The sequence below is a fragment of the Gallinula chloropus genome, assembly GCF_964237585.1.
Source record: "Gallinula chloropus genome assembly, chromosome: 16".
Lineage (NCBI taxonomy): Eukaryota > Metazoa > Chordata > Aves > Gruiformes > Rallidae > Gallinula > Gallinula chloropus.
Window position 1 is genome coordinate 5,528,689 of NC_140101.1, and position 288,358 is coordinate 5,817,046.

Below are 288,358 nucleotides of genomic sequence, written 5' to 3' on the forward strand. Positions count from 1 at the left end.
TGTGATAAGCTCACATCATTCAAACCTCCTCTGCTTGGTGCTGGTCCCATCATTCCTGCTGGGAACTGTTCTGACTGATAGACTCCTGGATGGATGGATGGATGGATGGATGGATGGATGGATGGATGGATGGATGGATGGATCTGGGGATGTTGGTGCTCTGACATGAGTCTCCACCTCTTCCACAATGTGTATTTCTTCATTTCTTTCTTCAAACCTGTGTTCTTATTGTAAGAGAATTTTACTCTCAACTCTTTCTTGTCTACTTAAAGTCAAGACCAGCCAATCAGCCAAACACCACATAACTCTGCTTTAAGGAGAAATTTCCTCTCCCATGGAGGGAGGTGAAGGGGCCATAGCTCAGCAAGACCTATTGGAGGCTTCACAGCTGGCAGTGATACCTGGAAGACACTGAGATGCTCTCAGGATGGACCTTAACAAAGGTAGAAAGATCAAAACTGCCAGTCCCTGGCTGAAATCCAGGCTCTGTAATACTTATGGCAAAACTCCCCACGACCTCAGTACACCAGGTTTAACTAGCAAATGAAACTACTTTTCCTAAAGCACTCCATAGAAAGCTATTGCTCTTCTGTGTGGTTTATTTGAACTGCTCTGAAGAAGTTAATAAATCCTCCAAATTTGTAGTTAAAAATAAATAAGTAACAATGGAGGCAGGAAGCCTCCATGTTGCTTTCTATCGATTTATGAAGTATTTTAGAAATAAAGCCTTCCTCTGCACCTAAGTGAATTGGACAAAAAGCAATGGGCTTAAACTGCAGGTAGAGAGTTTTGGGCAAGACTTCAGCAAAAGCCTCCCGGGGCAAGGGTTGAGAAGCACAGCTGCAGAGTCACAGGCTGCTAGCTCTGGAAGCAGGCAAGGTAAACTGTGAGGAAGGACTGAGGTGGTCTAATCAAGGCTGGACAGAAGAGTAAGAGAAGAGTTGTTACTTCAGACATTCCTCTCCAGCTCTGTCACTCTGATGGAGGAGAAGGAGATCCATCCAAGTTCAAGGTGGATTGAGCCTGTTTAGTCCTGGAAGACTTTGCAGTAAACTAAGAAAACATCCAATGCTGTCCTTCAAACAGCAAAGAATCTGAGTGTGGGGCAGAAATTACTGAAAGAGCAGAAACCTTGGGCTAGGACTAACCCGTGGCTGAACCCATGTTGACAGTCCTATTAAACTATAAAACCATCACAAGGAAAAAAACACATGGAAACCCACTCCCCAGGTACGTGTTTCCAAGGTGACAGCTCCCCTCCTCTGATCCAACTCGCCCCCACTCTGTGTGACTGTGATCCTGAGGAGTCACACCACATGTTGTGTAACAGGGAACCTGCCTGCCTTCCCCATTCTTGCTATTTTTTGAGGGAGCTGAGCACCTGCGGGTGCTGCACACAGCATCTCTCTCTCAGGGCAGTTCTACAGACAGCCCATAACTGAGCTAAGCACCTGAGCTGTGCATGATGCCTTTTGCAATGGCATATTGAGCCAACGGCCTTGCTTTTATTATCCCAACCAGCACACTCACTGCACCTGTCAGGTTCCTCCCGAGACCGAAATGAGAGCAACCTCAGTGTCTGTTTTCACAGCTCCAAAGCAGAGACGGGGATTTGCCAGGAAACCAGTTAGCAGCACTGCACCATTTGTTGTGGATCTGTTTCCTTTCCTGAAATCAAAGTATTTGTTTTCAAGGCTCAGGGAACAGGATTCCGGTGTGAATTATGCCACTGTAAATGCACTGGACCCCTCGAGGCAATTAGCAGGAAGACTTCTGGTTCACACCAGCGCTTTGCTGCGCACTGATGCACACATGTGAGAATCACATCCATCCCTGGAGCTTTCAGGCCACAGAGGCTGGATGCATGGTTAGACTCAGGGAAGTGAGACCTAGGACATCTTTAAACATCAAATGATTGCCGTTATTAGGTACTTTAAAAGCCATAACCATAAGCAATGGGTAAACAGGCAAACCCCTGTGTTAGCAAGTGCAGGCCCAGGAGACAGCTTCGATTTCAGGTTTAGCTCCTGTGAAACGTATTTACCCAGGAAATCTTTACTCAGATCTTATTTACTTTTTGTTTTCTCAAATGTGGCACTACTCATCAAAACTGTAAAGAAGATCCAACTGCAGTTAACTGTTAACACACACTATCACTATATGTTTCACAGTACCTCACATTTAGTGTGTTCCTTCCTGAATGATCCATTAGCAAACTCTAGATTGGGGTTCAGTCACTGAAAAGTAAATATCTCGAACCAAAGTTGCTTAACAACACTCAGCATCTTCCTTCAAGAAGGGTAGAAGATGACCAAAGGGAAAACAAAAGCAAAAGCCTGATAGACAATTACAATCACACGATCTTATCTCAAATGTTTCCTATAGAAAAGAACGTGGTGTCTTCAGTCATGAGAAGATGAGATTCTCATGAAGGTCAACCCACATCTCACAAAGGCTCCGTCCAGCACAGTAGTCAGAGACAGCTCTTCAGGTTGCAGTGGGTCATGATCCATTTGCACAGTGCCATTCCTGTGTGAAGGCTAGTCCTCCTGGGCTGAACCACCAGAGCATCCCTCAGGAGCAGCATGGTTTGCATGGCTGTGCTGCTCTAGCCTGAACCGGCTTATACAAGCCAGTTAAGTCCTAGCTGGTGGTGGTATGGCCACATCACTGGCTTGGTTGTGTAGAGGTGTGGTTATGCTGTTGGGCAATATCCCTGACTAGTCAGAGTCTTCATATGCTCAAACAGTGGAGAAACAAATGTGGGTATCAGACATAACCATTTTTTTTCTTGTTGTCTTTTTTTTTTCCTAAAGTGCCGGAGGGGTTTCCAGCAATAGATAAAATAATTTATTTTTTTTACAAAATTGAAATGCAACATGAGTTCCAGAGCTTGTTAGGTCCTGAAGTCTGTAGGTGTGGTTGAGAAAATGACATTCTCAGCTCTTCGCCAGCAGTGAAGCTATTAGAGCATTTATAAATGTTATCCAGCTCAGGGCTGCTGCTTGTGCCATATTCCCAACAGCAAATGCAAGCAGCATCAGGATCCAACAGGTTCCCAAGAATAAGCCCAGCAATTCAACTAAAAATAAATACAATTAAGCCATAAAAAGGAAAATGTCTGCAAGATTATCATCCTTGCAGCTAGTTGGAATGCACTTGGGAAATATTTTTGTAGATCATTGCAAATAAAATATGTTTTACATAGAGAGAATGTTGCCAAAATATCATAAAATAGATTTATTAAGTAAAAAATTGAAATGGAAAAAGATAAAAAATGGAAATAAGTTTTTCACATGGCTAGACACGTTGCTTACAAATATTTTCTCTTTCTGTTGGAATCATCTAGTTGGTGTCTGGCCTAAGGTTGTGTTTTGCAACCTGCCAGACTGGGAGCTGTGAGAGAGGATAGCAAACATCAGATGTGAGATCCAAGGAATTTACCTGTTTGGAGTCTGCTAATCCTTCATTCGTATGATGTTTTAATGACTCAGGACCTTTATCATAACCCATCCTCTCCTAAAATTTCCATTGCTGGGATACTCGTGAGCTTGTTCAGATTGTCTACATAGTATTTTGATCTGAATCATATTATATATCGCTTCTGGTATGTGTCTGGCTAAGAGGAACTTTTTGAACAGGATAGTAATGAGCATCACACATAGAGTATTGTATCACCTTCCACAGCTTCTTGAATAACTGATCTTGGAGTATGAGTGGTAAGAGACTAACAGCAGTTAGTTTTCATTAATTTTTCAGCTAACATGATCTAAATACTGATAAATTAATAATTCTATGTAACATCCACAAGTAATTTTAAAAAACAGAGTGGGTAATGTGCTCAAAGTCTGAACGGCAGTGCCTCTGCCACCAGCCTCTAATCCTATTAGAGGTTTCTTTCCCATGCTGCTACAGGAAGATGCCTGAACATACTCTCACTGACTATTTGTGTGAGGGCAGATCAGGACCCGTGCCCACCTTTTGCTCCTGATTCTGAGCACAGTCAGTAGTGCCACTCAGCACCCCTCTAGAGCTATCTAACACCTCACAGGCCTGGGCTCATTAGCAAGAACTGTAATTAGCACTCTCATTGCTGTGACCAATGTGTTTGTTACACTATCATCTTACAGGTTTGTTACACTATCATCTTACAAGCTTCCAGTCAGGTAAACGTCTCAGTGTCTGTTAAGGTGAATCCTTCCCTGGCTGTGAGCAGCTGTGTGGGCACAGACACCTTTTGGGTGAGTTCTGAGTGCACAAAGCCTCAGAAAATAAAAACAAACTCTTGTCAGGTTTGGTGGACAACAACTGAATGAGAATCTGACTGGGAATTCATTAAAAATCCTGTCACACATGCCCAGTACAGAGCCACAACTGGCTTTGGCTTCGTTGGAACGAACAGGCCGAGCCCAAACTTTGCTGGAAAACTCCCTAAGGCCATTTCATTTACAGAACGACCAAGCTTTTGAGAGTGTATAATTATCCTTCATCCCTGCCATCTTATCCTGCATTAAATTTAATCGCTCACAAAACTTGGCAAAGTACTCACACCCATTTAAAGAAATTAAGTGGTTCTGTCATTTTTTAGCACTCTTGATATGAAAGTGTTTCAACTTTCACTCTGTGACAAGAGCCTCTGCCTCCTCCCCTTCCCCCCCAAATATACATTTTTCCTGAGAGAACTGAGCTCAGAGGGAACAGATGGGCTAAAAATAGTTGATTTTGGCCAAGAGTGTTGAAAGTCACCAGTAGTTTCCAGTGCCTCTATTTTTAGAGGTGAGGGCTGACCACTTACTGGAAGTCACATTCCTTCACATTTTCAGTGCTGGGTACCCCGTATCCCCGTTTCCAAAGTAATAGATCAGGAACAACAGTCACCAAAGGGCTGTGGTGGTGGGATCCTCACCCTGGGCCTGGACCCTTCGGCATGCTCTGCTATCCCAGCCAGGAGAAGCTCTCTAGAGTTGCTGCACATAGGGTTGACCCACTGACTCGCTGATGTGCTGTTACACCGAAAGAACACCTGATGCAATCTGCATTTCCACCCTTCAGTCATTTGGTGGTAATTTGAGAGCATGGTAGAGTCAAATCTGTTACCTGGAAATGAAAGTCTCCTCAAATATGAACCCAAGAGTCTTCCCCATACTATGAGCTATCCATGCCCAGGCTTTGTTGCTGGTACCCATACCAGGTAATTTATTAATGCTGTCTTACCTGGATTGATTTGATACATCTCTTCCCAGTAATAGACTTTTTTTTAATAGACCATGAAGAGGACAAGTCATTTAAATATGTTTCAAAGATAAGAGATGAACGTTTGCTGCCCCTTTCAATAAATGCAGTGTGTTAAGTATGACAGTGCAATTAGAACTGGGGTGGAAATTCTGAGGTCTCTAAGTGAATACATTAACTTTGGCTTTTCATTGGCAGGCTGACTTTTTAACTGTGATATGTAGTTGATCCACCGTGAAATCTTGTCATGTGCTTGTGAATTACATGTTTTGTTGTTCTTCAAGTGAAAACAAATGGATTTGGGTGGAGAATGTGCAGAGGAAATTTGTGACAATCAAGTAAAAATAAACTATTGTTACATGTGACAATTAATAACCCTAAAAAGGTTCATAAGAGCTGTATTTTCAAAGGTACTGAGCACCTACATCTCCCATTTTCTTCAGTGCTATGTACTGAACTTGACTGGACCCAACACGGCACTACATTAAATAAATGTTGGGTTTTACAGCCAGTGTGAAAGAGAATCATCTGTGAAGCAAAGGTCAACGAGGTCAGATTTTCTGCTGTATTTATTGGCAATAACCATCTGGAAAGAGAATGAGAGCATCTACAAATACCGGATTATAATGTTAATATAGTCCCTTATCGCCTTATAAACGATCTGTATCCTGACACGGGAAGTGAGCTTCAGTCCCAGATGAATTACGAATGAGTGACTCCCTAATATAAATAAAAGCAGGAGGATGGGCCCTGTCGAGCAGTCTGAGCACAAGAGGTGGAAATAGGAGCCAGGAATTTATCTCAGCTTTGGAAAATGAACTGCTTTGGACTCTGGTCTAAAGCTCTGTTAATTAAGTGGGATTCTTTCCAGAAACATCAGAGGACTTTATCACTCTTTATTAGGGCTACCATATGTCCACCTTTTTTTCCTACATTTGTCTTCTTTTCCTGCCTTCAGATGCCAGGTGCAGCCCACATTCAAGGTTCTCCACACCCTGAAGTGCAAATGTGTTTGGGTGTAGGGGTGGCTTTCGTTTGCCAGGGTGGGCAGATACAGGATGCCAGTGGGTGCTAATGGCTGATGGACATGGGGAGGGAATGGAGGGTCAGGGCAGGACAAGAGATATCGTGGGTTCACAGAAGGAGCTGTGCTGGGAAGGCTGATGAGGGGGAGAAGGGAGTATTTGGGGATAAGGAAACGGGGAAGAAAAAAAAGCAATTGGGGTGGGAAAGGTGGGAAAAGCAGATTGCTCTGGGAAGCAAAAAGGGATACAGGGTGGGCGTCCTTGGTTTCCTGCCCTGGCTTTTAATCCTTAGCTGGGACTCTGAGAGAGGATTCCCACAGACTTTCCCAGGCTGCCACTTCTACTTCTTTGCCCCTTGTGCTGCCACCGCCTCCCTGGGCTGGGGTAGAAGGTCACTCTGCTATGTTGCCTTGGAAAGGTCACCAGCTTCCCTGCTTCAATGTCCTACCAGTCTGGGGATCTGTGAACTTCACTTCATGTCTATAAAGACTAAAGAGAAAATTGTGTTGTGTTATTAAATTGCCCCCTTGGAACAGCAGAAAAAAAAGGCTTGAAGCCTGAAATTTGAGGAAAAATGTGTTGGAATGAAGTAGTTTAATAAAATTCTATTTGGAGGTGGTTTGTCCTGTCATAGAGGTGCAAGTGACTGAGAAAGCATTGCTTCAGGTCTGGCTCCTTTTCCTCCTCAGGATGACTGGCTGTGGTGTAAGAAGTTCATAGTAGGCTACTGTATGGTAGGAGATGTCTAGGTGAGTTCTAGGTGACTCCACCCTAGGTGTGGGTGCACAGCACTCACCAACACCAGACAATGGCTCCTGGGGCTTTGCCCCCACTGCCATGTGGACGATGTCCCTGAGCATTGTACCCAGCCGGCTCTGCAGGACGGGATGGGGTTTAGCATCCACTTTTCCCCACTGTGTGCCACTGTTCGTGTCCCTCTTCTCTCCTACCCTTCAGGTCTTGGGCCAGATGTCCTATGACTTCATCCCTCCTCAAGAATTTCCAGTGTCATGGTTGAAGCTGAACTCTAAATGCACACGTCTGGAACTGGGGCTATTCTTTCCTTTGACAAATTGTTCAGACCTCACACCTCTACAGCTAAACAAATGTAATCCAAGCATCAGATCATAAAATCTTGGAAAAAATTTATTTGAAGTGCTGGCATGGCTTCTAGTAGTACACTGGGGGCAGCTCTCCTTTCACATGTCCCCAGAGGCATGTAAAGCATTTCACTCCTAGTAACTGAGCTATAAATGTAGGTCTCAAGCAGAGCATGCTCCATGTTACAATGTGAAAAACCTGAGGGCTTTCGCTTTTTGTGCAGGAGATTATCAAAGCACCTTTAAAGGGAGCCAGATTTCCTGCCTCACCTTTCCTCTCCCACTGCTCTGACATCCACTCTTCAAGAAACCAAAAGGTGTCAAACTTTCTTCAACACGTACAAACGAGCCACACTGCCCGGGCAAACGTAGAGGAAAGACTCTGGTCTCTTGAGGGCTTTCTGCTGGCTGCTTCCAGGCAGGTAGCAGCTCTCTGGCGACAGGGTTCTGCACTTGTGTTACCAGTAATACGGCGACGAAGACGCGCTGATAACCACGGGCAGACAGGCTTGTTTCCCTAACCAGCTTATACTCCACCACTATGAAACCCAATGCGCTGGGGCAAACGTGTCCCTTCATGTTTTAGGGGAAAGAATGTGATTTTGTAACTCACTAATCTGTGTTTCCCTCCAGTTACCAGCAGTGCACACACGGACATGAAGGAGTAAGAGCTGAGGGGAGTCAGGATAACCATATAGGGCTGATCCTCACTTCTCAATCAGGTCTCCTAATTACCTAGTTATTAATTAACTACAAGGAACGGTTTATTGAATGCAAACTTTTGGCTTGTCCTTGCAAATGTCCTTTGGAGTTTCAGATGTGTGAGGACTGATGGAGAGGGAGTGCTGGTGCCAGGTCATGGGAGAAGCTAGTGAGTCTGAATGCAGGTCACCAAAGGTTCACCCCACCCCTCCAATGCCAGGAACAACTGAAACACCAGCAGGTACCTGTTGTGAAACGTGCAGGTGTCAACACTTGTTTTGTTCTGTGAAGGAATGAAATTGGGAACACTGTGGGTTTTGGGTTTTGGTTGGGTTTTTTTTCCCCCAAACAATAAGGGAATGTTTTTCTTACTCTGAATGAACACCTGAGGTTATAGCATCCATCTCTCTCTCGACATAGAAACCAGGGACTTATTTGCTTCCTCATCCATTCATTAGGGTACCAGTGAAAGGTTTAAAAAAGAAAAAGACTGGAAAATAACTTTCCATAGTGCAGGTGAAGGGCCTGGACACCAGGCACTGTACCTGGATGCTCAGGACAGGAGAGACAGAAAGGGCTAAGCTCCTGCTCTGACTCTTTGCTGAGCAGTTTCACACCTTGTTTTGAGTTAAATTTAGCAAACCCAATACATTTGCACAGAAAGCTTCAGTTTGAATTAACTGCCATTTTCCAAGAGCACAAAACCCCAATTCACCCAAAGTCGCTGGTTACTTGGATATAACTGCCACTGGTTTGCTGGTGCTCATGACATAAGGCAGGATCAGACTCGGCAGTGGAAGGATAAATAATCAATTTTTGCCTGCTGGAGGAGCAAAATTTCAGGTTTTTGATGTGAAAAAGCACCTGAACAACTAGAAGCTGACATTCCTAGCACTGGAAAATTTTACTCTTGAGAGAGGGCACTGAGCTTGAAGGACCAAAGAGGGGTCACACTGCTCTTTTAGTGGGAAGACGGTGGCTGCACCTGCCAGCCAGCTCATCCCTACGAACCCTGCTGAGGCGGGTGGATGGAGCTCAAGGATGTGCCAGTTCTTTTCTGTGAGGTGGCTTTCTGCCCACTGCAATTATGGAAAGAGGAAAACAGCAGTTTTGTGAATAAAGCTGGCAGCCACCCAATACAGCCTGAAGAAATAACCGTACCTTGGAGAAGCCTTTCTTTCTCTTTCTGGGTTGGGCTAAGCACTTTAAAGGACTTTAGCATTTGTGTAGGCATCTTCATTTCAAGATGCTCATTACTGATAAAAATCTATCCTGGTCCCTGTGCAGTCGCCAGCCTCTTCTGGTGTGAAATGCCTGAGATGCTGGTGTGGGAGGTTTGCCTGCTCTAGACACTTCTTAATCTGGAATGGTTGAAGGCTGGTTTCAACTCAGAAATATAAGGTTTAAAAATATTTCTAGGATTCAACAGTAACCATTGTAACTCTGGACAAGTTTATTATCCTATATGGTTGCTGGATGTAGCTTAATTCTTGACCACAAAAGCTTCCTCTGGCACTAAATTCTGACTTTTAATCAGGCTTTGTGGGGAAAAAAACATCATTGGATGGGTTTTGACTGCGCTCCCTTTTACTGCGGCTGGATGCACAACGACTTTGTTTAGTATGAGACATCAAGCACAGAGCTCCTCAGCTCTGTGGATCATGTTGGCTTAAAAGCAACATGAGCCATTATCCCCCCTGTGTGTATCTCAGTCATAACATTACCTCTGCAGCCTCCCCAAGTCTTCCTCCCTGATTGCAGAGGTACGCTGAGGTCTCTTTGTAGCCATCACCGGGGTTACAAACTGAGCCCATACGCTTTGAGCTCCTCTGCATCATGTATTCTAGCAAGTACTTGTGCGGAGTGATGAGGCCATTGGCCACATCCCACACATCTCCTGACACCAGGGAAGTGAAGTAAAACACCATAAAGGAGTAATAATCCCCCACAGGCTGAGCCTGGAGGGGGAGGAACAGCCCTGAAGTTATTACTGAATATTGGCAACATCCTCATAAGAGCAAAACCTCCTCCAGTGGGTTTATGAATAAATCAAATGCATGAACATTGACACCATGTGGTTTTTTAAAGCAGATCTTTGTTCAGTATGGTGAGACACTGTATTACCAAAGTTTTATAAACAGAAAAGACACAAATTCAGTCTTCTGGAGTAAGAGTTTTGACTCATACTGAGAAAAAGCCAATATTCATTTGGTAAGAGGTCCTAGAATTTTGTATCTATTGAAAACCAACAGAAAAAAAGATTCAAGAAGAGCAGAGGAATCATTAAGAAGAGAAGATGAAATGAGAAGGAACAAAAAAGAATGTGGAAAGTTCAAAAGAGTTTGTTGGAAACAAAAGTTGCACAAAGGTTAAAAGAAAACTACAGACAATAAAACCAGCATTCGTGCAAATCCTTTTCTGAAATTATGGCAGAAGGGGTAATGTGAAGAGGAACATTATGCAAAGAAAATAAACACTGTCAGAAAAAAAAAAGGTGTATCCAGGTTAAGGCAGTGTAAATAGCTTTCTGAGCTACACACACCCTTCGTGTCATTCGTTCCTTCTGAAGAAAAGTATTATATTTTAAAGTCAATAGATATGTTTATCCAAGTCACTCCTTGCTCCCTTCACAAGGAAGGCTTTGGGGTTTTTAATTTTTGGTTCCAGACAGTCATTTTTCTTTGTCTCTTTTTCTTTCTCTTTTAGAAAAATGGAATACATTTTTCGTATTAAGAAAACAAGAGATTGAAAAATTACTTTTGGCACTTCCCATCCATGACCCATTTGCTGCTTATGTGAGGAAGAAAATACAGAAGATGGTTCTTGCTGAGCCTGCAGCCCCTGCCAGATGTGAGCATAGAAAAGAACAGAGACTTAAGCCTATCTAAACCTACCCTCACCCCAATGGCCTCATCGTGTCTGAACACAACCTGCAAGAACATTTACCCCTGAAGCATTGCCATGGCCACCTCCTGCAGTCCCTGCTGCTTTCTGCTGAATGTCATCCCCCTGAGTGTGTGGCTGCTGCCTGGAGAGGTACGGGTGTCCCTGCCAGCACACGTCTCTGCACACAGCCAGCCCTGTGCCTGTGGAGGTGAATGCTCCATAGGAGCCGCATCTCCTATTCTGGGAAAGTTTGTGTCTTCTCTGTTTACAACACGTTGGGACTATATTTTCTCAGTATTTCCTGTGGCATAAACAGCAGCCAAAGGCAGCCCTGCCTGGGCACAGCGGGTACCACATCCCCTGCACTCCTGGATAGGCCCTTCAGGTGGTTTTATCCTGCATCAGGAGGAGATTGCCTTTTGCCTTGCTCAAAACAGCTTGGCTGAGCAGGTCCTCCCTTGTAAGAGCAGTACCTCTCCTAACACAACACTTTGTTTCCTTTTTTGAATCTCTTCTCCAGTGTACTTTATAAAATAAATTGTGTAACACCGATTACAGAATTCCTGATGTGGCCAGATGAGGGGAGCAGTTATCTCCTTTGCTTTGTAACCCAGACCCCATCCGTCCATTCTCCAGCTCTGTTTGACTGCCTTGCAGCTACTGTTGCCAGCAGGTCTGTTTCCTCTTTAGCTTCCCCGTGAACATTTCCATCCAAAGTATATTTTGCATTTTTATTGGTCCTCCCCAGACACGTGGCCTTTCACCTATTGGCATTGAATCCATCTGCTGATCTCAGCAGAGCATGCAGACTGCAGCACCTTCCCAGGCCACACCTCCCATGCATCGCTGCGTGTTTCCAGGTCACTGCCCATCACCGTCCCATGTTGCACGAGGAACAGCATCCCCTTCCCTGTGCCTGGACCAGGTTCTGTCCTGCAAACCGTGCAGCCACTCCCAAGTCTGACCTTCAACACTCCTGCTGCAGCACTGCAAGGAGCCTCTCCATACTCTCCTTTCCAAAAACCCTTCTCATATATGTGGTGACTGCTACTGCCTGCTGCCCAGTGTGTGTGTGTGGCCCCACTGGCACCCACAGTGGGGATGGTGCACCCTGGGGACTTTCATTCACTTGGAGATGGCTCCAGCCCCCAACAAAAACAACAGAGACTTTGTTGAAGTGTGAGGCCGGGGCTCCCCATCAGCTACCCCACTCCTGGTCCTCCTCACTCAGCTGGAACTTCTTCCCGCCCTCAGTGATGGGTTTCCCTTTTGTGGGAAGGGGATCACAGGGACCTAAAGGGGGTACACCAGAGCCCAAAGATTTTGCCATGCTATGAATGGCCTCGCCCAAGGTTTCTCACTGGCCCTGGAAAAGTTCAGATCCACTTTGGCCAGGATTTTGGTTTAAAAGTCAAATTAAGTGAGGAGCAATGGAGAGAGGGTGGAGGTGTGGGAAGAGCTCAGGGTGATGCCTCAGGTGTACCAGAGGCACGGCGGTGTCTGGAGACCCATGGGCCTGATCATACATTAACCTCTGCTGCTGGACCTGCTCCTCCACTGTGGCACGTGTAGCTCCAGCTGACACTAACAGGAGTCACATGTGCATCTGGACAGACTTACAGAGGCTGCAGCAATGCCTCAGCACATGGAAGCTCTCACCATTTCAGGGCCTACTCCTTCCTTTTACACAACAAAGCAAAAAATCCCCCCAGATTGTTCTTGTCCTGCTATTTTTCACAGATCCCAGTGCCGTAGGCAGCCTTAGAGCAGTCCCCCAAAAAGGGTTTCTGCTTAGTTTGGATCATGAACAAGATGTCAGAGAAAATTACGCTGTAATCCTGGGAGATACAATAAAGCTGTCCCATAGGTTAGGCCCCCGCCAGTTGGAGGCAATTCTTAATGCAGATTTCACTCTGCAAGCGTCACATTTGCTACTTTTCCATGAATGATTCCTGATTTTCAATCGACCTTAGTCTTTAGGTTCATAAAACTTTGTTTTGCCTTGTAGTCTTTTGGCTGCATGGAGATTTCCCTGAAATAAAATAGGAAAGAGACCTCCTGAAAAGTAAATCCAGTAAGATTTTGCACAGGGTGTGGCGTTGTTATCAAATGGTACGTTTTCTGCTGCTTCTACTGCCCAGGGGGATGTTCCTGTAGATAAGGTGCTATGTTTTAAGAAATAAAGATCCAGCCTGTATTTCTGAAAGGGCTAAGACTGAGCTTGTAAATGCTGCGGGACTCAACTCCTGTAAATACAGTCTTTATTTTTCCTGTTGTGTCTATTCAGACTGTGATTTTCAAAGGGACCCAGGGGAATTGCTGTACGAACAATAAGTCTGGTCTAGTTTCATTAAATGCCTCACTGAAGCCCTTTCCTGGGAGAGGAGATCACTCAGCCTGCTTTCCTACACACCAACCTGGGCCTATTTACACAAGCTGACAGCCTACCTGATGGAGCCATTATTCTCTTTTCACATATAGTCTAAACTATTTCCTCTTGCTGGGCACTGAGTGGTTTTAAATCAAGATGTCTTAGTTCATGGAGGTTAGGAATAGTCTTATAAAACACTTTATTTCTTCCTTGCTCCTATGTAAATCTGTTTTATTGGACAATTGGAAAACATAACACTTGGCTTGTGTGGATAACCCCCCATGTGCTTCCAAATACAATATACAGTGGGGGTTTTTTTTTCAGAATAAGCTTTTCATGAAAGCCTTCATCCAGGCTGAGCTATGACAGAGCAACCTGGTCTCCTCTCTGAAATAGCACCCAAAAAGCAATCTTCAGCCAGGAACTCTGCACAAGGAGACACTCCAGGGCTGAAAGTCAGGGCACAGGTCAGGTTTTAAGCCTGAGAATCCAGGTTAGACCAGTGCCCTAATCAATGGAAAAACCTCCAAGGGGTTTTAATAGTTCTCTGCTGCCTGCTCTGCTTTGTGAAAGGAGGTGCCCAACCAGAGGTTAACCCCTCACACCCCTATGCCAGCTCCTCTGCCATGTAGTCTCTTGCAGCTTGTCCCTGCCTTCCCTCCCAAATCCCTTCTGGAGTGCAGAGTTTGTTCTGGCTGGGAATTTGGTTTACAAAGATTAAAGAGTCACTGTGCAGTGGGCAGCGAGCCTCAACAAGCGCGGAGATAAAGGCAGCATTGGAGGTGGTATGGGCATAGTGTGAACTGTGAGCACTGGGGGAATGGGCCAGCTGGGGACATGGGAGGAGGTTACACATCCTACATACACACACATTAATGATAAACGTACCGACCTCCACACTTTGAACAAGATGTGCTGGCCTGCTCCAAGCCCCCATCCCGTACGTTGCAGCCTTTGCCTCACTCGAGGCTCTGCTGTGATACACTGAGACCATTATGCTCTGCAAAACTACTTGTCAGCTGCCCAACGGCTACACAAACAAGGCAGGAAAACACTGTTTGACTATTTAAAATCATCAACAGGCTCCTTTAAACTACTGGCTAATGCCTCTGCGTGGCATTTAGTACTCTGCATTAAGAAAGAAATAGGTAAGTGAAACACCACCTCATTTTTACAGTCAGGCACTTATTGTCATTGTCCAAAGTTATTTTCATTTTATGCTATTGCATCAGAGGATACAAAAACTGGTAAGGATTTACTGCTGAATGCTAAGTCATACTTTATCTTGCAGTTTAAGGAGCTAATAATGTACTACAGAGAGCAGAGACCCAAGTGAAAGTTCGTATGTTACTGCCAAGTCCAAGCAATTTAGTTTTGCGACTCAGGCAGTGTAATTGTGAAATTGGCTTAGAACTCATTATGTTGTTTTATTTTTATGTGTTGGTATGTTTAAATGCATGCTTGAGGTTGATTGCATTTGCCTTAAGACCCAAAGGTTCATCTCAGTTGCATATTGAAGATTTTCAGTGCAATCATTTGGGCTCTGAGGCTGAGAGCAAAGATCCTCTCACAACTGTCTGTAAGGTTTGGACTGTAAGTAAGATGTTAAATGCATCAAAACACAATAAAAAGGACATGGGAACCCTTAACACTGACACACTGTGGCTCTGACCTGTCTAGCCACCCACCCACCCTTTGAGGAGGATACAGGGTGAAAGGCCTGTGGAAAATATCTTAAATGCAGCTCCAGAGAGGACACAGACTATGGATTTAACTCAGTTTGTCTCCAGACTGAGAGACAAAAAAAATGTGATTCCAAAACAATGAGGAGAGCAACAATTTTGTATTGTTTTAGGGTGCTTTTTGCAAACCTCCGAAGCTACGTGCGGGTGCTGAGTGTTTCCAAGTGTAAATCTGATCGCAGGCTGCAGCCCATGTGGTGGATAAACAAGCTGTATTTTTAAACACAGTGTGAAATGTGGGGGCTGACGTGACCATTATCAGAGCCTCATGCATGAGTTATGAGACATCATAAAATATTTTCATATTGCAACAATGAAAGCTGAAGCTGCTCTGTGGTAGGCTTGCTTGACCTGATGGCTCACCCTTCACTGGGTCTAGCAGGAGGGAGAAATGTTTCTCAAGAGCTGTACTTCTGAATGCTAAGCTGTTCTCTCATAAATATCTTACCACGAAAAAGCTTTCCTATGGAACAACTGATGAAGAATTGACACTTAAGACAATGAAGATGACATTTGCAGGGATTTGGGGACATTCCACCCTGATTGTTGAGCAGCCAAACCCATCACCTTAATTGGGCTGAAACAGTTGCAGCATGAGTGCAAGGAGTTAGGTCACCTCCTTTTATTAAATAGTTAATTAATATATTTTATTCTGGAAATGAGCATTCCTAGGGGTTCTTCAGGCTAATGGCACAAAGCAGGATGGAGGTAACAAATACAGTCACTTTACCTCCTTCCACATAACCTGTCTCCACCAGACATTGTGACTCATCCTCTAAATTCTTAATGCCACAAACTTCCTTTTCCTTTGATAGTTTATTTCATCTTAATTTATCCCTTTGTATTCATTATATAAGTAATTATTCTTATTTGCATAGCCAGATTATATTATGTTGGCTGAGTTGGAGCCTGAATGTAGCTCTTAAGCATTTGGTCTCATTCCTTCCCATGATACTGATTTCCCAAGTGATCTTGAGCTAAATCATCTGATTTTGCTGTGTTTTCCTGCTGCTGTGGAAAATACTCTGCAAATACAGGAGGCTTAGATGCCTCTGAACTTCTGCAGACTCCTGGGAGAATCCTAGTCCGGGTCATTGCTCCGAGCAGATGTAGATGCTGCTTTTCATAAAGTGCAAAGTGGGGGCGAGTGGGGAAGGAAAACCCAGTGGTGCCATCACTGCTGCAAGCAGCAGGGCTGAAACGCCCTGACCGACGAAGGAGAAGCAGGGGACCGTGTCTGTACGAGCATCTCAGGGGCATTTGGCACTCAGGCCAGCGGCGACCAGGCATTGGCTTGCGGACTTGGCTTGGATCCGACCAACCTGGAGCCGCGGCAGCGTGCGGCTGGGTCTGGAAGGGCCATCGGTGCAGACATACCCTTCCAAGCAGCCAGCCCAGCTCTGCGGTTTCTGGCACTGAAGAAACAACTTCAATGGCATGAACCCACGGGAAGACCTGGACCTTGGAGGGTATTGCCGAGAGTCTAATTTGTCTTCCTGTCATGAACATGAGGCTCAATTACTTTTCTCCCCCTTGCTCTATTTATTAAAGATTATGATACAAATGCTTGCAAATGGTTAAATATTCTGAAATCTTTCAGCTCGGTGGAAAATCCTTCCCTTCTTGTCTTCCCAGCACTTTGCTTTGGGGACACATAGGCACAATGAATTCATGTCTGTGGTGCCTTTGCATCGAGCTGATTCCAGTCAGCCTAATCACAAAGCTGGGCAAAGGAAAAACTGAATTTTCAAACTGATGACACATTTATACCAGAATTGTAACTTTATAATATTAATGTATCATTTAACTTACATGTATACTTTGGAATGTTTATAACTACTGTAAATCATAGGCAAGAGCAGCCAAGAGAGTGCCACACAACATTCCTAGCACAACTTGTAAAATAAATACAACAATTGCAGAAGAACAACATTCCCTGTTACAAAAGGGAAAGCGTAGCTGCTCTGCTGCAGATGGGAAATGTTCTCACTGCAATCTCCACCCAGCCCAGGCACACGCACAGGCAGCTGTGTGGCGTTCTCTCTGCGCTGTTCCCAGTGCTCCTGCTCGGGTCGTCCAGAGAGATTTCAAAGGACTGAATGCCATCAAGCCAGTGTCAAGGAAGCGTTGTGTGGCTGGGAAGTGACACCACACAACTGCGGGCGATGCCGTGCAGCCTCATTGTTCACTTCAGTATGACAGCCCAGATGCTGTGATGTAATTTTCCTCCCTCCCTGTACGGTGACTGCTGAAAAGCCATCCCTGCGCAGCATGAAACTCTCTGACCTTGTCTTGAAAAGAATAAACCCCTACTGTTTCCTGACCCATAAAACTCTGTGGCTGATTTCTGACCTATTAACCTTCAGTTTTTCTTTTAAGGTTTATAGTACTTTTATGACTTGACCAGTGGACCGTAAAATACGCATTTAAATGCATTCAACTCAGATAACAATCTCATCATTAAAACAGCCTAGCTTCTTTGTTTGAAGTTAATCACTCCTGAATTCTTCTGGATTCATCAGCACGCTTATGAATACCTGTTCTTTCTCCCTGAAGCTGGCAGCATAACATGACTCAAGGACCTTCCATACATAAAATATAGTAAAAAGGACTGAAAATCTGATTGAAAATTCCCCTCAACTTTAGAGCCAAATCTACAGAAAAATCAAATCCCAGTTTGAATTCGGGACATCTTCAAACATTAGGAGTTAATCAGCTTCTGAGATTGAGGTGAAAGGATGGCTGCTTTTATAGTTTTATTATGCTAAAAATACAGTTGAGCAGCAAGCACAATGCAGTAACATTGCACAGGCAGCAAAACGCCAAAATAACACCAAGGCCTGGAGACCGTTTTAATGTACTTTCTGGTAAGTTATTTAACATGCTTTTGTTGGCAGGGCAGATGGTTTGGGGCTTTGGATCAGGCCTGGATTACTTAGAGCAGGCAGTAGGCAGTGCCTCTCACGTAATGGTTGTTCCCAAACACAGCCTAAAGTCAGTGTAATGGGACACTTGGTTCTGTTTCTCTTCTCTAGCACTGACACCACGAGTATCCCAGTGTGTCCTTATGTTTGGAAGGAAAAAAACCTCACTGTTTCATTGTGTCTGTGGATGCTGAACTGTGGTCGTGCTCTCACCAAGAGGTCCCAGCTGCCCCTATCACCAGCAGGAAGGACGGGACCCGGCACTCCTTCCTGGGCTGCAGAATCCAAATGAGTTGTGTGGAAAGTGAAGCTGATGTCAGAAATGTGTTGGCAGAGCCCAGGGCAGGCAGAGTTTTGGCACTGTCATCTGCCAAGGGCAGGTGGAGAAGAGGAGCCATGTCCAGCAGAATCAGCCCCCTCCATCTGCTTGATGTTGCTGCATGGTAACTTCACCCTGGAAACCTTCTGCCAGGTTAACGACCCAAAAAATGTGTTTCCTTTTCTCCCCATTTGGATCATTTCTTGTTGTAGCCAACAATTTAAAGTTTTATTTTAACACGCTGCCTAATTTATAATGGGTCCTGTCCATCATACACAGAAATGCTCATTTTTTTAGTCAAATATGAGCTGTGCCTGTGCTCTTACACTTTCTCTGTGCAATCCTTGGCCTCTGCTTTTAAGAAACGTGACCCTGGGAGGTGTTTATAGAAGGCTAAATATAGGTTTATCTGTTCTAGTCTTTCCATGAAAGATCTTTTTCCTTCAACACATGGAGATTAAATACACGGGGCAATATTAGTTAACACTTAAGTTATGGCACACTGTGAAAAACGCCAGGAAATTCCGTTTTAAAGTTGACGTTCCAGCCCTAACTCCTGTTGACTTTATATTTCTTTTCTCTCAGAGGCATGAACTGAGGATAGAGTGTCACTTGAAGCTGAGTGACGCTGCTTCAGACAGGCGTTTGGAGAGACACCTCGCATTAATCTCTTTAGGTGCTCTCTGCGGGTTCAGCCTGGTCGTGGTGGAAAGCAAGAGCAAAAATCCCGCTGTTCTCAGCAGCCCAGAACCTATTGAAAGCAATATCTGCGAGTGCAGGGCATTAACTCTAAGTTAAATAAAAGAAAATGAACAAAACTTGAGGGAATTTACGTCAGAGCAGCTGTTTGCGTGCATCTTCTGCTGGTCTTAACTCTCACACTTTGGGCTTTCCTGTTAGCGTTTACAATAACTACATTGCATCATGGACCTAGTGTTTAATATTCCCTCTTTCAAAATATGAAGTTGCAGCTGACTCCCTGTATCCTTCTGGGATAAATGCAGAAAAAGCTTTACTTAACAGCTGCTATATATTATTATTATTACCTATTACATCATATCTTATTACAGCTCTATTACAAGTTTCCCCTAAAATCTAATCACATTCTGAAATTGTTTACAGCGAAACTAGCAATGGGCTCGAGATGTAAAGTTCACATCCCAGCATGGGTCTGAACTTCCTTGCAGTTCAGATTTATTCAGATGCAGTGTTTAACTCTCTTGTTCCTGAAAGACAGGCAACTGCAAGACTTGGGTGTGCGTCACAATGCTGCAGCTATGAACGTACATCGGGAGCACCCCAGATGCGCCTGTTCAGAGGGGACTGGAAGTGGTGGCAGCTGAGATAGAGGTTTATTTCCCTCTGTATGCTCTGAGGCTGGAAGGCAGAGAGATGAGGAGGGAAATTCTGGTCCCATGTATGGGAACAGCAAAGCTTTCATTACTTTCAGCATAGCCAGAATTTCACTTAAGCTGAAGAGATGGATAACAGATAGACAGATGGACAGATACTCACTAAATTGCTTGAGCTCAACTAGGCTTATTTCTTTAAAATGCAAATGAGCACTGGCAGAAGTGTGTCATCATGCCCATTTTGAGCTGCTGGCACACGGCTGGGACCCTGACATGGGCAAGGACAGAGGATTTGGAGTGGTTTGAGGCTCCCAAGATACAGACTAAAGCTGTTCTGTGCTCAGACCTGCCTGCTGAAAAGCGTCCAAAGCCTGGACCTCCAGGGACCCAGTTCAGGCTCTCGGGAGCTTCACACGATGCCCAAACTTCTCTTGCCTTCCCCTCCCACCCTCCAGCCTTGTGCAGACTGTGAAACAGCCCCTTGCAAGACAGCAATGGTGTTGCTGCAGGAAAGCACCCACACGGCTTCTCTTACAGGAGCAACTGCTGCTACTGTGAGTAACTCTTTGCAGGATGGGTCCCTTAGCAGAAGTGCATGCTCATAAAGGTGGAATAAAAACAATCCAGGTCACCAGCCTCATCCGTACACTGACATTTCTATAGGTCTTTGCTTTACAGCTATGATATTAAGTAGTTTGGCTAACTTTTGAGAAATGTTACTATTTTCTCGACAAAATGTCAAGTAAGTTTTCAGGGGGGAATACTTCATAACTGAAGTATGTTTTCCTAAGGGCAATAAACCACTAAGAAATTTACTTTTTTTTCCCACCCAGTCTTTGAGCCAAAACTTTCACATGTTTTTCAAAGAAATAAAATTATAGGTGTTTTTCTGTAGTAGGGTGAAGTACCACCTGGGTGGCAGTGGTAGAAAGCTGGGCAAACTTTATAAATCTAGAAGGGGGAGATTGTTTTGGCATGACTTGGGGTTACAGCCTGGGTTTCCTATGCATAATTTTAAAAGGAATTGCTCAAAGCATGAGGAAACTCTTGCTGGTACACTCTGCCAGTGTACGACTCTTACCTCTTTAGACTCATGGAAGATTGCCATGGCTGAAGAGAGGACTTTTTCAGTGTAAGGAACAGTGGAGTCAAGAGTGAGACTAATTATTTCTGTAGCTGACAAACCCACACCCCATGCACATGATGGCTTAAGAGACCAGAAGAATTTAGAGTTAATTGAAAAAATGAGTTGGTCAACAGGATTTAACTTGGTTCCTGTTCTGAGGTCAAGGTGTGTTCCCATCGTCTGCTGGCCAGGAGGAGGGAAGCACTGGACTGGCCTTTGGGACACATCCACTCTGCTCTCAGCACTGCAAGACCAGTCAGGGTATGTGGGGGTTTTATAACCGCTGGTAAATAGCTGAAGTGCTGGAAATGAGCTTTGATTTTGGTCATTTCAATCGCTGGCATCGCAGTGCTCAGAATGTTTCTTTTTGAAATAATAGAGAAAATGAGTATTGGTTCACTTCACATCAGAGAGGGAAGGTGAAGGACAAAGAAACTTTTGCTAGAATGTCTACTGGTGGTGCAAGACCCCTCGGAGTGAAGCGGTGCCTTCCTGGGCTGCCTGGCACCCTCACCCAGCAAGCCAGGGCCTGAGTAGTTTTTTTTAAATTAAAAAGCAGGGAACATAAAGTCTCTCCCCTGGAAATCAAACAGAAGGAAAACTAAAGCTACAAAGGAAATCTCATTCTCTGGCCTGCTCTACGTGCTGGCTTCCTACATGCCGGGCTGAGGAAACTCTGAATCCCGTGGAAGAAATCCATGGAGAGGAAGCAGCAGCCATCATACAGTATAAAAGATGGGGCTGGTTTTAATCAGGGCTGACTCTTCACAAATACAAATGGGAAAGGGAGGTTTGAGTGGGGCATAAGGCTAAGCCAATAAAGCCTTTTTTGAGACAAAATAAGGAGGGTGTATTTCAATCTGCCACAGTGGAGAGAGAGTTGAACAAACTAATGTGCCTAGGATGTACAAACACTGTCTGGCTCCAGGCACGTGAACTTACGCTGCCTCCCCAGCTCACAGTGAGCAGCAGGCTCCTAATTTAGGAGCTCTGGGTAACCCTCATTGGAAGGTGAGTCTCTGACTACACAACCAGGCCAGATCTTAATTGAATTAGACATGTAAAATTAGACACTATGCAAGTCCACACTCAGGCATCCCCTCCTTACCCCCTCAACGTGACCATACATCATTTGTTTAGGAGCACCCTAGCATTTTCAAACTTTACTAGGGGAGAAAATACCATTTGTGGAACATGAAATTCATGAGAAAGGGGTGAACAAAGCAGTGTGTGGCTCTGCCTGCATGCAGGATGAGGCCAGCTTTCCTCCTGGGGTGGCAGCTGGGGTCTCCTGCCTGAGTGGGGTGAAGGGTGTTTCTCATGCAGCTGGTGAAAGTTTCCAGCAGATTTAAGTGCACAGTTTTTAACAGCTCTGCAAATAGCATCTATCAGTAGCCTGTAAATTGCCACGCTTCTTCTCCTGAAATCCCGATGTATTCAGAGACAGGCTAACTAGGCTGGAAACAAGGGGCTGCTGGAGACAGAAGGCAAAATTTCAGGAGAGCTTGATCTGATGGCCGTGTGGGGGGTTGGCACTAAATCATTCAGGATTGCAGCACAAAGGCTAAAAAATTATTCCAGCAAGCTGTGTAAATGCCTTGGGTACCAGCTGATGTTAGGGCCAAGGGAAAAAAACCCACAGCTTTCTGGATTTCTGTAACAGATATTGGCAACACCTAGAGCAGAATCTTCCAAGACCACAATAAAATCTTCAGTGCTTACAGGACTTTTTTCAGCATAAAGCTGTGGTTTGTGTGGGTTGCTCCTTAGCGTCTTTCAAGTAACTAGCCTGCTGCTACACAAACATTTGGGGTATGCAGTGGCCTGTGTGGATGCTGCCTTGATTTATAGTAAATCCTGGGAAGAACTCCTATAGCACCTGAAAGCAATCTTTCAGCAACTCAAGGAAGTCGAGTTGACTTTTAATTCTCCAGTGTTCAGTAAGAAAGCAGGAAACCATTATAGATATATATATATGTATATATGAGATACAGTAGGGCAAGGGAATTATGAAACCAGAGATACGTAAAGTGCAAGTTATTAAAATGCACCTATTACTGACTACTAAATGGCAGGTGAGATCTTTTCTGAGCATTGTGGTATATTATTGGAAATTTATTCCACATTTTGCAACACTGGCTGCTCCATTAACTGATCTCACTAGGAAAAAATCATCTCATAAAATAAATATGACCCCATGGCGTGTGCTAGCCTTTCAAGGACTGAAATCAGTTCCTAGAGATCAAACGGTTTTCATGAGCCTGGAATTTTAAGGTCTGTAGAGGGTGAATTTCGACATCAATAATCTTAAATCGGGGTCAAAATTAGCACAAAATTTAGAAGGATGATTTAAAAAAAATCCACATTTGCTTGATAAATTATCTGAAAGAGGTTGAATTCACTAGGCATGCAGAGATTTCAATAAAGCGAATTGCAACATTTCCCTGGGAGGATTTATATGCCACACTAAGGCATAGGTGATTAAAACCCAGGAAATTCATAAAGCCAAATAGAAAGTTAGTGATTACACAACTTTATATGATCAGTTTAGTAACTTACGTTTGCATTGGACCAAATATACCAATGAATGTATTTTTCCCCCAGTGCCTAAGAATAAAGGGATCGGTTTCTCATAATGCAATCGCTATTTGCTGAACTGGATTTGGAACAGATCTCCCTAAGTATAAGTCTTTTATTAAAAAAGAAATAATTAAAAAAGGATCAAATAGAAACTAGAACTCTTGCAGCGAAGCGGTGTTGCCTTTCCAAGACACAAGAGATCACCCCAGTCTCCTCCTGGGTGACTCTCTGGTTTGCCAGAGCCAAAATCTTGACTGGGAATGAAACAAATGAGGGATGCAAACAACTGCTGGTGCAGAAAAGTCACTGGTGTAAGATTGTTTCCTTCAAAGTAAACAACTTTCCCAGTGGTTCATGGTTCTTCACTCGAGCAGCAACTAACTGAGCAATAAAAGGAAGGAATACCAAGTTGGTCTGGAATATAATTTTCATTCCTAGGAGTGAAGAATGGACTTAGCCAAAAGGAAAAAGACTAAATCTCTCCTGAAGGTAGGAGGAAAGTGTGCAAGTGACAAAAGCCAGTGCCTCACCAGCACTACGGCACAGCATGCACACGCTGCCGAGAGAGAGAAATCGCAGATGTGATGTGAACCCGGCGTGCGGAAGGTGGGTTCTCAGAGCCCTCAAGGACACATCTGAACCTGAGCTTTGGTGCTGCTGAACCAAGCCATGTCCCCAGTCTGAGAAACTGCACTATATTCATTCCTATCATTAATCTTTCTCTGCATCTAATGTCCTAAGTGGTTTCTGAGGAGGTTTGGGTTGGTTCTTTTTCTCCCAAGACATACAGCTTTGCACAGCACTACGGAAAACATTCATCCAGCAACACCAGTAATTGCCATTGTGACTCACACAACTCCCACCCTTCCAGCCTCTACCTGCCACCACACAGAGGTAAGCGATACTTCCTCAGAGGCAGTGGCTCTCTGGAGTTACAGGTGCTTCTCTTCTCCCTGGCAAGGAAATCCACAGTATAGTCTCTGAGACCCAGGTAATTTTAAACTAGGTTTTTGGGTTTTAGTGTGCTCAGGAGTCCAGCTCACATTTGAGCCTAGAGGTCCTGTGCATGAAGAACCACCTGGGATCTGCAGCAGGAAGAACAAGGGGAACAGACCCACGATTAGAATCACCCCTTTGTTCACCCAAGGACTAAGGGATGCTTCCCACAGACCTGAGGACACCCTGCAGCGCTTCAGTTAAAGTGTTGTTGAAGGAGGGAGACTATTTGCTTTTATCCTTTGGCTAATTGCACTGAAACAATTTATCCAAATAAACATGGAAACCAGCTAATCTCTTCACCCTGAATAAAAAAATGCCTTGCACTGCTTCTTCCCTCTGTGAAACACGACATGTGGCCGGGTCGCTTGGTTTTCCGTCCAAAAACCCTGACCTCAAGTTCTGTTTTCTTAGGCACACTTACATTTAATTAAAAGGAAACTATCAGACGTAAAAGTAACCCTCTTAGATATGCTATATCCAGTCTCAGGTTAGGCCTGTTCATGACTTCTTCATGTACAATTTCCTCCAGGATTCCACCCTAAACCAAGACCCAGTGTGATGCAACACCACTTTCAGCACAGAAGATAGGGTAATGCTGGCTTGACAAGTGAAATTAATTATTGCATTCCATTAATTTTGAGTCATGCGCCCAGCCCATGGAAGCTAGGAGAACCTTGTGAAAAACAAACTCACTACATTGTACTGTAATATTATTTTTGGCCAGAGTTTCGGGCAGCCTGCTGGGGTCCTCCTGAGCGGTCGAGCTTCGCAGCAGTTTCTCCATGAGCATCAGTAGAGCAGCTGCTGTCTTCAGAGAGAGGAAGAGAGGCTCAGTCTTCATCTGGGACTATAACAAGGACAGCAAGGGCCTCCTTGGGATTTTTAAATGTGAGAATGACCTGGGAGGGTGGTGATATTGGCTCCTGACACTTCTGAGTGTTGAGCTCCAATGACATATTTACTTGGAACTGCTAAGTGACTGCTTTGAGCATTTTCTGTGCAAAACTAAACTCCTGGAGCATGCCATAGGAATGGCTGTGGCAGTGAAGGGACTCAAATTCTGATGAAAACAAAGGGACCTCCATAAAGGCCCCGTGACAACCATGTGAGATCTGTACTGCAGCATCTGAAACCCCTCAGTAGCATCTTTCCACTTGTGAAGAGCAACGGTTTAATGTGACTCAGAGCAGAAACACGGCCCATCCCAAATGTTGTATTAAAATTCTGAGCGTGAGTCAGCCCAGTTCCCTCTGGGGAACACAATTACTGTCAGCGAGTGTCTGCTAAACAAGGCCGCGCTCAGGGATCACGTCCATGGATCTCTCCCATGGGAACCCGTGCTGGAGACATCCAGGCACAGCGCTGGCCTGGCACCATGTCTGTAAGTCCGTGACTCATGGCGATGGCTGTCTTGCAGTACTGACTTTATCAAACCACAGGTGCTGATGCAGATCTACCAGACTTCTGGAGAATGGGATTAAAACAGAGCTTCCCAGGCTCGTCCACAGGCTGGCCTTGTGCTAGGACAGAAAGATGGCTGGACCCTTACTCCTTCAGTAGGGACAGTGGCTAAGCACTGAGGAGTCAGAACTAAGAGATAAGGCTTTTGCACCATCACAGCAGGGAGCAGACACCATGTCCATTGCCTGAAGGCCAGGGGAACACTCCCTGTGCTTTTCAGGCTTTTCCCTGGCAGGCTGATCTGCGCTAGGCCTCTGCATTAACTGGCTGCACTTACTTGGGTAAACAAAGTCAGTGTTTTGCCCCAGCTGTACAGCAGCACACACTTAGCAGAGCTCTGGGGCCTTTCCATATGTGCCGCCGGGTTGAGGAGACACGAGTCTCGCTCCTCTCAGAGAGCCAGGACACGCAACCAGTGTCTGCCCCAAGGCCACCCAGGAGCCTCCACACTCATCTCTTCCCTATGAATGTCAACAGAGCGCTTCCCACCCCACCTCTTTCCCTTATCACCAGTTTTCCATCTCTCTCTGACAGATAATGAAGCATGTAAGTGCTGCCTCATCTTGAGTATCTGTCTGGGCCATCAAAATTTTTCCCTGCAGTGAATGGAGGTGCTTTGACACAGTTCAGGTGGTGGATGTTTGCACGCTTCAGGCCAGTGGCACGCTCTGCTTCTGCCTCTCCTCCTGAGCAGCTTTCTGCTGTCAGGCTGCTCAATTTGTGTGGGAAGAGAAACGAGGAGAGTGGCGACAGAGATAAAATTAACTGCACAGGCAATCTAAAAAGCCTTTCACTGAGTGCAAGGACAAAGCGAGGAGGATTTATCAGTGGGAAGGCTGCAGTCGTGAAAGACAGCAGAGTGATAAAGCTGAGGGGATGAGCATGAGCTCCATCTCCCCAGCACAGTCAGGTCTCACTGCCCTGCTGCCAGCTCCAGGCACTTGTCACTGTCACTACTGGGGTTCCTCAAAGCAGCAAAAAGGGGGCCCTGACCTGGGGATGTGGGCAGTTTGAAGGGACCCTGTTGATGTTGGTTTTCAGTTAAGAAATCTTCAATTTTTAGTATTATTTTAAGGAAAAAAAAATCTGTTCTCAACAGAGTCACAGCTTGCAGAAGACTGAAACATCTTTGGTCCTGTTTCTTAATTTTTCAAGTATGAAAACTCTCTGCAATAATCTTCCTTGGAAATCACTGGTGGTTTGCATGACTGTGGCTGCTTTTCTCTGCTTGTCCTTGGAGGAAGAAGAATCAGAAGGACAATTCCAGAAAGAGAGCTTTGCTTCTGAGCAGCACAGCAGCTTCCCTTTGCTTTCAGTGCCCCAAAACAGGCTCTGAACTTTCAACTGTAGAAGATGCTACATTTGCATGCTGGTTCAGACCCTCGGGAGAAGCTGAAGTACCACAGTAAAGGCAAGTCAGCGCATGCAGACATCTATTGCACATCAGCAGGATGCACAGATAAACTCTATCTTTTGTAGACAAACCTCCTATGGCACCAGGGTGAATGATACAAGAGTCTTCCTAATTTCTTGACTTTTCAGATGAGCATCTCAAACAAAGAACTCACATCTGGCTAAGTAAAATTGCACACATTGTCTCCCATGTGGCAGCCAAGAACCCTAAGATGACAAACCCAAGCTGCACGCATGACAAGAGCCTGGTTCTTCCCATTCCTGCAATAAGCATGGATCTGGCAACAGCCAGCCAGACAGCACAGCCCTGATAGGGAATTCAAAGTCATAGTAGCTCACTCACAGTAGGGAGCAACCTAGTCTTTCAGGTGTGAAAAGAGGGGTAGTAAATATTAAGAGGCTCCTAGAATACCCGTGGAAAACAAATCAGAAACATTTTGCAGAATCTCATTAAGTAAAGTGAAATTTCATTTAAAATAGTTGATAGCAGTAGTTCTGCCTTTATCATATCGTTTTAGTTGCATCAAAATGTTTCAGTTTGGTTAGAAAAGGCAACTTTAACAGTCTCGGTTGGATTAGTTCTGATTTATATTACAATTCAATCTTAGAATAGACACTCTTTTATCTTCCTTTCCTTGCCTTGCCTTGTCTTGCCTTGCCTTGTCTTCCCTCCCCTTCCTTTCCTTTTCCCTTCCTTTCCTTTTCCCTTCCTTTCCTTTTCTCTTTCTTTCACTGCAGTTTTCAATATGTTGAGAGAAATGGCATTTTCTGACCCAGAACTTTGGAAGCTCATGCTTTGTCCAGGGAGGAGCCAGGGCTACATTTACGCTGGTAATTACAGACCTGGGACTGTCCTGTCTGGGGATGGAGCAGGGTTTGTGCCGATGGATTTGGAAGGCATTTCCACGCATGTTGTGCAAACCGCTGCGGATAATAAACATGGGGAACCACCATGATGGAGTGAATCCCTGTTCTCTGAGGACTACACATAAATCTCTGCAGCCTCAGCAACCACCAGACAGTGCCCAGCTCTAATTAAGGCCTTTGAAGACTTTTGGGAGCACATGGTGGGATGTTTCTTAATGGTTCTTGCAGCAAAACCTCAGCCTCTGTCTTGGCAACCACCCACAGTTGACCGCCCACTGAAGTCAGTAGGAATTTAGCATGCAGAGGTCTTGTAAGGTCAAGGTTAGTATGGATTTTGATTTATTTTGGTCCCAGGTTTTGGGATGCACATAAAGGCTCTGTCATTGTCTGGGCTGTTGAGAACACATGTGTGAGGCCGCACTTCACCTCTTAAGATTCACAGAGCTGCCCACAGTGATAATGATGCTAACACTGTTGTGGGTTAGAATCATATTACACTGATGGCAATAAACCTGGATGTACTGGGAGGCCAAACAATTCTGCAACAGCCTGTGAGAAACAAATCTTAGCCTGACAGATTTTTACCAGAGGACATGTTCTTGCAGAGAAAAATGAATGGTTACAAAGGCTCTGAAATAGATGGTACGTATTGTTTAGTTTTTAAAAGGGAGACAAACATAAACCACATTTTAAAACTTATCAGTTCAACACCATCCTTGGTGCAAAATGCCGTGTTATATTCGTTAGCAGGTAGTTTTCTGGGATCACTCATCCAGGGACTGGGCATTTGGTGCAAACCTTTGACTACAACAGACTGTCTTTTAGACTTCTTCCTCATGTATATCAAGCTTGAAAACACAGCTAATAAAGGCCAGATGGCTGCAGGCTCCTTCTCACACCCATCAAATTGATGGGAACATTCTGGAAGGAGTGGATTCTGCCTGAGTCTTTGCCTTGTGCATGACATGATGATAACCACATTTCAGCCTTTGCACTGTTTGGTCCTAACTCGATTCAAATGTTTCCTGGATTTCTAGCAAATGAATGAAGTGCAGCTCAAAAGAAAATATATCCAGCCTTTATTAGAAAAGGTTGTACTCATCACGAATCATCTAAATACCTTCTTTCTGACAGCGGGGAAATCCTTTTATTGCTGAGTTTGTTTGGAAAGATTTGGAATCATTCATTATAAAATCGTATTCATCTCTGCCAGAACATATAGAAAACAGCCAAAGTCTGGCCCTACTCAAGTCCATGGGATTTTTTTAAAGCTTATTTCAGTGGGATCAAGGTTTGGTGTGAAATGGCAGAACTACTGGGCAGAATACTTTAATCTGCGATACGGTAGCACATCATATCTGCTAATGCAACCCACTGAAGCGTGCTCTCCAACACTGCAAAGACCTTGCAGTTAGGTTCTGTCTGATAAGAGTAATTAAGAAGACTAATTAATGCCAACATATAATTCTCTGGAATGCTGCAGATATCACAGGTATTGCAGGATTGCACAGGATATTGCACAGGATTAGATACTGTCTCTGTTGGTAAATTCCTCATGGTTAGTAATCTCATCTTTTCTATTTAGTTTTTAATAAGGAGCTGCCTTCATTCTGAAGTCAGCTCTGTTTAAAGCTGCAAGCAAAAAGTAATTAAACCTGACAGGACTCACTTTCATGATATATACGTAGGCTATCTCATGACACGGAGACCTGGTCACATTTTTCTTATAAGGGGCTGATTTATTTTCACCAAGTATCTCTACTAGAATCAGAGTTTTCCTGAGTTCTGTATTGCTTTGGCTAAGTGAGACCCGCTGCCTGTCTCTGGCTCTGTGCTCTGCGGCACTGCTGGCTGCACACCCCGGCTATGTTGACATGTAATGGTTTGAACATTTGACATTTATATGTAGCTGGCATTCGTTTTGTTGCCTTGCAACCATCTGGTTCCAGAAGAAAGTCATAAACTGATCTTGAATCATGCAACCAGCAGACAGCAAACAGATAGAGCTGTAGGACTCTGACAGCACATTTGTCACACTGCTGTGATAGCTGACACACATACTGCACTGCACTGTCTTCTCCTGTCGCTGTCATACAGACCAGCTTTTTAAAACAAGGATTTGATTCTCCGCAGCTGTGGGAGTTTACGGTTTGCACTGACTCTGGCACATCCCTGTTTAGGCTGTTAGTCCCTGAAAGCTCTGTGGGAAACAGCATGTGCAACTGTGTCCCTGCATCTGGCATATGGCAACAAGTCACCTTGCCAAGCCAAGCTACAGGGGGACAGCTCCAAAGCCCAGGATGTGAGCTGCGTTCCCAACTTTGGAAGTACCAGGGGGCACATTTCAAGTCGCAGCCTTTCATGTTGCTCTGTAGAGTAACTGATACGTGAATGGAAAGTTTCTAGGAACAAAGTCTATTGTTGCAAACAGAATAAGGTGAGCAGTTAGTTGCCTTTTGCCTGGCTGTGGTTTAGTTAGGAGGACAGTGACTCTCCTGCCATTCCACTTACTTGTCCTTTCCTTTTGATTTCCAGTCCCTAAATCCCTGACACTGGTCTTGTGACACTGAAGCAAAGAGATCACTTTTCTCAATAAACAGGAGAACTGAAAAATGCAGGAAGGTCAGGCTATTAAATCCTAAAAACTTTTACTCACACACTATGTAATACCAATTTAACAAGAATCTTACTCTGTAATTAAATCCCCAAAACTCATCATATAGCTAGTGCCTCCTCTTTCCAAATTAAACATTGCTTTTTCTATAATTGGATAATATTAGAGTATTACAGCAATCTGGGTTAAGTTTTCATCATTGGAATTCGGTTTTCTTTTCAGCTTCCATAGATATGTACACAAACACATTACACACTAATGCAAAAGAACGACTTTTTCACTACAAAACTCAGCAAATAATAGTATCTGTCACGGGAGGGCACCTGCCTCAAATTCTCACCTGGCTAAATATGCCAGAAAGGATAAGTATGCACTCAAGATGACTGGAAATGCTTCCTTTCAATTCCAACTCCAAGTCCCTGCAAAAATGTTTTATTGGGTCTGTACCAGCCTTCTGAATCTTTGGGGGGGGGGGAGTGGGGGTTGGGAGTGGTGGTGTGATGGAAGAGGAACCAGAGAAATAAAAAAAAGACAGGCTCTGTATGCTAAGGATTTCACAGACATATAACAAGAAGCCATTTCTGCACCAGGGTTCCTTCTATGTGCATGGAAAAGACAGCAAAAGACAGGATGGATGCATGGGTAGTTATGGATGCAAAGCAGGAACAGAACTTTGTTATCAAGACTGGTCTGAACTTGACAGAGGCAGGGAGGCAGGGATTTTCAGTGCCCTTTAATGGTACTGGCTCTTCAGGGATGGCTTAAAATCTTACTCTTGAAAACTGCATCTCTGTAAGGGGTAGATAAAAAGAGAGGCATTGCAAAGAGCCAGAAAGGTGCACCCACGTCCTCTGCACTCTGTACAGCAGCCCACAGGAATGTCTCTGCTGTCCGCACTGCTCCAAGGCATCTGCCTCCTTTTCTCCTTTACATCCTATATCAAAACAGCACAGGTCACAGCATCACTTACTGATGCCCCAGATCACAAAGGAGTGAAACACTGGGCTGTGTAAATATTCAGAGAGTCTCAGGCAAGTGAACTCTCCCAAGCCTACATGGTGAGGAATGACCTGTTCTGCTCTCTGATACACACTGTCTCTCCACAAGCCTGAGTCCATCTCGTCAGTCATAAACAGGCTTAGATAAACATAAAGGGTGTCAGAAGGATTTTACAAGGAAGAAAACTGGCTGCAAGAAAAGAAAGACTGCTTCAGCTGAAGGACATTCCAAAGCTCTTTGGATTTTAGTTTTATTTAAAATGATTGATAAATTACTTAAATTCATTTAGTGCAGCAAAAATGCAACTGGAAGTCCCTCTCTATTCTGCACACATACATTGGAACAGAATATGTATTCAAAAGCCACGGGATGATTTCAATAACCAGAGTCGTTTGGTAGACTAAGCTATCTTCAGGGAAAAACATGTTTACTGTGTTAAGATTAAAAGTTCTACGTTAGTGTCTGGGATATTGTCCAGCCCACCACTGAGATGTGCAGAAGGCATTACTTGTACTTCTGTACAGCACAAAGAGCTATGTGCTCTCTGTATACTTAAGGCAGAGTTCTGCCTGAACTGAGACTTCACACGGCTTTATGAAAGAAAAACACAGAGAAGTAGATATGCCAAGTAAATTAAGACACATTACTCAGTACCTGCTTCCATGTGAGTGTAGCTGCTAGTCTACATTGCATCTACGCCTAAGCAACAGGAGATTTAAGCCTGGCTTTTCCAAACACCAAACCAAAGCTTATTGCTTTAGGTGCTGGAGCACCGAAATTTCCTTCTTGCTTTAGGTGCTGGACCAGCTAAATTTCCCTCCTCTCTATTTTTCTCTTCTTCAAGTGATGTTTAACCACTTGCTTTAGCCTTTCCTTGCAAAAAAGCACACAGCAGAGCTGCTCACACCCGTGCCTTGTGGGCCTCTGTTGTTTTCCCCCTCAGACTGCATTGGGAATATATTCAACACCAGGTAGAGCGTACGTTTTTTTCCCGGCCTCTCAATTTACTGAAAACCTTAGGTGAAGCTCTCTTCACACAGAAATGCAATGAAATTACTCTCCACAGGGAAATTTTTCCTCTTTAAAAAACAAACTGAAAGGAAGAAGCTGTACAAAACGAAGCTCTGGGAGCTATTCATACAGGTGAGTTTCCCATGGCTATAGCTGTCCTAGGGCTGGGGAAGTGAAAATTCATCACAAGTAAGAGCAACTAGGATAGAGGAGAATTACCCTGGCCCATTTTCCTCTGATTGCTGAAACTCAGTTGCTCACTAGGAGGAAGCCACAGAAATGGGCACATTTGATCGTGTTATGCATTAGGAACCTACATAAATGGGCACTTTTTATAAGCTTTGCACTGACAACCACCACTGTTGGTGCCAATACATCTTAAAACCTGGGACAAAGCACTGGAATGATGAGAGACCTGTGATTGAAGGCATGACAGCATGGGGCTCAAGAGGGAGCCTGCTTCTGAGAGGCTAATGGCAGCAGCCACATTCAGACCATACCACAGGCTGCAATAACTATGTGTCCCAACCGCACGCTGTCTGCTGGCGTGGTGGGGGGACAGAAAGGGAGCACGGCTGCAAACTTCCTGCCACGGCATGGGGCTCTCACTCATGCCATAGTGGCTCTGGCAGCGATGGCTATTGCTCAGTAACTCTCTGTTGCTGAGGGATGTCAGTGAACCCCCTGCGAATCGCTGAGGTGGCTTCCAGGGGAGGCTAGTGCCGGGATCCCTCGGCGGGCAGCGCTGCATGGTTGGCACTCAGAAGCACAAATGGTAGGAGAGGATTTCTTGCTGTTTGTCACCATGTCATGGCAGACACACTGAGGTCCTTTTTCAAACAAGATGGAGCATTTCCAAGGAATTTAAATCTGGTGGAAAACCTCTCCATCCTGACTGCCCTCCTGCAGATGCCTCTCAGGCTGTGTGAGCAGCTCACCACAACTGGAGGGGTGTACTGGTTGTGAGGGGAGAAAAGAAATGTTTAGCAGGCTGCAGTGCAGGAAGGTGCTGACAGAGCTGCCTGTGCTCTGGTGCCTACCTGATGCCCAGGACAGGGCAGCTCCTGAAGGACCAGGCTCCAGGGACAAGCCAGGAGCGTGGCAGCCTGTGGGATTTTGGAGGAGCTGGGAGGGCAGAGTTGCAGCTGGCAAGAACTTCTGAGCTCAGACTGTGTGGTCTTGATGTCCTGCCGAGGCAGGTTGCTGTGGAAGTGTTAAATTATTACATGCCCATCAAACCATGACTGCCAGATCCGTGAGTCCAACGCTCTGTGTTGCAGCCCATCCCCAGAGGGACTAATCCTGGGATCTCTGAGCAGCAGAGCTAAGACAGCCCAGTTGCACCCAGTTCAAAAGAAAAGTGGCATACCAGTTATGAACTGGAAGATAACTTTCTTAGACATGTATCCTAGAGCAAGAAAGCTTTAAAAATATTTATTGCTAATTTGTGGTGATCCTTCCAGCAAAATTATGTTACTGCAGAGTCCTTGTTATAGCCATGGAACTTTGTATCAGAAACATTTCATTATCTCGCTGCCCAACTAATTTGTTTTGTAAGTTTCCCCTCCTGTATTTTCATTTATTTTCCTAGTATTTTTCCTGGTTTTATACTGAAGGCAAAAAGGTCAGTGTCTGTTCAATCTCCAGTAACCTAATAAAATATCTATCGATGCAAACAAAGGAGAAGTAGGTTCCAGATTTTTTTTCACCATCTTTGCAAAAGGAAAGGCAGCAGTAATTTTTAGAAGAGTTTTTATGTTTGGGTTTGTTGGTTGGGGTTGTTTTTTTTATTATTATTCATTTAACCCAGCCAACAAAAAAGTCATTCTTAGGTAATACTTAAGGAGATATTTTACTCAAGTTCTGAACACTCTTGGAATGTTTTCAAAGGAGAAAATGAAGGAAAGTCCATCATTAGCAGGCAGTTAGAGAAATTTTCAGATTACTTTCAGTTTCTTACTTATTTTGGCACTCCATTAAAATAATTATATTTGCTGTAGTAACAGAGAGATTGATTGGACTGAAAATTTCATTGTTAGCATGTTTAACATTATATTTACCCCACTTAGCAGCTTTTGATTCACAGTGAGGCACCGACAATAAAAAATGGAAAGTAATTTCTACGAGGAAGCCTCAATTTTAGTAGCTTTAGTCTAATCACTATAAAGGGGAACTCAGGCTTAATCTAATTTTTCTTGGGATTAGAAGATTTTTAATTATTGCCTGGAATCAAGTTTTCTAGCCTTGCGTGAAGCAACACATTAAAGCTGGGATTTTAAAAGAGCCTAAGGAATGCTTCCATCATTAAAATTCAATGACACTACTGGCAGCTTAGCTCTTTGCCTCCTTTGAACATCTCAGAGTTTCCTATTAATAAAACAACATATGTAAAATCCAGAAAAAAATATTAATTTTTACCCCCTCTGGATTTTAAATGGGCATATTGATCCAATGCAAAGCCCTCCTCCACTCCTGCAATCCCTTCCAGCACATTTCACTTTCCTGTGAGCACTTTTCCTTAGCCCTAGGGTTTTATAATTGCAATCCAATGTTTCCTCCAAATAGGATATTATCAGGACCACAGCAAGGGAATTCTCTGGTCACTTCCAGAGACAGAGAGAAATGAGCTTCAGCTTCAGCTGAGGACCACAAGATGGGCAATGTCTGGTTGAGAACATGGCCAGGAGGTAACACAATGTGTGTGCATGTGACAGTGAGAATCTGGAGGACCTCAGCTCATGTTTATGCTCAATTTTTAATTGATAATGATAATTTTACACACTAAGTCACCTGAGTACTCTGACAGATCATCTGAAAGCCAAACCAGCACATTCCTCCCTCAGGCAATGCCGCTGCAGATCTGAGACCAGTCCCTAAGGCTGCGCTCTGCTAGACCCTATAAGATTTGCTTAGACAAAGCTTCTGCACAAAAAGTGGCATTTATCTTTAATTCTTTCTCCCCTAGAAGTTTCCACTGGATTCCCATTACAGACAGAAAGTTGGCAACCATTCAGATTAAACACCAGAGTGAATTTTCTTGGCTCCAAGGAAGACGTTTCTTGTGTCGAAAGCTAAATTATGTTGCTGTTTTTCCACCTGTTAATGTGTAGATTATATAATAGAGACAATTTTCAATTTATTTTTTTTCTTTTTAGGACTGCAGCAATGTGGAAGATGTGATCTTCACAGCTTCTTCTTTGCTTCACAAGCCAATGCCAATGCGTTTGCCAAAAAGACCAAAAACTAACATCAGAAACCACAAGGATTTTGCTTGCTGCTTACAGAGATGGTTTTGGTGGTAAATCTTAGAGAAGTTTTAGTCCAAAGCATTTTTAATTATCATTTAGGTTTAAATCTTTGGCAATGCAAGAGCTCAAGCCTAAAATTTGGATGGCTGTGGGTAGAACTGTTGGAAATCCAGATGTGTGGGTCCCAATTTGCATGTGTTTGAGGATCCTTGATTTCAGGGCAGCCAGTCTGAAACATCTCCTGAAACTCCCCTCTCCCTGGCATGGTGCAGCAGAACACTGGAAGACCAGTCCCAAGGCAATAATGAAAGGGCAAGTAAAAGGAGCCTGAACCCCAAATCAACAGTCTTGACCTCTAAGTTGATCATAAGCCGTGCTATAACCAGTGCCTGATTCCTTTGATGGACTCGAGCTGCACTGTAGCAGTATGGATGTCACATCCTAAGTCCACTAACGCAGCTGGGCTTTGTATTTTCAGACTGCTATTGACTCTGCAAGGGCCATTTCTTGTTACTTTTTAATCTCTCCTTAAACAAAGTCATAGTTCTTACACAGTCACCTCTGAGACAGGGAGAGAAATATTTTCCTAACAATTACTGCAGTCGGCTTAGCTGGGCATTTGAAAGTAACAGACATTTAAAAATATACAATAACAGTAATCTTTAAAAATACTTTATTTTAAAAATATTATTTGGGGGGAAAAAGCCCTTGCTCCCTTTATTCATCAGGAAATGCCACACAATTATCTTTATTTTCTTACTGTTTGTGGGATGAATTGAAAATCGCTGTTTTAGATGAATTTACCTAGCAGCAATTAACATTTAATTTCCTTTAAAAACACAGAAACAAGATTAAAATGCCCATAAGGGGGTCATTCCTCCTTGATTAAAGTTTAGAAGGGACCAAAGAAAGTTGATGTTGAATGCATTAATCAAGAAATAAGAGAAAGAAAATTTATGCTTGATATTCCAGAAGTGAACTCAGAAGTGGCTCAGAAACTGTTTTACCTTATTTTTATTATCAGAGGAATAAGTGTCTCACAGAGGGGGAGCAGAGCCCACCAAAGCAAACAGCAGATGTTGAACTTGGTGGGTTTCGGCTGGGGGCATGGCCAGAAAGGTGAACCAATACCCCTAAAGAAGGGATACAAACAGGGCAAACTGTGTGATTCAAATTGTAGTATTGCTTATGATGACCTGTATTAGCATATTTGTTACCACTACGATTACCTAACACCAACCTCCTCATGACCCTGCAAGTCCTTGTCCTGGAGTTGCCTAGAAAAGGTAAATATTTCTGTGCATGCTAGAAAAATATTATCTCAAAGGCTCAGCAGGAAGATTTATGAAGGCCATTATATTCTGCTGTCCTTTATTTAGAACCCTTACAAAGACAAATAAAAAGAAACAATCCTGTAAAAATTCCAGAAGGAAATATGTCACTACTGAGCATAAAGATGCATTAAATAAGGTGGCACTGCCAGGATGAAGAATGGTATTTTTCAAGGGAGTGTACGGCTACACACCCAGCAACATGTATTTATTTAACAAGAAATATGAATTTTACACCTTCACAGTGACATAGCTAAGAGGATTAAGCAGCGTTTACATTCTCCAAGCTTAGAAAGATCTTCAGGAATGGCTGCGTGCTCACAGTGGCCACCCTGGTTTGTGCACAGACACTTACTGGGACATCCAGGAAGCGAACATGAGAGTGTGGCTGAAAGCCTGATGCTTTTTCTGCTTGAGGGACTTGTGGCAGAGGATTGCTGGTGGTTTCTTTGTGAAGAGTATCTACCTCTCTGCTTAATAGATTGCTGATACCAACGTTCGCTTTCAGGTCATGCCTTTAGATCATGCACCTTAAATCACCATGGTTTTTACAAACTAAAGCAGAGAAAAGCTTTTTCTGTCACCCATGTTGTTGCGTTGGTTTTTGCAACCAAAGATAATGTTGATCACGTTATGTCTTGTACACATGGGCAGAAAGCACGGGGCTTGAACAGGAATCTTTTCCGTACCACACAATAAGCACATCCAGGCTGCTCTGATTCCTTTGCTCAACAGCGAATGGATCTATGTTTTAGACCTGCCCAGAAAGCTAGAGGTACAGAAACCTAAAGATACACAGCTCATCTTTAAACTATTTCTCCTCTGTAGGGATCCTGCACAGCTCTCTGCTTGTAGAACTGGGACCTCTGTGTACACAGCGCCTGTGCAGTGGACACATAAACATGCAGGAGGATAAACACAGAGACAGAAGCATGACGTTTTTATTGCATTTTGAATCCTTGCAGATTGTCTGAATAATCTGGAATCTGGTCCACAAAAAATACTGTTCCAGATTGTCCAAAATGCACATGTAGTTGAATAATAAGTTAATGTGGCCAATTATGACTTGTGAGTAGATTGGGTAAAAGCTGGCGCATTTCTTCCAGCATATGGTGTACTTGTTTCAAACTTTCAACTTCTTTGAAAGAAAAAATGACCCAACATCCACATAAATAACTGTCCCACAGTTTTTCTTGTCTATTTTGTCTATTTTCCCCACTAGCAGCCAGTCCAAGAAACTACTGAAGGCTAAAGGCTGATGTAACTTCTTTTTTAGGCAGTGATTTCAACAACAGCAACTGTGTATAAGGGGGGTTGGCTTTTTTTTTTTTTTAAAAAAAAAAAAAAAAAAAAAAACAACCTAGGGAAGAAGAGCAAACAGCTAGAAAAACAAAAATGTAAAGTGCTTATGCAAAACTCTGTCATGGACATCTGGACCACCCTTGTCCAGCTCAGGAAATGTAACACCAGCCATGCCTCTAAGTGAAAAGAATCAATTGCACTTTCTGTTTTCAGAGGATCAAAGGTCCCTCTCGCAGCTCTGCATTTCAGGCTGGGCAGTAACTGGCAGAGCTGGGGTCTTGGTGTGGGTCTCTGTCTCCCCCCTGTCCTGCAGCACATCTGTGGCTGCAGGCTCACGAGGTGTTCCCAGCGTTCTTGTCACCATGACTTCTGGCATCGATGCACTCAGGAGGCTGTGTACCATGATGCTGCCATGGTGATGCAGAAGCAGGGAAAGGCTGGCACTGAAAGCCACAGGGGTCACCTCTTTCTGTGAAAGCTTGACTCTTGAGCCCAAGCACATCACTGTTTACAGCACACATCCATCTCACTGAGATACTGGGGTTTAAATCTCACTAAATGTGGATTATCTCTGCCTTACCCCTATAGTTTCAGGATACGCGAGTACAGAGCTCAGATTTATAATCATCTTATTTTTAGAATACCTAAACTATCACTGATGTGACAGACTGTGTTGGCTCCAAAGGACTGGTATAACTAAACAGAGACACAGTTTGATTTAAGATTAGATATTTTTGTAAAAACAAAGCTTTACAAAATATAAAATGAGAATAAATTTTGCCATATTTATAGTTCAAATACTAAAGAAATCTTTCTCCTCAGCACTACAGGCTCTAGACATCTGTTTTTCATGCTTGAAATACAAATGCTGTAACAGCAAACTGGTTCACAACTGCAGGAATTGAAGCTGTCTAGAAACAAGAATAAAAAGGACTTGTCCTCCACGGCAAGCAAAAAGCAGAAGGAAAATGGGTCTTGCAATTAGTGGTGGAAAATAAAATTAGCTTTTCAAAATTATTATACCCATATGTAAGATAGACTCCCTAACCACTGAAGGCACAGCAAAACACAGTCTGGAGTACTCCTCACACACTGATCCCCAAATACCTTTTGGGTCATAAGGCTCACAGCTATCCCATACCACCACCTCAGAGTATACCAAGAGAGGGCTTTGTGTGTATGTATGTGTGTCCCATCTCATTGCCCCAGCAGAAGGCTGTACATCCTGTTAAAAAGCAGTTCTAGTCCATCACCTGTCTGAGGTCACCTCCATCTTCTCCTGGGTCTATTATTTTTATAATGAACTCTATGCTGTCTTAATCCTCGTAAGAGTGATTGATTCATGGTTTCAGATGTAACATGGACAACATACGAAGAATAATCTATATAAAATTCATACAGCCAAATTCACTGGCTAAGCTGGGCAATGCTCCTTTAAGTTTAAAGCCTCCATTGTGCTAAATACCCAGATGTTAACAATCTCTTCTAGAAGCTATTGAGTGCAGGAAGGACATGTTTTTAGCAATTAGAAAAATAGTAGTACACTTACACATGGCAATATTTAGCAGAGTTTGTTTGGTTAATAGGTTGGCAGTTTGGGACAGTTGGTGGTTGTTATGGGGCAGCAAGGAAGGTTTGTGCAAGGAGATGTACTGGCAAGTGTAAGGGACAGCCAGGTGCCCTTGTCCTAATTAATCCAAGGCACTCAAAAGATACCCTTTATTTTACTGTCTCCTTCTACCTTTAAAAAAACCCACTTTGCAACAGGTATAACAGTGGCAGGGAAAGTGCACATATATGAACCAGAAAACAATCCATGTGGTGGAACAATGTTTTGGGCACATCAGGATACTACACGTGTAAGGCTCGAACTGCAGTTCATATCCATAAATAACTTTTGGGTAGAGCAAGAATTAAATGAGTGATTAAGTGCTTTCCTGATTAGGGAACCAGCTGTTATTTGCAGAGTCCTGTGAAGATTATTCTCATGCTCTGCAGGAATATACCATGCTAGGGGCTGGCCCCGAGCCGTGAGCAGGTGCATACTGACACCACTTCTAGGGTAGACGTGTCTGCTGGAACAATTTCCAATGTGTTCCTCACAGTAGCATGAATTTTACTGGTGGCCTTTGTAATTTATCTTTGCTGGTACCATTATGTGCCTTGAGAACATTTATCTTCCTAAATGTAAAGAGTAAATGATTGGTTTAATGAGGAGAAAACAAGCCTTATTATAAGAACCCTGGACTAGGGACCACAGGAAGGCTTGGATTTTTAACACACTCCCATCTGTTTTAACAGCTGGTTATGGTTACTATAGTCCCTGAACAAAGAAACAGTTATTTTACCTTTCTGTAGTGATGGCCTCAGTTCCCTCTTCTTTCCTCTCTCTTTGCAGAATGGCAGAGGCCACGCTTGGAGCCACAGAGCTGAGCAGTCAGCCAGATCTGAGCAGATTTTGAGCACAGGGGTGCAATCGGCGCTCCTCACATCGAGACTGTAGACTGAAAACTGGATTACATACAAGGATGCAAAAAGGGGATCATATCCAATCCAAATAATCCATCAATTGATCTCAGTGGTGGTTTCCAGTCTTTTAGGATTCATGGACCCCCGTGAAGCCACTGTCAATAGACCTGCTTTCCTTGGTTGTTTCTTGTGGACCCGTAGAATTAGCTCACAGTCACCACGAGGGCCACGGAAAACATACATAAAATCACACATCTAAGGCATTTATAAGGCGCTATCACCTGAATTCCTGCAGTCCCAATGACTGAATGCTAATAAATATTGCTGAAGTTTTATTACTCTCCAGGCAACCAGAAGAGATATATCATTATGCTTGCTTGTTGTTTCTAAGCCACATGCTGCCTGAAGAAACCAGTCTCTGTACAGACTATGTCTGTGTCTAGTGTAGCTTCTCCTCTAGCAGAAGTCAGAGCTAGTGGTGATTTTGCAATTCATAAGAATAAAAGAAATTTCTTCCCAGATTGTTATTCTTCTGCCTTCCTGGGTATGGGCAGAGAAAGAAGAGAACAGGACCTCCCACTAATCTGAAAAAGCTAAACCCTAGAGAGGAGTAAAATGAGATTTTCATGAGGAATCAGGGCGTCGGAGGTGTCAAGTGTTGGAGTATGACTGTCCCAGCTCTCATGCCACTAGAAGGGAGAATGGAAATTAATGCTGGGCTGCTGGGATTGCAAAGGAAGCAGCATAACCACAGAATCAGCACCAATTTTTTTGAATACAGGCCCAGTTTTTGCTTTGGAACAAGAACTTGGACTCACATGAATTGTGTGAGGGCTTGGCCTTGAAAAAATCAATGGGTGCTCAGTATCTGGCAGGATCAAGTCCATGGTGAACGAGAAACTTGGCCCCAGTGTGAAACAACACTTCTTCTGCTTTCCAACCCCATGGTGTAACCACCAGACCACAGACGTCTTTCCCACTTTTTGCTGTTAAGAAGGAAGCGTCAGTTTTCAGGCTTGGAGAAATGTGGTGGACTGAGGGCAGGAAGGATCTGTCATTCATAAGAAAACGTGGGCTAAAGTTTCAAGATCTATTTAAATTTTAAATTTCCTTAATGCTGATAGAGTCCGGGGGCAGAAGAAGGTTCTGTCGCCTGTGGCTCTCACTGCAGCACGCAGCGAGCTCTCTCCTCCAGCTGCCTTTTAAAGTGCCTGTAAAAACTAATGACACACTTAATTCCTTCACACTTTGGAAAACAGTGGCACCTTGCGCAAGATAGAAAGCTGGCTCATTTTTGATTCTTTCTTCTTCCCCTAGCCCCAAAAGGGACCTCGAATTAATGCGCATTCCTGATGAGCACGATGATATAAATCACAGCAAGCTTCTTTCATGTGGAGATGTGAAGCCAGCGCTGCACAGTGCCCTGCAGCGCACATGATCTCAACAACTTGCAGTGCAGTGAAGGCAAACAAAGTTGCTTCTGGTGTAATGTGCTACACAAACTGTTGCAATTATCTCCAGGGATGTGGGAGCTTTATCTGATTCAAACTTTGCTCTCAGACATTATGAAGTTAATTGTAAAACGTGCCAAGGGGGAGGCAAGGAGAAACCTTGTTAACCTTTTCTTTCTGTGGTTTTCCCCCCTCCTTGCATTTACATTGGCCTTGAAGAACTGGGACATTTTGCAGATGGTTTAGGGCCTATAAATTCTTATTTAAATCATCATGAGCCAAGTATAACAGGTAGCAGTCCAGACTTCTCTAGAAAGGACAAACCCCAGCTAAGCATGTAAATAATACTCCAGTGCTTTTTAGCATATAAATACATACATGAGCCAGGTACCCTGGAAGGTTTATTCACATTTTCCCATTGTTACTCTGCAAAGTGCTCTGGATATGACTCTGCAACATTTTGGGGTTCTTTAAAAGCTACTTCTCAGTGCAGGGCTCCAAGTGACAGGCTAAAGGAAGGTGGTATTTCCTTTGCTGCTCCACTGTCAGAAGGTGCTCGTCTCGCGTGGCTGGTTAAAGTCAATCCAAACACCATCCATCTCTGCCTGTATCCACCGGCAGCCTCAAACTGCAGAGTCCAAATAGGCTGTTGCCAATCACAAAAAAGCAAGAGGAAATTCCCAGCTTGAGATCACGTTGGCACCGGGAACGAGAGGTGATCGAGGAGGGCAATGTTTAGTTTTCTTTCCTAATGGTGAAGAGTGGCAATAATGCAGCATGCTGAACAGCAGGGAAGTATTGTTCTGTGCTGGTTACTGCAGGTTGAAGCTGGGAGATGTCCTGAGACAGGCACTGATGACACCACTTACTTGTGTGAGCAAAACATATCATCATCCCTGGTCATGGTGTTCATGTGGGGAAGATAATGCTATTGTCCTTTGGCCATGTTATGAGAGTTAATGAATAAAGGTTCTATAAGTTGGATTTCTGATGTAGAATCTTCTTTATGTATTAACTGGTTTCATTTAAGAGTGACAGAAATAGAATCTGCACTTTTATATATATTTTTCTGAGAAATTCAAGAATCCTTTAAGGTTTGTTTATTTTTTATAACTTCTTAGTATCTTTTTTCTGTCCCCACATGTCAACTCTGCATCATGGTCCATCTGTTGGTGAGTCAGAGAGTGTTAAATGTATATAGCTCCCTCCAGAGTTTCCCAGGGAGATTCAGTGAGGTTCTTGCCACAAGGGATGCCTAACTCTTCTCTCCCAAGTCCCCCAAACCAGGCATTTATTATTCAATTCCATCTAGTCTTGGCTGAGACTTGACAAAAGAAGACGTAGATTGTAAGTCATTCATAGGCACCGAGAAAGACGCTGGCTCTGCCTTTAAACTCCATCCTGATGCAGAATGACATTTTACAGGTAACCATCCATAGATGTTGAAACTACCTGGGTGGAAAGAGAGTCTGAAGGTTAAAAAAGATCTTTTTTAATATTGAACTTTCACTAAAAATTCTGCAGTAGTCTTGTTCCCAAGCATACAGGCTATCCTAGAAAGCTGTTAAGGCATACTAATTCCCATAGCCCCATAAAATACACCCCTGAAACTGAAACAGAGTGCAAGTGGTTCTGCAGGGTAAACATTTGCTGTAAATGCACACACTCAGCACTTTCAGGTCACCCAGTGTTTTCAGCTCTGCAAACATTATATCCCTCGGTATTACCTCTTCAAGACTGAACTTCAGAAGCTGAGCTGCTAGGGCTTATGGACACGGCTTTGGGGAACCCAAGTACCTCATCAGAGGATCCCTTTCTTCAGACAAACAGTATTTTCAGAGCTGTTGGCTTATTAATCCTTGGTTTCCTGGCCTGCTGCCTTCACGTGTGGTTACCTATCCTTGCTAGTCTGGCAAGGGGAAGAGAAAATATTTGGCCTTCAGGGGCTAGGCAACTCATTGCCCTGTATTGCTGACAAGAGTGCACAATTCTGAGTTCAAATATTCTGTACCTGTTTTGCACAGGAATGAATATTACACAAGGTGCCAGGCAAGTAAAGCATAGCTAATGCAAAAACACCTTGGTCTAGTTCCCAGTTACTCTGCAGCTGTGTTAGTATTTACAGCACCATGAGTAAAGTGCTCCTGAATCAGGATGGGAACAACTTATATTCACTTTGAATGCGTAAATCAGGCCACAGAGTTCTGCTGGAATTACAGGTTATTTGCAATTATTTGTCTCCCTTGACATGCTTTGCCCAGCAGGTAGGCTGTAATTATTTAATAATAAAAATTATAGGCATTTTTATATTGCTGGTCCTCTGCAGGAGCTGAAGATTACCCAGCAATTTTTACACGAGTTGAGAATTTAAGCCTGATGTCCTGGCAGAACTCCAGGTTGGAAGACTCGATCGCCTATCTAAATCCTCCTGGTATTTCTAACAGGCTGTGGCACTCTTCTCATCCTCCATCCTCCCCGGGGCGGCGTGCTGCGAAACAGCTGCATTGCTGTGCTCAGCTCTGCAACACAATGGTGGCAGGAGGAATTCTTCCAAAGAAAAAGTGCTTATGACTTGGTTACTTTGATAAGGTCCCTTGGGAGCCGCAGGGATGAAAGAGACCATATGAAGGAAATCTATTGCTATGCCCTGACAGTCTGATATATGATAAAAGCTCATTATAGTTTACATATGATTATTAAAATTTTCAAACACCTGTGTAAAAATACTCTGAAACTGCTTTGGTTGTACTCCCTCCCTCAAAAAATTCTCTCAAAAAACTCAAAAGAAATGAAGAATATTACCATTAGATGCTAGAAATGTCATACAAGAAGTGAATTGTTGAAACTTGAGTTTGTTACCAACAGATTATCTGTCCCATCATTTTTCTGGGTTTCACTGGATGGGGTCTAGAAAGAATATGTCCTGCTTTGTAAAGATAACTTCTTGAAAAATTATTCCTTTCTTTCTAGCATCATTAGAAAGGACAACATTTTTTTGCCTATGCAAGTGTTAGATAATTTATGTATTTGTAAATATAATAAAACTACAGTGGTTTGGACATTTACCGAGAATGACTGGTTTGGGGAATTTGAGAAACAAAAAGAGATAAAAACATCAGCTAGAAAAAGGAGTGCCTGCATTACAAATGGACTTTGTTATTTTTATCTTGGCAAGTATCATCAAACTTTAATTCTTTATGCACCCATGACAGATAAGTTTGTCCCACATCGCATTAAAGATGTTATATGTTATTTTTTGACAAAGTAATAAACCCACTGCAGTGAGACCTCACCCCAGCGCGCTGAGGCCTCTGCTTAGCAAGTGTGTGACTGCAGAATCAGGCTCTACTTCTTCTCATTGCAATCAACAGTTTTACTGCTGAGAACTTGGAGACTTTTTTTTGCCCTAAAGTTTCCCTTTAGCCTGTGAAACAGCCAGTTTCACTATGAAAAGGGAGTTTGCAAGGTTCTGGGGTTCTGCAGGGGGGATACTTAGATTTTGATTCCTTTGCCCATTTGCAAAAAAATGGAACTTAGTTTTTCAGTCTGGAAAAATGCATTAAACTTGTAGTTTGGCATGAGTGTTAGGCTATCAGAGCAACAGCGGCTCGGCCTCTTCCCCTCACTGCTCCCAAGACCCCACACATTATCACACCCATGTTGTTTCACAGTGTTTGACGGGCAGTGAACAAACTGGTTCATTGCTAATCATCAGTATGGACAAACAGAAGCTTTGTTTTGGCCTAGACACGTCTTAAATTCAGAATTGTGCTTAGCTTCGTGCCAAGAGGTGGTTATAAACCCTTTATCAGTTGTGGCTCTGTCCCCTGGGCCTTGTCTGGGTAATGGAGAGGGAACAGCTTGCCATGAGCACAAGGGCCCTGGGCACATGAACTCACTTTCAAAGGGTCCTATATTTTTCCAGTGTGGGATATTGAGAGTTTTTTAAGGTCTCTTCAGGGGGACACACTGTGTCTTGTGATGACCCCAGCTGCCAAGGGGGAAGATGAAGGAGGGCTGTAGGCTCTGAAGGAGCTGTGACCTATGGCAGGCAGGAGGGTCTGGCAGGGATCTTTCTCTCAGCATCGAACAGAGAGGAGCCGGCCCGAAGCCCTGCAGCAGCTTCTGGGGTGTCAGGGGAACAGGGGGAGCCCAATCGCCGCGGGTGGGGGTGAGGCGGGGTGACACCCGCTTTGGCCCGCCGCGGGGGCTCCTGAGGCACAGAGGGGCCCGCCACAGCCATGGCGCTCATGGCGCGCTCGTGGCCAGGCCGGCGGCCGCGGCCGGCCCCTGAGGAGAAGAGGCAGATCCTGAGAGGAAAAGTGCCGGTCCCCGCGGCGGGGGCGCCGGCCCCGGTCGGCCGGCGGGGCAGCCCTCCTCCTCCTCCCCCGCGAGTGCGATGCGCGGCCGCATGTGGGGCGCAGGCGGCGGAGTCTCCACCTCTTCTGGCAACTTGAACCTGTGGCTGCCAAGCTCCATTAAAGCTATCAGCAGTCGGGGGGACGCGCTCCGCAGCGAAGGCGGGCTGGGTTGTGGTGTTGGTTATTTTTTTTTTTTTATTTTAAGTATATATTTAATTTTTCTTCGGCCTTTGCAAGGCTTGGGGCTGAGCGCAGGGACTGCTTCGGAGCCTGCCCCGCCGCGCTCAGCCTCCCGCCGCCGGGCTAACCCAGGGTCCCGCCGCCGCGGGCACCAGAGCGCCGAGGGCGGCCCATGGCTGTGCCGCCGGGCGCCGCGCCCCGCTGAGCTCCGCGGGCACCGGCGGTGATCGTACCTCTCCGGCCGCCGGTTCGGCGAGGAAACAGAGCTGCCACCATGGTCCGGTGCTGGTGGCTCGCGGGGCTGCTCGTAGGTAAGTGGCACCGGCGGCCGATGCCGTTCCGGGGCGGGTGGAAGGGAGGGAGAAACGGGTGCCGGAGTCGAGGTCGTCCCTTCGGGGTGCTCCCCGCCACCTTCCGCTTCCCCCGGGCGTTGCGAAGGGGCAGGAGGAGGCAGGGGATCGCTGGGAGCGTGCAAGGAATTAGGATGCAAGGGGACTGTACGGAGGGTGCAAAGAAATAGCAAGGAGCGCGTAGGAAGGGTGCAAGGAGCGCCTAAGAAGTGTGCGAGGAGGGTGCACGGAGAGCGCAACGAAATGGCAAGGAGGATGCGGGAAAGCTGCAAGGGGAGCGCAAAGAGATTGCGAAGAGGGTGCAAAGAAAAGGCAAGGAGTGTGCAGTAGGACCGCGAAGAGGGTGCCAAAAGATTGCATGAGGGCGCAAGGAAGTTGCGAGGCGGGTCTCCGCGGGGCCGGCTCTGGGACGGGGGTCCCCAGGGGTGTCCCTGCCGCCCCGGGTCGCGCTGCTGGCGGGGCTGGAGGCACCGGGCACCCGGGGTTCCGCTCGCTTGCCCCTGCCCGGCTCTGCCCTCGGATGCCCGTCCGGCCCGGGGAGCGTTTCTTTGCCGTGCGCACCCGGAGCGTTGGCGGAGGAGCCGGGGCAGCGTCCCCGGGCGTGCTCCGCGCTGCCCTACCGCGGTTTCTCTGGGGAGGGCACGGGCAGGGGGAGCCCCGGAGGGAGCCCTGGGGATGCTGCCGAGCTGTGGGGCCGGAGGGGGGGACACGCGGACACAGCCTCCCTGCCGAGGGACTTCGTGAAGCCATCCCCGTCCCTACTCTGAGCGGCGGGTGCAGATGCCCGAAGGGCTGGGGGTCTGGTGCTTGAGTGCCATTGCAGTTTGCTCTTGCCCGGAGCTCCGGGCATGGTCAGTGCTTTAGCCGAGTTTAGATCCAGGAAAGGCTCCGAGGTGATTCTCTGTGGTATTTCACTGGGGAGTTGTCTCAGGGAGGACCCAGCACCTGCCCCAGCAGCAGACCGCAAGTAGTCTGCTCCAGGGAGTTGCCACCGGGCCCCAGCTGCGCAGACAGACCCTCAGAGCAGCGCAGGCTGCATGTTTGCCGGCTCCCTTTCAGAAAGGCATCTTTCAACCCCACAGATCTTGGAGCAGTTTCAGAAAGAAAAGGTTCTGGCTTAAGAGACCATATGGGAGAACAAAGACAACTGGGCTGTGAAAAAAGGCAAAATTACTTCTGTTTATGACAAGGAGCAGAGCCTGAGGGAGGTTCCTCCATCCTTGGACAGAGTATTTTCCTAGGAAATGCAAAGGAGACCTTTGGTTGAGACTCTGCACCCCTGAACAGAAGGCGTAGGTGGAAGGAGGGGTAGGAGGGTGCCCTTGAGGTCCCCACACAGTCTGGACACTGGAAATCCAGACACCTGGGTTTCCTGCTGCTTGCTTCCTTTCTACTACTTAGTTTACTCATCTGAGGGTTTGGGGCAGCAGATCCCACACTGACTGCCTCTCCAGCACCGGGCTTACTTTAGTGATCATTGCTAAAGGATCATGTGGTAACAGCTATCGGACACTATTTGCATTGAGTGTAAAGGACCAGACTCAGAAAGAAACCTCTCAGCATGGTACTTATATAGGGTAACTTTTCTGTTCTACTTGCGAGGAGTCTTTGCCCTATGTTGTTCCCCAAAGAAGAGGCTTAACAGGCTGAGAAATATGTATTCTCTGTTTTTTAGCTCAGGTTGCTATGCTCGGGGATCTGTTACGCTTCGTTATGTAAGATTACTCACTTAAGTCTAATTAGAATACTTCTTTCTTAAATCCTCATACAATTTATTCCAGTCCAATCTAATTTAAAGCCTTTGCTTCTTCCATCTGATGTCAGTGAGAGAATTTCCATTGATTTCAGTAAGAACAGAAGCTGGGCTTGTATTTAAATAGCAAAGTCAGATCCAGAACTCATTAAAATCAAAGCAAGAGACTTCATGGTGAACAAGACCAGCATTCTGCATAACGCTGAACATTAGCATGAGCATGACACCAGTGGATGGACATCTGTTGAAAAAGCACTTTTGTTGGGTACCTGGATCTGAGTTTGGAGTCTCCTCCAGAGAAGAATCACTCATTCCTGGAAATGTCCACAGAGACTTGCTGAGTTTTACCTAGAGCTTTCGTTAAAGTCTTCACATTCCAATGACACCATAGATCTCATGTGTGGCTTCTCCTACGTCGTTTTAACATAAAATATCTATTCTTGTTTTCAATGTTTAAGTTTGCAAATTACAGTGCTGAGGTAAGAGAAGATCAGCAGTTGCATTTGGTTATGAGATTAGGAAGATAATCCCATAAATGACAGTGGTGCATTCGATATAGGTATGTGTGTTATTTACACATGCATATATGGGTACTTACTGTTAAATTAACATCATTGCCTTTGCTTCAAATAGTTTTTTGGGCAATGTTTACTTAGCTAATTCATTTGTACTAAGTTGGTGGGTTTTATTCTTCATTTCTCAAGCTGGCCAAAAAAAAAATTAATAAATACATAAATTATGCTAGGTCGTGTGATGTGAGTCTGTTCTTTTGATAATTATAGGTTAGTCATGTTTCAGAATATATGGATATAGATAAAAACAGGGCTGAGACGTAAAAAAAGCACAAGTGAAAAAAAAAAAAGTCGTGTGGTTTCTATATTTTCCCCACAAGCACAAATTGTTGAGTAAGGAGATTTTCAAAAGCCAGAAATTGCTGTGAAGAAAACCAAAGCTGGAATCCAATGCTTGGGGAGGCTGCATCTGGCAGAACAAAGTTTGGAAAGAGATTTTGCTTTCAATGGGATCCTGTGTTTCCCCACAACACAGCATATGTCATCTATAAAGACAACGCTTTCATGGATGAGATACAATCATTGCTAAAATCAACCTCAAAATTAGGAAGCACCTATAGAGTGCTGTTACACAATTCCTTTGCTTTTCTTACTTATTTGCCAAGGGAGATAAGGCTATGAAAAAAAAAAGAGAACACCTAACTTCATGATTTTAAGATGGTGCATCTGAGATATAATTATACCAAGAACCTGGCAGTGAGAATGTGAGAATTCTGAAGTGTAACCCTTCTTCTGTAGGCTAAGAGTGCTGCCAGGAACTGAAAATGTGATTCACAGAACAGCTCCTTCTCTCTCTAGTTTAAATTGTGTAAGAGGTTAGTAATCTGCAATCTGCGGGCTATTTTTCTTTAAGGGGTTAAAAGGTCTCATGCTCTAAAATGCAAAACTAGGAAAGTTCTGTTTCTGTGTATTAGGAAAGAAACTCGGGTCTCTATTTGAAATGCCAAACTCCAGAGTGTTGCGTGATAAGAGGGTTGAAATCCATCATTATTTTTGGGTTAGCAGGGCGATGGTGTGATAATCATGTCTTTCATACTGGTGTTTTCTCATTTTCAGTGAATAGTTTATTAAATCATCATGGTTTGAATCAGCTGAAACTGAGAATGCTGCAGTGAAGCTCAGATCCCGTGGCTCTTTTAGGTAGACATTTGGACCAGTGCAACCACAGCTCTTGACTTACAATTGGTGTGATGGCACATAAATCATCAGGAGAGGTCTCACCACTGAGTGTTTGAAGACATTTGCTTCAGTTCAGATTTTCAAATAGTGCTTTAAACTTGACTGTACCAGCTCGGTCCATCACTGAAAAAAGCCTCCCGTGGTTTCTGCTGGGTTAATAAGAAACACTGACAAAAGTGTGACATTTTGGCCTTGTCTCACTCAGAGACAGAGGTCTTTGGAAGCAGGTTTTCACCCCATACTCAGAGATCAATGTATACACCCAGCTCCCCACCGAGACAATTGGATTCACCTCGTTTGCACTCTTACTAAATCCACAAGCACTGGATGCTGGCAGGTTATGGCTTTTAAGTGTCTCTTCTCCCCTGTTGATACAAAAATACAGTGACATTTATTTTTAAAGCTTTTCAGAGAAGCCTTTCCAGAGAAAAAGTCACTTTTCGAAGTTAGACTCCCTGGAAGAGATGGATGAAAATATAAATGACAGCAAAGTTTTGCTGCAGAAAGGCTCTTGAGTTCTGTTAGTTTTGAGTAGCACGAGTCCCGTTATTAGATTATGCAGCGTGTAGGTTGAACGTCAACTTTGATTTTAGCATCTGTCGGCAGTGTTTAAGAGAACTGGAACACATCAAAACTTGGCTAATGTTGACAGGCAAAACAGTAGACTGAAATTTCAGGCTATCTAGAAACCACACCCAGACCCCAAAACACATGTTAGAAGTGACTTTAATTCTGTGCTTCAGCTCAACAAGTAACCTTTTTCTGTGGTCAGTTATGATTCTAAGTTAAATACCATGTGCTTATTTCTGGTGTGGGCTATGTATCAGTTTACCACCTTTTTGCAGAGCTTTTTTCCTGAGGATCCCCTCCACTATGACTACTTTGGAATGCCCTTCTCATCCTTGGCATCACAGGAGCCAAGTTGCATCCAACTATTAGATCCCATTAGATCCTATTTTTATTCCTCTAAACAGCATCCTTGCAGCAACGCCAAGAATCCTGTTGTGTTAGGTGCTAGATAAGTAGAGAACAAAAGGATCGTTCTTGCTTTAGTGGGTTTATAATCTAATTTCCTGGATTTAAGATTTTCAACAGTGAGTACTTGACATTGTAGGGACCTACTAGTATTCCCAGCTGTGGCCAGCAGTTCAGTACTGATTGCAGTCCCTGATGTTGTCACGCACATGTCCTTGTGCATCTGTCCCGTATTTCTAGCCCCATGGAGACCGGGCAGCAATTTTGATGAGCAGGATGGCAAACAATGTGCTTACACAGGAGAGCAGCTGTCTCCCGTGGGAGCAGGGAACTGGGACGGCTCCATGGCAGTGGGAGAGTGAAAGGCCACTCAGAGTATCCTGCCAACTCCCTGCCAAGAGCGGGTTATTCCCTGCTGTACTAATGCTTTGTTCAGCCCCTCAAAATCCTGCCAAGCAAGTGGACTTGCACTGCCTACTAGATTGTGCCTCAAGAAGTTCACCCTGATATACAAGCTACATTTTTTCCTCTCTTCATTCACTCCCAACAGAACCTCTTTATTCACTGCAAGGAATTCCTCCCCTTCCTTGGTGTTTATGCTTTGTGAATATTTATAGGCTGTTATCATGTCCATCTTGGCCCAGCCGTCCCTCGGCCAGGCTACATGTACTCTGCTCTTTTAATCTCGCTTCGTAACTCAATCCCTCCCACCCCCTAATCATTTTTTGTTGTTTCTACTCTCAACTCTTGCCAGTTCCAGTTGCTCATTTTGCTTTGGGTAAACACTATCTTTATGTTAATATCATGTGGTGGGTGGTCCTCTCTGCGCTCGTGGTCCGTGTGAGCGGTTTAGATGTTCGAAATGAGGTTGGCCAAGCCATGGCCTGATTACTGGTTCTGCTCTTCAAAGCACTCTGGGAAAGAAATATGCTTAGCCATCGCTATTAAAAATGGCCACAATAGCCACTAATAAAGTGTCTGTGGGGGGGTTCAGGGGAGTTGCCAAAACTGCATGGGAGCTCTGTGCATTCGAAGTGACAGTGTGCCATTAACTTTCAAACCATGTGCTGTATTTTCTAATGAGTTTCTGTCTCATCTAAGTTGAGGGAAGGTAAAGGTAATATTCCCCATTTGGTAAAAATATGTATTCTGGATATAATATAATTGCATCCCTGGGGTATAAGCACAAGCTTTGCTTTTGTTTTTGGAAATAAAACACTTTCCCCCATGTGTTCTCACCAATCTCTCACTGTCTAGGTACCCAGGAGGTCAGAGATCATCTCACTATGGTCTCACCTATCTCACCAAATTGAAATTTAAACTTCTACCAGTGTTCATGGAAAAAGCATCACCCTTCTTTCTTTATATTCCTTTTGCTTTTTGCCGCTCTGTTTCTCTGTGCCAGGCCTCTGCAGCAATATTGATCAGAGTTCACAACAACGTGTTGGAGTCACCTGAACCCATTTGCTTTTCCCAGTGCTTGGCCGATGCCGAAAAAAGAAGTTCTTACCGATGTAGTGAAGGTAGCGAATCGCTGCTGGGGAGCCCTGTCACTCCTCTGACTCAGGCTCACAACAGGAACCTGCTCCTGGCTCTCCTGCCCTCTCTCCCAGCTGGGCTGCCCGGCGTGGGGCTGGCGGCAGGATGGGGCACTGAGCGAAGGCTGGTTACCACTGAGCTGGCCGCAGCGGCTGGGCCGGCTGGGGCCATTGGGCCATGTGGGATTGCTCGGCTCTTCTCCAGTGAATCTTCTGACCAATTTAGTTGTGGAAAGACCATGCGACTCCCCTTTCTGAGCCTGCAGGTATTTTCTGGGAGGAGGGTGGAAGAAGCACAGAGAGAAGTGACTCCTATAGCTGTCAGTGTGGGGACTACAGCTCTGCTGTGTGATTGGAAAGCGTGGCATTTGGGCTAACATTAACTGTAGGACACCTCTTGGGAAGAAGTGCTTGCATCTGCCTCTAGTGCTTTTTTTTTAGTCCTCACACCACTGAAGTCCTCTATGCTAACTCTTAGTGCATTCACTGTGAGAATATCCCATATCCTCTCTCTCCTTTGTATCCCTTCGTTCTCAAAGTGGAGCGTTTAATGTCAGCTTATGGGGACGGGCATTTTCTGAGTAAGGTGCTGGTGCTGCGTTGGTCCAGTCATGGGATCTTCCCTGTGGATCTGGGGTCAAGCCCCACAATCTCATTTAAAAGATTAGGCTGGGGGTTATTTAATTTAATTTAAAGATAAATTATACTGAAGAAGATCTTTGATGTGAAAGAGAAGAAGAATACCTTCTTCCTTCTGCCCTTTGCTATCACAAATCCCATCCCAGCATCATCTATCACTGGGCATGACGCTTATGGGAGAAATAAATGATTCCATGATTCCAAATATTTACTTCTGTAGTGCCTTAAAAACTTCCATTCAACTCACCACAAGCACTTCACTATATTAATTGTGGACACAAGATGAATCAAGCAATGATCACAGGCTCAGGATAAAGCTAGGCTGGAACCATAGAACACAGTGTCTGAACCTGTTTGCCAATGTGTTGGAATTATGTTTTGAAAATTTCTCTGAAATCCCGAGCTGCTTGGCAGTTGTGAGTCGGCTGAGTTCCCTCTCAGCATCTGCAGAACTTGATGTATGATGAAGCTCAAGGCGATGCTCTACAGTGACGTGTCACACATTTACTGTGCCATCCTTCAAAGAGTAACTGAGAAACATCTAATGAATTCAAATCATTTTAAAAATGGTATGAACCAAGCATCAGCCTGGTGAAACAGCTATATGTAATTACACCCATTCTGCAGACAAATAAGAGAAGGGATGAATAATAGAAATACTTTTCTAGAAGCCAAACAGTACTCCAGTGAAAGCGCTGGCATCCTCCCTCAACCACTTGACCACATTCTGGCTTCAACTCAGGGAGGCATTACTAATCAGGAAAAATGCCCATGCACTGGCTTAATTTCAAGCACATGCTTAAGTTTCACTGAAACCAATTAGACTTAAGCATGTGCTTAAGTCCTGTCCTGAACTGGGTTCAGTTTGCAGATAGACAAAATGCAAAGTTCTGCTGTGATGGTTTTCCACCCCCAGTGGGTTATATTCAAATTTTATAACTGTGTAGTGTTATAATATAAAATGGATCTCTTCCCACAGAATTATTCTCTTGGGAATGTCTTATTCTGAGCAAATTAAAAGCACCACTAACTTAATCTCCACCCAAACACAAGAAAAATGGATTTTTTAGGTACAAACATTTGCTTTGCTTTTAAAAGAATGCTTATTCCTTTAGTGGCTAAACCAAAATCCATCCTGCATGGTCTCAGGAGAGAAAAAAAAGCTAAAGAAAGACTGTTTTGCTCTGTTAATGAAGCCTGTGTGGATAAGTGTAATTTGCTTTTGCAGAATGTATTGATATATTTCTTATCGTCCGCTCCATCCCAGTCTGAGCATTCCTCAGAAAATATCAAAGCTTTTATGTCATCTCTAAATGAAGAAATGTGTAATGCTCCATGACTTCAGGCACTGATCTTATCCCTGTGAATGGGTGACTAACTGAGACATTAGAATTATAAATGGGAATCATAAATTCTGGCCATAGGAGGCAATAACATGTAACAGATTAAGCAATCTAACTCTGGAGAAGAGTTGATCTGCAGTAACTAATTTGGTGCAAACGGTAATGTGTGTATTTTCTCCTCCATTTGTAAAGAAACAGATGTGTGACTCAACTTCGCTTTTTTCCAAAGTCAATCTGCTTGGAGGAACACAAACAAGGTTTGTTTCCAGCCAGGCATATTACAATATTTCTGTCCTGGATAGTAGTTTTTTTTCCTTTAAAAGTGAGAAGTGGGCTGGAATCTGGAGTGTGCAGCAGTCGTGGAGCACAAGGCCACTGGCAGGCTCTCACTTCCAGGCTTGGCCATTGCCTAGGAATCTTTCCTCTTAATTTTACCAGCAATTTACTGTGTGGAGGGTTTCCAGTTCTGCCTTTCTAGCATTTGCTGAAAGCCCCTTACACAAATAAGCGTATGGAACAGTCGGTGAGCATTTGCTGCTGCTGTCATCTCAAGGCTTGATCCAGTTTCTGCTGATTCCAGTGCAGAACCACCGTTCCTGGTTACTGGCATTCCCAGTTGCTTGAGAGCTTGTGCAGCCCCATTGCTCAGAGACTTTGGGCCAGTACTTTGGATGCAGCACGCACCGGAAAGCTGGAAAAAGATACTGTTTTGTCTAGCTGCTGTGCTGAGGAGCTCTCTGGAAACGCTTGTGGTTAATCGATACAGACAGACAGGATAACCAGGGAGTGGAAGAGATCACAGTTGGGGATTATATTTTTTTTTTTAGATTTTCCTATGAATGAGTATTTATGTCTTGAAGATGAATTGTGAATAATTCCTTCCTCTTGCCCAGGAACTCCACAAAGCAGTTCATTTGTGTGTCTCTTACGATGGAGAGAGAAGCTGGTCTGATGTCTTTCATCAGCGGCTGAGTAACAGGATGACATATGAGTGACAGCCACTTTATTCTGCTCTTGGAATAGAGATGTGCCCTAACTACAGATTTTAGGCCTGGAACTCAACTTTTCCAGCTTGAAAGGATGTTTGGATCTGGTGGGGTGGTTGGGCTGGAGTATTTGAGAGAGAAAAGCAGCCACAGAGTTTGGACACAAGCCAACAGCTTTTGGTTTGAGGATGCATCCAGCTTGGGAGTCTTGTGTACAGTTCAGTAAGACAAAATCCCCAGGCATTCCCATCATGTCAAATATTTACATTCTGGGGGCTTTTTTATTATTTTTTTTCTTCCCATGGAGTTTGATCCTGATGATAAAAATTCCCTCTCTATTGAATGTGTCAAACTGTAGTGATCACGTTGCCAAAGTGTCTGTGCTCTCAGTGTCGGCTGGGAGTGTTTCTGCCAGAAGTAGCAATAAGGGCTTAGTCAAATATTGAAGCTTCTGCTGCAATAAACACATGCAGAGTGCAGCCAGTGACCTGACAGCCGGGCCATGCTCTGTGTTGTCATAACAGTACAGGTATAACTATAGCATTTTGGTATAGCTATAGGCTGCCCCCACACCCTCAGAGTCTTTCTGTGGTTACAAGTAGGAGCAAATTGGACCCTTCTAGTCCGTTACCTCTAATAGACTTATTTTTAGTTTACTGTATTCTCTAGGATAATGATCTCATGTTTGTTTTAAGAGTAAGTTTGGACTATCCAAAAGCTTTGCCAGTAATTAGGCCTCTTGATAGGTCACTCAGATGAAACTTGGCTTGTTTTGCAGATGAGTAAAAAAAAAACCCCACAGGAGTAAGGAGCACGCTGGAGTAAATTTGCTGGAGACCACCAGGTCGTGGCAGAACCAGGACAAGGATGCAGAGCCCTGACTCCTAATGGGCTCTACTAACTGGGCACCCATGGTGCTGCTCACATGGGTGCTGCAGTTGCCAAACCAAGTTTACCTGACAGCAAAGGGTTTTGTCATCCAGTTTCCCCTTTACATCTGAGGATTTGCAGGATCTGCTTTTTAGGAAGCGCTGGTACAGGCAATTGCGAAGGAGCCGGCTGTGCCTGCTCGCCACATCCAGCCCTTAAAGATGATAAAAACAACACAGCCCTGAGTCTGCTCCAGAAAGAGCCCTTAACACTAGTAATGCGTCTTTCCAGCCACTTTATGCACTCCAGTGCATGGTGAGGTCACAGAAAATCCAGGGCTGGTTTCACTGGCCTTTAGGTAGGTAGGCTGCTTCGTTACTGCTCTGCTGCTTCGCTGGGGGCTTCACTTGACATGTGCATATTCCCTTCATGGTAGTTTCGGGGTTTGCATGCTTAAATCTGCACAAATACCTTTCAAGGACCCCGTTACTGTGAAGTGCAGCTGCCTCTGCAAATGGCAGTGCCATAGTGAAGTGACTCTGAATTTGTCTGTCAGGCATAAGCCTTAATTTACGTATCACTAGATGAGTAATAAAATAGTATTTGAGTAGAAATCTCTCTCTTTTGCCACATGTTCAGGAGCCTCTGACTTGCACAGCAGATGTTTAATTACTGAGTTCCCATTTGACTTGGTGTAGGGCTTGTATTTGTGGCAAACTTGGATGCTGAAAATTTGTAACAGGGACTTAACCCAGTGTGAGTGTGGGATGTGTTGATGCCAGGGCTGAGAGACTCCTGTCTTGGAGTAAATTGGCTGTGGGAATTGAGGGAGCCTCCCTGGTAGACCCCAGCTGTGAATCTCACCCTGAGTGTTTATGTTTGTGTTATATCCTGAGCTTGTGAGCCAGGGAATTTTGCTGACGCTGCTCAGCAGCTCATAGTCTTGCCCACAGTTGGCGGCAGATCCGTATGCGCTCGCTTCATCTGCAGACACGTCTTGCTAGGAAGATGATTGCGCTCTCCAAGCTGGGCTCAGGCCCTTCATGATCTCAGCTGTCACTTCTCACGGAGGCAGGCAGAGGCCTTGGGATGGGCAAATCTCCCTATAAAGATGACAGGATGGCTCAGGTTCTAGAGAAGTACGGATGTGGGACATGGGGACTGAGAGGAGCCGTTGTGACTCTGTGTCTCGATCTCCTTGACCGAGGCACGGGGTGTGCCTCAGTCCAGCATCCTTGCTCTGGGAAGGTAACACAGATGTTAGATAGATGCTGGTAGGCGGGCTGGAAGGCAACCAGTCCCCTAACCATCAGCATGTAGTGAGTAAAGCTTGGCTTGGAAATCCCCAGCATGCTACAGGCGGATTGCAAAGTACCGCTAGAACGAGTGAACCCCAGCTGGGCTCATAAACCCCGTGCAGCCCTGGGCTGGGCTGAACACCGCCCGGCCGAGGGACCCGGCTCTGCCAGACCCGGCAGAGAAAGTCGGTGTGGTTTCAGGAGGAGTTTCGCCCAGAGTTCATTTTCTGGTGGTATAGAGAGGCAAATCCCAAGCTTCTTACTGAAGCAAACTCATGATGAGTGCAACAGAAGTTTGCTTAAGTCAAGAGTGAGTAACATATAGGAATATATGCACACATATATGTGTGCATGCAAAGGTCTTCAGGATTTAGCTGAGTGTTCACACATTCCCTAAGCCAATAACATCCGTTGTTATGGGAAATGAGGTAAGTGACAGAATTACTGTCCTTATGGCGGGCGACAGGCGAGGCTAATGTTCCCATGCTGTAATGCCCTGTTTCAGTTACTGCCTCAACAATAGCCTGGGAGAGAGAGAGAACGTGAACAAAGAGCGCTCAGTTTTATGTGAAGGTTTCGTCTAAAAAATAGTGGGATTCAGCTGAGACTCGAGTTGGGGAGCAGTGAAACAAAACCCCTGCGCCCTGAAGCCCTAGGAGCTCGATGCCTGGCTAACCCGGAGGGGGGGCTGGGGGGGTTCCCTGGGGCTCTTCTGGGTAAGGCAGCCAAGGGGCTCTTCCGAGGCAGTGAAGCAGCTGAGAGAGGCGGTGGCAGGGCCCGAGCTGTGCCCGCAGGTACCCGCAGCGCTCCGCAGGCACAGCAGCGGGAATCTAGGAGGGCGCGGAGCCCTCAGCGCTGCGTGCCGGCCACAGGAGGGGTCCCCTGCGGGACTCCCCCTGGCCCCTGCCCCACCGCCGAGCCGCGCAGGGCGCTGCCTTTGCAGGAGCGCAGCTCCGGGGGTTGGGTTGGGAGCGGGTGGGGGGAATACCCGCAGCGCGGGGATGGGTGGAAACGGGCGCACGCTCCGCGCTGCCTCCCGGTGCTGACGGCCTCCTCTCCTTTCCCTCTCTCCGCCCCCCCCCCCCGCCCATCCGCAGCCTGCGCGGCCGCGGAGCCGCCGCTGCGCTGGGAGCCGCGGTGCCGGCAGCAGCTCCGCCACCTGCAGGACGGCGCCAGGATCGCGGCGCGGCTGCCGCCCCGCCTGGAGGGGCGATGGGTCTCCACTGGGTAAGGCACCCAAAAACCCGGGAACGGGGACCAGCCCTCCCGCCCCAGCCCAGCCCCAATGCTCCTGTGCCCTCCTCCGCTGCTGCCGGGCTGGGCTTGGCGGCCCGAGGAAAGCAAATAGTTAGGGAAAGGAACCCACCCAAAAAGCCTGTCCTCCTCTCCCCTGCCCTGAGCATCCTGCCCAGCTGGAGGGAGGCCTGAGGTCCCCCTGGCACCCCCCCAGCACCCATGTTGCCTCTCTGCCCCATTGGGGTGCAGCTAATGAGCACACCCCCTACAAATGGGCAGTGCAGCCTTGATCCCACCCACCCTCCTGCCCTCCTCCCTGGGGATGGGGCACAAAGTGCAGGACTCTGGCACCATCACGGCTCGGTAGCAGACGCTGAGATCTTCACATCACCCAAGGGTGGCCACCGGGTGTGGGAGGCTCCTGCCCACGCCACTGCTCTCACCCATGCTCGCCTCTTGCCTCCCACACCCCGGGGAGGGATTTCACCTTACAGACCCTCGGGCCATGGGCTGTGTGTGGGTGGCTCAGGACTGCCTTCCTCCCCAGGTGCGAGGTGCGACCGGGACCTGAGTTCCTCACCCGATCCTACCTCTTCTATGCCAACCGCCTCTTCAAGGCTTACCAGTTCTACTACTGGGACCCCTCCTGCCATGACCCCTCTTACTCGCTGGTCATCAAGGGCAAGCTCCGCCTGCGCCAGGCCTCCTGGATCACCCGCGGGGCAACTGAGGCCGACTACCACCTCCACAAAGTTGGCATCGTTTTCCACAGCCAGAAAGCCATGCGGGAGGTGGCTGCCTGGATCAACCAGACCTCTGGTGTGGGCTGCAGGGGGTTCCTGCCCCCAGGGCGCTCCTGGGCTCCCGGAGCCCTCTACGAACTGCTGAGCGCCAAGAGCGAGCGCGACTGCACGGCCGCCTTGGGCTTCGCCATGCACGAGCTGAGCCTGGTGCGGGTGGAGCAGCATTACCAGCCCTTGCTGCAGCCGCAGCAGAGCGGGAGCCGGCTGGTGGAGGAGCTGTACCTGGGGGACATTCACACGGACTGGGACGAGAGGCTCCACTACCGACCAACCGGTTATCAGCGACCTATGCAGAGCGCTGTGGTAAGGACAATGCTTCGCTCATACAATGCCCAACACGTACTGTTTCCTGGCTGTTAAAATACCCCCTGCCTGCACTTGGTCCCTTCTGTCCTTAGGACGCGCAGATGAAGAGGCACAGGCTGTAGGTGCAGGTTCCCGGGGTGCTCCACGGCACGTGGGGCTCACCCTCTCCTTTACTGTGAGAGAGCGGGGCTGGGGCGGGTGGGAGCTCAACAAAACCAACGTCAGAAACAAGCCTGTGTGAGCACGGGCCTGGAGTTAGCAGCTTTGCTTTGGCTCTGTGTTTTCCTAGGAAATGCAGCTTCCCTGTTTCCTGCACCAAAGGCAGGGAAAGCTCTGGGCTGCACATCATCAGAGGCTGCCTGCTCTGCCCCTTGTCTTCCTCCCCTCTCTTTGGCTTTGTGTCATGTCCTCCAGGTTGAGAGAGGAACGAGGAAGCAGCAGCTGCCATTAAATCATTACTCCGTGGTGTAATGCCATTAGACGAGGAAGTTGCCCTGAATACAATTATGTTATTATGCAGAAATCAAACTTTCACTTTGACATAAAGCTGAGCAGGAGACTTGGGTGCATTTTGGGTTTTATTGTATTTTGCAGGAGGTTAGCTGATTTCCAGGAAAGCACGTTTCTGTCTGAATCAGAGCTAATCAGCTCAGAAATGACTGAGCAGGGAGATGGGGTGAAATAAAAACCCTCTCTTAACTTTACCAGACTGAATTAACCAGGGGAAAAAAGAATATTCTGGGGACATTTCCCCCCACCCCAAACTGCATGAACTGAACCCTGAAAATCACAGAGCAAAGTCCCCCTCCCCCTTGAAAGTAACATCCTCAGATGGGTTAAACTTCTGTAATCTTGGGCCAAAACCATATGTATGAGCAAAACCAGATGGTAAACATAAACACTTAAAAAAGTTAATTTAAAACCAAACCCAAAGATACTGAAATTTCCCCTCTGAACATAGCTCAGTAATTAATCAGCCAACAGCTCTCCAATGGACCAGCACATGATGTCACCACTTGGCGATAATTAGAAGCTGCCATACATTAGGAATAACTTCACACGGCTGCTTTAAGCAAGTAAGAGCTTTGGCTCCACGTCTGTAGTGATAATTTTATTGGGCACAGGATTTTTCTTCGCTTGCACCAGTGAGGGTTCCACAGGTATGCTAGGAATTATTTTTTAACCCTCTTTATGAAAATATCACTCTCTTTCCCTTAAGTTTATATCTGGTTTAAAGAAACCCATTCTCCCCAAATTACCTTTCATTATCAAAGAATTTCCTGTCTAAGGAGAGCATTTATATTTGCCAACTTCTGGGATTATTTAGCCATAATGTACTGTGTACTGTCAGCACTCATTAACGTGACAGTAGCAGTAAAGCAAGCTGAAAAGGGCTAAATTACAGTAGACTCCAATCAACTCGCATGTAAATTACCCACCCTACAGTTAACTACCGAGTTATTTAACCTCGTTGCCTGTGACAGTTCAGGAGAGATTAGCTTGTGTTCTGGAAAACGAGACGATGTTCAAACCCTGGTTATTTGAAGAGAAATCAGTTGTGATATGTGAAGTGTAAGGAAAAGTTCCAGGCTGCACAGACCCCCCGGCATCGGGTCGGTTGTGGGGTGGGTTTGGCTCAGAGCTCACACCAAGCACCAGTGGAGAAGCAAAGGTTGGCCCCATGTTTTGCAGGTCCTTTTCTTCTCTGTCTCCGGTGCAGTGCTGGTTCCAGCTGCTCTGCAGACCTGCTGCCTCCATCCCCAACCGTCACCTGCCACCCACAGAAACACGGCCACAGAGGCAGGAGTGCGGGCAGGGACTCTGCACAGCGGGGTGGGAAGGGAGGAGCAGTGCTTTTGGCTGGTGCAGTGTGGTGCAGCCACAGGAGCCTCCCCTGTGTTGGGTTTCACAGCCCTTTTCATCACCTGAAAGGCTGCATCCCTTTTTTCTGAGCCAGTACAGACACAGGGCAGCTCCCAGCACCCTGCTCCTCACCAGGGTACACGTGGCAGCTCGCAGTGGGAAACACATGGGGGAACAACCTGGACAGCCCGAGGGAGCGATCCCCATCCCCACCAGCTCTGCCAATGTCCTATGCCAGCAGCCCTGGCACACAGAGCACGCTCTCTCCTTCCCTGCGTGCTGGAGCAGCCGAGAGCCAGGGCAGCGCTTTATCTCAATCTGCTGGATGTCTTGGGCCAAGTATGCACCAGTTGAACACCCTGGTGCAGCAGTTTCAGCTTTTAAAATACCCTGAGAGGGTTTTATTGTCTGTCAGTTTACCAAAACGTTGGTTTATTTGTCTCCTGCAGCACCACGTGCACCCTTGCCCGGCCTGTGGGATTATATACCGAGCTGACGAGCACCACCCGCCCATCCTCCCCGCCAGAGCCCAGCTGCCCATGCAGCTCAGCGGCAGCTGGGTCAGCACCCACTGCGAGGTCCGACCCGCCGTGCTTTTCCTGACCAGGTACTTCATATTCCACAGCAACAACCACACCTGGGAAGGGTACTACTACCACTACTCTGACCCGCTCTGCCAGCAGCCGACTTTCACCATCTACGCCTCTGGGCATTACACCCAAGGCATCCCCTCCTCCAAGGTGCGCGGTGGGACAGAGCTGGCTTTCAAAGTCACACAGGCTCGGGTGACGCCAATGGACCAGGTGACGGTGACGATGCTCAATTCCTCAGAGCCCGGAAGCTGTGGGCTGACGGGCTCCTGGAGAGCTGGGGTGGAGCAGGATATAACCCCCTCCAATGGGTGTTTGGCTTTGGGCATCAAGCTGCCCCACACTGAGTATGAACTTTTCAAAACGGAGCAAGACACTGAGGACCGCAGCCTACTGTATGTTGGCGAAAGGCCCACGGATGGATCCAGCCCCGACAGCCCAGAGAAGCGACCCACGTCCTATCAGGCACCTCTGATTCAGTGCGCTGGAGCTTCAGAAGGATTCTCTAACTATGTTAGTCTGAAATACTCGGGAAGAAAGGATGCTAATGGGAATGAAGCACTGAAGCCTTTGCCTGTGGCCTTTTTATTGTTTGTAGCACTTCTGGTTTTAAGATGGGACTAGTTATCTATTGAGGTGCAGCACAGAATTCAGACAGTCCTGGTGCTAATGTCATTTTTCACATCCCTCAAATGAGCACATCTGGAATCAGTTTTACTCAGATTTGGGAACACTTCTTAAAAACACCCAACAGCAGCGAACGGAGCCAAGAAGATACGACTGACGACGTGCCGCTTGTCCTGTGGCTTTATTGCCTCATCGCCCCTCTTCTCTGTGTACAGACTTAATGGAGTGACATGGATGCACTGCACATTGCAGTAGATAATTCAGCAATGTGAGGGTGGGGGGAAAGGCAACATCAATTGCAATCACTGCTTTGAGCTTTTGACATTGCTAAGATTTAATTAGGAGCTTGATTCAGATGTAATTCAAACATCCGAAGTGTCGGCTGCTGAGTTTCTTTGAGGTTAAGTTCCCACTCCTCGTATGCCTTAATGCTGTTCTTGCACATTTAATCTGCAGAGTCAGTCAGCAGCAGATAAACAGTCAGCAAGAGTTCTTGCTAAGGGCACAGCTCATCGCTCCTTTCTCAGATTACAGGCGTTTTCAGTGGTTTCTCTGTGCCTGTACACAGTGCAGCAGCGCACCATCTCCCGCTCACACCCGAAGAGCAGCCCTCAGGCTGTTACCTCCATGGACTGTTACGCCTGACAGAAGGTGCAGTACGTGGCAAAGGCTTCTGTGCACAATTGCTCCAACCTTCAGCATCACCTGGCTGCAGACACCACATCCTTCTGTGTCATGCTGGTGTTTCCATTGCAGCGCTGGCCCGTGCTCTGGGACGTCCACAGCGTCCCCGTGTCACCGCACACCCTGTCCGGCTGGCAGAGGCGCTGCCAGCAATCCCGACTCCCACTCGCCGTGTGCTGAGTGAAGCAAAAGGGCACTTACAAGTCTTCTCAGGCCACACATTTGCCCGACTCCTCTCCAGCAAGCGAACTGGCACACCAGTTGTTCACCCAGCTCATTCCCATCACACTGTCACCTCCAGTCCCGTTCCTCTAAAGACGCTTTATAAACCTGCGTCTGGTGAACACTGGGCTGAGCAGGGACTTGAACCAGACAGCACAGTCTGGTCAGAGCGATTCCTGCTGCCTGAGGATGAACTGGGAAATGATATTCCCTGTCTGCTGCAGCTAAGAAGCATGTAACTCACTCGGAGAAGCCTTCCTCCCAGTAGCTAAATCCTTTCCACATAAGCCTATGTATCTTACTCACAAAGGATATTTTGGTAAACCAGCTATGCAATAGCTACCTACTTAACGCTGTATTTGCGAACTTGCAGCTTGTACTTACATAAATTATGGGGTTTATAACAGAAAAATCCTTTTGGGGGATCTGTACATTAATAATTCCAAGGAGATGCTTATTAAATGCATACAGTTGTGACGTAGCTGTTGTCAGCATGTTCAAGTGTTCCAGGCCCCATCAGGTACTGATCATGTGCACACAGTTGCACTGAGGTGATAGGAAAAGGCCTACGTTGGCTGCCCTGCCTTCAGCTCCCCTGACAAGCAATGAGGGTGACCTCTCCAGGGTCAGCTCTGCAGGCAGAATGCCTCCTTCCCAGGGCTGTTGGGTTTCGTTGCCTGCTGCTGCGGGGAGATCCATGGGCAGATGTGCCCAGAACTGGAACTGCATCCTGGAGAATGTGGTGTCTCCTCTGGAATGCCCCCGTTGAGGGTGCTACAAGTCATGGTAAGGCTGGGGTAGCGCGGCTGCATCTCACATGAACCACAGGCACACAGGGCAGGTTTTCCTTCAGCAGACCCGTGCTAGAGCAGCCACTTGCTGCGGCCTGAAGGGCTCCGGACACCCGACTCTGTGAAGCTACGTTTGTGCAGGCCCAAAGGTGCCCATGGTGGGAACAGGGAGCAGGCTGACAGAGGCTTTGCAGGAGGGGTGGAGGATGGGGAATGTGATTCCTGCCCTACACTTACCCCCCAAGAATGAGACTTGTGGGCAGATCCATTTTCATACCATGAAGTGAAAAGTACTGAACTCAGCAAGTGCTGGGATTCTGTGTAGTGTAAAAACTCCTCCAAGGCCACAGATCCTCCTCAAGTGGCGATGGGATTAACATGACCTAACAAGTTACATCACCATATACTTACACAACATACACAACAAACCCTTGAGCCAGCTCCCACCGCTCCCATGGTAGGTGAGCCACCACTCAGCTCCAGCAGCCCCACAAGCTCAGCCATGCAGACTGCATGTCCCTGCGACAGGCCCATCCAGAGCCCCTTTGTCCTCTGTTCCCCCTCTAATTCCCCTTCTGAACAACGAATGAGAAAGCCAAGCAAAAGCTCTTTGCATAAATATCGCAACTTTTATTGTCTGTTCACAGTTTTTGGAGAAACATTCCTACACTACACAGTTATTCTCTCCTAAGAACTTGTGCCTTTTCCCAGTTTGAATCTGCCTGGCTTCAACTGCTGCCAGCCAGAGATGCTTCTTGTGGGGCTGTTTTGAGGTCAGGGAGCCACAGTATTCAGCATTTTCTCCCCGTGAAGGTACCTGTGCACTGTAATCAAGATGTTCTCCATTCTGGTAGATGAACTCAGCCGAGTTTCTATCTCTCCCTCTCTGAGGCATTTTCACATTCCACCAGTAATTTCTGAATCCCTTTTTTGCATCCATTCCAATTACTCAGCTTCTCTTTTAAAATGTAAATACCCAAACTGCATCCAAAACTCCCAGCTCTCACAGCTGAGACATACAGAAGTATAATCACTTACTGCTACTGGTAATTAAAAACAAGAACACATTCTTACTCATTAGTCTCTCACCCTGGGACTGCACTGGGAACACACATGGAACTCTCACTCGCTCTGGTCCCGAGCATGGATATTTTTGCCATGCTGATGTTGTATCAGAAGGGATTTGGGATCTATTTCCAGTGGTGAAGGAGGACTCCTGAGTGGCATCAGGTCCCAGCAGATCCCTTCCAAGCATCCTGCTTCTGCTCTGGTTCTCCCTGAACTACCTCAACAGGTTATCAGAAACCACCAGGCTTTGCAGGGCCCTGACACACCCGCTTCCCTCGAATGCCAAAGGAAACTGAACACCACAGCCAGAACTGAATGATTTACACCAGGATTTACATCACACTCTTTTGTTAATGCTCCCCTCCTGCCCAGGGGGCTGAGCTAGCTAAACCCCTCACCCCAGTGTCCTGTCCTGTTTGCCATCCCTCTCCTCCACGGGTCTGTCTGCCCCCAGCACCTCCCTTAGAAATACCAACACAAGGTTTCTAGACCTACTGAAGTTAAAAATGTTTAATGTTGAGCATTGCTAATGACATCACCTTTCCAGTTCTCTTATGTCATCACTAGCAGTTTTACCACCCCCATCTGGTAACGGTCCTTATCCCACCGCAGAGATCTCTCCAATCTTTGTCTCTCCACCCCACACATTCCTCTTCTCCTCTGGCGATTGCTTTCCTTACTCATTTGCTACACGTCACGACTCCTGTTGAGCTGATTGCTGTCTGCTTCCCTTTCCCTTGTTTGTTTTATATTACTTTACATCTAATTTTTCCCTTCATTTCATCACCGAAACAGGATGGGCTGTTAGCCAAAGCTGTCCCCCTTCTCGATGGCAAAATTGTTGGGGGTTTGGCCATTTAATAGCTTTCACTTAGAAAGCTGCCAATTCCAATTCACTTTCCCATCTTACTACTTCTTCGCTACCAGAGCTGATAGGAAATGTGCTCAGCAATGCCCTTTGGAAGCACCAAGTACAGGTGTGAGTGGCTGTATCCCCCCTCCAACTTAATCCGGATCCCACCACAACCAGCGACTCATTTATCTTTAAACAAGACAGAAGCAAAGAACTTCATGTCTCATGTCTGTGTTACAAGGACAGGTCTAAGACACAGACAACAACCATCAGCCCTGACTCTTGGGCTCCTTTCACCTGTACAATAAATCTGTGCCTTTTCATTGTACCAGTGAAGGAAAACCAGGTAGAGAGAACCACTGACAGGTTACTGCCAGCTGGAAGTCAATGGTAACAGGTACATGTGTTGGAAAACCCTTCTCCATTCATTCATAGAGAGCCCTTTCCAAAAGTTTAGCAGTTTTTTAACCGCTCCAAACAGCAGAGAAAAAGAAAATGGTTTTAAAAGACTCAGAAGACATTCAGCAGCTTCCTGTGCTGAGCCCGAGCATGAAACTCTTTGTATCCTCCTTAACAGCAGACAAAGCAGGCGCAGAAATGTAAAGCAGGACCTGGATCTGCTGGACAAATGGTCACGGGGCTGATCTCTTCACGGCTCAGTTCCCAGGAATTGACTTTCCCAATTAGCCACCTTCATTCCCCACTGTTTAAAAAAACCCTTCAAATGTGTTTTGCATTCTGCATTTCCCAAACTCCTAAACTGAAACACAACACATGAGTTCTGTAGCACTTCTGGATGTGTCGGGAGCACTGAGCTTCCCCTTCTGAACAGTCCCCTCTGAACAGAAGTTCCTCTAAAGAACTACGCTGTGTGGAACAGCAGGAAGGGGCTGGGGACGGAAAGGAGATGACAGCTCACTGCTCCCAACTCCCCAGAGAAGAGGAAGAAAGAACAGATTTGCTGGAAGCAGCAGCAGAAAGATGAGTATTTCTCAGGATGGGGACAGGTGCTGGGAGCAGCAACACACATCACGGGAGCCTGGGCTGCCCCAAAGTGCTCCCGTGCAGCTGAACTGTGGGATGAGCAAGGCTGGGAAGGTGATAGGAAGATGGAGAGGCTGAGATGGAGAATAAATCGGCAGCAGAGAAGAAAGGGCATTTAAAGTCACCAAGCTGAACATCAGTTTCTTTACCAAAGAGCAGTGGCGGTACAAGGGTGGCTTGGGTTGAACCAAAGGGCTGAGGGAGGGAATGTAGTGAGATGTGACAGCTCAGGCAAGATAATCAGGAGTGGAATAGGGCTGGGGGTCTGCAGCCTTCACAGAAACACTCCTCTGGGCTCAGAGCTGAAGCAGAAACTCCTAGTGCTGAACACACTGGGGTGCAGCCTGCCAGTGAAACCTGGAAGCAAACACCCTGCTGCTGCAGCTCCGTTACCACACCGGACACTTGGGTCAGGAACAGGGGTCTGTACGCAGAGCACGGGGGGATTCAGTCCTGACACACATGTGGCTTACGTGTAGTAACACCCTGATGCTGTTTTTAACTTTGAAAAACCAAATTATATGTCTCTGAAGAGAATGTGAGATTATTTGAGGTCAGGCACACTGAGCTGGGCAGTTTCAGACACTGCAAGAGCAGCCCCAGCTCCCTTTCTTCCCAGGGACCAAAGGCTCAGTCAGGCACTGTGCTGCACTCCCAAAAACCATCTGAATGACCAGTGCCCAAAGCTGGTTTTGCTGTTTCCTAACTTGGGGGTGCTTGACTTTGCACAGCCTTAATAAAGGCCTTCCAGAAGTAGTTGTGTGCGGATAATTGTGTGGGAATTCTGCCAACTCAAACACGAGGGAGTTCAAGAGGCTTTTCTAATCTTGTGAGTTTATCCACTGAAGAAAAAGATTTGATTAAAAAAATGAAGCACAGCTAAACCAGGAACAGTGCTACGGGCAGTGCTTCAGCTCTTCCTAGGCACTTGGAAAGCTTGGAAAAAAGTCACAAAATTAGGAGCTTATTAAATAGGAATGAAGCATATTGGTGTGGAAACCACAGCCCTGCCAGATGTGTAATGTCAACTTGTGATGTGCAGCTTCAATTAATTCTTCCTAATGCATTTGTTTTCTTAACTTCTTTTGTTTTGCCATCTGGGAAAGGCCATTTTCTAATGACAGAGGAACGATCCCAAGTTCAAGCTGGCTTCAGGGAAGAACAGCCTTGGTTCTGTAGCCACAGATCTGCGTCCCCTTGTGTGGCTTTCCCTCACGCAGAAGCTTCGGGACAAACTTAAGCCTGGACTGGGAGGCCAAGAGATTGATGGGGAGTTTAGTGAAGGTTTCATGAGTTTTCCTCTTCCAAGTACAAACGGGAAAGCAGTGCTGTAGAAGGACATGAAGCCACAGGAAACTGCGGAGTGAGTGACAGGTAGATAGTCCTTTTGGAAGGGTGCAAGCCCATGCTAATTAGTGTGTCACATCTAAGAGATTTCTGGCTGCTTGTTCTTGAGTTATTTTACACCCAATCTACATGTATCCAGTAGAATAAAACCCCAAGCCATTAATAAACCAAAGAAGCTTTACAGTGAAGCAGGTTTCAGGAGTGGAACCACTGCAACGACTTTGTCCTCGGAAGCTCATCAAAACACAAGTCAGGAACAGCACAGCGAGCAATGCGGCTCTCGCAGTGACACCCGTCACACGAAGGACCTCAGCACACACCAAGCTGCCAGCCTAACATGAACAAGTCCTGGCTGGACATGGTCAAAGGATCAGTTTGACCAAGAAATCCCACTACATACTAACTGCATCAGGCCACTGTACCCTACTGACACCCTTCAACGAAGCACACCTCGGGAACTGCATGCAGCAGCCTTGCTCGGTAGTTCCTTTTCTTTCTAAAATGCCTAAAGATCGGTTTAGAAACTGCTTCCTAATTAGTGAATTAGATTTGTAGGCACATACTTGATTACAAAGAGCAGCAACTTCCACATGTGGTACTGAGTGAGTCTCACATAACTTTCCTTTTTCCTCTTTTTATGTTACTGTTGCTGACTCAAACAACAACCCTGCACCAAAATTCACTCGCCACCCGTCCCTTCTCAGCTTGCTCACCAGAGGAGGTCAGTACTGGATGCTAACCCATTTCCAAACAATGGAAGAGCAGCTCCCTGACCCTGACCCCACGCTGCTCTCGTGCCGCAGTGAAGTACTATTGCAGCTGTAACACAGCCACAACAAACATGGAGCTCAAAGCGCTTGTTTTACATGTGCTTTAATTTCAAACAGAGGGAGTTTGGGATGTGTTTTTTTTTCTCAGTTACTTTATATAGAAAACAGACCTCAGGATATGGCATTTCAGGACATCACACAGAGCAAGAGAATAGTTTCAGAACCTTCCAATACTACAGTTCAGTCACCATCGTGCCCGAGCCCTAAGGAAGTGCTCCAACTGAGAGCTGAGTGTCACACACATTTTCTAAAGGGACGACAGAATTGAATTTTCTTTCATTAGGCAACTGCAACACGGAGTATCTTAAGACATTAACAACCCAGCCTTGTGTGCACACCACTATGTAACTATACTAAGGCAAGATCACAGGAAGAATTGCAAGTTGACATGTGCAGCAAACAGAAACCCTTCATAGTTTATTGTGAGGAGAAACCGGCGATTCGCAGAGTGAGGTTCCCACTTGATCCCACTGACAGCATCTCTAACAGAACAGAAACGTTACATGGAACACCACCCCGAGCTGTGACAGGCCTGTGCTTTCAGAGAACCACATGATGGTACATCAGTCCCTCTCAACATGACACACAGGGGATCATCTTGCACTTCAGTCCCTATTTGACAGTAACTGGACAGTCATTCATGTGGGGCATTCACAGCTGACAACTGCCAATGCAGAGCCACAGCTCTGCTCATTCATGCACAGAATATTTGCTTTAAGATGTGGATAACTACGTGGAAATAGTAGAAACCATCTTCCATTTGTTTCCCAGTACACGGCTTCGAGACACTTTAGCTATCTATTTATCCCAAATCCAGCAAAGAGTGTAAAGCTCCACAAAATACAGGCTACCTGAGCAGCCTCTACGGGCTCTTACAAAGGTTAACGATAAATGTATATGCAAGTGGGCAGCTTAGAATGACAGTAAGGACAGTAATTAGTTTAAGCAATAACTTCTTTCTACTATCATGTATCAATGAGACTTTTCTAATCTCTGGTACAAGAGGACACCAGACAATAAGCTTATTTAGAAACTCTGTTTCACACTTCACTTCTTCAGATACACGATGCCCTCCAGAACAGCTCCCTTTCTGCAAGCATGTCATGAAAACATTTGCTCTGGTGTCATCGTGTAAGGAACAACTTAGGAAAGATTCAGGCAGCTTAAGAACATCCATCCAATATATCTTGCCAGGTAGCTACAACAGACTGGCCTTTTAGGAACCCAGGAAGAAAAAACATCCTTGGATTTCTAGGAAAGAAGGGTCTAGTCAAACAAGTAATAAGGATTCTGCCAATCAGTTGAAAAGCAAAGCATTACCCCGAGAATTCAGTGCTGCTGCCTGCTCAGGCTGTCACCAGAAATGGTTAGGAAAGACCTCAGAATTTTGTTTAAGCAGATCCTTAACTAACCAGGGTCCTCTCCTTGCTGCTCCCCTTGATCACACGTTTGTAAGGCATCTAGCAAAGCAGAAGAGTGTTTTCTGGGACCTTTTTATAATCCTGGAGTGCAAACAACAGGAGCAACTTTGCTCAGAAATGATATAAAGTTCCAAGTTGTCACAGATCCCCAAGAAGTGACTGCTGAGCTCTGGAAGAACAGCAGTACTGCAGGCTTCCCCCTCAGCTGCGTGTGCCAGCAAAGTCAGCTGTGGCAGCTACAGTGCGTGTGAAACCTGCCTGGAACTTTCAGATACATCCAGTTTAAAGCTTCAATCCTGCTCCTTTCCCCTGCAAAGACAGTGATTTTACTTTATTTTTAAGCCAACTGGGTTTTTTTGAGGCTGTTTCTCTGCAGAACAAAGAGGTCTCAAAAAAACTTATGGGTTTTTTTTTTAATAAGAAATTACGAATTCATCTCTTTTGAGAACAGTTTTGGAGAGATCAAGATATTTACAGCCTCTTAAAAAACACTGCATAGCTCAGTCTCCCTTCAGTAGGGGTTTTTTTGAATACATTCTTCAAACTTAATTTTGCAACGTCACTTACAACCTCATCTTTCTGAAAAGGTTCTTTTAGTAGCTTTAAGTAAAAGTTTCCATTAGCTTCTAGTGCCCAGAAAGTATCTTTTTCTTGATCAGTTCTGCCCAATTTGTCAGACCAAACTCCCTGCTTCGTTCTTTCCAGCTCATCTCCCAGCTTCTCTTGCCCTTTACAGCCACGCTTTAGCAGCTTCCATCCTGAGCAGACAAGGCACCAGCATTTTAAACTGCTGAAGATACACCTCTCATTTCTGTTGAATCTCCTACAAATACTTCCAGAGTTGTGTTTCTAAGCTGAACACACCAGTTAATATTTTTTCCCCTCCTATTTTCTTACTTAACCTCACATAAAATTGAATTTATTTGCACTTGAGAAGCAGGACACCCTTAAGACAAGTGGGACAAGTACAAAGGTCAACAAGGAGACTGGCTGCAGACCCAAGAGCTTTCACAGGAAGTCACTGGCATAATAAAGGAATGAAAGAAGTCACTTTTAAAAGACCTATCTTAATCCCAAAAGGTGTTACAAAAACTTTTGTCACCCATGGCTTTTGGGCCTACACCACCTAAGAGTACATTGGGGTTTAGCTGCTCAAAAGCTGTTTCACCTACTCAAGGTGAACCTGATGCAACACACATTTTGTACTGAACGTGCCCAGAAACAACTAATGCTGAGGTGCTACCAGCCCCTTCACTACTGACCCCAACTAAACTGAAAATGGGAGGTCACCTTGTACCTCAGCAGGCAGCACTGCCACTCCAAGCACTGCTTATGTGTGTCAGGCTCAGGATGGGGCAGTTTGATTTTAGAATTAGGCTGGAAAAAGAAAATTCAACCTGGAACAACGCTGCAAAGTTTCCTCACGCCATACACAAGCTAAACTGGAAAAGCAAATGCTGTTTCCTCCCTCCTCTGAAACTCTGAGAGCATGACAAAAGTAACAAAGGAAACATTAATTTGGGGGCTTTATTTAATTTTTCTTTTCTTTTTTCCTTTTTTTTTTTAAGATGCTACATAGTCAAACAGGATTGGTCTTTTACGGCATAGGACTAATTTACTACTAATATTTTTTTTTCCCCTAGATATACTTATTTACATACAAAAACAGTTTCCTGACCACTGTTTCTCCAATGCTCAGATGATCAAAACTCCCAACAATTGTGTAGTGCCCAAAACACCAGGAGGCAGAAGAATCTTGCATCACTACAGCAGCAGATTTTTTTAGTTCTAGTCACTGGCTTTAAACAGGTGCCTTTTCATACCATAGAGTATTAGTCAATTTTGTGACAAGAAGGAAACATGAGATGAAATACATTAAATAAGTTAAATATGCATTAAACATCTCTGAATAACATTTCAATTCAACTAAATGAACCAACAGCAATGTAGCTTGGTCCCTTGATGAGAACAAGGCATTGACCTTTATTCCAAACGAGCGTCATACCAGTCAATATATGCCTCTTAATGATGCCTAGCACATTCAGCATTGCCACATACAAGTCTTTTCAGCTTCTCACTATTCATTTAAGTGCCAAGAAATTGGTAACTTGCACAGAGTTGAAGACACTGACAGAAACTGTTAAATTTATGAGCAGAATGGTGGATTAACGTTATTTTACAGAAGTTATCAACACCTCCTGCCTAACCCAGCTCCAAACATCCAATAGGGCCAGCTCCAGCAGTGGAGGAATAGGTTTTTTTTTCTATTTTTTCCTTTTTTTTTTCCTTTTTTTTTTTTAAAAAGAGGTAATCCAGCAACATGTACCAGGGTCTAAGAATGTTTAAAATGACATACACAATATTCCGTTGTAGTGTTATGATATGATTTTCTCCCCCCTCCCCTTCATCACTGAAGCATATTCCCTTTCATTTGTTCACTCCTTGTACATTTTGAACTTTCTAGATTATGTTACATAGTATTTGTGCAGGGGTAATTTAAAGGCAAGACCTGTGAGATGTCATACATTAATTTTTCTTTTTTTTTAAACATTGTTATGAATAAATTTAATCCAATGATATGGCAGAACCATCAAACCAATTTACAATTTCCAGCATGCTGCCTCTACAAGGCTATTTTTCCTATAATTACACCAAAGACAAAGAACAAAACCACCAAAGCAAGTAGTCTGGAGCTGAGCCCTTCGTCCTTGACAGCAGCTGCAGAAGCAGATATTGGGTTGTTTGTCTGGGGTGCCTTCCTCATCCGCAGTCCATCTTCTTCCTAAAGGAAAATAGGTTGATTATTTCTACTGGAAAAAAAGAAAAGAAGCTTTAAATACTCACCCTCAGCATATTTATTTTAGGTGGGCATAATAAAATATATGAATGCTAATCTATAGCTAATTTAGAGCTCTATTTCCTAGATAATCCTGGAAAGGGTAGTGAGGTAGGAGAGGAATCCTGTACCTGCTTGATGAGCAGAGCAAAAACCCCATACCCTTGGAAGTTCTCTCCTCCTGACTAAGATAGCAATAAGGAAGCCTGCTAAAAAACTTGACCAAAGTCTGGAGACAGCTCCAGATCTTCAAAAACAACAATGGAGACAATGGCATGAAGATGTTTTTCTTGCTCTGTAAACAGATGTAGTGCTGTTGGGCAAAATGCTTTTCAATATAACTAAGATTGGTTGTGAAAAATACACAACTTCAAGGCAATTATACCATCATTCCCCTAGTTAGATGTCACAAGCAGATTTTACCAGCATTTCAAGGGAAATCTATTTTCCCCATCATATTAACACTGACATTTTGACATGGAGCTAATGGCAATAATTAGGAGATTTTCTTGGTACGAGTTTGACAGCTCTCTTGATTTAAAGATGTATGAGACAACAGATGAAACAACATCCTAACATTATCATTTCATGTGGAGATGATGTTCCCTACATCTTGATCTAAACTGCTGTGTGCCAGCACACTCCATTCCACATACCCAGAGGGGATGGTAAGGTGAGCTTTTTGTGACCTCACCTGGATGCAGCTGAAGCAACAGTGCTAGGCATATGAAACCACTGAAGAGTGTTCTTCACAGCAGTGACACAGGCTTCTTGATTTCACAGCGATATGCTGGATATGACAGGGAGCCTATTTCCTATTGATCTGTCTAAGTGTGGTCATTTCAACTCCCTATTATAAGTGCAAAACTAAAGCACTCGGTATTTGCCCAACGCCGCCCTCCAGCTCCTACCAGTTTGAGAACACTGGGCCAAATCCCACACTGAGTGCTTAAATCAGACTGAGAAAATCAGGTGGGGTAAAACAAGAGTGGATTCAGTACTTTGGGTTGCTATCCAACCAGTTTCTCTGACTGCACAACTTCTGTGCTCCTTTCAAGGGAAACTTGGATTTCAACACTTTTTCCCAGTTTACAGAGAGAAACTGAAATTATCTTTTAATTTGCAGACAACATTAGAATACTGTGCCAAGGTCAGGAAAGCAAACCTTTGAGCTGGAAGCTTGTTTTTCAGGAAAATGATAAATCTGGAACCCCATGTATATTTACCTTAAACTGTTTATTCTCCTCCCGTAACCTCTGAACTTCTACTTGAAGTCTCTTATAGTCTTCCATTACTTTCTTAACTTCAGTGTCATCCAAAGAAGAACTTATTGATTTAGACATTACAGAGGAATCTGTCTTTGTTGCAGTTGTGGATACAATTTTATTTATTTCTATGTCATGCTGTTAAAAAAAGGACAGAGTGATTTTTGGTTAGTTATTCACACCACACACCTGATATTTAGGAGGAGAGGCAGGTAAAATTGTCTCTGCACATCTGAAACATGCCTGCATCAAAAGAAATAACTAACATCTTTCTTTACTTCCCCTTTCTGAAACCTTTACTCCCCCTTTCTGTTTCACAGAAAACACCAGATCAGCAGCACTAAGTGCAAGCAGAATGACCTTGACTTTTCAGTCCCTGCATATATAGAAAAGGAAAAACCCTTAAGTTTTGTTTTTCTCTAATGAATTTTAGGCATTAGAGAAAATATATGACTAAACAGAATAGCTGTTACATCTCAGTTCATTCAGGCTTTTTTTTTTCCCTTCCTCTCATTACACCTCTAAACTGGAAACACAGAAAGTACACTGGTCTAGACCAAAAGCACCTACTTTTAGAGCAAGAAGAGCAGACAAATTAAGACTATGATAGTGACATTGTACTGATACATAACTGTAATTATAAGCTGTCAGGGCAGGGTAGAACAATTGTACCTTCAGTACCTGCATACTAGGAAACATTTTCCTGTTCATTCAACCCATTATCAGTTCTACATTTGATACTACACATTTCCATTAGAAATCATTGTGTTCACTACCCCAACACAAAAGATCCTACATTACAGCTGCTAACATCACCCCTAGCTGCATTCCTGTCTTCCTTACTCGCTTTCCACCGATTCACTTGCTAAGATCAGTGTTGTATCAAGGAAGTAAAGGGGAGTGTCAGACAGGCAAATTTATATCACTGCTACAACTGCATCAGCACAAACTCTGGGCTTTGTGGACATAGATCAGCACCTTACAGTTTTTTGGTTTTTTTTTTTTTTAGTATTATTTATCCTGTGATCTTTCACCAAATGAAAAAAGATCAACTCAAAGACTGTTGTTGCACTGACACCGTTCCAATTAGCTGCTAGTTACATTAAGCATCATTAAGATTTTCAATAGTTTATGTTGTTTTCAAAGGGTGATGTGCCACCCAGGCAGTGAAACAGAGGGTTCTGCCTTTTGCTTATATAGCTGTCTGTATAAACATGCCATTTCACGTGATTTACTGTGGTATTAAGTCAAAACAGACTATATGCATCTGAAAATACTCACAGGCTTATCATTTTCCACTGGTAGCTCAAACACACACCTAAGTTTCGAATCCATGAGTTCTTCAGGTTTTGCTTCTTTCCACTGGAATAATTTAACATTAATTGTGTTAGTATAATAAGGCAGATGGACACCACGGTGTATTACGTCAGCAAGTCACACCATCTCACTCAGGAAAAACTCTACAGGTGTTTATCACATTAAACACATACGTGATGAAAAAAGAAACCAAGTATGTAATGAGTCATATCCTAAAAACCAACCAGATCTATGAAGGAAATGAGTCTAAATAGCCTGAAACTCCCACAGCTAATTTATGCAAGAAGTGGGAATTGTGTACAAGTAATTAGCATAGATAGGGGGAGCTATGGTCCTGATTAACAAAAAAGGGGGGAGAAAAAAAGAAAAACAAAAGGGAGGGGCACATTCAAAGGAAGGGGCAGGTAACAAAACCCCACATTGGTAACAGTGGTACTTCTGAAGTCTCTGTTCAGTGCAGTTCCTATTCAAGCTTTTCAAATTTCACATTAGGTTTTCTTCCTGACTGGTATGATCTACAGGACTGTTCTTCCCCCTCATTTTCCACCTCCTTGTTTTTCAGCATTAATGCCTAAACAGTAACAGATGTACTGCATATAGAAAGTGACAGCTTCCCTTCATCCTTCTCTCCCCTTCAACTGGGGAGTCTTCCATAAAACAAGTCTCCTTCCAAAATGTTTAATATGGTTTAACAGTTACAAATCTTTGCTCACTATCAGCTTAACCCTGCACTGAAAACACCAATTCCTTAGTAGTGACATACAGCAAGAAGCGTCCACATTTACGTCCTGGAGTTCTCACACGCTTCTCTTTACTCTGACCTTACTTCTGGTAGCACGGTACCGCTCAGCACATCTGAAGTAGGCGTCAAATTATGGCTAACCCCTGAAGAAGTATTTGACTCATCCTAAATAGCTCTTCTGTGGCTGAAGTCAGAACTCTATTTCGAGCTCGCTGGCTGCCTGTGAAGTGCTGAAAGCTTTATAGTACTCCAGTAATTTGTCTCACCTGTTTATCGAGAATAGGAAGAGATTTGGAGAGTGGTAACAAAACTGAGAACTGATCAAGTGTTATAGGAAAAGAAGTCATAGGTCTGGAGAGCTCTGGAAAACTGAAAGGGCCATCTAGGTCCTAAAAAATATCCTCTGCTAGTAGAGTAACATTTTTCATAGTATAAAGTAACTCATAAAAATTAAAGAGTTAGAAAGAAAGGCAGACTGGCTTATCTCTCAAGCAGATATTTTATTGCTGTTATTACTATTGCTTTCTCTCACTGGATCTTATTTTGAGGTCATTACAAATATAGTTCCATAAATCTCTTTCAGAAGCAAAATTCTTAACCCCACAGAGGGCTGCAGCTTTAAAGGGCTGTTCAGAAGGAGATGCATATTGTAGAGACTGCTTAAAAAAGCCATGATAAAAAAACATACAAACCCCAGTGTATGTAATATGCTAACACACAAACACTTCAGAGTAAAGCCCATTTATTTTTTCATGGTTTTTATTGTGCCCTCAACCAGAGAAAGGTTCCTTATTCTTTCTTGCAGTAGCAAACCTCACGTTATAGGGAAACCACCAGTTGACATATTGGTTTGTTCCTTTCCAAGTTGTTGTAAGATATCCTAAAAACTTATTTCTAGGTCTTTTGTCCTTCAAGCATCTACAAGCTTCTCTTGCTCTCATTTGTAAACCCACAGGACAAGATCTGTGAGGGCCTTTCACAACAGACATGGGGTAGGGATAAAGAAACATACAGTATTTGTAAATCATCCTCCTGGTTCTTGCCATGAAAAGGAGCTTCTCAAAGGAAGGCTCAACACAGTGTAGAGGCATAAAATACAAGAGATGCATGAACTATACATTCATCAAATATATTCTACATATTCTTAGAATATATAGTTCAATTTGGCCTTTCTAAAAAAATGACACACTGAAAAAATATTGCAAATACTTTGTATTTATTTCATGGCTTGGTATTCTACTACTGCAGGAGTGCCCCAAAGAAGCCACCACAGATACCAACGGCAGCTTTCAGTGCAAGACTCCTGGGAATTGAAATAAAGAGAAACCACCTTGCCATGCACAGAGATGGAAATCAGGCAAAGCTTTCAAGGCTCATTCCAGTGTGGTTTGACAACAGATCTTAAGCAATGCAATAAAAGGTCTTATATAAAATTATACAATCAGAAAGAAATCCATTTTAATTTATTTCAGTACTTACTACTGCTTCCATATCTGAAGTATCAGCTGGAGCAAACATCGACTGAACCATAAACTTGTGTTTACTTTTCTCATTAGGGTCATAGTCAAAAGGCTGTAGCATCACTGCAAGAAAACCCCAAACACATCATGTTAACATTGCTCTGATGCAGAGTCACACACTGATACAGTTACCAGATTTGAGAAATACAAACATTAAAATGCTTTCAAGTTGTATGTCTTTTCTGACCAAAGCAGCAGCTGAGATCAAGAACCTCACTTCAAAATAAAATTCTAAAAGAAGGCATGAGAAAATGACTTTGTCAGCCTGTCTAAATTTTTCTCCAGGAATTTTGGAAATGCTGATCATTGTACAATATTCCACAGCCAGCACTGGCAAGATGGTAATAGCATTTTATAGTAAATAGGGTAATTTGCATCTCTTCTGGGGCAGAGGGAAGAATTCTCAAAGAAAGCATCTTTATTTTTCTTCCTCCACCCTCGGGGCAGAAGTAACAAGCTGCATTGTGATTAGCTGTACACACATGGTACTGCTGATGGCTCTGGAGAAAGGCTGCAGGGGCAAAGTCAGACATTGTAACCCGCAAGGTTTGAGTCTCAGGATGGAAATTTCCCCAACAAAGTTGAAGACTCATGGTGTCTGCCTTATCCCCTACATATATTTCTCCTCCAAAAGTAAGGTGCTGAAAGTTTGTTGCCAATTTATACCTGGAAGTTCATGGTTAAATGCTGTATAAACATCACCTCTGAAAGGTATACAAGAAATGTATTTCCACTCAAAAAAATCACAGACATTCCAAGACTTTCTTCTGGAGAAAACCACCATGTTCAGGGGGCAGAGAGAAATAAACAGAAGATCTGGGGTATGTGGGGATATTTTAAATTTTATTTGATGTTAGGATTTTCCATGTCTTCTCTTTTTGAGTAAAGAACTAACATGTTAAAACAACTTAAAAGGGGAGAGTTTTGTGTTTCACTTACAGAGACTATTCTTTAAATACGGTGGTCACTTGGAACCCCCCCGATTTACAAACAACCCCTGGCTATTCAGCTACCATGACATTAATGAACACAGGATTGGCTCTGCCATGACATACTCTGTATGTGAAAATAAGCAAAGCTGTTTACATGAACATGGTAGCAGATATTGCCAAAAGCTACCACCCCCCAAATTTAAAATGAAGTTTGCATATACTGCAATTACTGCTAATGTAAAGATGGTGTCAGGTTTAAACATTCACATTTTATGACCCACGAGGCTACTTTGGTCCCTCCATCCAATCACTATGAAGAGAAGCAGTTGAAGAGTTAGGATTACTTTCAAGTACTAGTGCTATTAACATTATGTGCCCAAATTCATGTGCACTAATTGCAGGGGTATGTGTATGAAAGCAATATCCAAAAATCCCATGTACTGCAAATGACCACAAGCAGAACCATTCACCTCTTTGAACAGGCAGAATGTTATGGCTGTGCCACCTTTATTATGCACACAATCTGTGGCTATCAACAACCACACAACTTTTAAAGCCAGAAGGAAGATGGCAAGTTTTCTCAGATGAGATACTTCAAAAATTATTCCACACTTTTAACTCACCTCACAGTAATCAAATACCACTCCAAAATAACTGTTTGTAAATTAACAAGCTGCTTTTAAAGCCATGTTTTCCATATGGCAGCGACTGTATTGTGAGAGCACAGATATTTCAGCAGTCCACAATAAATCACTGAAGAGTAGCAGCATGATTTTTTTCTCCCCTGTGTTACACACCTCACTTATTTCATGCCTACATAATGTGTAAGAGCCAACTGGACAGTGAAAACTCTCCACTGTTCATGGGACTTCTCCAAATCTGCAGGTTTTTCAGCTTGCTTTGCTGAGTGCAGCTATAAGCTCATTTGAAAATCATTATTTCCCAAGTGACAGTGCTGAAGCCATTCTTGAACACCGAAGGATTGCTGCTCTGAATTCCATTCACTGAATCATAAGAGCAAGCAGCTAGAGAGGGCTTGACAGTACAAATGTTGTTAGCACTTGTATTTTTAGATCAATACATGAAAGCCACATTGACACAAATTATTCAGCAAATGTCTTGTAAGCCAGATGGGAAGCTCAAAAATACGTACTTTGCTCAAGAGGAAAGCAAACCATTTCAGCATTTATTGCCATACTATTAAGGGTTTCTGTGAAAGATCAGTTCCACACAACTATCCTAATTGCTGGAGAATCTGCTACTGTAAATGTGGCTCCTTTGTTTTGATTGGAAATGCCATACCTTGTGTGAGAGCTATGTGAAAAGCCTATGTTTCTACAAAATGCCTTATCAAGTCAGTCATCTCATCTGGTGAAAAGTTCCTGACCTGCTTTCTTCTGAACCCAGAGTTCTGAGAAACAAATGATTAATGTGAGTTTTGAGTTCAGTAGCACCAGCATCCATTAGGTGTGAGACTGGTATTTCAACCACTTTCTAAACTAATCAGCCCACAGCTAAAGCACCAGAGATACTCTCCTACAGACAAAAACCTGCAAAGTCATTCAGAGATCAATGAAATGAGTAATGCAATTTGTATCTCCTAGTCCACTTGTCACTCTCAAAATTCAAACACCAAGGACTGACCCTACTTAAATCCTGTTCTGAAGTGTTTCCAAAGAAATGGATACCAGTTTTCACACACACTCCTGCAAAACCCCTGTGTTTTACTCAAGGCTGTCTGTAGAAAGTGAAGGAGAGGTAGGGACCACCTAATACGCTCTTTCCTTTTCCTAGAACAGTTTGCTAGCTAAGTTAATAACAATGTCAGTAGCATCATACTCTCCTAGTTTTGCTAGAGAAAACCTGCTTGGAAGGAGGTAAAACGTTACCCCTAATGCCTGGTATGACTTAGCACTCCCTCCCAAAAGGGGAAGTCAGCAACCTTCCTCTAGTTTCCAGCTAAATTTATTAATGACCTGTTTACTTGGTCCTGGACCAACACTCCCCTAATGCTTAAATATCAAAGGAGAGGAAGAGTCATTTACTTCTGGTGCACTCCAAGACATCAGTCACAGTAACTCTTGGCCTTCTGGTAAACTAAGCAAGCCAGACTCGGCAGGTCTTCTGGGCCAGGCTCCCCATTCACTCTCTGCACCTGCTCTGGCTTGAGCTCCTCTCCATGAGCTACTCTAATTATACACCCAGGAAATCTCTCTGGTGCCTTGCACAACAGCATTTATACCCTCTTATCTCCTCCATTAGCCAGCCTGCTTGCACATACTACATTTGCCTTGATTCACAGCCACATGTCAGCATCTTGGTCACCCTATCTTGCCCCTTTCATTTAAAAGCTGGTGATAATAACAGGAGTATTTTATCCTCCATGTATGTGATTTTGCAGCTTTTCTGATGAAACTCAGCTGGCTTCTCTTACTGGAGCCTTCAAGGACACCCAGTTCTGCTGCATATCTTCAGCCTCCCAACTTTGCATCATCATCACGGTTGGTTGTGTACTCTTTTTGTGCCAGAACTGCTATAAAAGCATTAAACAAGATTAGTAACAAGAATCATTCTCAAGAAATGTCACTAGTAACTTCCTGCTATTACACTTCCATCCTCCACATCAGTGTTTACTCTTTAAGTAGCCCCATGAATCTATTCTTCTCTTCTAGCTTTATCGATAATTTTCCCAAATGGCACTGCATGAAATTCTTTGTTGTCTGGATAGATCAAATCTTCCACATTTCTGTCACCTTCACATCAAACATCCCAGCCAGTTACAGGGGCAAGCCTCAAGATCGCTTTGCAATTTGATCAGCTCTGCCAGAGGTGAGGAAAGGACGCTGGCATCTATAGAAACATGCAGGACCCCACTGCACCACTTCACATTCAGATCATGTTTACATAGTTCTTACTGTAAATATTTCAGTAACACTAAAAACAGGGCACGGCTGGAGTCTTAGTGAAAGGGGCAGACCCACTGTGCAGTGGTTGCAGAAGCATGCTCCGGGGGGCAATGCAAACTGCCTTTTCAAAGTCAGGGACGTTTACAAAAGCCTAAAAATCACCCTCCTTGGATATTTGACAGCATCCTAAGGATAGCGTCAGCTTCTCCCCATTTTCAGGAAGTGTGTTCAGACTGCTCTCTTCAGCAGGACACAGATGGTACCACCCATCCTTCCTCTCTCCCCCCATCACACACCTATCTGCAGACTCATCAGCATCTCCTTATATTTTTTCCCTTTTCCTTGGTAATCCATTCATTCCTTCCATTTAGACTCCAAGCTCTCACAAGCCAGAAAAAATCAGCTATCTTTGTTGAAATAAGATACGTTAAAGAAAAACAGAGCGTGTGTAAATAACCCTTCTTTTCAAAGTCCTTCAGCCCAAACGCAACAGCATCAGCTGACAGCACACACATAGGCTTCCCAAGTTACATAAAGCTGGGCTGTTAAAATTACATGTCATTGCATAACAGGTGAAAGCACAGCTACAAACCTGCCAGCGCAGCCAGCAGCGCGGGCCGATGGGGCCTTAAATGCAGATATTTAGGCACAGGCTGCCAGTGTTTGACACCCCACTAGAATAAAGCAAGCTTTACTTTCCTAGCATTTTATATGTTTTAAATGAGTCATCATACTAGTATGGAATGAAGTAGAATCATGTTCTGATTGCTGTCTTTATCTTAGGGCAGAACATCTTCTCGTACAACAAAACCGTACAGAGAGCTTCTCAGGTGTTTAAAGGCATCCAGTTACTATAGCCCCAGGAAGGTAAGGCTGCCCCAAACTCAGCCTCTGCTGATAAGAATCTAATATATTGTTCTAAAGCTTTATGCCACTGCTCCTGTGCCCCATTTTTTGGGGAGGCAATGTGCAGTACCAAGGCAGTGCTACCAAGAGACTGTGTTAAAGTCAGTTGGCAATTCTCAAGAGGACAGACTGCATATAGTAAATACAGCCCAATTAGCTGAAGTGTCCAAAAGTTATTAGGGAATTAGCTATATTCTAATAATTCCTCATCACTACTAGGTTTGGAGGAATTCAAGTCCCATTTTTATGCCCTGTGTAAGATGAATTACATGACTGAAAAAAAACTGAATCATAGGCCAAGAAACAAATTCTATTTATTTTTTACTTTCTTAACTCCAAAAATCAGCCCTCGGTTCTTAAGCAACATTACTGCAAAGCAAAGCTCAAACACATCTCCTCTCTTTCTGTGAATTCAAAACCAGTTCTGTTCTGCAAATTGAAGTCCCTGTCCAGAAGATCCCTTCTGCTCATCGGAACCAAAGACACCGCCATCTTCACAACCCACACATGGTTTAAAGGAGCTTTCAGGACATCAATATATATATCTCTATGAAAGAGAAATTCAGCCACAACACATGACAACACCTTCAATTTTGAATGTCTTAACAAATTAAGAATTAACATTTATAACCCCAGAATTCTGTAACACATCTACATATAGTTACCTTAATATATTAAGTTAAGAACAATGTATGTGTACTACTTGCACTTTAAAATATAATGTTAATGCAAGGACTGGCAACTTAGTAATAATAAATAATAATCCTAAATTATGATCAGCATGAAAACATGTACAACACAAACGTGAGCTTGTGATCCAATAGGCCACAGCCATTTGCAAACCCCAACCATAAATCACTATGAATGAATCTATCAGGAAAGGAAAAAACGTCAAAGCAAGAGCAAAGCACAGCTTAGTGTTAGCACAGCAGTCTCTCATAATGGGTTACTTGAAGTCAAGTCTTGGACTAGATCCATGTTATATCTGGTATGCTGCTGGAAAGAGTTGGGCTGGAGAAGCACGGAGGATGTAGGCACACTGGTAGCGTAACAAAAAGGGTTCGTACAACAGCACCTATACTACGTTCTGCACGAGGCAGAAGGAAGGGTCACTGTAAGCAGAAGTTGAAGGAAACGCTCAATGTTGAGATCAAGATGACATTTTTTAAAAACATGGGTTGTGCCAGCAAAAGAGGGCTTTTGATTTTGAAGGTTCATCTGGAAGATGAAAAGGATCCACATCTTTATAGCATGGAGATAATTTGTAGCTAGAAACCATGCTAATTTTCATTATCGCTTCATTGATTTCTATGCATTTAATATGCTTGCCTGCAGCAAGTAGAGAAGACAGACAGCTTTACTTGGGAATTGTCCGAGTTTTAGAAATCTCAATTTCTCTCCAGAGAGTGTTTTCATTTACATATTAGTCATTACTGGATACGTGCTACCCTTCTGCAGTGCTCTGCCTGCCCCACCTGTGGCTACCACACTGCACCGGTTATCTCCTCACCCTGACGTTCCCCAGACATTAACTGCAACCATATGCATGCTCAACCTGACACAACAGGAATCCCAAAGACAACAGGCCAATGGGTGTGCAAAGGTAGGCGTGCATAAGGCAATTTACAGGATTAGGTTCTCTTAATGTACCAGCGCAAAGTATTTTTAGGATCAATTTTTATTTTGTTGAAGCAAGGTCTCCAAGGGTGAGGGGTTTAAACATCTCACATTTTATTAAGTAAAAGTGGTTTTTACATTTTGACTTTTTTCCCCCCACTAAAAAGCAGTGATTTTAGCTCCCAATATTTTTTACTCCAGGCTAAAAAAGTTTGTTAAGAGACCTAATAACAAAATGTATAACCTACCAGTATTTTTAAAAATTATGCCAATATTAAAATTTCTTTAAAATAGTAAAACAAATTAGCGTGTTTATAGATTTAATTTTCCTAACCGAAGAGTCAGGCTTCATTTAGGCAGTATGCCACTACTACATGCTCTGTCAGAATTTTTAATAAAAACATGGATTGGAGAAGTCATTGAGAAAATACATTGCTTTCAAGCATGTATCATCAGCAAGTTAATAATATGCAGACATTCTGTTTATGGGAAATACTCAGCTCTTTATGCTTTCAAAGTAAGTCACTCCTTTGCCTTTCCATTACCAAACTTAGGCAAGTCAAGAGCTACTGACTCATTAGAGAAAATCATTAACTTTTCCTATGGAACAGCAAAGATTTAGTCACTTGACATTTATAACACCAAAGCATATTGCATCTGCAAGGAACACAAAATAAGCATGGTTTGAAAGTAAATGTTTTCATTATTGGTTATATTAGGCAGTTTGGGAACAGCCTGGATGAGTCTAAACTGGTGTGTGGCTGCAGTCCACCCAGTTTTATTCTTCCCTTGACATGCCTGTCCAAGCACTCGTTTGGGCCAGTGGTGAGCTGGTTCAGGAAATCAAGCTGACAAAAAACTAACTGTACAAAAATAATCCCACAGGGAGGGCAGGGCTGATTCGGACAGGCTGGCTTAGACTGTTATTGAACTATATAAATCATTTATGTATTTCCACTCACCTCCCTCCTGCCCCCCCAACAAGATGTAAACCCAGACCTATTACTGCTAGGCTGGGAAGAAGAGAAGATCTATTATGAAATGGCGGTTTCTCCATGAAATCACCACCTTTTGCTTTTACAAATATTAAAGAAAACACTTGAAGATTGCAAAGCATTCCAAAAAAGCACTGATTAAAATAAGCTGTTTTCAATCACCAAAAAAACCCACTTGTATGGCTTACCAGAAACATTAATTGATGTTCCTGCATCGATAATTCCACTGTTAGGCCTTACACAGTATCTACGTGGTGCTGTGGTCTTAACTTTGAAGCACACGTTTCTGTCTGTGGGATTGCCGAGTTTCAGGTTTGTAGTGACAACATCTGTGAAAGGACCTGAGGAGAACAAAAGCAGACTTGAAATCACACAGAAAGTACTTCTCATGCAGAGGCTAAGCAGGCTCTAAATCTCTGTTCACAAATCTCGTAAAGTAATTAGATGTTCAATTTCCATCTGTGGCACGTAGAGGTAATCGTGCACGCAGCGCTGAGGATGCAGTGGGGCTGGGAGCATTCTGACCTGCAGTGTGCTCCAACACGCACAGGGAGACAGCTGAAGTTGATCATTTAGAGAAAATAAAAAGGGGGAAATCAGTTACACGTGGTGCCAAGACAACAGCATGGCATCCGTGTGGTGCCAAGTTCTCTGCTGCGTCACACTCACTCCATTCTCACTACTGAATCCCAGTAAACCCAGGCTTACAAGGATACCAGTGCTACAGATGATAGCTAGAGGAGTAGGGTAGAAAGGGAATAAATAATAATTTTATTTTTCTTTTAATAATTCCCTTGAATACTAGAAATTATAAACCAGAAGAAATCCTCACAAAATAGCTTACCTCACCCAACACAGGAAATAACCATGTGGAAATAGTAAATTTTTGGATGCTGAGAAAAGTTTTCCACATTAGCAAAGCAGGAATCAAACCATTGTTAAGTTCTACACCATGGAATGCAGGCACCTGAATTTCTCACAGGCTCACCACCCAGCTGAAACTGCCCAAACCCCTCTGGTTAGAGGAAAGCCTAGCTACTGATTTGCTGTAAGACACTGATGAATCAGGTAGCAGTGCTTGCTCAGATGGTAAAGAAGGAAAATTAAAAGAAATACAACTGCACTTCAATCAACTGTCTCCTGCACAAAAGTAATTAATTTGATGCCTGAATAAAATACCTTCACCTATCCTCAGGAGTAAAAGCAAAATGATTTAAAAAAAAAAATAAAATCAACCCTTTCCTTGCAGAAACAACAGCCCTAAAATTTAAAAAGGGTGAATGATGGTGATAATAATAAAAATACTAGCAGGCAACATTCCCCCATCCTCCTCCCACAGCACATCTGGCTTAAAATAAATTCGTAGAAAAGGAAGCAAACCAATTATCACACAAATTTGTCTCTTAAGATGATATTTAATATAGCTGTAAAAGTATTACAGCCCTACAACCTTTATCTGTGACCCAATCTGGTTTAAGTAATTAGAAGGGAAGAAACAAAAATATCCCAGAATAATCACACACACACAGAGGAAGCCCAAGCCGCCATAAATGCAGCCCCATTTCTGCCTGCATGCTGAACAAGCCAGCTTTACATTTACAATGCAGCCTCATAGCAAAAAAATGAAGCAATAAAATTTTCAGATCCCATGACAAAGACTGCACTAAACCTGCACTGGGTGAAACACTGAGATCTGAAAGATGATGAAACACAGCTGTCAAGTTTTCTCTCTGTCCTGCTCAACAGAGAGAGGTTGTAAGTTGAACAGAAAATAACTGGGCAGACGTTGTCAAGTTGGTAAAGAAGTTAAACAAGCCAAGCTATCACAAAAATCCAGCAAGCATTTAGGCACATCAAGACAGTAGCAAATCTTCATGACCACTCCAAGCAGAAGTCTAACATTTCAGAAGAAATTACTTGATGCTTAAGAATTAAGGATGTGCCTCTACTAAAACCAGTTACAGCTTGAGCTATCCCAGCACAGAGGGATCTCCTCTGTACAAAGCCCTACATAGGCAGCTGCATCCTCCATAGCGCTTCCCTCATCCACATACCAGGATAGAATTCCTGTGGGAAATAACTATGTTTTTACTTGGCTTATCCATGAATGCGTGCAGGATTTGTGCTCCCCAGCACGGAGCTGCTGTTTGCAATAGTAATACAACAATCCTCCCTGTAAAATAATTTCCAAATGGAGTTACTTATTGCTAACATAGATCACACCAAAATATTTGGCAGCAAAACCTTTCAGCAGACCAAATTAATTTCTTCTCTCCTGCCTGACATTTCCTCTTCTGTCCACTAAACTTTAAACAGTTCCTTTAAATACATTTTCCCCAAATTGCAGGTCTTACACATCAGCCAACAAAGCTATACTAGAAGGCTGATGTCTGCTCTCAGCAAGCTTGCATGCAGGCATACTCCTTATGGCACTGCTATTAAAATACTGCAGGGAAGCAAAACAGAGCAGACAAATCCAGGATTAAAGTGCCAATGCAGGAGTTCTGAGGTGTGTAAAGAAAGAAATAGATAACTAAGTATTACTTGGGGCTAAGTAGGGCACGGCAGTGAAATATTATCAGCCTGGCTGGCCTGCCTTTTAAGATCAAGACCCACAGACTGCCGACTCAGGCTGAAGTGAAACCTTGCTAGTCCCTGTTAGATTACTATGGCCTAGGGTTGGCATTTTTGAGGGAGGCTGGGGTATGTGGGGGATCGGACCCCAGAATAAACACAAGCTAATTCTGTACTGGAGATGCACCTTTGCTTTCTGATGTCTGGATGTGTGCACTGCAGGTAAGGTCGGCTTTAACATCTACCCTGGAGCTTCACTCTTCAGTGCAAGGCATCAGGACTTCTGGAACCATACCCACAGATACAGCAAGATAAAACACTCTCCTCTTCTTTCCAAGGCCTTTGTCCTCACTGCAAGTGGAGGACTATTTATACAAGTAGATGCAACACTTAGATAATGCCTCTGCCCCCAAGGCAGCCTGTAAGCACAACTACCGTCAGTCAGATTGGGGCATCCGGATGGTACTTGGGTTAAAAGCAACAAGTTGCCTCTGCAGCAAAGGCAGACTCTCACCCTGTGCCTAAACAAAAACCACACTCTTAAAACAACCTTAATTTTAAAAAAATGATGTATTAGTATTTCTAGGCAAGTGAAACTTCTATTAAAGCAGGGTGCTTTCCAAATGATAATTTGCACTTCTAAAAATAAAAAAAAAAACCCAAAACAAAAAACCAAGCAAGCACTACTTTTCTCTGGTGCTTTTAAAGATCATGAGAAATATGCTGCTAGTATCATCCCAAAGACAAAGTTATAGGAAACATGGGGCCTGTCCATGCATCTTCTGACACAGGGTTGTCATGGAAGCAAGTTGTCTAGGAAGAAGAATGTAATAAATTGAATTTGGCAGTGAAAATTTGGAATAATCTACATGGGCTCAATGATTTCTTTTTCCTGCCAGTTAGGATAAAGTCAACTTGTGTTAATGCAAACTGGGCATCTAGCAACATGCAAACTACTACTAAAAGAAAAGGGAACATCACCTTGCGTACTCATGCAACAAGCAGTAAGAGGTTATCCATGGTTTCTCATACGATCACTTTCCCATAGGGTTAGTTTCTAACTACAGTTGTGGCTTTCCACCCAGGAGCTACGCATGCAACCCTTCCCATCGGAAGATCACAGCATTATCTCTTAATTTTCTATGCTCCATTTCCTATTCAAACACCAGTGTTGTATCAATCTTTCCTAACAGTGCCATTCTGCAGTGTACTGCAGTATAATATCCCAGATCATTTTAGTACTAATACAAAAGCCTGGGAATTAGGTCAAAAGACCATGATGTCAACTCTACTTAAATTTTAAATAACACTTACTGTCATAAAAATTGCCCACAGCTGTACCAGCATACACAAGCTGATAGCACAGTACTTGCTCTAAGTATCTTGCCACTCACTACTAACAGTAACCACATTACATACCTCCATCATCAGTGCATCTTAATACAATTATTCCCACCTTAATGAAGATTCCACGTGTTAGGATAGCAGACAAGCAATCCTCACACACACGACCTTTCAGTGCAGGAACACTGCTGCAGCGCTGTTTAGCCTATGAGAGAAGTCAGCTTTACCTCTGCAGATAGTTGCACTGTGACGGCACAGGCTTGGGCAGGAACATTCAAACCTAACAGGCACAATCCTCTGCATATTTCTACATGCAAATATGAATACGTCTTTATAATTAGCTACACCCATTAGTTGGGCTAATTAGGCTTGCTTTATTTCCACATCAGTCTGTGTCACTGCCGAAATGGGAAGTGGTCTGAACCTCTCATCCCCACCAACTGCTTGTGGTAGCTGTGCAGGGTACATCTGCTTGTGCTGAGAGCTGAATCTGGGACCTGCTCGGGCTGAAAATTAATCCACTTACAAGACCGGGAGTGAGGGAAGGGGCAGTGGGGAATGAAAAAGGGAAAATTATTTTTCAGCCATACCAAGCAGCACTCCAACACTGGTATCACAGAAATGGCATCTTTCTGTGCAAAAATGCAAGATGCAAAGACACAAGGAAACCAAATTCTGCCAAATGAAGGCAACATTGTCTCGTATTTAGTAGGTTAAAGCTAGCACATCTAGGCATACGTGCTGCAGTCACACCTGTAGTGTTATAGTTGCTGAAAGTAATTAAAGCACATGCCTAATTTTTTTATGCCTAAATCTAATGCAAATTCTCATCTGTTTAAAGCCAGGCACCCCCTAAAAAAATGTAGTGAGCTGGAGCTTTTCAGAGCAAAAGCACTGCAGGAACACTTGATCCAATCACAGTCACGTCAAACTGCCAATCACTGATCAACACGACAAAGAAGAAATTCTCATCGAGCTACCCGTGTTGTTCCTGGAATATTTTAGATGTACTTTCATCACCTTTCCTTAAACAACTTTTGCCACTCCAGCTCAGCACCACAGACATGTATCCAAAACCAAGGCAACTGGAAGCAGGCAGAAGCAGCTTCTGGCAAGACAACCCCTCTGGTGCTTCCTTTGTGGAAAGCAGCAGAATGAAACAACAGGATGGGAAGGACATATTTCACCATGGCTTAAGCCCATCGATGTGTCAGATGAAAGTCATTAATCACCTGACATATTAATCAGCCATCAAAAGGTTACCAAGGAATCTTTAATAAGGGAGATGGTGCAAAGCAGCAGAGAGGAAGCTGGAATTGTTTTGTGGCTATTCAAGAGCCCAAACCATACACGCTGATGTGCCCGGACTAGCAGATGCATACATGGAGTGACAGTTCATCCAGTGAGGAGCCACACTGACCCTGCAAGTACAAGGGAAGAGCAGGGGGGCTGAATGAGATACTTGAGGCTCCCCTCTCATCACCACAGCATGAAGTGCCTCCCCACCAGCTTGGTCAACCCTCAAACTGGGGATGCATCTCACCCTGCTCTAGGACATATGAACCTACTGCAGAGTCCTAAGTGTGAGTGTTAGGAGCACCACCGACAAAACAATCACCACCCAAGAACACTGTCATCTCTCCAGCTGAACATTTCAGCCTTCAGTCATTTCTCAGTTCCTTTACTATGCCTCTGACAGTATGAAGTCATTTCACTTTATTCCATAGTGTCTTCCATGTTATTTCTGGGGGTGTCTATCAGCAAGAGACAGACAAATATAAGAACACCAGCGATGAGCAAGAGGGCTCAATAACAGGTGTAGAACTTGACATGCTGTACACTGCTTTTTAAAGTTATAGATAAATTGATGACCTTTGAAGATAAACACTGAAATGAAAAAAGCTGAAATGTCAAGCAAGACGTCTCAAGCTATCAGCCAGGTGCCTGTGCATCAAGAACACCCAAGATTCAATCAAACTCTCCCACCATCTTGTCTTCAGACAAATCACTTAAGGGCTTGATGTTCTCCTATTAAGAGCCTTAAGAGTTGACAGCAACTCGAAAACAGAATCAGGTTTGGACCCTTACAGTTTTCCTCTCTATGAATTCAGGAGAATACTTATCTAATTACAGAGAATCTTGTGAAGATTAGTGTTAAAATGTACTGTATGCCAAGTTTTAATCATCATCATCATCTGGCTCTGGAGACGTTCATAATTAAGTGAGCATCCGCAACTTTTGATATCAAAGTCGTCGAAGAATGAGAAATAAGAAGTGCCTGTGTTGCATAAACATCTAATATCACAAGTAACTCACTGAGAGGGCCCAATAACCCCAAACTTGGTCATTATTTTTAAAGAAAAACTTAGGCCTCTCTTAATCCTTGTGTAAACCACTCATAAACCTTTCAATCTCATCTAAGTGTTGAAATAGAAGTAGCTAGAAAACTCCCTAGTATCAGTTTCCTTACTCTTACCACAACTATCCTCACTTGGAAAGAGCCCTTGAAGTGAAGCAACAGGAGGGAAGTGGTCGTTTCCACTTCTGCTGTGTCAAGCAGTAGGAGCCTTGATGAAAAACCTATCACAAAAATAGAATGCCATCCAAATCAGTCCTGTGCAATAGCTGACACAGAGGAGTAATGCTGTGTTTTGGGGGTTTTAAAAAATATGTACCAATAAAAAACATAAATGTGCAAACCTGAAGAACCAACAAAATTACACAATCCAGATGTCAAAGTTGGAACAAGACTGACAGAAAATTATGCCATTTGGATGGATTAATCAGTGTCCTTCTCTGGCCTATATTGGCACAAACTATTTTTGCCAGAGCATGCCTCATGCTGCTTAATAGGAAAAAAAAAATGGAGAAAAAACAAATCTGAGACTGAAGACTATTTTCAGGGTATCTATTAGTATGTCATTTTTGTCACCTCTTATTCCTCAGAGGATCATTAACAGTTTGACTTCACAGTTGTAAAAACTGTGAGGCCACACATCAGCTTGCCAAGACAAATGGCAGAATATGCCCTTCAAACAATTTGGGTACTGATTTGTTTTTCCAAACTGATGTCTTCAGAGTTTTACTACACCCAAACATTACTTAGAGCAGTTTTCAGCACCAAATTGCACAACATGAAATAATTTCTCTACATCCTAAACTTAAAGCTGTTTTCTGCAAGCAACTGCACAGACAAGTGCTGGATAGCAGAGCTGGCTAGCTTTTAGAGGTGTATCTCTGTTTCAACCACGCTTTCACATCCTTTCAGAGCTGAATGCCAAACATATCCCATTACTTTGTCCATTCCACTCACAAATATCACATATACCAACTCTCTCCAGGTATAAAAACAACTTGGGAACAGCGACATACTCTCTTTTGATAGTGGAACAGTAGCTGTGTATCATTCAATAAGTGTGACAGCTACTTATCTGACATGGCCAGAAGCCTCTTCATGGGACTGCTGGGTGGGCACTGGAAGGATGACACAAAGCATGGACCCCAGGGTCCATGCAGAGAGTGGCATGATCATGGCCCGGTGTGCAAGCTTCACTGGGTACACCAGTGCTAAAGACTGAAGTTGATATGAATATTCTCCTCGGTGATTTTAATCATCTTGGTGATTTTAATCACACTGTGATTTTAATCACCATGCCAAACTACACTTTTTCTTGTACTTCTTGAAAAGTAATTCGTCCTGGATCAATTTCATCACTAATTTCCATTTCAGATGCACACTGAAATGATATAGAAGGAGCGGTTTACCCGTTTTTATTTTATGCTTGTATATATTCTTCATACAGAGAAACTTGATGTGTAACTTAAATAGCAACTGAGCAAATATTTTAAGTGCAAAACTATGCATAAATTGCAAATGCCAGAAGAAACAAGCAAAATTAGATTTTGGGATGGACAGGCAGCTGCTTTTCTAGTAAGTTAAAATTAAACAGGCAGTAAGAAACTATTACAGCTACCAATATCCTGAATTTAGCAAAATACATTTGTGGGGAGCCACCTGGAAACCACCTTATTAACTGTGCTTTCAGAATCAAAGTGAAAAGCCCACCTGAAGGCTTACACTGTGGCATGCAACAAGATGCAAAGGTGAAGCTGCGTTCTCCAAACCTAAACTCCTGTGAGCATTATCCTTACTGTGGTATGACACTAGTAAAAGAAAGAGGTCATACTGCTGTTACACCTTTGCTGCTGTAATCCAGTAAAAACGTGGGCAGGCCAGGAGAAGAGACATTGCAAACCACAGGAAGTTTTGCGCACAAATGTTTTGAGAAGATGGAAAATACGTTGTTAATTCACATATCACAAGAAGCAGCAGTTGCAAATATAAACAGGCAACAGTGGCAGTGCAAACACCAAGTGCATACTGGAGGGCTGGACCCCTGTTTGCATCAGAACAAAGTAACTAGTTAGATGAAAGGAGTTGCCACAGGAAAACCAAAAAATAAGGACAGAAAACCTGCAAAGAATTACATAGTCATTTGACACGTCTTTTACAAGCACAACTAACTTTAATTAGGTCTTCAAAATTGTTTGCAAAAACCTAAGATTAGGCTCCGTGCTGAGCCCCACACCTACACGATTTCATAATTTGCACGGTAAGTAACTGGATCACCAGGCAAACCTCCCCCTTCTCTATTTTTTCCACCCCTCATGGAAACCAACCAAGAAAACAGGATTAAATTTAGAATGATAAAAATCTCTAATCCATAGCACCATGGTATCAGGGACTTCGTTTACAGCTCAGAGAACTAAAGTAGTTTGGTAAAGAGATTATTTTCATAAAGTATTTATAATAATGTGGGATAAAGTACTGCAGGCAGCAGCAGTACCCAATTTGTACAAATGTTTTTGAGGCCAGAAGAATTACAGTTGAAGTAAGCAATTTTCAGAACAGCTATAATGCAGGAAGGATAGACTCAAGTCAACTCAGTCTGGATTGTCTTGCTAGTGTAAACACTCAATCACTTCAATCCAGGAGCATTTTAATCCTGCACTGAATTAAACATGGAAACGGCGATTTGTGTTGCATACATTTTCAATGACAGCAAGATCGTGACAGCTGTTTCAGACTGATGCCACAAATCCCTCTTTATGAAAGGTTGCCTAGCAGGCCAAGTCTTAAATTCAACAACATCCCAGACATATCAGAAAATATCCTGTATGCCTCTGCAGACACCTCAGTCTACAAAGCAGCTATGAAAGGATTTATATATTCAACAAATATTGGGTCAAACACCAGAGGAAAAGACTTGGCAGGCATCTGGCCCCTCGTTTAGATAAACTGGTACTTCAATATTCATATAGGTATGTAAAATAGGCTTCCTTTCTGCCTCTGGCCATCACATGGGAAGATAAGGAAAGGAGGCTTCAACATTACTTGTGGTAGAACCGTCACACCAGTGTCACAGTCTCAAAAGAGATGTCTGAACTGGGAAAGAGTTCCTGACCTAACCAGATTCTCACTTAAATCAGTTGGGATTTAGTTGGAGTAAAAAAACAACCAACCAAACCAATAAGAGCTTGCAGGAGCAGTGATAATGGTAAAGATCACATTCCCTACAACGATGAAATCGGCCCGAACAACAGCTGTTACCACAAACAAAACTGTGGCACCCATCATCAATAAAGCTTTCAAAGCCAACCAGCTACACTGCCAGAGAAAGTGAAAAGGCTGTTACTGTACCAACTATGCAGTGCATTCTGTAGTTATTAGTTGTTCCCTGCAGGGAGCAAACATAAGACCAATATGGTAACAAGATAGTAGAAAATGAGCGTGACTGCAAGATGTGGGCAGAATTAGCAAGGGTCATTTGATTCCTGCATTGTCTCCAGCTAGGCAGAACGCTATGTTTAAAGGCACTCTAAGAAAGAAACAAGACAAACCCTCCATTGCCCAGTTTTCTACAAAAATTGCATTACAACATATGTAGAAGTTGCTCATTTGATCCAAAAGCTCATTGGATGCAATCAATACCTTCCAGAACTGAGCGCATACAACAAATTAGGCTTCTTTTAGAATTGGGTACTTGTTCATAGATGTAAGCTGACCTGAGCTCATAAAGTTGGATCATTCACTATGGTGATGATGCCTTTTTTCCAGCTGAGTTTCAAAACAGATCTGAGAGTCTATTTAAAGGTTTGTACTCTCATTTTTACAGTCCTAATTCTGAATTAGAGAGCAATTAAACAGAATTCAGCCTTGTATTCAAAGGTAACTAGCCTCTTTAAAAAGAAGTAAAGCACTGCATAACTACTGATAAGTTTTTAATTTGTAAAACCTGTGAAGTGAGGAAAGAAAATGCAGTAATTTAATTTAGAATGAGAAGAAACCATCAGAAACTCCTGTGCAAATTTCTACTCCACATTCCTTTTTCACGGGTGGTAAGGCATCGCACATGGCACGCAGGGTACCAGCTGGTAAATGTAATTTACTGCTCAGCATCTGCATGAACCTGCACCCACTGAGATACATTACCTGTGCCTTTGTCTCGACACGATAGCCAGGCTCCTGGCACTTCAGACACCCTCCCCTTACCTCATGTTTACGTATGTATTTTCAATATAATTTGTTATCAGATCTATTTTCTGAAGTGAGGAATAGACTCAGTGATCCTTATGGGTCCCTTTCAACTCAGTATATTCTGTGATTCTATGGAATCAGACTGGCAGCCCACCACCCTGATGAGCTTTAAATAACAAACTTCACAGACTTTTTCACATAAAGCAACATGGTTCCATAGCTCCAAGTGAACTGAAAACTCCTGCACAAACATGAGATTCCCAAAGAATGGCAAAGTGTGAGTCCCATCCCCTGCAATAAAAGCAAACAGTTAAAACACAAAATCCCACAAGACTGAGAGAACTAAATGTGAGTTAACAGTTCCTCTTGTTGATTTTATCACTGCATTAAGATTTTCCTCAAAACAGTAACCCTTTGATTTCACTGACTCTTGTTACTTCAACTGCAATTTTTAAAATCTATGCAGTACAAAATTATTCAAAGGCCCTTAATCCATCACTTGCATTGGCCAAAGCCTTCAGGCAATGTGAGATTTTTTCAAAGTAGTCCTGGAAGACCAAGATTGGGTATTTTAGATTGGATGTTAGGAAAAACTTCTTCATAGAAATGGCTGTTAGGTATTGGAACAGGCTGCCCAGGGAAGCAGTGAAGTCTCCATCCCTAGGGGTATTTAAAGACAGTTGAATGTGGTGCTGAGGGATATGGTTTAGTGGTGGTTAGCAGGTTAAGATGATAGCTGGACTTGATGATCTAAAGGGTCTCTTCCAACCAAGAAAATTCTGTGACCTAAATAAATTTATGGAAAATGCAACTAAACATCCTTGAGTGTTTCACACATCGCAAATAATTGTTAATTGGCTAACAATCCCATTAAAAGTTTCAAATTTGTTAGCTCCCACACATACAATTCCTCCCCCTCCTTCCCAGTGGAGCTCCTAGAGTCACATCCCTCGTGTATGGGACACCAGCAGATTAGGGAAGCTCAAGAGAAGCCCTATCTTCAACCTTTCACAAAACCAGATGTGTCATGAGACACAGACAATGCATCACTATCTTGCTTTTACCTCCAGTTCTTTTCCTCCAAACTGTGAAGCCTCCATTCAAAGTGTTAATTATAAAACTAATGGTGCACGTGAAATTAGAATAATTCAGTCAGCAAGTCTGTACAACTAATGAACGATTAATAGTTAGAATTAGCTATTGATTCAAGCTAAGTTGCAAGAATAGCAAGCATAACACGAACTGCAAATATTTAAGTGTCACCACAATAAGACTAATTTTGTTTGATAGCTGGGCTACATACTTAGATTTGTTTAGCTTTTGGAAGCTGGCCTATTATTTAAATACTATGTCCTCATTTTAAGTGTGTAACGTGATAATCAAATTCAAATATGTAGAGAGATGTGAAGGTTTAATGCAGTAACAAGGATTTTACTAGGAATCAGGCTGGAGAAAAGGAAGCACGGACCAGTATGTTTTCTAGCAGAAAAGCAGATAGCCATTGACACAGCAGCCTTCAAAGAGCGAAGAAATCCTAGTACTGACTGCCATTATGCTGCAAATACCAGGAGGGCTCGAGCCACTTAAAAACAGCCTGTACATTCTCCCCTGAAAGGATGCATATTAAGTGTACTGAGCAGGCAACTTCTCACAACGCTGTCAGTATTTTACACTCTTAAACACAGCCCATTCCAGTGGCAGAGACTAGAAATCCCTCTTTATCCAACACAGCGAGCAGGGTGAAATCCCTCCCAGTACCTTCAGTGTAGAACTGCTTGTCATTACAGTCAGATCGTGACAAGGACAGGGGTGTAATTACAGAGTTTAGTCCCCATGTCTGACCAAGTCCTTAACCTTTCTTCTGCAACTTGACAACTGCAGGTTCAGCAAAGACTAATTTTATGTCCCAAACTGTACTGAACTGCTGGTGGAAGAGCCTTAGCCTGGTATCCGATTAGAACTGGACACTGGTGTGTGATACAGGAGGTTTTGCACACCTACAGTGCCAAGCACAGAGCTGAGCATGGTTTACACAGATTTACCTGCGAGAGCACAAACTGTCTCCTTTAGGAGCGGCAGCCACCTAACCATGGCAATGCAGGTTACACAAGCTGCACAGGACTGTGGCTAAATAAATACTAAATGCTCCACTCACCGCAGGTATACGGTTGGACTGAGCTCTGAGGCCACACCTTTGGACTGCAGAGCTGATGTACCCTGGAGATGCACGTGAAACAACACAGCCAGGCCTCAGGCCAGGTCTGAATCAGCGCCATAAGGACAGGAGAGCATCAGCTGCTCTGGTTTAGTGCTGAGCCCTTTGCAGAGAGCAGTTACACAGCGGCACTGCATACGTGCAGGTGCAAAATCACATACTGAGAGCAGGAAAGAGCATTTCCAGTTGGCAGCAATTTGCACAGTTTTGGGAGGAATTAATCCTCTGTTTGGCAGTACTGCGATTTGCCACTTGGGGAGCACGGAAACAGAGTGCTGAGTCATAAGTCCAGCCTAACCTGTAGCAAACCTCCAAAACGCTGCTGAAATGTACCCCAGCCTACGCCAGCTGCCGTGTCCCCTACTGAACACCACTCCCGACACTCTGCACCTGCCAGGAACGCAGCAGCATTCAAACACCTACAGACCCGGGCAAGTTCTAAAATGAGTTATATTCTAACAAAATGTTACTTGCTGACATGAAGCAAGCAATCTTTATTCCAGATGGGCACCCTATGCTGCAATGCTGGCCCAGCCTGGCTGCGTAGCCATGCTGTGCAACGAAGGGGGCCGCTCCCTATAGCGCAAGGGCAGCACTGTCATCAACAACCAGAGCAAAACACACCTAACAAAGGGGCCAGAACTACACATCCTTGTCCAAGTCCTAAAGTCAGAGCCTTGAATACTGTAATCTAACTAATATTGTAATCTAACTAATCTTTGGCAAAGAGTTCAATGTTATCTCCTAGAATAAAAATAGGGGGGGAAAACCAAAAGGAAACATAAATGGAAATGTCACGCGTAACAACAATGGTCTGAGCAATAAACCCTTAGTTGTGTGTTTCCTCACCAAGGCAGCAAGCCCACACCAACCAAGAAGCAGAGAAAGTAAGCAAGACTGTAAAGCTCCTATTTCACATGGCATCAAAGACCAGGGCAAGGCACTGGACACCTCCTGCCACAACTCGGTGGGCAGAGGAGAGCATCCTGCCTCCCACCACTCACAGCTGCATGTCAGCACAGCACATGCTGATGCTATTTTGGAGCACGTGTGTTATGGTGTAGGAGATGCGAGGCGGGGAGGAAAGACAACCCCATCTCATGTTCATATGCTGTGAAAAAAAAACCCTGTAGCATGAAAAAATCCTTTGATATTATTGCAAACAAGCCACAAATGCAGCATTTTGAAGCAGAGAGCCAAAGGAATTTAGAAGATTCACTGCAAACCAAGGGGCTGCAAAAGGTTCTTTAAAAAGGTCTTTGATCCTTGACAAGTGCTGGCTAGAGATGGCTGCAACCCCATAGTGACTGGCATGTCTTATAGAAGAAATCCTTGCTTCACTGTCTTAGTCCCTGCATCTTTCTGTGAACAAGGTTTCTCTCCTTCTACAGAGAAGCACTTTAACAGCATCAGAGGTAACTATTTTCTGCTTTTTCTACTTGGATGCATCTTGACCAAGACCTTTATCCATTTCCAGCATTTGTGAAACTTGGTTTAGAGTCCTACCTCAATGACATTGCTGCCCTACATTAAGGGCCAGGCCTTTTGGCACACACCAGAGAGGAAGCACAACCATATGGGTTAGCAGCACCACTGATCTCTGTCAGTCTGTATCTACTTGTCCAGTGCAAAACAATGCACTGGAAATAAACGCAGCTGTTCACAAAGGTGAGGAAATCATTATTGCCATATTACCAGGCAATATGCCATCACAAAACCAGTAGGACAAGAAGTGCTTAGAGCAGAATTCACTTCATGAATACTTGAAACTGGCCTTTCCTGAATGAAGGACAGCGGTCAGCACTGCTTGTGAGAAAGGACTCTAAGACAGAATTTATTGCCAAGGCATAGGAATGCTATCCATAGCATTAAGTCTGCCTGAACATTAATATTTAAGCATACTTTTAAACTAAGCCACTTAATAGTGGCAGTTAGTCAAGTAACGTTTTCCGTTTTAAGGAGTATACATTGCTGGCTAAAGATCTGGCAACCAAAATCTATATGGCTAGTTGATTTAAGTTCAACGATTACTGACTACTTAGCCTGAAGCCTCAACTGAAAGACAGGCAGCCTGACAAATTACCCTTTATTTTACCAAAAACCAGAGCGTGGCTGGGTCTATACCTACCTGTGATGAAGTTGAAAAAAGAAAAAAAAACCAACAAACCAAACAACCCAAACTCAGAATCATAATTATGTCTCATTAGCAAACCAGTGCCAATTAAAGCCCCACTTTTTGCCCACCTGAGTTTGGGTTTTCCTGCTCGCTGAAAGCAGTATTATCTAGAACAAGAGCTGATTTTTATCTAATCGTTCTTAACATAAAGAATGTTACAACAATAGTTTCCTTTTTAAGCATGCTTGATACCGCTGCCATACCAACATGCAAATACTTCAGCTTACAACAAAGATACATTCATTCCACCCAGCCTTTAATTACCATGCTTTTTATAAGCTCACTTTGTATTACCTCTAATATATTTACAAATAAAAACAGGTGAAGACTTCCCCTACACTGGAAAATGTACATGGAAGTTTTTTAAAAGAATACTATTTTACCAGAATAAATAACTTTAAATAAAAAAAAGCAAAAAAAAAAAAAAAGCTTATTTGCCAAGTATTCAAATAAAGCTATTAAGCACCTCTGACTCCAGTAGCATAAATAAACTTGCTGAATGCTTATTTGTAATCCCAGAATATTGTGTTACAGAAGTGCTATCCGTCAGGCTACAAGGCAGGAATCTCAACACTAGTGAAAATTCAAACCCATTCAAGGTTTTTATGTAAAGAAAGGACGGATTTTCACGCAGGCGGAGTATTCACGACCAATGCCTCTAAAAGGGTTGTCAGATTACAGTAATAATAATAGGAAAAGGGCCCGAAGGCTGCCCAGCACCTGGCCCAGGCCCAGAGCCGGCCCGAGCCCCACGCCCACGCTTCGGGTTTCCTGACAGCTCAGGGAGGACTCGCCTCCCCCCGCCCTAGGGCCGGGGTCTCAGATCATTCGAGTCCGTGGCTCGACGTCAGCTGAAAAAACATCCCCTTGTCCTGCCGCCGCAGCCCGGCGGAGGCCGAGGGCTCCTCCCGCCGCCTCGGACAGTCATTTCGCCTCTCCCGGGCGGTCCCGCGGGGCTCGGCCGCTGCCCGCGGCCCCCGTCCCGCGCTGCCCACCCCCGGAGGGCGCGACGGCTCCTCCGCCACCGGCGGGGGAAGGCCAGGCTGGGAGAGAAGCCAGCTGTTCCGGGGCGCGCTGCCCCGCTGCCGGCGGAAGAAAGGCGGCAGCCGCGACCCTCCGCCCCGCCGCGCTCTCCCTTCAGGCCGCCCTCGGCCCTGCAGCGGCCGCCCGCGGCGCGGGTGGGGGCGGGCGGCGCAGCCGCGGCGAGCGCAGGCCTGGCGGGGACCCCCGCGCCCCGCTGCGGTCCCACGGAGCTGGGAAAGGGGAAGAGGGGAGCGCCTCCCCGCCCGCGGCAGGCGGGAGAGGCCCGGCAGGGCGGGGGGCGGCGGCGCTGAAGGACATTTTAGCGGCTGGTGCCCAGCCCCAGCCCCCGGAAAATGGCTGCCGCTGGAGCGGGGCCTGAGAGCGGCCCCGCCGCCGGCCCGGCGCAGGGAGGCGGCGGAGGGCGGCGGCGGCCACCTCGTACCTTTGAATTTGAGCTCGTGCTGTGGTTCGAGGCTGAGGACCTGCTCCGCTTTCGCCATGTTCCTCCTCCTCCTCCTCGGCGGTGGCGGCACCAGGCGGAGAGAGGAAGGGACGGGGAGGGAGGGGAAGGAAAGGGGGAAGGAGGGGAGGAGGGGAGGGAAGGCAAGGCAGGCGGGAAGGCAGGCGGTGGTGGGGGGGGATGGCGCGCCCGGCTGGCTTGTTCACCCCCCGTCAAGCGGCCCCGGAGCGGCGAAGGGAGAGGCGCTGCGGGCGGTGGAGCGGGGACGGGCCGGTGAGGGCGGGCGGTGGCTCGGCGGCTCCCAGCGGCACGCTGCCCTGGCAGGGACGCGGGGAGAGGGCGGGAGGCGGGCCGGAGGCGGGACGATGCAGCACGGAGGGGCCCAGAGAGAGGCTGCGGCTGACGTCTACCGCCGGCACCACCGCGGCTGAGGGGCCTGCCCGGCCCGTCCGCCCCCCGGCTCCCTGAGCGGCGCGGGCCGCCCTGACTGCTGGCGGAGGCGGGGCTGGGGGCTGAGCGGGCAGAGGGGGTTCTTTGCCTCCTCCTCGGCTTTTCGTTGGGGTCGAGCTACCGCCTACAGTTGTGGTGTCACGGGAGACAGAGAGGTGTAATTAATACTACTAATGAAGTTTAACCATCTCTGAAAGCCACGATTTGTCATAAATGTCTCCCGAGCGAGTGGCAGCCTGTTACTTTAGGCCTTGGTTCCGCAGACCCAGATCCGTACGGCTGCCCCCGACCTGCCCCGGGACTCGGTCGCACCCCTCGGGCAGCTCCCCGAGCTCCCCGCACCGCCGGGCGCTAGAGCCGGGGAAGGGGAACGCACCCAGGGCAACGCCGGACCCCTGCTCGGCTTGCCTGGGGCAATCGTGTTACCCCTGCAGAGCGGCGCAGTACCAAGAAAAGCCTGGTAACCGGCAGCAAGCTCCAGGAAGAACTAACTTTTTAAATAAAAACAGGCTTTAAGGTCATCTCGGGGAGTTCTGACACACCTCTCCTTAAGTAAATTGTAACCAAAGTTTTGGATTTTTGTTAACAGTGGGTTTGGGGTGTTGCTGGATTCTTTTGGGTTTTTTTCCCTCCAAATAACCAAACTATAAAAAGGTAAAAATCATGCCAATATAAAATATAGCTTTATTAACAGCCTATTCTGATATAGTTACAGTACCAGTAAACTTTTTTTTTCTTCTCAGGTTGTTTTAAACACTCTAAAAGCTAAGAATTTATAACCCCATCAACTTCAGCAGGGGATAACAACACATTACCAGCAGAAACATGCTAGTCTTAGAAATTGGTAATTTATACACTCCAAAATTTATTCATTTAGCAACTGGACTTCAACCATGCAGAACTTTGTGAGGAAGAACTATTTGCAGAGATAAAAAGTGTCTTGCTATCAGTCATCCTCCAAAGAGTAGCAACCCAAGCATACAGTTGTGTTGAGTAAGTTCTGTCAGGGCTGATTAGCAAACAGGTTAAGAGGTGAATAAAAATATGGTAAAACTGTGAAAATTCGTTTTATGCACCATGCCTCACCCTCACACGAATTCTTTGTATCACCAATGTCATTTTCCTTCACAATTGCCATAAATGCATAAGGTAGCTAGAGGGATCTGCAACTCGTAACAAGAGGCTTGTTCTCATTTCTGGCAATAAGAGCAATGGTGAGGGATGTATGTTAAAAGTAACAGCACCAAACAGGATGATGACAGTCAAGGCTCAAGCACATTTGTGGTATTTATAAAGTATCTCAACACTTCATCTCCTTTGGTCCATGACAATCCCTGGTTTTGCTTCAACACCTCTGATCCTGTTTCATCTTTTGGTTTCATTCTGAGATGTCTTTCATTCCATGCCAAAACAAACAAAACTCCTGTGTGTGTTTAGTGTAGCTATTAGTTTTGCATAAGGCAAGTAAAACCTGCCAACACCTCCTAGCCAATGCATCAGGACCAGTTTTTAGAAGTTTCAGCAATGCACATCAACACACTCAATGTACTGCCGCTCTCCCTTACATTCCTTCTGCTGGAGAAGAGATGGTCATATCATGTCATGAAGGGGTGGGTTTTCTTTTCCAAATCCCTGCTATCCTACTTCGCTTAGTTAATTAGATTTGGAGACTAGGATGTTCTCAGTTTACTATTTTTGCTACTTGTGGGGGTTTAATTTGTAGCATAAAATACAGACTACATAGTAACATCTTACTGGATCTCAAAACAATTGAGTTCACTTACATTTCAGGGTAGATCTTTGGCTGGTATCCTGGAAAGGTTATCTTTTCACCAGATCTCTTAGTTTTTATTTTTATAACCAGGTTCTCTCACTGAGCTAGTGTTCTCAGTCCAATAATTAGTAGACAAAGACAAGCTGCAAGTTAAACAAACTGTGAGGAAGAAAACACAGCAAACTTTATACAATGTACAGTTATGCAAAATAAACCCCCCTGAACTGTTTGTTGCTCCCCAGCGCTTTCCAAGCTTTGTTTTTCCCAAAAGTAGTACAAAGTACACCCTTAAGCATCCTGATGATCCATATCTTAAAGGTTTGCCAAGGTGTATCATCTCACTGGCAGCTGTGAACTTACCTGCCTGTAGTTGAAGGACTCGCCCATGTTTTCATCCAGGCTGGAGTTTTTATAAAGCATAGCATTGTTGAAGTTGAAAACTTAGGAACTCTAATTAATGTAGATTGCCAGATCTTTGTTTTATGTAAATAATGAGTGTACTTTTAATACTGCCCAATTCCTGTTGAAAGGGGCACACACGAAGGCCACTTGCAATACTACATCCTTATCAATTACACAAAACCACCCTCACTTTACTAACAGTTCAGCCATGACAAGATTAGAAGGCAACTTGCTGCCTAGGTGGGTATTTAATTAACAAGGAAAAATAAGGGTGAACACAACAGGGAAACTCTGAAGAGCACCTGAAAGCTCTGTACTGGAACAATTTTAAAGAACAGTTTCATCTGGCACAAAGCTTTTACCTTAAAAGCAATGAAAAACTTGATCCAAGTAAAATATTCTTATCTCATGGGCACGCGAGTTGGGTGGTTTGCATTTTGTTACCTAGATTCTCTATGCAAACACATGTAAATGTGATTTTCTTGCTATTCCAGCACATTCCTGTGCTTACCCTTCTTATGCTCTCTGATGCACTTTGTTACACAAACATATTTGACATTTTTCAGAAGCAATTTACGCACATCTAAGAGAAAGTTTAAAAATAGCAGGTACTGAACAATAAATTTAAGTTATTCCAGGTCCCCATTAAAGAGATGTCAGCACACGTTTCCTTCATGTGAACTACAGCCAGTTGCTTAGCAGACACTTGTATGCAACGTTTTCAGGTGAAATAGCATCAGAAACAGGGTTTTTTTTGCTTATTTATGCTTTTGAAGGCTATTAACTGACAAGCTAGACTAGCACCAGACATCAAAACAAGTAAACTACATCTTTTAAGCATCACATAAACAAAGGAACTATAGCCAACTCCATTTTGTGCTTTACATAACCACCAAAACAGTTTTAAAAGCAGAGCAAGCTTACCAACCAGCTGGTTCTATTAGCAAGTAAGAAAGGATCCCTTCCCAGCATGACAGGCCCCCACAACACCGTGCAGATATTAAAAGCACTTTACAGTTTTGATTGACAGAAACCTGGCCTAAGCAGTCAAGAATTTCACATTTCATGCAGTCGAAGCTAAAAACAACGTATTAAATAACTTGACCCTGGTTGAATTTGTCAGACCTTGCACCAGTTGACAAGACTGTGTGTGGCTTGGGGTTTCTCAGGCATCATGCTGCAAAGAAATGAGGCATTATGCACAAGCTGCTTTGTCTTTGCTGTTTGTCCCCATCCCTTCTTTTTCTTTGTGGAACTTCTGCCTTTGCCTGTCCATACACAGACCAGGGAAAAAGCTACAGTTTCTCAATGACCAGTAGTGGGTATTTTTGGAAAACAGCTATTGGAATCATTACTTAGATTCACTTCTGTATTGCTTTCAGTCCTCTTCTACAGTTCTACTACTATAGAGGCTATTTTAAAGTAGTGAGAATTTTGGAAGCATTCATAAACCAAGACAGCACAGTTATAAACAAAGCTGTTTTATTAATAAAATGTTTACACCTTTTTTTTGCACAATACATCAGAGTGGTAGTGATTTAGCATGTTATTACACTATAAAAGTTTATTATGAATGCTTAAGCTGAAAAAGCTGCTTACATTATGCCAAATCAACATTTCTTTATTTGCATTCTATGCACTATACGGGAGTGTAACAATTCAAACAAAGAGAACAAAAGCCTGGTTTTCTTCATTAGCATCTACAAACCAACAATACAGACAAACCTGTACACACTCTTGGGACCAGCCCAAGAAAAGACTAAAAAAAGTCTCAAAACATTCATAAGCTTGGGAATTCATCACTACAATATTTCATCACTAGTAATCTGACTACATTTCATGCAGTGAAGCAATGGTTGTAAATTTGTGCAGTTTACAGTGCTGCAAGTGCTCTGTAACTTTGAGCGGCTTAAGTTTGTTTTAATAAGAGATACTATAATAAGAAGGCACAGACCTTTCAACCTTTGTAACAGGTTAACCCAATCCTATAATGAAAAGGCAGAACGTTCTTAAGAGGGACAAGAATTGCTGATACAAAGGTTAACCTTCACGCTTAATTTTACAGGCAAACATTTATTATGCTGCAAGAGCTATATGCATATCAGGTTATTTTTGTGCCCTGAATACACAAATGCAAATGCAAAGTCTCTTGTTTAGAAGAAAGCTTCAGTATGATTTCTTTCTTCATTGTACTGGGGGTGGGGAAGATTGTCAGGAAGTCTGAAGTGTCATAGCTACAGAAATGCAATCCATTTCCGTGTCTTAAGTCACTGTGTCACAATTTCAATGCTGGATATGCAATGTTCAGAAACACGAAGTACAAAAAAGGAAGTTAAAAATACAGAAGAGTTTACATCATGTTACTAGAGCCTTACAGTAATTTGCTCCCCAGGTGAATGTGCTTTTAGCCTTTGTTATGTGGTATAAAACATAATGGTACATGTCTCAGCTGCCATGTTTTCATAACAGCTGAAGAAGGCTGTACCAATGAATTACAATTTTGTTTGCAAGTATTTGCCACTGATAGTTCAAGAACCTTTCAGGAGAAAGAGACTCTCACCACCCATTCTTTGCTAAATCCCATAAGGAAACAAAGAAACTGTCAAGAAAACATAGTGCATTTAATAGCAAATACAGACTGCAACATGAGGCAAGAAAGCAGCAGTGAATCTATCTTGGTGTCAGAATTACAGCATATCCAAGTGCAACAACTGGGTGGAGTATCAGTCGCCCACATGAAGAGCAAGACAGTGGCGTGTGTCCTTCCACGCCTGGAGGAGCAGTTGGTTTGTTCAAGAACACATACGTGAAAAAAGTAACATAAAGGAAGCAAACCACCCCAAACTTCTTAAGAGTAGCTTTACAAAGGTAATCAGCAACTTGACTAAAATTCATTGTTAGTGTTTTAACAAAGAATTAAGAACCTTAACTCGCAGGATGACATGGGAAAAGCAAAACGGTTTCTTTTCAGAAGTCTTTATTCTGGGACAACGGCAGTTTCAGCAAATGATGTCCCAATCTTTCTGGGACAAATCAGCCTACTGCCTTGATTTCCCATGAAAAACAGGAAGCACCAAGTATCTTCAAGCCACTAGAACTTTTCAAATTATTTTTAAATAGCTGTTCATAGCACGCACATTCTGACAACACTGTGTTAAAAATTCAGTGTGGGGTGAGAGGGCAAACAGGGGGAAGGAGGAAAAAGCCGATCCTGGGATCATTATAACTTGTTAGAGAATAAGCCCATCAATACTTTTGGGTTTCACAGGACAGTCTTACATCCCTTGAAAGATTAGTTATCTGTGACACTTTATCCATTAAGTTTGGTAATGCTTATTTGGTTTTTCAGAGTCATGCATTTTTGATTTTAGCTGACCAAGAAAGGATTTGCATTCAAACTTCTGACACCTCCAAAATATCAGAAGGACTTCTTCAGAAATGAGCACTTGTCAGAAAGCCTGGAAATTTTAAGGAAATACATTTTGGCACCTGAATTCTTGTATGAGAAAAAGATTTGGTCTCAAGTATATTTCTTTTGACAAGCTGGAGCTATGTGACTTTGAAAAGGACAGCTGACGTGAATTTTTATAGTATAAAACCTGTATTTCTATCTTCCATTGGTAATTCACACCAACATCTTATTTCTATAAATCTTCTGCCACCTATCATTACTAGGGCTGTGATCTATTACTAGGAATGTGAGCTGAACATACAATTTTAACAGTTTTCTTTACAGAAACTTAGTTCCAAGCACACAATTCTCCTGCTTCAAGTAACTGACTCGTGGCACACAAACAGCTTCAAGTCACAGTAAAACAACTTCCGGCAAGAACAATTAAAGTTTGTCTTCTCTCTCATCCAGGATGAGAAGAGTCTCCTTTTTTAGAGGTTTAAAATATTTAAAAAGAGATACATTAATGTTTTTAGAAAATGAGTAGGCAGGGTGGAGATTTAAGTCAGTGAATTATTCAGATTCTCCTTATATTCAAGATGATTTTTTCTACTTCTATAGAGCTATTGCTGCTTAAAAGTGAGGTTCACTACAGGGTGATAACTACACAGTTCAGACAGTTTCTGACCTGTAAACCATCAATTCCCAAGATAGTCTTTGCAGATTGCTGACACAGCACACCACAAATAGACTACACCATCCTTAATAAATACAGTTTCACAATAAAGTCATTCAAACATCACTGATAAAACTTCCTTTTCCAACTAATACACAATATGATATACTGGAAATTAATACTCATGTTAAGGAATAATTCAGGACTAACACCTTAAAAATCTTTAGGCCAACTTCTAACCATCCAAGATACACAGCCTGAACTATTTTTTGACAAGTAAAATGAAGCTTTAACCATGACAGTGGACTGTTCCTGCTGAATCCCACCTCTCTCAACCACGTTAAAGGATTCAACTTCCAAACCAGTAAGTAGGTGGTGTTTCCTCTACTCTCACTCTCTTCCCAAGCACGTAAATAATTTTTATTGGACAGACTGGTAGCATTATATTGGTATCATGTACACCAAAGACAGGTCTCTGTGAAACACCCCTCTACACTTAACTGTCTGATCCTGTATCACTTAAAGGGTCTCACTGATGTCTCCAGGGATCTGAAGTGCAGCAATGTGTTCTGTTTCAATACAGATCTGGTATCATGAATTAAGACTTTATGTTCTCGGGCACAGGAGAGGTTGAGAGATTTCTTGAACTCTGCAAAGCACCTACAGAAGTTTTCAGTAGCCTGACTGCTAGATGATTCTGTTATTAAACATAAGTTTCCAGATATCACCATTTAGGCATTCAGCATGCCAGTCTTCAGCATGTTTATAAAATATACCTATGCCACAGATAGCCTGGCAAGTCAGCTAAGGGACTGTTGTAATTTAGAGGGTCAGATGAAGACACCCTCCAAAAGTTGGGGAGCAAATTTAAGTTGCTCTAAAGCTGAAGAACCAAATATTTATCAAATGGTATTTTTGTACAAATGCTTTGGGAAGGAACTGGTGTTTAGAAGTTGCAATCATTGTATTCTGTCAGTTACAAAATGCTCCGGATCAGTGATATAACATGCACCTCATTACATCTTTTACATACACCATACTTTATCCTTCCAAACTTGTTTTACAAGCAATTCATTTGCTCTGAGAGTCTCTGAAAGTTTAGTCTCTATGATGAGCTTCATTCATTATGCAGAAAGGAATAAAACTTCAGTCCTGAGCTTGCTCAACAGCTTAACAGAAAAAAAATACTAAAAATTTAGCTGGAATGGTTGATAATCAGCACTCCAAACACTCAAAGGCTAATGTATCTCCAAATGCAAAGCTATGTAGGAACAAAAATGTAATTGATTTCAGCAAGCCTAGTGCAAGATGAAAGTAGATGGCCTAACAAATTATTAACATAGAAGAAACCATTTTTCTCCAACAAAAATGAAACAATGAACACGTGCCTTTCACCCAGGGAAGCCTGCATTCCAGCTTTCAGCTAGGGCCAGCCAATCGATAAACACTTTATCTTGGCACAGAACTAACTTACTTCAACAGTCTGTCACTTTAGAGAGGCATGTTTTAAAAGCAGCCTCACTTCAGTGTTTGTAGTTTAGACAAATGAGAAACACTGGCTATTTCCATGTTTTCATTAACTGAAGTAATTCCAGATCAGAACTGCAAAAAACTGATGTGAAGTATGCTGGCATTCCAGTCAGACTAGTAACAAAGCTAGAGAGTCCGAGGTATCAAGACTTCAGAACATCTGAGAAAGGGCAGACTGTTGTTTCTTCTTTATGGTGTTGTGGGGTGAGTTTTTTGTTCATTTGTTTTTAAAGTGGAATTTTGGTGTAAATTAAGTGAGGATAGATCAGAAAGCAGTTTCATAAAGATTTCCTAAGATATCTGGGGAGAGATCCAGACTGAAGGAAACTACAATAATCTCACTATTAGCCTAGCTCCCAGTCTTGCCTAGAGTCCAGTATTTTCTTCTCAAGTCAATAAATCTTGGATAAATTTTTTTCTCACTGAAAAACAGATTTAAACACCATTTTTACCACATACTAACAGGTAATAACAATAATTTAGAAAGTGGGAAATTCTTTTCTACTAATCCACATGAATAATATTCCCAATATCTAAGACTTTCCTTCTACTACAATCTTTCCAAGTTCAAGAATTTCTAGGTTTATTACTACCCAACTTTAACAGAAGCAGTATTTTCTATATCACAGTTAAGATACTAAAGCAACTGGTATCTTGGTCTAGAATAGACTTCTGAAGCACTGTGAACCCAGTGTTTTGAAAAACCTGGTTGAATTAGATAACCACATGCTTCAAAGAAATTAGGGATTTCCATGACTGCCACTAAAAAAGTTCCACATTTAATTGCTAACCTGCTTTATCATAATTAAAAGTATGTTCCAGAGTAAGCTGACTCCATTCTTTCTTCGCTAATTTTATTTCCATCAGGTAGTTTGTAGGAGTACTAAAGTTTTCCGTTTTTAATTTACTGGGAGTGACAAAAGAATGTATCATACATCAGGCTGAACACCACTTAACCCCTCTCATATTAATGTGAGATGCTTTGATAACTACCAATGTCTCTAAAGGGCTTCAAACAGCCTTTGTTTGAAGAAGATATACTTAGATATACTTCTTGGGCTCTTTGTAAGCACATTCCCAGTTGTACAGCCTAAGGAGGCATAACTGACAAGGCAGGGTAAATAAAAGGTGTGATAAAAACATAATTGCCAAATTTCATTAAAACATCCCAACCATTCAAACTCTTACTGTAGTAGTTCACCTGTTTGGCTCCAGAATAGTTTTACAGGAGTTTTTCACTAATACAGACTAATCTCAAGTACAACTCCTTTCATTGCTTGCAAGCTTTTCTACATTTCCTTCAGAGAAAATACTTGAGATGATAGAAAAACAGATTACAAAGAAAGAATAAGCATCATCAACTTGATCTCATTTTGATAATAATGCTTAAGAGTGTATCTTTGCATATGTTCAGGTCTATTAGGCTCCTTTTCTTCAAAAGCATAAAGCTTCTCACTACTGCTGTCAGGAAACAAATAAATAAAATAGCACAAGCAAGTATGGTCAACCTAGAGTTTAATTGAAAGCATACTAAAACCAAAACAGAATAAGCTAAACACCAGTTTTCTCAAAACCTCTCACAGGTGAAAAAGCCCAGGAACCAAGAGGTAATGATCTACATTACCACATGTCTTAAGGTTACTTCCTATTTGTGTTTTTGTGCCCCAACCATTCAAGACCACGTACCACAGATGAAAACTTGCTCAACAGACAGACCTCATGCTGCACCAAAAGCATTCTCTATTGGCCCCTTCAAACGTGATTGAAAGTGAAAGAATTCAGTCTGTTTCCAGATGAACTCAGTGACAATACCTAAAAAATGCTGGAAAAAAAACCTGGTGGAGGTTCCCCATGAGTTCATCCATAGGTGTGGAATGGAAGGAGTGTGTTGATTTTTTTTTTTAACTGTTTTTTACATAATTTATAATACTTTAAATACTGGTTTCATAAATATAATATGAACAACTTTACATATGCCAAGCAATTAAAAGCTTCCCAAGGACTTCTAGGTCCTATCAGAACCACTGGCAGCATCTAGGTTTAGTCAGTAACCACTCCATTTAGTCAGAACTACAACTAGGTTTCTTCAACCAACATCTTGGTATTAAAAAATTTTGTAGGAACAAAAAGATGTCCATAAGCATATCAGTTTGCCTTAAAGTGATTAAAGTCAGCATGAAAAAGGATTGTCTGTGGTTTAAGATCTGTTACTTGTGTCCCCACCCTGGTGCATATCATATTTAAATAAAAAGTGCAAATGGGATTTGGGGACTGGATGGACTTATTTGCCTATTATTTATCTTCAGTTGCTTATTCTGTAGCCACCTGATACTGACTGTCCCATCATACTTTGGATTAGCTACAATTGAATTTAAAATAGGCTCACTGAAGAAAAGGAAGAAATGACATCTAACTTCCAGACTTCTCCCACCCCTAAGTCCCACAAAAGTGCTCATTTCCCTTTTTACAAAACCCCCCTAACGTCTTGATTACAAAACTATTAAACATTTCAGTTCAACCATCCATATAGTCACCTTCCTTTCAAGCAAGGCCAAAAGAGCGATGATGGATTCCCTTTGAATGCAAGAGATACTAAACGTTTCCTAAGTAAACAGGCTGACATTACGACTGCAGTCTTTTCTGCCAGTGTACAGATGTCAGATGAGCTGGTCCTTTTTTGCAGGACCTTGGGTATATGAACACCAGCAGATAAAGATCTAAGACTGATAATATAAACCCAACGTGAACTATTAACTTCCAAGACCACCTACTGTATAAACAAGTCTGATTTTCTAAGGGATCAGTCAACAGCAGCTGCGCTTTGTCACCGATGGCTGTCTTCTAAGTTTGAAGCCCTTACCACTAGACGGGGGGTTGGTGTCAGTTGATGGAATTCTGCGACCTACAAGGAGGCAGAAAAAAAAAAAGTTACAGCAAAAATTCTACCTAAAACTAATTCTAAGCATTCAGTGTATGACAGTCATGTCATTAATGACAACATCTATGCATGACAGAAGGGTGGCAGTTCAGAGCCTACACTATGTCAGTAAGGGGTATGGGTTCCAGAGAAGGGTAGAGGTAGTTTTATTTGAGTAGTTTTATGATTTTTTTCAAGATCAATTTTAGAGAGCAACAAAGCCAGCCAGGGGGCTAATCTACAGTGCATACTTTTCCCATCAGCTTCAATATAGTCAACTGCCTATAAAGGCCCTTTTTTTTTTTTCTCTTAAGTCTAACGTTCCTGTAGTTACTCAAAGCTAAACTGCAGCCCACACAGATTAAAATGGATTGTCGCTTGTCCTCTTTCCACATGCAGGCTGATGTACCTGTACAATGGTGCTACAGGCTGAAATGTACCCTGCAAATAATATTGCATGATGTTCACTTTGGAACAGTCTGCTTTTCATTCACACAAAAAAATCATCATGAATGGGACAGAAAAGATTTGCAATTTAATTAACCCAAGGTATTACAAAAATACTTGTGGAAAGTCTACACACAACAGCTGCTGTTCCCCAGGCAGTAATCTGCCATTTATGAACTCTTGTATTTTTGAAAATGCACTGGTTTAGACCAAGTATAAACACTAAGAGCAGGAACTTAACACTCTCACAGCTGTGAAAAGTTTGTATTTTCCTTATGACATTCCCTTTCCCTTCCATAACCTTGGAAGTACTAATTGAAACAATAACAGATAGAGTAAGATGACACTGACTTCTGACACGAGCATCCTGTTTGCTATTTATCCAGCAGCATCACAGCAGGCTTAGTCCCTAGAAGGAATATTTAGTGGTCATTAGATGACCAAAAACCTACACAGCTCATTTTGCAGTTTGTATTCATGTCTGATTGTACCACATTTATAAGTCTCTCTTACATAGCATGAAAAAATTCATCAAATTCCTACTTTTTTCAGAAAAAAAGCACATTAGCTGTTTAAATACTTACTAATTTCTATAAAGAGTTCATTAATGTTTATTGCATTTTTCGCACTTGTCTCTACAAATATCGCATGAATGGAATCTGCATAGTCTTTAGCATCTTTTTCCATGACTTCTCTGGAAAAACAAAGCAAAGAAAAAAAATATGTGAATGCAAAAACCCATCACATTATTCAAATTCTTAAGTGATAGATTAAGCTTTTAAGTTGCTCATTAAATTAGGGTTTTTTTTACTTATTTGTTGTAACTGTCCTCCCTCATCCTGAAGCTGATGCTCATTCTTTATGCTGTCTCCCTGCCTTGAGGTATGAGCATCACTTGAAGCACGATCATAAACTAAAAAAAGACCTTAATCCATCTGACAGCATTACAGTGGAGTTTGTTTCTTGAGTGCTCCAAGTGTAGCTCTGCGATCAATTAGGGGTGCTTTATTCTTCACACACAGAACCATTTTAGATGTACTGAAAAGATCTTAAGGAATTACTTCCACTAATCCAGTGGACTTTCTACAGCTGTTTACAACATCAAGTATCTCACAACACTGCATGGATATTTAGCATAGCATTTACATGAAGCCATAAACAGAAATGTATTTAGACTGAGCACACAACAGAGCCCAAAAGTGAAAGCTACTCTACATCTTTAAGCAGGCAAGCTGATCATAAGTATGTTTCCTTAAACAATATGATGATAAAACAAACCCCAGTAGGTGGAGAGGGTACTGGACTGTACATTGTATGACTCTACATACAACTTCTGGAAAACATTGGCTCCTTTAATTAACAAGGGACTTAAGATACCAAATGCACAGACTTTGGATCAGGGACTCAAATACTGCCTCTGACTGAAGTACAAGGAATCTTGCTCATTAGCTTGAATAATGATGTTTAGATAATTTATGATGCCACCTACACACCAAGAAATAAGTGTGAGACTTACTACTGCATGCCTCATATTTGTCTTCTGAGTAATTTCATGCCATATTTCCTTCAAGACACATGCTACTTCTAACAAAAATTAGAGCTCACTAGATAACTGCTATGTATTAACGATTTGTAAAATTATACCAAGAACCAACTTTGCAGCACTTTTTTAAACACATAACCATCTGTCTCCTTTGAGACACCAGCTGTGTTACCTTTTCCAATGAAACCTAAAAAAGGAGAAGTTTGCACACACTTTGTTTCTGAATTTTGGCTTACTTAACGAGGGTATCAGTAGAAAAGAACTTCTTTTGTTTGTAGTACATGCCTTTTTGAAAGTTTGGCTGTTCATAAAGCTTCTCAAGAACTTTTCCTGCTCCCTGCAACTATTTCAGCCTCAGCCAATTCCACCTGAATATTTAAGCAGGGAAGGAAGGCACCTGAACAAGCAAGTCAGAAAAAATCTACACAATGCTTTCCAACAGGCTAGATGTTTTTTTCCCCTAACAAAATGAGGTGCTACAGACTGACAGGGGTACTTCTTATAAAGTGAGGTAAACAGCTTGTATTACACTGTAGTTTCACAGGCAGTTCAGGCTTGTGTAACTTGGCACTGCTGCCACAAAAAGTAATCCTGTCTCCCTGTAAACTGCTCATTCCTAATGCTGCTATCCCACCTCTGTCATGCCAGCAAGTGTTCATGGTGTGAGCAAGATAAACACACTTGGATCAGTTTTCCTACTTTTTAAATGGTTCGGTTTAATCTGGAACCATTTTACAACCTCAGTTACTGCCCAATCACACATGTAATCACACCAACACAGGGGAGGAATTGGGCAAGTCCAAGGGCAGACTAATCAAATCTTCAGATAGCAGAAATATCAGATCCCTTGTGAAACTAACTAGTGCAAACCAGCTTCAATTGTTCTATATCCTCCACCTGCTTTGAAATCTTAAAGTATTTAGTCCTGTGAGCTTAAGTGAAAACCTCCAGACTGTCAATGGTTATTTACCTTACATCATTAAGATCGCATTTATTTCCTGCAATAGCTACAACAATGTTTGGAGGACCATGCTGCCGAAGCTCTTTAACCCAGTTCTTTAATGTTGAGAAAGTTTCCTGATGTGGAGAAAAGAGAAAAACAGAAAGAATTGAGTCAAAAGTGGCCCGTGCCACAAAACCACACCCCAATCCAACCAGAAATTGTAACACCAGGTCAAGATCAAATGTCTTACCTCTTTTGTGATGTCATACACTATAATGGCTGCAGCTGACCCTCTGTAATACATTGGGGCTAAAGCTCGAAACTGAAAGAAAGACACCGTACGTTATGAATCTCATCTTCCACTGACTTCCACAATTTCCCTATTTCTGCAGGGAAAACTAGCTTTGAAGTTCACATTAGTGTAAAACCTTTCTTTCCAGCTACAGAGGCTGTGCAGCATAGTACATAAATTTCCATGAAAGTATTGTTTTACAAAGGCCAACCAATACATAGCTTAGGGATCAGCAGCACACCTACTGCAAGAAGCAGGAAGGCAAACTCGACCTTATTTTGACTAGATTAGAATCTCTCATTCTGTACACAGACACACAAACCCACAAGATACATGCTCAGCTTTAAACACCAAGCAAGGGGAAAAGAGGCAAAACTGAACTCGCATCTTCCTCTTTTAAAACTAATGATTCTGGACAAAAAATAATTCCAAGAGAACTAGTATGCATTATTGCTGATTTGAAATGTTTAGAAGTTGGTGTAAACCTCTGGCCCCGTGGGTTGATCAGTCTTGGCACCCTTACATGCTAGAAATGTTGCCTTCCTCATCATCTAAGTTATGGCTTCAAGGATTTTGCTTAAGTTTTCCTCAAAAGTTAGAAGCACGTTTAACACTGAAAGCCACAAAAGCCCACAGCTATGTGTCCTGCTGCAAACAGAGCTTTAAGGAACACGCTAGAGTAAAAGGCTACAGTAATTCTATAGTTATAGTTATTCAGAATTAAACATACAGCAGACTTATATAATTGGCAGTGCATTTGCAGGGTATAAGCCAGGCCTGTACCTTTGCATAGGCAGAGTGTTATGAATCCAGGACTGAAAAAAGCGATACAGCACATGATTAAGTTGCATCAAAAATATCAATGATGCATTCTTAAAAACAGCATGATATTCTGCCAATTAGAAAAGAAACAGAACTGATCGAGCAACCTAACCTCACAGTCAAAGCACATAGTAAACTGCGTGTACTGCTTTGATGTAAGCATGTGTTTTAGAGCTTTCACGCATCTTACTACTCAGGGTAAAAAAAAAACCAACAAAAAACCCCATAGTTTTTCATAAAGGCCTATTTGATTCTAATAAAACACCAATTTCCTCTTGCTCTATACAGTTCGACTGAGACCAGTATTATAAATCATAAAAATCTTGCTATAAAGCAGAATTCCAAGCCATTTACATTTGGCTCTCAAATTCTGTTTTGAAAACAGGATTCTGAACACAAGTTCAGAATATAAAAATATTTGATAGTGGGAAAGGGAAACACGGGCAGACATTCAGTTCATGTTGGGACATAATCCTTCTCTTCCTCACAAGTACTATAATGTTAAGGGAAACATATTTGGTAAACCACCACTTGGACTGGTTGCAACCTGGTTTTTTGATTATTTGTCTATTGACATTGGGAATAAACCAAGTTTCACTTGCCGATTTTCTATTACTCTCATTTCCTGCCTCCTAACACTTAGATACTTTTTTCCACCTAAGAGCAGTCGGCAGATAAAATACATTAACAAAACAGATGTTACCAAAACCACTGGATTTTTCTTTTGCTATTTTTCCAGAGACTTCAGCTTGCCCTCTAGCCTCCAATTTCTGTTTTGACGGAATTATTAAGATGGCATAATGTAATTATCCCAAGCAGTTGTCAAAATTGCCAGGTAAGAAGGCAAAAATCCTAACTGCTATAAGTAATCTCCTACAAACTTAGTGTAGAAGAAATGAAAGAAGAAATAAGGCTTGCACGCAGAGAAATGAGCTGTGTGAAGTGACTCAGAGCACATTTCCACCTTTAGAGTGCAGCAAGTCATTTAGAACAAGGGTTTGCACAGAATAGCATAAAACCATTCACTACTGGGCTTCTGAAATGGAAAATAGCAAATGCTCCTTATGAAGCCAGACCTACAACTTCTGCACATTACACCACACAGCTCAGCAGAGACATCTTAGTTCCAAAAATAGTCTGGATATGTTTGGTATTCCAGATCACCACAGAGGGGATCCCTTCAATAATTCATTGTCAGATGTTTTGCGCTACCAGGAAACTGAGCTACAGATTTCAGGGCAAGGCATGTATACAGACCATCTGTGACTAGCTCTAAGTGATAGTGCTGTTCAGTTTTGGAGAAAGAAACATCTATGAAGATACTGGCATCATTTAAAAGTCAGTATACTTACTCCCATTTCACCGGTTTAGATACATTGGGGTCTCACAGTGACTTCCCTCAGGTGTGGAACACAAGTCTCACAGACACCTGGGCTCTGACCCAAGTGCCTTTCTGACCTCAATAAATGTATCATTTAAGTTGCATAGAAGAAAATTAAAGAGAGATCACTCAGTCTGAAAACAGAAACCCCATGCTAGTTATGTGAGGAGAGGCTTCCTCAGATTGCAGCAGGCTGAATTCAAATTACAGCATTCTCCCATTGCTTGCAAACACAGTTAAAGTGAATAGGATGGAATGCTAATATGTAATGGATGTTCCCTGTCAAGTTGTGGCAGGCATGTTTATAAAGCTTTCCATTTGAGAGTACCAGCCTCTCAAATTCAGGCTCTACTTCTGAAAATACTCACATTCCAGCAATGGCATTTCAGAATGGGCTAGGATGTCCACTTAAACTATTTAAAGCAAATGCTGAGTGACTGCTAGTTACAGAAAGACTGGTATTTCTGTTGGACATCTCTCTGGGACATATCCCTGACAACATTTGCTTTATATGCTGCTGCTGCAAGGAAACTGTCATTCAAGAGCACAGAATTACAATACAAATATACCCGAGTTACTTTCTAGCCAACACGGCTGTTCACAAGCTAGAAAGCTAGCAAGTCAGCTCCACCAGAACTCCAAAAGATCAAGTAGCTCTCAACAAGGATGACAGCTTTTGCAAGCAGGTTTTTGGTTTGGAGTTTGTTTTTTGTTTGGCTTTTTATTTGCTTGGGCTCTCTGTTTCTTAAGCCAATCCTGGAATCTAGTACAGCTGCATTTGCCAGTTATTATCCTAAAGCAATAACCTAACCAGATCAAACTGACTCTTACTGGGCACAGCTCACATCCTAAGTAAACTCATCATGAGCAATGAGCATTTGCCAGTAAGGTCAGGAAACTGCAAGAATAAGCACTGTTAATACAACTACTATAATTTCTACCACTGTTGTTAGTAATCCATAAACAAGCAAGTCAAATAGCCAGCAAACTTTCCCCTTGAAATTCTAAATAAAAACCAAGCAAATTAACTGTGATTCTGACTAGTCATTTTCTTGGAAGCTTTTGTTGCCTCCCCTCAAAACTACACATGCTGCAGAAATAAAAAACCTTAAACTACCAAATCAAAATTTAAAAATTAATTTCTTGACAGACTTTCTAACACCATCAATTTGAGAAGTAACATTTTACTAATTAAGAGTTATCACCCATAACTGCTTTAAATGCTACTTCTGAAAGTCTAAACCCATTTCCTACTCATGTTAATAATGTTAATTCCTAACACTGAAGCTAACAATGTGTTTGCAGTTGCATACTTTTCCAGAATCAGGGCCTTTTACTACAAAACTCAATCATTCATTTCACACTAATTCTCATACTGCCCTCCACACTGGCTGTAAATATCACAGTTCAGTGTTTAAAACTCAACTAGACATGGTTCTTCACACCCCCCAGCTCCAGGCTTGCTTCTTGTGAAGTGGCACACCCTTTCAGTGAAACCCCAGCCTTCTGCTTTATAATCTCCTCTTCTTAGGTAACCATCTTCAACTTTGTACTTCAACAATGATAACAATGAAAAATAAAAACATTTACAGCACCTGTATCTTGGCAGAAACCTTCAGAGAAACAAACATTCTAACCAATGTTCCTAAAACCAGATCACATTGTGACTTTCAAGGGCAGGGCTGAAAAAGCAACCCAAAATCTAGCCTGAACTAACACTAGAGATGGTGATTGTACTTACCCGTTCTTGTCCAGCTGTATCCCAAATTAGGAATTTATGCAGCTCATTTTGATACTGTACAGTCTTGGTCATAAATGATGCTCTAGAAAAAAAATAAAGCTTATGATTTTCAGAATATAAATAATTTGCTCTTAGAGCACTTCCATCATGAACTTTTCAAAAGCTTTACATTCCAAGAAAAGTGCTTTACACACACACAAAAAAACCCGGTGAAGATTTTTATACACAGAGGCCAAAATTAATGAGGAGGATGAAGTTTCCTTTCAGAGGACAATATTCAACTAATAAAACAGAAGGAACACAAATGCAAATTATAAGCTTTTATTGCTTATAGCATTTTGATAAAAATAAAGGATGTATGACCAAAAAAAGGTCTCGGAAAGCTCAGGAAGAATCATCACAGCAAATTATTTAAGTGTATACTAGCAATTTCCAGAGGGAAAGAGATCAAAACTCTCCCCCTTGCATTAGATTTTTCTCTCTCTGTACTAACATTCAGATAAATGCTGGTAAATCCTTACTTGGGAATAAAATAGGGGAGATTCATATCACTATTGCTAAGTGTTAAGAAGACAGAAAAATCAATGATGAGTAACTTGCTTGTTGCCTGCACTCTGTACTCCCAAATCCTGTCTGTGATTACATACTTCAGTCTGTAGAGGCTCTTGCATTTCCAGCAAACAAACAGACAAGAAAAAATATCTCTTCCTATATTCCAGCTGCCCTCCCAACTTCTGAATCAGTGTATTGGCTAAACCAGACAGGAACTTAGAAACCTCAACTTTTGCAAGAGGGAGTTCTCTGCTGTATCTATTACCTGTAGGCATATCTTTTACTAGAAAAGTCAAATGCTGAGTTCAAATCCCTGTAGAATAGGAACTACAGATACCATCTTAGAAATCGTATTTTCAGCATTTGAGATCCTGCATTATGATCCTAACCCCCTTTTGTAGGCTTAATTCCTGTCACTTTACAACACTGCAGACTTTTACAGTAGAAAAACTTCAGGACAGGAAGTGGGATGGGATCCTGGAGGTAGCTGGTACTGGAGCTCCTTACGGTACACTAAGCTTCCTGTAGATTTGGAGTCAGAAAGCAAGAGTCTTTCAGCATGATCAACGCTAAATACCTAAGTCCAAGATTAAGATCCAACACAGACTACAGTTTAAATACCACTAGGGCACAGATTTGAATAACATCCATAGGAGGACAGAAGAGCTGTCTACATTCAGAAAAGGGAAATGGAGCAATTAAATAACACTTTCAACTGTTAAGAGGTAACCTTCTCCCCATTCCTTAACCTTGGATGGTTTGCCAAATAGTATATCGATCTCTGAGTTTGATTACTCTCAAGAAACCACAGTTAAAGCATCCCTACAAAGAGTCTTAACTGCAATGCACTTCTAGATAATACATTTTAGCAATGAATAACAGAAAATAAGGTTATAGGAGTATCTATTGTAAAGCACAGCAAAGGCTTCCATTTCCTGAAGGCTGCTGCAAATTAAGCATCAATTCTGAATTAGCTGGCCAACATAGAAATAATTTCCTAAATCATAGATTCTCACGGAAAATTTATCTTACTTGGTTATATATATTCCATAACATTTTTGTACAGTCAAATGCTTCTTGAAATTATTTGACAGGGAGAAGCTTTCATTGTGACAAACATCAACTAAAAAAAAAGTTAAAAAAGAAAAAAGAGAAAACACAACTCAGGCAAACCATTTTTGGGTTAACAAAAGCTTCAAACTGGAGCTATCCTCAATGACTTCCAGTAAGAAAACAGGCATTTTTCCTACTAAACCTCCTAGCTGCTTATCCCAGCTGGGTAAGCATTATAACTACATTATAAAGATGCACTTCAAAGTAGTTTTCTATTAATTCATAAATATTTTTAATGCTGTAATGGAAGACTAGATACTCTGTGGTACACAGAGATATGTGCTGGTCAGGAAAAGCAGAATGCATCCTCAATATCCTGAGGAGGCAAAGGCTGCAGACCTGAGCAAGCTGCAGTTCACATGTGATTGGAGACGTAGCACCAGTTCCATTCTGGTTACTCAAATCTTTAACACATCTGCCTGTGGAACAAAGCATCCCAACCAAATAAATAAGCACCACTTACGTTTGAAACTGTGTTACCACAGTTGAGCAGACTTTACTGCTTTTTGGGTTTTTTTACCTCCCCCAGAAACTGCATGCATGAACACAATGGTTAATGGTGGATATCACCCAGAGCAGCCAATTAATGGCTAGCATAGTGGTATCATGTAAGATTCCCATTCTTCTGACCCAGTTTCCTAGAACACAGGAAGTTCCATCTCCATATGAAAAAACACTTAGTTACTGTGAGGGTAACCAAGCACTGGGACAGGCTGCCCAGAGAGGTTGCAGAGTTTCCTTCTCTGGAGATATTCAAGACCTGCCTGAACGCTCCCGTGCAACATGCTCTAGGTAATCCTGCTCTAGCAGGGGGTAAGACTAGATGATCGCCAGAGATCCCTTCCAACCCCTACAAACCTGAATTTCACAGACACTGCTTTTAAAAGTATCTGGATGACTAGGAGTGAAGACTGAAAAATAATTTCTCAGCCACTTGGAGTAATCATAAAAACAACTGGATCTTTTAATAGCATCCACCTGAAGTTTTCCTTACAGTTGATATTGGTATGGGCACTAGGTCTGAACATGTTTAAGACAGCCTGCTCTCCTACTTCAGCAGACAGCAACATGCTAGCCACACATCAGTTTCATGGTACTCCATAAAGAAGCTCCACTGTAGCTTATTTGACATTAACCAAGAATGTTCAACCCTTTAAGATCCAAGAAAACTACTTTACAATCTATCTCAAAAGTTACCTTTGTTAACGGAGAAGTTAAAAAAGTACTTCCTACAGCACATTTTGCAATTCAATACCAGTATTAACACTCAAAAAAAGAAGGGGGTAGGGAGGAGGAGAGAGAGATATCATAGGAACCAAATGTTTTTTAGAAGGACAGGATGAGACACAGTTGATCTTTATCAGCAGATTCTTTTTTGGTCAAAGCTGTAGTAAAGCCTACATGACACTTGAGACAGGAAGTTGCATCCCCCCTACACTTCTCTGCTTCAAGTAAAATCATGCCCTCCAGTAAATAGAGAATTGCTTCTGAGCACAGCAACCCATAAGACATTTGCAAAGCAAAAAGGATAGCAAAAGAAATAAGAAAAAGAAATCCAGCAGCTTCAAGAATTCCTGATGCTCCCCCTTCCTTCTATGCATTTGAAGATTTGAGGTAAGCAACATTGCTACTCTGAGGCTCAACATTCAGACATTCTTAGCTGAGGCAACTACATTAACAATTTCACCAGTTAGTCACACTTGTACATTGCATAGAGACATATAACATTAGATCTAACTCATCACGAGACCCACAACCTGACTTAGTATATTAACTACCCTCAAAAACCTAGGATCCTTGCTCTTGTACTTGACTAAGAAAAGACACCTTAGAAAAAAATAATGTCGTTGCATAATAGACTTTGAAATTTAAGAGCAGGGCATGAGAAAAGCATGTTGTGTCTTTAACACAAGCATCTATGGTGTAACTTACTCATAGCCCAGAATTCCTAGCAAGATTTCGTTAGCTGGAAGTAACAATAAAAAATGGGTCCAGATCTTACACATGAAAGTAGAAGCCTAGAAGCCACAGGAACACGGAATACCCTCCTACATTTCCTAAGGTAGCTCATGAGCTAATTAATTCTGCAGCTACATTTATTTCCACATATAGCTGCCACACATGGAGAATCCTCAAGTGATGTAAGCAGGAGGTACAAATATACAGTCATACAATTTGGCTTTATTCTCAAATAAGTCACATTTATTTTTGTTTAGTATCTTACCCTATTGTTGGGTTGATATTAGGATCAAAGCTATCTTCTACAAATCTCCAGACAATACTTGATTTGCCAACACCAGTGTCCTAAAAAAACAGAAACAGTTGAAAGAGATGTTACTATTAACAGCTGATTCTTTGTCTTCTCCTCTTGCAATACACGATGGTACTGCATCTTTGCAAGTCAATGGAGCACATCAAATTATACAAATGTGACACAGGCATTTCAACCTCTGACTAATGCCGTCCCACCCTGCTTAATGAAAGACTTGAAATTTCTTCTGTGACACACCTGAAACATGTTTCTAATGCAACTCCACAGCACTATAAATGGTAAAAGAGGAAACAACATGAAAATTCCGGGTCATTTATGTATTTGCACCACTGACTCCATGGTTTAAAAAAAGCGAGAAATCTAGAAGGCATATTTAGGAGTGAAATAACTCAACAAGCTGCTAGCAGTAAAACTTTTCAATAGCAGTTGGACATTTTAAATGGTCAATTAAGATTAGAGATGCAAAGTCATTAAAATGTTTATGAAAAAAGCCTGAGGAACCGCTTAGTTGAAAATGAAATTTTAGGCCATGCATAGATCTCCTTGAATCTTCCAAATACTCTAGTAATTTTGGATACAATATATAGACTTTTCCAGCTGTTTTCTTCTCAAGAAAAAGCATATTTTCTCAGTTACGTATTTTTAAATGTTCACAGGCTCAAGCAGAGAGAATCTTACAAATAGAAACACAGACGTAGTCCCTTTTTCTGGGAATTCAAGGACCAGTTTTCCTGGATGCTTATTCTCCCTTTCTGACACGATGAAAGGTTTCTCAGGTATGGCGGACACAAACAGTAACTAGTAGTTGCCCCAAATGTCTTCACGAAACACATCATTTTCCTCTCAGAGGAGCAACGCAGTCAAAGCAATTCTGCCTGTCATACTCTGTACAACACAGGAGTTAGACACAGGTGGAGGCAACATGACACTCCAAGTAAAACCCTCAGGCCAGACCAAGCCAATACAGCACTCTAGAGCTTTAACTTTGTAAAAAAATTCTACTGCAGTTTGCTTGATGTCTCCTTCCACCACCTGCACCACTTGCAGAGCCTACATGGTGCAAGAAAAAAGTTCAGGTCCCTGCCACTCAAGTCTGATCTCAGGTGCTTCCGTTTGCTTTGGGAACTCCAAGCCCGAAGCAGCTTACGAGGAAGAGGGAAGCATACAGCAGGTGGTCGTGCTGCCTCCCTTTCCGTTTTTTTACAGGATAGCACAGAGGAGGGAAAAGAAAGAGGAGCGGAATTTATCCCTGGAGAACGCCTCCCCCCGTGGAGGGGAAGGCCTATCCGGTCTCCTCAGGGACGGGAGGGATCGGACAGCCGGGACACGCCGGCGGGAGGGAGGCCCACCTACTCTTCGGGGGCGGGGGAGAAGACCCCCACGCTCAGAACCCCTCCAGCGCTTACGCAGAGACTCTCCGCCACCAGAAAGCGCCTTTCAAGCCCGCCCCTCGGCGGGCTTCCTCCCTGCTACCGGCCCATACCAGGGCCCCGCGATGAGCCGGCCGCGCAGCACTTACCCCCAGAAGACAAACTTTCAGCTCCCTCAGAGCCATGGCCAGGCAGGCTGCACCTTTAACGAGCACCTGAGACGCAGCTCTGAGCGATCATATCCCCTCCCGAGGTTCACGCACAACCGAGGCCTGCGGGGGCAGACCCCCGCCTCCCTCACGCCTTGGTTACTAGTAAACCTTCCTCCTCAGGCTCCGCGGACGCGACGCCATCTTGGGCGGCCCGCCGGAGTCACCTGACCACCCCCCCCTCCCGCCCGCCGCGGTTTTCTTCCCTCTCAGGAGGCGGCGGCGTTGGGCGCTGAGGAACGATTCGGTTCCCAGCAGCAGCTGTTTACTGAACCGATGGCGTTTCGGTTGCGCGGGGGCTGACCCGGGGACAGGAAGTACCGGCGCGCTCTTCCTTTTGCCCTCTCGCTCCCCTCCTCCTCGCCCATGTCCATTCCAAGATGGCCGGTAAGTGGGGCGGGCGGGGGGCCCTGAGGCGGCTCAATTGGGGCTGCTGTTGTCCTCACCCTAGTCCTCAGAAACCAACTCCCCGGCATCTCTCTTCTGTTTTTGTTTGTAGGGATCCCTTTGTATTTTGTGGATTTGCAGGATGACTTAGATGATTGTGAGTAACTGTTTTTTTATTTTTCTGCTCCTTATTGAGGCCCTTCCCTGCTTCCCCATCCCGGGGTCCTTCTGTCGCCCTTTTTTCCTCTCCGCGTTTTTATCCAGGTTAGGGTGAAGAGAGGATTTTGGTGTTAGTTGTACTGGTAGAGGAAGGCTTATAGGGTGTTAGGGCTCGTGAGTTAAGGATGGATTTGTGTGTCTGCAGGAGCGCTGTCCTGACAGGGGAAGCAGACTCTTCTCTCATAGCTATGGGCCCTCGTTTTACCTGGTGCATTTCATAAGCTTTTAAGTGCTGCCTGACAGGTCAGGCCATGGAAGCACCAGTCATTTACCTCACTGAGATTTCAGTTGTCTCCTGAAGGAGGGGTTTTGGGGAACAGTTGCTGTCCCACTAGGGAAGGATGACCTGTAGGTGCCGGGGCAGTGCCTGGAAACTGGCCTTCGAGGGACCGCAGAATCATAGAATCCTCTAAGATCATCTAGTTCCAGCTCCATCTTTTGCGGTTTCAGATGGCTGCAGAACTGTTGGGTTCAGTGTAAACAGCTCCTTCAACAATGGCCTACGGTCAGTCGCTAGGAAAAGAAAACGGGTCCGGCTGGTGGTGGTTTGGGGATTAGCTCGGCTCGCTGTTGCCGGTGGAAATGAGCCTGGAGCAGCCGAGGGTTTTCCTGGCTGCGGTTGCTTAAACGCGTGAAACTTGTAAACACTGTAGAGGCTGGTAAGGTATCCGTCTGTTTTGCTGTTCCTGCATCCCTGCGGCACAGGTGTTCAGCAGGAGAGGCAGCACACCCCGGCAGCGGGAGTAAAAGAAAAAACTGGCTGGCAAATACAAGACAGTGGGTTTAGTTTACATGCCATGTTGTGGGTCCTAGTCCAGGTGAGCGCCCCAACTCAAGCCAGTGTAGTCCAGAGGTGTGTTGCAGAACTAGAGCTGAACAGCTTGATAAGAGGTGTTACTTAAGGGGATAAATATTTGGTGAACAATTATGTGAACCTATATTGCCTTGGAAAGTAGTCGTATATGTGGGGTTGGCCCTTTGGATGCTGGGTTGACTTTTCTATTTAGAAAAACTGGAAACTGATTCTTGAATTTGTTTCTTGTGAGAGACCATGTTTACTATGAAACCATTTTTGGTTAATAGTGCTTGAAAACGTGTAATAGATGGATATCCTCTGCTCCCATTAAACAAACTAAAAAATAATCAACTAATCTAGGAAGAAAGTGATCTGCAGGGACACCAGGGGAACTGTTAGAATATAAGCGAGAGATGAAGTATTTGGTTGGAAAGATGTGCAGGTACATCGCTTCTCTGAGCGAGTGGGAGGTCATTCTGTGGCATTTTGTTAGTTGTTGCTCTCAGGTGTGTTCACTGTCAGTCTTTGAGGTTTCTGCATTTCAGTTGTATGTGGCAGGGCGAAAAATAAGTGTATTTTTGTTAAGTTTTAGAAGGAAAAGCTTGGGATCTTTTGCAACATAAGTGGTGTGTAAATGGTGAGATTAACTGTATTCAAGAGTTCTTGGGGGGTTATATCTGTACTTAAAATATCTCTAATGTTTCTCTTACATCCTCCTTATTGCAGTTAGCTCTCTGAAAACCTACAAATCTAAAAAATGTAGCAAGTGTGCAGGGTGGTGCTTGAAATACACATATATAATACTTAAGGTTTTAAATTTGGATAACACTGTAAGGAGTTGCTTAAAAAGAGAATTGCTCTCAGTTCCCTTTTCAATTTCCTTTTCTCCGTGTTCAGCAAAAAAATCCACCCAAACCTAAACCCAAGCTCCAGTGTGTAAGTTGAGTTCTCTTTGCTGTGTGCAAAGTGCAAGCAGTGGAAATGCATGCAAACTTCCTGTAGTGTTCTGTTATGGCCCTTGGCCTTGAACTGGGGGTGACGGACGCTAGGAGTTAAGTGTTTGTTCTCCAGTAGTGTTCAGTCTTTGTCTGTCCAGTTTAGACCTTGAACAACCAAATTTGTCTGGTTAATTGATTAAGAGTTGATTAAGAAGTTTGCTTGTGGCCAAAAATCTAGTTTAAGTCATGAAGTTAATAAAAATGTTCATTAAATCGTTGCACTCTGCTGATACAAACCAGTAAAGAGTAGTGCAGAGGTGGATAGTGATTCTGGCAAATGATGTTCAATTGCATAGTTAATTGCAATGATGCTGCTATAGGTGTCTCTTATAGGCTCTAAGCAGCTTTTGAGCTTCTTGTCAAACCTAAGGGATGGTGAACTCGAATTCAACTGTTAATACTTTCACATTTGCTCTTGTTTATAGGTGGACAGACTTCAAGCTTATTTGATACAATTAGAGGAAAAAATAAAGTTTGACTCACCTGTGAAAGAACACCAGATAAATTGAATATTAGGTCATAAGTTCTCTGTAACTTATATTCTAGTGTTCTGGTGTATTCTGAAACTTCTAAGTACCTGTAGGTTCTCATTTTATAGAAAAAGAAAATTAAAACTCTTGAGAGGATACAAAATGGATTCTGCCATTACCATTCCTTACTTGTATGTACTGAGAGCGTGTGGAAAAAATTTCAGGTATTTAACTCTTGATCCTGAGCATAAGTAGTTAGTTCTGTTTTCCCACTGGCCCTAGAAGCACTGCTGTGTGCTTAGCTAATTTAAATGAATAATAGCAGTACTCCAAGTAGTAGAATTCAGCATGTTCATCATGTTTACAAACTTAGTCTCTTGGTAGTCAAACATAGAATTGAGATTTACTTCATTGTCATTTGAATTGATTGGGAAATATTTGAAGTGAACTGATAGGACCCTTCATTCTTAAACTGCTCCTTAATTCAGGACAGGTGGACACTAGATAAAGTTAATGGCAAGTATATTGTTTGTTTTTTTTTTTTTTTAAGCCCTACTAAATCTTTCTTTGTATAGCTGGTAACTAGCCTCAAAAATTTGGTAATGAAAGAGTGTCTGATCTGTGTGGATTTTAAAACATATGTCTTATAATGGCATAGAAGGATGGTCAGAGTTGGGTTTGGGTATGAAGAATTTGCTGCAACCTTGAAAAGGAAATCTGTGACCCTCTATACCCTGCATAACTTACTGTGAGCTCTCAGTGTTACAGTAGGCTTCTTTTGAAGCAGTGAATACTGGAAGCTGTCTCTTCAGATAGTCTGGCTGGCAGGAGAGCTAGCCTTAGAGCATGTGGACAGATCAAACCCAGACAGATGCATACAATCTAAATTTTAAACACTCAGAGAGAAATGTTTTGAACCTGACACACCTCAGAAATATATAAAGAGCAGCCACTAGAAATAATGACTGGTTGAGTGGAAATAAGGGTATCAATACAATACATAGTCTTTCTAAAAAGCCATGAGTAATTAGTGTATGTTTCTGAGCATACAGCTGTGGCTTTACATGTAGTATCTGTGTTTACGTCTGGAATGTGGAAGTTTATTCTAATCCCACAGTTTTCTTCTGTTTCAATCTCATTGAATTTACTGGTCAGAGCATATTGTCAGCAAGAAGAGCAGAAATCAGAATTGCTCTAGTCCTTTAATTTAACTGTGTTCCTTGGAGACCGTGTTTTGTTAAACCAGTCTGATTTTCTGGGTTTTGTTGTGGGTTGTTTGGGGTTTGTTTTTTTTCCCTCAAGACCCAGGTATAACATTTTATTCCAAGCACATTCATAGGATTTCTTCTTGAAATGAGCTGTATTTCTGAGAATGTTTTGGCACATGTTAAATAATTGGAAAGCAGAGTTTTATGTGTGTAATAGGAATCTTTCTGTAGGAAAAAAAAAAGCTGAGTCCTGGTGTGTCTTGGTAGTAGAAGGTTTTTAATATAAAAAATTATTTATAATGTGTATTAATGTAGTTTCAAGCCAGAGTTTATTGTGCCAGATTTCAGATCAAGGAATTCTTTAGGGAAGAGTTTGTAGTATAAAACTTGTAAAGCTAAGAGTGGAGGTAGAGCTGAAGTTTAATTATCCTGATTAAGTTATAGCCACTTCATTCCTGAAGAAATTGTGGTATCAGAAATCACACATAACTTAACCCACTGGCAGATTCAGAGTGCATTATGAAATAATATAGATTTTCTTTTAAGATGTGTCAGAGCTTTGTACTGAGCGGAATGACATACTGGGAAGGACTGTAAATTATTTTTTTGTAATTATTAAACCAGGATACTGGAAGATAGGGATTATATAGTCCTTTACATACACGTTTATTAATCTTCGAAGTATTTTAGTGGAAGAGGGTATTGCTGTTCTTCCATTCTGCAAACAGGGAAAACTGGTGCTATAAATTAAGCTAGTCTTGGTTTGCTTTTAGCTATTTAGCCAAAGTTTTGCCATTTTTTGATATGGAGGCACCATGTAAATTCCACTGATTGAAGACAAGAGGTCTCTGCCTGCAGAGGCATAACTAGATGCCTGGATTATAGTCACACAACCTATTTTGCTTTCAAGTTATTACCAGCTTTGTGCTTTCTTTACTGATTTCAGTACCTAATTTTGTGTCCTGTTGTCTTCAGTGATTGTCACTCTCAGCACATATGTTGGTTTGAGAGCTGAATACTAGCATATGAGAAGCTGTATCAGCACAGTTTGCACGCACATTTGCTATATTATTTATATGAATGAAGTGTGCTTGGTTGGGAAAGTTGTAAACCCAGAGCTGGAAGAGCAGCTACTCTAATGCAAGTCTTTCTGCAGCTTTGGTTGCTGTATGAGTTCTTACATTTGTTGTTGAAATGAGAGGATTTCCATGAAACATTGTGTTGCAGGCTTATGATTTCTCTGTCTTTGTTTTAAGGATGAAGGGTTAAAAAGAATAATTTGGCAGCAAAGTTATCCTATTCCCTTTCCTTTCCACAGTCTGTCTTTTTCCCTGTAATCTGTAATCAAGTACATGTTATTGTAAAACCTGGTGAGGCAAACTTTAACAGCTGATTAACAGTTGGTATGGTAATGTTTGGTTAAATATCTGAAGTTGCAAAACGAAACAGATTTAGAGAAAAGTACATTTACAAGGAAAGTCTGATAGGTCTGTAGTACAAAGCTCCCAGTTTGTCCACAAAGCAACTTGTTTGTTTACAAGTAAGGTAAAGTATTTCCTAAAGCTACCAGTCTGATTTAGGTATGTGGGACTCAGTAACTACAGTGAGAAAAATGCACCCTGGTAACTTTGAAACAGACCCAAGAATTTGCTGGCTTAAAGCAATACAGTTTGGGATTTTTCTCACATTGTTAAAATTTCAATTTTAGTGGGACTTACTTTCCTTTTGATTGTATCAGTCAGTTTGTGGCTTGCAGTTTTGTCAGCTGAGCCCTCTTAACTTGTAGTCCATGTGGTTATTAGTCCACTCAGATCACAAAATCCACTTGTGTTGCTGAGGATATTGTGACAATTGAAATAAAGTTCAAAGCATGAATTTACAGCTCTACATGCAAGTTTTGCTCTTGAGTTTATGTTGTTGGGGTTTTTTGCAAGCTGTTTCCAGTGATGTACAGATACTTTTTGTTGGCAGTACAGTTTTTGAAGTGGAATGGTGTGTTCTACACTGTAACATTTTTTGACTCTTGGATTTTTTTTTTTTAACTTTTTTCTGGGGCGGTTACTCTTCTTCTCTTTCAAGTTGGGTTTGAAGATTATGGACCAGACTGCGATAGCATGAGGATAACAGCATTCTTGGATATTCCTGGACAGGATAACTTAACTCCACTGGCTCGTCTGGAAAAATATGCCTTCAGTGATAATATATTTAACAGGTAAGCGTGTAAGAGCTACAGCTGTTAACTGAGTCTGATAGCATTGAGAATGTTAAGGTGTCACAGCTTCTGTTACTATTCTCCTAAGCACATACCTAATAATTTCTTTGTTTGAGTAACACTTCCATAAAAACGGGGTTTCATTCTTGCTTATTTCAATAAGATTTTTCAACTCCATCTTTGTCTTGTTCAAACATGGAGAAACTATGTGTATATATGACAGGTCTGAATGTTCGGAGAAGACCTTGACCTTTTTTAAGGTGCCAATTTAAACTTGTAAGTTCCTCTTGCATCCTGTCTGCATGTTGCTGGCAAGATACAACGGCAATTAATATGTTCTTCATTCCACAGGCAAATTATTGCCAGAGGACTTTTGGATGTCTTTCGAGATTTCAGCAATAATGAAGAAGACTTCCTGACTGTAATGGAAATAATGGTCAGGCTCTCTGAAGATGCAGGTATGAAAGCTTGTTTTTAATTGTTGGGGCTTTTTGCTTGTATTTTGTGTGTGGGTGTGTTGGGGTATTTTTTTGTTCTTTTTAAATTTTTGTAGCTTCTTCTACATAAGCTGCAGTACAGTAGGCAGTAGTATTTCATATGGTAGATAGATAAGTGAAGTAGATATGATTTTTTTTTGTATGGTAGATGTATAAATGAAAGGCTTTTACATAGTGTAGGGCCCAAAGTAATGTTTGTCCAAGGAAATCATTACACCTGAATGTGTCATGTATGTAGCACGGAATAGTTGTGTGTTTTGGTACCACATATGTATATTTTGTGGTCATATGTTTTTCTAGCTAATGCTTTTTATCTGATTTATTTGGGAACTGATCATGTAGCTTTGGATTTTGATGATATATGTAAAGCTGTTATTTTATTCGTCTCTCCTTTAAGAACTGGAAAACTCAGGGGTGATATTTCTTTCTTTTGAGTATTTTAATTTTCCTCTGTTGTGAAAATATTTAACAAAGTCCTATTTTTTTCTTAAGTTACTTGATCTTAATAACATATTCACTGACGTTTTTCCCCTTTTACCAGAACCAACTGTACGTACAGAGCTGATGGAACAAATACCTCCTATTGCCATTTTTCTGCAAGAAAGTCGACCAAAATTCCCAACAGCATTTTTTGAGTACCTCATGCCCATAGTAGTGAGGTACCTCACAGATGTTAACAATCAGGTAGGATAAACAGGCAATACAAGGTGAATCATTAGAAAGATGTGTGGCTCTAGTTTAAGTCATGAGGAAGAGATAGTAAGAAATTCTGTGTTGATTGATACATAGCTTTTCTGTTTGTGTTTAGTGGGTTCAGCACACATTGCTGGGGAGGTCTGAGTATTTTTTTTATGATTTCCTTAGCAGATAGTTGGGAGACTTGCAGGATTTGCCTAGCAGCATATTGACAGAAGTCTGTTACAGGAGTCGTGACTTAAAAGTCCTGTCTTCTTCCTCCTTTGGCTTCTGTTCAGAATTTGATGAAATGTCATGTAACAGTTGTATTAGACTTGAGTATTTGTTGCTAATTTCTGTGATGTTAAAACAGAGAATTTTTCTGTGTCTCTGAAATTGCACCTATGTGTTCATTGAAAAATCCTTTTGTGGTTTTCATATCAGTAGATGTTGTTTTTATAGTGATGTACTTTTTTTCTTTGTTCACTTTAATAGGTTAGAAAGGCAGGTCAAGAAGCGCTTCTTATACTGCTAGAACAAGATCTCGTTGCTCAGAGTGACATTGAGAATAAAGTGTGTCCGATTCTGCTGGACCTCTCTGCTCCTGACAGTGATGATGAGTACAAGGTGGAAGCTGTGAATGTAAGGGAACTTGAAAGAAAGCTTTTTTTTTTCTCTTTAATTGCTTTTGTTCCCTCTTTTAGTAGTGTTAATATAAAGTGCTTTTAGAATATAACCATTTTCTATGAGTATAAAGCCGAGGAAACAAAAATTGTACTTGTATGCTTAGTGTGCTGCGAGTTTTTTCTTAATCACTGTGCTTAAACTTTCTATACCATTACTGTTTCAGTTTGTTTTACTCTCTCAATTGACAGAAGAGTGACTAATAGAGAAAGTGCTCTTGTGATACAGTTGAAGTGTGCTAAGCTGTTAAGCCTTGAATCGATAGGTTTCTTAATCATTTGTAGTGTTGAGTGCCATTGAAACTATTTGATTCTCAAAGAATTTGGACAGGGTCAGGACTTGATGCACCATACTGAGAGGGTAAAAATTATCTGAACTGAGTTCAAGAAGAAAGCAAGGTTGTCCTGAGTACTAAGTTTTTTCTGTAGGTCCTATACCTCTTGTGTAGTGAAGAAATCTGGGCTTCTGTGTCAATGAAGTGCTTGAGGAGTCTTTCTGAAATAGCACTTCTTGAAGTGAGCTATACAGTACAGTAATGGGGGAAAAAATGCTAGTATATGCTTAAAAATGTAAAGTATCAGATATTCACATTCAAAAGTTTTTCCCAAAATGATGAGGGGCTTTTTCCTTAGATGACTGATGATGAAGAGTGGTAGTTCTTGTTAATATTCAATACATTTTTAACAGTAATTAAGATGAGGTCCTAGAATAGTGCTGGTACTAAATAAAACAAACAAATAGACTTTCTGTGTTCATGCAGTTTTTTGTTCTAATACAACAAATACTTTTTTTCTCAAATTTTGAAAAGATCAAACTTATAGAGACAGTTTTTATATTTCAGGGTACTATGCGGTTGTCGGAACGGTAGCCAGATAATTTTAAAATGCAGTTGGCTCTTGGCAGCCTTTTTTTTTTAAGATCATTATTTTTCTCCACAGTTCCTTTTACGTTTGCTTTCCCAGATTTCATAGTAGTACTGTAAAAGTGTGAATGATGACCTGATCTTAATTCTTCAGCCTTTTGAAAAAATAACATTCTCTGCTCACTTTCGAGAAATCAGTTGACTCCACAGAAAACTGCTGGTGTGTAATTACATTTCAGCACAGATACCTGACACTTGACCTGTAAAATAGTTTTACCAGATATATTTTCCTCTTCCCTGTTTGAGAGTTGCATATTGCTTAGGCAGTTTTCCAGGGTGACATTTGAGCACCAGATGCCTTTTAGGAGTTTGAGAACTTGTAGGAAAGGCCTTGAATGGTGTCTTCCTTAGTTCTTACTTAGCATTCTGTTACTAAGGCAATCATTTCTACAAATCTTATTTTTTGGAGGTAGAAATCTTCAATAATTTTGGAAAAATAAAAACATCAAGATGAGTACTGTTAATCTGATGATAGTTGTGTAAGTATTAAAATCCTGGTGATGCAGGCAGAATAGGTGAGTAGAAAGGTGCATAGGAGCTTCTTTCTTTTACTGTTGCAAATATAAGGATTATAACAAGCTGAAAGGAAACATACAATCCAAAGCACCTGATTTTCACAGCAGAAACATGGTTTGAAATGATGGTTGAAATAAACAGTTCCTCAGAGAAAGCTAAATTAGTGAGCATATTACTGACTTTCTTTAATTATGCTGTGATGTTACCCCCTGAAATTTCTGAGGTGTTTCATGTGAAGTGTACCTTACATCACACACATAATTACTCTTTCTCTTCCTTTCCTCTTGTACGGCAAACTTTTACCATGTTGAGCCTGTAAGAAGCTGGGAGTGTGCTTATTTTTGAGTCTCTGAACAGTCCTGTTAAAGCCAAGGGGCTTACTTGCATGCTTAGACTTGAGGTATTTCTAATAAGCTTAAATGTTGTGGGTTTGTATACTGGCTAGTGCAATGCAACTTTTGTCTTCTCTGTACAAAATACTAGTGTATTGTAGTCTTGTTAACTGGATGAAAAAGACAATGCTTACAAGCTTTATAATTTTATTTTCCTTATGCACATTCCCTTGCTTATTTTTTTTAGGTAATCTGTAAAATGGCTTCTGTGTTGAGCAGAACAACAGTTGAGCACATGTTGCTTCCTCGTTTCTGTGAACTATGCAGTGATGGGAAGTTGTTTCAAGTGAGAAAGGTTGGTGGTTTCAACCCTAAAACACTTATTAATTTGCATGTTCCTGTTTGAATACCTTCCTGAATAATTCAGCCATAAATTTGGTTGATTAACTCTGAACAAGTATGGAAGAGCATGTTTCATTTATTGACATGGTTATAGTTTTTTTTAGTTCAATAAAGAAATAAATAACAGTCCTTAGTGATTGCCTAGAGTGTAGTTAAACTGATCTTGCACTTCCAATAGTTTTGCAGAACCTTTTTTTTAGCCATTGTGCTTGATTACAGGATGCAAACAAGTTACCTTATCTATGCCATTTCAGAAAGAGAAATTCAAAAGCAATAGATATTTGAGAAATCCTTTCTTTAATAATCATCTTCAACTGGTAGTATCGAAAGTAGAAATTGTAAATGTTTAAGTCTTATGTTAATTACACTTGGCTCTGGTTAAGGTGTTTTTTATATATGTATATGTGTGAAGCACCTATCACCATATTGATAACCATTCTTTGGAAACACTCTGACAGCAGAGGTAAGAACAGGAGTCAGACTGTCAGTACCTCAGCACTGCTGCTTCAAACTGATTTCAAAACAAAAAAAACCCTGTTTGCTCGACTGGTGTTTAATATTGCACTTACTGGAAATTTGAGCTGCATTATAGCCTTCTAAATAAGAAAATGGATGAATAAATCTTACCTTAACACAATCCTGTTTTTCCAGTGAAAGGGAATGTCTGTTTTGCCTTAATTATAGCATTTGTAATGTACTGTAAATGGCACTAAGTTGAGACCTTGATTAAACTTTGCTTCAGCAAAGTACTTAAGCCAGTCTCGGACATAGCAGGGATACTCTGTCAGTACACCTAAGTCCTGACCCTAGTATCATATTTTACCCTGCTTCAGTTTTGACAGCTGCTGTTCAAAGGAATTTAAACTTTCAAGTAGGTTTATTAGCCCCTTTTAATGATTACTGAAGTAGATGATGCTCTTCATGCAGAAACCTTTATTACTATTGATTTCTTCTAAAGCTTGTGGCTGAGGGAAACCTGCTGTAATGAGTCTTTCTTCAGGATGAGTTAATATCACAGGATGTAGTTACTTGGCTGAAATTTGAATAGTCAAGTGTGCAGTTCTTACATGGGATAAATAATGCATGGTGAAGTTGATAATAGAATTAATGCTCTTGAAAGAGACAATGTTATTGATGTCTCTCTTTATTTCTTAGATTTGTGCAGCTAATTTTGGTGACATTTGTAATGCAGTTGGGCAAGAAGCCACAGAAAGACTGCTGGTATGTAAAATTCAAAATCCATTCACAAGACTTGTATTTTTCAGTGCAAAAGGCTCAATAAAGAGTTCTTTTATTGTCTTCTCTAGAACTTAATGTGCATGCGTTATTTTAATTGATTTGGGCAAGGCGTTGGTTGCAATTATATAGCAAAACTGTGAATGAGTAGAAACAAAGTTCTTGTTTTGCAAAACGTTTTAAAGGTGGAGTTGACGACATGTGTATATACAGACACACTCTCTTTAGCACTAGTGACTCTTTCCTGTGAACCGTGTGATCAGTTAAGTTACAATTTCAGGAAAATAGGCCATCTATTTATTTTTTTTTCTATTGCAAATAATTATACATAAAATCCTAATGAAGCGAATGGCAGGCAGATAGTTTTTCCAATTGCTTCAATTAATGTATGTTTTTAACCTGTCCCTTTCTTCTATATTCTTCATTTGTTTTATTCTCTCTTGAGTTACCATTGTCTCTGGTTTCCAAACAACTACCTTGATAGTAAGTTTCTTCAGTCTTTGTTTATTTGATTTTGCTTTTGCTTATTTTGGCAGATTCCCAAGTTTTTTGAACTCTGTTCTGATAGTGTTTGGGGAATGAGAAAAGCTTGTGCTGAGTGCTTTATGGCAGTGTCTTACACCACATCCCCAGAAGTTCGAAGAACCAAACTATCCCCATTGTTTATCAGTCTTATTAGTGACACGTGCAGATGGGTAAGTAACTTGCTCTGTAATTGATGCATCTTCCCAGGCAGATCAAACACAAATAATGGGCAAGTCAGGAGTGCGCTGTAAAAGTTCTCCAAACCAAATTTGCTGGGATTAGAGTCTAATCTATTAAAATCTAATTTTCTAAAACAAGATAGTATCTTATTTTTTCCTCTGTCTTACTACTTAGAATTTCTATTGACCTTTTTTAATAAGTGTAAACACTCTTCTGAGAATAGGCTGTTTGTGTTGGAAGTAGTGATTTCCTTCAAATGTGTAACTTTTTAGAGGTTTCCTTACTATGATTGTAGATGCATGCTTAATATTCTAATACCCTTTCCTTTGGTGTCACTTACTTATTTGATAACTCATAGTTGGTTATGTTTTGTATTAAATGAAGGTATTGCAGCAAGAATCAACTGGCTTTTACTGAAGAATTAAACCAAATTTTTATTTTGTAGCATTAACTCTTTGTGTAGGAGTTGTATGAATCCTGACTGGTCTTCATACTATCACAGGTTCGTCAGGCTGCTTTTCAGTCTCTTGGCCCATTCATTTCTACCTTTGCAAACCCTTCAAGTGCTGGTCTTTACATTCGAGAAGATGGGACGCTGAGTATCCGACCATCAGTGCAAGATGTGAATTCCAGTTCCCCTCAGCTGAGCAGCACCATAACTTTAACATCCTCCAGTACAAATGCCACATTGTCCAGGTAAAATCATGGGAAAGATACTGTGTTGTGGAAGGGAGAAAGAAGACAGTTCTTTTTGTTGCTCCTGAGGGCTGAAAATCTCAACTTGACAATATAGATTCAGAAAAGGAATGAAGGATGAGATTATGCATGTGTCTGTTTGAATATGGCCACTTTATTGCAAAATTCACTTTGTTTCACAGGAGGGTAAGCATAGTAGTAACATCAGTCCTGTATTTCTGCACAGAAAATAAGCTTTTGTAGGTTATGCTATCTTCTATGAAGTATTTCACTGAAGCATATTGTTACTGAGTACTTAAAGTATTATTTGGGTAACTGTATGTGTCTTACCAGTTCAGAACAACCAATGGAAATCAAACCAGAATCATCCACTGAGGAGGCTTCAGCTGAAGTTAATAAAAAGCTCTCAGTTGAGACCCTGAATGAAGATACACAGGAAGAAGGTTCAGGTTATTGTACCAATCCTGGAGAAGATACGTCTCGATTGTCTCAGGGTGACAAACTTGCCTCTGGTGTCATAGAAGTCACTAAGGACAGCAGTTTTCCTGGAACAAACTCAAGGCTACAGTCTGCTGAGGATGTATTTAATACTTTTCTATACTGGCGCCCTCCTCTGCCTGATATAAGTCAGGATCTGGAGTTGCTGCAATTCAAGACTGAAAAGCACAAAGATAGCTGCTCTGTGCCATGTAATAACTGTGTTGCAAGTAGTGAAATAAAAAAAGTTCTAGAAAGCTTACAGGAGCACATAGATGATCCAGATGTTCAAGGTGAGACTCTATAACAGTAAAATCATGTTTTTTCTGAGCAGATTTTCTCCTTCACAAAACCCTTGTCTGCATTTAAATTGGCTTGGTATTCGTGAGGTGATGGGACTAGGCTGCTCTCCCTCACCATTCAGAAAGGTATCAGGAAAATAAAAACCTCTTCAAGTGTGAAAGGTAAAGGGTTAGAAAGAAAAGGAGAGGTTTAAAAGAGGAAGAGGTGAAAAAATCAAAGCTTGAAGCAGTAAAGGGAAAAATGGGAATTTAAATGAGTGAAGGGAGAAAAAAGTGTAAATGAGTTCCAGAAAGAAAAGGCAGAGAGTAAAAGGAAAAGAGGAAAAAATTATGTAGCACTGGAGCAGCATTAGTTTGACAGCTGTACAGTGAGAAATGAGGGGTGTGGAGAGGCACAGGAGAAAACAAATGCAGGAGACTTCCACTCCCTGCTGCCCTGTTTCATTATATCATTCACTTTAGCTGGACAGTCTTGCTTCCATTCTCAGAAGGAGGAGATGTGAATGTTCGTTTCTGTTTTCCTTCTGTTTTAACTGCTAAAACTTATAACATGCCTGTCATCCATTCTTCTGCCTTTTAAGGTTCTCTGTACCCCTTATTTTAAAAGTATTCCAGTATTCTTCACCTGAAAAGTATGCTTTTCCTTTTGAAGAGCAAATGATTTGCTAATATAACCTTTCTGTGCAGTTCATACTGGACTTTAAAAAAATATTTTCAGATAAACTAATTACAGGCTTAATGCTTTTAAGTGCAGAAGGCAGCCTAAATAGATTTCTTTTGCTTCATACAGCTCAGGTCCAAGTGCTGTCTGCTGCTCTCAGAGCTGCTCAGTTTGATTCTGGTGGTGAATACGAGACCAAAAGAATAGAGGAAAGCAGTGGCAAACTTCAGAACAAAACTACTACAGATGAAACAGCTGTTTCAGATGCTACATGCGGCCAGCTGGAAGAAGACACTCTTTCATCCCCTGCCTCCCAGGACAGCATCAGTGACCAATCTACTACCAGTGTGCTGAAAAGCACGGTAAGTATACATTGTGCTCCATGTCTGAAATTAATTCTTACTAGCTGAAGTACTGTGTGGCCATGTAGCCCCTGGGATAATTGATCCACTTCTGATCTAAGGCCTTTGAACATTACTACACCACAACTATCATATACTATTTAATTATAAAGAGGCAAGGAAAAGTTAGTGAGGGCTGTTATTTCTTTTTCCATGCAAATTACCCAATAGTTAAGTTTTACAGTAGTCTCTCAGGTTTTTCCAGATGAAATGTACCAAGCACAGTTTCACCTTTTCCTGTAATGAATCTAATTTTAGTCTTTTATCTCCAGACAGGAGGCTGAATCAGGTGGTGACACATACACAGTTCCTGGTTACTACTTCTTGATTATAATATACAAATAGGAATGGAAAGAATTTTTAGCATAGTATTTTATGTTGCTGGACCTAACTGTGAAATACAAAGTAAAACTCCTTAACTATGAACAAAAATTACATGTGAAACCTTTGTGAACAAAACCGTAAAATACTGTGTGAAATTTGGAACTTTGGCTTTGGTCTTTTAAACTTTGTAATTCTTTTAAAGTTGGGGGGTTTTTGTTGGTATTTGGGGAGAGCTGTATGCTTCATAATTTAATAGGCTTTTGTGTTCTCAGCAGTAAAGCTTTTATCATAGTATTGACTGACATGGAGCAACTGCTCAGCTGTCTTGTTTAATTAAATTCATGACAAGAATAAAAACTAAGTGTATAGTAAAATTAACCAAAGTCTGTATGAATGCTGGGTTTATTGTGTTAAATTAGGTTGCTTTTTTTAGAAGTAAATCTAACTACTGTTCCCCTTGTTGCCTCTGTGGTCTTAATTGTGCTTGCTGTAGTCTACAACTGTGTTGTCTTTTTGTACTTGTATAAACCCCCTGAATAAGGCTTTGCCTGTAAAAAGGCTGTTCTGTATCTGAATTGTGTTATCAGTAGTGTGATGCTTTAAAATATCCCAAACAGCAGTAAGTCGAATTTAATTTCACTACAGGACTCAGCGGAACAACACAGAGGAACCACTGTATTTTTGAAGAAAGAGCAAGAAACCAATCCACCCTTTGAAGATGACAAGTCAAAATTACAGGTATGTAAAATAGCATTAGTGGAGTACTGGATATAGTTCATCTTATCCTTATTTTACCCCTTATTACAGTGATAACTTTTGAGATTGAGCAGTTGCAGAATGTGAAGAAATGCTTTGGGCATTTGAGGAGAACACTCTTTAAATCAGAAAGCTAGAGAATTCAGTTGCCTTTTTGGCATCTTAGAGGTGATCTGTGCAACCAAGGTAGGCCCTGACTATACTGTGTTGTCACTGGATTTACTGTTTGCCTTCAGTAAAGAAGAAAGCTCCAGAGTGGTTTGATGCAATGTATTGATAAAGTAATAACAATTGTTTGTTGCTGAACACTCTCCCCTAATGGGAGGACAAATAACTGTGGGGTCACTTGCACTTTGTAAAGCTAGACCACTAAAGGAGTGTCTTGCTGCTGCTTGTGTATTGTTGCCAGAGGAAAACAAGTCTCTTGTTGACAGCAGGAGGCTACTGTAGCGCAACAGGTGTATATTTTTTTACTGATCTTTAACATTAGAGTGTTTGTGCCTGATGTCCTGTCTCTATCTATAGGATATCATACCTCAACCTCTATTGGACCAGTACTTGTCAATGACCGACCCAGCTCGAGCCCAGACTGTTGATACTGAAATAGCCAAACACTGTGCGTACAGTCTTCCGGGGGTGGCCTTGACGCTGGGCAGGCAGAACTGGCACTGTCTGAAAGATACTTATGAGACATTGGCCTCTGATGTACAGGTAAAAACTGAAAAAGTTTTTTTTTAATGATGAATTCAAAGTGTGTTTGTTGCACTGAAGTTACAACATCAAATATATAAAGGAGATGATTGAATGTGCACTAAAAATACAGAATTCAAGATGTATATCAGACTGCATAATATGATTAACATTTTCTGTTATATCTAATCCTGTCTCTTCTGCTCTCTCAGCCCTGTGTGTAGTTTAAAAGCTTCACTATTGTAGTTATGATGCCTAATCTAGTTGTTAAACTCTTTGCAGTGGAAGGTCCGTCGGACACTAGCTTTCTCCATACATGAACTGGCAGTTATTCTGGGGGATCAGCTAACAGCTGCTGATCTGGTGCCAATTTTCAATGGATTTTTGAAAGATTTGGATGAAGTGCGTATTGGTGTCCTTAAACATCTGTATGACTTTCTAAAGGTAGGAAAGTGTCATTTAAAATTTCTGAAGAGTGTTTTTTCTGACTCCACTGTATTGACTCTTTAATTAAAGTTGCAGATGTGAATGCGTAATTGCATGTTTAGTTTTGTGCAGTACTGCCATTTTGTTTGTGCCTTGCTTATTTTTAAGGTTCCTCAATTCTCTTTGGCCTCGTACCCCAACAAAATACCAAAACTGAAACCCCTTTGTATCCTAGCTGATACCAAGTATTATTTTGTGCAGTCTAGCTGGAAAGTCAGACCACAAACAATTTCTGTTTGGGGCTGGGAGAGAACAGACCCTAGTGTGCTGCTGCATAATAAATGCAAATACTTAGTTTTTGGTTGCTCAGCATTATGCCTGGAGATGGTGCTTGGGTGGGTGTCCTTGCAAAAGTGCTGACTTAACGTACACTTTTCACATCAGTCTCGTGTCCAGGCACTCAGTTGTGCCCAATAATTTAGTAAGCATCTTGCTTGCTAAGTAAGATGACTTACTTTTGAGTAGGCAAATGCCCATAGTTGTCAATAGAGCAATGTGCCAGAGAACTGCAAGTGTTGAATCTTCCCAGTTCTATACCAGTAATGTTTTCCCTTCAGCTACTTCATGCAGACAAAAGGCGAGAGTATCTTTACCAACTTCAAGAATTTGTGGTGACTGATAACAGCAGGAACTGGAGGTTTCGTTATGAGCTGGCAGAGTAAGTCACTTTGTTAACTTCCAATTTTTAATCTGTTACTTAATTACTTGGCAATGGATAATTACATTCAGAAGTTAGCACACCCTAATTATGATCTAAAAGGTTACAACCATCCTTTTTTAAGGAACTGAATGTGAAGCCACTGACTCCTGGGGTTTGTTTCTTTTGGTTAGTTTTTTGAGTGTGTGTGGTGGAGGGGGGGGGTCTGTGTGGTAAGTTCCGTTGTAATCAAGCATGACTGAAACCTGAGTGTCTGTGATGATACCAAAATGGAGATCTGGTTCACTTGCAGCCTCAGAAATACGATGGTCTCATAAATGCTGTTTGGTGAGGTTTTGAAGACTGCTTTATGAAAGTCAGGGAAATTAATGTTCAAAGTAATTTTTTCTAGTGTGTATGAAAACACAGTTCTTAAAAATTACTCATTTGTTATTTCCATATAAGTGGGTGTGTAATGGAGACAGAGTAACATCCCATAATTCTTTTTCTACAAGCTCTGTTGATATTTGAAGCACCTGAAAAATATTCATGTGCATAGTTTGGAGCTAAAATCTGACCTTCACGTTTATCTCCTTGCTTTGTTTGGGCTATTGAGGATTTAGTCTCCCTTTATAGCTCAGCACAACAAGCTGTTACTCTGGTGCAAGAATGTTGTACAGCAGTTCCCTGACATCTAGTGGAGAGCTGTCACTTTGTCATTGCCTTGTGCACTGCTGCTTGTAACTGGCAGTGGTGAGGCTAGAATGAGTTCCGTGCAGTTCTGAGACAAACTTTTTTGAACTGTAGAGTTCTACACTGACATAAATCTCTTATTTTCACTTTGCAAGAATGTGTAGGGTATTGGTGAGAAGTTGGAAAGGAACTTCTGGTTGTACTTCTGTTTGTAGCTGTTGTTGTTGTGTGGCATAACTTTGATTCATTAATACATCTAGTTTGGATAATAGTTTGCTTTGGACTCCTTGATGGGTTAAAGCACATCACTCATGTATTAGGAAGTCATTTTATAAAATAAAGAGAAGAACAAACTGTTCAAACACTTTGTAATATCTGTGGTCTTTTTGAGGCTCCAAATGATCCTTCCCTATGTTTAGAAGCTGGTATAATTGGAGCAGGTTAGTGTTGCACTTGCTAGAGTTATTCTTTTTCTTTGTGTTTCAGGCAGCTGATCCTGATACTGGAACTGTACAATCCCAATGATGTCTATGACTACTTAAGACACATTGCACTAACTCTCTGCTCCGATAAAGTTTCAGAAGTTCGGTGGATCTCCTTCAAACTGGTAGGGGATTTAATTCTCTCCCTGGCAGGAGAGAAGAAAAATAATCTGTGAGAGTGATACCTGAAACCGCTTTGCTTGCTTTCAGACAAGTAGGGTTTGTGTTTATAATGTGGTGTACAATATGGGGGGAAAAAAGTGAAATTAAACTCTTCAAAATATTTTGTGGTGTTAAGACTTCCACAGATGTTAAAATGTTTTTCTGTTGGTTGCATGTGAATGATAAATATATTCTCAACTGGATGAGAACCAGGTTCTAGAAGATTTGGGAGACCTTCACCCAGTTCTGGGAGAGGGGAAGGGAGAAAAAAAAAAAAGGAGAGTTACTGATCTTTCCTCAAAGTTGATTTAACTTGTTACGTTTTAATTTGCTATGAACTTGATGAAGATTATCATATAGGTGTCCTGAATGAGTAGAAATATTCCTTCAACTTCCTTTTGCTCATGTCCTTGTGGAAAGTGGCATTATTTTTATGGTGATTTTAGCTTGCTTTGGTGTTTTTTGTTTCACCTGAACAAAGAGCTCTTTTTAAAGCTTATGCTTTCTTCAGAGCAAGCACAGTAACTTACTACATTTTGCAGGCACAACCGATTACACTGAATACAGTTTTTGGTGCCCCTTGGTAGAATTAAAATGAAATCATGCTTTTTTAACTTCCTAAGGGGGGCTACAAGTCTCACCTCTTCATTTTCCCCTGACTCCCCGCCATCACCACTTTTCTCATTCCTCTTTCCTTTGCTTCTCAGGTTGTAGCAATACTGCAGAAGTTCTACGCAAACAATGCAAATGCACTGGGATTAAATTTCATTAATGAACTGGTTGTGAGGTTTCGTCACTGCTCAAAGTGGGTTGGAAGACAAGCGTTTGCCTTCATTTGTCAGGTTGGAATGTTCTCCCTCTGTGTTTCTGTGTTAACAGTTAATTTGGACCCAGTTTGAGGCATTTCAGCCATGTTGGCAAAACTGAAATTTAGACTCGGGAATTTTATTGTTGTTTGGTGGGCTGACAGAGTGGCAGAGTTGGTCTGGCCTCAGTACTAGCCTGTGGTTGTCCAGTTTTGAAGCTGTGGTCCTTGTTTTGTTCTGTGCCTCCAGCTGAAATAGCTGATCCTTGTACTTTCTGGCATCCCAGTGGCAAAATTAAGTCCTAAATCCAGATGCATTTTTGTAGTAGTTCAGCATGCTAGGATAAAAGTTCACAGGAACTTTTCAAACTTCCAGTGGGTGCTAGATGCCAGGAGCTATTTCTGTCTTTATTTCTACTTACCCGCCTCTTTCGAAACCAAAAATGCTTACTTCACTAGCAGTAAGGAGAAGGTTGGATGTTAAAAGGCAGAAGGGTGATGACAGGCCAGAAGAGCAGCGTTTCCCAAAATGTTCTTGAAAGAAACTTTGTTGCTCTTGTTGGGTCATCTGCAGATGAACTTATTTACAACAGTATTTCATTCTGTGTTTGTGAAGAAAGCACAACCTTGTGCAGAGTTAAACGCTGGCTTTTTAATAAGCCAAGTTAAGGACTAGATGGAAAGGGATGGCAAATATGTGTATTTTTATAATGACTCTTGCTTCCTCCTGTTGTGTGTTTATCCTGTAGGCTGTAGTGGAAGAAGAATGTATGCCTGTGGACCAGTTTGTTGAACACTTACTCCCTAGTCTGTTAAGTCTTGCGTCAGATCCTGTGCCAAATGTAAGGGTTCTGCTCGCCAAGGCTCTAAGGCAGACCTTACTGGAGAAAGGTGAGGTCATTAATTTCCTTTGAAAGAATGAATGTCCCCTGAATGCTGTCTGTGCTCTGCCCAGGCCATTCCTTATTCTTCTTAGAATTGGCTCAGCTGGTAAAAGACTGTTTGGTTCTGTTTATACTGAAACCAGAACTGTGCCTGGTAATCTGGGGCATTGCATTTAAATTCAAGTGTGAGAATACAGATTTAGGAATGTGTACTGTAGTGGTTTTTCTGTCTTAGAATATTTGATCATGATTCCTAAAGGGCCTGAAACTGGCCCCGATAATCTGACACACGGCGTACTTCATCCGCTAGAGGGCAGTTATGTCCTTGCATATAGCAACATTAGCTGTAGTCATTGGCTGTTCCTGCAGGTGGTTATTTTTGGTAGCTATGATGCATATGGCATGAATACCTTTTTCTTAAACATCACAATAGTTTATTTTGTTACATTTCAAATCTTTATGTTCACGAAGTAGTTGTCTTTAGGGTCCTTTATACGAGGCATTATACTTTCTTGTGAAATTATTTGCTTTTGTCATTTTAATCTTAAACTAACAGCTGAGCTGGGAAAGGATGTGATAATGTGTGCTGCTGCAATGTCCTGTAGTACAATTCCTTAAAAACAAAAATCAGCTGATCTCTGATTAGTCAAAAGAAGATGCCAGAAACCTCCTATCTTTTTTCAGAATAAAGTATGGAGAGCGTTTTATAAGGCTTTGTGCAGTGGCAGCTTCCTGAGCTTGCTTTTAATTCTTGATACGTGTCTGTTTAGTACTTAGCAAAAAGAACTCTTAGAAATACCTAAGCACCTAATAACATGAGTAAGCAGCAGAGTACTTCTCTGTCAGCTCCCTTGGCTTGCTGTAGTTTCTCTTAAGGAGCCTATAAATTGGATGAGCTACTCCAGATGTGTTTTGCATCCTCTGTGTTTCTGTGCTGCTTGTGCCTTAAGTTTTATTCTTTTGGCTTTGATTGACATTGTCTTTTCTCCTGTTATTCTAGCTTACTTTAAAAGTGTTGGCAATCCTCATCTAGAAGCTGCAGAAGAGACCATTCTAGCCCTGCAGTCTGACCGAGATCAAGATGTGTCCTTCTTTGCCACCATAAAACTAAAACAGGGTAACATGAACAATACTAGCATTGAAAAACAAAACTAAGGTGTTCTGCAGTACCCACTGACTGTCAGAACGGTTATTCACCCTGTGTTTGTGGTTAGTATGAATTACAAGGCTTTTGTTACCTACTTAAGCTGGAAATTGTCTACTGAGAAATGTTACCATCTTCATTTCACGAGCACATTTCATCTACAGCTCTGTGTGCGTGTGTCTGGTATGTGTAAGTAATGACTTTTGGGGTTTTTTTCTTTGTAAATGTGGATGGTAGCTCTAATCTCACCTACAGAGAGATTGTATGGTATGTAAAGTCTTTCACCATACTCAGTGTTTCAGTATAATTGGAATTCATGTTTCTTTTTTTAACAAAACATTTCCAGTAGTCTGCTATAAGCTTAAAGGGGTTTCAGAATCTTAAAACCTGATTATAGCAAACTTATATGGAGATATTCTTTCCTCACTTTTACTGTAGTTCTTGTGTTGCTTCAAGTATTGAAATTTAACTAAAAAAAGTGTATATATGTGAATATTTTTGAATTTCAACAAAAAAGCTATGAAGAACTTAAATCTGTATCAGTGGAAAGAAGTTCAAAAATCATTTCATTTTATAGTTGCTCAGCTAGAATTAAGGCACGGTTCATTTCTACTTTAAACAATGTGATATTTTTCAAAGCACAGAGAGCTCAAGATTCTTTGTATATTATGACTTTTCTATTAATTTGCTATTTCTGAGCTGTACCCTTACAGGTGTTCACAGGTCTGGTTCTGTTACTGCCGGCTCTGGTAGTGGTAGGTAGGCTGTAAATTCCTCAAACTAAAAATTGCTCATTCTGCCCTGTCAGAGTTCACTTCATTTGAGGGATTTGGTTCCTGCAGCAGGTGCTGTATCTGTAGAAGGGTATTATAGAACTTGACAGAGTTTTTGTTTGTGTCTTTTACATACACAACTCATGTAAAAAACACCTTTCAATTGGCCCAGTGTTCAAATCACAAACTGCCTGCTGCTTTGTGCCTAAGAAACAAAGGATCTCTAAAACCTGAAAATCCACAAATACCAAGTGTTTAGGGGAAAGGTGCTGACAGTTTGCTCTAACTTCTGTGGATCTTATGGCAGGGTTTGGAGCAGACAACAAATGCAGCTTGCTGGGATCCTTAAGCAGGACAGTTTCTCTGTATTTAACCAGGTGTTTCAGAAGAAAGAAATAGACAGGTTAAAACAAAGGTCTCTTAATGAAATCAGGCAGCTTCTGACCAGTTTGAACAATTACAAAGCTAATACTTTCTGGTGAATCCTGACTTCTGCCCCAAGTCTGCAGAAAATGTGGGGTCTTGGGGGAGGAGTCTTTTTCTAGATTCTAGATTGGAACTTCGTCCTGTTTAAAAACTAATGCTGAAATACTAAAGAGATGGTTTCATGTAATAACAGTTACTTTCTCTCTGTGAAAACACTTTATTATAAATAGACCTGTGTTAAATATTTCCCCTTATTTCACTGTTCTACTAGAAAGTAGTTCACATTGGGTGAAGGTTGTTACTGAAATGAATTTTTTTCTTTGTTGTTTTGTTTTAAATCTGACTGGTCTGCAAAGCAGCAAGTAGGTTCCTCATCTGGGTTCTGTATTTTTTGAGGGCTCAGTTTTGTATACGTTTGTTTAACTAGTCTTGTATTATTATATGTACAGTATTTGTAACAGATTGTGTTCTTGTGAGATCACAAAATGCTTTTAGGAAGTTGCAGGCAGAAATATACCACTGCTCTCACTGCTATTACAGCAAACAGTATGAACTGTGTAAATTCTGCAACATTCTACATTTAATTTTTTACAATTTTTTTCTAATTTAAAACAACTGTTTCTTCAGACTTTTTATGATTGCAATTTCTTAACAAGTTAATTTTTTCTAGTTCTAATATCTTTTTCTAATGCTGGCATTATGCTGATATTTTCTAACAGTTCAGATTTTCTAAGGTCTTTCTGACAACGTTTTACTTCTGTTTTTTATTATCGGTTCATTAAATTTCTCTGCACTGAACAAACTTTTAAGTGTGTGCATATGTAAGTATGTTTGAGATGTACTGTATGTAAATTAAATACTTTGAACATTAACTCAACCCAGATTTCTGTTTGTCAGATAAACTTAAAATACTTAGCTTTATTTGCAGTAATCCACTGGAAAACACAAGCTTCCATATGGTTTAGCATGTTTGGTTAGCATTGGCTAAGAGTTTTTAATTAGGATATGTGTAAACAGTAAGCCACCAGCTATAAAAATTCACTTAAGCTAAACAAAGTCCTTTGTTTTTAACAATATTTTGGTACTTCTCTGGCTCCAGAAATCATGTCTGTTTGAAATGGTATGGTTTTGGTAGAGCATTTTAAAACATTTGTTAAAACTCTAGGGTTGCATGCACAAATGGGGGACATGACTGGGTTGGGATGGATTAATTTTTATTTGTAGACCGTGTGCAGGTCTCGTAAACAGTTTTACCCTCTACAAGGTTTGTTGTCTTGTTTTAGTTTTAAACTAGAAATGATTTCAGCATGACTAAAGACCCGCACTTTACGTCTTGTACTGGACAACTGTATGCAATGATGGGTGAAGCAGTGTGTTCACATACAATTCTCTGGGTTGTTAAAATTATGCAAAAAAATAAGTATTTTAAAAGCCAGATGGAGCGACGTTAGGTAGCTGATCCACCTTCACAGCAGCCGTTAGGATATCACTTTGAAACATTTCCATCTAAGGAACCTGAAAAATAACCTTAGTGGGTGCAATATTGCTTGGATGCGATAGGAAATTATCAAGCACTTGTAATCCAAAGCATGTTAGTCATGTTGCTTAGAGTTCAGGCTCGTGGGTATCTCCTGTCTGATACACGCTTGGCAGCGGCCCGGGTGCCGCCCCAGAGGCGGCTGTGTCTGTACGTGGCGTTGGTTAGAGCCCAGTTACACGGGGACACTCTGGAAGTGTCACTCATTTGTTGAAATAGAGAATCTATGTAACTTTGTATTTATCTCAATAAATCCTGTGACTGTTTTATAAACCAACTTGTGGTAACTGACTTTTGTTATCAGTGGGATGGGAGTGTATTCCTCTGGTTAATGAAACCTCTCCCTGGTGTAAACGCTGCCATCTGTCAGATGCGGGTTGTGTGGGGAATTCATCCTACTGCGTAGTGAAAAATCCATTAGATGGTCAGAGATTAAGTAGCTCTTCTTGTGCTTTTTCCTTGAAGTGGGGATGCCAAAGTGCTTCACAAATCTCTGTCAAAATCTTTGTCAGAACTGAAACTCTCACAAGGTGTATTTTAAATGATGAGACCTTCTATGCTAAGTGAAACTGGCATCCAGATCCTTGCCTTAAATCCTTCCCTCTCCAAACTTCAGCCTGGAAGGACGTTCTGGGTTGGTTTTTTCAGCTTGGTGTTGCTCTTGGACATCCTGCATTAATGAATCTCTGTCATCATTAGGCCTTGGAGTGGGCAGAAGTGAAAATAAATAACCCACACCTAGCTGGTTGGCTTTGCCTCTTATTTCAGGAGTCTTCTGTCTCCTCTGCTGCTGCAATCATGCTTTTGACCATTTCAGACCTGCACTGGCTGCTCCATCCTGTGCTGTAGAACTTCTACCAACTGCTGCAAAAGAATCTCTGCAGGGATTTTAGCTGATGCAAAAACGAGGAGACTAAACAGTTCTCTGTGCCCCTGGTAAAGCCAATCCACATACCTTAAGTTAGGGCACAAGACGCCTGTGTAGTAAACTGGAAGCACGAAAAGCCTTATGCCTTTTTATTACGTTAGACAACACATGAAGATGGAGATCTAGGCTTTAGTAAGAAGAACAGAACATTAAATATGGGCAGCTCTCAGTTTTTACTGGAGTTGCTGCTTTGTTTCTCTACTTGTCCAATAAGTTTGGCATCCTTGTGAAAACCAAAAGATGGGCAGGGTCAGAAATCTCTCTGTAATCACACTGGTGTGTTACTTTCTGTGGTGGTCTGGTAAGTTCATACAAGTGGAATGTACTTCTGTGATGTCAGTTTATGCTGCTTGGATACTGTAATGTGGTTGTGATAGAGGGGGGCATCTGTGTTTGGAGGGCTTTGAGGGTACAAGGGGACTGTCCAGGGGAGGGGGCATTTCTACCAGGTTTAGACTCCTGTCCTTAAAAAGGTTCCAAGCTTTACCTAAGACACAAATCTCCCTTTTCCTGGTCAGGAACCAATTCATCACCATGCCTTCCTTGCCACTGCACACCTTCAGTGCCAAGCTCCATCTAGCTGAAACTAATGAGATATTTTCACTGCCTCAATGCCGAAATGACTTGTCTCTGAAGAAGCTGAAGTCCCATTTGGAATTGTTGACTGGAGTCCCCCTTCACTTCCAGCGGATTCAGTACCTGGATGAAGGTGAGACCCTGTAACCTCTGGGGTTCTTGGAGGCTATTTGTGGTATCTCTTCCCCTGCTAGTTGTGGTACAGTTGGGTCCTGGATGAAGATCAGGCTGCTGCTTTCCTCTCTTTAGTGTGCCCCACCTGGAATCCAGTTCTTAATGCTTCACTTTTGCTTCTGCTGTTTAAAGGTAATGAATGGTCTACTCAGCAGGCTCAGGTTAGAGAGTGAAAGCACAGACCCTTGACTTTCTGCTGAGCCCTGTCAAAAGGCAATGCACTAGTGAGGCTCTGGCCACCCTCTCCACAGGTAGCTGTGTGGAGGAGCATTTATTTCCTGTTACAGCAGCTGAACCTGGGGTGTTGCAGTACTTGGCTTTGGCGGTAACAAGTGGAGGTGGCCATAGAAACTTGCTCAGACCTGCCAGTTAATCCAAAATCTCTCTTCCCACTATCTGCTTTCTTGGATCAAACCAGCTCAGTGCTTGCTTTTTAGAGTAAAGACACCAAGGATGCACTGAAGTGTTTTACTGTCTTGGTACTTAGCACGTTAACTGCAGCTCTGTGGCTTACAGCCTTATTACCCCAAGGGCACTCATCCTGTAGCCTTTTCCAGGCTGGGAGAGTCTCTGTGTTGTACCGAGTTCAGTACAGCAGCACCCAGGGTGTCCTTGATGCATTATGACCATACCATCAACACTAGTGTAGCTAAGCAGTCGCCATCTAATGTTTTGGGTTGTTTTTTTTAAGCTGGTCACTGTCTAACTTGAGGATACATTGACTTGCTTTTCTTTTCTGACTCCCCACAGTAGATCTGCCAGATGAGTCTACATTTAAGGACAATGACATTGTCCCTGGTGGAACGATCACAATGCGCATCTGGCGACAGGATGGCTGGGGGCGTCTAGTGGCAGCTGCTGCAGAAGGAGACACCACAAAGGTTGATCCCATTGCCTCTGTGAACGGGTGGGGTATGGCATGTGGAATGGCAAAAGCCTCTGGCTGAAAGTCAAAGTGCCTCTATAAAGCAGGACTTGGTAGAGCAAATAGTGGGGAAGGCTTTAATGGAAGAGAGTCACCATCGAAATCACGTAGGTTAGTTGTACTGGCAACAGTTCACAATGAAAAAGGCCATTTCAGGGGGGCTGGTAAGTCTGTAACACAGGCTGCTGGGTTTAGAATTGAGGCATCTTCTTGCTGTTACTAGTAACCAGCATGAGCACTTGGAGCGCAAGTTCTCACTGGTGTTTAACTCTTGGTAGCGCTGATGTATGCGTTTGCATTCTTTGTCCCAGCTTATCCTGATGTCTGCAAAATGTTCATGTTTTTATTCAGTTGGCTGACATTTTACTCTTCTGATGTGTTGTCAACAAAAGATAATTCCAGTGGTTTTCATACAGGAAGGAAAAATAATACATCGTATATAAATAAAGTCTTTTTCTGAGTTTCCATCAAGCACCACAGAAGATTGAGGTTATCTATTTGTGGGTGTTGCGTGAGGCCAAGCGACTTGTCTGTTGTCATGAGAATCAGAGGCAGAAGCTCTTGGTGTCATTGTCCGTCTTCCTCCGGCCATGCTGACTCCAGAGTGAGAATGGGGCTCGATATGTAGCAGTACCAGAATCAAGCATCAGAAGGCATTCCCTGTCTCATCCGCTTTATCTGGTGCTAGCTTTCAGACCAGCTTGAGTTGGCGATCCTGTCCAGTCTGATTAGTAAGAAAAGCTTTGAGTTTTATAGAAAAAAAATGGTTTCTGTGGTGCTTTGATAGAGCCCATGCTGCTTTCCTGATTTAGGACTGAAAGGCTGTCTTGGCAGAAACACGAGGTGTTCTAGCTGATGCATACTGTAAACCTTCAGGCCTGGATAGGTACAGCTGTGAAATACCCTACAACACGTTTCATAAAGGGCCATTGGCTCTGTGGCCCAGGCCCAAATTCCCACCTGGATCTTCACGTTTTGTTCCTCTGCACTTCCCCAGCTGTTGCAAATGGATACTGCAGGGTTCTTCGCTTCCTCTCATTAACTCTTGTGTGGTGTTGTGGTTCACTGGCAAGCAGCTGTTCTGCCACAAATAGCTTGTGCTTTGCTCTTAGGCAAATTAGGGGGCTTGGTTTGTTTTCCCCCTGTTTTTTGAGTTTTGCATGTGAAAAGATTCTTCCTGCTTGGCGTAGAGTGGGAAACAGAAGGATGTGCCACACAAACAAGTGGTCTCCTTTGAAATGGAAGGTGTAGTGGCATTGAGGCCTACCATAAGCTTGCTGACACTCTAGATTCCCAAATGAAAAAAAATTTCAAAGAAATACCCATACAGCTGCTCCACTGACTAGATGAGAAAGCCATGGTGCACTGTGGAAGCTGTAGCCTAGTGTGGAAATGGTTTCTCAGGTTGAAGAACAGCATGAGGCAACTGAAAACTGTTCCTAAGAGGCCTCTTGGGAACACTTCAGAACTGATGTGTTTGGCTCTACTACCCCAGAAAAAGCTCCTTCTGGAGAAGGATGCAATACAGGGCTGTTTCCTGAGGCAGCTTAGGTTTGAGTTGTCTGCTGGAACCCAGGCCCAAAGTCACCTGTCTCTGAAGGAGCCTGGAGCTTATATGGCCAGTGCTGGCAGTCTGTGTCCTCTCTCTTCAGAAAGACAGGGATTGCAAAGTTCCTGTAAGATTATGTGACAGTCAATAACGACGTGTGAAAGGAAACCCCAAATTAATGTTCCTTCTGAGGAATGACCATGGCAAGCACCAGGAGGTAGCAGAGAATCAAGATGGGGCAGAAGAGTAAGGCACAAGCAGGAATTCCTTAGCTGATCTCAGAGCAGCTTAGGCTGTGTGCAAGCATCCCCTGGGTATAGGTATGGGTATGGGACTTTGGTGCTACCTAAACCAAATCAGGCTGCTTTTCTGAAAGAGACTAAAAGGTTTGTGCTTGCTTTGCAGCTAGCCCAGCTGGGTGTAACAAAGGACCTGGTGGCCACCATGCCATATGCAGAGTTACTGGGACCGGAGCAGAGAAAGGAATGGACAGCACACCGAGCTTTCGTGGCACTGTTCGTTGCCAGCCACAGAGGTCATACTGAAACTGCCAGGTTCCTCCTGAGACATGGTAATGTTCTTTGCTAAAGCAGTTCTCTTCTATGTGCACTGCCCTCCATACCACTGCCCTGCTTACCCAGGCCTTAGAATTTGACCCAAATGGCTTCATGTATTCTATTTTGGAGGTGGAGAATGTCACAGAATGAGCATCAGTTCTGATGGGGGCTTGGAGACAATAAAAACTGCTGTTCTTCTGACATGTATGACTTTCAGTGTTAGGCACATTAATTTTGGAAAACAGGACTTCTGATTTATTTTTTTCACTTCTCATTTATTGATTGTGATTTTATTATGTAGAAACACCTAGATTTTATCAGCCAGTGAAATGCAAGATGAGTTGTAAGCACCAGTTCTGTGGCTCTGACACTTGGCCTTTTTTGTTGCTTCAGAAACCTCCTTTCCCCAGAAACCTGCATCTGCACAGGGGACAGTCCTTTGGGTCACTTGATTGTCCCCACTGAAAGGGTGTTTGTTAATGAAAGGACGTTTGATAATTAACACTTTTTGTCATCGCAAGCGAGTGCTGAGAGGGAGTCCCAGCTTGTCTGACTGCTCCCTCCCACTGGGATCCTTGAGCCTGGTAGCCTCAAGGGTTGTCCCTGCCAGAGGACACAGTCCTCTCCCAGTAAGCCCCCCCCAGTGCAAATGTAGCGATGGTGTCTTGCCTCCCACAAAGCTAGCAGCGTTCCTGGGAAGGGAACACAGACTCTCCGGTTGTGTGGGAGCTGAGGGCACAGACAGGTTGGTTAATGCCGCTGTTAGATGTGACTAAAACAAGCTGCATCTGCCTGCAGAAGAGCCTGTGCGTTGTGGCCCGCAGGTGGCATTAGCTCCTCTCCTATGTCCGCTCACGCGTGCTGTGTGCGCTTTCTCGCAGGTGCTGATTTGCACTCTCAAACCCCGCTGGGAAGAACTGCCCTCCACGCCGCTGCTGCTGCGGGCCGGTGCGACTGCATCGAGCTGCTCCTTCGCCATGGGGCACAAGCTCAGGGCCGGGACAGCGAGGGACACAGCGCGGTGAGCCTTGCCCGCCTCTGGGGCCAGAAGCAGAGCGAACGCACCCTGGTTCACTTCCAGCCCAGGAGGGGAGTGATCCCACAGCGCCGCACCGCCGGCAGTGCTGTGAATCGGGCCTCGCAGCGGAAATCTGGCCCCACGTCATAAAATACGGACTAACGCGGTTCTGAGAGATTTCAAGGGCCGGTCAGTGACTTCTCCAGAGAGCCCCACTTCAAATACAGGTCGCTGGGTGGGATTTGTAGGTTTTAGTTATGCAGTGAGCTCGCACGGTGGTGATGCTGCAGCTGAGATGACAACTAGCTTGACAGCACGGCTCTCAAACACGCTTTTAATTTGTAGCTTAAGTATTTATAACATTGTTCCCTAGCCAAGCCAGCCATTTAGTTAATACGGTTTGTAGGAGAGCTTGAGCCTGTCTGCAAGTTCTCTCTGGAATGCTCCTCACTAGGGTAATTTCCTAATAGCTGGCAGCAGACCAGGGCGATAGAGTTTAATGGGTATTTCAGGGGACTGGAAATCCCTGGGTCTTTCATCCAGTTCTGGCCCTGACTGGCTTTATTGCCTCTGGCAGATCAGTTAAGGGTTATTTTATAAGTAGGGCAGTTTGTCTGCCGTGGGAGGGTGTGGGCAAAGTTGATGTGCGTGTAAGTGGTTAATTGCAATTGCCCAGTGCTTGCTCAGTGTCTCCCAACATTTTAAGCCTTAGGGCTTTGAAGGTTGGGGTTTCCTGAACCCAGCGCTGGGGTGAAGGGAATTGCCCATCTGCTTTCAACGCTTCTTAGAATCCAGGTTCATGAGATGTTTTTAAAATAAAACTACTGCTTACGGTCTCTTTATGCCTCTGTGATCAGTAGAAGGAAGCTGAGCTTCTGGTCTGTTTCCTGAGGGTTTATTAAGGACTCTGTGCTCAGTCTTGAGCAGTTTCCATTGTTTTGCTTAGAGATGTTTTTCCAAAAGAGCTCAGCACTAAGTCCCAGTTAACCACAGAAGAGGTGATTCTGGGTGGGAACTGAGCGCTCCTGAGAACTTGGCCCACTGCCTGTTTGCTTGCAAAGCCTCGTGTAGCCAGGAGACCCTACAAATAACTAACTTGGGTTGTGCTTGTTTTCCTTCTGTCAGAGCATTTTCTCTAGCAGGTACCAGGACTGTTCTATAAGTATCTATGTGACTTGTGAATTTTGGCCTCAGTACTTGGGTTTGTGGTCCAGCTCAGTGCCTGGGAGGGGCTGTATCCAGAATGTGATAAAGATTAGTGAAGCATTGTCTTGTGTGAATAGGTGAAACAAGGATCAGAAAGATGCTGGCTGCAGACTTGGATGCCTCTTGTTTCTATCCCATAAGGGAGGGATGTGGCTTATGCTGCAGGCTGAGAATTTACTTCCAACATTCAGTTCCAGCTTTGCTTTGTGTGTGCTGTTTGGAGTGAGACATGTTACATAGAGCTGGTTGTGCAGGCAGGGCTGAGAAGTAGGACATCACAGTACCTGAGCATAGGTGCCCTATATTCCAGTGGAAAAAAGGGATCTGAATAATGTTTTTATGTGGGTTTCTTGTCAGATTGTCTACGACAGAAATGGGGAGCGTTGCCTGGGTGTAAGCACAGTAAGTGTGACGTGGCAGGAAGCCAGACCTGTCCTACCTGGCTCAGAGATGAAGAGTAGGTTGTCTGGGGAGTTGTTTCCCTGCACTCACAATCCTCGGCTTCCTGCAAGTAAGTCCCTAAGCCTAGTTTCCATGTTAGTAAAGTTCAGATGCTAGCTGGAATGCTTGAAAAATGCAGCTGCATCCCCTAAACACTTGCCTGCCCCGTTCAGGGTGGAGGGTTGGATAGCTGCCTAGTCTGAAGGCAGGGCTTTGCACCTGCCTTGGATCTTCCTTGCCACTGGACGATGTGCTGAACCAGGAATGGAGGCAGAAATTAAAAACACAGGCTCAGTCTCTAGAGCGAGCTAAGAAAAATCTCCCTTCAGTTCAGCTTTTTGTGTGAAGTTTGGTGTGATTGCTTTACCTCTTTGTTGCAGCTGACTCCCTTTGTGGAGTTTAGAAGGTCATGACCTAAAGGGTAAGGCCCTGTTCCCTGTTCTAAACTGCTGGGAGCTGCACAGCACCGGCCACGGGACCAGGGAATTGCTGCAGACAGCAGGAGAGGGCACAGTGTGAGTGGGGCTGTGCACTTGGCAGGGGCTCAGAGTACTCTGCAGGACGTGTGTGCCCGTTTTACCTGGGCACATGTCATGGTCACCGTGTCGCAGTCGCCGTGTCGTGGTCACTGTGCTTGTCTGGAAGATCTCAGCTCTTGTGCAGCCGCATCCTCTCTGCTGTGTCCAGCTGTGCACATCATCTGCCCAGGCTCTCAAGGGCAGCAGCCCCCTGCCCCTTCCGAACTCGCGTTCGTAAAGACTCTCAAACCTGAGATGAAAAGTCCCTCTTCAGTTCCTTGTTTTAATCAAGTAACAAAGCAAGGTCCAGAACTTCAGGCTGTGGGCAGTGCCACGTCTGAAGCCAGTTCCTGAGATTCCATGGGGCTCATGGTTTGAGGGTGTCATTCAAGCACGGTTCCCTCAAATGGGTTTTATGCTGATTATTAATTCTGTGTGACTTAAGCTGTTATTTAACAACTAAATACTTAGGAGCATGACAAGATCACAAATTTTATCAAAGTGATCAGTAGACAAGACAGAAATATGGTGCTTCTGGCATTTTGCAGAGCAGCTGGATATTGCAAGCAGGATTATACAGGAAAGTCCTTAGAAATCCTTTATTCTTTCTTCCTATTGTCTGTCTAGACTGTCTAATCTGTACCCAAGCTTCTAGAAAGGGGGAGAGGATTTGCAGATGCTTTTAGGCATTATGCAGTACGCTGCATAGTTCTGGGAATGAACAGAAATGGGTGACCTCAGGACAAGGATGCCAGAACGGCAGGAAATCACGTAGTATGTGGTTATATAGTTAGGGACAAATATCAAGTATGTTTTGCTGGAAGCTGGAGGCTCATCCCTTGGAAAGAACAGAAGTCACCAATGTGATGCAGGGGGCTGGAGTGGTCTGCACCAGCCCAAAATTGTATTGGGGCAAATCAGAAGAGTATTAGTGTTTGGGTGAGACGAGCCCTGGCAGGGCGTGTGCTGCTCTGGCTGGGTGAGAGAAGTGGATTCAAGCTAGAAGAGACCCTGAAGTAACCTGGGGAAAGGAGAGTAGGGCACAGCTGATAAAGGACAGTATTGCTCTCTGTCTGAGGTGCTAAATGTCAGGGAGGTAACCAGGCTATTTACACTGATGGAAACTGCTGGGGTGATAAGGCCAGGAATTGGAATGCATTTTGCAGCTCCTTTTAGAGAGGAGGAGTGGGGCAGAGAGCCCAAACGTGTATGCATTTAAGAATGCAGCTGTCTGGAAAACTGCTTGAGCTGGATGGCAGCACTGCTGGATGCTGGTGTTATTAGTTGCAATGTTGTATTTGTCACTTAAAGTTTCTACTCTGAAGAATAACAATTGGATGCAGACAAAGCAGATAATACTGCCTGTCTTAAAGCAACCAGCTGCGCTGCATCATGCACCAGCAATAAACATCAGGGGAGACAGCACGTGGAGATGCAGAGCTCAGGCAGGACGTGGCTGTTGGAGGGACTGAAGCTCTGGATTCCTGAAATCCACACTCAGCTCTTCCACTGCCTCATATGTGATCTTGAGAACTCGATTTCTGGCTTGCATAGTATCACGAATCCCTGTGAACGTTGTTCCTCTATTGCACTGGAGTGCAGAAGCCTGTTCTGGAGGGGAAGCTCTAAGAACTGTTTCAAAGGAAGGAAGCACAAGCAACAGATTTATGCATTCTGCATTCCAGCCATTGCTTTCTCTTCTGTATGCTGCAGCACAGGGAAAGGATCAGTCTCCAGAAGACTCTAGAAGAGACTTGTTAATGAAGTTCAGGATCCTCAGATAAAGAAACAGGGAGCTCATCGTGGAGAAGAAAACGCACTAAAAATGCCTTGAGTCTAATTATGTCCAGGGCAGGACAAACGTCACAACTGTCTGCTAATATTAAGAAATCCAAAGCAACTCTTTTGGAAGGGCTGTGGTTCCCCTGGATGTAAAAGGCAGTAAGTTAAATAAAGATGACAAGCACAGGAATAATTCATCACACTTCCTTATCGTTACCAGCTCGCCCCCTTCCCTCGCCCAAGCAGGCTCCCAGTGTAGCTCAGAGCCGTCGTGCTCATGTTCCCCCTGCACCCTGAGAAAGCCAAGGCTTAGCAAGCCTGAACCAGGGACTGGCTGGAAACAGTCACTGCATTCAGGGAGAGCCTCAGATGTCTCCAAACTGTCACCTTTGATACTTCTAAACGCTTGTACAACATTTCCCAACCATTTCCCCTCCCTCTAGAAGCATTTCTAATTTCACCTGGGTTACATCCCAGAGCTTATGTTTGCTCTGTCTCTGAGCTCCTCCTGTGTGGATGCTGCAGAAAAGGGCTCAATGCTGTTGCCAAAGATGAGCTGCTCTGAGGATGTGCCCGTGGGTTAGTGATTTACCTGGAAAGGAGTGAAAGTCTAGCAGTGTCTGTCGTGGTTCTAATTGTCAGGTAACTTGCTGCTTCCTATCCCAAGGGCCCCAGTGAATGACGTGGGTCCCACCAGCTCTGCTTCACTTCAGGCAGCAGGTAAGCCTCTCTCTCTGCTCCCTGTTTGTAGCCCTGAAACATCTTCGTTATTAGAGGCCCTTTCACTGAAGGCACAGAGGTAATTTCTCTTAAAAATGTGCTGCTTCCTGCTGGAACTTCCATACCTGTGGGGATATGGGCCCCCCCACTTGGGCAACACCTGAGTAGTTTTGTGCTCATGTGTTTTATTGACACTCCTGGAAGCCAAACACTGCTGTTGATCTCATCTCGCTTGTGAAACAGAGCTCACAGCAGACCTCCCTCTGCAAACAGAGTATTGAAATTTGAGAGCAAAGTCCTATCGCTGCTTTGGCATCACACAAATAACTTGTTAGCTCAGTGAATTCTTACTGAGAAAAAAGAGCAAGCTTCTGGTTATACCTGTTCCATATTTATCACCAGACAACTGTAGTACAGAACGCTGTGGCAATCATTAGGTTCATTTCTTAAAGTGAATCAAATGAACAGAAATTGTTAAATGCCAGAGTACAATGTAGCTTATAAAACCCACCAGACATCAGGAAACTTGGACTGATTGGGCTCTTAGATGTTGTTTTCCTCTTGCTTAGGAAAGAGAATTGTAGTCAGCTTGCAATCTCCCCAACATTGTTCAGGAAGGAAGCAGACAAAAAGTACCAATGAAACAGAAGGGCTGCAATTTAGTTAATTTTATGCAAAACACAATCCGCATTCAAACTGGGAGTTACCAAGCAGAAATGGATTGATAGAGAAGCCAAAATATTCTCTGTGCAAAAATGGTGAAATATTAAAAACAAAATTTCAAAAAGACTCCTGGGAGTCATGTAAGCCTAGGCCAGGGAAGGTGCAAGGGTGGAGTTTGATGCTGTCGGAGTCAAGAGAGGGGCTGCGTTCTCATTCCTGATGCCCCAGGCTGTGCCCCTCTGTGTGGTACAGACCTGAGCAGCTCTGGGGTGGCAGACAGCTTTGTATGGGGAAGGAGAAATAGAAACAACTTCTACCAAGGAGTGATTAGGAGAGAGGGTGATTGCTTACAAAAGGGGGTTGTGAAGGATCTCTGCTAGGGAGAGGAGGGAGAAGGGAGAGCAATGTGTAAACGACAGGGAGAAAGGGAAGAGCTGCAGTTCATCAGGGGTATGCTCTTATGAAGGTGACAGGGATCTGTTTCTAGTCCTGGAGCCCCCCAAATTGATGATGGTGGGCAGTGTCGTAGTGTGTATTTTATTTTGCATGACAGACTCCTGTGGACATTGAAGCTGTCACAAAATGCTACAGAGCACCATGTGCTCCTCTCCCAAACTTCATGCACCCCCTTCCAATTCCATGTTCCCTGAAGGCTCCAGCCCAGCGCATTGCCTGCCCCTGCTGACTGCAGACCCCGTGTATGCATGCTTTATCTGCCTTCACTTTCTGAATTAGTGGTGTTCCTTAACTTGTAACCACCAACTGTGTTCAAAGACATCCAGAAGTTGGTTGTGAACCATGTCTGAGGATCGTGCTGACCATGAACATTTAGGAAAGACAGCGGTTTGCAGAGGGAAGCCAAAAGCGATTCACTCCCCAGTAGGTTTCCAGCATCCCGTTTGGGTTGGTTTAATGCCTAACCTAGGCTGCAATTTGAGGTTAGTGCCTTGGTTTTCCTTCAAGCTCCAGATCTCTGTACACTCTTCTGTTTGCTTGACATGACTGTCTGGTATGGTTTGCTGGTGTTTTGCTGGAATTCCTGTGTGTACAGACGCTAATAAAGGAACTGTCAACTCAGAAAGCTCCTCTTAAAATATGCTCCTACTGGCTTGGGATAAGAAACACAGAAGTTCCTTGTCCAAGCCTCTTCCATGGAATTTGTGATGCTGTTACAATTCCTTTGGTTTCCAGTAACCAAACAACCGTTGGGGTCAAGCAGAAGTCAAGGTATAAAAATGCATTGCTGTGAGCCTCCTAAGCTGCCCATACCTTAGAGGAATGGTCTGGATTGTAGCAGTTGTCTTATTTCTCTTGATGAGTGTTTGTATGTGTAATTCAAATGCATTTGTGTGTTTGAATTCCAGCTTGTATTGATTGAATTGGCCTCTGATAATAAACTGTATAAATAAATCAGGTGGGAGTTAAAGCATTGATGTGCTGTGGGGGGGGGGAATTAAACCCAGCGCAGTGACCTTGAGCAGAATGTAATTTCAGAAGTGCCTTAAATATGCTGATGACATAAAATAAGGCTGAGGAAGTTGGATGGGCAGGAGGGGAGGGGACAGGGGACAGGGGAACAAAACAAACTCATTCAAACTGATCTGGATTTATCAGGATTACCGGCAGATAAGTGGCTTATGCAGTTTATTGTAGGGAAGTGTGAGGTGATGAGGCTGGGGAGCAAAAAGGAATCAGACTCTGAGCAGAGAGAGAGGAAGGCAGAACACAGATGGGAGCAGGGTGGGAAGAGCACATGCAGTGCTGGGGGAAGCCTCCTCTAAGGTGAACAACTTTCTCAATGCTTCTCTTCTCACAGAGCTCAGCTCTCCAGCCGCACTCGGCACGTGGCTCCAACGCGGGTCCTGCTCCACACTGTCAGCCCGTGCACTGGCTTGTCAACAAGAGCAGCATTTAAGGTGATCTTTTTCACTGAAGATCTCCAAATACAGTCGTGCCTCTTTTGGGGAAGAAACCACATACAGCAAAGAGGAAGATGGAGGGAACAGAGTCATGCCAGCATGAATTAGAGGGGCAAAGTCAGGCTTTGTTGGTGTAAGACCATGCAGAAGTCCTTCCACACAGGTTTGACGAGGCAACACCCTTCTGGGGCTGTAAGGTGCATGCCCACTAGTTGCAGATTAATAGAATCCAGCTTTTGATGTTACAGGAAACATGACTGTAACTGAGCTGCCTAATAGCCCCTCAAACAGACTTTAGACTGGAAAAATAGCAAAATATATTGTTTGGGAGTTATGAGCACCCTGCTGGGCCCCAGCAAAGCACACACAAATCAGTGAATCTTTCCAGTTGGCTAAGCTGGAGGTAGATTCCATGGTTTGAAAGTACTTGTTTTCTTCTGGTTTTTCTTCCTTCTTTTTAGTCCTAATGTCTATTTTCATTTTTTTAATGTTTCATTTGTCCCCTAAATTGTAAGCTTGAGAATTTCTCAGCTGTGGCCAAGTAGCTTTTGAAACCCAATCAAAGGCAGAAAGAGTAAAAGGAGAGCTCTCTGCACTGAAGTCTGTTACTGTCCTGCCAGCTTTCTTCATTCTGTTGGGTATCATTAATTGCCCCTGCTTAATGGTGCGTTCTCAAGCTTGACCTGTATCTCTGAACATCATTTTCACACTCATTTTTCACAGAACAAATCAGATAGTTGAAAATCTTCCTGCCTTACCTTTCACTGCCCCAATTTAATTTATTTCCAGAAAGATTCCAAACAGCTGATAATTTCTGTAGTTTTAATACCTAGGACATATTGGTAACACATAGACTTCTCTTTCTCTTCGAGTCTCCTTGTGTGGAGCTGCATTAGGTGGAAATCCATTACTGTCTAGAAGCTGTAGCTGCCTGTGTGATGTTTGCCATAGCTGAACAAGGCAGCGAGGAGCTACAGGGAAAACTGAGCTGGGAAGGACAGAAGCTAAGGCAAGTCACAGATGAGAACTTGATCTCATACCCTAATCCTTATGTCTTATCAAAATTAAGTGGTGAATGGGGAGTGGTGACTCCTTGGGGACACAAGAGATGCACTTGGACTTACTTCTTTCCTCAGGCTTTTGTGGCCCCTGATTAACATTGTGCCCAGTTCAGTGTCCCAGCCTGGGATGCTGGAGAAACAGGCTGGGTGTGTGCTTTGAGATGTGCTCTACCCTCACCCTGAGCTGTATATCCTCCTGTGATTGGTGGTGGTGTAGTAGTAGGAGAAATAATAACAATAATAATGATAACAATGAAAGATAGATGACCTCCATGTGCTTGTACCCCACGCTTCTGCTAGCCATTGGCTCTCCAAAGTAAACCATCAGCATTAGTTAGACTCTGCATCCTCAGAGTTCTGTTGTCAGTTTGGGCTGTTGTCACACACTTAGCTAATACCCTCTAGTAATTTTATTTCTTATTCACATGCACACTTAATGTCCTTAGTCATTAGACTGAAAAATGTTAACCTTGTCATAGTTAGTGACTGGAAGCAGAAAAGTCCATTTAATTCTCAGGGGAATGAATTCTAATTTTCTGCTTGTCAGAAAGTGACATTTTACATATTTTTCTCTTTTTTTCCACCAGTTTAGTGCTAAATTTAAATGCGTGTGTCATGGGAATAGACCTTTTGTCTGTGCTAAACACCCCAAAAGCCTTGGCGGGTGTCCAATGTATGAGACTCTTGACCAATAGCTGCTGCTGGAGCTCATTTCATGCACTGAAGAGAATGGGAGGTGGGAATGGGAAGTTGGAGATAAGAGGTCATTGCAGAGGGCACATTAGCATGGCATGTCAGAATGCATATTTTTCCCCCTAGAAAATACAGATGAAAAGCAGCTCATCTGGAATAAAATATCCCAGGAAGAAACAAATTATGTTAATCAAGCCAGCTAGTTCTAATATTTGTCATTAAGATGTGACACCTTCTATTTAATATCACCAACTACTGGGAGCTTTTGAGAAATATCCTGGGTGGAAGGCGAGTTGTCCGTGGACAACGAGGTCACTGTTCTATCCAAGGGAATAACTTTTGTCTTGAAAAATAGATGGCATTTATGGGAAAGAGGAATAATCTTTCCACAGACTAAAGCAGGTCACTGCAGTGCTGAGCTGGTGGTCTTATCAGTGGATATTTTATAAGGTTTTGGGGGTTTTTGAATACGTTTCCATAGGGCTGTTCTGAGAAGGACGTGTTGTGCTGGCAGCTAGGTGTATTTTGAGAAAGACATGTCCCCATAAAGAATTCTTGAGTCTTAATTTGCAAAGATGGATGAGGTAAAAATGAGGGATGGTGATTTTGCTTTTTCCAGCTGGGAACTGAAGCAGGGGAGAGATACTGTTGTGGCCAAAGTCACCCTGGGAGGCTGTGGAATTGCATCCTAATCTTTGAAGTCCAATTCCAGTATCTTTACCATATATTGTCTTTCTGTTCCCTTGCTGCTGAATGTAGATTTAATATGCACATGTGTAATGAGCCAAACGTGTTCTGCATATGGTTAGCCAAATTCTGACCTTAGGGACATGAGGAAAGCTCGGAGTGCTTTCCTGGCTGGGCTCAACCCAAGGAGTGCAAAACAATGTTGGCATTTAGTTTACAAAACTAAAGCTTCTCCTGGGCTTGTAGCTCCTTCATCTGCCTGTTTGGTGTTCTTAAACTCCTGCTTCCCTGAGTTCTGGAGCAGAGATGACAGGCCAGTGGGAGATGAACACTGTGGCTGATTGTCTGACCTCTGGTATTGTCTGCACACCAGATGCTGATTAATGATTAGCATGTAACAAATTAATAAATCAATACCACAAACAAATAAACCATCCATTACAGTGGCCTGTCAAGTCTGTGTCTCCTCTGGGAGAGGAGAGACTTTGAGGCTTTACAGTTCTTCCCTGTATGTAAATGCCTCTGGACCATGCGCAATCTTGGCACGTTGCAGATATGATGTACAAATTAAATTTATTATATTCCACAGGTAACTTGATTTGTGCTGAAAAAACCCATTTGAAGTTGTTTTGCTCAGTTTTGTTTTCTGTAGGCGTTCTTGAAGGGAAGGGTAAGTGGTCAGTGCCATGAACATAGACTCAGGAGGGGTGAGTCCAATGTGCTCTCTTCTTGCACAGCCCTGGTGCCTTTGACCTGAAGGGCTTATCTGCACTGACTGCAGTCATACAACAACCTTTGAGGGCTAAACAGGTTCTGGATCCCCAGGCTTCCTCTGTAGCTGTGTGGAGAAAGCAAGGATCCTGTACTGTATCATGTAAAGGTGTGAATTTTGGTGCTAGTCCTGAATCAGAATCAAAGAATGTTAAAACTAATCCCTGTGAAATACTGACCTTGGTCTCTCTGAGCCAAAATCAAGCAACAACTTGAGTTACTGTATTGTCATCAGCTTTTGTGCATCTGGCCTTATTTTTCTGAAATAAAAACCACTTAATGGTGTTGTGATGCATTATGTAATGCAGCTAATTAATGCCCTTGTAACAATCACTATCATACAGAATTCAGAGGTGGTTTCTGAATCTATGCAAACATCTCCAAATCCAGAATGGGACAGGGGAGTAAGTGAATCTCGTATTTCTCCTTACCCAGAATGTACTCTGTGCAGTTCTTTGGGTGTGATTTTTGTGTTCTAATAAATAGTGAGTGTATGTGTGCATAATTAGAAGGGACAATAAAGAAAAGCAGTTGGTGAAATTGAATTATGCATAATAAAGCTGTGATTTTATAGAGAAGTCCATAGTCATCAGGAGAGAAAGTGAAGCTTGCTTGTTTTATTGATGTGTGAAAGGCCTGAGCTGGAACTACTGTCTTGATAAGTATTACAAAGAACTTGCTTTCTAACTCTTCATTTTGGCCATTTGTGAGCCCTTTCTAAAGCAGTGTAGCCTGCCCTGCGCTCCAGTCCTACTGGCATCCTGTCCTATACTGTTCTGGCTCTGCAGACCCCGGCTCAGCTGCTGTCTAGGCTTAACTTAAGTTGTGATTAAATATGAGTTCTCTGCCTTTGAGGGAGAGATCATCCTGCCTTGAGCGGCAATGTGATCAGAGGGTCTGGGAGTCAGGTGAAGTCTAAATTCACAACTGATTTGTAGAAGCACAGACCCGGGGAGGTTCACAATCTAATCCAGTGCTGCCAGATCGTAGGTCAGGTGTATTTTATGTGAGGTATCCAAAACCCACCAGGTTTGGGTGAGACTGGAGGAACAAAACAGCCTTTTGGAACAAGACAACAGGACAAACTAAACCCGGCTGTCACCTGGCCTTCTGGGGACCGTTCAGGAGGCATAACCTTACCAAGCAACAGTGTGTCTTTAGTTACCTTTTCATGTTAGAAGTGTGAAAATCATCCATGCAGAGCCCTTCATTGAAACAGAAAGGGGTTTGGCTTGTTAGGTTTGAAGACCCTTTCTCATATTCAGAAGCTTTTATCACATCCGTGTGTGCTGTCTGTGTGTGTTACTCGGCTCCAAACCAGCCCCAGCAGCACTGTGCAATCCACACATGAAACAAATAGAAAATAGATTCCAAATAATTGCAGTATTTAAGTAATTTGGTGTTTTCTGGGTTCCACAAGGCCCTGGCAGATTGTTAACCCCAGAGTGGAACCAGCAAGGGGATAGGCGCGTACAGCCGAAGGGTCGGACCACCCAGCAGCATACAGCAGCAGCAGACCCAGCCCAGCAATGCCTGTCACTATTGACTGTTAATGACTGATTAGCAACGGTGCAAATGAAAGGGGAATTAAAAGCAGATTTAGGCAATCTTTTCTCCTTCTTGAGTCCTTTAAGTGTAAAATACTGCACAAATGCATGAGGGACACTTTAATCGTGGTTTGCTGAGTATGAAGATTGTTTCCTCTCACGTCAGTTTCCTTTGCTGACCCGAGGTGAAGGAGTTGGTCTCAAGCTATCCATGCTTATTTTCTTAGTACTCCTACACTAAATCAAAGAACAAACAAGCATGGTGAAGAACCTGGTTTGTTCAGAACTATGGTAAACCTTTTCTTGTTTGCATACAGGGAACTCGCATTAGCCAGGACATAGCTCAGAGCTGGCTCAAGCCTCCCAGAAGCATAGTCTGAAGAGAATTTTCCAACCCTATAGATTCTGGGCCTGTCTCCTGGTGCTCTGCACTGCAGGGAAGGAGTAAAAGGTTGTCTCCCTCATGCCAGTCCCCACTCCATCAGCACCCTTCTCAGACACCCTCATTTTTCCTGCAGCACAGCCAGCCTGACATCTCAGGACTCGCACTTCAGCAAGAAGGGCTGGTTTGTTGCCTGTAAGGATGTGTTGCCACAGACAACTCCCAAACTGCCTGTCACTATGGCCAGGAGGGAAATGAGGTGGTGGACAAGATCTCTCTGCCCAAGTGAGCAGGTAGAAGTGTCCCTCCTTCCTTCCTTCCTTCCTCTCCAGCCCCTGAGCTCTATCTTGGTGTCTACCAAGAGACCGTAAACGTGTGAGTTTAGTTCGCTAATGCCAAGATGGAAGCTGTAACGCCCATGATGGGGAGCACAAGAAATGACTGCAGCTTTCCTTTAAACAAAGGACACGACTGTGCTCTGAGCATAACCGCTTAATTTTTCCAGACAGGGACTGTAGCTCACTGGGGGTTTTTTTGGGCTCTTCCTTTGTTTTTGTTTTTGTTCCAGCTTTTAAGGATGAGACTGTTGTGTCTGACGCATGTCAGCGAGGGAAGGAGATTCAGTAGCATAGCTGGGTTCAGCTTGCTCCCTGGTGAGGAATAAAAGCATTAACCGTCTCTCACTTCAGGGAGGAGAAGGGGGGGGCTGTTTTCAGCCTGTGAGAAGTGAGAAGGCATTGTCAGGTTTGGGTCAGGCTGGAGCAGGGCTGCGTGGGCTCTCAGCAGGACAGATGAGCTGGGTGTCACACGGCAGCCTGGAGGCATCCTCCGGAAAAGCAGGAGGCAGAAGTGTCTGCGCACGGGGTGTGGGGGGGCCAAGCCTGCCATGTCTTGTTTTGGTGCCAGGCTGTTCTCTACAACAGTGATCTCTCTGGAAAGCAGGCTCAGAAAAATGGCAATGCAGAGCCTTTAGAAAGGAAGCAGAGAGAGAAAAAGGCCCCTTATTCACTTCCTGTATCAGAACTCTAAATAATGCTGTTATTGAGCTGTTAAACGTTGCTTAGTTAGAGTCCTGCCCAGTGTCCGTGAATCCCAGGCTGGTACCAAGCCACCTCACTGCAAAGGCTGGGGGAGGAATGGAGAATCTTTCTCTTCTGTTTATTTCTTCATGGTTGCACCTGTTTTCATGATTTGAAGTTCTCAGGCTTATTTATTTTCAGTAAACCTTTATTTTACATCTGAAGTGAAGCAGATAAACCATGGAGAGGAAACTAGGGGGCAAAGGGACAAATTAAAAGTTGAGTCAAACCTGGGCAACATATGCAACCTGGTGTAATTGCCCAGAGTAAGACCACCACAGTGTGCACCTCACCTACAACGGGATGTGCAAGGATAAAGAGATGACTGAGCGTAGAATAGAGACCTAGCGAGCTGTCTCACCAGAAAAATGGTAAAACTGCATCTGAATTATTATGGTTCATTTACTGGACTCCAGGTTTAGTGATATAAACCCTTCTCTCCATTCCAAAACAAATAAATGAATAAATACAAACCTGACAATCCCTAAAACTTCGGCTTGCCTCATGGTTGCAGCAAGTGTGCAACAGGCATTGACTGGTAATAGATTTAAAGTCCTTTGGCTTTGAGCAAATTCAGAGCAAACCTGAACCCCTTCAGTTGGGTAAACTTAGTTTGGGCCTGTGTCTGATCTAAAGTTTGGATGGGCATCCAAGTGTTCAAAGGTTTGGGTGCCACAGGGCTTTTCAGAGGCTTCAGTACGGTTTGTAGTGCAACACTGCACCTGCCTGAGGAGTATGTGGGGAACTCTGGGGCGCTGCTGCCTCCGGGTCTCACAGAGACATGGGGAAGTAGGACTGGAAGGAATTTCGAACAATCTTCTTGTGGCAGCACCACCGTACACTTGTACCATGGAATATCTTTATGCTGGCTAGTTTTAAAAGTAAACCTAGTATTTATTTTGTTTGTTTACTATGGATAATTTAAAATTGTGGAGAAATGAAGCAAAAACTTTGTCTGAGTTTTCTTAGTTTGTTATCAGAAAATGAAGAACTTAATATTTACCACGACTGAAAAAAAGGAACGCACCAGTCTTGCCTGAAACATGACTACCTTTTTCTTAGCTATCATTAAAATCCTGAGCTTTTTGTTACTGACACAAGTCAGGAGTAATAAACTTAAATGATATAAAAGATATGACAGGTAATTATCCTCAGAGATACTCTCTAAAAAGGTACTTTAATGTATTGTACTATAATGTACCTAGCACATGTCTTCCATAAAATGTAACCTCTATTATGCATTTTGAAAGAGTAGGAAGTGTGCTTATTCTAAGCACAGATATTTCATGTGCTCTTAAAAGAACCCAAAAGTAACAACCAGCCTTTGATCTATAATTTCTGTGCTGTTGCTAAACACACGGCGAATTTTTTATACTTTAGGTTTACTAAGGTTGTGTAATGTTACTTTTGGGATCAATGTACTGATTTAAGAATAACTAAAGTATTAAAGGCTGGAAAAATCTTACACTGGGGATCAGACATAACGATGTTCTGAAGAATACTTGGCCTCATGTGTCCAGCTAGAACTTTGCATGTTATAGTAAATACAGCTGCATTTGCTTAAACGATAAGCAATTAAATTAACCCACTATGTTTACTTCTATGCTTATCAGATGGTCTGACCCCATTTCATCCTCCTCCTCTGAACATCTGGTACGCTGCCTCCCTGAGCGCCGAGATGCTGTCCATAAGCTGCAGTGTTGCATGGGGACCATCTGAAGCCACGGTGCAGAGGCAAACTCAGATACTTCATGAACACAGCCTCCAGTTTCTCACCATCCTGGGGTGGTTTTGGACATTTTGGGCTCTGTCAGAGCCTGTAAAACCCCGTGCTCAGACTGATGTGTGTCTTCAAAGGAGGCAGCACTACCACTTTCTGCGCTGAGATGAAAAGCTGCTCTGTGGTACTCTTCAGGTTGTGTCAGAGAATTTCCAGTTGGAAACCCTTATGGAAATAAATCCACCACTGAGGCATAGAGGAAAGTACATTCTTTTAATCTCTTTGAACTGTCTTCCGTGTAACAAAGGGAGTCTTGAGAAGTGTGTGAGCAGCCTGAAACCCTAAGGTCAAAATTGTCTCCGATTCATCTGACAGAAATAACGACCCTTTCCAGTGTTTTGTTTCACTGGTGCAACATGAATGGATTTGTGTTGTTTTCACAAAGTTTCTGGGTTTGTTTAGAATTTACTTCTGAAACTTCGGGTCTTTTCCCTGTACAATGGAGCAGGCTGGAAGGTCAATGTTTTGTGCACTGGCAAACCAATTGTCGTGGTTCACAGCACAACACTATCATTTTCCAGGACAGTTTTTTATTCCACTATGGTCCTATGAAAGAGTTTGAGGTGCTTTCAGCTGGTGAACTAACAGTTTGATGGGATGGTAAAACCACAGGAGTCAGGAAGAAGGTAATGGTCCGGGAATGCACCCTATCTGTCCACTGACACTTAACGGTTTCAAGGAGAGCTAAATACAACATGTATTGGGACCTAATGTGGAATGAATGCAACATGTGTAGGGACCTAATGTGGAGTGAATACAACACATGTAGGGACTTAGAGCGGAGTGACCTGGGTTGGGCTTTATGTGGGATTAGGTATTTCTGACCTGGTTGCCAGTGACTGTTAGACCAGTGCTTGTGGCTGTGGTTCTCTGAACAGCGTGGAAGAAACCAGAAAGAATCCTTCACTAAGGGGAAATGCTGTGTATGAATGGGGAGCCTAAGGTCTCTGGAAAGAAAAGAAATAATCTACCTCCTCTGTAGTAATTAAAGTTACTCCAGGCTGAGCGAGTAGCCACCAGCAGGAACCAGAGATGGGAATTTTTGCGCACACTTAGGACCACGGTGGGTGTCTGTTAGGACAGTCACAGCATGTAACTGTAGAAATGTCTCACACAGAATAATGATTAGATTTATTCCCTAAGCAGCCACCTTTTACAGCAGCCAGATCAATTGGCTCTGCATGTGCTGTGGCTGCTTTTCATTGTGTTTCTTTCAAAGAGTGCGGCACCACTCGTATGGTGACTGCAGTTTGAACAGTGCTGCCTGCTCAGACCCATCATTTCACTGTCGTCTAATCAGAAATCTTTATTCTCTGATGCAAAAAAAAGCTTTTTAAATAAATAATAATCTTTCAACTCTGAGCTCCTGGTAAAATGTCTTATATTAATGAAATTATAAATAGCAAGTGCCAGTTCTATGCCAGTTGTAACAGCACAGAAAAGAACATATTGTGAAGGGAAATGCACTAGGCTTTTGTCACCCAATTTATTGTTTATAAAGCCAGTGCCTGTGAGGAAGATCATTCTGATTTCCTAGTTCTTCAACTTAAATAAAACTATCATTTAAGCCTCCACTATTAATTATCTCATCATGCACCCAGGAAGACACACGCAGGCACACATCCGTCGTGGCAAGTGTTTGAAAACAAGCTGACCTGTTTCCCACTGTGGTGACTCTATCAAATACAGTAAAACTTTTGCATATGTGATTCCACAAGCATCATCCATAGTTCCTCTTTAAAATGAGCCCATTACCAAAGAACTGGTTTATCTCAAAACAACGGCCAAAGAATGAGATGGCTTCAGGTTTCTGAGAAACGTTAGTCAGCTCAGGAGGAACTGACGTGACACTAATGTGAACCTTAGACCATCAAAAGCTCTATGAAAAACTGCACCAAATGGAGATTAGATTGAAACAGAGAAGACCTCTGAATACACTTGTTTTCAAATTTTGGTTAAAAATAGCTGCATAGCTTTTTATATATGTTTAGAAATGTCCCATCCTGCTCTGACTTGTGAGAAGCAGAGGTCTAAGACTTTTATACACAATTAAAATTCCCTTGACTTTTGCTGTGTTTTTGAAGTGATTTAATTTTGGTTTGAAGCATTTCCCCAGTGTGTGCACTGAGTTTACTCACACCGTCCTGACCTTGGAGATGGTGTGATATTTTACGGTGTGCAGTGACATTTATGTGCCCAACTTGGCTCCAATAAATAGGTTAATTTCCACAAATTAAATGCCAGGTTTGAAACACTACAAGGTGATTTAATAATTCTGCATCGGCCTTCTGGATCCACAGTTGGGGCAGGTGACTGGGCAGTCCTTTGTCAGCTGTGAGTCCACAGCTTCTGCACAATATTTTCAGGTATAAAGAGTCAAATTAAAAATTGGGATAAGAAACAGGACATATATATATATTTATCTAGTTCCATGTATTCTTGAACACCAAAACCCAAATACATAGATCAAGTAACAACTGAGTGGTTTATGCTACAGGAGTGACTTCAGATGTCATACTCCTCCTAAATGATGGAAAGTATAATAAACCCCCTTCCTTGTTACTACAGAGTTAATATTTGGACATTGGGAATAAGATTCCGAAAAGTCCAACTGTAGGTGCTGGACAAAGACTTTATTTTGGTTTTCAAAATCAAACTGTGATTCATATGGATTTGGATTTCCCTTCATGCAAACATTTACTGAGTGTTAGGTGCCAGCTCTGGTTCTCTAATACAACAGTTTTTTAAAAAACATTGGTCTTGAAGCTCCCTTTTCATTTGGCCTGAACTCATGTCATTTTGTTGCTACTAAATTGCATATTAATCTTTACTATATCTGTTTATATAAATCAGACAAGAATAAGAGGATCTATACGTGACCTTAAAATAAACTGAAAAACCATGTGATTAAAATAAATAGAGATACAAACCTAGTAATGACATGAAAGCTCACTGATTTAAAATATTGTTCTTACAATCATCTTGCTTGTTCAAAGAACAGTTTACACACGTTGTAGTCCGTAGCTAAACAGCAATTTAACTTAAATTTCCAGAGCCTGATTCCAAGTTACTCTTTATTCTGGTTTTTAAGTAACGTGTCTGAAGTTAATTCTGCTATGCATTCTCATTCTTGGGTAATCTTTCCAAAGGATATGAGTCACATCTCCTTTATTTGTAAAGAATAAGGAAAAAGTAAAATACCATTATTTTGTGGGCATTTGGAACTGGGTGTTAAAAAAAAAATAGGTTGGATGTTGATGGTTGTGAGTCATTTCTTGGGAAGAAGGAAAGAACAAACACTAGCTGCTGACCTACTGCTATGAAAGCCAAGGACTTACTGCTGACTCAAGAAGTAGGTATTGATAGCTGCAGAATACAAAGGAGATCTTGCAACAGGGAAGTCTCCTCTGTAAGTAAACAGAGGAGTTACGAGGAGATGCCTGCTGTTGATTTCTTGGAGGCTGTTACTCGTTTAACCACCTAAGCCAATTAGAACAGCAGATAGTCACTAGAATTAAATGAGTCCCCTTCTGAGTTTCCAAAAGTCCTGGCAAATCTTTGGGTAGGTAATGAAGTGCAGGACTGAATTCCATAGCTCTGAGGTAGCCACACCAGTAACTCCCAGCGCAATCCCCTACTGCTTCCGAGTCTGTGGCCGGTCCTGCTTGGTATAAATATTGGTATAAACAAAACTGAAGGAACATAACTACTTTGTAACACAGTTGTATTCCCAACAAATAATTGGAAAAAACCCAGCCCCTGATTTTTGAAAGTGATTTTTGTCACTGGGACCTTTGTGTAGTTTACTTATGCCAATCAAGCAGCTGCACTGGGAGCTGCTCAATTACTTACATAACTCCCAAACTACCTGCAAACTACACCACAAAAGACAATGCATTTAATAATTGTATCTTAACTATACTTCAGGTATGTCTGTTTTTTTCAAGGTGCAGTGGACACACTATGATGAGGCTGATAGTTATCTTTTCTGCAGCTGTTTTTTGTCTGTTGTGGTGGTGAGTTTTGTTTAATGAGGGAAACTGCTTTCCAAAGGCAAGGATGCAGTTCCATGTGCACTTGAATTGATGTAAGTCATGCCTGCTACTCTTCTTACTCACTCTCTGTATGAAAAAGATGTTTCTGTGCTAGCATAGGCATTTGAGCAACTCCCTTGTGGGCCAGTGCAGAGTCCTGACTGAAAACTAATTCTAAACACAGATTCCAATACCAGGAAGTGATGAATTGGGAATGAGCAGCAGGGTGAGATTGTCAGGAACATGGCAGTCTGTATTTATGTCTGGAAAATCTGCTGTGAAACTGAGTCTGAATGGAGGCTTTCAGGGGGAAACAATTATAAAAAAGTTTTTAAAAGACTTCAAATAAATATTTTTAAATCATAGTCTTAGTAACACTAAAAAAATAGTGCTTGCTCTGTGATCTCTGTATGAATTTATTCATTGTTGCTTCTAAGTAAACCTGAAGTGGTGTTACCAGCTTGGAGGCCACAGATTTCAAAAAATCAGGAACAAGTAAAATGCTACAGGAGAATGTTTTCACTTTACCAAAGTGATTGTGGATGTTACAGAAATCATTTTTAAAGCATAAACGTTTAACAGACCAACAGTACAGCACGGAGTATTAACTTAGGGATGCAACTGGATCTGTGTGCCTGACTTATTTCTCAATGTCAGTCTGAGGCCTCACAGGGCCACTTTAATTCCTTAAAAAAGGCACCTTTGGTACTTTGGATTTGAAAACCACATTCAAGTTCCAATCCAGGAACAGCTGATCTCCAGCCAATAAATCCCTGGGTAGTCTTTGGTACTGGAGGAGATGGCATCACCTGGAATAAAAGAAACATTAGAATCCAATGATTAAAAGGATTCTGATCATAATTTCTGTAGTGTGGATGGAAATGAAAACTTATAAAAACCAGTGTTTTTAAATGCAATCTGCTGAATTAATATCCTGAGTGCACACTAACATTAATGGAAGGAAATAGGAACTTCAAAAGATAACACCGCTGCATGCAAGCCTGATTTATAATACAGGACAGTTTATAATTTAAAAAGTCATTGGAATAATTTAGGTCCCATTCTATAGCAAGGCACAAGGAAAGACTGAAGTAAAATGGCCCAATTCCAATAAAGTAACTAACTTTCATTTACCTTCTGAAAAACAGGAAAGTTTTTTAGTACCTAAATTGGTAATGTGTAACAGGAAATCAAACCCCAAAGTTACTGTTTAGTGGTGTGTGTTAGCATGCCTTAAGTTTTGCTCACTACCTTTCTATGGGCTTTACTGGTCTTCCATTATTAGGAGAGGTTTATCTTCAGTTTTAGCTTTTTTCTAATAATAGTAGTAGTAATAATAATAATAATAAAACCTCCCTTTAAAACAGTTAACTTCTTAAAACAGGAGAAACAGCATTTTATACTGGCTGTAATGTATTGGGTAGCAAGGCAGCTGCAGAATAATGGATTTGTGGCCAAATGCTAAAGATATTACTGACCAAGCTGGTTTTTGAATCAAGAACTACTTACTTGTTCCACCTGTCTACTTTAAAAGATGGGTAAGCATTAAGTTAATCTGCAACTAATCTAGCTAAAAAGGAAGCAAAACAAAAGCCAACAGTCTCTGTTCACTGACTGCTGTGCTTACTTTGGCTGAATCATCTCAATTGGGCACGTTCTATCATTTCAGCATCTGGGGACTTGGTAGAGAACTACACAGCAAGAGAACAATGTCTCAGTTCTCTTGCCAGAGTTGCTTCACTTTGTTCTTCAGCCAATATTAGAAAATGTTTGTGATATTTAGGTGGAGCAGTTCCTCTGAAAAGATAATTTTTATGGCCAAAAGTGCCACCCACTGAGCAAGATAATGAAGGAAATCGTGTCCCAGTTACTATCTGGGGGGAGGCACTATGAAGCAGCAGTTAATCTAACCTAGGGTGAAGAACAGACATGATGACTGTTACCAAGAAGGTAAGTGTGTAGAAAGACACACACTGCTGGGCAAGGACTTAAGAAACATCACTCTGAATATGTGAAGGGTGACCTAAATCACAGCTAACCCTTATCTTCCTTAGCCAATGAAGATGGTGAGTTGAAATTGAAGCTACAATGCCCATTTCAGTATGCACCAGGCTTTGCAAGCTACGTTCACAGCTGGTAACTGTGATTTAACACATACACACCCTCACTGTGCTGAAAAAGAGGTAAACTCAACTGAAACTGGACATTTGAGACAAAGCTGAAGAACAAGTAGCACTAATGGCAGAACTGCTGCCATTTTCTTTCTCTGCCACACTCAGCACTAGCTCTTAATTTTTGGTTCACTTTGATATCAATAGAAGCTTTTACTACTTTCTCACCCTGGAATCCTTTGGAAGAAAGCTAGTTCAGCGAGCTGGAATTTCCTTGATTTTGTTTCCTTGATCTTCTCTTAAGTGGACTAACCTTCCTTTTTGTTAGCATACTCTGCTTCCCCTTTTACAAGTATGTTCCTCTCCCAGTGTCGCTGATTTAGCTGCCTATATAGTTATGCTGTTCCTTGGTGATGCTGACACTGTGTATTTAGTAGTCAAACCACCAGACACATTCCACTCCCATTTCCAGCTGTTTGACAACTTTTAGATTATGTGACTATACTTCTTGTGATCAAAAATAAAATAGTTACGTGTTGGCTCATTAGAACTTCTTACTAATTTGTGCCAGTTAAAAGGCCAGTGGTGTTGTCTCTGCCAAAAAGACTAATGTCTGCACGTTAACCTGCAGTCTGAGCTGCGAGCTAAGGTTATGATGAGCCCTGAAGCGAGACAGATACATGTGTATCTGAGCAGTGGATGGTCAGCAGCCCTCAGTGGCTCTGTGAGCACTCCCCTGCACTGCCCTGTGCTGTTACCAGATGTCACAGAGGAGTGCATGGGGGAGGTGCTTTACAGAGAGATGATTATGTACAGTGAAAGCTCTGTGAACTAACCACCACATCCAAAGGGCAATTCCTTGTCTTAAATGAATGCTTTTAAAGCATTGCTTGGGTTGCAAATACAATTTGCTTTGACCTTTAGTTAAAGGCCCTCCTCTACAAGACAAGGGATTTTTAGAGCTTGCGTGGTTTCTTAAGACAGATATGGCTGTATTGCAATTTTAAAATCTAATTTTCTAACCTTAATATATTTTTCCACGGGTGTCACAGGTCGAACCTGCAGATGTTCTGGAAGCTGTATTTTAGGCTTTGTATTTTCTTTCTTTTCATCTTCAATCAACTGAAACCAAAACATCAACATTAAAAATCGGACTCTCTATCTTTTGAAATATGCTGTAGTATCTGATATCTACACAATTCCCCTCATCATTGCATCTGAACTCCCTGTTCTTTCCATCTGAAACAGGACTACTTACTGTAGTGGTTTGGAAATTATTCTTGGTTGCTATTTCTTGGTTTCAGAAAGTAACATAATTCTGAATTTCAGATGAAAGGCTAAATATTACTGAAGTGATTTAAACTCTCATAGCTACATCGGTGGTCCAAAAAGGGCTAGAAATATCTGTATCATATATATAACTACAACCCAAATATTAATAAATGCTAAATACACACATTCACCAGTAGTAACAATGCATACTCTGTCAGCTTTTCAGCTGTAGCTTTATTAGTACTGTGCAAACGTGGTATGGGTTATCAAGGATAGATGCCGGAGCCCAGAGAACTGGAGTTTTCAAAGGTGCTGACCTGGATGCCTACAGGAATTTTCAAAAAGTTAAGTACTTCAAGCTCCATGACAAGTGCATTTATAACTATTCAGAGGCTGTGTCAATCCTGTTCTTTAGCAACGAAATACTGTGATTCCAAATGTAACTTTATGTGCTACTATATTCTAATATCTCAGCATCACTAAGAGACATCTCTCCAAATATTTTCATTTGTTGTAAATTCCCCCACTGAAAATTTAATTAGCTAGAACCTTTTCCCCTAGATTTTTAAACTACCATATGGATAGACAAAGGGGAAATATTTTCCTGTCAGTGTGCATCTAGTACTTGTTAACACTGTTGGGAGTCATGTTTCTCAAGAGAAATATAGCAGAATATGCGTAGCATGTAAATTACCACTTGCTGTATTTTATTCAGAGGAAAGGAGAAACTTTGAACCCATCTTAAAAGTAGTGTACTAGGAACCTAGCTCAGGGAAGCAAACACAGTACTTCTCAAGTCTTCTGTGCTCTCCTAATTTTGTGTCTGGATAAAGCTGCCTACAAGTAATATTTCACATGTTGCTTGTACACCATTCAGCCGTACCTCCTCAAGAGGTGCTTTCAAGAATCCCCATTTTTGAGACCATCTTCTTGCAGCTTCTAGTTCATTTTCAATGTATTTTTTCCTGAAACAGACAAGTATTTAATATGACTTTGAAAGCTTTCATTAAAAAGAAACCACAGCAAACAGAGCTACCAAAGTCTGAAAGCACAGCGCTTTAGCATGGATCATTAGACCTGAAAACAAGAAGTTTATGACAGATCACAGAACTGTCGGGGTTGGAAGGGACCTCCAGAGATCATTGAGTCCAACCCCCCTGCCAAAGCAGGGTCCCTAGGACAGGTCGCACAGGCAGGTGTCCATGTTTGAACTAACGATGGTGTCGTTCAGAGCTAATGGGGAAATAATTCCCATGGGTTGAGAATGGAACAGCTCGTGTGGCTGCACCTCCTTGCAATTCTGGGTGACGCTGGGAGCTGCAGGGGGGACAAATTGGCCACGACACATTTTTATAAGACCCGGATAAGTTAGCACGGATGTCATTTCATGCAACTGCCCGGGTAAACGCTGACTAAAGACAGCAACGATGCAACATTTCGTGCCCGCCCTGCCCTGGCTCTGCTCCCCGTCTCTTGGCCGGGAGCGGCTGGGGTGGGGGGGGCGGTGTGCGACGGAGGCGGCTGGAGAGAAGCAACAGGGCTGTGAGGGGAGGGCCGGGGATTTTACCAGCTGTTGTCCCGCGCTACCACGTTGCACGGCGGCGGCAGGTCGGCGGGCCGACGCGCCATGTCCCCCGGAGCGGCGGGGCCGGGCTGGGCCCTCACGGCTTGAGCGTTGCTGAGCGACGGCTGCGGAGGCGGTGCTCGTGCTGCGGCCGTTAGAAAAGGGCGGCAAGGGCAGGCGCGCGCTCCAGCCGTTGGTGCTCGCCCTGCGTTGCCTGGAGCCGGGGTGGGCACGGGCGCCCCCTTTGTCTCCTTGTTCTTCAGCAGCCCTCCCGGAGGGGTCCCGCAACCCTGGCGCTCAGGTGAAAGGCTAAAAAAGGCTCAAACTGCCCAATCTAGGCTTTTTTTTTGGTTTAGTTATCCTCAGTAAACCAGGGGAAATGCCCTTGATGTCGTCTGTAATTTTTTTGGGGTGTTTTTAAGTGGCTTTTCACACGTTATTAGGTAGGAAAGCACGTTTGGGTTAAGGTGATGAAAAGCTGCTGCCTTGCCTGAGGAGACAGCCATGTTCCAGAGGAAGTGATGGTGCCTGAACTCTGTAACTGACATCCGAGCTGGGCTCCCCTTAGCAGAAAGCAACTGGGGACACCTCTCTGGATACTGAGTTAAAGAGTTTTATTTTAAATCTGGACAAGGGAGTTGTTCAACAGCCAGAAACTTGCAGTGTTTTTTATCGTTGGTAGCTGACCTGCGAAGCAGTTGAAGGATGCAGGTTCTCTTGTAAGAATCAGCTTCTTAATGTGTCCGAAGCTCAGAGCATGTGTGTTATGTTTAACCTCCTGTGTCCTCTTGTACACCAAAATCATCTCTTGGTGATTGCAGTGGGAAATAACATTGGTCTTGTGACATACAGTGTCTTTCCTACCCCTTTTTCTGGTAGATGTCATTCTTTATAAACTACATGCTAATATTAGAAGTTCTGAGAAAGACCTCAGCATGCTTTATGACTTATATGTAAGAACCTAAAAAATATTTACAGCTTGTAAAAAGTTCACTCTGTTCCAATATATTAATATTTTTGGCTTGCCATCAATTTCTTTGTAATTTTATTTTCGTGCAATTGCTTTATAAAACATTTCAACGGTGAGTGTAGCCAACTGGCTCTTTGCCCTTACGAGTTTAAATAGTTCCCTGACCCCTTTCTTTTTGTCTGGCAACTGGCTTGTGCAAACACACTGTAAATAGTTAATGTGACTTTTTCACACCATTGGACAGTTGTTATGCTTATTATAAAATAAATGCAGAAAGGTTTTGACCTAAGCTGAGTGGTTTATAGGTAGAGTGTTTGAATGCTTAATTGCTGGCTTTTTATTTGTTTGGGTTTTTTTTTTTTAATAGAGCAAAGGATCTAAAGACCTTACATATTTGAGTATGAAAAGACTGTATAGACATTTACCAGTCATTTCAGAAGTATTAAGAAACTCTATTTGAGTAAGAGGAGGAAAAACCCAACTTCTGTAGTCCTAAAATAGCAATTAATACTGCTCTTCTGGGTCTCTAAAAATCATTAAAATATCAACAAATAGAATATTTCACTTACATGGCATTTCTTGATTCTCTAATTGATGATTAGACTAGCAATTAAATCAGCTGGGTCTCCTATCACACCTGTAAATGCTTACTCATTGTCCTACTTAATTAACTCCTGCTGCACAGTCACATTTATCTCAGGAGTCCTCTTACTTCAGCCTTGATGCTTTCTGTGAAAAATGTAATTTGTTAATGAAAACAAATTCTTAGTTTACTGTGTGTCAGGATTTAAACTGCAGTGGTGTTTAAGAGGGAATGAAACCTCTTATACTAACATAGTGAAAATAGGAATTTATAATGTCCAGTCTTTCTCTTTTTGTGTTCAATGGAATGATTTTTCAGATGGGGGAATGCAGTAAATGAGTAGTTAGTTTTAGGTCTTATTAGGCTCTTATGAGCACAGGACAATATTAGAATTGCATTTGCACTATGAGAAAAGAAGTGAAAGAGGATTTGAATGAGCTCATAGCTACACTGAATGACTTAAGGGTACAGTTCTGTTCAGATCCCAAAAGTCATTTGCTGAAAAGACTGGCTCTTGTAGGTACATACAGCAGCATTTGTCATCACAATGCTTCTAAGTTGGGTAAATTCTAACCTGGATACGGCCATAAATGCTGAAATACTAATGTTAATGCTTCCTGTCCTCTTACAACTAGGAGTTATGCAATTATTCAGGTGCTGAGTAGTGCTGCTGTTATCAAGTGGGTATTCTGTGAGGACTCACAACTGTTCTTCAAGCATTTACAACCTGCATATTACTTGAGAGTTGTGGTTTAGTATCTTGAGTTTCAGAAATCCCTTCATCTGCATTAGGCATCACCATACCATTGGGGAAGTAGTTTCGGTCTTTTATTTTCTTCTCCACAGACTCCCTTCTCCCAACATAGTAAAACACAGGGCTTGTGGCCCTGTGTTCTGATGCAGGCTGGGGTACTGGTATGGATTGAATCTGACCAAGTGAAAACCAAGATGCTTTACCCAAGTACAGTTTTCTGTGTACAGATGCTTCTGCCAGCACGTGATGGGGCAATGCACAAGGGTTTGGAGGAGGACAGTGCTGGATGATAATGCTAGGTCTGAGTTTTTACAAAGCTACAGCTTGAGGATGTTCTATTGACACAAATATAGGTGGTACTGCTCTGAAATAAGTCAGGGAACCACACTGATTTACACTCTGCAGAAAGTCAGATCACTCTCTTAATCTGTTTCACAGAACAGCTCCACAAGGACAGCAGTTGTGCTTCTGCAATCGAGGAAGCAGACAGAGTGGAGACAGGAAAAGGTGATGTGTGAGCTGAAATGAGTAACCCAGGGTAGGTGGATATCTTAAAATTCTATGGCTGCAAGAAATTTTGTAAAATGCAATGATGGCTCTGTTAATGCCATTCACAGTCTTCAAGATTTGAGTCAATTTTTGTGTTTCTGCTCTTGTGCCTACCCTGATAGGAAAATGTTAAAGCTTTTTACATTGTTTTTTTATGGAGAAAAGTGTCCAAATTAGCACCCAGTAGCTTTTGGTGTGATAGTCTGAAATTATTTGAAAGGGAACAAACCTTCTGTGATCTGTGTGAATATTTGTAAGTTCTGTTTAAGAGCATCTCCACTCCCACTGAATAGGCTGAGATATGGTTCTAGATGATACTTGTACTCAAGTGCTAAAGAGGCAGGTATAAAATATCTTTGCTAGTTTGCTAGTTCTTAAGCCTTAAACAGAAATTATTTTAAACAGTTTGTCACAGAATCACATCTAGATCTAAATCCTTGATCCCTTTATGAAGGGCTCTGCACTGTTCAGGTTGGACACTCACCCCCAGTAAAAAGACAGATGCAAGCTCTCTGAGAGGTGTGGGGTATTGAAGCAAACTCTTGCTTATATTACTGCCTTACATACCTGCAAGGTAAGTGTAGGCAGAGCTGCCTTGGGTCACCACAGTACATAAAACTGTGGTTAGACAGGGTGGTCCCTGAGAAACTCATCTGCTTGGCTGGACTTGGAAGAGATCTCAGTCAGGTAAGGATTCTCTCAGTATTTGGTAGACCCAGGTGAATAGTGGCATAAAAGTATTTAGGAGATTCTCCACTCGACTCAATCCTCATCTCATATTGTAGCAGGGTACTGTGTCATTGTTAGTGGGGAAGCAACAATAGAAATGGAAAAACTATGTCTGTTTCTCCCCTTTGCAATCTAAAAGCTTTGGAGTTGAGAAATGTTTGTCGCTGAATGAAGCTGTGAGTTGTGTACTTGTTTTCTGAATGCTTTTGAAATTAACTAGCAACCCTTAAGATCTAGTATAACAGAAATACATTCCTTATAAAGAGATGGGCATTATAGATCATAATTCTTTCTTCTTGGGAACAGTTCTATATCACAGGGGGGTTGTGCAACTTCTATTGTATTGTGTTCTGCTGGTATAGATGCTTGTAAATGCTGTTTTCTGAGAAGTTCAGACTGTGCAATGTAATACATGTGCTGTGGCTAGCATGTGCTAGTGGTTTAGGGAATTGTCCCAGAGCTTAGTGACCAGTAGGTCCCATACATTACTGCTGTGCCACAGCTTTTGCTGAATGTCTGGCAGCTCTGTAGAGGCAACTTTCAGGGCTCTGCCTAGGCTGTTTGATGGCTGGAAAAGTAGAACAAATGCTCTGCACTGATGGGAGATAATAGCAGTGAGGGAGAGAGAATGCCAATGTCCCTCAGGAAACCCATAGTGATGTATGCCAGTCTGGTTCTCTGGTTTTGTTTGGAAGGCCTGCACTTCACACTCAGAGTGTGAACATCTTTGCCTCTAAAAACTTGAAAAACAGCTTCATTATTTTCTTTCAGCTGCGCTGAGCTTGCTACTTTCCCTTCACTGACAGCACCTATGAAAATGAAGCTGTTGGCTGAATTGTTTATATATCCATTTATGTGTCTGTGCTTAGGCTTCTTGCATTGAAAATGTTTACCAAAAATATTTAGCAGTGGCTGCCCCATGGTTTGCAGTATTAAGTGTGGAAGTTTAATAGCGGAGATTATAAGCATAACTTCAGTGTCTTTTGCTAACATTTCTAAATAATATTTCAGATGTAGGCAGCCGGAGTGGTAGACTGCTTTGTTATGACTGCTATGATTTAAGTAAACAAAGTCCTATTGACACTATAGAGTCTGGCTTCATTCCAAAAAAACTTGCTAAAGTCTATCACATCAAGAATATGTTAATTGGAGTTCCTGAATTTCCATTTATGAAAGGAACCCAATGGTCTGGTTAGAACCATTATGTTTTGTAGCAAAAATTAGAACTGTCATCTCAGTGTGGCTGTAATTATCCAGTGACTTTTGAGCAGTGAGTGGTACGTCTGCTTTCACAACACTAAAATGTTTTCTTTTCTCTCCATAAAATGGCACTTAGAGCTACAGCTTTATGCAGATTTCTGTGCTTGGAAGGCATGAACAATCCTAATTGAATTTAGATGCCATTCAATAATTCCTGGAGTTTTAGTTGGTTTTGAGCCGATTGATTTATTTTTGTTCAAAGTAAGGCTGTACATGAAATCACAGAAGGATCAGTGCTTGTCCAATCCCCTGCTGAAGCAGGATCACCTTGAGCAGAGAACTGCAGGAAACTTAAGTACATTACACCTGATGGATCAACTGATGTTTGTATTGTACCTGGGGGAATAAGTGTGCATGGCCTCCAAAGAAAATTATTTCTGCTAGTGACTGGAAGGGCTTTGCCACCTTCCAATTGGAGGGCATGTTTGCAGTAAAATTCTTCTTTAATAGACATTGTGTCTGAGTGCTACTCCACTGCTCCAGTTGCAGAGAGCTGGCAGAATGCTGCCTTAACAGGCTTTCAAAAACCAGGGAACATGACCACTGCTTCTAGCTTGCTCAGTGTAAAAATTTCCTGTAGATGCCTTTACCAGAATTCTCCCCAATACATGCTGCAGTACCTAGGCACAATATGAATTAAAGATGAACAAAGACATAATTTTGAATTCTTGTTGCATTGTATAAACTGAAATCAAACCCTTCATGGTCTTTGAAAGTATTTTTTGTTTCAATACAGTGCATGTTTCAAATCAGGAAGAGTTGCCTTTTTTCCTTTTGCATGAAAGGCAGGGGGTCTAGGACATTTTAACAGCTTTCATATCCTACTCCGCAAATATATTATTGCTGCACAATAGTTTCTTTGCATGAGAATTGCTTAAATGATTCAAAATGGATTGAAAAATATATTTCAAGTTTTAATTTTATGCACAGAACATTAATGAGCAGTGCCCCTTGGAGACTTGCTGTCAGTTTAACATATTCACAATAATCTCAACACAGATGTTATTCCATCTAAATCCTTTTAGAGGGAAGAAACTAGTAATTTTTCCTTGGAGAATGTCAGAAAATATGTTATTGTTGAAATTGCATTTTGATCCCAGAATGCTATGTAAAATATCATTGCTGGGAAGAATAAGTAGCACATTGTTTCTGAGGTAAAATGCATGTGAAACTTTTTTGAGCCTGTAAATTTTAAAACAAGAGAATGTTTTGTTAGTTCCATGCGATTTCTCTTCCCTTGAGGGTGATTCTAGACAATGATGGATATCAGCATCTAATTGTATCCTACTTTAAGAGAGTATTTGTTATTAGTTAAGATTTCTCTATTTGCAGCCGTAATGTAATGAAGTTATTGTCTCTTTCAGATACCTTTCTCTGTGCGTTCTCTGAGCACGTGCATTAAGCTACTTGCTAGAAAGAAATTGCATGGTTACAGTAAGAGTTTTGTGTTGGAAAATACTAAATATTTTTTCTGGTTTGTGTTCTGTCATATGCCCAGATTTTATTTTTTCTGCTTGGTGCACTCATGTTGTACACTACTTGCTCTTACATTTATTTTGAAATATCTTCTCTTTTTTTGTATTGGACAAGTCTTCAGGGGTGCAGCTTTGATACTGAAATTACATTGAGGCTGTAAGACTGGTAAGGTTGTAAACACATGGTAAATACCATGTTGTTCAGTATTGGAGGAACTCTTTCTATTCCACTTAATCTTAACCAAGGAGGAGCTGTAAGCAGTGCACAGGTAATGGGAAAGAGCATATTTAGGAAACTGTTGGATGGCTTAAAGTAATGGGTCTGTAATTTCCATGTGTTACAGGAACTCTTGTAGAACTGCATAAATCCAAATATAGTGCACCTAGTTATTGATAGTGTATCACCAGTTCTGTGCAAAGATAGCTGATGGGAATAAATCCCATCAGATTTTTCAGAAGTTTTTTGGAGAAGGGGAGTGAAAGGTGGGGTGCAGTTAATTCATTACAAAAAGCAGAAGGGGAATTACCAGTTCCAGTTGAATTGTCCCAACCCCTTCTTGGGTTTTTCTCCACTTTGTTGTTAAGAATGCTAAAGGGCTAATGACGATTACTGTGATGTTATAAAATAGCTACAAAAAATGTAAGCAGAGATGACAGATAAAATTTCCAAACAGAAATGTTGGGTTTAAATAGAATATATGTTATTTAAAGTTAAAAATTAACCAGAATCCAGTTCAAATGTAAAGGTAAATTATAGAAATGCTACCGGTAAATTTTTCAGACTACTAATGCATTTTCTGTTTGAACTTGTAAATGTAAAATTTTGACATGTGTTTAAATATTAATAGAAACTTGTTCTAGATAGACAAATATAAAATATTCTTTTGCATTTTTAAAGAACAAGGAACACAATAATTTGCCTAGTCTTGTAGCAGATTGGTTTAAGTCTGTATTAATGATAGTAAAGGTGCAGATCACTTGCTTCAGGCTCACTTTATAGTGCTTGATACAGGTTCAATTGATTTGCCTCTGTTGGTCATGCTTCTTCATTGGTGGTTTGCATGAATTTTTGTGTGGCTGAAAAGATTTCTACAGCTTTGGTAGTAATGAATGAATTACATGGAACTTCTGGATATAGAGTAAATATTTCTAAACAAATATGAAGATACTTCTACTCTTTATTTTTTTTATCTGTTAAATTTATAAAAAATCCTGAAATACTTTTAAGAGGAGCTAGTTTTTTAACAAAAAACCCAAGAAATGCAAGGAAGTCAGGAGACAAGGAAAATGGCACATATTGGAATGTTTTTCTCTTTTTCTTAATGACCTCTCAGTAAATAATTTTAAAACTATCAACAAAGCATGCCTACATAATTACTGACATTTTAAAATAACACAAGTAATTAGGAAGCTGTAATCAGAAAGTAAGTAAAACACCAACTGGATGTATATTCAACATTTCAATAGGAATGTGTTAAGAAAATATCTTGGCATTCAGATGAGTTTTAAGACTATTGATAAAATGTTTTACCAGTACATGCTTATAGATCATGAGTAGAGTTAATATATTGCAAGTGTGAGGAAAGCTCAGTTATTTCTAGGAGCATTGTACGCTGCTTTTCTGTTAACACCTACAATAGCAGTGGACTGGCCTCATCTCTTTACCAGCCCCCTCTGATAGCTGTGGAGTTACACTGAGGTAACAGCAAAACACGAAGTAGCAAGACATTTAATGCAGTGAATTGGGTTTTATGTTGGGGCGATGACCAAGTTAGAATAATGTATTGTATTTACTGGTGTGTTGGTTAAAAATGGTGAAGGCTTTGGATTTTGGATTTGTTAATGCATTGTGATGAAGTAAACCTGCAGAATGTTTTAATTCTTGTGAAATTCCCTAAAAATTGAGTCAAAATTAGCACTAATGAATTCACCAGTGAAAAACATCAAGCTTTCAATAACAGCTGTTTGACTTACATGGAGTTTTATGGGTTTGGCTAGTATGACTTTTGTGAAGTTTGATAATATTAACTTAAAACTTTCAGGTACATTGAAAGATTGAACATACTGTATGTGACAAAGTTACATCACTTAAGCATTGAAATAATTTTAACATGGAAACTTTGGTTTACATCTTTGTTTCTGGAGACAGATCAATCTTATGTCAGATTTGTGACTTGCATGAAGAGCTCAAGCTCCTGAGGCCTCCTGATCATGCCTGTTCTAAGTGTGGTTTAAATAAATCTTCAGGTTTTCTGGCTTTTGCCTGTTGTGAGAGCAATGGCAGAGTCTTTTGTGAATGCCACTGATGATTCCAGAATGCAACATCATGCTTAGTAAATGATACGGAATCTCGTATCCCTTTTTTCTTGCTGGCTTTGGTTAATCAGGGAATGCTTCTGATGTCTTCCATGCTTCCTGGAGTTACAGTGATTCGGAAAGATATTTTGCTGCTCTCATACCATTTATATTGGCTTCATGTCTGTGAGATTTATTTGCACTCGTAGCAGCTAGTACTCATCGCAGCTAGTAATGCTGTCTGAAGGACAGAGGTTTGGGCATGTTCAGAGCTGTGCTGAGATCTTGATTTCTGGGACCAGGATATAAAATTGCTCCCCTGCTGAAAGGTAGGTCCCAGACAGGAAGGGTCTTATTTTGGCATTGCAATGGTGTAAGGCTGTAATCTTCTCCAGGTCCATTTCTTATGTTGATGTATGCTTATCTGCCACTTGGCAAACACTTCTCATTGTCTTCTGTTTCAGCTTTTGGAAATGTTGCAATCCTAATCTAAATCTTCATTTGAAAAAAAATTGCACCTCTTTATTATGGGAACAAAAAATATGATTAACCTAGTCATACTTAATTGCATTCAAAAGGCTCAATATTTGGACATAGGATCTATAGGTAATGTTGCCATAGTGAAGAATGGCTGTATAGTGACTGTAAGAGAAATAATGCATAATTCAATTTAGTATTGATATTGGGGAAAATACAGGATCTCTGTATTGAATTTAGGTTAGGCTTTTGCTGATTTTTATTCTAAAACTAAAAAGTATTTTTTTCTTTGCACATTTGGAAAATGTTTTTTTTTGTTATCAATTTATTCAACGTTTGGCAGCTTGCTTTGATTAGATTTGTTGCTCCTTGTATAAACTGTACATTTCAGCATAAACTAAATAGGTTGTTTCTTGTAAGGCAAGTGAGTATTTAACTAGGTGCTGAAACAAGACATACTCAGTAAAAAGGCAAATGAGGAAGCATCTTTATATACTTATAAACTTTGCTTTAATAGATCTTTGACTAACCCAGGTTATGACATATAATATAACGCATATGCATCCCAACTCAATTAAAACCCTTTTCAGTAGCATGTTAAATAGTACCCAGTGATGCAGGCTTTCGCATTAAAGTAATTATGGGGGAGGGGGGAATTTAAAGAACAGAAAGAAAGTTTACTCTTCCTCTTTGTAGTAAAAACAAATGTGTTTTTCTCCAGAATCTGCCAAGTCTGTGTTTTAATGATTTAACAGATGGAGTTGGCACATGTGAACCTGGAAGATGCATCTGTCTGATTTTTCCAGTCTGAGGATTTTTTAACTGCATTAATGGCACAGACGATGGTAAAATATCACCTCCCCAGGCTGCTTTGCTCTCCTAACACATAATGTCTTTTAAGGAAAAAAAAAAGTGATAGGAGACTGGGGTGAGGAAAAGGCCAGAGAAATGAGGATTTGAAAAGTTTAATATTTTCTGTCCTCACTGCATTAGGCTTTTAAGCCTTTCACTTTGAATTTCATGTCTGTATGGTGTGGAAACAGAAATTCTATGCAGGCAGGATTATCTCAGGGTTCAGTTAATTGCTCTAAATAAACACCATTTAAAAAGGAGACCAATAACCACTAGTGATTTGTCCTTTGTAATTTAAATGACTGAGTGTTGCATTTCCAATTTGGTTTTTTTTTTGTTAGTTCTTGCAAAGGTTCTGCTCATTTAGAACTTCAGATTTAGCAATCTCATTTAGTCACTTGTACTGTTCATTCAAGCAGGCATGCAGATGCTTAACTGTTTTAATTATTTGGAATGAGGGCTCTAATTTGAATTTCTTTTTTAGAGTGGAATCCTTAGCACTAACCTGGGCTTTCTAATGAAACCAGTGATATGACTACCTGTGTAAAGATCCTGAGCATTATTGGTTAAGTGCCTCAGTAGTGCCTAGAATGGACAAAATTACAGGCTCATACTTATGCTTCTACCTGATTCTGCAGGTATGTCTGTAAAAAAAATCCTAAGGGAAGTATTGTCCAAGGGCCAGATCAGTACTTAGTTGTGTTAACTGTCCAACTGGTTGCACTAATGCGACAGATCAGGTGCTTACTAGGATGTGAAAGGCGTCCTCACTGTTTCTAAGCAAAAGTGCTGTGATAAAGTGAAATTAATCTGCAGTGGGCTGTGATCTGTCCAGTACTTGTTTTAACAGCACCATACTTTTTGCTTCACATTAATACTTCTGAGAAAGAAGAAAATAAAGTAGAACAACTCTCTTTGTTAATTAAATTAGCACAGATTTTCTGTCCAACATGCAACAAAAAATTTAAAACATGAATGAAAAGGGCACCTAAACTATTGCAGATGCTCTGGAGGTTTTCTGCTGGAGGATAAGGTCTAGTCATACAGCTGTGCATCAGAAGTGATTGCACAGTGATGTGCTTCACTTATGTGAGGAATCATAGATACTTAGGTGTACTAATTGGTCTAGTGAGAGATATTACCTCTGTATGAACTTTGCCTCACTAATATTATTAGATTATTAAGATCAGTACCAAAAATGTAATGTTACATGTGTTTGAACTTCATTCAGAAAAATCTACTTGAAGGTGATGCAGATGTGCCCCACCTGCACTTGGTAAAATGTGAACTCTGATCACAAGGGAGGTGGAGCCTTATGGTTCTACAGCTGTCTTGTCTCTTTTCTTCCATCTCTCTAGCACTCCAGTCTTGATGCCACAGACTTGTTTGAGACTTAAATTATTGAGACATGTTTCTAAGTAAACTGTCATTGAGTAAAGTCTCATTAAGACTGCTTCTTTATTTCCTGGTATTTGTATATAGTTTGCATTGCCTCATTTTACACGTCTAAAAATGAGATATGTGGATGAAACTAACAGTACATTCCCCTTGCTCTAGCCTATCAACCCCTTTTGGAGGTTTCTGGTTTAATTTGATGAGCTTAGGCCTCCAGCTTCAAATAAGTTCATAACTTCAAACAGAAGTTAGGTGTGCTAAACCCTGCTTTTGCTATCTGTCACTTAAAGTATATAAATAGCGGGGTTTTAAAATGCCTTTGCGCAGTTATTAAAAAAGACTTGAGCCAGTGCAGAATCAAATACAGTTACTTCAATAGTCTTATCCTGATTCATGGAGATATAAACAGAAACAGAATGAGTCTCTTCATTTATAGTGAATCAGATAAGAGTGCTGAGAAACTTCTTCCTTAACAAGCATTCCAGTCCTGGAAAGAACGTGCCAATTTTCTGTAAACCCAGGACACCGAAAATATCATTGCATTAACTGTAGCAAATATCACTAGAACTGTTTGTTTTCTTAATGCCCTTTTGTATTTTACCAAATGGCTGTAATAATTTTCTTCACAGTTTTAAGGTTTGATTAATCAGTTCATTGTGTTCTTTCTTCAGAAGAAAACGTGTTACTGGTATCCCTTGGTATGAGTGACATATGGGTTCTAGCTGAAATGATAGAACGTCCTTTAATTTAGCAGAAACAAAAATATGTTTGGCACTCTGTTCTTCCCTGCTACTATTCCAGCCAAATTTCATTTGTAAGAGTCATGTGGCTTTTTTGTAAGTGACTATGGTGACAGTACTTCATATGGATTGAGATTCTTTATGCTTGTGAGGTGTGTGGACTACAGGGTACAGGCAATAATGAGAAAGGTGACACTTCTTTTGCACTCTTGCTTCTGCCAAAGTTTTTAATGTTGCAGCTCCAGTCAGCCAACAAGTAGAAAAGGGTGGAAATACCTGCAAACGTGAAAACACCCTCAACTGAATGAGTTATTTTCCTTCCTTTTGTTGTTTTCCTTTCAAGCTTTCTGTTTTTTCTATTAAAAATTCTTTTGGTTTTTTTAAAGATTTCCTTACAAAAAAAGGTAAAATCTGTATTAAGGGAGATTGCCTTGAAATGCAGCAAGGGAAATTATATACTCTCCAGTATTCAAACCAGTTAATAGACAGCATGATTCCAGAGCCCTTAGACATGCTTTACCATGTATGAGAAGCCATACACTAAAACTATCCATTTCAAATCAAAACCATCTCTCAACACGTGGAACCCTGTTATGAGTGGATGTGATACTTTTTGGTTTGTATTGTGTTGTTTATTCTTTGTGTGGTTGTCAAAACTGTATTAATTATGGGTTAACATTTTAGGAATCTTTTGAATGGCAGACATTTTACTTCACCACTGAATTCCAAATAGCAAATGTGTTGCAAGTTCAGGAATTTATCAGCTTTTAAATTCTTCTTCCCTTAGTTGTTTTTTTTTTCTGGACACTGGTAAGCAGCATGCTTTATTCATTTACATTGACAGGAGAAAGAAGAAGCGTGCACTGCTGCCTTAGAGGCAATGCTTAATCAAATCCTGTTGCAGTGCTGGTTCCTTTCTATCTCCATAGGCACTTGGGCTTTTTGATCTACTCTAGTATTGTCTCTGTTATGATATTAAGGAACCAAAAAGCCTGTGACTGTAACTGACTTGCTGAGCAATCTTTCTTGCTGTGAGAAACCTTTCATGAACAGCTTCCAAATAAATGACATGGAATAAAAATATTACAGAATTTGGAATTCTACTAATTTAGTCATCCATGGAAGTCAATGAAACTTTCTATTGATAAATCTGTAAGTATTTGGCATCTTATACAGTAGATCAACTATAGCTTTCTACTGTGTAACTGAGATGAATTCCACCCTTCAGAGTAAAGAATTGCTGTTATTGAGGAATGTTCTCATTAAAAAACATTAACTGTTTCATGCAATCAAAGTATGGAATGTATGCATTTAATGTCCAGTCTAAGAAAGATGGAGTAAAAAGCTGCATCGAATATATGTGGCTGCCTCCTAGCTCTCAATTGTCTTGTTTGGAACTTATAAGCATGACAAGTGAATGCCTGCAAGCTGCTGTGCTTGATGCCATTAATTCCTAGAAAATAAATGAAAGCTAATATTGAATGTAGCATAAAAAAATAAAAGCACAAGGACTTTTTTTATACTGGCAATCATGACTAACGGTAGTTCTGATCATCAGAACTTCTTTGTATCCTTTTTTCCCCTGTGTCCTGTATAAGGAGAGTCTACGTTGCCAGTTTTAACAAACTTCTGTGATAAGATTCTGTTTTGGTGTGTGTGTGCATATGTTGGTAGTGGTTGTTGTTGAGAAACTACTTGTACTCGAGCATGGACTTCGATATTTTTTTAGTTATCTGGTTTAATATTTTTTCCAAGGAATAGAACAATCTGTGCAGAAAAAGAAAAGGTTAGTTGGTGCGCAAATATATCCACTAGCTTCCATGATCTTAGAAACCACCAGTTATTTAACAAACCAGTTAGAATAAGGACCTGGCAAAACCAAGTTTGAAGTGAGGAAGATCATGCCCCATATATAGCCCACATTTACTGGATTTTTTAAAAATAGTTTGTCATCTTTAAAGCAATCTGTGATTAAAGGATTAAAACAAAATGTATTAAAAAAAATGGGGAAGCTCAGGAAAAAAAAAGGAGCTATTGCTGAATTTTCTTCCTATCCCCAGTTTCAAATTTATGATAGAATTAGCCTTAATTTAGTCCCTTAGCAATTCTTCTCTGTAATCTGGAAAGCTAAGAACATGTACAGAGAGACAAGAGCATTCTCACTGCTCCAGATGGGTTTCCTTGCATATCATGATTTCACCTGGCAGGCAACTAAAACAATCACACAGCCTTTTGCTTGCTCCTTACCTGCTCCAGTGGGATGGGGGAGAGAATCAAAATTAAAAAAGGTATAACTCGTGGGTTGAGATAAAGACAGTTTAATAGGACAGAAAAGGAAGATGATAATGATAAAAGGATGTTCAAAACAGGTGAAGCACAGCACAATTACTCACCATGCAGAGACAATACTCAGCTGTGCTACCTCCTGGCAAACCCCACAGTTACATACTAAGCATCATGTTATATGGTATGGAATATCCCTTTTGCCAGTTTAGGTCAACTGTCCTGGCAGTGTCCCCTCTCAGCTTCTGGGGTGCCTCTCAACTTCTTGTTGGCAGACTGCTATGAGAAGAGTAATATTTGTCTTTCACTGCAATCAGCAAGCAAAAGTGTCAGCTAATAGTAGCTTTTCATAATGAAGTATAATTGATGTAAGAGAAATGAACAACTCTTTCATCACGACAATGTTGTTTGCCATCTCTGTAGTGCTAAACACTCTGAGGGAAGACAAATACTCTCTGCAGCACAAAGTGTGACTGAGTGCCTTTAAGGAACACAAAGTGCTAAATGACCTTTCATCACTTTACTCACTTGACTGAGTAGAAAATTTTTTAATGAAGGTCATATGACTGGAAAAATATCATAGATGATAGTCTAAGTGGCACATTCTTGACTCTTACATGCTCCTCCTGATCAGGGTCTTTTCCAAAAATGTTCTTTGCATCCAGTGGCTTTTTCTTCAGCATAGTAATACTAACAGGATCCTAATGTACTATGTGGTGTCAGATGGGGAAGACTGCTGATTTTTAAAGAAATGCTTGATGTAAAAAATAAGAATTTAAAGACTGACTTTGTCCTTATTTTGCTTGAATGCTTTTAATCCCATTCCCACTGTATAAAATAAATCACTTGCATAATTACTAGTGCTTCTGAAGGCTAGTTGTGGCCTTCAGAAACAAGGCCAGAGAAAATAGTAAATTTGACTGTATGCTGCTTTTTGAAAATGTAGTCTTTGTTGGATTTCCTTGTGAAGTAGTAAGGAACTGTAATCCAGTTACATCTAGACATTTCACCAAAGTTACTTATCCTTGTAATGACCGTAATTATCCTTTCTGACAATAAGAAGCCTCCTGGGTGATTTTTTTTTTTTGTCGGCATGAATCAGGTGATTCTTTGGTCCCCATTTAAAACAATGTCTGTGTGTGGGGGGAAAAGACAAGTAGGTCAGAGATTAAGCTTTCATAAGAGTCTGGTATGAAGCCATATAATAAATTTTAGGTAGGTGTGACCTATTGAAGACAAGCTTGGAAGGAGAGTAGGACTTAGAGGTTTGGCTTGACATCTAGGTAGACAAGTAATCTTATGGGGAGTGATTGCTTACAATGGTATTCTGGACTGAGGAAAGAACATATTGAAATTATGTTAATATTTTATTTTGGAAGATTAGCTGGGCATGAAGACCTTTCTCCTCTCCTTCGTAACTATATAATTTGAGAGTAAGTTTATTCAGCTGAAACATGGTTGCTTTTCAGTTCTGCTTTTTATAGAAGACCAGGGGATTGTCCACCACTGTCAAGAGATGATAACCAAGAGTAAAATGTAAAGCACAAGTTAAATATTCAAGAGTAACAGATCTAAGGCAAGATGACATTCAGCTGTCAGATGTTTGAGCTGGTTTTTGTGTAGCTCTGCAACTAGAAATGCTGGGGATCACAGTGCTGAGACTACGTACATTCATTGTCTTCTGGTACATCCTTCCAGCTCTGCCTTCCCTGGGGGTACTGGCACAGGTCAGTTTTGATAATTTTTGAATTTGTGTCCAGTTCTGATACCTACATGCCTGTATTCTCCTTATGGTCCATTATTTTCTGATATTGAGGACTCAGTTTACATTTACAGGAGCTCATTTCACAGGACCAGCTTTACATATACTTAAGATTCCTTATACTGTAATTTGAGAGTTGCTTTGTTCCTTTCCTAATTGGTACAATGAAAGCAGTCTGCAGAGACATCAATATTAAACATCAGAAGACCGTTTTCCAAGTAGAGCATGCATCTGATGAGCCACATGAGAGAGCTGCAGAGAAATAGGTCTATGCTGGCATTAAAAAATAAAAACAGCCCGCCTTGTTTGAACAGACACACAAATGAAACATTTGCATCCTTGGTAATTTGGATGCTGGCAAAGAAGCCTTGTTTGTCAGTCCTTTGACTTCAGACACTGTCATATAATTTTCACTCAGAAGAATACCACAGGAAAACGAAGGCAAAGTATGTTTATTATTTCTTTACATGTTCAGCAGGAAGCCAGTGATTTGTTATTCAGACACATCACATTGTTATGCTACACAATGCAATACCATGAAGTGTGATAGGTCTTGAAAGATGAAAATGTCTCTGTGGGACAATCACTCTCAGGGTATTCATCTATCAGTTTGTATCGTGCCTTTCCAAGTCAAATCAGAGAGCAGAAATTCCAACATCTGTGATGCATGCTCTTACTTTTTACAAATCAAATATAAACAAGAACAGCAGGAGTCCTGTTCCTAACATGAAATATATAAGCTTTGTCATAGTGTCATTAATATTTTGTGTTACTCGGCACATGCTGACTGTTGCTCTATGATGCTTTGGTTTTGGGCTTCAGAGGAGCTTGTGCAAATGCTGCCTTCAGTTTGTGTTATGTAAACCATTCCTTTTGCATCATTACTTTCCCACTAAATTTTACTATCGTTTGTGGTTTCCAGTGGACTCAGGCTGAAAGTAAAATGCAGCTGGAGGAGTTTGCATTTGGTTCTGGACAAAAGACATGCATATACATGAATTTTAGAGGCTCGGCACAAAACCCTAACACCTTGAAATTCACTTAAGTAGACCCAAGTCACATACTTGCACAAAGCTCTGTAGAATTTAGTGAAGTCTCTTTGCTGTGAGTTTGTCACCTAATTTGGAAGTTTAATTACACTCATGAAACTGCTGAGGTGGTTATAATTCACCATATTTCCTTAGCTGCAGGTGAGGCATGGAAAGACAGCAGAAGGAGTTGTGGGAAGGAGGCTTTTACTTAATACACAGAGATCTTCCTGTGTTTCTCCCATGACAGCTTGTCTGCCAGTTTACATTCCTGAGCTTCAGATATCACTCCAAGCTAGACATCTCTTGAAACCTGACCCATTTATTCCATTCCTACTCATCACATTTTGCTGAGGAGGCTAGGTTCACATCTAACTGTAGTCTGCACAGGAAAAAGCTAGAGGAAAAACGCAACTTTCATAAATGTTCACTGAGGGGGGGGGAAAGCTGCACTGCAGACTTGCAATTTTCTGATAGAGCACAATTTGTTCAAATCTCAGGGTACTGCAAATTTTGGACATGAGAAGAATGAGAGAGAAAACAGAAGAATATTCTCTTATATGGAATTTGCTCTGTAGTATTGGAGTGAAGCAGAAAGTTCTTAATGCAAATTAAAATCAAGTCCTAAAACTATATTGAGTCTTCATGCTAATTTTCTGTTGCCCTGCCCTTGCTGATGCTGCTTTCCGTATTTTATTGTTAAATCTGAACTGTTCCATGTTAGCCATCTTCATGAACAAGCTCTCTTTCTGTTAGAAAAAATGTGTGTTGTCTGCACTTGTGACTTTTCACAAGCATTGCAAGATTAATTTTTACTTCTGTTGCAGTAATGTCTGGGAACCTCTAGCAGTGGAGCAGGATTGTATTGTCCAAGGTGCCTCATGAACAGGAGCATCAGCTCTTGTTAGGCACAAGCAGTTGCTTATATTTGGCTGCATTCTGTGGAAACATTTCAGCAGGTTAAGTGAAATGTTATAGGATACTGACCATGCCAGTTTCTGCATTCAGACTTGGTTAGAAGTTGTCATATGGACAAATTTGAACTATGTTTCATACTTTGATACTTGATACTTTAATATCAAGATGATATCAGCATACTCTCAATGTCATATTTTTTGTATACTTGGTGTTTTGCTCAAATCTTAGCCTCTTGGATTCATTTGGGGGGAGTTTTAGTTTAACTTTTAAACAAAGTTTCTAGCTTTGTGGCTAATTTCCAGCCTTTATGGCTATTGAGAAGTTAGAAATTCAGAGTAAAATGAGCATTATTTTATTTAAGCATTTTAATAAAATCAGATCATCCTAAATATCAGAACTTCTGAATGTATGAAAGAGCTTAAGGAAAATTTGTTTTGTGTAAGAAGGTCTTCAGATTCAGAAAGAGGTTGTTGAATGAAGTTCAAACTGGAGCAGACATCCTGCAGAATCTGTGTCTGTATGTGTACCTGAATGAGCATGTAAATAGAGCTGAGGCTCTATTTAGAGCTAGATGTCTCCACACAGGTGAATTTTACCTAGTCTGTGTTTTTTATCCCAGAAGGTAGCAACAGCTGGTGGTGGTATGTCATAAAATGGAAAAAACCTCCTGAGACTCAGTTACTCTCCATCTTCAAAGCCAGATATGTAAGACAGATGAGGGAATGGCAGATTGCTACAAATCAGTCTTTGATTAATATCTCCTGTGCTGTTAAAACAATTTTTAGTAAATACAAGCTCCCTGTGCTTCATTAAGAACAGCATGTATCTTATTTTTATGCCCAGATGTCATTGAAGACTAATGCCACCTTGCACAGATGTTGTCTTGAAGCTTTTCCTCAGTTCATTCAAGATTTGATTTTGCAGCTGCTGGTATCTTACTTGTCTGTTCCTCCCACCCCCAATTCTCTGTTTGCAAAGTGATTCTAGAAACTTCTCCTAAAAGGAATATAGGATAGTATTTCATGTGAGAGTAGCACTCGGTAGGATCTTTGAAGGAGCAGAACCTGGAGGTTTCTCTTTGACTCTTCATCTTGCTCTGTAGATTCAAAACAAGCATTTGGGAGAGAATGATTTTACATGTACCTCCGACTTCCCAGGGAGTGGTTACCTTTTCATTACAGGACTGGCTTATTCTACAGAAGCTCTCTCTTCTTGAGATAGCAGCTAGGACTAGTGGGAAAAACACATCACATGTGCTTCTTCAAATTGTGCTATTTTGGCTTTTTGGCTTGTTAGATGATTTTTCCTATGAGCCCTTTTTTACTATATGGCTGCTTCCTTAGCTGGGGAGCAAGGCTAATGTGTTCAGCTGGGTCATCTTTTTACATTATCATATGTAACAGCTGTGCCATGGGAATAAGCTGATGCTGTTTTGATAATAGCTATGCTCTTCCACATCACACCTGAAGGCTTGACAAATAAAATGGCATTAGTAATGCTCTCTGCTAAATAACAGTTGAACACCAAGTGGATTATCTCTTGAGTTATCAGTTTGTGCAGCTGTGTTGGCAGCTATTATATAAAAAAAAAACAACCCAAAAACACAAACCCAAAACAAAACCACAAGGCTTTTCCGTAGGCAGTGTGAACTAGGAAGGGTCTTAAATCTTCCCTTCAGGCATAGTCCAACTGCCACCAAGAAACAAAGGTCAGCATTGAACCTGGAGTGAAATGTGAAGGCTAAATTAGGAGGGGCGAGGTCCATGGGCAAGTAACAAATGCCTACATGCACGCATTTGCTTTAAGACTTGCTTTTCTGATCTGTGCAGTGTTTCTAAGTGAATCTTCAGTTCTCCTAGGAAACCATTATTAGGCTAATTGAAGTGCTACTTGTACGTTTAAAAGCAACAAATGCCATGAGACATCCTTAAAGCCTTACAAACAATTGCCTGACATTCTTGCTAGGAAATAAGGTACAGTGTGTATATAAACATTTCAAGCAGCATGAAATAAACTATAAATGTTTCCAAAGCTAATAGACTTTCCTTGTATTTTAAACATAGCATTTCAATGATTTTGCAATGTTGCCTATGAAGACGAGGGTAGACTCAGTCCCAGAGTGATGACATCTTTTCTAGAGTATTTACAGTGGCGATTATTTTCTTGTTAGAGACCAAATAGCTCACACAATAGTTACCGTCACTGCTAGCGTGTTCCTGTCAATTGAGTTAATGTTTCATTTTTGGATTGAATAAGAACATGGAACTAATAATTTTTTGAGGTATTTATGCAGCTCTTTCTCTTGTTGCATGTTTTATTAATTCACACCAAGCAGCCATGTATGCTTTAGCATATGTATGGATTAGTGGAAGGTAAGGGTTCCATGCAAATGTTGGAACTAAATTTGGCCAACACTCAGGGAACTTCACTGAATGGGCTGATTCTTTTTTTTTCCTAGCAATAACTGTAAAATATTCTAACAATAGCCTTATATAAGTTTGCCCTCATGGTGGTACATGATCTTAAAGACTCAACTCACCCTTTCAATGAATGTTGGATCAAGCTTGAATTGATTTCTTTGTCTCTTTGTGCTTTCTACCCCCCTTTTTTGTCAGCTGCATTCAGATATCCAAGAACTCTTTTGCAGCAGTTATGAATTACTTCAGCTCTTATTCTCCCACCCCTAACTTGTTATTTCTCCTGTGTAACACTTACATATAACAGGATACTTCAGACTTTTTTCCAAATTTGTGCAGCCCCTACCTACTGCTCTGCTACCTGCTGGAAACTAAAACCACTCTAGCATGTTTCCTTAATGTGTCTCATATAGGAATGTGAGCTTGGGTTGTTGATTCAATTTTACAGTGTGTCTGTGTCACATGTTACAGTAGATGCTTGCTTTGTTCTCTGAGCCAGAAGCTGTGTAAACACATGTGAAGTAATAGACATGTGTCTCACCAGTGCTTACCAGCTCAAGCTCACTGGTATGTTCATACACTGTTAGTCAGCTCTCAATCTGCATGGAATTTGCTGGCATCTCCTTGCAAAGTACTCTAGCTAAATGGCTGTTCACTATGTTGCCCTTTCTTTGAGTGCATGTATGAATTTTGTGCTCTTCTGTAAAGAAGTGAATGGAAGAGAGTGTGCAGAGAGAGGCTTATGAATTGTACCGAATGTGCATGCTCATCAAGTGCACAAAATACCTCTTGAGGTTAAGTTACGAATGCTCTTATCCATCATGAGTGTTGTGTGCCAAATTTAACCTTCTGGTGGTAGCTGGATGGAAACAGTAAACATCTACTGAATGTGGCTGTTGAGTATCATACTCTGTGCATAAAAAATATTAATTGTTTATGAAGAGAGGTACAGAGCTTTCTTAGTGAACCTGTGAAAGTGGCTTAATAAACACAATAGTCTGTAAAGTGTCAGCTGAGTAGTGGTGATCTTACCAGTACTATTTACATTTGAAAAATGAATGCTTGGTGCTTATTTTAAAATGCCATTTTTTAGCGAAGATGACACTGTCCCATGCAGACTAGCTATGAGGCTTTACATGTCTGCCAAGAGATCATGTTTACATTGATACTTCTGGTGTGGTTTGTGTATAGTCTGATAAATTCACATAGAGAAGACAAAGCAACAGGATGAAGTAGCACCAGGAGTGGCTTCATTTCAATATAAGAAATTTGTTTACAGTGACAACAATCACTCACTGGAACAATGTTCCCTGGCATGTGGTAGAGTTCCCATCAGTGGAGACTTTCAAGATGTGACTGGACTGGATGCTAGAAAAATCTGACCTAAGCTCCCTTTCTCATGAAAGGTTGGACCAGATGATCTTTTTAGATTCCTTTCAACTTGGGCTGTTCTATGAGTATGATCAACAAGACCTGTGCTCAGATTTCACTTCATTTTAGTTGGTTTCTGACCTCAGCCTGCTTGCATTGCTCAGGAGGGGCAGAAGTACCAAAAATGTGATGTGCCAGTTTTTCAGGTGTGCAATGTTGTCATCATCTTTAAAACAGCTATGTTATAGTTGCAGCTATAGATCAGTGCTGACTCTGCATGGACTGTTTCAGAATTATAACTTGTGAATGGCTCTTTGAACATGGCCATTCTTCAGTGCCTTGATTGGTCTGGACTAGCAAGGATAGCCTTTTGTGGTTACAGGTGAGCTGCTATTCAGGAAATAAATATTTGATATTACTTTATTAATTTCCTATAGAGGTTTAATATTCATCATGGTGGGGGGAAAGAGCATTTTTATCTTGTCTGAAGCGTGTCAGCAAATGGAACTTAAATGATTGGCAAACTGGGATGTTTGGACATACTGCCATTTTGAAAAGGCTAGGAAAATGGAAGTGCTTTTATTACAGACTACTTCCAGGATATGTGCTTGTTTAAATAAAGTATTAAGCCAGATTTGTGGTTCGTGTCAGTCAGCAGAGGTCCTTAGGAACATGAGGATTTACTCAGAATGGTGTCCAGCACTGCAGTGTCTATCACATAACGTCACATCAAGCCCTTTGGAAAACTATAATTTAGGGAGGCAAGAGTGTCAGCTTGACCCTGGACATAAACATTAGAGACTGTTGGGATAAAAATGATCAGGACCTACAATGAGGGGTGTAAAGGTTCAGTTTCTGCTTCCAAGGGAGAATGTGGGGTTTGTTGGCTACAGACTACTGCCCCTCTGAACTGTTAGAGGTGATTAGAGTAGCAAGCTTTTTGTCTTAGCACCTTCTGTCTTCCTGTGGGATGGGGAACATCAGTGTCCTTCCTTCTTGAAACCAGCAAAAGGCAACTGCAAGCCTACTTTGAAAATTAATATAGTTCTTCTTTTAGAAAGTATGATCTTTTGGTTAATGGCTTGGAAATAAACAAATTTTAACGAAATTGGGTCCATTTTCTCCTACAGATGGTGCTATTTTCCCATGAAAAATCTTAAAAGTTTGAAAAGCCAAATGACTTCAAAGCAAATTCATTTTTAGCCCAAAGAAAAAAGGGTGTTGCAAGGACTATTAAACAGAATATGAAGCCATATTGCTCTGGAAGTGGATGAAAGTCAAATGGAAACTCCTCAGTAAGCTGCTCAAAACTATCCCCCTCAGTTTTGTCCAACTGCCCTCTCAGTTTGAGCTAGGAGATTGCAGTCATGTATAGAATAGATTCATATAGTGCTGAGATTTATTTCTGTGGAATTTGGTTTATTATTAAGGGTTTACACATGCAAATAATTAGAAAATATGGCTTCCAGAATTTTCCAAGTGTGTCTATGCTCCTGGATCTACTTTATCCATCCTTCTTTGTTATGCCTTACACTTTCATTGCTTTTGAAATATCCTGTAGTCAGAGCAGGGGAGTTACAGGAGACATCTTAAGTGTTCATTCACCACCCTAGATACTAACGAAATGTGAACTCTTTTGTATTAAAGATAGTAGAGACCTTGTAGACTGACAGTTCTGTAAGTCTGGTGCTGCTCAGTCCTTTTCACTCTTCTAGCACACCTCACAGGACAGGTGATGGTCACCCTGATATTCTGTTCTGAATGGTGGATACTTAGTACCTTTTTCTGCTGACAGATCTGTGACACAGTCTGTTTCCCTTAAAAAAAGTCTACAGCTGTTTCTAACACATAACATGAAGCGACTGATCCAACTGGTTTCCTGAGATTGTAACTGGTGGTATCTGTGTTAGGCAGGTATAAAATTATATGCAAGATACTCCTTGTAATAAGTCTGTTGCCTCATGCCAGTCAGTGCTTTTTAACTTGTAGCTTGTCTTGAGTATATGTGGAATTTGCAGTCTTCTAGATTGCTACTCATACAGTGGGTCACTATATGGGGGGAAAAAAAATTTGATGCCTGTATTAAAAAGCCCCCATATGTAGATTTAAAGTCAAAGTAAATTTTTAAAAGGCAGCAACAGCCCATATTGTGTTTTCTGTCACTTTCTGAAAATCCCATTCTTGGTGTGTGCTGTGAACAGGTCTTGTTGCTGCTGATTCAGGCTCAGTCTGAATCAGAAATTTGTCAGGAGAAATTTCTGATACAGAACCTGAAATGTCAACAAGGCAGCACTGTTACTGGGAGGAGTTGCCCTTCTCTGAAATCACACAGTGGGAGAGCAGAAAGGAAATCACATTTCTCCCCATTCCAAACCAGTGAGGGTTTTGTTTTGTTTCTTTTTAACTAAACGTGTGTCATGGGCTGGCGAAGGCTGAATATGTCCCTCTGTGAAGACAGTCGCTGCTGGAAACAGGCTGCCGCCAGCAGAGTGTGTGACCAAAACAATACAGTTTTCTTTCTTTCCTTTTTTCTTTTCAGAACAACTTCTAGATGTTTTGTATACTGGCAGGCAGGAGGAAGAGAGACAGATGGTGTGACAGTAGGAGAACAGTCTATTTTAGCACTAATAAAAATGGGACACAAGATCCATGTATGGCAGAGAAATTATGAACTGGGAATGCCAGGGATAAAGCAAGACAAGCAGTGACCTTTCAGTGTTAGAGCTACACAGTGAATTTTTTTTTTCTCTGGAGATTGAAATCTACAGTTCTAGTTTCTCCTCCTGCAAAATAGGAATCAAACCAATGGTGGTCCTGATGTATAGTTAATCTCCTGTTTCAAACAATAGTGAACAAAATATAATTTGGCTACAGAATAAAATATTCTTATGTTTAAGGCTTTTCCCACCTGTATCATTCCTGTAACTGCTTGTTTTGCACAGTTCCTATTCTTACATACCAAAAGAAAGGAATGCAAAAGGATATTCGCCCCATTCTGTGAACTCTAATTAGAGTTCATGCCAATTCACCTGTCTTGTGGGTGTAGGAGTTGCTGGGCTTGTGCATCTCTGAGGAGGTAATAATAGCAGGGAAGGAGAGAGTCCTTTGCAACTCCTGAGGGCATTCTCACTGTATGTGTTTGATTTGAGTTTTTTCCCCTTCAGCATTAGTACATGTTTTGCCGTGAGGGGATGAGTAAGACTGTAGCTTAGGCTCTTGTGGAAGGAAAATAATGGGATTTCTTGTTTAGTCAGTCATGAGGTCTCACCTCTTCCTTTGTACTGAGGTTCCTATAGCCCTGGGGATTTTGTATCAGTGCAAAGTTGGTAGCCATAACTGCTGGAGGGGATAAAGGTTGTCAAAGTGAAATTAAGCTTCCTCTTGGGAGAGCTTTTACAGGTCAGCATAGCTAGGCCTGTCTTAACTGTTTTCTTTAAAGGAACTCACTTTAAACTTTCCTGAAATTAGTGCATCTGGCAAGAAGGAAGGAGGTAATGATGCACACAGGCGAGACTAGATGAGCTGCTAAGGAAGTACTCACTTCTGTTGGCTGATGCAAACTGTCTGTCTGTCTGCTCATTGGTAAGAGGGAAAGAATATTTCACCTCCTTTGAAATATAAACACAGCTAATTCCCTGTAGCTATCGCTTGACATCTTGCAGATTTGACATCTGCAAACTGCTTTAATATTTGGGCTACCTCTTACAAGTGTACAGCACTTCCAATTTACAGAAGTGGCAAGCCTTCGGTAGTTGAAGTTGTTTCCAGAATTGCTAAAAATAAGAAAATCTAATTAATCCACCTTTTCCATTTGTTTCTGATTCTGTTCTTATACTATCACCAAGAAATACCCAAGAAAAAAACCAGTTGCTTTTCTATACTTTTCTCAAAAGTGTCATCACTTGAAAAGAAATGTCTGACTTTTATGGACAGGCCCATCAAGCTCAGCAAAATCTGAGATGTTGACAGAAACAGAGTAGATATTCTGTCATGCTTTTGCCATGCTTTGCCTGCAGAGATCCTGTGGGCGATGTTTCCTGCACTTTTAGAAGTTTGGGGCACTGCTCTATTAACTGAGCTGTAAGAACAGATATGTGTTGTATACTGCTGCTCCCAAACTGTCCTGCTGCTTCAAGGATGCACAAGGGGGTATAAAAGAAATAGTGTGGAAGGAAGGAAGCAACAGAAGCCCAATTCAACTCTCATGAAAGTCTAGGAATTTTTCCAGCAACTTCATGGGAACTGAATTAAGCTGTTGGTGAGAAGCCACATCCAAAAAAAGTCCAGACCTACTCTTCTATTCCACATCTGCACTGGATCTGTTGAATTTATTAGGAATAAAAATCTAGCTTACAGCATGTGGAAAATAGAGGGGGTGAAGGTTATGAGAAAACCCCAACTTATTGATGTGGGAGTGGAAAAGTCCTGCAAAGTAAACTGTTTTAAATATACTGAAAACGTGCCCCCCCAATTGCACAAAGCCTTCCTGCATTCATAGTCACTGACTTCATCAGTTTCACAGCATTACTTTTCAATCAGCAAACATCATAAAAACAGGAAGGCAGATTTATGGCTGTTTATTAGCCAGCACCATTACTGTATTTACTGTAGTGTGAAAAAGGAAATCAGGGAAGAGTGCTATAAATCTCAGTGGCTGCAACCCAGATGCATTTATTTACTTACTGGATACTTCACTAGTAGCTTAGCAGATGCCTGCTAGTTTACACGTGTATTTTGAGCATATGAGCAGAATGCTCTAGAGGGATGGGTGTTAAAATTCTGTTGGGGTCTGTTGTGGGCACTGCTAGGAAGAAGCTAGTGAAAATGTGTTCAGTTTAAATAGCTGAAGTAGTTATTGAAGAAACACTAATGTGTTATCCAATCACTGCTTATTTAAAGGGAGCCTAATTATAAATATAAAAATATAAATATATAAATTTTGCAATAACAGGAAGATAAAGATCTGGCTATTAAAGCAATGTGAATAAAAGCAAAACACCATCTCATCAACATTAAGAAATGCTTTGTTCAGAGAGGGACCCCAATTGTCAAATTTTTTTCTGAAGTCCTGGAGCTGAAATATTCCACTCTGTGGGTTGGATGGTATCAGATACAGAGTTCTGTTTCCTGCAGGGTAAGCCCAAAGGTTGTACTTTACATTGTAGATAGAAGTATAATGTATCCCAAGACAATAAGACATCTCACTCTGGATGACCTATTTCTATCTGCAGTCAGAAAAAGTAATCTGTGAACATGCTTGTGTTCAAATCTTCACAAATGCATAAGTCCCTTCACAAAATGCATCTACATTGTTCTAAGCAAATGTGTCTGTCTTTAAAATCAAGATCATTACTTCACAACAGCATTGCCTAGGCCTGTCCTTTGCATCTTCATTATATAGAAAAATCTAATGAATAGAAGTTGAATTGAATGCATTTAGGCTTCAAGTGTGTCTGAAAGATCTATTTCATTTGTCAAATTTTCAATAAAAGCACAGCTTATTTTATTCTATTATATTCAGATTTGTGGTCAAATGCAAAAGGCTGCATCTAGATTTGTGTTTAAAGTCCAAATGTATTTTTCCTAAGGGGAAACCATGAATCCATTCAAACCAATTGAAATACTTCCATTGATGTCTAGTGAACCAGGAAATAAGTTCATCCCAAAACCTAAAGGGTACAGTATCTCTATAAATCACTTTGGGGTTAATTGTCACTGTTGGTTTTTTACTTACTGTTGGCTCTTATTGTTAATGCTGTTTTTAAAATGAACAGTAAAATGCAAAGTGTATAAATTATAAATGAACAGTTTCAATGAGGCTGTTGATTGCAATGACTGAAATTTAATTAAGCAGTTTAAGATCTAAGTGATATTATTATTAAAAAATTATGTTAACAGAACATTTGATCAGCCTCTTAATTTGTTTTATATGAATTATACTTATGAGATAATGTGATTCTGAGTGACAAAAAGATCTATTGTGTTTCTTTTTTTTTTTAAGGAAAACTAATATGCTGTATGTAAACTGAAATAAATGGATAGAGAAGTATCAGGGAAACAAAAGCACTATTTTGGCATCTTAATTTAACTAACTTCTGTAAATACTGATACTGACTACTTTCTTTGGTTTTGATATGATGTGTGTGCAGATGTACATACAGGTACACATATGTTTTTACACAGATATGCTAATTTGTTAGGGTGACAAGCTTATTACCACTCGCCAGTGAAATGGTTGTCACGCTGCTTTTTTGCCAGTGAAACAACTGACTGTTATCCTCTAATTTGCATGCTTTTTTCATTAAAATATAGTGCACAGTAGTTTTAAGCCAATGGGAGTCTACTGGGAGGCACATTTATTAATTTACAAGTACAGTTCGTGCAGGCGTATGAACAGATTGGATTGCTTCCTGTGTGACGCAGTGAAGCAGCAATCAGGGATACTACATGCTAGATAAATATATCCTTATTTTTGGAAATGGGGTCTACGCTTGGTGACTTTCTGGGAATCAGTCTTGGTACAGTTCAACTAACATTTGTTCTGCCCCTGAATTTGATCAGTCCTGCCCTTTTAGATGTCAGATACTAGCTGAGCATCACCTGCAGAGACAATACACAGTTCAGCTTCCATGCAGATGGCTGAGATTTCCCTCATTTCACTGGAATGTATTTTCTGTAAGCAGTCTTTGCAGCACCTTGGTGCCTGCTGCCTTGGGTGCCTGCTGCCTTGGGTGCCTGCTGCCTTGGGTGCCTGCTGCCTTGGGTGCCTGCTGCCTTGGGTGCCTGCTGCCTTGGGTGCCTGCTGCCTTGGGTGCCTGCTGCCTTGGGTGCCTGCTGCCTTGGGTGCCTTGACACATTTGTGTCCAGAGAATGTGAGTCCTGTTTCAAGTGCGACACAGGGTTTGTAAGCATGTTGGTGGGCTGCCAGAGATGCGTATGCAACTGAAGGATGAGAAAAAGACAAAAGAATCATTCTAAATATGAATGGAGACCAAATATTAGCAAAACAGTGTATTTTTGTATTGTGTTGCTTTGATTTTTTGGGGTTGTTTTTTTGCTCTGTAGCTCTTTAAGTCTGTTCCTTGGTTACTGTGACAGGAAATCAGGCAGAATTTCAGTCTACTAAAATTTCTGTGTAGTATAAGTGTTTGTTTGAAATAAACTGTTCCATTTCTGTGCACAGCCTGCTTAATACTCGAGGAAATGGGCAAAATTCCAAGTTATATATGTTGTTCCTTGGTTGCTGCTGCATTGACCCGATTTTGGATGAAAGGTCCAGATGACCCATGTAACAGCATGACCATTACCCTGTCTGCCCTTCACTGCCCCTCTCCAATAGACATACCTGGTATTCTTGAATCAGCTCCTGGAATACTCTGATAAACAGCTGTAGTTCTTGCTGCTGCCTGTGCCCTCCCAGCCTGTGGACATATAGTCATTTTAATTTAATCAAAATGTTGTTTTAAGGAGTAACATGTAGTAGGTGGTCCCTGGAGTACTTTCATTTTTTTAAAACTTCAAAACTGGATGGATATGAGGAGCAAATCATGGGGATATGTGATGCACTTAAAACACAGAAAGATGGAATATGCCAAACACTGCAAAGGAAAGAGAAAGACATGAAACAGAAAATGACAGGAAGGGAAGCATGACTGGTTGATTCACTCCTCTGTGCTATGAATTTGTGTACGTTAGGGCTCTCATGCAATAATCAACCCCTTATGCTGAAGTCTCTTAAATTTGTTGTGCCTATTCTCATATGGTTCATTCTGCATCATTCCTTGAAGACAATCTGTAATGAGCCAATAAGTGCAGCATTGTTTTTGAATACATACTTGGTTTTCTTTTTATGTCTAGAAGGGTGGAAAATTAATTTCGCTCTTGAACTTGTTCAAAATCTTCCTCCCACACTGTGGAGTCTGGATGTGGTGTTGGAAGATGGTGTTTTCTGGCTGCAAGCATCAAAGTGAGATCCAAAGGGCAAGCATCTTTAAATATTTAACTACTAATAATCTGGTTCATAAAACTGACTGGGTGTTTACGGAAGACAGCATTGCTACTTTATGCTATTGATCTAACAGATGCAGTTAATCCTGTATTTTTAGAATATAAAAATGTGCAAAAGTAATTCTGGATAGATATAAAGAAATACTCAACTTAGCAAAGTGCTTTTAAATGTTGATGTCTCAGCAGCCTTTTTTTCTTTATATCTTAAATTTAATCAATACTTTTTTGAGGTTGTGATCAAGTAGCATAAAACATTTTACAAATTCTGTTTGCATGTGATATATTTTGTGTTCTCTGAAGGCTCTGTGTGCAATAGGTGATCCTACAGACTGCATTAGTAACTACTGATGTTTAAAGGTGAACGACCACTTTTGGTGTTTCAAGTTTTAAGCATTAAAGTAAACATACTTTTAAAGAGATTTAATTTTCACTAGTCAGAACTGAGTTCTTTCAGTGGTACCCTGATTTCTGGAGCCCACCCCCCCCATCGCTTTTTCATTGGAAATCACAAGAATCCCATAAGAATTTTAAGGCTTACTGTTTCTGAAACACCTTGAGATTCTTAAATTCAGGTACAATAGAAGAAGAATTGTTTTATTAGTATGTAAAGTGACATGTTGATAGATAGGTACCTCCTGAATGGTGGTTTCAAGTGTTAAATGATGATTATCCAGAGCTCCAAGGCACTGATTCTTTGAAAGGGCTTTCAGTATTGTGGGAGTAGAATGACAGGAGTCTGATTGCAGCTGATTAGTACTGAGCTACTGATCTGTACATTCTTTTGTTCTTGACAAACAGTATAAATTAAGTCACATGGAAGAAGAGGCCAGACTTAAATTCGAGGCCAAAAGAGGGTCTGGTAGAGCACAATTCTTGAGCGCCTCCCAGCATCAGAGACACATTCCACCTCTTTTCGAAGAGAGGGGAAGCTATTGGGTTTGAACTGTATGCAGACTGTAGGAGACATATATTGTAAAAAGTGTAGGATGAAATTAGGTAAAATAAGCAATGCGTTAGAAGGAACTAGAATTATCTTGGCTTATTGTTTAAGCAGACAGCTTACAAGGTACCCACTTGCGTTAAAAAAAAGGGAAGAATAAAAAAATGTCTGTACTTAGAGTCCTAGGGTAATACTGTAACTCTCCCTACACTTTCTGTACGTCTTATTTCCACTAGTGCTATCCCAGAGATCACAAGTAAAAATAGTAATTTCTACAAGAAAAAGAACAAGCCCCAGAATGACTATAGTACAGCTTGATCTTTTAAGTTTTGTTTTTACAAAAATACCAGTCAGCTACACAATCCTTCTCCATTTTTCTCCCCTCTAAAGGTCAGCTACTACTTCCTCTTCGTTATGTTCTTTGGCTTTTATGTAAGCGGCTTCTGCTTGAAAATTTTCATGTATCACTCATACATCTGTAGGGCGAAACATCTCTGAGGCATCTATCACTGCCTTGCAGCTGACACATAGTCATAAAGGTGACCTATTTCATATTAACAATCAATTTCCTTTCATTGTTGCCACCAGGATATGTTCTACCATTTCACTTTCCTTGTCAGAAGTGTAGACTTAAGGGTCAGATTGAAGATTCTTTGAAGGTAAAAGGAAGATTGTTTGATTCTATGCATCACTGAATTCTGTCAATTGTATTTTAATGCTGAGGGAAAATACCCAAACATTGCTTTCTGACAAAGAGTAATTGAACACAGTCATATTTAAGTATCAAACTTTGTATTCAATCGTGGTAAAATTATTTCCATGATGCAAGAAGTGTTGTATGAATCTGATTAATTTCAAGGCATAATAGCATGTTATTGGAGTTCTTTGTGGGATTTGAATGCTGTGTCTTCTATATTACTTGACTTATGGTGTTGAATTGTGAAAAAATTAATAAAAAACTCAGTTTTAAAGAGAGATGGTCCTGCACATTTCAGAAGTCTGTTATGCAAAAGAAACAGTGTGCATAAACCTGCAATGTTGCTGACACATATTTGAATTGTTGAGCAGAGCAGTCAGTGTTCACTTTTGGGAGACAATAATTCACTGAATGGTGCTGTATGTTTTAGGAGAACCCACAGATTTGTCACTGAATTTGGTTATCAATTTTTTTGGGGGGGCGGGGGGGCATGGGAGGAATGCCTTGAAGAGAACTGTCTGTGAGATGAGGAGGATAATCTCTGGAATTAAGGGGCTTCTCTCTTCCCTCCTCCCCTTCATATCAATTTCTATCAAAGTAGTTATGAATGATTTTTACTACCTATTCTAGATTTATTCAAACAGAAGTGATGTAGAAAATCAGCCCACCATAATGTTTGTCTAATTTGAACTCGTTATTCCTGCTTTGTTTTGTGTGGATAAGTGTGCACAAGGTAATTTGGATTATATTTTCCTCATGGAAACTGAGGAAGTCCTGTTGCTACAACAGCAAACAATGAGCTGAGAAAATTCTCTTACAAAGCAATTTCAGGGCTTGGGGAATACACTTTGCATTCTTTGCCTCTTCTTTGTGTAACACACTATGTTCTAATGTGGTTACTCATGCTGTGCACTACCTTCAGGATGTGTTCCACTGGGCTGCTCAAGGGCTAAGGTACCTTTCAGACTGAGGTAGCGCACCAGAAACTGGTTCAAAGTAGAAATATTATTGTTAGGTTTGGCAGTCTCTTTGCTGGAAAATCTGAGTAAGAACTTCTGAAGTAACCTTCAATATTGTTCTGAAGTATAAAATCTTGTATTGCTCCCTGCTTCTCACCGTGTCAAGGCATAGTTACTACCATACTGGTCCTGAAGTATTCCACTTCTAGTTTATAGGGGGTTTTTTACAGTTTTGACCTTGAGAATCTGTTATGAGTAACTTTGTTTTCAGTTCCATGAATTCATCTTAAAATTTACAAAACAATGCGTAGTGTGGCAAAGGACAGTGCATGTCAGAGACAAAACAAAAGAGAAAAGCAAACAGTGCTGGAAAGAGCAAAGCAGCCACAGAAGTGTTTCATCAGTAAAGAGATGAGAAAAAAAGCCTAACATTGTCAAATTTCTGCAATCAAAGGGAAGAAAATCCTTCTGAACCTATTTACACGTGTTGAGTCTTTTTAGGCTATGTGCAGATACTCAGAACTTACTAGATCTAATGTGGAAAGGAAGGAAGTCACCTGGAAAGCTGAGAACACCAGAATAACTTATGTTTCTTCCTTGCCCTACTGTAATTTTTTTTTTTAATTGACTAAAAGCTTGCTTGTGTTTCTGACCTCAAGATCTCAGAGCAGACACTGAGTGAAAGGAGATTAATAGGACATAGGGATGAAAAGAAAAAATTCAGATCATGTTAAAAGTGGAATGTTTTTGTCACTGCTAGTCCAAGTATATTCTGTGTGGGCTACAGACCTTTCTTCTAAAGTTGAAACAGCTGTTAATTCTCAAAATTAAAATGTTCCTAATCAATACATGCTTTGTGTATTTCAGTGTTTTGTCCAGCTATGAGCACAATGTAACTGCAGTGGTTGGCTGAAATCCTTTTTAAAAAGGCAGAATAAATCATGATAATTCTTTTAACACATTTCTTGAAGAATTAGCACAACTCTAACAAAAAGTTGTGATCAGTCATATATATTTTCAACTGTTTTAAATATATAAAATTGAAATATTTCGGAATGATTTATAGTCACATGAAGTGGCTGGTTAATAGGTGCTCATAACTGCCTTTCTTTCCACAGTCCTTGAAAAGGTTAAAGCCAATAACTTAAACTTTATCTGTGCATCAATAAATCTTAGAAATGAAGAACAAAGGCCAAGGAGTAAAGCACTCTGTATCTCATCAAAGGCATTATGTATTGATCTTTACATAGATGTAAATGTCTACGCTCTTCATGTACCAATCCCTCTTTCCACTCTGTGCACTGGTATTTTAGTAGCCAGTGTGAAATTCATACAAGTATTAATGTGAATTAAGCATGGAATTATGAGCAGAAAGCAACACCTTTAAAGTGCAGTCAGAGTATATCACAGTATACTTGATTCCCAGAATGTAAAACATTACCAGTTGTTCTTCAGCTCCGGATATTGTGAAAACACTGGTTTGTGCTTTGGATGATGTTTTCAGGCAAACGCTGTTTACTTCTGCTTAGGCTGATGTGGTTATTACTGAACCATGAAAGGGAGAACAGAAGAGTAAGTCTGCATTGCAGGGGAAGTGAGCCTATGACAGAATGTTTAGTGTCCTAATTTTGGGTCATTATTTGCTGTCCAGGGTTGCTCCTGCATGCACTTTTTCTTGTACTTCAGGCTCAGGAAGAGATTTAGGGAAACAATAGCAATAAGTAGCTGAGTAATGTTAGTAATATTATTAGAAGTGACCACACATCTCTTAAGTTTTTGGGTAATTAAGACACAATTTAGGATAGATGTTCCAAGTAAATAGAAACATAGACTCAAGTCAACAGTGATTAGAGCATGCTTGCATTTTTTGGGGACCCTTTCACAGCTGATTTCCTAGACATGGTGACTATCTTCTATTTTGCTAAAGGAAAAACAAGCAAAAAGGAAACAAACTTGCACCATAAATAAACTGAATAATCTTTAGAAGTGTAAACATATGAGAACTTAAACATCCAAGTTGAAGATACGAATTTGAGGTCAACAAATGTTATGAGTTCTGTGGTTTTCTCTGTACACATCACAGACACAACAGAGTACTGCCCACGGCATTTTAATTCCGATACCATAAGATCTTTTATGGTGGCGTGTTTGGGGGAGTGTTCATGGCTTAGTTTTAGTGTAGCCTTTCTGATGTCTTTGACAAATTGCAGAATAACATTATGCTACAAAGGGAGGTATAAACCAAGTACAGTTGGAAAAGTACATGTATGTTACATTATAGCTAAAGGATTCTGACATGAGCAAAAATATCCATTTTTTTTAGTATTCTTTTTTCTTGAGCCATCTGCTTTATTATCCCAGGCTCTGCAGATCACTTCAAAGACAGTAGATGCTAAGATGGCATGCAGTCATCTAACCTATCATGTATGCAGTGGGCCAACATTTTAAACCCTTTTAAAATTCTCTAGAATCTTTGAGAGATCCTTATTATCCAAAAGCCATGTGTATGTGACGTGGAGGCATCTTCAAACTGGCTTGTATCTTGAAGTGCTTTGCCTTTACTCCAGCAAAGCTGCAGCTTGGGTCAGAAGCAGGTGAGCAGTTAGTATGCGCCTCACTTCTGTCTCATTATTGTTTCTTGGTGCATCTGTATCAGGTTTAAGCACACAATAAACATTGCAGTCTGAAAGTTCATATAGCTGCAAATGGATATACTTGTAAAATCTTTGAATCTCTAAGCATTTGCTTTCAGTGTGTATTCAAATACAAACAGATGTCTACTATATTTTTGATGTGAAGTGGCTTAGGGTTATGTAGCTCTTCTAATTGTTCCATTCACAGTACTTATTTATACTTACATAATTCTTACTGGATTTCCATGTTCTAGAAGTGTTTGTAATGAAATGTGATTTTTATTATTCTGTATCATCCTAGAATGAGGCTGTTATATCTGACTGTCAACTAAACTAATTTGATAAATCTTATTACATAAACTTGATTGTACTTACAGATTCGGGCATCCCATTGTTGTGAAAAACTGAGACGTGAGTTTTCAACGTGTATTCCTAGTTTAACTGAAGGTGTATCTAAATGCTTCATTATTAGGATTCAATCAAGCAATTTTAGGGTAATTCCATTTGTTGTTTTTTCTCTCATTTATTCTGTCTTGTTTTTTCTTTTACCTTCAGGAAAAATTGCTGAAGTGTTCAGATTGTGAATTTGCTGTCTCAGCTCTCTGCTCTTTCCTGATGCCTTGTGTTCTGAATTGGGTCACATGCAATTTTGAAGCGGTACAATAGTCCTTTTATGTGAGAGCCATTTCTCCTCAACTTGCTTCATCTTCAGTCTGAAGACTAGAAATAGAAGATGCACTAAAAGTAAGGCAAGATTCCTTTCTTTAGCGGCAGATTTCAGGATGGAACATTCATAAGACTTTTGCCAAAATTGGTAAAATATCACTTCAAGTTCCCTGGTTAAACATCAAAGTCCAGCTATGACTCACCCATCATGTATTGCTTTCTGTGGCAGTAGAGAAGCTGGTGTTAAATGATGCCCCAACCTCAGTTACTGTACAGATACCATCGTGGACTCTAGAGAACAGTATTCCCGTGGCAGCCTAAAGCTTTGGAGTTTATCATAACGTGAGGAGACAGCGTATCAGATAAACTACAAATTAATTATAATGCCAAGACTAGACACGTACTATTATATTGTGATGGCTGTGGACATCTAGTCCACTATGTACCTCTGATGGTGGCCAGTCCTGCATGACAAAGGTGCAAGGAAACCCTACAGCCCACAATCCTGGAATTACATGCTCAAGAGGGACCATCTATCCTAACCTCAGGCATGTAGAGACTAGAGTATACCCTCAAGCAGGAAATTTTGATCTGTGATTTTCCCTTCTTTAGAAAGATTAAAGTACAAGCTTTTCAACTCTACTAGATCTTACTCAGTTTTTCTAAGGTATTGAAGAGGTGTGAATGCCGTATGTGATCCGAAGGATGTCAGTGGGAAATCAGAAATGATAAAAACTACTGAAAACAGCAGCGTGTTTCTGAAGAGTTTGACTACTGTCTTACATACTTATTGCAATGAGCAGACTGAAGAACCAGATGATACATGTCAGAAAAACTAAGACCCTCATCTTATCACTTTGCAACAAGAAATATTGCTGATTTCCCTCTGAATGTTTAAGAAGCTATTGCAAAATATGTCCAAAATAGACTGCTCCTCTAAAAGTCTGGGTGCTATCCAGGATCATACTCAGCAGTGTCAGCATGCTGAAGGAAAGGCTTTTCTCCAGGAAGCTCAGAAATGAGGAATCCTAGAAATGTCGTGAGGTAAGATAATGTGAGAAACTCAGATAAACTATCAAAAACGATGATGTTCAGAGAAGTTGGATAAAGCTTTAGTCAGTTGCTAAATTATGATTATTCATTTCCAAACTCTTGGACAGTCATTGCAAACAAAGCTTTGCAATTAGCTAAAAGTGTGACCAATGTCATACCTGGTAGACAAGAAAAATAGCAAGGTACCACATGCGGGCAAAAATGCATAAACACAAAGGCAGTCTCTAAGGCATGGCAGTGATGGTGTGTTTGCGCTACTCAAGGGCTTTGAACAGTAATGTTATGTGTTTTGCTGACAGAGGTAAGAGGCTGTCTTAGCCAGTCTTTGATTATAGAACTGGTCAACTAGCTTTGCAGTTTCTGCTTTCAGTTTGTGAATATTTGAACAGCTGAGGATCTAGACAAGGACTGGTATAGGAAAGATACATGTCCTTTTAGCACTGTCTGTTTGGTTTACAATTCAGAACTGCACAGTGATACACAGCCTGCAGTGCTGATGGATGCAGATGTACACATAATGTTGAATCCACGCGTTTGTTGCCTGTGGGTTTAGAGCATTCAACCCTCTTTCAGTCATGCCTTTGAAAAAGGTACCCTTTGAGTCTTGGTTTGTTTTGAGTAAAAGATAATTTGATTTTTCTTTCACCTTCAAAAATTAACTTTAAACAATGGTTCAGAAATGGTGAAACCTCACTACTGTCTTGCTTATATACAGTGAATGTTTTCTTGAGGGATCAGATGTATAGAAGCTTTTACAACATGCATGAAACAACTTATGACAGAATAACAAGCTGCCCTGTGCCATCACGGCAGCTGGCAGAGTGAGTCATTGCTTCTGGCCCTGTAATGCAGACCTTGCGTGTCTGGGAAATAATGCCCAGCCAAGTGTGATTGCAAGCTATTATTAAGGCTTTATTTGTGAAATTGGTGTAGTTGAGGTCAAACATCTTTCTCTCTATTTTCATGTAGTGCTTTTAGACAGCTTTCAATAATGATTCCATTATACCCGTGCTATGAAGATATTTTACCTCTTACACAAATTGCTGGTTAATTACTGAGTTGTTTTTCACATCTGATTCTGCTTTTGAGTAAGATAGTATGACATTGAGCCAGAAGCAACACTGGCTACAGAAAAAAACAAGGAGTTTAAACTGAAAGTGAGCACAAGAATTTCTGAAACAGATTAATGCAGCTGGGGAATTACTGTAGATACTGAAAATGTGTTGCCTAGAAATTGAAATTCTTTAGAAACAGTGGTTTACCTGTAGGTCTCAGGCAATGTGTTATGTTCCCTATGCCTATGTTTTAGGTCCATATTATATGATCAGGAGTTAGAAAATTATTTTATTTGCAATATCAACCAATTAAGAATTATTCTCTGATTTACGGGCCCTCCAATGTCTTGACACACACAATAACCCCGAAAATATTAGCAGCGTTTATATTTTAAGCCTTGAAAAGAAACGGGATGAGTTGCATTGGAGATGGTCTTTGACCAGAGACCCAGGGAACATCTAGTACTCTAATAAATTGTTTTTTAGAAGAGAACGAATTTCAATGAATTGCCTTTGAGGATTTTTAGGATATTAGCATGTTGGGCCAGCCACTTAATCGCATTTCTGGTATCTAACATGGAATGAGAAGAACACAGATTACAGTATAGTCTCTTGGGAAAAGTAGACTCATATTTTAGGGTTAGTAACCTAACAAGTGGAGTTTCAGGAAATCAATTTAGGAAATCTGGAACCCTGACTTTGTCTAATTTGGTGCATTACGTTAGGAAGCAATGTGATATCCTCTTACATGAACCTTTGATGATGCCTGCATCATCAGTCTTCCCCTTTAGAAGCCCCTCCATTATTTTTCTGGATGAAGGGGAAAACAGAAGGGGGTGGTTGGAGGAAACAAGATTTTTTCCTGCTTTTTGTTTCCCAGTAGCACAGAAGCTTGTGAAAAGCTTTCTATGCAGAAGCATGGGATACATAGGCAGTAAACCTTTACCTTGCTGGAGCTCCCACATTCTCTGTAGCTTATGTGTTTCATGCTTTGGGTATGTATGGCAGCAGAAAAATAATGATGAAACTGCCCAGATTTTTGAAAGGCTTTTAATCTCACAAAGGAGCTGTTTGATCTTGGACACAAAGGTTCACACAGAAATGGAAGCAAATTGTGTGTGTAGCTACTTATATCTCTGTATATAAAACCTGCTTGAAAATCTTCACAGAAACAAAGCCCTTTGTTAAGCCTGAAATATAAGGTAAGTTAACCTTCAAGTAATAATTATAATACAGAAGGGATTTCAGATCCAGGTGGAGAATCTGACATGGCTGAAAGACAAATATTGCCTAAAAGAGGTCACAGATCATGGATTGAGCTACCATGAAAAAGCTTTTCACAGTGGGCTAAAACATTAGTGATCCTTTCAGGACCATGCATGTTTTCTAGAAGGCAGTCAACTTTGCTTCAGATACTTTGTACCTAAAGATTGGGTGGTGCTACTACAAGGGCAGAACTGTATCAAAGGTAGCCTTCAGCTGATTACAGCTTGTTGGAGGTTTCCGGGTTTTTTCCATTTAAAAGTACTTGAGGGGAAAAAAAAAAACCCCTTAATACTTTATTAATTTTCTTCTAAGAAAGATATTTTTTTAAAAAAAAAATAATGGAAGTAAAATTTGTAGGGTTAAGTTCTGAATTTCTGTTAGGTCAATTCTTACTGTTACAAAAATGTTGGTGTGTCTTTTTCCTTAAACAACTAGGCAGAGTTCAAGCAAGGCACTGGCAAATATTTTAGAAAAGCATGTTATGATAGTAACCTTGTACAGAAATACTGACTTACAGTACTTAACAGCATCACCTGCCAGAGAAAACTTGGCAAATCTTCTAATTTGGTCAGTGAACATTGCTAAGGAGAAAATTAATTTGTGAGAAAGTCATAGCTCAGCAGAAAGCACTTGTGGTCCTTCAGCAGTGTACTCTGGAAAGGAAATATTTAAATTCAGCATTTTGTATTTACAGCAAAAGGAAAGGAATTCAGAAAGTCTCTTACAGTGCAAGTAATTATCATCCATTTACTTTGTCACATATCATCGCTTAGGTAATAGTTCTTGTAAAAATACCAAGAAGACTTTTCTGTCACTGACATTCTGTTGCATTTTGCTGCTTAACATTGTTGTAAGTTATGAAAGAATCAGCTTCTCAACATTTGCTATGCAAAGTTGGCACGTGTCAATTCATGTAGCACCTTAGTATCTCTGTGAACTATAAGGTTTTCCATTTAGTTGGTGAAATTAATGAAGGAGAGTAATCTAAATTCTTGCCTCTGCATAAATCCATTCATGCTGAAATATATCATTCCAGCAGAATTGTTCTTAAATGATTCTTGGAAAAATCCCAAAGGGCACACAAGGATGTGATGGCTTCAGTGCAGTTAATGAAGGTAACCAGTGGAGACGCACAAATCACATCTTCAATTGAAATGCCTAAGGCTTCCAAAATCCTGATCATTTGACAATCCTTTCTTACTTTGAATTCTTATAACCTGATTTGGGGTTCTGGAGAGACTCAAACTTGTCATGAAATCCTGTATTCCTCCATTAGTGTTCATCCTCTTTTCTGCAGTGCTCATGCTTCTTCCTGACTTTGGCTGAATTGTATATATTTTGAACTGAAAGCCTGTTGTTTGGCTCCTAATCGTGTCTGATGTGCATGAGCTACATTCCCAATCTCAGGTCTTTTCCAGCAGTAGTTAATCTACTGCAAAGAGTGCTTCAAAGTGAGGAATACCTGTTAATTTAATTCTGAATCAGGTTGTCTTGGAGGTAGATATATGGATAAAGGGGGCTCTTGGTAGAAGGCTAAAAGTTCATGGGCTAAACTGTTTTATGGAGTAACTACTGAACTCTGAAGTGAGATTAGATGAAAATTTGGCCTTCCATCAGGGAAACCTTAAGTTGGTTAAAGGCTAAATTGTGCAAACAGCATGAACCACAACAGATTTGTCTCTTCCTTCAAACTGGAACAAATAAGGCTAGGTAGATCACAATTTTGGCAGTATTTGCAGTTAAGAACCTTACTGTTGAACTTAAGTCCTTTGAAAAGCCATCAGACTGTCTCATAGAGCTCTAACGCAAAAGAAAGCTATACCAGTGTTCTGCGGAGGGGGATGATTTGCCTTAAACAGAGACCTCTTGTGATGTCCTAAAACCCTTCAGAAATTACAATGAAATAAAACAAAATCAAAATCCAAACAAAACGCCCCCTAAAACCCAAATGCCTGAACATATTTTTATCCGTCCACACTTAAATGCCTCGGCCACCTCTGTGCTCAAGGATTTCTTCAGTTTTCCATGTCTTTGTACCCATAGAATTATCTTGCACTAATGCAAGAATATATAAGTTGTTCCAAAAACCCTGGGCCCAACTCCAGATTCATCATGTGGACTTGGAAAAGCCAACATGCTTTGGAGTTACAAAAATAGTACCAGATTATTTATTTATATAGCACCCATAAATTTGCAGGTTGCTTTACACTCCAAAATTAAATTCTGGTCCCTGGAAGGGTAGCGCCACAATGAATTTTGGCTGCTAGGTTTAAATAAAAAGAAAAACTGTAATTCTGAGAACTTAAAAAAACCCCAATCTCTTCCATCCTCTGTCTTTTAAATATTTCTGCTGTGAATGAATTCAATTTCTAGCCTAAATAAAATGCAAAGAAGAATTGCCCCAATGTCTCCTAAAAAAAGACTTAAACTTGCACACTGGAAGCATAGAACTCAACCATCTGTTGCTGGGTTGTTGAATCAATGTCAAACTCAGCAGCATATGAAAGAGTGACGTACAGTACAGTCTATAGAACAGGGCAGATATTTTTGGTGACATCTGGATGCTTTTTATCTACCACAAAACCAGGAATTTTGGGACAACAAACTCTTGGTCATACACCCTTAGAATATCTACAAAACCAGAAAAAACCCAACCCATGATGTTTGCTCACCAGGTTACATGTGTCTTTCTCTTCAGAAGACAGAGGAGGCAAGCAGTTATAACAGGATATACATTTTCTTTACTTCCTCAATTCTATTTTTTTTTGCACATTTTCTTAATGAGCTTGAGTAAGGTGGCCAACCCAACACATCTTTTTCTTGGGTGATTAATTCAACTTGGGTTTAGCAACTTGTCCCTGACAACAGGAATCAGAGCCTCTGCTCGCTGCCATGTAAAATGTTTACAATTTAGGTTACAGCTCAAGTACAAGAAAAAGCAAAGCACCACTGAATAAAATTTGGAGACTTAGTATTGAAGTATATTATGACCATATTTAGTCTTACAGTCAGCATCTGCTAAAAACTTACTGCTCCAGAGGGACTGGTGGTAGCTCTGTGCTAACTTTATTGGTGTAACAGTGACAAAATTCCAGTGATTTCATTGGAGACATCTGTAATAAGTTTTTCTTTGCTTTAAAATTGTACTTTGGGATGGGTGAGGGTTGTGGGTTGTTGTTCACTTTTTTCACAGTAGCATAATTATCGGTCATAGTCCATGTAAGAAAGCAATCCAAACACCTGCAAAGTCCTTTCTGTACACTGTGCAGAAGAGTTCTCAGAATAGCTCCTTTACTGTTATTCAGCTGTTGCTTCAGCTAGGTTTGCATTTACAGAGAAGAAAGAGACATCTGGTTCTAACTTTGAGTTCTCCATGGGAAACACAATAGCAATAATTTTACTAAAGAAGGCTATCTACCAGTTAGTGATGATGGGACTATTTTGGATCTATTTAGCTGTAGAGTTGATGCTTTTCTTCTTCATGTACTGGTGTATCAGATCTTGGTGTAAATTTCTCGTCCTGTCCAAGCTCACTGTATGAAAGAACTTGAATGAAGAGTTCAACCATGAAACTTAAAATACTGTGGGCTTCTTTTAAACTTCAGTTAGGTCACTTATAGACCTCCGGCAGTGAGGGTACACACGGTACACATTGAGTGGTTTTCTGTTAATAACTATTAGGACCAGAATCTAGTTGTGGTCTCATTAAAAAAAAAAAAAAAAAAAAAAAAAATAAAAATTGCAGTGGCCTTAATGAAATAAGGAAAATCAGAAACAGTGTTTTCATATCTTTATCCTGATGGAAAGTGCGATGTGGTATTTCCCACATGTCATTGTCACCTCTTACAGACCTACATTTTTGTCCACTTCTGTTTTCTCAGTGTGAATTTAGTTAAACAAAAGGTTAATTTGGAAGCAAGTTGTAGAGAACATGAAATTCTTCAGGTCTTGGTGAAACGGCTGCAGGATAAGCTCATCTGTTTGTAGGAGTTGCTCAGTGCATTGTCAGGTCAAAGATGAGAATTTAAAACCAACACCAAACATGTCTTTTTAAGACCCTGTAGAAATACAAGAGCATATGAACAGCTGTATTGTCAGCTCAGATGCCCATCAATCCCAGAACCCAACCTCTGCCAGGGGCAGTAGCAAATGCCAAGGCAGTGGCACTTCGTTGGTATGCCTCCCATATGAGTAACTTCACAATAGATATTGGTGTTTTCTATATTGACAGAAATGGGCTTGAGCTGCACAGGTACCTAACAGGAACCCAGATAGCAGAAGATTTATTGTTGTTGCTGGTTGGAGATCAGTGGCAAGGGAGGTGAAGGGATTCTCCAGAAACCAGACAGGAATTCAGTTTGTGAAGGAATTTGAACTAGTCCTTTAGGCTCAGTCTGACTTGTATGCTGCAGAGTTTTTCCTCCCTCATAGGACTTTGTTTTTTTCCAGAATAAAAAGTGAGACAGGAACCTAGGAATTGGTCCAATGGAATGAGTATAACTGACATCTGACGATCAATCTGACCTTTAACAGTTTTTCAACTTGGTAACAGAAAATGGTTGCTCACAAGGCTCTGAATAGGACCAGTCTAAACCCCCCTTCACTCTGAATCATTCTTTATTCTGTTCTTGGAAATGTTCCTTCTTTGCTTCTTTGTTGATATCTGATGTGTTCTGCTGGTATGAAAATAATGATGATAAAAATGATATGATTCAGGGGTAAAACATTGTGTCAGTCAAATCAGGTCTTGAATGGTTAGTAGGAAGAATTAATACTTCTTTGTGGCGATGTACTAGGCAATTAGTTCCTGAGAGAATGACAAGCTTTGAATGGGTGATCTATATTGTCTTATTCTGCATTCTCTGGGCATCAGAAATCTGAAGGAAGAAATTGTTCAATTTTCAAAACTTGTTTTTAATAAATAGGCATTGACCTCAATAGGGAATATTGTTGCTTGTGTGCCTAGCATTTGTATTTAGGAACTCACTGAGATCCCACTGTGGTTGTAGGATTTTCAAGGTGTTAGTTTTAAAATATGCTGCACTTTCCATAAAGATCACTATTTGATCTAACTGGTCAGGAATATATTTCCTAGAAGTACATTATTATATTAAAACACAGAAACTTATTCTTTTAAATTACTTTGATCAATTTTTTTTGCTCTCAACCCAGACTCTTGGCAAAGCATATGCTTAAATTTGTGCACATTAATAACTGCTTGGCACTGACCTTGACTGCTGTGTTCAGGTTTGGGCCCCTCTCTTCAAGGAGGACATTGAGGTGCTGGAATACATCCAGAGAAGGGCAACAAAGTGGTGAAGGGTCTAGAGAACAAGTCTAATGATGAGGAGTGGCTGAGGGAACTGGTGGTGTTTAGTCAGTAGGAGGCAGAGGGGAGACCTGATCTACAACAAACTGCAAGGAGGTTTTAGCCAGGTTGGAAGGGGTCTCTTCACCCAACTCTCAAACAATAGACAAGAGGAAAGGTCCTTAAGTTGTACCAGGAGTGGTTTAGATTGGATATGAGGAAAAAATTCTTCACCAAAAGGGTTGAAAGCTGCCCAGGGAAGTGGTGGAATCTCCATCCTTGAGGGTATTTATAAGAAAGTAGATGTGCTGCTTAGGGACATGGTTTAGTGCTGGACATGGCAGTGTTAGGTTTATGGTTGCACTTGATCTCAAAGGTCTTTTCCAACCTAAATGATTCTGTGATTCTAATCTATGACTTCAATGGCATAATTCACATCCATAATGTTATATGCTTCTATAAGATCTACTTGAGAAACTTTATTTCATGTGCTGTTTGTGAAATAAGTTGGATCAGGAAAGTAAAAAAAAAAAAATCAATACTTTAAATCCTTAGAAATTGAAGTCAGTCGTATTCTACTTATATCTGCACAGCTGTGCTTGCACATGCAATTACAGGGGGAGGGGGTAAAGGAGGCCAAGAGCAAACCCAGATAGTTCCCATCTGAAAGATGATATTGCTTCTGATCTGTGTGATCCTTTTCTTTACATGGATTTTGTAATTTTAGAATTAAATCCCTTCTGGTGACCTTTTATCAGGTGTTAACATCTGCTTATTACAGCCTGGATGCAGAAATTTACTTCCCTCAAAGCTGCTTCCTGAATATAAGTTTGTCTATTACAGTCGTCATCACATGGCAACAAATTTAGTGGAAGGAGCAGTCATTTTAAATAAATAGGGGGCTTTTTAGTCCAGGGATTCTCTGGTTTTGGTGCTGTCCTCATCCCATCCAAGAGAAGGAGTTGCTGTCCTTACAGGTGATACTTGATGTTGACTAAGGCTACAAAGAATCAAAATAAGCTTATTGTTTATTGTTTTGCAAGTGTACACCAAACTACACAGAGCAGGCACAAGACAAGAAAAATTATTAATCTTGTATGTTACTTTTTGTATAGTACTTAAACATGTTTTTGTTTAAGATTTTCTTGTCTGTTCAGTCCTAGTTTCCATTTCCCCCTGACAAAAATCTTTGGAATGCTGTCCTGTTTGCACAGGATGTTTCCTCCCTTCTGAGTGACTTAAAGCATAGCCTTTGATGAGGATCCCATTTGTACAGCATGTGGAGTTTTTCTGGAAATATTGTATTTGCAAGAGACAGAATTTATACCCTCAAGCCTCATTTCTAAATCTAAAGTAAGTGGAGACCATTTCTTATGCTTCATGGTCACATTTTTTCACCTGGCTTAGTTTTGTCCATCCTGTGTGTGTTCCCAGTCAGCAGCAGTGAAAATCCATGCATGTGCAAAAGACAAGCTGCACATGGCAACCAGTTTTATCTGCAAAAGTAGGTATAAGATGTTGGAAACCGGCAGGAAACTTAGTTCAAACTTTTTCAAAAGAAAAGAAGGTAACTGACATGTTATATTAAAATCTAGAAAAGGGATATGTAAATAGATGAGTTTAAAAATGAAGCCATACAGACGTGTCATAATGAATTAAAGGATATGGCTTTGCTTACCAATTATATGGTCACATTTATGATACCAGCTGTTGACTGCAACTCAGACTGTGACCATCCAGACAATTCCTTATCCAGTGAATGGCCCATCAGTCAAATCCACCTCTCCAATTTAGAGACAAGGATGTCATGCAAGACAGTGTCAGATGTTTTTCATGAGCCCAGGTTGATGGCATCACTTGATTTTTCCCTTATCCAACAGTGCTCTAACCTTGTCACAAAAGGTCAGTAAACTTGTCAGGCATGATTTTCACATGTTGAAGCCATGTTGGCTGTCACCATTTCTTATCTTCCACATGCCCAAAGTGGTTTTCCCTGTAAGGCTGGGATTCAGGTGTTCACACTTTGCTAAGTGAGTTCTTTCTTACAAAAAGCCAGGAGAGCTCAAACATGAGGTGGCACTTTTTGCCTTGGAGAAGCATGTAACCCACAGATGCTCATGTGACACAGGTTAGTCTCTTCCCACAAGACGATGTTCCTGTGCCAATGGAAGGTTTTCAAGATTTGTAGTGTGGAATGAAAAGCAAAACCAATCCTTCCATCCTGCTCATCTATCTCCATCATGGATTTTGTTTTTACTGCTCCATCTGATGATTTTTTTAATTACTGTGTTCTAGCTTCATTTCTTTGTTTTGAGTTTGATTCTTTTTCTCTCTCGTATGGCTACTGGTCTTTAATATTGGGACATTGGTTTTCCATACGATTTCCAACATAACTCTAGTTTAGCATGCCACAGGTGCTGTAATTAAGTTTTTTATATTTCCATCCTATTGTTATTGTACCCCCCATATTGTAATTCATTCTTTCCTATACCCAGATGACCCATACCCATCTCTTACTTCCTTGGTTCAGTAGCAAATGAGCTCATCAGTACCAGCAGGTCATAGTTCACAAACAGGAAGACTGCCATATTTTTTACACAAGTAATGTCACTGCTTCCTTCTCTGTGAGCACATTCAGAACTCCAGTTATATTCCCCAGGCTATATTCCATTTTATCAAGCCTAATGGCTCTGTGCAATACCGAAGAAAGTTCTGTACGCTTTAGTTTGAGCTTCTTCACATGCAGAAGCTCTTGGTTGCTTTTATTGACTGGACAGAATTGAGTCCAGGCAGCAGTTCTGAGACCTGGCCTGTATAATGCAAGTTTTTACATTTTAATTATGTCTGTGCTATGTTTGCTAGAGTTTGTTTTTAAAGAGATATGGTTCCATGAAATTATTTATGAAATCCATAAGGTTTCCTGAGGCCTGAAGCAGCAGGATGATAATGATTAATGAAGGCAGACAGCATGTGGCTATGAGTCTCAGCAAAGCTCACGTATTAGGAGTGTTCTTCGGGCTGCATGGGGACAAGAAGTGATCTGCTGAGATACAGTATTTTGAGTCTAAATATTCGACTGTACTTAAGATACATGCTGCTTTTGTGAATTACATATAGGAGGATTCTATGTGTATAGATTATGAGTTATAGTAAAATGAAAAATACAGCTTTGAGTAGTGAAAACTTTACTGCATGATCAACATGTAGCTGTAACATGAGACACTTGTTACTGTTCTTTTGATATATAGCTGTGAAGGTTAGTATAGGAGCTGTATACTATTACTGCTACTGTTATAGATCTGGACACACTGAGTGGCCTCTGGCAACAGGAATGGTGAAATGTAAAATTGGGAGGTCTTCATCCAGAAGAACTTGAACTCTAAGTAGCACTTGATGATAAAATGATGATCTAATAAGGAGGAATGATGGCAGGCAGAAGATTAGAATCCAACTGGACTGACAAGCTCTAACCACATTGCTTTTCTGAAGGACTTTGGTCTCTTTTTTGGTCAGCATTTCAGCTGCTTTGTTCTGAAGAGGCAATGTGCATTAACAGAAGTGCTGTCTCCTTTAATGGTCTGTCAGACACCCAAGAGTGCTAAGGTAGTGCAAAGCCCTTGCTGAAGCACAGCTGCTCCTCATATGCAGATATGTAGCTGTTAGACAGGAATGTGTCTTGTAGCCAAATGAGGAGGTTTTTTGTGTCAACAAATGACTCAATGTGCAGGCCCATGTTTATGTGTCTCCAGTGGACAGAAACTGAAGAGTTCTCTTTCCATGGAGTGTTGGCTGTATGCTATGGTTGATGCGGTGGTTTCCCATATCCTGAAGACAGAATGCTGTACTTATAACCCCTATTTATTGAAGATTTCTAGAGGTCTATGTTGCACAAGATGTATTTCCAACTTTTCCACTCCCATATTCATTGCACTTTTACTTCTGTTGAGCTGAGTAGTTTGTGCTGTAAGACTAGAGATAATGTCTGCTCCCAGACCTATGAGGATAAGCATGCAGAGTCATGGAAAAAAACCCCAAGATTCTAAAACTAGTTTCCATCAGTCATAGGAGGAAAGCTACCTCTGGTCCTGAATAGCACCAGAATATTGTCCATACTAGTGTACTGTTAGCCACAATGCTTCAACCTAGATTCCTCAGCTGAGAGGCTATGATGAGGTTGTTGAGCTAGTTACACAATAGGCTCTGATAATGGCAAAGAAATATTAATAAAAAGGTAGGAAGAAGGGTTTAATATTCAGAGGATACAAGGTCATTAGACTTCACAACAGACATGCCAGGTTCTGGCTCTTCACTCTTGGTCACTCTCTTGTTTGTATTTCTAAGCAAAGATGTTGATGTATATTGAAATATTTAATATTATCTACATACCTACTAGCTGCTCAGTGGGAGGTCTCATATCAGCACACTTTTTAACTTGCTAAAGCTAATGTAGTTCTGCCAGCTTTGTGCAAAAATAAGTGAAATTATCTTCAAGCATGGAGCTGACATCTCTGGATGCCAAAGCAGTTACTGTTTTGTGAGAGAAATCAGTGTGCCAAAAATTTCTTTCTTTTCTCTTTCCTCCTCTGTTATTAAAGCTCATTGAAAACTAAAAAAAAAAAAGTAGAATGTAGTGTCAAGAAGAATTGTTAATCTTGGATTTGAAAATTGCAACAAATCAGTGTCACATGACAGAAGTAAAAACTATCTCCTCGTCAAGATGATTCCTATTGGGAAGAACAATTCACAGAGGAACTTCTCCTCTAAATATATGCAATTGAATCTTGTTCCGCTGAACAATCCAGCTTAGTTTGCACATCACATCTACTCCCACAGACAGACCAAAATGCTGGGATACCCAAGGGTAGGTACTGTGAAGTAAACAGCTCTGACAACTTTTGCAACCTCAAAGCCAATGTGATGTCTCATTACAGAACACTTCATACAGTTATTGCCATGCATTTTTCTCTCTCTCTTTTTTGGGGCTGCTGAGGTCCAGTGCCTGCACTTTGGGGATGTACCTGGACAGGCGCATTCCTGTACGCAGCAGTGTATTGGGTATGGCAGAAGTATGTGTTTCACCGCCAAAAAAGCTCTCATGTGAGTCATGAAAGCAAGCCAAGTACTATGGGGATAGAAATGGGGGAGAGTTTAGGCACATACCTGCTATAATGCAAGATTAGTGCTTTCAGTTGCTTGCCCACTGTGCTCCAGTCGATTTATTTGTGCTGCTGCTTTCCTAGCAGAAAGGTACATACCCTTGTCAACTCCCAGACCTCCCAGAAACCACCCTCTGGACCCAGTGCTGGTCTTATTCATGCCTGGCCCTTCACAGAGTTCACTTCCCAGGAGGGACAAGAGGATGTAGGCTTTCCCAGCCAGCAAGTAAGGGATAACAATAAAAATTACTGTACCCAGTCCATAGTAACAGCTGAGCTCTCAACAATGTCTTCAGGTAAGTGTAAAGAAGCATTTAATACAGAGCAATGTGAGGTTATTTTGTAGATTTTTATAGGGATTTCCTTTAGAAAATGAACACTGTTCTGAGAAAAATTTTCCAAGCCATCACTACTCCCAGTTCTTCCTCCCCACATTTCTTTTCTCAAACTCCTACTCCCTATTTTGTTAGAAAAGTAGAAGTTAACTGTTAGGCCATTGTGTTCTTCAAAATGAGTCAATTCTGCCATATCCAACAGAGTTCAGTTTGAGTTTAGCTTCTGACTAAGATGAAGTACAATTAAAATGGGGAAAGTGGCACAGTGCTTAGTACTGTGTCTGCTAATTGCTCCAGTACTTTCATTTATTGTGACAGCTCTCCATGATGCATTATCACTCTGGTGGCTTCCCCCCCACCTTTAGCAGCTTTGCTTAGATTAATTTCTGAGTGTTGCTGCACATGGGTGTGCTGAGCACTTGGCACAATTTGCAACTATTAAGTCTGGTCCCGAGTTTGTTACTATTAAAGTTCATATTCGATCTTCTGCCTCTCTTAATCACAGGAGGCGACATGGCTTTGTTGCTGCTTTCATTTCCCCATTCCCCCTGCTTATCTCTTTCCTAATGCCCTGCAGATTGTTACAGCCTGGGTGAACTGCAGTGCTGCAGAGTATGAGAAAAAACTAAGATGACAAAGCTAAAGGTTCCTTAATGCACTATTTAAAGAATACCAACACTTATTCTGTAAAAGGTACAATTTACAAAACATGTAAAAATATATAAAGTCTTCTAGGACACTGGCTCTGCAAGTTGTGTGTGGTGCTTACTACTCTCTGCCAGGTGCTATCAACAGTGGCCTGAGGAGCGCGGAGCTGCCTTGTACTAGGTTCAGTGGAGGCACTGGAAAGCTTTGGACTGCCAGCAAAGAGAACACTAAGAATTGAAGGGGCAAAACCCTCTTCTACACTACCCTCAAGAAAACAGGTTTAAATTTAATTAGGGTGGTAGCTGTAAACCAAGGGGCAGTTTGTGGCGTTATTATTAAACCACTGTTTGGTGTGTATGACACCATCAATGCCTGATCATCCCAGGAAATGTACCTGGCCTCTTTACACAGTGCGTTAGGGTCACATTTGGGTGGTTAAAGAAACAAATAAAGAAACAAGCTGCACTTTGAAATTTACTTGGAAGTCAGTGTAAGTCAGGTACAGAGAGGTATTTCTGACACACTAGCTAGGTACTTGCCTGACCCTTAACACACAGGTGTATTTTTGCAACTCTGACTTTTGCAGCCTTTTAGCTCAGTGGTAGAGATTCAGAATTTCTGATTTGGAAATTGGAGGTCATAGTGATACTTGAGATAAAGGATGCTGTGTGCTTGGCCATGTTTTTTCCTGTTATATGTAATTTTATAGAGGAAGGTAGCAAAGTCCTGAAAATGTCCTCTTTTACACGTTGCATTTTGATCCCAATGAAAAAATTTCCTGTTCCTTAGGAAAAACCAGCATTCATGACACTTTAAATTCAAAATTAAGATTCTGTGATGACCCTGTACATCTCTCTTTTCCAGATCCATTTCCAATTTCTAGAGTTTCCATTATTACTTCTGTGTTCCTCGATTTCCTTCCCCCTTTTTTTTCTTCTACAGTCTTCCTGACTTCTTCTCACCCCCATTTGCAGTTCTGTATCTTTCTGTTAAGATCTGCATCATTTGTTTCAGGCACTGTTGTATTTCTCTCCTCTTCTCAAATGAGTAGTTATCCCCAGATAATCAGTGTTTGAGATCTGGCTTGGAATTGGAAAAATCTAAATCCAAAATTGAAATTTGTCAAAGTTGAGAATATTCAAACACAGGAAGAGAGAGGGATCTAATTTTCTATTCTTATTATGATCTATTACTATTATTTAATTAGTATAAGGTCAAAGTGTGCCAATGGGTGTGCTGTGTTCCTGGTGTAGTAAGAACAATTCTTGCCTGCCTTTGTGATTTAATTAACCTTCATAAATGAAACAAAGAAAGTGAAATTGGGAGTTGAAGGTTTATGAAGCTAAATATGATTAAATTATTTCTTTAGATCATCCAGGAAATCTGAAACTACATTTCTTGAATCCTATTCTTGTATCTTAGTGACTTCTGTCCTATTTGGATCCAAGATTTTATTTCAAACTTCCCTCTTTCCACTCTTTTCCAGGCTAAAGAATCAAATGCCACTCTTTAAAACATACCCATCTTGGCCAGAATTGCATTAGGTTCAAGAATTAACTCTGCATTTCTTATGGAAAGAGCAGTAATTGTGGGATTTTATTAGAAGCAAAACATTATGGAATGAAACCATGAGATACAAGAGTCCTTCATCCTGTGGGCAAGACCAACTGTAGAGCCAAAGGGTCTGTCCCTCATGTTAGGACTAAATACCAGACCAGCTCTGGTGTGTGTCTGCTGATTTCTGTGCTTAAAATTCACTCTCCATTAACGATTCATTGGGTAAAGCCCACATAAGTGCCTGAATCAAACAATTATTCCTACACAGATTACAAATTTAAAACCAGAGAAGCAGGCATTCTGTCAATGGTTAAATGACTTATTTGACAGTAGGCCATTCCTTCAAGAATAAAATGCTCAGAGATAAATGAGTTGGCTCAAAGACTGGCAAAGGCTGTATGTGATGCCAAGAACTACACATGGTTCTCCCATAAATATGTCTTTAATAATTACTCTTAATACTTTGTTGATTGATAGGTCACAAACTTCCGACACTGAATGTGCAGAGATAATGAAACAAAGGGAGTTTCAGGAATTGAAGGAAAGTCAGGGCATTTTTCCAATTCATTTTTTGAATGTACAGAGCTATATTTCTCTTCGTAGCTCAAATTCTTGAGCTTGCCAGATTTGTGAACAAGAATCTATCGTTCTTGTCCAGTAAATATCTCTCCAATATGTTGAAAGAACAGTAATGGAAAACGCTCATGCAGCTAAATATTCACCGTGCCCATTTTGATAACAGAAGGGTTAACACAAAGACACGATGCTAGACATTTTGGTGACACGATCCACTTCAGAAAGGAAATTAAAAAATGGTATGTTAGATCCATTTAAACATGCATGTAAAGTATCAAGGGTATCCTGCTTTTAGTGAAGAGTTAGAATACAGGATAGCTGTGCTGCTCCTGCTGTGTCTGGATCTCAGAAATATGGTACTTCCAGGGCCAGACTTTAGATAAAGAACTTGTATTCCATTTAGGAACCCACATAAATGTCCAGATGTTTAAAAGATTCCGTGTCAGTAAATGCTGGTTTTATCAGATAGCATGAAGGCTTTTTGGAAATCTGGCTCTCCTATAGGTGTTTGAAAGCTCTTTTGAAAGTTCTGTACATAAACATTTGGTAAAAAGCCATTGTCAAACATGACTGATCAGATGCATGTTTTTTGGATTGTTAAACCGTGTGCCTGTTACTCAGCGCAGCTGAGCACTGCTCAACCTCAAAACATGCTTGGGCTAATCCAGAGAGTCATTAATTACTCACTGTCCACGTGGTGGCACACTTGGCAGGTATGTGAACACATTGCTGACTGTTAGCCACCCCTTGCAAGGGAGCTTCTTCCCTTGTCTTCATCCAAAAGCCTGGGGTTTATGAAGGAGCTTGAGAATGTGAAAAGGTCCATCTGGAGGAACATCATTTTGTCTGGATTTAAGCTTGTAGCAGAGCTGCTACAGCTGCATCAGGCTTTTGAGGTCCAACTACTCTAATTTTTTTATATATATTAATCTCTGCTCTCTAAGCAACTTGAATTCTCATGTATTCTTTCAACTCTGTGTCTCATTATGCCTTCTTGTGAAGGCCTAATATGTGATGGCTGTAGAACTGTTTTCTTTCCTGTCTTGTACATCCTTTATATGGCTCAAAATACATCTTTCAGCAGGATTACACTGTTTGCACCTCACAGGTGTATCTGTTCTAAAAAACTCATTTTCAGAAAGATTTATGTTTATGCTGTTTCATATGTGCTCTTTTCATGTGGTGCCATCCCCTCTGATGAGCGTATCTCTGTTCTACTGATGTCAGTACCACATTTGTCATTTTCTTTAATGAGGCTGTGGCTTTACCTAAGCAATAGCGCAACTGTGTGCAGGGAAGCAGAAGGAAAACCAAAAGTGAACTTGGGAGAAAGCTCTTCTGAAATAAACTTATGTTGTTGCTGGTAGAGAATGTGGGCTATCTGATACCAGTGTCTGGTTTGCCTGGTTTCTAGTGGGTGGTCCCTTTGAGGTGGATAACAAAATGCTCTCAGGCAGCAGTAACTGTGAAATTATAATAGTACCTAAATATCTTTTGTTCCAGATGGTCAGAATGATCCATTCTTTAACTGTTGTGACATCATGAAAATTGACTTTAATGATCAATGATATTTTTGTTCTATTGGTCAAGATTTTTAAAAAGGTAAATAATTTTTCGTGTTTTCAATTAGTAAGTGCCAAATTTCAGAGAACCTGAAAAAACTAGTTTCTCAGAGGTTTGTACTCAAGACCTTCTGAAATTGCAGTCTAAATTTCCCTGGTTTTGGGTGACATGAAGTCTTCCCAGTTACAGTTCAAAGATGGAACGTTAACACCTGGAAAGACTTACTTTCAACTCTTGAACTTCTCTCCTCAAATGTATTTATAGACTGAGGCTATATAACGTGATGCTTTGTTATTATGGGTGCTTATACTAAAAGATTTCTTGGAAGTATAGGTAGTGGCACAGAATTAATGGAAGTATTTCACACAGTTAAAAACAGAAGGGCAAGGAGAGATAACAGGTGTAAGTTGGATCTTACATGGTTTGCAGGTATACTGCTCAGGTAAATCCGCAAGCTATAAATGCAGCAAAGCTTCCCAGAACTTTACCTTTGTTAAAAGAACTCCAAATTCTTCATGTTATGATGTAGGCTGTTGGTTTTCAGCTTTTTTTTGTGGAGTCCTCCTTTGCAGACCTGAATTCTTCCTTTGTGAAAGCACAAGGCTTGGCTCTAGTTCCCATGTATCTTTATAAGCCCACACCCTGCGCACAAAAGATTGAAGATTACTCCCTTGTCTTATCCTGCCAAACACAAACTTTAAAGAGGTTTGGGATATGGATGTTCTTTTGTCCTGTTCAACAGACCCCTGACTGAGATAATATCCTTAGGGTTATGAAGTATTATTGAAAGGAAGCAAAGGAACACTGTGCTCTAGTTCTCCTGCATGTGGCTTTAATTATATATTCTCATGAATCCTTTTCATACCTGCTCTTAAATTTTTTTCTTGAAATCTCTTCTACTCTGTAATGATTCTGTTCAAAGGAGTTGCTAAAACACTGTATAGGAACTAACAGACAGAATTAAGGGATCTAAATTCAACCTTTCATCGTTTCTAATTCAGCCTGATAAACTGCACAGAATAGCTTGAAGAACTGGGGTTCTTCCTTATGAAAGCATTTATAAAGTAAAAGCAAAGGAGTTTGAGCTGCTTTTCATCATCCTAGGTCCAATGGCTGAATTTACATACCAAACAGAACACTACTGTCATCTTATGAAATAATGTTTGGGGAAAACATGGGTTTGAGGATTATTTCTTATTCAATAACAGCAGTACTTAATTTTTTAAAATAAATATTTATACAAGCATGCACTGTACAACAAGATAACCTAGGGTCTGAGGCCCTTCAGGGAAGTATCACTTTCTAGGATGAATTTTTTCTGAGCTGTTGTATAAATATTAATCACCAAGGTAGTTAAGAACCTACAGATATTTTTCGATACCAAATGGAGATCCTTTTCCTTTTTACAGATGTAATCTTACTCAGTGTAAGTTACATCTGAGCATCAAGAACAGAATCTAGTCCTCTAGAAACTAGAGGTAAATTAAGACTTAAGTAAAAACAAAGTGTGCATTGATTAATATGCTGTAGAACAGCTGCACTTCTAAATGCTTATAGTTGGGATAAATTTCAGCCCTAGACTCCCTTCAGGTGTCTCAGAAGTTTGCTATACTGGTGCTATAAGGATATTTGAAATATTGCACTTAAGCTATTTGTTTTAGGCAAACACACCCCATAAATACTTAAGTATTTTTTAAATTCAAAGAATGGATCTGAAGATGAGCTGCAAGTTCTACTGTCCCAGAAACTGGCCTGTGCTCAGACAAACCACTGAGCCTGATTTGTTGTATCATTTTGGTGATGAGACTCCGTTAACAGACTTGTTAATAAGAGACCAGTTTGCTGTTCTTAACAGTGTTTCCTGCAACACTCCAATCCGTATTATTCCCACCAATTTGTATCCTTTCAGTACCTGTTTTTACAGGCATTTATGTTAACAGCTGAATCCAGGGGCCAGATATTTTAGGATGGAAGTGTAGTTTCAAAGATTCAAAGTTATGCTTTCAGTTGGCATTGAATTGGATTATACAGTACACTGCTGGTTTGTGAAAAGATGACGGGGGTTACATCCCTTTTGGTCTTTTGAAAATAGCAATTTACTGTATTATTTGAGGAACCAAATACAAGCTAATAACCACTGTGCCAGTCTTGCTCAGAGGGGCAAAGACACCAGTCCATGGTGTGGAAGTTCAGCTCTGTTTTCACGCAGGTTTTTGAGAATCCTGAATGCCCAATTAGTTTATTTCAATTTCATTTTTTGCAAAATGGGAGAATAGCAGTGCTGTCTACTTCAGGTGGTGGGACAACTGTAGAGGAAACGGGAGCACTGTGGAAATACCTGAGAGAGTCTGTAGTCAAATCTTCTCTAGAAGGAATGCTTTTTATATAACTCTGGTGATCATCATTGGTTGAAGACTAAATAATCTTTGGCAGCCACACTGAAAGAGAGTATCTTGTTTCATGTGAACATGAGTGCTGCCTTAACTTCCCCAGTTCCTATGATAATATTCTATGTTTTTACAGACTGCTGAGTGCTGTGGCATTAGCAGCTTGTGTAACTGTGCTGGTAAGCAGCATGTTAATCTCTGTAATTTCTGGATAAAATAGACTGTGCTGCTAGTTTGAATCTTTTCACAGTTCATTATTAAACTTATTGGTTTGTTTTCAAGTAGTATCAGGAGCAGAGACCTGAGATCAAATCCTGTTCTGATAGGTTCTATAAAGATGAAATCCAGAAAGGTTTATTCTATTTGATAATTAAACAGGAGAAGGTGGAAAAAGCCAGAATAATTGCATATGTAAAGTAAGGAACAGAACACCTCGAGATTATGGCTTGGTTTTTAACATGTTATTTAGTCACCTATCTGTTGTGGATTGATGATGATTGTGTAATATATTAAAATTTACGGAGTGAAAGCAGCTGTGGCCTTAGATGGACAGGAGTAACTTCCTAGGTAATTTGTCCAAAAGTATATGGGAAACTGAGGCTAGAAACTGAGCAAAATTCCACTGAAATTTAAACTTTAATCACAAAGCTGTTGCCCTGTAGTATATAGGATTTCAGACAGATTAGCTGGACACTACAGGGAAAAATAGCATTTCAGCAGCACAGCTGAGGAAGAGATGAATAGGCCATCTTAGATTCTGGGTGGTCTTGTGAGCCACATACACATTATCAGATGATTTACCATCCTTGTGCCCTGAGACCATACTCTGGGATACAGATTTCTTTGTGGACAGACTGTTGGGATACCTCATTTGGAAACACTGGGGGTCCCAGAGCCTGTGCTTAATTAAGGTAGTGGTGCTGTAAGGTCCCTGTTTCAGTACCTTTTAAATTTTGTACAACGATAAAGTGCAATTATATTCTCGTGGCTATAAAACATATCTGTAGCTATTGGAGAGAATTACGTTGTCAACATTACAAAACTATTAATTATCCTGAAATTAGAACATGTCCTGGAACGTAGAATAAGTCAACAATGAGGACTTGTCAGACTGCAGTAAAGTACATGTGGTTCATTAGTAGCTAGTTGAGGAAAAGTCTTATACAGTAGAGTTTAAATGATCGGGTAACCTGTATTGTTCATCACTTGCTGTCTTTTTTACTTGATATATATTTTTTTAATTTTCTAATAGGCAAAAAATAGGTTTTGGTGAAGTTTTTGAAAGCTGGAGGATATTTTCTGGCTTATGCTGCTTTTTGATTCTTTTCTCTGTAGCTTTTCATACTTTCATGTGACAATTGTTTGGGGGTAACACTAAGAAATTCACATATAAGATTCAAGGATTGTTCTCATCCGTTCTTGAGCAGCCTGACCACGGTTGACTGTACAAGTTTTAACTGGGTTGAAGACTTTATTACTATTGTACTGGCTTTTATCAAACCCTGTAAGACTCAGTTTGGTTTCCTCACCTAGATGTTCCAGCTTTGTTAAATAGCTTATCTTAGTCTTATTCCTGAATCTGAGCTTATTTGCAGAGATAAAATGACTTACTGTATAAATTCAAAAGTCTTTCTATCAGCAGCTGATTCAGATGTAGGAAAAGAAAAAGTGAAGTTGTAAAACTTTATTTTGCACTCTAAAGAAATTTTTATCTGATACAAAGTCTTTGACAATACTGTGGGCCTGTGAAAGAAATTAATGCGTGCAAAATGACCTAGAACTTCCACTGCAATCAGTAAAACCACTAAACTCAAGGAGCTGTCTAAAGGTTGGTTGGCTGTCTGTATAGCTACTTTCTTTCATTTTTGATTCGTGCTGCGGTTTTGACTCCATTTAGAACTGGGCCAGAACCACAAATGTGCATCCAAATGCCCACAACTCCTGGCCCAGATCTGAATTTTTCATCTTGAGCTCATCTCAGATTCAAAAGAACCCCTAAATTTTAGGCAATATTCTATAAAAACTCCTAAGCCTCACTGGTTGGAGTGCCAAACCACAGTTCAGCTCAGGTTTGTTTGAAAATGGTTTTAAACTGGTCACAGATTCTGTTGAATATGATCCAACTTTGGATCATAATATTTAGAAACTTCAGCAAATTTGCACAAACTCAGCATTTGCAGTAAAACTGAATTTGAGAGAGTATTGTGAGGTCTTTTTTTTTCTGTGAACATTTAATGGAGTTCTGCAAACCCATGATGAGAACTGCACCAATTCAGAGGAACTGCTAGTTGGGAGAACTTGTGTTCAGCTTAAAGAGCTGAAAGAAATGATGGAAATGTATCTGTTTCCTCTCTTATGCTTTTTCCATTTTTAGTGGAGTTGCTCTTGTTCTGTTCTGCATTTTGCACAATTAAAATAAAAGCCTTTGAAGTGACTGAATTTGCATATTTTTTTTTCCAGAGACTTTGTCATAGCCTCTTATGCAAGTGATAGCATTAAATTGGAGCAGCACAATGAATTCCAGGAAGGCAGTAATCTTCATTAAGCTTGTTTATTTGCAGGAGCTCCATTAAATTAAGAATCCTTATCAGGATATGTCTGCACTTGGTGAAACTAGCATGACTGTTGCCTGAAGGATTGGTTCACTACCTGAGACTTTGGGGTCCTGGACTCTTAATCAGGTGGTTGGCAAACCCAGCAGATCATTTCTTCAAAACTGACATTCAGCCTATTGTACAGGAACAGTCTTTGCTCAGAGTGTTTCACAGTCTAAGAAATGGGGGTGGAAAACAATGAATGACCTAAAACAGGTCAAAGGAAACCTGTGGCAAGAGTTTGAAACTTAGCATACACCCCTGTCCACTGGGTCCGAGTCCACTGCTTTGATTTTGTGACACTTCCTTTGTGCTTTAGTTTGCAATCCAGTGTGAGATAAGAGTGCTGGTGAGTTCTCATGAGCCTTGCCCTCTGTACTGATTAGGTTTTAATAAATCTGTTTGTTTTCAAATGGTACAGTGTGAACAGAAGGCTGCTTATGTGTGGAGACACCTGACAGCACGAGTCTTAACTACCACAGAATGACACTTGCTGGCCCAAGAGGATCCTTGCAGGCCAGCATTCTTAAACACAGCACATAGAAGTTTGTCTTAACTGTGAAAGACCCCTTGATTGATTACAGGGTAACGGCTCATCATTCAAATGCATCTGAATATTTTATTCAAATCTATTTCTAGTCAGAGAATTGGGACATGGTGAATGAAATTTCATTCCATTGAATTCCGTGGCAAAACTCCCGACTGATTTTAGAAGAGACAAGCTTTTACTGAGCATTAGTCAATGAATCACTCAGTAAACACATAGGCTGTTAGTTAATTTTCACTTGCTAGGTATTCATGGGCTTACCTGGAGAGATCTGGGACTGCCAGGGAAGACAGCTTGTATTTCAGTTTTTCCTTGCACTTCCAGGGTGCATCAGGATGCTCCATGCTGTTTCTGCAGCTACAATACCTGGAGTCTCTAGTGGCAACAGTGTGCTGTATGCTTACAACAGTATGATTTTACGTGTTTCTCTGCTGCCAGTGTGATGATTCCAAACATTAAAACCTGAGAGAGAATGAACTTAAATATTGTGCTAAATCTAGTTTTACTCTTTGTGTGACATTTTCACAAATTTGATCCAGCCTGAAAGCATGTAGCTAATAAAAATGTTTGTTTTCAACTGTCAATATAAAGCTAAATCTCATTGGAGAAACATGATTTGTATTGAGAAGCTCTCCACCTGCTCCCCATGGTTTCCAAACAGAAGACTTATTTAGTTCATGAAAGTTTTATGTTAAGCATTACCTAAAACATTTGTTATAGCCTTTCACAATTAATCATTGACCCTCTTAGGAAATGAATACATTCTAATGAAAGTTTTGCAAATGTAAGAAAAGTTTCTTATTCTGAACTAGTAGTGAAGATGCCGTGAAAATGCGATTCCTGCTATTTTATAATCACATCATTTGCACTGTGTTATTCCTCAGGTTTAAGAAGGGCTGCTAAGGCTATGAAAAAGCAGGAAAAGCTTTAAGATGCTGTGAACATTTGACAGTGGTGAATGGGCACCCTAAAAATCAGAAATAAAAAAAAGAAAGAGAAATCAATTCTTAAATAAATACCAGAACTGCAGTGTAATACCTTCAAAAGGAGTTCATAAAATGTAAAACCAAATTTAACTTCACACTAAGTGTATTTAATGATCACTGCAAGTCACTGGTAAGGTTTCTTCTCCAAATTATTTAGGCAGAATTTTTCAATTTTTAAATACCAATAAAAATAATCTTGATGTGTTTAAATTCTGCACTGCAACAAAAATATTTGTAAATATTAACCCCTCTGAAAGGGTAGTTTTTATGCTGAGTTGGACACATTATCAGCCATGGATAGGATGCCCTCAGAAAGAGGGTTCAACTTAAGACATTTGTGCTTTCATTTAACCCAATGGCATCTGGTTCCAGCAAAGCTCTTCTACATGATGACAAGAAAAATGAGGTATTAGTGAAGAACTGGGAAGAGATGGATACACTTCTGCTTATATTTGCCCTCCTGGCATGACCCATCAGGTTGTTCTTCAGGACTAAAATTAAAAATGCAAGGAATTGAATATTTTAATGAAAAAATCTCATTTCTTTTCCTAATTGAAAATGTAGAAAGACTTAATAGAGAGAGGTGAATTTTTAAATGCTTGGACTTGTATTCCTATTGCAGGAGCTGTGTGTGTCTGCTTGTGTGTATGTACCAATTCTGAGGATGCTTTTACAGTGAACAGAGTATTTTAAGGTGGCTCAAACAGTTATTGGTACCAAACTGCTTGATAGTAAATGTCTGGAAAACTGTGGTGACAGATAAAAGGATCGGTATTTTAGGTTTCCATTCCTCATGTATCTAGTTTAGATTGGCTGTGAATAAAGTTCTAGTCAAGTTCCAAATGAGCAAGGAAGGGTCTTACAGGATAGGGTAGCGTTATCTTAGAAATACTGCTGAAGCATCCTTCTGAAGGGGCTTCTTATCTGTGTGAATTGTGGAGAGATTTGTAAGCCTTGATTTTTAGTGAAAACTGCCTAAAGCGATATTAATTGAATATGCATCTTTCTGATAAACATACTGTACTTCTGAAACTGTTGTCATCAACATGACAACAAACGAGCATGGAAAAATAAAATCCCTGAGCAAGAGGCAGATTTGCTGATGAGAAATTCTGCTGAGAAGTATGGAGCTTGCCATTCCATTTTGTAAACAACTGCACCCATGTGGCTGCATCAGACGGACACTGTTTACGTGCAGTGGTTGTTGGGTTCTGCATTTGTGTCATGATAAAAGACATAAAAAGATGAAAAGTGATGGAAACAAAATGAATATGTAAAAAACCCAGGAATTTGATTCAAAGGAGAGCGGTACGTTAAGAAATGCCATCCAGCCTGGTGTATGTTCTTGCACTTTTGGGGTGCTTGAGCTGCTCTCCATTGCACAGTGAGCATCTATCAGCCACAAACACTTATAAAGTAATGAATGTGTCAGTGTGAGGTCCAAATAGTCCTTCTCTGAATATTTGTTTTGCAAAGTATACAGCAACTTCCACAGAGGGAAACTCAGTGACACATTAAGCCACGTTACAGCTTGTGGTTGGATATGGCCCAGTAGCTACAAACTGCAGTGAATGATAAGGAGCAGAGCAATCACACACTGATAGCTCCTCTTTGCTTTCTTTGACTGTTTTGCTTTTTGCTTTATTTAGATTCCCACATCCTTTCCATTAACAGCTGTTTTGCAGTTCTAGGTGTGAGATGATTATGTTGGTGATGGTGCTGCTTCAGTGAACCCTTTCCTCTCATGCTTTCCTCTGGTGGCAAACGCACAGGGAAGCTAGTGTCATTCCAGCAGGAACTAGTCTTAACCAGACAGTCCTCCCAGAAACAATGCTGTTGGATATTGCCAGGTCATTTCACCTGCCTGCTTTGGTGAGAGAGGCTTTGCCAAGGCTGGGGGATTAGATGGGGAGGTTGGAGAGGGGAAAGCAGCATCCTTACATTTGCTTTTGCTACTGAAGAAGCTGTAACATAGTAATGCCCTCTGAGATGTTCATAATAACACTAAAGCAACAAGGACTCTGCAAAAAAACCCTAAAACAACAATCAACAAACCTACTCAGCAATATTACCTTCCAAATTCAACTCCAGGTTTAACTTTGGTTACATTGTACTGTAGGCAAAATAATTTCAGTATGTTTCCAACCTTTAGTGTTCCTGTTTACATGTAGAAATGTGCTGTGTGGTCAAGCCTGTGTCGTGCAGGAGTGCAGTGGTGAAATTCACTCCTGTGGTACCTGTGTAGCAAAAGCATCTTTCAGATTTAGAGGTTTATTCTTGAACTTTGGTTTGTGAAAGAAGATGTATAAGAATCTGTTGCCAGCAATAAGGTGGGGTTTTTGGGAACAAGCCTAGACTGGGAGGAAACCTGTTAACTGAATTGTGACATATTGAAAACAACAACAATCCAAGCTGCCTAAGTCCAAAACTTAAGCCATTCGTACAGGTGAGTTATATTAATGTCTGGTTTAGATCTGAGACACTTTTTATTTCCTACTCTTATAACGTGAGTATGCGAAAGTATCCTGATGTTCATGAGAATCTGTAAAAGATGCCTGTCAATCTGGAATAGTGTATATTCCTCTTTCTATTTGGCAGGAGATTAGGGCACTAATAGCTCACTGTAAGGACTTAGGGTATTTGTAAGGATTTAGGGTATTTGTTTCAACAGGCATAGAGTGAAGAATCTAATTCTCTCACTAGTGATAGCTTCTATTTGGATGGACAGGCACTTGTGGGTTGGACCAATAAAAAAAGCACCTGAAGCCTGATGAAGGACGGTGATTTTCAGCAAGTAATTGGTCACCTCTTGTTCTTAACCACCTAAGGAGACTTTGTGAAGGTCTGGTTAAAGGGACAGGAGTTTTGGGCTGTGGTTTAATGCTGTGGAATAGCAGCAATCTGTGGTAGTTTATTTCCTGTCTAGAAAGTTTTTTTTTCTAGGTCCTTTTCTCCTGTATGTGGTCTTCACTCAGCATAACTTCTATCATCTGTTGAGGGTTCCTTTCCAGTATTTCCTTGGTGTAAGGATCTTGATATTTCTTCACGTTTTCTGAATGATAAGAAATGTTAAGCTGAACATAATGCACTTCTGCAGGTTTAGGTTCCATGCTGCTTTAAATTTGCAGGGGTTTGGTTTCTCTGGTCCCCCATATAATCTAGAAAGTATATAAAAAATTTGGAAATCAGGCTAGAGAGATCCAAGCCTACACACTGCAGTTGAATGATGACTCTACCTACTAACACGGTGATAACTGGAGTGAATTCGAAAGATCTATTTCTCCCTGTTCCTTCTGCCTTTGTACAGATGTGTATGCTGTAAAAGTTATTTATAGGATTCATTTAAATTCCACATCTTTTCCCAGCACATTTTCCACCTTCTTTTTCACAGTACTTACTTGTAAAATCAATACGCTCAAACAGCTTTCTTTTTAAACTCCCTCCACCTTCCTTTAAAGCTTAGAGGGTTCCATGTGTTTCCATGGAGCCACTTTTTAAGCATATAGAAACAAACTCAAGCACAAAACTTCTTTTTTAAGGAAAGCCAATGCTGTTGCACACTACGAAGAGCCTAATCACACTTGGCTTCTGCAGGTGCAAAATTGTCACTATTCAAAACACCTGGTGCATATTTTTGTTCCATAGAGGTTATGTGGTTATACACCTTAATCTGGGCAAAATACCCTGGGAAAATACTTCATAGTGTATTACAGATTTAGTTTTAATGCCTGTTTTATAAGATATTCCACAGCATGCAAGTGACAGGACTATTACTGTTGGAGCAGCTAAGCACAGAGAAACATCGATAGCTACAGGTTTCTATGTCCATGCTTAAGCAATTTAACAGTCTTCAGGCTTTAGAACTGTTGAGCAGCCGGCAGTATTCATTGAGCAGATGCGAATGTAGAGATACTGGTAAGAACAGGAGCTGAGGCCTCAAGGAAATGTTTTCAAGTATTTTAAATCTAAATGAGTAAAATGAAAAAAAAAAAAAGAAAAAAAGCAGCTGACCCAGAAACCCCCCAGACATTACAGCAGCACTAAAAAAAGGCTAACCATGAAGAACTAGAATTCCAGAAAGGCCTAATTTTGATCTCTGCTAAACTATTGTTTGAGCTAGCTGACCAGCCTGCATCTAGTTGATGCTGGGTGCTGCTTTTGAGTGTGTACTTCCAGGTAGTGCTAAGGCAGCTTACAGAAGAGCTCTGTTGATTTTGGAGTTTCTCCTCATTTGTCTGTGTGTTGCACTGACAGAGATACTTGGAGATGGCAGACCCTGCATAGGTGTTGCCATTCTGCTCCTCGTACCTCTCAAGCTGTTGCGGTGTAGTGAGTCTTAATCAAGTTCCTCATAGTTCCACGACTTTTCCTGTTGTGATAATCTGGAGAGGTTGGGTACCATAAACAGGATAGGAAGTTACCATTTCACAGAGCCAGGACACTTGGCTGGGCCTGCTGAGTTCTGTCTTTTGCTGTCTCTTGGCTCAGCTTTAAAAAGGCAACAGCATGAACAGCTTTGAGTTTGCATTGAGAACCAGATCTTCTCTGTTCCTCCCTTCTAAAGCTTTCCATTTCTGTAATGTCTTTTATCCAGAATCTCTAAATTCTTTGCAAAAAACAGTGAATTAAACCTCACAGCAAACCTGTGATATAGAGAAATGTGAGATCTACTACTATTTGTGACAGAGTAACCAAGCTTTAGAAATAGAACAAAACAGCCCTTTTCTCCCCCTTCTGGGCCTAATACTTTTGATCAAATGCAACAGAGAAGCAAACTGTGGCACAGAAATTAGAGTTTGCTGCAGTGTCGTCTTGGGGTATCTCTAGCACAGCCAGAAAGAGCCTCTGATTTCATAAAGCATTTGAGTTATTACTTCATCTTAAATTCAACCTTAAGCTGTTAGTGCAGCTAACACAGAATCAGTGCTGAAAGCCAATACTCAGCTGTATAGAAAGAGGCAAAATCATCTAATACATCTAGCAAGTCATGTGGCAATGACCTGTGTGCATGAGCCACTGGCTGCTGTCATGCAGGATGCAATTTGACTGTGTTAGTTCTGTAGCCTGAACACTAGTGAAGGGTCACAGATGTACGTGTGTATTTGACTACCACTGTCTTTAAATTCCTGTTCTTGGAACCTGCAGTTTATTCAACTGGCAACTGACAACTTGAGTGCTTTCAGCTCTGAAGTCCCTGTGCCACATGAGGTTAAATGAATGTGGCAAAATATATTTGCAACTGAATGTTCCACAAATATGTTAAGGTCTTTTCCTTTGATAGCTTGGAAAAAATAAATTTTATATTAGCATTTTACAGGGGATACTGTCTCTAAGAAATAATCAAAATGCTAAAATGAGTATTCAGTGATCCCCTTCATTGAATTTTGTCACTGAAATCCTTTATATTTTTGCCTTTTACATGGCAATACCCATTCATTGTCAGAGAGAGGCAAAAATCACAACAAATCACTTTTTTTTTTCTTTTAATGAGTCCAAAACATAAAGAACAAAAGCAGTTTATTCAGTGGCTTGTTTGTTGCCTTGAATTGGGGTTTCTCTTACCTCTTCACAGTAGTGGACCCCCCCCCCCCCATATTTTAAGTCAGATTTTCAGCTATATGTACTTCTTGTTGAAGCACCCACAACTGTTACTACTGAAATGGCTGGTGGCAGAGGAGGGAAGTTTATCTGGCATTTAAATGTGAGCTAATTGGAAAATCCTCGTAGGCCAAAAGGTATATGAGGAAAAAGTTCCTGAAGCTAGAAAACCAGTGAGGTAGACATCAGAGCATTCATTAAATTGAATGAATGTCAGTTATGAAGGATAGATGATATTTGGAGGTTTCTCTGCAGAGAGGTGTAGCCTAGATCCAGTGGACAGGATTCTTAACTGATGTTTTTCCATTGAAATAGTGGAACTGAGTTTACACTTGCTTAAGGGTTGGCCTCTTCTACTCAGAAATTCCCACATAATTGAGAAACAGTTACAAAACTGAATTTGACTCGTAACAGAACCAAGATTTCTCTTTTGATTTCAGATTTACCAAAACAGTGGCTTGACAGTTGCTTCAGTTCACTATAGATACATGAGCTACTTTCACAGTTGTTTCCTCAGTGTGGGTTTGATTTCAACAATTCTGGAATTCAGAGCTTGTCAAGCTCCTTTGTGATTGACTTAATCTTTCACAGAAGGATCTCATGGATTTATAATTGAGATCTTGACTTTTTCTTCAAAATCTTTTATATTTTTCAAAGTTGATGCTCTTTGTTTAAATTCCTCACAGTTCCTTTCCTAATGTCCCTACAAAGAAAAGAAAGCAAATAGTGGGATTTTTACAACTGTTTATAGCATAATACTGGGAAAACTTCAAAGTACAGGGAAGTGATTATGCTTGGTCTTTTTCCTTTCTCTTTTCTTCTCCCTCCCCCCCCCCCCCCCCCCAATTTCAAATAGTATTTGTATTTGCCTCTGATTCTCATGATGCTTTTTTCTTCAAGCTGCCAAAAGTCTTCAACTATGGTGCTGGTTATTAAATGGCAGATTTCTGGCAAACATCACAGAGCTTTGTTTTCAATGAAGAATCAAATCTAGACTCTGATTAACAGGAGGATCATTTTACTTTGCGCTATCATTTATGCTCATAGTTCTTGGATTTGGTGTCATTTGCACATGGAAATGTAATATTTGCATATGTAAATAGTGCATTTGAGTGTCTTGTGCTTTCAAAACAATACACAAGGTACAATACCTGCAGTGGTCTCAAGAGCAAACACATAGACTCAAACTAGTAACTAGCAATGATAAGAATGACAGGATAATTATGGCAAGTGCTCTGATGGAATCAAGAACGCTCTTTTGAATATCTATTGTCAGTGGAGGTCAGCCTTAAAATCCTTATCTGGTCTTCCACTGAACCCACTCCATCCCCTACATAGTTTTATCTGGGAGGAGAGAGTACTGATACTGAACTGACAGCCTGGCTGGGCATCAAAGTGTTTTGCAACAGCCCTGCTGATTGTGCTGATTCAAATAATTATTTTGCATTTGTTAAAATCAAAGCAAGTTGTGGCATTAATGAGAGCAGGAAAGAGGAAAAGCAAAGCAGAGGATAGTAGGACCTGTGGACGTCGGCACTGGTGTTAGTTGCCCCACACTGTAGGAAATGCTTCCCTAAACTCTCTTAAAAACATACACAGGTTGTATATAGAATGCCTTTCTAAAGCAGGCTTTTATCTGTTGAGTGAAGCTGACCTGCTTGCTGTGTTTGAAGCTGGCAGTGGAACACACGACATGAGATACCAAGAGGCAGATGATAGGAAATGGACTCTCTGAGCAGAAAAACTAGGGTGCACACAGACGTGTCTAAGTGGCCTAGAAGTCTGCCCAAGACAAAAGCTGAGCTCTATGTATCTATTCCTTAAGATGTATTGAAATATTGTGGGCCAAGGTAGTCCTTTACCTTTTATAACAGAGGGTGTGGACAAGCTTCTCCACTTGCTTCTCTTTTCCCGTGTTCTGATGACCCTGAGAAGATACTTGTTACAGAGAAGAGAATTCTGAAAGGAAATGCACATAGAACAGTTCTATGCTCAGAGATCTTGGGTAAACTGATCTCTGGGCAGGTTAGCTTGAATTATTCTGCAAGAGGCAGGTCTGGTATGGATCAGAGGGTTAAGGGTCTACAGACACTAACTGATCAATGTTGATGTTAAAGTCTACTTAGCAGCTTCTGGCTCAGTAAATCCCCCCCAAGTAGATTTTAATACAGCTATAGTTACAGAAAGGCGTCAGCTGGGATTCAGTCCTCTCAGTCTCAAGCAGCCTGGAAAAGCCCTCAGACCGCCTTTTCTGTATGTACCACACCACACGCCACAAAACACTTCCCACCGGCCTGTACCACACTAAAGATCAATAGCGAAAGAGCCAAAGCCACAAACCATGATGTGCCTCAGGAAGGGAGTAGAAGAGATCAAGGGCATTGCCAATGTGAATGAAATCTACATGAAAGAGCCTTCGTCATTGCACTGCTTTCACGGATTAAAGGAACAATTGAGCAGAAGAATGAAAAGGCGGTGCCAAGAGGAAGAGAAGATATGGAGGAGGGAAGCTGGGTTTCTCGGGTTAAGCCATTCTAGTCACGTTCCTGGCGCACAAGCAGAAAAGCACAGCTGCTTTACATCTGCTACAGAGCACTGGAACTGAACAGGCACTAATATCAGTATTCTCAGCCTGTTCAGATGAGTTTTTTGTTTGCGCTGGTATGGATACAATACTTTTTGTAATTAGTAACATAGAAAACTATTTTCTAATGCCACTGCAGTAACTGATTTGGCTTATAAATGTTTTCTCTCAAAGGTCAGACCTACAGGGATTTAGAAAGGCTAATTTTGTCACTAGAATGTCAGACCTGATGCCCACCCTGGGAGACACAATAACCACTGAATTACACAATTTAAATGTTTTATGCTTATATCCATGAAAAACACTGACAGTTTGCTTTCATGTAGCATCCTGATTATATTTCATGCAGTAAATCTCCCTAAGCGTTGTGCCTAAAGTGAGGCCCACATCCCTGGATACCAATGCAATACAAGGATTACAATAATAACACAAAACTTCTTTTCCTGCTTTATAGTCTTTGATGCATATTTTGAGTATGGCAATGAAGCCTCTGCTAAAACCATCAGTTTAGCTAATTTGAGGGAAGGGGGTAAAAATGCAACAGGAAGAAATCTTAAATCATAGCTTGGTATCTCTGATTGATCCTATCCAGTACCCAGCATGAGTAACTAATGAACATATATATTAATGTGATTGGCTTAAATTAAACCATTCACTGACACTAGTTTTAGAAGAATCATGTGTTTCAAACTCAGCCTTATTCTTTGTCTGCATGTGAAGCTTCAGCTTCTGTTGCTGAGTATTTTGCTTGTGTGAGCTCTGTGAATCAAGACTTTTAAAGATGAGGAAAACAGCAAAGCAAAGATAGACAGTGTTATACAAATTAAAGCCTGAGACAGACTTGAAGCACAGCAGCCAGGGAGAGTTTGAATGTAGGATTCTAGACTCACTGCTATCAGAAATAGCAGCTTTGGGTCTTCTATCCCCTGCTGCTCCTATTATTTAGTAAGGTTCTTTTAGCTTCATATTAGATAATAATACACCTATGTGGGTGACAATAAGAACTGCAACTGTGATAATTATAGCTGAGAACAGCAGTGCATTCTTCAGCTTAGCTCCACACTAGGAATGTGTATTTGTGAGTGTCATATGGCTGTCTGCATTGCTCAGATACAAACACTGGTGGATGCCTGAGTCTTTCAGACAAGCATATAAAAATCCTGACATTTCCCAATGGCCTTATGAATGTTTAAAGGTGGAAGACCATATTGTTAATGTTACCTGGAGTAGCAGACTAGTGTTTGAGGATTTGGAGTATGTTTTGGGGCCCTGTTTGTGTGTATAGGTACAGTTAATATGCAGGTAGAACTGCAAACCAGCAAGTTCTGATCTGTGGAGTAACTTTCTGTGTTTGTTGTAGCTTTAACTGCATCTAAGCCATATGCCTCATGCAGCATGTTCAACAAACACCTCTTTTTATAATTCTTATATCTCAAGGGAAACACTGACAGGGCCATGGTAAATTGCTCCTTCAACTAAATGTCGGTGAAGAGGCTGCTATGGATCAGGCTTTTGGAAAAGATTCAATGCCACTGTCTAGACAGAGGCAAGAAACAAGGGCTCCCTTTCCCCTCATCCCCTTGGAGCCTCATCGCAGAGCTATGTAAGTCTGCTAATTAAAGTGGAGTTTTGCACTTCACCCTTAGGAGTTTCTTTCATAAAAAATGTAGGTCATTTGATTGACGTGTATTCTTCAGCATCCTAATCTCCAGTGAGAAAATTATGAAAAACAAGCTGTGCTGCATGCAGCCAAAACTGAGGGCTACACAGAAACCCAATGTTTTATTGCACAAAAGTTTTAATAAGCCATAAGGCACCAATCCCACATTAGGAGGAATAGGAATGCAGAGGAACACTGCAGCAAGCCACACTTTTCCTTGATCGGCCAACAGTGCTGTTACTTGCTAAGTTCCAGTCAGTCTGATGGAACACTGGATTTCAAACAGCAGGTGTGTTTCACTGGTTGTCTGTGACAATGGGGCCAGACAAGAAGTGAAGAAAGGAAGGGTGATACCTGGGCACGGAAAGGTGTTGACTGGGACATGGAGACCAGAATTGGAAGTGGTGTTTTACTAACGGCTGGATTCATCCACAGGCTGCTGTTTAATTCTGAGAAACACGAGGAGGAAGGTCAATGGACCATTTCTGATAACTGGGTAATATCCAAGAACCTTACACATGTGGGGAAAGATCTTCATGTGTCAGTTCAGAGCAGAGCATAGTACGACTGGTAGAATTGTGCACTAGTGCACCACTGGTTTTGAGGATGTTGATGGCATCTTGTTTGTATCCTGACCTCTCAGACATTCCAGGAGTTATCCAAGAAAAGAACTAGGAAAAGGTGACGCTTAAGCACTGTCTTCTGTCAGAGATCTCTTCATGTCACAGTGAGATGCCCAGTTGGGATTCTCCATCATCTCTGCTGAGACATTCCTCTATTGTAAGTCATGAATGGGACTGTTGAATGGATTCTAAAAGCTAGAGGAACCTGCCATTAAAATACATAGTTTCCATCTTCTCTTAGACTACACAACAGAGACAACTGGAGTTTCCAACTCAAGGTGTGATCATCGAGCATGTTTATCCCTTAGTGCTCATGGAAAGGATGTACTTGTCTTCATCTTTTCCTTATCTGTCGAATGTAGACACACCTGTACTCAGTGATGCACAAGCAGTAAATCACCAGAGGGGTCAGGAAACCAGGATGGGAATATACGCTTTGAACGGAGTATTTCAGCGAGAAGTTTCCCTCAGAGAGGATAATACAATCAGTAGTAAACTAGCATTATTCTTTTCTCTGTCATGGGGTTATTGATCACTTGGATGCTAAATAACCAATACTGTATTAAGCTAAGGACCCCAAAGACTAATTGAACCACTTCAGTATTTTCAAGGTAGTTTAGGTGAAGTATCTAGTGAAATCTCAGTGGCTATTGGCAAGCGCTCAGTAGAACTGATGAGCCAAGAGTATGGGAAAATAATGGGATTGAAGAGACCTGCCCAGTGACTAATTTCTATACCAAGACTTTTGCTCATACATTCTCAGTGCTTGCAGACAAATAGGCATTTCTCACATACCTATGGAGTCCAGAAGATCCTGGCCTGAACAGCATGTGAGCAGCATTAGATTTTCCCCTTACATTTGGAGGCTGTGTTCCTGTGATCCGTCTAATCAGGTCTATTACATTATTGGTTACCCAGTAGCCAACATGTTCAGAAGTTACTGTTGGATTGGGATGCTTCCATTTGTGGGTGCTCATTTTACACACTGTATCCAGGCCTGATTTTCAAAAATAGAAGCTAGACATTTTGTGAAAAGAAGGGACTCACAGGTCACCCCAGATTGTATAAGTCAGAAATAAACTGGAAGTCACTTAAAAATTTAATTCAGGATTTTTATAGGAGAATTTAAAAAATCTAACAATATTTGTATTATTAAATTTAGACCAAATGTGTACTTGGAAGTATTTCTCACTGAGTAATATAGAGACATCTTGGGTGTCGCTGTAAATTAATGAGCGTCTGGTTTTCATTGTAGTGAGAAAGCTGTGAGAAAATACCCAAGTGAGACTATTCTCCACTAAAAATTAAGCATCTGTAGTGAGGTGTGGTGCAGGGCTCTCTGCGTGTTTCCTCTAGAGTCCCTCCATGCCCAGAGGTTCAGTATCTAACAGGTCTTTTCCTTCTTTTCATACCAAAACAAAATTACTTGCAAGGTAGATTTTGTTCTGGAAATGTGTTTGTAAGGTGGCATCATAAGATGCTGTGATAGCTTTTGGACTGTTTGGGGCTATGGTTAAAGCTACTAAGGGAAGCTGAAAAAAGAAAAAAAGACAGTAAGGAAAAACCTCTGTCCTCCACATAGTCTGCTTCTACTTCACTCTTCCTTGGGAGGTTTTGTCTCCATTTGTTTTATTTAGTGTGTACTTCATAATAATATGAGGAAGGGTCATAAAATAATTTGCTTTGGCTAGTGAATTGTGCATCTTCTGGGAACATATAAATCCTGGGTTTCAGTCTGTACTAATGCAGGGTTTAAAAACAAATTCACCCTGGCTCCAAACAAACCTAAGCCTGGGTGTGTTCTTCAGCACTGATCCTCTATGACCTGCCTTTCATTTGCTAAAATCTCTGTGCCGTCCTTTACTACTCCGTAGACCCTGTCTAATATTTCTCTTCTCTTCCAGAGTATTACTTGTCTGGAAGGTTTAGTCAGATAATGTTTGAAAAGTGTTTGAGATCCTTGAGGAAAGGTCATCACTGCAAGGAGCTGAGCTCTACCGACACGACTGCAAAATTAAAAAAAAAAAGGCTAGAACTATGGCACAGCTAAAAATAGAGCCTGAAATTCCTCTTCATTCTCAAGCCATATAAGGATCTATGCATAGCTATGTAAGGCAGGGGCTTCATGCAAAAAGAGATGGAGTTTTGGCTGATTTTACATGGGAAGCATTGTGTTCATATGTTTCCTTTGTAAAGCTAAATCATCATTTTCAAGCTGTCAGAAGGCCTCTCTTTAAATTAGAGTAATTTATTGCTGTATGTGCCCAAGAACAGCTACAAATGTAAATACAGGCACTCCCTTGGCTATATCCACTGCACTTTTCCAGATCACTTCCAAGAGGAAAGAAGCCTAATGAAGAATGAATCAAAATTTCTCTGCCGCTCATAATGAACAGATTAATTCTTCTTTCCTTGTACCTCTAAATGGAGGCACTAGAGTCTGGTCTTTGTCTAGAGTTTCCAGTGACATTGCTGGCAGTTCCAGGCATGGATGACATGCAGGAAAAGCACATTGCTCTTGTGCAGAAATCTCCTTGCTAATAAACTTCTCACCTACACATATGTGCACACATGCTCACACACACACAGAGGTGTATATATAGGCTGTTCACGCTCTGAAATTAGTAGTTATGGAAAATGATACATGCAATAACCTGATACCCTCAGTGCCTTTGTGGCAGCACATTCCTAAAGAAATACCTATGGGATATATTGATGATATGGCTTAGATTTTCATTGGACAGAATGGTGAGTGAACCTGACCTGGCAGTCTTGTAGGACTGTGCAGTAACAAGCCCTACCAGTCTAAAATAGAACACACCCTCTGCAAGATTCCCTATAGGGATTCAAGGATTCCCATCCTAGTGATATAGGATTCCCTGGGTTTTGGCAATGTTGGATAGAAAAGGTGCCCCAAGATGCTGGGGTGAGAAGGAGAATGCCAATTAAATACAAGCTCCTCCCGTTGTTGGCAAAGAAACACTGTAGAATCTTATTCATGTAACCCTCACACCTCGCTGGTTTTGTTTATACCCCTTTTGTGCCTGATGTGTACCCAGACTGCTGGCCAAGCCACACTCACTTAATCTCTTTTTTTGCAACCCAATTTGTTCTCAAGTGCAAAACAAATAAACAAGACCCCCAAACAAAGCACAAAGCTGTTTCTAACTTGTGTCTTCTGGTTCTCCCTTGATTCTTTTTTTTATTTTTTTTTTTTAAAAAAACATGAGTACTAGAGCCAGTCCAGGCTGGTCTGCTGGGTTCCATAGGTTTCCATGCATTGCTCACGTTTCCTGTCTATCTTTTGTGTCATCTCTTTTCATTGCTGCTTTAGATTAGCCACAACGCAGAGCCATTTATGTTTGTCATATGTTATGTATCAGGCTTAATTGTTCCTCCTGCCTTTCATCATCTCATCGTATTTCACAGACCACGATTAACTATTTTGAGGCACCCAGTTTGCCTTTACTTGCTACTTAGTCTTACACATCCATATGGTTCAGCTTGGTTTTCTAAGATCTCTGCATTTTGTTACTTTAACACAACAAACTAAGAACTGTTTTGGATGGCTTGTTTGCTGTGGCATATACATGTACCTATATATTAAAAATTAATATCAAAGAGTAAAAGGCAGCTGGTAGATCCAAAGCGTTGTGGAAGATTGTGCTACAACAGACCGATCTGCAACCTTGTATCTGTGGATTATTGACATCAATGCTGTTCACATCCTGTCTTTCTCTGGTCTGTGCAGTGATGACGCCTTGTGCCTTAGGGAATTTTACTGCCCTCTCTCTTCTATTAAGAATGTTTTCCTAATTTGATGCTTTATTTTTAAACTGTTATGCTTTGGGCTGTGTATTGTATTCCAAGACTGGGAATGATTCCCAAAACTGTATTTTCATGACACTCTTTTGCATTTCCATTAAAAGCAATTGCAACAGGTTGGAGAAACTGAGGAAAAAAATTCCTTTTAATAGGATTTTTTTGTCTGGGATATTTTAGAATATGGTGACATCTCTATTACTCTGAACTTTTCTGTCTTTTATACTCTCCTTGGTGCATCTATCCTTTGCACATCTTCAGCCCTTTAATCTGTCTACTGTTTTTATTACCCTCCTTTCTCTTGTTCCATAAGTTCCCAACAATAAAATAATAAGAAATGCCCATGCCATGGTAATGTACTTACCCTCAGACTCGGTTGAGAGCCATTGCTTTTGCATACAGACCTGTGGGTATATATATTTACAATCAGCACAGGAAGCCCTTGCCATCATCCGTCTACTGGGTGTATTGCCCAGTGTTTTGCTTTTCTTGTTTTATGGCTCTTGTGGAAAATCTCCAATTTGGCTTTAATGACAGTCTTGTAAATTAATATATGGTGAGGTTAATTTTTTTATTATTTATTTTCTCTCTCCCTACACCCACTTTAAAAGCTGCTTTCTCCCTCCATTTCAGCATACAGTCCTGCATCTTAAACAATTCTCCCCTTTCTGTGCACAACCCTCTTTCAGAACTGGTAGATGATCATTTTTTCTCTCTTCCACACAGATCAGCTATACCTATTTTCCTTACATATACCATTTTAACCTTTAATTTGTCTTTCTGTTTGCCTGCCTCTGTGGCTGTGCTGTGCTCATTATAATGTAATTTGTTGGAAATGACCTGAATTATCCATAAGAATATATTTGAGAAAAAAAAATTGTGTTGCTTATCTGTTCAGTGTGATGTAATCCCACAACCTTAGAAAGTAACTGTGTAAACTGAAGATGAGAATGGTCTGGTAAGTTTGCAGATCATATATATTTTAAAGCCATAAAAATAAGATTGATCTTCTGAACTGATTCATAGAACTGGACCCAGACATTCTTGCATAAAGCTTCCAGTGTAGGCTTGAACTAGAGCTGTCTTTTTATTTTGTCTTGACATTAAGACCAGATGTATATATCATGGGTGAATATGTTATTTTGAAAGTTGTGCAAATGATGTTTCTTCCTAAGAACTCTTTCTACTGCTGCACACTTAGGGATTGCTGTGTTGGCAGTAAGGTGCCTTAGAACCAGACTAGGGGAGAGAACATGGTAAGTGCAACTAAGACATGGAAAGCCTAAAAGAATAACAAAGGCTGCAGGAAGCAGCAGCAGATGAAGTTTTCCACAGTGTTGTCTTTACTGCCCTACATGTAGTCTTAGTAGTAGGAGGCTTAATACTAGATGTGAAACATAAACTTACACTGGGGATATGCAGACTTTCATCAGTATTTGCTCTGTGTTCCTATCTCATGAATTTTCCCTCCGTGGTCTCTCCAAGCCATTCCTCTGTGCTCTCCCAACTCACACGGAACATGTGAAACCCAAATGAAAGCACTTCTCCAGCATTTGTGGGGGCAAATATTCAGGAATGTTTGCAGGAAAAACAAGAGGGAATGGTAAAGATCATAAATGAATCAACCTGGGTGCCAGTGGGTTCTGAGCACCAGAATTTCCAGCATACCCAGCTGAAAAATAAGAACAGGGAGAGGAATGTTAAAATAAACTTCTTCAGCTATAGCTGGCACTTTGGACTTCTACCTGCAGCCTCCAAACCTCTCTTTCACTATAATCTCAATTTACCATACAAGGGAATGCTTTAAATTAAAGCAAGGGAGCAGTTAAAATTTCTGAGGCAATCTTGTCTGTCTCTCCTTTGAGGATGCCAAACTGATGACAAGTAGAGTATTATTTGTATATGTATATTTAAAGTTGACTTAATTAATGAAACCCATGGAGTCTAACCCCTAATCTTATTAAAAATGTCAAATGCACAGAAACAAGAAGCTGTTTTACATTTGAAGGATATAGAAATGAAAGGATGGCTTTCAACTATATTTTTAAGTTGGTAAAATATTTGTGTGCCCATAACGTCCATTTAATTTTGGAGTTTGGTCCATAAGGAATGCTGGGACAGGATGAAAAGTAAACGTAGTAAAGGATGGGGTTGTGGTTTTTTATTCTTTTTTTGTTTGCATCTGGTAGGTGTGTTTTCCTTCTTTGACTCGCACTGGGACTGCCCATGAGTCAGCTCTAGATATTTCACCTTCTCTAATAGCATTTTTATATTTATAGAGCCTGGTTTTACCCAAGATACTAGGAAACATGGCTTTTGTGAAATTATTTGTATTGTGATATAACCAGGGGATAAAAATACCCAGTGATGTGGAGAAAAAGAGAATATAGAGTTTTAAATATTTCACTAATTTGTCAAGGAAGTCTGGAAAACATCTGCCTCCACTGTTTGTTCTTCTGTTGCTTTGGTTTTAATTATTCCTACCTCTTTTCAATGGAACATAAACTACCATTTCACAACTTTATGTGATAAACCAATCCACAGACAACTGCCGTGACATTTGCAGTACCCTGGACTTGGCCTTCTCTTTCTTCCAGATGTCTTCTGTGCAAACATTCCAAAACTAAATATTGATTAAGAACAGTTTAAGGAATAAACACAAGCAGTCACAGTGAACAGGCACATCATATACACTTGTGGAGGTCAGAACAAACTTGTTTAATTTCCATATGTTTTTTCTGACTGATGGAAGGGAAAGAATCAAGGTCCATACCAAGACTTACTCCTTTCTACTCTTTTCACTTGCACGATACTGAACATGTGGTCTCTGCTAGCTGTGTTGTTATAACTGGAAATCTTTTCACTTCCATAGGAAGACAACAAGAAAAGAATACTGTTTCTTTTTCCATGAATGGGAGTAAACTTGTAAGCCCAAAATATTGCTAGGTGGATGGGGGAATGCTGAAGCCTTGAAGTACATTGGCACTGCAGAAGTCTTTCAGCCAAGTTCCCAGCGCAATGGAAATTTCTGTGTCAGATGGCTGGAAGAACAAGTTACAGATACGGGACATGTAGACATCTGTAACAAGGGACATACGCTGTTTCAGGACTAATAATAATGATGCAGATTGTTTGCAGAACAAAGCCAAGACTGATCTATGCCTTGTCCTGGATATAGACTGGAATTTGTGCAGCAGGTCCTTCCATAAAGTCTTTGTCCACGAGCTATTTCATTCAGTTCTTTGCAAGGAACAGGATTTGTCTAATAGGAAAAATCTGCAAAATAGGGTTTTTTTCCAGTCCCTGCAGAACTCTGAAGACCAACATTTGCTGAGAAGGGTAGTTGAGACAGTATTGACTAATCTAGAAGATGCTGTATTTCAAATAATAACAAAGTCCTTTCTTCATTTTCCCTTACTCAGAACTCGTCCAGACTGCATGGATGTAGTAACAAATCTCACCCTGGGCATAATTTTTCCACTAGTATGCTAAAGGCTGTCAGGAAATTATCTTACACCATAGACACAGGGAGTGCTCAGCTTCTGTCCCTACAACACTGTAAATCCAGTCTTCTTATGATAGTCCCTTATTATGATAAACAAAAAATCAAGACAAGCAAGCAACCCGTAATGAAATTTTCAAAGTGAAAGTGAATAATCATATTGAACAATCAGAAACATTTCACTCATGGCTTGTACCTAAGTGCTTGCTTTTTGGGCATACTGTGTGTCAAAGCCCCTAAAAAATAAAAAAAAAAGAAAGAAAGAATGTGCAAGTGAAGGATGAAAATGCTGTAAGCAGGGGAATCATCATGCATTTGTATAAAAACTCTACCCAGAGTCTGACTCCTGTGAATATCTACCTCTATTACAAATATTTTTTATTAAATGAAGATGAGGAAATGTTGCTAAATGTGTGTGGAACAGAGAATAAAATGACAGGTTAGGAAGGGTTATGTCCTTTGGAAGTGACCCGTCTTCCCAAAGCTTTACGTGTGTAAACATTGGAGCATTTCTGGCTCTGGTGTTCAAATAACTAAGTAAAAAGGTAAGGGAGGTGTTGATGTGTACCTAACAGACCAGGCAGAAGACTAAGCAAGGCAGGATGCAGTTAACATCAAAATAGCTAAGGGTTTTCTGGCATCCTTAGGGCCAGAACGAAGACAAAAAGTGTTTGCAAAGCTGATCACAAGGCAAAGTGGAAAGCTGAAAGATGAAATGGGGCCATTGGACAGAAAATGGAAAAGAACGATCAGGAAGGACTTCTGTTAGGAAAAGAGAGCTCTTCAGGAAACTGAGAGAGATTTCTCAGAACCAAAGCTGCTTGTGTGCATGTCTTCTGAATGACCCCTAGAACATGATTAGAACAAAGCCATGTTTTCTCTACCAGTGGCTCTACTGTAAATACTTTCATTTGGGAAGGAAGTACTTTCATCTTAGAGTTTCTCTAACTGGGCTCTAAATTTTGGTATAAGATAGTTCTGGACCATTGTCACTTCCAGGAGACATTCTGCATGTGCAGAGTTAAAATCGTTTCAATTTGGCTTGTTCCCACAATGCAAATATCCACCTGTGCATTGCTGTGAAGAACTTACTCTGAATCATCTCTTCCTATGTGTCTAATACTGATTTAATTGTGGGTTTTGGCATTACTTAAAAGCTTGAAGTGTTTTTAATAGATAAAATATGGTGTGTCCGTTATTTGTGTCAGCACTCCCCCAGGAATCTTACTCTTCAGAATGTTTTCTTAGAGGCATATACATACACAAACCCTCACAGACGTCAATTCAAGCACTGCACCCAGGGAGTAATGACTAACAGACTTCAGACAATGAAGAATCCAATTTAAAATCTGAAACTGGATTAAAAAACTTCTCCTTATTCTTTGTAGATTTCTGTAACAAATGAACTCCTTTGCTATTTCTAAATATCTAATTATATTCATATTTATATGGGTTAGCCCCCAAGACCACAAGCAAAGCAGATTGGAAAGGAAGCTGCAGAGCACACATCTCCAATTCTCATCTGAATTTTTAGATACTGATGGTTGCATAGCATGAGTACAGACACTTTATAAATCATATCTCAGCTAATTCAAGTAACTTATTTGACAATGTATTTGAAGTCACTAGAGATTTTCTCCTTTTAGGCTCACTGCTCTGCACGGGGGTGCATTAAAGAATTATTTCAGAGAATGATTCAGACCACTGATTCATGGTATATACTATGGCTATTTCTAATTTGCTCAGTGGAAGTTTATGGGAAAGAAAAAACAATGTGTATTTCTGTTATTCCTTTTTCCTGATATTCTGTGTTCCCTTAAGCCCACTTCTCTACCAAAAGTAGCATAGAATTTTGATTAGATTTTCAGTTTTAATACATATTTCTCCTTCTGTCATGTACTATACCATGCATCAATTATGGACAATATCCATTTTAGGTCACTTAAAATTGTTACCTCAGTTTGCTGATACCTGTTTCTTCTATTAAATGCTTAAATCCCCCAGGTCAGCCTCTTGATGTGAGCTTGTCAGACCAGGAATTCTCACAACTGGACCTTTGTGTTATGTTCTGCCATACAAAATGGATGCTTGTAGAAAAAGGCGGCAGTAAACAAATACAATCTACTGAAGAGGATGATGTTGGGAAGGATGTGTGATTACTTATGATTACTTTCAATTTTTCTCCCTCTCATCAGCACTGCCACACCTCCCACTCCCCTCTCCTTTTCCAGGGAAAGGGCCTGACTTTCTGTTCTGGTATAATGTGTTATTTTCCTTTTTTCTTCAGCATGATGTTCACTTTTCCCCCTGGTGATTCTGAGCCCTTTTCCAGATACTGATTTTTTTCTTGTGTTATTCTTTTTGTCATAGCTGTGCTTTGAATGTCAATTCAAGGCTGGTGGTGCCAGACAGCCAAAGAGACAGCAGTAAAGTAGAATCCACAAGAAGCAGGTTGTGGTGGGGTAGTAGTGTCAAGAGAGAATGATGGCACACCAGCCCAGCAAACACTCTGTTCATAAAGCTCAGAAAGGACCTCAAGATGTTAGAACAAATTCAACTTTTAGTTAATTGGTTGGAACTGGTTGAACTCAGTGTCCCTTTCAAGCTAAACCATTCTTTGACTCTGTGATTAATACCTGCAGCTACTAACCTGATTCAAATGAAGTTACTTAAGATTCAGAAGTGATATGAGGATGACCTTGCCTTCTGAACCAACCACTGGCTCAGATGACTGACAACAGATAAAATAATAATGATTGTTGCCAGAGGATTCTAATTCTGCAAAATAGGGGAGTGAGGGAAGGGCTCTGGACTAGCATCTAATGGAAGCATCTTTTTGTCTGCCTAAGCTGTCAGAAATAATAAAGCTGAACCTGTTTTTTGGCTAAGTTCAGTAACTTCATGTCTGAGATGAAGGAGATGTTCCTCAGTCTGTGTTTCTCTATGCAACATGGAGTGAAAATACTACCTCTCATCTACATTAACCTTCTATTTTTAGACAGGTGTGGTGCATTTTGGCCTTTTGCCTTTTTATTTCTTTAACCAAACACATTTTTGAAGGCATGGAGCTTTCTCATAATGCTCAGTATTTATGCTAAATAAACAAAAACCTTTATTCAAAGGTTTTATTGTTTTGAAGCCTGCAAATAAAGTTTGAAACTAAATAAAACTATCAGGAAGTAACAAGTTTGCCATAAACCCCTAGCTGAACTATAGCTTTATGGTAAAGATATGGAAATGATACAGATGTTAACATTAAAATACACCTCAGCATGACTACCGACATAGGCATATAATGGTTATGGTCTGACAGGTTTAACTTATTAAACTCTAACTTTATGTTAATAATATAGCATCTGCAGACTCTCTTTTCTTCCCTTGATTTTACTACAATACCTACACTCACTTGTGGCAGTGTGAGGTGTTTTGCCTCTACCCCAGTGCCTCCTTGCCTCATCGCACACCCAGCATCTGCCCCCGCTAGTCTAGATTGTGGATTTAGGAAAAGAATCCAGTTCAGACATAGGAAGGTTTTCGGGGCCTGGTCTGGCAGCATGCTGTTAAACTGAGATCTGAGAAGTTCACATGCAGTTCTTCTGAATGTCTGTGCTGGAGCAAGATCACTGCAGTGTGTGATCTGACCCTGTCCCTCACCACCCCCTGCGGTATGAAAAACCATCTGAGGGGTTTATTTACCGCAGCTGCCCATGAAAGGTGGTTTAAAATCAACATTCAGAGAACAAACCATGGGGTTCCAATGCAGTACAGAATTTACCAGAGAGAAGAGTATTGCTCTTGGACTGGGAAAACAACCATTCTGTTTAGCGAAAGATTTTGAGGTTTTGAAGTGTATTTATTTTCCGATAGGAAATGACAGCAAGGCCTTTTAAAATTCTCAGAGACATACAGATAGACACAGGCCCCAGAGCAGACCACAGTCTGTGTATTATACCAGGGACAGGACAATATGAGGGTTAGCCCCTGTGTAGTGTTATTTTAGCTTTGGAATTGCATGCAGCTTCTTCAGCTGTCTCCGTATCTCTCTGTCTCTGTATGATGAAACTGAGGTATTTCTTCAAAAACATCCAGTCTTCATAAAAGGTTTCATGGGAAACCAGCTCTCTCTTATATTCAGAGACCCAGAGAAGTTGCTGTATATACGCACCTTGTCAAACAAATACGGCAATGCAGATGGTTTGGGACATGTAGGAGACTAACATAAACCAGAAAACACCCAACATGGGATCAGGGATTTGTCAAAACTCTTAACAGCATTTTTGGCTTTTAGACTGTTTCTCCACCTCTCCTCCAAGGGAAACTCTCTGTGAATTTATGGCCATATTTGTTTTCCCCTATATTATTTCTGAGCAACTCTTTTTTCCTCTGTAGAGGCATGTTGCTGCTTTTGCTACAGCTAAGTTTTCTGTAAGAACTGTCTTGCTTTAACCACATATCCTACATTCACTTTTATTAATGTTTTTTGAAAAAAATAGATTCCTCCTGTCCCTTTTGACTCGTCTGGTTCATTTTCAAAGCATCCTGTTTATTTTTCCAGCTATTTGTTTTTAATACGTGTTATCTGACCTTTCCTTCTGCTCTTTTGGGATATATACAAAGCTCTTCCTTTATTTGCATTTGCTTTTTCTTCTCCCCTCCACAGCAACTAATGTTGGTCAGTGGAACCCAAGAACGGGAAATGGGAATAAAAATCCCACAGAAGTTGATAATTAGCAAAGTTAATTTTCATCATGCAGGTGTGGAATGCTTCAAGTTGCTGAGACATGTAGAAATATGAGGGCTGGTGTTTTATCCCAAGAGCCCCCCAACACAGTTCTGGCAACAGACAGTTACAGGAATCTTCTTTGAAAGCAGCATTCATAGAATCATAGAATAGTTTGGGCTGGAAGGGACCCTAAAGCCCCTCCAGTTCCACCCCCTTGCCATGGGCAGGGACACCCTCTGCTAGCCCTATCCAACCTGGCCATGAACACTGCCAGGCAGTCTCCCCTTGGGTTTCTTTGTGCAAGACAGCCATCAGTAAGGCAGTCAGCACAGCAGAATAAGGTATGCTTTCTGTTCTCTTTCCTGGGAGATGGTCTTGAGGGGTTTATTGTGAATGGGAATCAGAGCGTGGTGCTACTTCAGCAAGTTTATTTCAGCAATGTACTTGTAGAGGAGACCAGAAAACTTTTCTTCCTGGGAGCATTTTATCCATGGCTGTGGAGCTCTTTGGCCAGTTTCCCTTTTACATGTTCTCTTTTAAGAGAGAGCTGCTGAGAGTCTGACAATGCCTCTGGCTAATCATGGTTTGGCAAACTGATGCTCTTCTGAGACGGCTGCTTCCAGAAGAATAGGTGTCCAGAGCTGGCAAGCATTGGCAGCCATCTTTATCAGGCACAAAGGCAGACTGGTCACAAAAATCAGTACCACAAGCTAGTGGTCTGCCACCATTCACTCACCATGGCTGCAAAAGTCTTGGTTGTCTCCAGAGTTTTTACTGGAGCTGTACTGGCACCCGACATTATTGTAAGGAAGAAATATTACAAGCTGCAATGTGCAGGAGAGCTTTTTGCTTGCAAGGATTCATTTGGCAAAGGCACCTTTTGCTCCCAAAAGGAACAAATAGCGAAGCTGTCAGCAAGTTTATCCTGGCCTGGCCCACCTGGAAAATGAGATGGTGTTGACAAGTGCTTATATTTTGGCAGGCAGACATGCTCTTCAGGCCAGGAGCTCTCTTCTGAGGAGGTGTTCTTTGTTACCCTGATTTCCTTCTCGCATTTCTGATCTGCCCATTGCGACAGTACTCCCATGTGTGTAAGGATGTGTGCCCACGTGCGATGTGGGGAAGTCTCAGCCTTTGCAAAAGATCCGCTGTCCTGGGAGTGCTGATCTCATACCAGGCCCGAAGAAACCAAAGGGGAAAACACTGTTTTCAAACAGTCTTCCTGTAGCTCCAGTCTGTTCCCAACAGACTTTCATTTTCTGCCCTTTGATTCACAGCTTGCTGTGATGATACACTGATCAGTTATGGAACACATACACCCCTTTCCCCCTTTCCTCCCACCTTTGGGCAGATCTAGAGCAGGGCTTGATGCTAAAGCCTAAATCATGGCCATGTGGAAATGGAGTGAAGCTGTGTTCAGCTTGGATGCTAGGTTCTTCACTGAAGGTGGTCGCTCACTGGAGCAGACTCCTCAAGGAAGTGGTCATGTCACCAAGCCTGTCAGAGTTCAAGGAGTGTCTGGACAACACTCTCAGTCATATGGTTTAGTTTTAGGCAGTTCTGTGAGGAGCAGGGAGTTGGACTCGATGATCCTTATGGGTCTCTTCCAACTTGAGATATTTTATGATTCTATCTTTATGTGCTGGGTATAACCACAGCACTAAACAGGAGCCGACAGTTCCAGGGCAGTGCTAGGGGTGGTCTTCTCAAAAGCAGATTGACAAGAGTACTTGCCATGTATGTGACAATTCTCAAGGCAGAAGATTCATTGGAAAATCAGCTTTGTTGATACTGGCCCAAATCCACATGCCAAAGCACTTCTCTGAAGAGAGCACACCCTTTTTAAAACATGCATGTTATGAACAATGTTTGCTTTTAAAAGACAGAGCACAATGGGAGTCAGCCTATCCTGTGGCTTGTGTTGTGTTGAAGATCTGGTAGAAGGGAGGTTTGGAACACTCCGAGTGCAGGATAACAGATTGTGTGATTTAACAGAAGTTCACAATATTACGCTTTGCTTCCCTGCCCACCCCCCCTCCTTTTTGCTATTCCTATAGTACAAAGTGGAGACAGAGCACAGCTAGGCCACGACTCTTCTAAACAAGATGAGGTCTTAATCACAGCAAGAGGAAGACTCAAAGTATCTTGATGACTGTGGCCTTGTCCTTTTCATATTGTTTCTTCTGCTGATTTGCTTTGATTATGGGAAGACTACAGGAAAGGAGTGGTGAGAATAGCTCGTTGCTGTTATTTCAGCTGGAGGAAGAAAATACCTAATAAAATGATTTGGAAAGTAAAGTTCTGTAAATTCACATGGTAATAATTTTAAGTATGTGAAATATTTTTACTAGAATGGTTTTGTTTGTATTCCCAGCTTCAGATGTTTCGATATGGAAGAGCACTGTTGACTCCACATCAATTGTCTGAGATTTCAAGTATCACCTTCCTGATTTCCTGCTATTTGCCCTTATTTTTTACTGGTACATGATTTCCAGGTGGTTGTATCAGGGTCTCTGATTTTTGACTTTATCTAATATCTTACAAAAGTCTAATCCCCTGATTTGGGACCTTTCACTTCCAGGTTTCAGGATCAAACCCCTTGTAGCTGGAAGATAGAGTATTTCATCTCTATTTGTACTTGTCACAACAGTTAGAAACTCAGATTAATACTGTAACATCTTCCCCATAGCTTATATTGATATTTTTCACCCCTGAAACTCAAGCATTTGTGATTGTCTCCCATATGTCTTTTAATGAAGTCTTATTGTTTTGGGAGAAAATAAGATATTTTTTGTAAAGGATAATTTTGTTCAAAATGCCTTTTTTCCCCCTGAGGAACTGTGTTACTGGAAGATCTGTGAGGAGCCCTGACCTTTCAATCACTGTCATTGGCATCAGGCCCTCAATAAATGAAGCCAGGAGCAAACACTCTTTTGGGGGGGGTGTGGGGGGGGTTGTGTCTGTTCATCTCCTCTGGTTCAGCCAGCCTCCAGAAGGTTGTAAGGTGGCATGCAGAAAGCAGAACCACTTCATAAGAGGAAGCTTTCCTTTTTAAATCTCCTTAAGGAGCTTTCGAGATTCAGAAAAAAATATCCTGCATTGGTACCTGGTTCTGTATAAAACTATATGAATGACTTACTACTGCTGGAATCAGATTCAATATTTATGCCTTGGGGTAAAACTTCCATTGTCTTTACAGAAGCATTGCTTGTGTAAAGAGTAGAGTAAAAGGTGTATTTTATTGACTGCAGGCTTTGGTTAACCTTTGCATACCATGTTTCTCTTCAGCTTGTTTCATGAATGCTTTCCCATCAACTTAGAAAATCCTTTCTGTTTAATTTCTTACAATGTTGCCAAAATTAATTTTTGTTACCTCTATATATTTTTCTGTGAATGATACAACATGTAGATACAGCAGAATTTAGCCCAGTGCTGTTCTTATATTTCTGTAGGCAGAGATGAAATCTTTGATATGCAGGTGATGAGTTTACTGAAGTTACTTACTGGGTTTTGAATAACTGGACAAAGTCTTTGCTTGTCTATATTCCTCTCTCCCTCTAACTTCCACGGGTAGTCAGTGGTACAAACAGGAAGATGTTGTCCTTAATATGGTGCTGATTTCAGTCTTGAGCAAACGTTTCTCTAGGGAACACTTCGTGTCACTGAAATTTCAGATGTTCCTAAGGAACATGGGTAAAATGGGTACAGCTGCCTGGGAGAAAGCTCTGTGCCAAACACTTCCTTCTGAGCTGTGTCATTTTTGCCTTGTTTCTTCTCCAGATCTCTCCCTCTGGGGTCATGCACAGCATTGTGCTTGCACCTGAGATCTTCTGTTGATTTGTCCAGACCTTTGGCAGTAGCTGCTGGTAAATAAAATGAAGCAGTTGCCTGCAATTGAAACAAGTTGTTGGGGTTTGGGTGGTACTTGCCTCAAGAAAATAACTTGCAGGGATGTTGTGAATGCCTGACCATGCTGTGCAGTCTCAGAAGCAGCTGAGCATTGAGCCAGGAGGATGCTTGACCTTCTCATTCACATGAACTTGAATTTGGGAGAGGATGTGTGTATAAGAGAGATGTAGTTCAAACTGGAGTTAATTCAGGGAATCCGTGCAGTGTGGGTAGGTCTGGATGGTCACTTCTGCCCTGGTTGCTCACTTAGCAAACCAAATCCAGGTAGCTACTTGTTAGAGAGGTTCAACTGCTAATGGTGATGTGGACAGTATTTCTTGCTTAGGATAAATGGATAGATGGGATTAATTCTGAGTTCTCTTTTAGATCTCTTTCTCTGTGCCCCTATGAATCCACAACAACTTCTGATCTAGACCATTACTTAGATGATGAAATTTGGAGCAGAATTAGAAAAACATAATGCAAGAGTGAAGTGAACAGGGAGGAATTCCTACCCCTGATTGTCTGATCAATGTTTGCTGCTGGGTATCTCAAAAATACAGAAGAGACAACCAGTGCTGAAGGTGAGCTGGTGGTTAGACATAGCAAAGATAAGTTTCAGCACAAGCAGTCTTGCTGTGCATTACTTTCCCATGTTGAAAAGATGGAGGTTTGCCGGCAGAATGTTTTAAGACACTTGGCAAGATTAATATTCTACACTAAATAGATGAAGGTGCTTGACAAAATACAGTTTGTCCTAAGCATTTTTTGACAGAATATATTTTATCCATATAGAGGCTTTAGCAGAATTGTCAGTGATGTCTCATGATAGATGGCAATATGAGGAGTTGTAAGAGCCTGACTATTAAAAAAAGGACCAGACAACTTGGTGCTGTGGCAATTTATTTGACTCTGAGTGGGTGGTTGGAAAGGGATGGGGGATGGGTGATCTCCTAATGGGAATTTAATCATATACCTTCTAGAAATAATGGGAATCCAGAGATGATTAAGGAAGAGATGAGAAAGAAAAGGCATTTTGGAGAAATTTCCTCACAGAGAGAATGATTCATTTTGGACTGTGCTGTCAAAAGGCAGCTATGGAAACTGCAGCTGTGGATGTATTAAATAGGAGTCAGGCAGGTGCTTACTGGAAAAAATGTTATGGATGGAAACAAGCACCAGGAGGAGTGGGAGGAATCTGCAGAGCCAGCTTCCGGTTTTTAGTTACAGCAGAATAAATGTGTTATTCTGCATTTGCATTGCAGATACACAACAGTTCTCAGTCAGAGCAGATGCTTGGCTGCCGTGGATTTTCATGAGCACGTGTCCAAGGGGCCATTCTCACCTTCCTCTAACGTTTTTTAAAAGGAAGAGGCGTATTAGATACCAGGATGAAGGGAACAGTTTCAGGATGGAAGAAGTTGAGCAATGGTGGTGTAATAGAAAGCAAAATTTGGCCTGGATTAGTTTCCTCCAACAGGGCTGTTTTTTCCATTAGAAGTGCTAGCACCGAGGAGTATCTCTGACGTTTGACAGTATATCAAAAGTTTAGCCCTACAGAGAAAAGCACTGAGTGATGGAGAGGTATGTGCTGGGGAGGAAAGCAGGAAACAAAGTGGATGGCTTTGACTATTTTAGAAAGAGGAGCTGTGGGGGTTCAGAAAGAGTCTGATGTGCTGCATCAAGGGACTTGCTGAGATGTGAGTCTGCGGTGAAAGTGTAAGAGAAGCTTCCAAGAATGCTGCTTACCCAAACCTGCTTATTTCTCTTAGCTCTCACACTTCCTTTTCCTTCTCTGTCCTGGCCTTTTGGATTCAGATTTCATGTAATTGCAGATGTTGCCATTGGTTTCTGTGAAGTCACTCCTATTTATGCCAGAATTTGCAGAGAAGGAAAAGTCACTGATCTTAAGGAGAGACAGCATGTAAGTGTAAACCTCTAGTGATACTCACTGAGGCAGTTACTGCTTGCTTTCCTGCATCTCAGCTGTGGGTCCATTGACTCAGGGATCATGTCTGGATTCCTCTAGGTCATAATTTGAAAGCAGTCTCCAGTTTATCTCAGTGCAGCTCTGTTACACCCCGATTTCTCTGTGTTGTCCCACTGTCTTGCCTGCACACAAACCAACACAAAGATAGTTACAAAATACAGCTGTAATAACAAAAGCCACGAGGTTATTTCAGAAGTCCAGGAGCCAGGCCCTCAGCTGGTTCAAATCAGTGCAGATCCGTTCACTGCACTGGAGAGACACCAATTCTACATTGGCTGAAGATTTGTTCCTGAGATTTCTGTTTGCAAATGGCACAGGGCGAGAGTTGCTGGAGAGGGCTGAGAAGAAAAACATCCTATTTTCTTTTAGGAGAGTTTAAGACTCGCTGACTCAAACAACAACCATTAGCTTGTTATCTCCTGAATCCTGGGGATACAATTTGTTAAGCAAAACCCACATCTGTTGTTCAGTTCAGTTTCACCTCTTTGAAAGCATGTCCAAGCTACCCTCCTAAATACCTCCAGAAAGCCAGGTTTTAGTTACATATGTTTCATTCTGTATTGTATGTTTCCATGGCACACTTTGCCAGATAAAGCACTCTGCAGCCCATTTAGTTTATCTTGAAGCTTTTTAAATCAGTCCCCTCTAAGCTTGAACTTCTCTCATTCAGGCATCCATTGTTGTTGAAACCCCTATATCAATAATTCTTAATGACGTGTGTGTCCAACCAGAGTAATTCTCCTCATTCAATTTGCAATTTTCCAAGTCAGTCCTTTCAGCATTGTGACTGTAGCCCTTTATTTTGCATTTTGAGACATGCAGCTCACTTAAACAACATGATCCTGTCTTTACAGGCAGAACGGTATTTTATAATGAAGGGCAACCAAACTTAAAAGTTTGTTTTGGAAACCAGGGTTAGTACTATCTTTGCTTCTTGCTCTCCTGGGCTTGAAGCTAGCTCAGATCTATGTACACAAGCATGCAAAGTCTTCCTGTAGTTTGACATTCAAGGACAAAAGCAGAACCACTTCCAATTTGGCAGCATCTCTCTACTCTTCAAAGAGCATGTTGGACTGAGGCTTGTATCTTCCCCTATTTCACATGCTTAGGAGCCAAATGTGCACTAACCAACAGACACTGTACTGTCCAAATCTAGACTCCTGGTTTATAGAGGAGGCATACTTAGGGCATCCTGAGGGAAAGAAACACTCTTTGTAGTGCTTAATGGCCGACCTCAAAGATCTATTGAGATCTCAGTGATGGGCTCAGGAGGGAAATTTTGCAGCTGCTATGAAGAGGGTTGCCACAACTCCGGTCTTTCCAAAGAGCTGAGGTGAAGATAACTAGGTGGGAAATGGGCATTCTCATCAGGACAGTACAGAATGGCCCACATGTGATTTTATCTTCAGTAACTATTTTCACTTGTATGCTCATTTTTTTCCTGAAAACAAGACGGTTTTAATCCTTGCATGAGCAAGATTTTTGTGAGCTCAAGAGGTTTTACTTTGGTCACTGTGAAAAAAGAATGTATAAACCTCCCTTGTTTCATTCCTTTATTTTTGCCTGTTCTTCAATACCCGTTGAAGGAACAGATACATTTAAGGATGTTTATTTTAAGTTGGTACTCTGGATTGAAAAGCTTTTCCATCTGTTTCTGCCCTGCGTTGGATATAACATTTTGCAGATGGCAGCATTTATCAGAATCCCACTGCAGACTCCTTACTGGCTTTGTGCCTTCGGAAACGGGCCACGTTCATCACCACTATAACTCCACTGAAACTGGTGGAACGACACCATGGGTAAATCTGACCCATCATCACAAGTGCTTCCTGAAGCAGCATCATGCACTCTAGGCACAAAGGCTGTGTGTCTTGGTTGACTTGTTTAATGTAAAGATATTGAATTATATGTAGTTTTCATGATTACTGAAAATTACTGGTTTGCTTTAAGAACCTCTTGGTTCTGATATTTCCAGTCCATGAGTGATTTAGGGAACAACTTTCAAACATGCTGTCTCAAATTGCAGCCACAGATTTTGGGTGCACAAGCTACTTAAGCAGATAGAAATTGGGAAGGCGTCTGCTGTCTTGACAGAAGCAAAGGAGCAGTCAGTTTGGCCAGCTTTTCCCTTTCACATATTCTATGAAATATAATGTCTGTGCCATACTGTTATTTCCCACTCCTCCTTTCCTCGTTTTCTCCACATTCTCCCAAATTATGTGTTGTATAAGTCCCTAGGGGCGCTGGTCCTAAATGCTGCCCTTAATCACAAAGCACCTTGCCTCACTGGATAGTCTCAGTTCTTTCCATTGGAACTGCTTATGGAGCATGGCATTGACCGGACCTGGCAGACTGGTCCTTTTTAGGACAGGCCTAAGAATCAGAGCTCCATGTTCAAGTTTCAGGGTCAGTTCTAGTTGGGAAGATTGTTTTTCACTTCACTGTCAGGTTATTTTTCTCTGATATTTTTATTTACATAAAGGTGCAGAGTAGAGAGCTGGAAGTGTCATAGGTCATGAGGCCAAATATCGAGTCCAGTAAGGGAAGGAACATTTTCATGCTTTGTTGGCTTTCTGGAAAAAAAAAAAACCAAAAAAAGAGTACTTTGGGACAAAGCTTTTCATGCCTATGTCCAGCCAAATGTCACTTGCTTTGGAAAATTTGAAGAAAATCGGTTGGGAACCTGTGCGTTAGTGAAGGGAATCTGGAAGAAAACTGAAATTTGACTTTTTAAAGTAATTTTCCACCGTGCCTTATTATATGGAAGGAGTGGTGAGGAATAAAAAAGAATTTCCCTTTAGAAGTGTTTACCACAGCAAACCTACAGAGCACACTGTTTATTCAGTGCTGCTACGGAAAGCCCAGTTCCAGTCATGCTGAAGATTTACGTGAAATGACAAAATGAAGATTTAACTGTCACTTCTCCAGGTCCCTGTTTTTTCTCACCCTTCCTTAATTTTTCTTATGCTTTGATGATATTTGGGAATGAGCTTGTTTCTTAAAATGTGAGCCCTAGATGTCTGACTGGGCTCCTGCAATACTATTTCAGTGCATGCTATCAGTAATGTGTCTGGCTAGCATATCCTGGATACCCTTTCATGTAAGCTTTGACTGTGGACAGCCTCAGTGATTCTAGCTGTGCACCACTGTAGTGAAAAGAGAATCTCTTCCAACTAATGTCCATCCAGGAACTAATGCTGAAGAGAGTACTCAAAAAGAGCTGTGGGCTAGGAAAGAAAGGGAGCTTAAGGCGCTGTCTGTGTCTCAGCAGTGCCTGAGAGTCTTCTCGGTGGTTAAGCGCATCTGAGGCATCAAGATGGAAAAATACTTCAGAGATTTTGTAAGCTGTAGGAAAAGTTCCAACTATTTAGCAAAGTTAATGCTGGGCTCTTCTGACTCATAGCACTAAAAAGCTGCTCCAAACAGTCTCACTGCTGAATCAATTAGCTCAGCCAGCACCCTTCCCATCAAAGTAACACCTTTCCTTCTTGCTCAGTTTTAAGACCTAATTCAATAACTTCAATAACAAAAATACATAAAGCTGTATTCCCTGCTGTACCCACTCCTGCCAAAGGCTGCTCACACGTTTCACTTCTCCACATTTGCACGCTTCATGCTTAAGTTCCCTACAAACTGCAGTTTGGAGCCAGTTTTAGAGATCAAAGTCCTTACAATCAAACCAGCTCCATTAATAGGTGTAGTCCTCCAGAGAAAATATAGTCCAGGGATGTTTGGTAGTGATAATTCTCAGGATCAGACAGATACTCCTGATCTCCTCATCAGTTTGTTTAGCACAGCCAGGGAAACTGAACTGGGGACTGGAAAAACTGCCTGACTCTGCAGTCTCAAAGCTGCAGCTGCAACTGAAGAGGCTGTGTCCATGGAGGTCTGTAGCACACAATCAGCCCTGGATACCCACAGAATGTTCTTTACAACCTATTCTAAAAGTAACTTCACACCCACACTGGTTCTTAGTATGCCCACCAAAATTGTCCGTAGGTCTCTTGAGTATGTCTTTTGATTCCAGCAGAATTTTCTCTGTGTGAACAGCTCTGTTAGCAATTCTTTGGCATTGTAATCAGTGCGTCTGTTTTCTTTTTATTTTTTATGATTAATTAGCCAATTATATGAAATTACCTTTTGCAATTAAAACATAATTTAGAAAAAAACATTGAGTAGATAATGCTCATTTGTCATTAAATTGCTTATAACTCTGGCTGTTGCATGGCAAGGTCTTTTTAGTTTCTGCTTTTACTGCTAGTTGAACAACATTGATTAAAACCCGAACTCTAATATAGTCCTTGGAGTGACTCAGTCTTGTCTTCCAATATTTAGAAGGAAAAGGACTTAGATTTGCAATTTACATTGTTAATAAAGAGCATTTGGGCTTTGGAGGTTGCCGCGGCTCTGAGCTGAACTTTTGTAATAGGGAGTTGAAAGGGCAATGGATGTAACGAAGTGTTATTTAAACTGTCACTGCAAAAAGGAATCTAAAATAAGGTACCTTAAAAGTTGTTTCTTTTGTGAAAAGGGAAGGACGAATCAGTTATTGCCTGTGTAATTGTTTAGTTATCCATCAGATTACTGCACACTGCACGTGTGTACTTTTCAAAGTGCTTTGGTGTAGACAGACACAGACCTTTGCTCCTGAGGAATTCAATGATTTGCCCCATGGGAATTGCTGGGCTTGCCGGAGTTCACTTAATGACACTGATGGGTCAATTCTCTGCCAGAGCCAACAACTCATCTTCATCATCTTCTCAACTTCACATCCACTAATGATCAGTCCTCATAATGAAGGCATTTTTCACACTGCCAGGAGTCACAAGGAGAAAAATTGATTGACAGAGTTATCTGGATTGTAGTAATTAAATCAGGGCAGACAAATCCCTGCTCTCATTATATTTCAGACATGTCTGAACCATGAAAAACAGAGCTGAAGCATGCTGATTTGCTTCCTACAGTTCAAACTGTGGCATTCAACGCTTTATAGGATATATAGGGACAGAATACATAAATGTGGGCAAATTAGAAAAGAATAATTATAAATCACAAGTGGTCTAAATATGAGTGTTGTGTTTCACCACCTTTAGAGAAATGTGTATATCAGATGTATGAAAGAAGCTATTAACTATGAACCTGAGGTATATATACCATGCTCATTCTGTACCCAAGCTCATTCTGGAGTACAATGCACAGGGAATTTGCCTTTACCAGCGAGGCAAAAAAGATGCAGGTAGAAACAGAGATGCAAACCAGTGACGAGATGCATAGTACAGAACTGGCCCAGCCATAAGACTGGTGCTTGCACAGCAGAACCCAACCGTATGGTTTTTGAGCTCTCTTGTTTGTAGATGAGAGCACAGATCTACACTCTAAAAGCCAGAAAAGGATTTCAAATACTACTGGAATTCTTTTGTTGGTGAATTGCTTGTTGTGGAGCACTTGCCTTGAAGAAGAATTTGTGTGCAGATGTTCTCTGGGTAATGCTGCAATCTGGATTCAAGAGTTGTCCCTTGATTCTTTTTAAAGAATTTTTTCTTCCATCAGTTTATTAAGCTGAGCCATTTTTCAGATACTATAAAATATTGTACCCACTTTAAACAGAGGAGGTTGTATGAACTTGAACTAATATTAAACAGCTAATTAAGCTGATTTGAACTAGTTAATATTGGGTATATAAGATGTATGTTTAGAGAGAAGCAGATCAGGGTTTAATGTGGGAAAATTGAGTAAGAAAATCTGGATTCATTTGCTCTGGATTTTTCCCACTAAGCACGATCAACTATCCAAAACGGAACCCCCACTTTAGGACAACCTATAACCTTTCCTATTGCACCTTCATGGTGTTTGATGTGTATAGAGAAAAACATACCCACAAGAAAGGTGTGGAGGTGGGAGGTAACGTTGGAATCTGATGTTGGCATTAGTGGGAACTTTCAGCATTTCAAAGAACTTGAATAATAAATAAATTATTTTTGCATAAAATAGATACAAACTTTTCTTACCTGCCTTATGGTATAGATGTTGTGCCTGAGTATCCACATGTTTAGTTCCTGGGCTTCATTCTTCTTAGGTTCCCTGTCAAACTGAACCAAGGGTAAATATCTGAAAAAGTCAATACTACTATGGAAGCTCTAATTTCCATCTTCAACAGGTTGAGCATCTTAGGAATGACAGCTGGCATGTCATGACAGTTTCTGTTGATGAGTCCGTCTTCTGAAAGCCTCATTAGAGTTCTCACTCACATCCAAAAGGATTCTGGGAAGGAATTGTTCTGACATAAATCTGAGAGATGTGCACACTGCAGTACTGAGATTGACTTTGACCTGTCAGTGTCTGTATAAGGCAAATTACCTGCTCTTGGGATGTTACTTGACATGCTTCTTTACTGTAGCAAGGATTGTTATTAAAAAAACTCTTCTATTCGTATCGAAAGGCGTTTAGTAGTGGATGGTGATGCATGGTACTCTGGTTGGCTGCAGCTACTGATTATCCTTTTTAGACATATGCTGTAGTGTAAACTTGTAAACTGCCAAAGTTGAGACCAAATTTCACGTGGAGGACAGGAAATTTTGTTCATGTGGAAGTTGTGGACTGTATGAACATCTGGGGCAACAGATGAACTGTATGAACATCTGCACATCAGAGGAGGTTTTATTGAGGAAGGTAGGTAATTTTAGGAGATCACAGATGATCAGGTTCTTTCCAAACTGTTTTTGTAATCCCCTCCTGGAGTCACCCAGAGGTTTGGGACAAGGACAGAAAATGAAGACTACTGTGACTAGTCCAGGAGGTACAGTTTTCAATGTATGGAACTGAGTCAAGAGACAGTGGCATCAAATATGGATGATCAGTGTAAGGTAAATGAAAGACAATTACTATGTTTTATTAAATATGAGAGACACTGCCTGTAACAGAATTCACACCTGCACAATGAGGAAACTAGCTCAGTGGGCCAAAAGTGGAGAAAATTCACATGTTGGACTGGGGCAAGTAAGAAGGTTCTTTTCCAGAAATGGAAAAAGTCATTACATACCTGGCTCAGCTCCTGGTCCAGTAGTGAAGCTCCATGGCCCTTCTTAAGAGATGCATCAATGGAGAACAGGAAACTGGACTTGGATTGCCTAAGGTTGGAGATCTAATGGATCCCTGAAGAAATTCCAGCTGATGGGATAGCAGGGAGGAGGATGAGTCAGGAGCTGAAGAAGAAAGTAAGTACAAATAATGAAAAGAAAGGCAGCTTTGGATAAGGAAGTGTTGATACCATTTAAGAGACAGCAAATATTTTTCAGAGGAAGAAATTGTCTTGCCACAAAGTCACGTCAGCATGTATTGGTACTTCAAAGGGAGAAAACCAGGGAATACTTTTCATTTGGCTGTAACCCAAATACAGCTTCTGATCATGCCCACCTGCAGATCTTAAGGACAGCTGGACAGCAGAGGTGCTGTCTAAAACAGAAGTGACATTCTACATTTACTTCAGTCACATGCACAGCCCCTTCCTTTTGAAGCAGAAGAACAAGGCAGTTCAGCTCCAATGGCTCACAAGAGCACAGGGAACTTCCCCAGCCCTGGCAACCTCTTTATTGCTCAGTCACCAGAAGAGATAAGGGCTTGCTTAGTTTCAAAATCAAGCCCAACACTTTGCCATTGAATAGAGCTTGTAAATGGCCACTTCTTTTTTTCACTCTGAAGAACTGATGTGAGCATATGTCATCCTCAGCTGCCACCTCTCTTTCCAGTCAGGAAACAGAATTCCTATCATGTGACTTGCATGGTCAACTGTCAAAATTGACAATTCTAATAACATGTCTGCAAAACAGTAAAGTTTAACAGAAATGAAAAGGGAATGTGGCCTTCATCATGAGGACCCACAATTTGCTGATGAATTATGGTGAGTAGAAAGGGGTTTAAGAAGTTTTCCTTTGTTTCAAGGTAGACCCTTTGAGTGCCCGTGTTCTGCTGCCTCCTGTTTGGTTTCCATCCAGCTGATGTGCCTAGCATCAGCATAGCTGACCTCGACTCAGTAGAACTCAATTAATTATTTTTCCTCACTGGCTTTCTCTACTGCTTCCCTGCCCAGTTCAATAAGTCAGCTACAGCTACTCCCTTTGTCAGGACAGAACTAGCAAAACTGAAAAGTAATAAAATTATGGGAAGCAATAAAGTCGCAAGAGTTTGTTGTTAACATTGGCACTGACTTCCCATGTGAAGCCGTGCTCGGCGAGATATGTCCTGGAGTTGCTGAGAGTAAGATCAGACTTTGAAGCACTTTCCATAAATCCTTCTATATATTTTTCCACACACAGTGGAATAACAAAAGGGTGAAGAGAAAAAGCTTCCACAATGTTAGTATGGAGAGGGGGCAAATGCAATCTGGATTTCTCCAGCTCCATCCCCATAGTTACTACTCCCCTGTTCCCCTCTCCTTCCCCGGCTACACGCAGCCGGTCTTGCTTTGTTATTTCTATATAAAGAGGAGGAGTATGGGCACAATGCTGGGAGATGAAAACCAGCATGTGGCTTACTCACAACCTTCTACATTTCAGAGGGCTTTCAGAAAGGGATCTCTCATTTGATGAAGATCCTTTTTTCTGTTTAGTCATAAACAGATGAATCCTGTAATAGCCTCTGTTTCCTCTACTACAGGAGGTCTGTATGATTAATAAGATCTCCCTGTAGTGAATGCCAAGCCAAACAGATGAATGCAAGGCGCATCTGCTGTAGATTAAACATTTGGAAAAAACATTTTATAAATATTTTTTTCCACAACAACATATCCATATGGCAGTTAACTAGGGTATATATTTAAAACCTTGCATGTACAGTATATAGCCATGCATATGTATTTAATATACTTATTAAATAAGTACTTATGTTGTCACTCAACAGATAGCTTTCTGATATGACTTTTAATCTATTCGAGATGTCAAATCAGACTGTTTGAAAGGACCACATGTGCTTTATCAAGCAAAACATGAGAAGACACTGCTTCTGAGTGGGTGGGTTAGTAGGAAGCAAACGTTTTCTTTTATTATTTCTCAGAAACAAGAATGTGTAAGATAATTACCTGGTTAGTATGAGGTAAGTCTAAAATAACATACACTGAATATAGTTAGAGAGATAAGGTTGTCTTGAGTAGTACAATGAAAACAGATCCTGAGGAGAGAGGAAAGTTAAACTACCTCGAGATTTCTTAGCCAAAACTCCTAGCATCTAAATTAAGGTTTACTAAGACTTCAAAATGCTGGAATTATATTTCATTATAGTTAATATGTTAAACTTCCATATCTCAGCAGAATGGGTGAAAGGACATTAGAGAAATAAGAAAATTCTTTTTTTCCTAATCCTTATTGTATAAGGGGTATTCTTTGTTTTCTTCTGTGTTTCTGTGTCTTCTCCTTTAGAGAACTGGACCATAAACCTGGATTGATGAGAAACAAAATCTGATGATTTAGCTCAAGCTAAAACCAAATTCAACAAGTAAACACTGTCCAGAGCAGCTATCGGCACTCTCGCGTCAGTCTTGTCTCTTTGTATGTTGTTCTTGTAAGACTTAGCAATATTATTGTAGGCTGAGCTTATGATAGACTGGCTTGTTTTGTTTATTTGTCATGAAACCTGAGATCCTGATATGTGATTCAAAGAACCTAATTCCTGAAACGTTTTTGAAGTGTTTTCTTAACCAGCGTTCCAGTCTAGGAGCCAGAAAGAGGAAAAGCAGCCTTTCCAGACTCTGTATGTGCTTGCTTGTTGTCTTGTAAAGGAGTAAGACCTGGTGTGCGTGTGTGCATGAAAAACTGGGGCACTTATCTGAAGAGAAGGGCTTTCTGAATCTGACGGTTGCTCTAGGAATGGCTAGTGCTTGTCAATTCATGTCTGTCTGGGCTCTAAGGATGTGGCTTTCCAGACCTTACAGCATGATACTTGTAACCAGACATGACGTTTCCCCACATGCTTTTACACAGATTGCAGAACAGAGGAAAATAATTGCCTAACTTTGCTTTTATCACACACCATTAGGTACTTAGCTGACTCAAACAAGAAAGACAAAAAGCTCCTCGTGTTCAAGAAACTTTTTAATATTTATGTTCATTACAGTTTCCGACTTTGCTGCTTAAATGATTTGTTTTCTGATGTTCTTGCCATAGTTTTCCATACGCCTCTCTGAGCATCCTGCGGGCAGGTGGGAGCACAGAGGTGGGCAGTTCCCTCACTTTTGAAATAGTAGCTTGGTGACTCATATCTCATTCTGCTTTAGAGACTTATTTCTTTGTGGCGTACTTGTCCTTGCTCCTGAACTGCAAAGTGCTGCTTTACTACTTAAGTAATTTTATTTTTTTCTTAAATCAAAATGCCTGTGGAGTCTTGGAACAAATCACTGAACAAAACTTTCAGAAACCTCTTAGAAACAGTGGGAAACTGGTGGATTTGGTCTGGAAAGTTTTAAAGTGGTCCTTTTTGCATCTGGGTTGAAAACTAAATGCAGAATGGAAAGCCTATCAGAACACATCTAATTTTCAAACCTATCTGTCTTTAGAGCCCTGGTGTGAGCCCTCATTACCTCTTTGTGATGTTCACAGCAGATTGTTTTCTTCATGTGTCAGAACCATACCTTAAATTAGTTTGCAACCAGATTTAATTAAATGAGTTTAGGGAAGGCCACTCTTACTGTGGTGCAACAAAGGCTTATTTTAGACTGGTTTTGATTTGTTCTCAATGAATTAAATTTAAATTGATATAATCTAAGTTTAAATTGATTTAATGGCATCTCACAGCCCTTTGTACTGCTTTAGCAGAACTGATTTGTAGTAGCACTTTGTTTATGTCTTTATGAACCCTGGATTCCAGAAATGGGTAACTAAGCTTTTCCTAGCATTACCATAAGGCTGCACCACCTGTAGGCCTCCATGCTGGTGAATTTACCCAGCTGCTCAAAGTACACTGTGCAAGCCAGAGATAATAAATGATGCAAACACCTCCAGCTCTGGCTGAATGTTCTGGGTATGCACCTCGCATGCATGCAGGCAGAGAGTCCATCCAAGAAGGGAGTTGGGATAATTTCCCAGATGCTCCCACAGCATCCTGTAATAATATGGGAAGAGCATTGTGAAGGAAGAAGGTGCCCAGACAGTCCCTGTGGTAGCATCAATAACACTCATCGAGGACACGCTATTCTTAAAAGGCAGACTTGAGTGTGAATGGGCCAGGCTGTGTGGATAGTGTGTAATCCAGGGAGTCAGCAAACGGCCTTTTGCTAGATGGTTACTCTTTGCTGTCCTCTGTCAGGCCTTTGCCAGTATCTCCCACAGTTTTACACAACTTCGGGAGAATGCAGGGTGCTCATTATGACGAAGGGACGTCTCCTCAGGGAAAAAAAATCACTTGCTTTGTTAATACATATTTAACTGAAGAATAGTTTGTTTAGGTGAAAAATGGAGGGTGAGGTATGTTGACTGAATCTTTATTTAAAATTTTGTTTACAGCTTACTTAAATCTGAATCTTTATTGAATCCATTATTTCCATTCAGTTCACCTTAGAGGTAAAATGGAGTTTGGAAGTTGGTTGTCTTGCTCCAGCTACTGTGCTTCTTAGAGGGGTGGATGTGCTGAGCAGTGAGGCACTGGCCTTGCTGGTTGGCACTAACCTGTGTGAGACACAGGTGCCTAATTGTGCAACAGCCCCCTCTCTCCTAGTTAGGTAAGACTGGGTTTGCCTCTTGCTATGGGACATCCAGATTGTCAGAGGAGCAACTGAAGGCTTTGAATGGACATAAGGCCTCCTACGTCTCCAGTTACCAACAGAGATTATAAAAAAACCCCACTTAACAAGAAACTCCTAACCAAGAAAAGATGTTTTCTAGGAATTTTTTTTCTTATTTTGAAAAAAAAAGCACTTGTCATTGGAAATACAAATCCTCTTAATTAAAGACAGTAGTTGGAGAAGTGCAACTGTCCTGCTTGTAGGGCTGTTTGTAAAAGATACCTGTTATTATTGACAGGTTTTTTTTTTAAAGGCACCCCATGTTTTCACATGGTAAAAACTCGCTCTGCTCATCATCTAGAGTTCAACCAACAGTCAGTGTACAGTTTGGATGCCTATGGTTAAGGATTTGTAGCAGCTCTACTTTGGCAAAGGTTCCAATGCAGACAGTTTGCTGCTGTCTAAGGTGAGAAGTGCATTCAGTGAATAAAAAACAGTTTTGGGCTGGGAAAGGGAATGACAAACTTTTATCTGAAAATGTCACTTTATACTCTCTCTATAAGATACCCATGGTTCTCAGCCAATATGTTTTTGTGACTTAGCTACATTTCCTGCCAGATTATTCAGCTAGATACAGATCCCTTGCTCCTGCTGTGTGGAAACCTGAATAATAATTTCAGCTGCAGAAAGCCCTGGTGAATTGCTGGCCTACTTTGCTCTCCCAAGGGGAAGGTGCACTTCTCTAATTCAGGAGCTGTTGCTTTGGCAGATGGCTCTATTTACTCAATGAGCAGGTCAGGACGAGAGGAAAAATGGAACATAATCCAACAGTATCCAATTAAAGGTAGCTCTGTGCAACTGGACCAAAGTCATTGCTGTCAAAACCTCTAGGGAGTGTGTTCATTTTTTAGCCTTGTTTCCTAAGGAAATGAGGCTGTCTGCCTGTCTACCTTTCTGTCTGTCAGCATCTATCCTCTCCAATTAATTTATGAATCTGTTTGCCATTATCAAGGAAAAATGACCGAAGAGGAGAGAGTTTTCAAACGTATGAAATTCCAACAAAGTTAACAGAACTTGGCAACTGATACGGAAGGAGACCCAAAGTGCCTCCATGGAGGGAAAAGCAGATGGAATAATATCTAACCATTCCCAGACTGGAATGTAGATCAGGCCTGTTGGCCTCACCAGTCTGAACCAGGATAGTACCTACTCCGCTCACCCATCCAAAGAGCTGGGGAATGTGGGAGGATATGGTGTTAGAGACATGGGAAAAGAGACTATGAGAAGAGAGGGGGAGAAAGTAGGGTATACAGGACCCAAATCAGTAAACAACTGCATTTTGTAAGTGATGTTATTCACAGAAATTCTTGCTAAAATAACAAGTTCTGGGCTAGATTATAATTCATCACTCAGGAACCTGCCTTCTAACATGTGAGAGCCCTCTTGGCAATGGCATCCCTGTAAAATGAAGATGCTGGTACAACAAACATTGATGTTGCTCTCAGAGAACATTGCCATTGTCTTCTCCCAAAGGGCTGAGCCCTGATCCACACACGTTTAGCAGAGCTATAACAAAATCATAATGTATGAGTCTTTTTAGCAGTAGACTTGTATAGCACAAGTACTCATCTGGGAGCAGTTAGAGTGCTATTAAAATGCTATGCTGCCTTAGTACCCAAATAACTGTATTGGGGGTAGGTACTACTCTAATAATCCCAATTTAGGTAAAACAGTGCCAGGTTTGGGAAGAGAAAACCACTTAGAAAAAAAAAAGATTTGGAAAGCCAACCAAGAAAACATTATGGGTTCCTAAGAAGATGAATCTTGTGTGCATTAAATTTCATCTGTCTTTTCACTGAAGCTCAAAACTGGTTTTGGAACCAGAGGTAAACATTAGTATTATGATGGCTTTTTTTAATGCCGAGCAAGAAAAATATCATTTGCCTCAGTTTTCCTGGAACTAAAAGAACAGTGAGAGATGGCAGAACAGGTTCAAGTTCCAGCTGATTATTGGATTTATTAGAAACTGGCTGTATGAAACAAACAATATAGGCAAACCCTGGAGAAAGCGAGGTGAGAGGGTTTGGTTTATTTCCTTTGTATGATGCCCTCCCGCCCCCAGCAGATTACATATTTGGAACTATTTCAAGACATTTTTCATTTTGTTGGTAAATAAGCATGCACTTGTTCTGAGATTTCAGCCCCTAACTGTTCACTCCATCCAAGGGAGAAAGGCAAAACCATAAGTGAAGCTCAAACAATAAATGCTCAGCAATGGGTCAGGCCAGTTATTATTACATGATTTCAGGCTTTGAAAGGTCATTTATGTTTTCCAAGTTGGATTTATTTTTTACATTTATTTGTAATATTACCTCGCTGTGTTTCATAATGTCAGGGAAAATGTCTGGTTTCAGGCCTAAAATGTCAAAGCAGCATTTTCAAAATCACTCAGCACTGAGTCAAATGTTTTTCTGTTGGGGTCACTGGTAACTGGCCCATTTGCCTTAGCAGGCTTGGGCCAGTGCTGAATGTTATGGAAAACCACCTTTCTTTACCATTTTCCAGGCAGGCTGCAAGATGTGTATGTGGCAAGATTTCTCCTATGAAAGATAAAAGCATGACAGTTATGGCCTGGATTCATTTCCTATCCTTCCCAATGACTGCAGGCTAAATCACAGAACTGTTTTATGCCTCAGTTTACACCTAAGTGACACATAAAATCCCCATCTCAGAGGGCTTCACAGTTCACCAACCCCTGGGAATGGCAAAACTGCTACTTAAACAGGTGCCAAGGATATATTACGGAATAAACTGTTCCTGTAGTGTTGCGAGAAGTAATATAGATGAAGCTGGTACAATCTAGACATATGTCTCCATCTGTGCCTCCATGTTAGTGGGTTATTCTGGATGATACCGACTTCAACAACCAATTTCTCTTGCAAGGAAAATCAGTCTTTAAAAGAATTGATAAGGAGGAACTGATACCCCTCCAAGTGTCTCTGCCATTGGCTTTGTCAAGATGAAGACAAAAAAAAAGGGGCACAGAATAAACGAGCTTGCTGTTCTAATAATTATGATTGAAAGTTAGCTTTTTTCATGACTCATTTCCCAGTCAGCACAACAGTGAAACACATCTGTCTGCAGTAGTAGGTCAAACATCTTGGTGCCACATTCTTAACAACAGCTTATTTTTTGCCTGCTGTAGAGATATGTTATGTCTTCAGTTGTAAGTGTTGCCAGATACAAAACCTGCTAGCACTCAGATTCTCTAATCCTCTAGACAAGATAAAAACCCCAGAATTCCCCTCTCGTCGCCTGCCCTTGCCTGTACCTTGCCTTGCTATCACATCAGCTTAGAATGAGCTGGTAAGAGAAATGTACAATATATGTGTTCTCCCCACAATTTCTATATGGCAAGAATATTTCCTTTGACTTGTATTCAATACCTTGCTTTATGAACATTATCATTCTTCCTAATAGCCTGTTTTACTGCAGAGAATTTCTGTGATATAAGGGTGTGATCCATATGTGGGGGTTTTTCATGGTTAGTGTTTGGTAGCACAGTGCCATTACGAATATTACTCTTCGTGCTGGATAGCTGGGCAGTACTAGCTGAAGTAGCTCACACACCTCATGGGCTCCCAGAGAACCTGATAAATTAGAACTCCTTCTGTAAGGGTGATATTCCTTCTGTGTTACTTGTACAAATCCCTCTGTCATGCTAGCTGGAAGTAGGGAACAGAAAAGGGTTTTGGCCCCAGAATGATGAAGCAGCAGCAAGAAGTACAGTTCCAGTCCCAGAGCACTGATTTTTGTGAGGTAGTTGATCAGTCAGCGTATCTCAGATTGTGGTATCCATTTGTGGAGGAAACTGTAGGACCACTTATTCAAGGCCTCAGATTTTAAATATGAGACGGGATGGACAGTTCTTTAAGCTGCTGAGCTTTAATTGCTCAAGAGCTACATCCTGCAGGTAGTCACTGCCACATGTGAACCTGAGCACTGGGTTTATTTCTCTCAAGGTAAACTGGAGCACTTACGTAAGTTTTAATGGGATCAATATTAAATCTTTGTAGGCCACAGCTTTCCAATATCATGAAACATTTTTATGGCTAAGAAATCAGAACAGGAGGAGCCAAAGGTACTTATTTTCTCTCTAATTAAACCAGGGTATTAAATTTAATCCAGTGAAACAACCTCCATTCCTCCTATGACTCCCTACCTTCTCCTGTCAATAAGAGTGTATCATTATCAATTAGTATTGTTAATATCAGAAGTGATGAACTAAAACTTAAGGTTACCTACACATGGTTGTTATTCATGTCTTTTCCTAGATCACATCCCTAAACACAGATAAAGAAGGTACAGTTCAAGTAGTTATTTTTCTTAAAAAAACAGGAAAACAGGAAGACATGCAATAATTTACTGAAGTACATACACCCTTGGGAGAAAGCACCAACAGTCTAACTCCTCCATCTCATTTGAGCTGACCTCCCAAACAGCACTTCCTAAGCTAGGAGACCAAATAGGAAACTAGAAGTGATCTTAATTTATGGCCTTCTTAATGAGATTTAATTTATTAGGTTCCCTTTGTTGCTAAAAGTTTTTTTTTCAATGACTTTTCCATACAATTATTAACTATGTTTTAAGTGCTTCTGTGTAAAGTAAGAGAATTAAGCATACATTTGGATGAAACTCACCAATGCAAAATTTATTCCTTGAATAAATTCACATCTTAATGAAATGAAGGAAGTGGGCCACTGATTTTTCTAAGTTTTCCTTTTTTATTACTTCATATTCTTTATTTGTTGTTCATGTTTCCATATTTCTCACTTAAACATTGGCAGTAAGCTGACAGGCCAAATGGCTCAGCTCTCTCAGTCTTTCCCAGCTGCTCCTGGATGGCACCTAGAGAGGAAAAGAACTAGTAGATCAAGATCTCGGTCTCTATACTATACAATAACTTTATTCTTTCAGGGTCAGCTTCTGTTAAAAGTCTGCTTCTTTATTTTGACTTGAAAAGGGGGATAATTTCACATTCAGCGTTCTCTCATGGCACTTAGGGAGAGATTTTGAAAGGTATAAATGGCAGGTAGACACCTAATTCCCATGGAAAGTTTCTGTAACTCCACAGTAATGTCAGTCAAATTGCGCCAGAGCTGAGATTGCTCACTGCCTGCACAAAACACTGCTGTAACGTAGGAGTCTGTGCCCCTGGAACGTGAGCCACTTCAGAGTGATTTGTGCCCTGACAGAGGTGGGAGCTGCTACTGCCAGTGACGACAGTGGCTGACACGGCTCTGACACGGGTCAGAACTAACTAGGTATCCTGCTGTGATGCACGCTTCTTACTTCTCTTCAGGTGATTCTTAGAAGTGTACGATGTTAGGATTTTTTTTCCCCAAAGTGGGAAGGCTCAGGGGAGGTTTGTAGCACCTTCTTGCTGCAGCTGATTAGCTGCCATGTCAGGCACT

General features: G+C 41.4%; 6 protein-coding genes across 6 annotated transcripts; 3 read left to right on the top strand and 3 right to left on the bottom strand.

Annotated features, from left to right (window-relative positions):
- Positions 1–47,339: 47,339 nt before the first annotated feature.
- On the top strand, positions 47,340–63,990 carry APCDD1L (APC down-regulated 1 like; the record flags this gene model as incomplete). The annotated part of the gene is made up of 4 exons (XM_084271577.1): positions 47,340–47,376; positions 59,666–59,795; positions 60,352–60,910; positions 63,226–63,990. 4 exons carry the CDS (start codon positions 47,340–47,342, stop codon positions 63,988–63,990), a joined length of 1,491 nt encoding a protein of 496 aa, XP_084127703.1.
- A 9,903-nt stretch (positions 63,991–73,893) lies between these two features.
- VAPB (VAMP associated protein B and C) lies at positions 73,894–103,834 on the bottom strand. The gene is made up of 6 exons (XM_084271722.1): positions 103,602–103,834; positions 87,478–87,630; positions 79,893–79,996; positions 77,636–77,716; positions 76,316–76,492; positions 73,894–75,035 (listed from the first exon to the last, which is right to left on the bottom strand). Exons 1-6 carry the CDS (start codon positions 103,657–103,659, stop codon positions 74,877–74,879), a joined length of 732 nt encoding a protein of 243 aa, XP_084127848.1. The 5' UTR covers positions 103,660–103,834; the 3' UTR covers positions 73,894–74,876.
- Positions 103,835–114,646: 10,812 nt separating this feature from the next.
- RAB22A (RAB22A, member RAS oncogene family) lies at positions 114,647–127,420 on the bottom strand (the record flags this gene model as incomplete). Its single annotated transcript, XM_084271593.1, has 7 exons — positions 114,647–114,744; positions 115,791–115,900; positions 117,720–117,826; positions 117,943–118,014; positions 121,929–122,010; positions 125,818–125,897; positions 127,385–127,420. 7 exons carry the CDS (start codon positions 127,418–127,420, stop codon positions 114,647–114,649), a joined length of 585 nt encoding a protein of 194 aa, XP_084127719.1.
- A 404-nt stretch (positions 127,421–127,824) lies between these two features.
- On the top strand, positions 127,825–149,314 carry LOC311197709 (serine/threonine-protein phosphatase 4 regulatory subunit 1-like; the record flags this gene model as incomplete). The annotated part of the gene is made up of 20 exons (XM_084271502.1): positions 127,825–127,831; positions 127,944–127,988; positions 133,602–133,734; positions 134,086–134,192; positions 134,773–134,915; positions 135,402–135,548; positions 137,608–137,715; positions 138,918–138,983; positions 139,535–139,693; positions 140,206–140,399; positions 140,733–141,169; positions 141,969–142,201; positions 143,210–143,302; positions 143,846–144,031; positions 144,293–144,454; positions 145,054–145,154; positions 146,313–146,433; positions 147,178–147,312; positions 148,025–148,166; positions 149,160–149,314. 20 exons carry the CDS (start codon positions 127,825–127,827, stop codon positions 149,312–149,314), a joined length of 2,874 nt encoding a protein of 957 aa, XP_084127628.1.
- Positions 149,315–153,501: 4,187 nt separating this feature from the next.
- ANKRD60 (ankyrin repeat domain 60) lies at positions 153,502–157,916 on the top strand (the record flags this gene model as incomplete). The annotated part of the gene is made up of 4 exons (XM_084271503.1): positions 153,502–153,676; positions 154,468–154,598; positions 156,597–156,762; positions 157,630–157,916. 4 exons carry the CDS (start codon positions 153,502–153,504, stop codon positions 157,914–157,916), a joined length of 759 nt encoding a protein of 252 aa, XP_084127629.1.
- Positions 157,917–177,702: 19,786 nt separating this feature from the next.
- CIMIP1 (ciliary microtubule inner protein 1) lies at positions 177,703–182,061 on the bottom strand (the record flags this gene model as incomplete). Its single annotated transcript, XM_084271504.1, has 4 exons — positions 177,703–177,858; positions 180,184–180,282; positions 181,316–181,397; positions 182,000–182,061. The coding sequence occupies 4 exons, from the start codon at positions 182,059–182,061 to the stop codon at positions 177,703–177,705; spliced, it is 399 nt and encodes a 132-aa protein (XP_084127630.1).
- Between the last annotated feature and the right edge of the window lie 106,297 nt (positions 182,062–288,358).

Coding starts and splice junctions, on each gene's coding strand:
- VAPB (XM_084271722.1), bottom strand. CDS start 103,659: ATGGCGAAAGCGGAGCAGGTCCTCAGCCTCGAACCACAGCACGAGCTC. Junction 77,717..79,892: donor CTTCAGATATGGAAGCAGTA/GTAAGTACTGAA, acceptor AAATTATTCCAG/TGGAAAGAAGCAAAACCTGA. Junction 76,493..77,635: donor CAGTGGAAAATGATAAGCCT/GTGAGTATTTTC, acceptor TTTTTTTAACAG/CATGACATAGAAATAAATAA.